We start from the raw sequence: 288,358 nt of genomic DNA on the forward strand, positions 1-288,358 counted from the left end.
ATAAATTAACTAAACTTTTCGATGTGAGCCTGACAGGCGACGATTAACACGAAGACACTGAGGACATGTAACGTTAACAGATATGGTCATTATCAAGAAAACATCGATCTATTGTCAACCATGAATAATTCGAAGTCCCGCTGTATCGAAGTTTTTCTGTTAGTCCCTTGAACTTCGAAACATCGAAGTTTGACTGTATATAAATTATATATATACATATATAAATCATATCATATAAACATTCATATAAATTATCATACATCATACATACTCTTATATAATCAATACTTCTATATAAATCATCATACATTCTATAAAAATCGCTTTACATACACCTATGTAATTTATATTACGGTTACACTGCTGTGATTATCATACATATATAATTATAATTTATACATACAGCTATATAAATAATCTTACACATACCAATCTTACATATATAAACTATCATACACACACACCTTCCCTCACACACACCCTCACACATCTTCCCTCACACACACCTTCCCTCACACACACCCTCCCTCACACACCTTCCCTCACACACACCTTCCCTCACACACACCCTCCCTCACACACACCCTCCCTCACACACACCCTCCCTCACACACCCTCCCTCACACACCTTCCCTCACACACACCCTCCCTCACACACACCCTCCCTCACACACCTTCCCTCACACACACCCTCCCTCACACACACCCCCCCTCACACACCTTCCCTCACACACACCCTCCCTCACACACACCCTCCCTCACACACACCCTCCCTCACACACCACCCTCCCTCACACACCTTCCCTCACACGCACCCTCCCTCACCACACCCTCCCTCACACCTCCCTCACACACACCCTCCCTCACACACACCCTCCCTCACACACCTTCCCTCACACGCACCCTCCCTCACACACCTTCCCTCGCACACATGTATGAATTATATTCCTTACTACAAAGTTACTTCCAGCACATTTGTGTCGTTTTTAGTTATTGCATAAATACACTCGGATGGTCTCGACATTTTACCACAACACGTCCAGTGCGGCCCTCCGGGATATCCAGGATGTGCATGCCAACATCCTCGGGACCCTAGGTACGAAAAGCACACAGGTTACAGAAGACAACATTTTGGTCCAAATTTAAGTGAATGTGTTAATTTTCGGTATCTCAAGTGATTGGCATTCGTAGCTTTTTTTTCTGTATAATAGCATAAAACTTTCATTTCCGGGCAAATGACAATAATCGACAGATTCTTCATTAGCAATAGTGACTCTGACGATGATATAGTCAATTGAATTCTGCGAATTTACCAACGAACGAAACCACCATTCCAAGTGTAAAGGTTGTTTTTGTGTGACATGTGCTATATAGGTCCAAAACGAAATCTATTTTAAGCAAATAGTGACCTTGACATACATGGTGACCGAGCCCTGACCATGTTTCCTTAAACAACCAACAGTCCATGTTTGAAGGTTGTGGTATGTGGTCTCAACTCAGTATTGTGGTGTACAAGTCAAAATCTGTTTTTAACAAAGACATTGAACTTTGAAAATCAACAGGACTTTGCCCATTCGCTAGTGGGCGCCACGTCCAAGGCTTGAACTCATTCCACAATGAATTTGTCAGGTTATCATCCGGACAAGCTAAATTCTATTTGAACTGCGTTGACCTTTATCCTTGACAGACTACGCTTCAAACTCTAATGTAAACATGCTATTGTTAGCTGTTAGCTATTTCAATACACTGCAAGGTTATAACGCCTTTCTTCAAGTCACTATTACCCTTTCGTAAATCTAGTCTAGTTGTCCAGTAAAACACGCATCCGTACCAACGCTTCTTAAAAATACACTGAATATGGTATGACCGTCACGTGACATGTATGTTAGACGATTTCAGCATCTATTTACCTTGCCTGTTCGTGGTATTTTTGTTTTGCGTTTTTGTAGTCTCCTCTCATTTTACCGTCGCTTAGTCTGTGTGTGTGTTGTCTTGATGATTTCACTCAGACTAACGAAAAGTGGAAAAGGGAATGTGAGAAGTGTGTCATTAGTTTAAGAAGGCAATATTGTTTTTGGGATTTTTTTCTGATATTACCTCTGACGATCGATCCACATCCACACGAGACGTCCATCTTCCCTGCTGAGGAGCAGAACGAGCAGCAATGCCAAGTACCCGAATGTTCCCGCCATTTTGATTTCACGTCAAATTTGAATGGACTACCCTATTAGATAACAATTGGCACTTATTTGAATGATAAATATTACACACAATTGAAGACATAGTAGAAATACCATACTTTAGCTCTCTGAGGTATTTTTGTTATGTATGAGAAGTCTGACTCACCAGTATGTCTTGTTTGTTGACTTTGACAAACAGTTGATGTGGACCCGGATGTTGGGGAGTAAAGGTCAGGTCATAGGTGGCGTCACTGCGTCCTCTCATTGTTACGGCAAGACGTCTGTTAATGGGAACAGAAACAAATTATCATACGGACACATAATATACAGTGTAACATGGTCATGCACTCAAAGTATGGCTAGCTTCAGTCTGTCGAATAGGGACAGAAACAAATAAGCACATGGACAAATATAAACACTGAAATCTGGTCGTACACTAAAGTATTGGTTAGTTAAGCCTGTTAGTAAATGCTTTTGATACAAAATATAATTGGCACAGTCCGGTTACTGTCTTATTGTTACACAATCTGGTTACTGTCTTATTGTCACATAACCCGGTTACTGTCTTATTGTCACATAACCCGGTTACTGTCTTATTGTTACACAATCCGGTTACTGTCTTATTGTCACACAATCCGGTTACTGTCTTATTTCACACAATCCGGTTACTGTCTTATTGTCACACAGTCCGGTTACTGTCTTATTGTTACACAATCCGGTTACTGTCTTATTGTCACATAACCCGGTTACTGTCTTATTGTCACACAGTCCGGTTACTGTCTTATTGTCACACAATCCGGTTACTGTCTTATTGTCACACAGTCCGGTTACTGTCTTATTGTCATACAATCCGGTTACTGTCTTATTGTCATTCAATCCGGTTACTGTCTTATTGTCACACAATCCGGTTACTGTCTTATTGTCACACAATCCGGTCACTGTCTTATTGTCACACAATCCGGCTACTGTCTTATTGTTATACAATCCGGTTACTGTCTTATTGTCATACAATCCGGTTACTGTCTTATTGTGACACAATCAGGTTACTGTCTTATTGTCACACAATCCGGTTACTGTCTTATTGTGACACAATCCGGTTACTGTCTTATTGTTACACAATCCGGTTACTGTCTTATTGTTACACAATCCGGTTACTGTCTTATTGTCACACAATCCGGTTACTGTCTTATTGTTCACACAATCCGGTTACTGTCTTATTGTCACACAATCCGGTTACTGTCTTATTGTCACATAACCCGGTTACTGTCTTATTGTCACATAACCCGGTTACTGTCTTATTGTCACATAACCCGGTTACTGTCTTATTGTCACACAATCCGGTTACTGTCTTATTGTCACATAACCCGGTTACTGTCTTATTGTCACACAATCCGGTTACTGTCTTATTGTCACATAACCCGGTTACTGTCTTATTGTCACACAATCCGGTTACTGTCTTATTGTCACACAATCCGGTTACTGTCTTATTGTCACACAATCCGGTTACTGTCTTATTGTCACATAACCCGGTTACTGTCTTATTGTCACATAACCCGGTTACTGTCTTATTGTCACATAACCCGGTTACTGTCTTATTGTCACATAACCCGGTTACTGTCTTATTGTCACATAACCCGGTTACTGTCTTATTGTCACATAACCCGGTTACTGTCTTATTGTCACATAACCCGGTTACTGTCTTATTGTCACATAACCCGGTTACTGTCTTATTGTCACATAACCCGGTTACTGTCTTATTGTCTTACAATCCGGTTACTGTCTTATTGTGACACAATCCGGTTACTGTCTTATTGTGACACAATCCGGTTACTGTCTTATGTCATACAATCCGGTTACTGTCTTATTGTCACCCAATGCGGTTACTGTCTTATTGTTACACAATCCGGTTACTGTCTTATTGTCACACAATCCGGTTACTGTCTTATTGTCACACAATCCGGTTACTGTCTTATTGTCACATAACCCGGTTACTGTCTTATTGTCACACAATCCGGTCACTGTCTTATTGTCACACAATCCGGTTACTGTCTTATTGTTACACTATCCGGTTACTGTCTTATTGTCACACAATCCGGTTACTGTCTTATTGTCACACCATCCGGTTACTGTCTTATTGTTACACAATCCGGTTACTGTCTTATTGTCACACAATCCGGTTACCGTCTTATTGTTACACAATGCGGTTACTGTCTTATTGTCACACAATGCGGTTACTGTCTTATTGTCACACAATCCGGTTACTGTCTTATTGTGACACAATCCGGTTACTGTCTTATTGTCACATAACCCGGTTACTGTCTTATTGTCACGCAGTCCGGTTACTGTCTTATTGTCATACAATCCGGTTACTGTCTTATTGTTACACAATCCGGTCACTGTCTTATTGTCATACAATCCGGTTACTGTCTTATTGTTACACAATCTGGTTACTGTCTTATTGTCACATAACCCGGTTACTGTCTTATGTCATACAATCCGGTTACTGTCTTATTGTTACACAATCCGGTTACTGTCTTATTGTTACACAATCCGGTTACTGTCTTATTGTCACACAATCCGGTCACTGTCTTATTGTCACACAATCCGGTCACTGTCTTATTGTCACACAATCCGGTTACTGTCTTATTGTCACACAATCCGGTTACTGTCTTATTGTCACATAACCCGGTTACTGTCTTATTGTCACATAACCCGGTTACTGTCTTATTGTCACATAACCCGGTTACTGTCTTATTGTCACATAACCCGGTTACTGTCTTATTGTCACATAACCCGGTTACTGTCTTATTGTCACATAACCCGGTTACTGTCTTATTGTCACACAATCCGGTTACTGTCTTATTGTCACACAATCCGGTTACTGTCTTATTGTCACACAATCCGGTTACTGTCTTATTGTCACATAACCCGGTTACTGTCTTATTGTTACACAATCCGGTTACTGTCTTATTGTCACATAACCCGGTTACTGTCTTATTGTCACACAGTCCGGTTACTGTCTTATTGTTACACAATCCGGTTACTGTCTTATTGTCTTACAATCCGGTCACTGTCTTATTGTCACACAATCCGGTTACTGTCTTATTGTGACACAATCCGGTTACTGTCTTATTGTGACACAATCCGGTTACTGTCTTATTGTTACACAATCCGGTTACTGTCTTATTGTCACATAACCCGGTTACTGTCTTATTGTTACACAATCCGGTTACTGTCTTATTGTCACACAATCCGGTTACTGTCTTATTGTCACATAACCCGGTTACTGTCTTATTGTCACACAGTCCGGTTACTGTCTTATTGTCACACAGTCCGGTTACTGTCTTATTGTCACACAATCCGGTTACTGTCTTATTGTGACACAATCCAGTTACTGTCTTATTGTTACACAATCCGGTTACTGTCTTATTGTCACACAATCCGGTTACTGTCTTATTGTCACACAATCCGGTTACTGTCTTATTGTCATACAATCCGGTTACTGTCTTATTGTCATACAATCCGGTTACTGTCTTATTGTCATACAATCCGGTTACTGTCTTATTGTCACACCATCCGGTTACTGTCTTATTGTTACACAATCCGGTTACTGTCTTATTGTTACACAATCCGGTTACTGTCTTATTGTCACACAATCCGGTTACTGTCTTATTGTCACACAATCCGGTTACTGTCTTATTGTCACAAAATCCGGTTACTGTCTTATTGTCACACAATCCGGTTACTGTCTTATTGTCACACAATCCGGTTACTGTCTTATTGTCACACAATCCGGTTACTGTCTTATTGTCACACAATCCGGTTACTGTCTTATTGTCACACAGTCCGGTTACTGTCTTATTGTCATACAATCCGGTTACTGTCTTATTGTCACACAATCCGGTTACTGTCTTATTGTCACACAATCCGGTTACTGTCTTATTGTCACACAGTCCGGTTACTGTCTTATTGTCATACAATCCGGTTACTGTCTTATTGTCATACAATCCGGTTACTGTCTTATTGTCACATAACCCGGTTACTGTCTTATTGTCACACAATCCGGTTACTGTCTTATTGTCACATAACCCGGTTACTGTCTTATTGTCTTACAATCCGGTTACTGTCTTATTGTCACATAACCCGGTTACTGTCTTATTGTCACACAGTCCAGTTACTGTCTTATTGTCACACAATCCGGTTACTGTCTTATTGTCACACAATCCGGTTACTGTCTTATTGTCACACAATCCGGTTACTGTCTTATTGTCACACAATCCGGTTACTGTCTTATTGTCACACAATCCGGTTACTGTCTTATTGTCACACAATCCGGTTATTGTCTTATTGTCATACAATCCGGTTACTGTCTTATTGTCACACAATCCGGTTACTGTCTTATTGTCACACAATCCGGTTACTGTCTTATTGTCACACAATCCGGTTACTGTCTTATTGTCACATAACCCGGTTACTGTCTTATTGTCACACAATCCGGTTACTGTCTTATTGTCACACAATCCGGTTACTGTCTTATTGTCATACAATCCGGTTACTGTCTTATTGTTACACAATCCGGTTACTGTCTTATTGCCATACAATCCGGTTACTGTCTTATTGTCACACAATCCGGTTACTGTCTTATTGTCACATAACCCGGTTACTGTCTTATTGTTACACAATCCGGTTACTGTCTTATTGTCACACAATCCGGCTACTGTCTTATTGTCACACAATCCGGTTACTGTCTTATTGTTACACAATCCGGTTACTGTCTTATTGCCATACAATCCGGTTACTGTCTTATTGTTACACAATCCGGTTACTGTCTTATTGTCACACAATCCGGTTACTGTCTTATTGTCACACAATCCGGTTACTGTCTTATTGTCACACAATCCGGTTACTGTCTTATTGTCACACAATCCGGTTACTGTCTTATTGTCACACAATCCGGTTATTGTCTTATTGTCATACAATCCGGTTACTGTCTTATTGTCACACAATCCGGTTCCTGTCTTATTGTTACACAATCCGGTTACTGTCTTATTGCCATACAATCCGGTTACTGTCTTATTGTCATACAATCCGGTTACTGTCTTATTGTTACACAATCCAGTTACTGTCTTATTGTCACACAATCCGGTTACTGTCTTATTGTCACACAATCCGGTTACTGTCTTATTGTCACACAATCCGGTTACTGTCTTATTGTCACACAGTCCGGTTACTGTCTTATTGTTACACAATCCGGTTACTGTCTTATTGTCACACAATCCGGTTACTGTCTTATTGTCACACAATCCGGTTACTGTCTTATTGTCACACAATCCGGTTACTGTCTTATTGTCACACAATCCGGTTACTGTCTTATTGTTACACAATCCGGTTACTGTCTTATTGTTACACAATCCGGTCACTGTCTTATTGTCACACAATCCGCCGGTTACCGTCTTATTGTTACACAATCCGGTCACTGTCTTATTGTCAATTTGTCACACAATCCTGTTAGTGACTAATTGTTTTATGTCTGGTTACTGGCCTATAGTTACACATCCCGATTACTGACTAATTGTTTTATAAGTCTGATTGCTGGCGTATTGTCATATAAGCCCCGGTTACTGACTTGATGTCGGACAAGTCTGGTAAGCGAAAATCATTTTACACGAATACATTCTACCAAACAATCAACGTATTATCTGATTATCTTGCAATCCAGCCAACTCTTACTGAGAAATTCACTGTAGTGATGTAGACTGCCGGTCTAACTGGATTTTATTCAAATTTATCTTTATTTCTCTTTATTTCTCTTTTTTATTTTGAAGTCTTATCTTCACACATATCCTATTTCAATTTAGTCACTTTAAACATACTTTCCTCGTCTCTGCACAGAAATTTCACTACATCTCGGCCCACGATGCCCACGAACAAATATGCGTCGGAGAACCCTACTCAGATTGTTACCATTATGATTGACTTGACTAACGTTATACAATTTGTATACATTTGACTCAAGAACCGCGGCAATAGTTTTAAAGAATGCTATCAATGTATCTACAAGACTCCGGTTAATGTGATTCACGTACGCTATCTAGACAAGTTCTTATCACGTTTATAACATACCGGAATCAGGCTAGGAGATCGCCAGGTTTAATGAGTTTTTACGATATATCGGTCGTCTGACTACTCCAGTTGTATGGAGTGCTGCACCCAGTTGATGCAAATGAGTCGCGTGGAAGTAGCAAATTCAGTTACTTATATCATACTTCAGTCGCTCATTTATCGGTACATATGCCGTACAAATTGTATATAACTCCTGTCATACGTCATACACATTGTATATAACTCCTGTCATACGCCATACAAACTGTACATAACTCCTGTCATACGGCCATACAAATTGTACTAAACTGTCCTGTCATACGTCATACAAACTGTACTTAACTGTCCTGTCATACGGCCATACAAATTGTACTAAACTGTCCTGTCATACGTCATACAAACTGTACATAACTCCTGTCATACGTCATACAAACTGTACTAAATTGTCCTGTCATACGTCATACAAACTGTACTTAACTGTCCCGGTTATACGTCATACAAACTGTACTAAACTGTCCTGTCATACATCATACAAACTGTACTAAACTGTCCTGTCATACATCATACAAACTGTACTAAATTGTCCTGTCATACGTCATACAAACTGTACTTAACTGTCCCGGTTATACGTCATACAAACTGTACTAAACTGTCCTGTCATACGGCCATACAAACTGTACTTAACTGTCATGTCATACGGCCATACAAACTGTACTTAACTGTCCTGTCATACGTCATACAAATTGTACTAAACTGTCCTGTCATACGTCATACAAGTGTACTAAACTGTCTTGTCATACGTCATACAAACTGTACATAACTCCTGTCATACGTCATACAAACTGTACTAAACTGTCCTGTCATACGTCATACAAACTGTACTAAACTGTCCTGTCATACGGCCATACAAACTGTACATAACTCCTGTAATACGTCATACAAACTGTACTAAACTGTCCTGTCATACGTCATACAAGTGTACTAAACTGTCCTGTCATACGTCATACAAACTGTACATAACTCCTGTCATACTTCATACAAGTGTACTAAACTGTCTTGTCATACATCATACAAGTGTAATAAACTGTCCTGTCATACGGCCATACAAACTGTACATAGCTCCTGTCATACGTCATACAAGTGTACTAAACTGTCCTGTCATACATCATACAAACTGTACTAAACTGTCCTGTCATACGGCCATACAAACTGTACATAACTCCTGTCATACGTCATATAAGTGTACTAAACTGTCCTGTCATACGTCATACAAGTGTACTAAACTGTCCTGTCATACGTCATACAAGTGTACTAAACTGTCCTGTCATACATCATACAAGTGTACTAAACTGTCCTGTCATACGGCCATACAAACTGTACATAACTCCTGTCATACGTCATACAAACTGTACTTAAACTGTCCTGTCATACGTCATACAAATTGTACACAACTGTCCTGTCAAAGTGAAGCTTCATATAGTCATACCTTTGTCCGTTCATACCACATCTCACCCAAGCACAGAGTCCCGGGGGGTCGGGGAAAGGTGTGTCCTCTATATCCCGCATTGTTAAGGCCACAGTGGTGGGAATGTCGACTTGAGCGGCAGTTAAGTCTGTAAACATTGATGGCAAATTCATTATAAATGATGGTATCGAAAAAGATCTATATACATGTATGTATGTGTTTATTTATTTTAAGGGGTTTTGACGTCTTCCCAAAAGCTAGGGTCAAATAAACTCTACGAGAGAAGAAAACAAATCACATGAGTCTACACGTGAGAGTACTGACAAAATGCGTGATCACCTCAGGTTTCTAAAAGTAAAAGTACTGGCACGACTTAATTTAGAACTTCCGGTATCTGCACGTATCTATACCGATACGACGTGTGTAGAACTTCCGGTGTCTACACCTAACAATACTGTAGTAACACGATGTGTGTAGAACTTCCGGTGTCTACACCTAACAATACTGTAGCAACATGGCGTGTGAGAACTTCCGGTGTCTACACCTAACAATACTGTAGTATCACGATGTGTGTAGAACTTCCGGTGTCTACAACTAACAATACTGTAGTAACACGACGTGTGTAGAACTTCCGGTGTCTACACCTAACAATACTGTAGTAACACGACGTGTGTAGAACTTCCGGTGTCTACACCTAACAATACTGTAGTAACACGATGTGTGTAGAACTTCCGGTGTCTACACCTAACAATACTGTAGCAACATGGCGTGTGAGAACTTCCGGTGTCTACACCTAACAATACTGTAGTAACACGACGTGTGTAGAACTTCCGGTGTCTACACCTAACAATACTGTAGTAACACGACGCGTGTAGAGCTTCCGTTGTTTAAATGTAACTGTATGAACGTGTGTAGAACGTCCGGTATCTACACTTAACTGCGATGACAAGTGAGCTTCCGGTATATACACGTAAAGTTTCTGACACGGCGTGTGTAGAACTTCCAATATAAACAAGTAACTGAACTGACGAGACGTGTTTAAACTTTTGTTAAAGTTTCTCTGTGCACACCAAGAAAATGTGTTGACTATTACTAAGGTGCTTCCACATGTAAATGATACTAATGAGAATCGCAAAATGCAATGACACCTTCCGGTGTCTGTAGTGTGTTGTTTGTGGTCCAAAGGGTTGGGCTGGTGGAGTAAGGATGTGTGGATGTGAGAGGGATATAGGGGTGCGTGTCAGGGTTATCTGCCTAGGACTGTGGAACAGGATTGTTTTCACGGTTATTGTAACTGATTATAGAAACGTAGTAGCCAGTCGATGTAAATCATTATGGGGATCAGCCATCATTACAAGAATGAGAACAGCACGTGATTGATGAGTTACACAGATCACGTGCGATCAGAGCACGTGCGGCCAACTAACGAGGTACACAGGTTCCGGAACAGATTTGTACAATAGCAACGTAATTATTCGAAAAAGCCAATTCACCCTCCCTAATGACACGTCCCGGTAGTTATCCAGTTAAATTTGGACGTGGATGGGGAGTACCAACTGTTTACTTTAACATTTAAATTCCTCTATTGGACCAAAGCTAAGTACGGAGGCTAAAAGCCAGTCAAGGCCTGACAAGGCATAAGGAACAAAGAGGTAACTATTGAAAATAAAGATATAAAACGGTGCAATAAGTGCAGCGGATTTTCGACAATTTCGAGATATCTTGTACTGGTAACAATAAAATGCCTGATTCTGCAGGCGTTTGCTTTTCACGGTGTCTGTCGTGGTGCAGCGACGTAATGGTAGCGGACTGTGCCCAGTAGCATCGCTCGTGGTATGTAGAACCGTATAAACAGTGATAAACGAGCCGGCTCTAGTAATTATTCGTGCTATTTGTTTACGGGTTAGAGGAGATTAATCGGATCATTCATCATGGTAAATCTCGCGGAAAATTTCGCTCATCAAAGCGCCGAACACTACTGCTTGTTATATCGATAAAGATAAAGAAATAGTCGTTAAGTGAAAAAAACTAAGCTTACCAAGGGCATATGAGACGATAGCTTACCTTGCGTGGTCACGTGGCATTTATTGGGACACACTTGTGATCCCCGAACACTTCCAAACATTTGGAAGTTATCAAAAACTTCTGCTTTTATTTCTGGACAAAACGTAAATGTTGTTTCCACGGGAATGCACTCCTTGGACGAAATGTCCATCAGCTTGTTTAATCTCAGTGATACAGTTGTCTCCAATGCGGCAATTTCACCTTCGGTACCGTACACAGACAAATCGTCCGCGATGCTGCAGCCATTCTCAAAGCTGCTAAGCAACCGACACAGATTCTCCTCGTGTAGTTGTAACTTCGTCTCTTTTGACTTTAGAATATTACCGACTTGTTTTAACAGGGACTTCCGGTGAAGTTCCACAGCACTGACGAAAGAATCTATAAACGTGTCTATCTCTTTGGTAATTGTATGCGCATTGTCGTGAAGTTCTTTTCTTGTTGACGGAATATCGTCAATACATTTTTGGATATAGTCTCTTTTATGATTGGCATCTTGCACGAGTTGGTGTAATGTCATGACGTCATATGAAGTGCCTGAACTGTCGTCTGCTTGGCGTTCTGTAATTCCCGTGGTAGATATACCCACCAAACGGTGATGCTTCGTTCTCCTCTGACGTTTGTGAGAATCGGAGCAAAGCTGACACAAGTCACTCGCGCAGTCGACACACGTAACCACGGCAACTGCGCGCTCCTCCTCGCAACAAAATCCACATAACACCAGTTTACGAATTTCCCCTTTTATCCCTTTAACACTTTTAGTTTTAACAGATACCAGCGTGTTAGGTGGTAAGTTATCAATGTCTGTAAACGCTTCCACGTTTTCCGCACATACAGGACAGTGTAACAGAAGCTGTTCCCCTGGGCCATCGGGACTACGTAGGGTATATATACAGTGTAGACAGGCCGAGTGGAGGCAGGGTAGTACCCGTGGGTCCTTGTAACTGTCCCCACATACGGGACATGCAGTGTCCACATCACCAGCCAGCGTTACTTCCTCCCGTAGACACACAGTTTCAAGGTGCCCATTCTCAGTACGTCGATCGGAACCAGTATGATTTGTAACCATGGTATAACACGAGGATGTGTTCTTTGGATTCCCAGTTGGATTGATTTTCTCACTCGACTGTTTTGTGACAGGTGACAATGTTAACGTAATAGCACTCTTTACTGTTTTAGTGATCACCTCCTCACCATCTACACCGCACACGTTATCATTAGTCTCCGGGCTGTCGTCGACCTTTGTGGAATTTATTTTTGAGCCTTCTGTCATTTTAACAGCCGTATCTGCTGTTACCTGTCCAGATTCGTGTGTTACGTCATCATCAAGTCGTAGCTCAGCCACACACTCATCAATAAAATCCATACTTTTCTTTCTCTCTTCCATGTCAGTTTCATTTACACTCAATTGATATGGAGCTTTTTACACTACTTCGAGTCTCCACATGACTGTCCCGTTGACCCTAGTAGTACCCATTCATCGTATTAATGTCGTGTGTAGCCTCTAAATGAAGATTCTACCCACTCATCACAATATCGTCGTGTGGAATCTTCAGAGAGATTATTCTTCAAAACACAATAGCTGTATGGCCATTATATTGGCCTGGATCGTTTTCGATTGGCCCGTACAGAACTCCGTACTGAGCCGTAGGGAGTTGTGACTACTAATGAACGTTAACTTTAGGCATTGATCCGACTGTTAGGACTGTTATCAGTAAACTCTGTAAACTCGACACCCGTGCAGTCCACTCTAGTCAGCCTCGCACGTGTACGTACCTCGAGCAACAGGTATCGACACCATTCCACCTGTACCGCGCCTCAAATCACACATCAAGCACCACACTGCCGGGATCTCCCTCCCAGAAACACTAGCTATAGGTATAATCATCAGTGCCACGACGCCAGAACACACATATTCCTCAGCTACCGCCTCAGTGCCGGTGTGTTTACCCCGGGCCAATATTTACATTGTGACCATAGCCCATGACAGAGTCAAAGGTCAAATGATACACTTCTCCTTTCACCGACGACCTTTGTGATTCCCTTAGAGCCCTGCAGGGGAGGAGAGAACACACGGGCCGTGACATATCTGACACTTCACAATGCATAAGTACAGAGATAATATAGATTTACGCTGACTACATTAACTGCCTACTGAAATAATGTACATCAATAAAGCGGCTGGCACGCTCGACACAGAAGGATATCATTATATAGTGTTCGATATACTTCTAATTTCAAACTCAGCAATAAGTTTACATGGATCATTTGTGTGGACGGGCCCAATATTAAGATAAGCCCATTCAAGTGTCTGGAATGTGTACATATGTGCTTTAGACAGCGTTTAGCATACCAAAACAGTCTGCTAATCTGGGAAAACCATAAAGAAAAGAGTCATAAAATTTCTTTTGACGAAGTGTAACTTCATAGCATTGGAGCCACACGAAACGTAAAGCTGGCAACATGGGACCACACGCATATCTATACGGTTATTAGTAAAACTAATATCAACTGAAGTATCACAAGTGTGCACCCCACAGTACCACCAGTATGAATACCCCACAGTACCACCAGTATGAATACCCCACAGTACCACCAGTATGAATACATACGGTACAGTATGTTATATATACCCCACAATACCACCAGTGTGAATACATACGGTACAGTATATTATATATACCCCACAGTACCACCAGTGCGAGTACATACGGTACAGTATATTATATATACCCCACAGTACCACCAGTATGAATACATACGGTACAGTATGTTATATATACCCCACAGTACCACCAGTGTGAATACATACGGTACAGTATGTTATATATACACCACAGTAACACCTGTGTGAATACATACGGTACAGTATGTTATATACACCACAGTACCACCTGTGTGAATACATACGGTACAGTATGTTATATATACACCACAGTAACACCTGTGTGAATACATACGGTACAGTATGTTATATACACCACAGTACCACCAGTGTGAATACATACGGTACAGTATGTTATATATACACCACAGTACCACCAGTGTGAATACATACGGTACAGTATGTTATATATACACCACAGTAACACCAGTATGAATACATACGGTACAGTATGTTATATATACACCACAGTACCACCTGTGTGAATACATACGGTACAGTATGTTATATATACACCACAGTAACACCTGTGTGAATACATACGGTACAGTATGTTATATACACCACAGTACCACCAGTGTGAATACATACGGTACAGTATGTTATTTATACCCTAGAGTACCACAAGTGTGAATATATACGGTACAGTATGTTATTTATACCCAAGAGTACCACCAGTGTGAATACATACGGTACAGTATGTTATATATACCCCACAATACCACCAGTATGAATATATACGGTACAGTATATCATATATATACACCACAGTACCACCAGTGTGAATACATAGGTAGAGTATATTACATATACCCCATAATCCACCTGTGTGAATACATACGGTACAGTATATTATATATATCCTAGAGTACCACCAGTGTGAATACATACGGTACAGTATATTATATATATCCTAGAGTACCACCAGTGTGAATACATACGGTACAGTATATTATATATACCCCACAGTAACACCAGTGTGAATACATACGGTACAGTATGTTATATATACCCCACAGTAACACCAGTGTGAATACATACGGTACAATATGTTATTTATACCCCACAATACCAGCAGTGTGAATACATACGGTACAGTATGTTATATATACACCACAGTACCACCAGTGTGAATACATACGGTACAGTACCACCAGTGTGAATACATACGGTACAGTATATTATATATACCCCACAGTAACACCAGTGTGAATACATACGGTACAGTATGTTATATATACCCCACAGTAACACCAGTGTGAATACATACGGTACAGTATGTTATTTATACCCCACAATACCAGCAGTGTGAATACATATGGTACAGTATGTTATATATACACCACAGTAACACCAGTGTGAATACATACGGTACAGTATATTATATTTACCCCACAGTACCACCAGTATGAATACATACGGTACAGTATATTATATTTACCCTAGAGTACCACCAGTGTGAATACATACGGTACAGTATGTTATATATATACCCCACAGTACCACCAGTGTGAATACATACCGTACAGTATATTATATATACCCCACACTACCACCAGTGTGAATACATACGGTACAGTATATTATATATACCCCATGGTACCACCAGTGTGAATACATACGGTACAGTATGTTATATATATATACACCACAGTACCACCAGTGTGAATATATACGGTACAGTATATCATATATATACACCACAGTACCACCAGTGTGAATACATACGGTACAGTATATTATATTTACCCCACAGTACCACCAGTATGAATACATACGGTACAGTATATTATATATACACCACAGTAACACCAGTGTGAATACATACGGTACAGTATATTATATATACCCCACAGTACCACCAGTATGAATACATACGGTACAGTATGTTATATATACCCCACAGTACCACCAGTGTGAATACATACGGTACAGTATGTTATATATACACCACAGTAACACCTGTGTGAATACATACGGTACAGTATGTTATATATACCCCAGAGTACCACCAGTGTGAATACATACGGTACAGTATGTTATATATACCCCAGAGTACCACCAGTGTGAATACATACGGTACAGTATATTATATATACACCACAGTACCACCTGTGTGAATACATACGGTACAGTATGTTATATATACACCACAGTAACACCTGTGTGAATACCTACGGTACAGTATGTTATATACACCACAGTACCACCAGTGTGAATACATACGGTACAGTATGTTATTTATACCCTAGAGTACCACAAGTGTGAATATATACGGTACAGTATGTTATTTATACCCTAGAGTACCACCAGTGTGAATACATACGGTACAGTATGTTATATATACCTCACAGTACCACCAGTGTGAATACATACGGTACAGTATGTTATATATACCCCACAATACCACCAGTATGAATATATACGGTACAGTATATCATATATATACACCACAGTACCACCAGTGTGAATACATAGGTAGAGTATATTACATATACCCCATAATCCACCTGTGTGAATACATACGGTACAGTATATTATATATATCCTAGAGTACCACCAGTGTGAATACATACGGTACAGTATATTATATATATCCTAGAGTACCACCAGTGTGAATACATACGGTACAGTATATCATATATACCCCACAGTAACACCAGTGTGAATACATACGGTACAGTATGTTATATATACCCCACAGTAACACCAGTGTGAATACATACGGTACAGTATGTTATTTATACCCCACAGTACCACCAGTGTGAATACATACGGTGCAGTAAATTACATATACCCCACATAGCCACCAGTGTGCCAACAGTACCACCTGTGTGAATACATACGGAACAGTATATTATTAATACACCAGCGAACCACAAGTGAAATAAATACGGTATAGTATGTTATTTATATACGGTACAGTATATTATATATACCCCTCAGTATCACAAGGTTGAATACATACGGTACAGAATTGTTATTTATACCCTAAAGTATCACGAGGTTGTATACATACCGTACAGTATGTTATTTATACCCCACAGTACCACCAGAGTCAATACATAAGGTACAGTATGTTATTTATACCCTAGAGTACCACCAGTGTGAATACATACCGTACAGTATGTTATTTATACCCCACAGTACCACCAGAGTCAATACATAAGGTACAGTATGTTATTTATACCCTAGAGTACCACAAATGTGAATACATACGGTACAGTATGTTATTTATACCCTAAAGCACCACCAGTGTGAATACATATGGTACAGTATGTTATTTATACCCTAAAGCACCACCAGTATGAATACATAAGGTACAGTATGTTATATATACCCCACAGTACCACCAGTGTGAATACATATGGTACAGTATGTTATATATACCCCCCAGTATCACAAGGTTGAATACATATGGTACAGTATGTTATATATACCCCCCAGTATCACAAGGTTGAATACATATGGTACAGTATGTTATTTATACCCTAGAGTACCACAAGTGTGAATTCACAAGTTGTCAATAAAATTTAATAATAACTAGCTGGACGAGCCTGCGGTACACTAACAGGCGTCTTTCTCACCATCGCCTATGATTCCGGAAATAGCGGGTTATTTATATTTCAACAGACATTTGAAATACAAGCATCAGATGTTGGTTCTATTATTAGACAAATTGGCACAAATAAGAACTACGTTTACGTGTGTTACTTTTACCGAGGCCAGCAATATAACCATGTATCATTTCGGGGAGTTTGACAGAGTGATCCGGGTTGTTGTATTGTACTACGACTAGAATACAACAATATGCGTTGGATGTCGGTATTGGTATCCCGTGGTAGCTATAATATATAGTTCGTAGGTTAACAATATTGGTACTGTGAACATGACGGACCCCGGTGATGTTCTGGGCGTGGTCACATTGTGGTAGATGTAGGTAGTCCCCGACACCCTGTTACAAGTATTGCAATAATGACAACATGTATTTGTATAGAATATATATAAATTCTTAGGTGTCATGATGTAAACGTTCGTACTATATATGTTGCTTATACAGTACTGTATTCAGTTTTAAAGGTAATGCTGTATAGTTTAAGTACCGTAGTATGGTCAGTGAGTAGCGTGAGTATCAAAGATATATATTGCAAGGGAGTTATCAAAACAATTTTGGATACCATAAGTTTATAAACAGGCTCAATAAGAACTTTTATTAAAACATTGGTGACAGAAGTGAGATACCTGTAAGACCTTTAATCCTACTTGGCGCCGATTAACATAAAACAACATACAGCGCCAATCAACATAAGATAGCATATGTAGAAGGATAGCTGAAGTGTCACAAAAATGTGATGAAACCGTTAATCAGGCTCAACGTCGATAAAACGCGGACAATGACAGACTCCTATACAGGCCATTGAGATGATACAAAATGAACAAGACCATGCGTTTCGGAAGAGTAAGCATATTCTGCCTCAACGACACCTGCCATGTAATCTTACGTCAAATATCGGCAATGTCACGTCCTCATATTTAGAACAAGGGAAGCGACATCATCGGGACTCAATATCAAAGAGCATCAAACAAGTTCATATCGCACAATGTCAATCATCAAACGTTCCCATAGGTCTCATCAACTTCCATTTTATGAAAACCTCTGGGTTCTGGTTAGCTGTCGATGAAGAAGCCCTAAAATGTCGAAATGTTGGGAAACAAGATTACTATCTGGTAATGAAGAGTATTGACGTGACCATTATTTAAGTTCTTTAGAGATTATCCTGTCGACATTGTTAACTATATTGTTCAATATAATAAAGATAGTTTGACTAAATTCTCTCAAAATTAAAAGAACACAGACACGCGGAATTGAGTATGGTAGTGTACAGTGTTCTGGTAGCGATTCCAGATTCCAGATTGGTCAAAAGCCCCGTTGGGATTCTTCAGGGTTCAAACAATTCATTTAACTTCTGTGTGGTATACACCATGAAAATACTGCCCTAACGTTTTACTGAGCAACCACTCAAGTCAACTTCTTATCAAGTATATGATCGGATATAAAAGGTGTTAGTGCATATTGGAACAATGAAGAATGGTTAGTAAATTAAATAGGTCGTATACTTGGATTTGATGTTTTGTCTGCAGAAATAGCCGTGTATCTGTCTAGGACTGAATCAGTACCTACCATACCGACCATTAATGTGGCCTTGAGATTTAAGTCAAAGGAAGAAGACATGTCTAGCTCACCTGGACCAAAGGTCCGGTGAGCTTATGCCATGGCGCGGCGTCCGTCAACATTTGCTCCAAATCGCTAATTGTCATAAAATGCATAGCGGATTTTAACCAAATTTGGTCAGAAATATCCTTGGGGGAAGGGAAACAGATTTTGTATAAATGACGATTCTGACCCCCAAGGGGCCAGAGGGGCGGGGCTCAATAGGGGAAATAGAGGTAATTCCTTTAAATCGCTACTTGTCAGTAAGTTATGAATGGATTTGAACCAAATTTAATCAGAAACATCCTTGGGGAAAGAGGAACAGATTTTGCATAAATGGTGACTCTGACACCTAAGGGGCCAAATAGAGGTAATTCCTTTATATCGCTACTTTAGTCAGTAAGTTATGAATGGATTTGAACCCAATTTAGTCAGAAACATCCCTGGGGGAAAGGGAACAGACTTTGCATAAATGGTGACTATTATCTCCACCAAGGGGCTAAATGGGCTGGGCCATAGGGAAAATAGAGGTCATTCCTTTAAATGGCTACTTGTCATAAAGTTATGAATGGAATTGAACCCAATTTCGTCAGAATCATCCTTGAGGAAAGGGGAACAGATTTTGCATAAATAGTTGCTGTGACTCTCCATCATCCCATTATCATGTATAGCATCACTGGATGTTAAGGGATAAACACAATTCTGATGTAAAAATAGGTCCAAGGGTCTTTTCCTAAGGGACTTGATTAACAATCCTTGAGGTCTTTCAGACCTTTAGAAAAAAAACTGGACTTCCTTATTTCTTTAAAGCAGTTGGGATCCCCACACTACAACCAGTCAAGCATTGTTCGAGATTCACAAATAAAGCTATGTATTAACAGAGACATATATACAGATCTATATATGTCTCTGGTATTAACGAATTGAATATGAACATCATATTGACCTTTGGTCAAATCCAACCAGGTGAGCGATACAGGCACCATGGGCCTCTTGTTGTGTAATGTTGGATTTATGCGTGAATAGCTCTTTAGTATTAAGGACTTATTGAATTTAATTCAATTGGAAGGTTAAATCCGGTAGCTTAATATGTTGGATAACGCCTATACCGACAGTTGTAATTTTATGTTGTCGGCTATGGCCCTAGTCCAATCATGGGTGGCGCACCAATGATTACACTCCACTACGCTAAACAGATGTGGATATCCGACACAGATGTGGATATCCGACATGCTGGTCCATGACTAAATGGGAAGTAGTGGACCATGCTGAAATTGTTCGAGGCAAAGTAACTCTCGTGGCGTTTCTTGAAAACTTGGGAAAAGGGCAAAGTGGTATTTTTTATAGAGGGTAGCTTCCACAGACTTGTGTAGGGCCCGACTGATGTCCTCTCCTTAGTATTCGACATCTAATTAAGTGCAGCATTGTTGGAGCATTACAAATCTATTAATACTGTACCATCAATAATTTTATGAAGTCTCTTATCTAGAATACATTGTGACTGTAAAAAAAAGCAAAACAAAGTAAACATTGAAGACATCTGATGGACTTCAAACTGAACAGATAATATGGTGTCAATTCGATACGTCTTATATCTAAAGGGGCAGCAGTGTCTAGAAGTCGGATATAGTGTTCCTGTCCAGCCTATGGTATGGTGTTCTAACGGTAGGATTATTGGAAGAGGGGTCAAATTTGAAGAATAAGGACATTCATCTACAAAAGTGCACAACAGAAAATGACATTGATTCATTGTTGTATATTCCTTTCGTTTCATCAACATATATTAAGCCACACTCCACAATTTACTCAAATGATATGCTGATATAATGATAAAAATGAATTAAAAGTTTTAATATCAATTTTATTCAACATGAAATCATCTATGGATTTTTAAATACAGAACCAGCCATTTCATAAAGAGCAACATCTATTTTCTCCACTTATAATACTTTGTAGCCAGTGCCTACAGAACAATATTTTATTAGGTGTATTGGTCACGAATAAAGAATAACAATACCAAACAGGGTTAATATTTGGATTTTGTGATAAAAAAATCACTTTTTGAGATATCTTAAAACTATAGATTACATATGTTTAATAATAATAATGGGGATGTATTATCACAAAACAGATCGAAGGCGAACCTACTTGGGAAATGCTGTTATTGCCACTTCAACATTTGCATAATGTATTGGAGTAGACTCACAAAAACAACAATTGTCATGCCCACCCTCCTCTCACCTTTGAGAGCCTTGTACTCCCCTGTATACTAAAAGGAGCAACCTGTTCCCATTAAGTAAGATTCGTCTTCTTTTCATCGTCTCACGTTTAAAACATTTCATTGCCCCCTCCCACACAAACCACATATTACTCACTATATTTAGCCACCAGTTTTAAAAAAGTTAAGTTGGTAAAGTTGTCACTCCTTTAACCAATAACAAAACTGGCTGTAACCAATACAACAGGTCAGGGCTGGCTTAGATCGTCGGCCAACAATCAGGTCAAGGCGTCGGCCAACAATCAGGTCAAGGCTGGCTTAGATCGTTGGCCAACAATCTGGTCAGAGCTGGCCGTAATTGTCAGCCAACAATCTGGTCAGAGCTGGCCGTAATTGTCAGCCAACAATCTGGTCAGAGCTGGCCGTAATTGTCAGCCAACAATCTGGTCAGAGCTGGCCATAATTGTCAGCCAACAATCTGGTCAGAGCTGGCCGTGATTGTCAGCTAACTAACTGTCTGACCGACAAGTAACATCAACTATCAGAGTTAAAATTTTTAGGGTGACAGGTGATGTCACTGATAAAAGCAAAAGTGTTTAGACTGAGAAATGATGTCACTAGTCCGAGTAAAAGTTTTAAACTTGCCACTGGTCACCTTATAAGTATTTAGAGTGACAGGTTATATCACTTAAGTGTAAAATCGTTTGTATGGCAAAGAAAATAGTAAAATTAATTATATAAATACCAGTTAGCAGTCTTTGCACTACACCATTAACAGCTATTACAGAGCTCACTGTGGTTTTAACATCACAGTGTCAAAGTATTCTTACAAATACCTTGTCTTTTCATTAAGGTTACCACCCTTTGTGATTTCATCAACACCGCAGTGTGACAACATTTTCTTGCAAGGTCAAGTTTACAGCAACCTTAATGATACAAAGCTGGTATGTATGTACAATGGTTTACATTTGTATCCTTTATGATAAAATTTTATATGATCAGATGGCTATAAAGCACAACCTAGAGTCATTTCTTGTTATTTTTGTGATAGTAGCGATCTGTGTTTGGGAACTGTTCTGGCCTATAATCACTATCACTGTTTAAACGATCTCTTATACTGCTCAAAACTTGCTCATCAAAAGCATGCTGCAGTTCATGATTGTCTGAAGCCTCACTGGTCATATTCTCCATACTGCTGATTGGCTGCACTCCTGCTGCTGCCACAGCGCGACGTAACGACAACGGAACAGACTCCTCAGCATTAGAGAAATTCACTTGGCCTTCATGTCCCATTATCTGAAATAAAAAAAATTGTTTAATTTGCTAGAAAATGGTTGTAAAACATATAAGCAAAGTGTCTTATACTTCCATTTACATTTAGTGGTGAAGCACTTTCAAATATTGTATATATATATTAACTGCAAGAGATTATCTTTCATACTGAAAGCAGAGATTATCTACTATACTGCAAATATTATCTTCAACACTGAAAGAAGATATTACCTTCAATATCACTGTAAAAAGATATCATTCATCATATTGTAAAAATTCGCTTTTCTTTACAATTCCCTGTGGTCCCAGTTTCCACACATTTCCCACTTGAACTAATGGATGACATTACCTTCCTGCGTTTAGCGGGCATGCCCTGTAGGTAGGTATCACTGAAGGCTGGCTGGGGTCGCTGATGTTTCTGTTTTTCTATGTCACTGTTGATGATCGGTACCCAGTCCTAGAAATATCAAGTTATCAGGCATGTCAATACAAGTCATGCATGTTATATTGTCAGATGCTGGTTAATTGAACAAAGATAATGTGAACTGCTTAAATCTTGCTGAAGAAGACTTGTTAAATCAATGAAACATTCACCACAGGAAAACCGTCATCAATATTCAAAGATCATGCATATACACCCCTGAAAAGTTATAAAGACGATGCGTGTCAAAATGATCTGGCTATGGTTGATAACATATATGGTTTCCAAAGACATACTCGCATAATATTTTTAATGTCACTTGTCATGAAGATGTGATAATCAACAGAAACACCTCCTGTCCCCAATAACATGGCAGGGTAACAAGAGTTCCACAGTACAGTCATACTTACGGGGTTAACTTCCAGCTCCCACGACTCCCCACCAGCTGCTGCTCCGGGAGAGTCTGCCTTTGGTGCCTCTGTTTTGATCTTGGTAGCAGGGACTTTTGTGGCAGCTGCTGTAGCAGGCTGTGGGCGAGGTGGCTGTGCAACTGAAGCTCCTGTATTGATGTTCTGGGTCTCCATTGGCTACAAAGTCAACAAATAATAGGGTCACATTACACATCTACAGGTTACTCTATATATCAACAGGTGACAGTCAGCATACACCAACAGGTAACAATACACTCACAAGAAACTCTGCAAACATCCCAAACTCTCCACACATCAACAGGTATCTATACGTCCACACGTAACTCACACACATCTACAGGTATCTATACGTCCACCAGTAACTCACACACATCAACAGGTATCTATACGTCCACAAGTAACTCCACACACATCAACAGGTATCTATACGTCCACCAGTAACTCACACACATCAACAGGTATCTATATGTCAAGTAAATCATACACATCAACAGGTATCTATACGTCCACAAGTAACTCCACACATATCATCAGGTATCTATACGTCCACCAGTAACTCACACACATCAACAGGTATCTATACGTCCACAAGTAACTCACACACATCAACAGGCATTTATACGTCCCCAAGTAACTCGCACACATCAACAGGTATCTATACGTCCACCAGTAACTCGCACATATCAACAGGTATCTATACGTCCACCAGTAACTCCACACACATCAACAGGTATCTATACGTCCACCAGTAACTCGCACACATCAACAGGTATCTATACGTCCACCAGTAACTCACACACATCAACAGGTATCTATACGTCCACAAGTAACTCACACACATCAACAGGTATCTATACGTCCACCAGTAACTCCACACACATCAACAGGTATCTATACGTCCACCAGTAACTCACACACATCAACAGGTATCTATACATCCACAAGTAACTCACACACATCAACAGGTATCTATACATCCACCAGTAACTCCACACACATCAACAGGTATCTATACGTCAAGTAACTCACACACATCAACAGGTATCTATACGTCAAGTAACTCACACACATCAACAGGTATCTATACGTCCACAAGTAACACACACACATCAATAGGTATCTATACGTCCACAAGTAACTCACACACATCAACAGGTATCTATACATCAAGTAACTCACACACATCAACAGGTATCTATACGTCCACAAGTAACTCACACACATCAACAGGTATCTATACATCCACCAGTAACACACACACATTAACAGGTATCTATACGTCAAGTAACTCACACACATCAACAGGTATCTATACGTCCACAAGTAACTCACACACATCAACAGGTATCTATACGTCCACAAGTAACTTGCACATATCATCAGGTATCTATACGTCCACAAGTAACTCACACACATCAACAGGTATCTATACGTCCACAAGTAACTTACACACATCAACAGGTATCTATACATCCACCAGTAACACACACACATTAACAGGTATCTATACGTCAAGTAACTCACACACATCAACAGGTATCTATACGTCCACAAGTAACTCACACACATCAACAGGTATCTATACGTCCACAAGTAACTTGCACATATCATCAGGTATCTATACGTCCACAAGTAACTCACACACATCAACAGGTATCTATACGTCCACCAGTAACTCACACACATCAACAGGTATCTATGCGTCAAGTAACTCGCACACATCAACAGGTATCTATACGTCCACAAGTAACTCACACACATCAACAGGTATCTATACGTCAAGTAACTCGCACACATCAACAGGTATCTATACATCCACAAGTAACACACACACATCAACAGGTATCTATACGTCCACAAGTAACACACACACATCAACAGGTATCTATACGTCCACAAGTAACTCCAAACACATCAACAGGTATCTATACGTCCACAAGTAACTCCACACACATCAACAGGTTACTCTATATATCAACAGGTGACAGTCAGCATACACCAACAGGTAACTATACACTCACTTGAAACTCTGTACATCCAAAACTCTCCACACATCAACAGGTATCTATATGTCCACAACTAACTCCACAAACATCTACAGGTAACTCTATTCAAGCACAGTTAACTCTGCACATCTGATTTATTCATTCTGGTAAACATAGCTAATTGCTCCATTTATCATTTTGTTAAAGCTATTTTATTGAAGTATAAGACACCAAGAATAAACGTCCTTAAATGTATGATCATGATATCTGACCGGTACAGGCATTCTAGGCCACTTACTTCAGGAGAATCTACTTGTGAGGCACCTGGTGAGACCAAAGGTGGACTTGTCTCCATAGCTGTGGCAGCTTCATCTTTCTTTGCTGTGTTTGAGGCCTGTTTTTTGGTGTTCTTTTTTACAATGTAGGAGTGGACGTTGGCATCAGTGATGGTGATTGTAGGGAGGAACTGGTTGAGTTGTTGAGTAATGACATTGCACATCCATTGTTGGATCATCGGGTTCACGCCCCGGGTAATAGCACTCTGCAAGAGAAAACACTGATGAGATATAGGGCTCTAAATAGCTAAGAATTTAAACTTAACATTCAAGCCCCTGGTATAAGTAATCTGAGTGGTTTAATTATGTGGGGCTATAGATGACATTACCTTGGAGAGAGAGATGAAAAACTAAAATACAACACACTTTTGTCTCGAAATGGTTGGCTGAAAATTCAGCAATTAATGGCTGAATTGTATATAGAACAAGAGTACCGAGGGGTATAAGCCCATCGAATGCCACATAAAAGTTGCATCACCTTATGAATGATTAGGTTGCATGCTTTGACCTTCATCTTTTACTACTAAGTCAATGTCAAATGTTCTAACAGTTTGAGGAGTACACTTTATCTGGGGTTACTAAAAGTCTCATTAAACATGATTTGATATGATTAAAGCGTACCAACTTTCAAAGATATCAGTCGAAAAATGTAGATCTTGGGAGAAAAATAAAATACCGAAATAAATAAAGGGGAAGAACTTCTGCAAAAATAGTCAACACAACTACATATAATGATTATATGAATACCAAGTTTCAAAGAGATAGGTCAATAAATGCAGGAGAAGATCTCCAGACAGCCAAAAGTTTATGCTGCACGGACAACACCACACTATAATACCCTATATCCAGAAACTTTGCTGATCTATCAGGAAATGGATACATCAAAATGACTTACCAGTCGACTATGTATGAATTCTCTGTAAAGCTATTTGGCCTTCCACTAAGCATGAACTTTTCAGAATGATAAGTTCTACATACAGGACTTACCAGTCGGCTCTGTATAATTCTCTGTAAAGCTGTCTGGCCTTCCACTAAACAGGATCTTGTGAGAACAATAAGCTCTGCCAAACTCATCCTCATTCTCTCATAAAATTGGTTACCAAAATTTGTGTTGGACTCTGCAAGGTGTAAAACAGTACATAGTTTGAAACATACATCATGTATACTGAAGGACAATATTGATATCTACAGCAGGATGATGTAGTCTTGGTTTTACTCTTATGCGATCTTGTGTGATGAGGGTAAGGGTAATTTCGTATGTATTTTACCAACAAGTCAAAATTTGAAATATTTTTTTGTTAAATACACTTTTATACAATTACATGATACAAGCTCATATTAACATTATGTGCAGTTAATTGTTACATTTGTAGGGATTTTTACATTAGTCCTAGAAAACAAATTGTCATAATGGAATCCTTTGTCTATTTAAACACTTTCTTGTTAGACCATGTATGAATCCTCTTATCAATCCAGGAATGCTGATGTGTAGTTCCTACTTTTAGGCCCCTTCCACCACCCCTAGTGGTACCAAACATTTCAAATATCCTTGGCACAAAGATGATCTTTGTTAAATTAAGTTAAAATCTGTTCTGCTGTTGTGGACTTTCATGGAAGGCATTTAAAGGTTTAAAACAATGGAAGTTGTGCGATGTTATATGACTATGTTCACCTAACCCTTTAGGCAAATTTTACTACATACTGATGAAATACAATCCTGGCATATACTAGTATGTTACTGAAGAAGAAATTTATTGACTAAAATAGCATAGTATACAAAGAAATATCTAGAAATACAAACCATCGGCTAACATGATCATGCGGACTGTTGCTGTAAATTGCTGTCTAAAGAAATTATTGAGAGTCTCCACCAGATCTATGTCAGGCTTGACCTCAGCCACATTCTGTAATAACAAAATTTTAACATCCTCATAATAACAAAAAACACCAAAAGTTCTCTTTAAATGACATACAGATACTGCAGTGTTATTACTTCCCCTTAAATGAGATTTCTCAATGTCTAATCCTTGACAGAGTTTTAGGTTGGACATACAAGTATCACAGCTGATACCACATCTCATTGGAAGGGAAGATGCTATTGATCTGTATCTTCCTCCATATACATGTACAGTGATACTGAAATCTGCGTTCCATCCCCTACATACATAGCCATACTGAAATATGTGCTCCTTTTAATAGTCATACTGAAATCTGTGCTCCCTCTCACAGTCATACTGAAATCTGATGGCAGTGATAATGAAATCTGTACCCATCTATTGTAATACTGATATCTGCAGCCCTTCATTGTTATACTGAAAGCTTCAACTCTTCACAGTAATACTGAAATCTGCAGGACTTCATTGTTATACTGAAATCTGCAGGACTTCATTGTAATACTGAAATCTGCAGGACTTCATTGTAATACTGAAATCTACAGCCCTTCATTGTTATACCGAAATCTGCAGCCCTTCACAGTAATACTGAAATCTGCAGCCCTTCATTGTTATACTGAAAGCTTCAACTCTTCACAGTAATACTGAAATCTGCAGCCCTTCATTGTTATACTGAAATCTGCAGGACTTCATTGTAATACTGAAATCTACAGCCCTTCATTGTTATACTGAAATCTGCAGCCCTTCACAGTAATACTGAAATCTGCAGCCCTTCACAGTAATACTGAAATCTGCAGCCCTTCATTGTTATACTGAAAGCTTCAACTCTTCACAGTAATACTGAAATCTGCAGGACTTCATTGTTATACTGAAATCTGCAGCCCTTCACAGTAATACCGAAATCTGCAGCCCTTCATTGTTATACTGAAATCTACAGCCCTTCATTGTTATACTGAAATCTGCAGCCCTTCACAGTAATACTGAAATCTGCAGCCCTTCATTGTTATACTGAAAGCTTCAAATGTTCACAGTAATACTGAAATCTGCAGCCCTTCATTGTTATACTGAAAGCTTCAAATGTTCACAGTAATACTGAAATCTGCAGCCCTTCATTGTTATACTGAAATCTGCAGCCCTTCACAGTAATACTGAAATCTGCAGCCCTTCATTGTTATACTGAAAGCTTCAAATGTTCACAGTAATACTGAAATCTGCAGCCCTTCATTGTTATACTGAAATCTGCAGGACTTCATTGTAATACTGAAATCTGCAGCCCTTCACAGTAATACTGAAATCTGCAGCCCTTCATTGTTACACTGAAATATGCAGCCCTTCACAGTAATACTGAAATCTGTACCCATCTATTGTAATACTGATATCTGCAGCCCTTCATTGTTATACTGAAAGCTTCAACTCTTCACAGTAATACTGAAATCTGCAGGACTTCATTGTAATACTGAAATCTGCAGCCCTTCATTGTAATACTGAAATCTGCAGGACTTCATTGTAATACTGAAATCTGCAGCCCTTCATTGTAATACTGAAATCTGCAGGACTTCATTGTAATAGTGAAATCTACAGCCCTTCACAGTAATACTGAAATCTGCAGCCCTTCATTGTTATACTGAAATCTGCAGCCCTTCATTGTTATACTGAAATCTGCAGGACTTCATTGTAATACTGAAATCTGCAGGACTTCATTGTAATAGTGAAATCTACAGCCCTTCACAGTAATACTGAAATCTGCAGCCCTTCATTGTTATACTGAAATCTGCAGCCCTTCATTGTTATACTGAAAGCTTCAACTCTTCACAGTAATACTGAAATCTGCAGGACTTCATTGTAATACTGAAATCTGCAGCCCTTCATTGTAATACTGAAATCTGCAGGACTTCATTGTAATAGTGAAATCTACAGCCCTTCACAGTAATACTGAAATCTGCAGCCCTTCATTGTTATACTGAAATCTGCAGCCCTTCATTGTTATACTGAAATCTGCAGCCCTTCATTGTTATACTGAAAGCTTCAACTCTTCACAGTAATACTGAAATCTGCAGCCCTTCATTGTTACACTGAAATCTGCAGCCCTTCATTGTTATACTGAAAGCTTCAACTCTTCACAGTAATACTGAAATCTGCAGCCCTTCATTGTTACACTGAAATCTGCAGCCCTTCATTGTAATACTGAAATATGAAGCATTTCATTGTAATACCGAAATCTGCAGCCCTTCATTGTTATACTGAAATCTTCACTCCATCATAGTCATACCACAGGTGTCTGCATCTGGTATTTACAGAAAAAAAATATTAGCCCCTAATGTTACTATATCAACAAGGTGTAACACTTGAAGATCCGACAATGCATTAACTGTGGAATGGAAGCAGGCTACTAGTATTTATTGGTCGACAATTATAGTTAATATTGTTTATAGAGCTGTTGACCAATCAGACCGCTCTAACATATACAGACTACTTCCGTTCCACAGTCCATCGATGTATCATGGGCTATCATGACTTTTGATCCATTTTCTCATCTTTAAATCATTGTCACACAACAAAAGAATAACATGCATTGAAATTTAAGGATTCTAAACCAAGGAGCTTTACTGAAGTTTGAGTGCAGTTGATATTTTAGTTGGATTGAACTTAAATTCAATGTGAATCAAAGCTCACCCCCACTTTCGACTTTTGAAGTGTAACACCTTGTTAATATACTAAGAGTAGAGTAGGGGGTGATATTTTTTCTATCAATACTAACAAGAAGGTGACGCCTGTGGTCACAACAAAATATGCAAGCCCCCCCCCCCCCCCCCCCCCATGCCCATGATGATACTGTTTCTGCCCCACACAGAAGGAACACGTACTGCACATGCTTCAATCTCCTCTGACATCTCCTCCACCAGTCGGCTGGAGGCTTCGGTTATGTTCTCCATTGTTGGTTCTCTGCCTTCCAACACACGCTCTCGTAAAAATTCCTGTAGTGGCACTCGCACATTTTGTAGAGGAGCTCTGTTGCCGTAGAAAACTTGTATAAGGTCAGGAAAGGTCAAATGTGAGGAAAGACAGGAGTAAACATCATTGAAGAAACCTGAAACAGTCACAGGATGAAATTTAAAGACTTGATTACAGATAAATATGAATATATGATGATTTTATCTGTTCACTTTAGAAATACTTTTAGCGCGTGTGATATTCCATTCGATCTCTTTGCCAAATCACGTCGCTACATCACCGATACTGAAAACATTTGAAGCCCACCCAGATAAAAACTGGGGACAGCTAGATAGATTTTCAAACATGAAACTGACAATGATAAACATATGCACTGTCAGGGAACATCTGATCTGGGTATATAGACATTTGCGTGAGTCCAGTATTATTATATCATATTTTTAGATTATGATGCAATTGATGAAGCCCTGAAAATGCAATACACTTACCTTCTCCTTGTGCCATATTGTAACCGTCCCCTAGGGAGCCTAGAAATTCAGAAAGTGTTTGTGAAGGGGGTTGTCCGACTGCAGTTTGGGTGATCATAGACCCAATACCCTGTACCAGCTGTGTGAATGCCTCATCTGTCATCACAGGCTGACCTGTGCTACTGTTGGGGCTAGTTTCTGTCCCTGGGGTTGCTCCTGTGCCTGTCCCTTGGCTTGTCCCTTGGCTTGTACCCTGGGTGGTTGGGGCAGGAGGGGCTGGAGGAGTAGGGGTCGCTCCTGTGCTTGATGTACCAGGAGCTGGTTGGGGCATTGAACCCTGTAAGAGCAATTTTCACGATGGTATACTACTGCAGCATTTACAAAGTACAGTACATGTGTTCTAATTCTAATTCTTTAATTCCTTAGATTGTATCAAATCAAAAACACAACAGCAAACTCTTAAGGGTAATTGGTCAATATACCTAAAGGTATCTTTACAATTCCTCCCCAAGGGAAAGAAAGAATATTTTGATAAAGTCAGTTAGGTCCTTACCATTAATATTTAGATCTAGTATATTTGTATCTTACCATTAATATTTGTATTTAGTATATTTGTATCTTACCATTAATATTTGTATTTAGTATATTTGTATCTTACCATTAATATTTATATTTAGTATATTTGTATCTGAAATTATAGGCAATTTGACCAATTTTGTCCCATCCTTCAGACTCAGAGGAAGGGTCAGGGTCAAAATGTTCATACAATCAAACAACCATCCTATGATAATTATTCAAACCAAGCATGTAGATAATTTTCACAGCTTACTCACCATTCCTGTTTGTAGAAGGTTCCTGAGCTGCTGAACAAATGCAGGCTCAGATCCTGTTGTTGGAGCAGAAGTTGTCTGGCCAGATCCTGTTGAGGAGGCAGATGTAGTGGAGCTACTTGTTGTGTTTTGGTTTCCTCCTGCTGCTGGACGAGGACCTGCCTGACCAAACATTGATGCCAGGCCAGGTAAGAAAGGCATACCAGGTGGCATTCCTTGCATTCCTGGCATACCTGTCATTCCAGCCATTCCTGCTGGCATCCGTATGTTAATCCCTGGTGGAGGAGCACCCCCTAAGGCACCAAACAATCCCGCGAAGGGGTTGAAGGGCATGGAGCCTGTCCCAGTGCTAGAGGTACTGGTGGTACTGGAGGAGGAAGAGGACGAGGAGGAAGTGGCCGTCTGATTAGTGGCTGCTCCAGAAGCAGAAGTTGAGGTGGCTGTCCTCCCTGTGTTGGGATGTGGCACTCCATGAAGGTGTGGGTTCACCTCACCAGCCAGGTTATTGAGGAACTCTCCAATGATACCACCTGTATTAACTCCTTGAGCCTCAGGTGTGTTGTTGTTCTGAAAAGACAATCGTTTTTGTCCTACATACACAAATATACAGGATCTCTAGACTATCGTATTCAACAAGGCAAATATAGATATAACACTAATGGTGGATACATATAATACATTATCAATGTGTAATAACTGTCCTTGATATTATTTTTGAATGCTAAGAAAATCTGTGATAAAAATGACAAAAACGAAGATTTAACTGTCTTTCTGTTATTAATGATTGAAACATTTTTGTCGTTTTGTTTATTCAAATATTTCTTGAACTGATTTTTTAAAATGATTTACATAATTATCCCCTCAAAGTTACTATCATGATTCCTAAATCTTCACTGATATTGATGTATTTCCTAGGTTAAACTAGGTTAAGTGACCAACATGAGAATGACAGGCTGGAGGAGTTGTCATTGCTTAGTGCATACTAAAAAAATAACGCACCACTTCTGCAAATTTTCAGATTGAAGGTTTAATATACATGTAAGTGTTTGGTAGTGAAAAGGTTTTATCTCTGACACACATAAATACTGTGAGAGAAGAGAGAAGTTTAGTTTGAAATAAGATTATAAGTTAATAAGATCCTTGTTAAAGCTATGGGAATCATTTTTAAATGTTAAGGAATTCTTACATATGACTGATAAAATTATAAGTTCACTGTTAGTTTTCTTGACATTCATTAATGTTCTGCAGAATCTTACATTCCTAGCCTGGTGACGGAGGAAGTGACGAGATGAACAGGGCAGGAAAGGGTCCACGGAGGCTGGTCCAGCAGTGGGAATTCTCTGCATCATCCCAGGCATACCAGGTACTACGAAAGCTGCTGTATGTGGTGCACGCATACCAGTCTGTGTCCCGGAGGTGTTTGTGGGTGCATTTGATGTCTGGGTGCCTGAAGTGTTTGATGGCCCAGAAGTAGCGCTGCTGGTCTGTGTCCCAGAGGAGTTTGAACTCTGTGAGGTTGTTTGGCTACCAGTTTGAGCTGTAGTGGCAGATGATGAGGGAAATGAGCGTCTTCTCAAACGTAGACTGTTAGGATCTAAGCCTAACACAGGACCAATTCTTGGGCCTGTTTGAATGAGAAACCTCGATATCTTCAGGCCTGTTCTAGTACAGACCACAACAGGCTCCTTAATATTTTTCGCTTTTCTTTCTCTCAAACCCATTCTTTGTTTCATTCATAGCAGTGAACTATAATTCATTATGGTCAAACAACTGTCATTTTTGAATCAGCTATCAGTAAGGCCATCAATGATTGATAACTTGCATGCCTTACAGAGCACTGATGTTTACATAAATTCTTTTAATAAGAAATGGTATGATACTTTACCTGATATAGACCACTGGTTGTCTCGTCTTGGGTGGTTAACACCTTGTATCTATTGGAAATGTTATAAATGGAAATGTTCTTGTTTTTTTATGAACAGCAATTATGTTTCCTACACAGGGTCATATATATATACACCATGTACATAATCATCTGTGGTAAAACTTACCCGTATGCGCATGCATGACTGAACTGACAATGTTGTTGATGAGGTCCTGGGTCACATTATGGCCATGAACATGAACACCCTGCGGAGCTGTGTTTGTGGAACCTACAAGTAGAAAGACTTTCTGATGATATTCTCCAACTATATTACGCTGAAATAGACAAATAAGGCCAATATAAGTACAGGGCACCAAAATATTGTTTTCTTTCATTTGAAATTCCTGTTCCAAGTATATAACATGGGTAATCATATGGTCTGAATTTGAAGTTACCTGTACTCGGGCTTGAGGTCTAGGGTGACTTACTGATCTGAGTATATGATATGGGTAATCATACAGACTGTACAGTGTGTGTATTTACCTGTACTGGGCCCTGAGGTGTGTGGGGATTTACTGATCTGAGTACCTGATATGGGTAATCATACAGTCTATAATTGTCTGTACTGGGCCCTCAGAAGTGTGTTAGGATTTCCTGATCCGAGTACATAATATGGGTAATCATACGGACTGTATTTACCTGTACTGGGCCCTGAGGTGTGTGGGGATTTCCTGATCTCAGCATATGACATGGGTTATCATACAGTCTATATTTGCCTGTATTATGCCTGAGGTGTTCAGGACTTTCTGTTCTTGGGACATGACATGGGTAATCATACCAGGGACTTTCTGTTGTGAGTATATGATATGGGTAATCATACAGTCTATATTTACCTGTACTCGGGCCTGAGGTGTTCGGGACTTCCTGTTCTGAGGATATGACATGGGCTGTGATACTGTTAACAGTAACAGCATTGTCTGGGCCCACCTCCAGAAACACGTAAGGGTCAGTACTAGCCCGGGCAACAACAGGTGTGGCCCCAGGGGCAGGTGTGGTTGTAGCAGTTCCTGTAGACTGACCAGAAGCCTGGGTGGATGGTGTCTGAAATACAAAATCCATGTAACTATAACAACAAATACATGTAACTATAACAACAAATACATGTACACCTGCTTCTTGATTGTAGACATCATATTCCTTTCTTGAGTAAAAGGTGGGAAAATATATACAAGTACAGGCAACTACAATGACTACAAAATACATCTCCAATCTCTCTTGCTTGAATCCGAACTAACCAGTCAAAACAACTTTCCATAGAAGGCAGATTAAAACTTATATTATCGTTTTTCTGATTAGTTTTTCATAATATATTCAACCTGTACCAGGGTTATTGCATTCCAAAGTCAAATTTTGTGCTGTCTGTAGCACCTATTTTTGCGATGTCACAAGTACCTGCACATACCTTTCAAGAGTCAAACATTGGTAAACTGGAGATCTCCAGTTTACAGACCTTTATCAAACTGAAGATTTTACAAAACATTTTAACCAAGTGCAGAGCTTTTATAAATATAAAAATGAACACAAATTATAATTGATATACAAAGAAATACTATAATTACACAAATATAATTTTCATTTGTATTGTTTATCCATCAAAAAAGTTCCATGTGTTAAATGATAACACTAAAAATATCATAACTCTACAGACTAGTTGATCGAAACCATATATAGTCATATCTGTAATAAGAGACCACTCAAAGGAAGCTGTAGAATAGTCTCTTAATACAGATGATCTCTTGAAATATTCACACACTACATCGTACCACTACATCACTTACTAACAACATACAACACTACATAGTACCACTACATCACTTACTACCAATATACCACACACTACATCGTACCACTACATCACTTACTAACAACATACAACACTACATAGTACCACTACATCACTTACTACCAATATACCACATAGTACCACTACATCACTTACTACCAACATACCACACACTACATAGTACCACTACATCACTTACTAACAACATACAACACTACATAGTACCACTACATCACTTACCACCAATATACCACACACTACATAGTACCACTACATCACTTACTACCAATATACCACACACTACATAGTACCACTACATCACTTACTACCAACATACCACACACTACATCACTTACTACCAATATACCACACACTACATAGTACCACTACATCACTTATTACCAACATACCACAAACTACATAGTACCACTACATCACTTACTACCAATATACCACACACTACATAGTACCACTACATCACTTACTACCAACATACCACACACTACATAGTACCACTACATCACTTACCACCAATATACCATACACTACATAGTACCACTATATCACTTACTACCAACATACCACACACTACATAGTACCACTACATCACTTACTACCAACATACCACACACTACATAGTACCACTACATCACTTACTAACAACATACCACACACTACATCACTTACTACCAATATACCACACACTACATAGTACCACTACATCACTTACTAACAATATACCACACACTACATAGTACCACTACATCACTTACTAACAATATACCACACACTACATAGTACCACTACATCACTTACTACCAATATACCACACACTACATCACTTACTACCAACATACCACACACTACATAGTACCACTACATCACTTACTACCAACATACCACGCACTACATCACACACAATCAAAACACATCTTGTACACTACCTGTGAGGCAGCATGGCTGGAGGCCTGTGATGTAGAAGTAGCTGCAGATGAGGTTTGCACAGAGGACTGGGTGGCCATATTTCTCTGAGCAGCCTGAGGTCCTCCAACATTGATCTGTGCCTACAAAATATCAGATACATTTAATGGCTCAGTTTTCCTAAGTACTATCAGTCAAGGTTTATTGTCTGGAATGTAATGATGTAAAGACGTTATGATGTGTTGTATGACATGTTAACTTACATGTATTGGTAAGGTCTGCTGTATGACATACTAACTTACGTGTATTGGTATGGTGTGTTGTATGACATGTTTACTTACGTGTATTGGTATGGTCTGCTGTATGACATGTTAACTTACATGTATTGGTAAGGTCTGCTGTATGACATACTAACTTACGTGTATTGGTATGGTCTGCTGTATGACATGTTTACTTACGTGTATTGGTAAGGTCTGCTGTATGACATACTAACTTACGTGTATTGGTATGGTCTGCTGTATGACATGTTTACTTACGTGTATTGGTAAGGTCTGCTGTATGACATGTTAACTTACGTGTATTGGTATGGTGTGTTGTATGACATGTTAACTTACGTGTATTGGTATGGTCTGCTGTATGACACGTTTACTTACGTGTATTGGTATGGTCTGCTGTATGACATGTTTACTTACGTGTATTGGTAAGGTCTGCTGTATGATATGTTAACTTACGTGTATTGGTAAGGTCTGCTGTATGATATGTTAACTTACATGTATTGGTAAGGTCTGCTGTATGACATACTAACTTACGTGTATTGGTATGGTCTGCTGTATGACATGTTTACTTACATGTATTGGTATGGTCTGCTGTATGACATGTTAACTTACGTGTATTGGTATGGTCTGCTGTATGACATGTTAACTTACATGTATTGGTATGGTCTGCTGTATGACATGTTAACTTACGTGTATTGGTATGGTCTGCTGTATGACATGTTAACTTACATGTATTGGTATGGTCTGCTGTATGACATGTTAACTTACGTGTATTGGTATGGTCTGCTGTATGACATGTTAACTTACGTGTATTGGTATGGTCTGCTGTATGACATGTTTACTTACGTGTATTGGTATGGTCTGCTGTATGACATGTTAACTTACATGTATTGGTATGGTCTGCTGTATGACATGTTAACTTACGTGTATTGGTATGGTCTGCTGTATGACATGTTAACTTACGTGTATTGGTATGGTCTGCTGTATGACATGTTAACTTACGTGTATTGGTATGGTCTGCTGTATGACATGTTTACTTACATGTATTGGTATGGTCTGCTGTATGACATGTTAACTTACGTGTATTGGTATGGTCTGCTGTATGACATGTTTACTTACGTGTATTGGTATGGTGTGTTGTATGACATGTTAACTTACGTGTATTGGTATGGTGTGTTGTATGACATGTTTACTTACGTGTATTGGTATGGTCTGCTGTATGACATGTTTACTTACGTGTATTGGTATGGTCTGCTGTATGACATGTTTACTTACGTGTATTGGTATGGTCTGCTGTATGACATGTTTACTTACGTGTATTGGTATGGTCTGCTGTATGACATGTTAACTTACGTGTATTGGTATGGTCTGCTGTATGACATGTTAACTTACGTGTATTGGTATGGTCTGCTGTATGACATGTTTACTTACGTGTATTGGTATGGTCTGCTGTATGACATGTTAACTTACGTGTATTGGTATGGTCTGCTGTATGACATGTTAACTTACGTGTATTGGTATGGTCTGCTGTATGACATGTTTACTTACGTGTATTGGTATGGTCTGCTGTATGACATGTTTACTTACGTGTATTGGTATGGTCTGCTGTATGACATGTTTACTTACGTGTATTGGTTTGGTCTGCTGTATGACATGTTAACTTACGTGTATTGGTATGGTCTGCTGTATGACATGTTAACTTACGTGTATTGGTATGGTCTGCTGTATGACATGTTAACTTACGTGTATTGGTATGGTCTGCTGTATGACAGCTGCAGGTATAGCTGCTGGAACAAAGGCTGCGTACAACTGTCGGGGTGACTGTTCTCCCATGTCAACCATCAGGTCACTCAGACTGTGGTAACAATGGCTGATGGCATGCAGAATCTCCCCTACCATGTTACACACCTCCTGAGCCTCTCGTGTCTCCTGCATATCATTAACAGTAATATTACACACAAATAAGTGGATGCCTTTGTAGGAAAGGAAAATTGAAGAGACAGATTTAGTGTTGACTGTTGAAATTTGTGCAGGAGTATTTTGAAAAATTGTCATGAAATTCCAAGAATCACTTAAGGAGTTATGGGACTGAAAGCTAATAAAATCTAATCTTGTCACTGGCAGCAATGTTGAATTTCAGATGCAGCTCAGAAATATGATAAACAAACTATTTATGGTATGCAAGCATTATATTTAGTTTAACTAACTCAGGAGAACAAATCTTAATGTGCTATAATTTTGTTTTCTCTTAATAACTGTGACCTTGACCTGTTTTGAAATGTCATCCCAAGCAAAACTTTTCAGTAAAGAAACAAAGATGAAATTTGAGTTTCAATGGCAGAAGGGAACAGAATTCCTAGTCAGAAGCTAATTTTCTATTTACATTTACATCCATTATTTACTATACACTTTGCAGACAATATTATGAAATCCAGTAAATATGATTACAATATTGTGCATTTTGATTTTTTATCTTTTATTCCTTAGTTATTTATGATCTACAAATCTTCAAAATGCAATATTTCTGCAATATTGTCTTTTTAGAAATTTAGATAATTGAGAAAACGTTTTCACAGAATACTAAATTTTTGGAAGGAATAATTCATAGAAATTTATGTTTTGGTATGTATGTCTTGGAAAATTGGTCTCTCTGCCTTGATAGTATCAAATCTTCAAGAAATTTCAAAGTTAAAGTTTGAGATGCACTTACAGTATTTCAAAAAGTCAAAACAGTACATGTATATAGCTTTTTATGGATGGCAATGTATTGTAATGGTGACCTTCACCTTTGACTTTTAAACTTGACATGTTATCAATCCAATTAAAACACTAAAACAAAATGCATCTCTTATATGCCTGTGAATTGAATAGGGCAAAGGCAACAGTAATATAAATGTTAATTAGCCACTGATTAGTCAGGTTTTGCTACTTCATCTCCTTCCAGTGTAGTTTCTGTTAAAACAAAGGAAAATTCTCAAACTATGCATATTTTGTCTAATAAATACATTTTTTGGGGGCAAGAATGGGCTTGCAATAGGTGTTGCCATCTTAGTTTGGTTGACATTGGGACACTCTGAGTAAAGAAGTATAGTAAGGAAACTGTAACCCAAGACCTTCAGACCTAATAGTAATCACAAGCATGAATATTCAGTATGTAACAGGTAGTCTTAAATTTATGGAAACTCAAGTTATTGTTCAGAAGTATTTGACTGGATGATGATAATCAGATTTACAGAAGGTACTCACCTCAGCAGGGAGCTGTCTATCCTCTCGTACTATTCTCTGGTAAGTGTCCATATGTGGTTGTAGTCGATTGTTTACCTCTCGTACTTCCTCCAACACATCAGCCACTATGGAGATGTTCGGGCGCCTACAGTTATAAGAAAGGATAAAATTTACACAGGGAATGCAACTATTCATGTGTATACCTCATACATATACAGAGATAAAGTACGTGTGACTTTATTAATATTTGTACCTCATACATATACAAAGGTAAATTACCTGTGACGATATTTGTGGATGAATTGTTAAAGATTTCATTACCTCCTTTACTTTTATAAAGCACATATAGTTCTTCTGGAGTTATTGACAAACATGGCTAGCTTTTCTACAAACATACAATGGTACCAACATGGCAGTGCTGCACTTTTCAACCTATATTTGTGTACTCAACATTTTACAGCATTTTCTTATCTTAGTTTGAAATGTGTACAATAAATTGGCAGGTTCTATGATTATACACTTATTTTAAAAGCCTAAAGGATAGTGCAATCTTACACTGGCCCTCTCCTTGGTGTGTCTGAGGAGCTGCCGTTGGTTGATTGACTACTGCTGTTTTCTGTGGATGGATTTGATTGGCTGTTGTTGGATGCAGAGGTAGTTGGAGGCTCTGGCCTTGTGGTTGGTGGTGTTTGTGCTTCTGGCTGTGATGGTGTTGGTGCTTCTGGTTGTGATGGTGTTTCTGATCGCACTGGTGTCTGTGATTGACAAGGCTCTGAAGTATTTGTGTGATTGGTCTGTTGTGTAGACTGTTGTTGGTTTGATTCAGAGACATCCATTGGTGAATCACTGGATCCTTGGCCTCTTTCTGTCTGCTGCTGCTCTTCCTCAGCAGGGGGATTTCCAAGCCTCTGTACAGGTAAAATGTAAACTTTATTTATTTTACAACAATTGCAAAACAATTTATTTCAACTTATATTAATCACGCTTGTTTGCCCAGATGGAAGCACGCGAGGGTCTTACTGTGTGTGAAAACTAGAGTACCTGGGGAAAACCCATGTGGTCGGGCAGGTGACCCCATAACCTGGAATCGAACCCCGGCCGCCTAGGTGAAAGGCAAGTGTGTTACCACTATGCCATGCGACCACCTGACTCTGTACAGGTATAACATTGTCAAAGTCCGGTGTACTATATAGTACCTTGTACCTAATACTTAACAGGTCCAGTTGAAAATCAGATCTTTCTCTCATACCTATTCATGTAATGCTGTTACATATTACTGCAATATATCTACGCTATCTGGATCTATGTGACATGGGCATCAATGCAACAACAATGATGTGATGTCATGACCTCTGCAATAAGGCAGCCTTTTGATCTGTTGAAACATGGCTGAATGTCGGATGAGAATCTTAAATGATTTGGCAAAATACAAGAGAATATGTGAGTGTGAAGGGTTTGAGTATTCCACCCTCTGAGTTATAAATTGTGGCTAACCAATAGCAGAGCTTCAAATATTACCATTATTTGTGAACCCTTTCAGTAGAATATCCTTAATACCACATATCATTGCCTACATCAATTACAACCTACTGTTAATGGTGTAATTAGACACTATATACTCACATCCAGTTTGTCAAGGTTTTCTCGTGCCATCTGTAGCATGCGTCTCGCCTGGTTAATCCTCAGTTGGGACTCACTTTGTCTGGCCCCTGGGACCTGTCCTAGATGAATATGCACATCGACAGAGGAGCCGTCATCCTGAAACATAAATACTTGTAACATCAGTACATCTCTATCTATCTGTGGTATCTCCTACTGCATACTTCATACTCTATCTCTGAACCATACACATCTGCCTTGTCTAGTACTGTGCATTGAATACATGTTTTCGATGATATAAGTATGGGTTGCCCCCGTGATTTGCTGACACACAAGACATGATACATACAGACGCATTAGTTGTAACTCGGGCGTTCCTTCCCATATCTCCCATGTTACTGACAGCTTGCTGTACAATGTTCTGAAACATATACCAATACAGACTTTCTGTAAAATACTTCTGCTCATATCTCAGAGTGTTACCAAGTCCATTATTTTTAATTCTGCACAGTATTCTCCCAAAATATCAACTTCACCATTTTTGTATTCATAAAATGTATGAAAAGCTATCCTAAAGTAGCTGTAAGAAAGTTAATGCAGAGATTTGCAATATTGCTGAACCTTCAGATTTTAATACTCATAAATAATCCCACTTTTCCTTATTATATATATTTCCTGAAAAATAGAATTACCTCAATGTATAATTTTTTTTAATGCAATTCACTTCCTACTACTGATTTTAAATTAACTTTCAATACCCTCTGCAGATATTCAATAGGATTGTTTTCAAATTCTCTACATTTGTAAATGATTTCATTTTGCGCCACTTATTTCCCCTAATGATCTTTTTCTGTAATAAGGTTATTAAGATTATTAAGAAACGTGATAATTTTACAAATATATTTATAGCATCATTTCAAATGCATCATGTGTATTTGTAATATCATATTGTAATCTCCATCAAATAAATTTTGTTCCTCCTTTTTCCAATTAACTTTGATTACTTAAATTAACCTAAATGATAATTTTTAACACCTAACAGGAAAAATAACAAGGCAATTTTCCTATAAATTTTCTTCAGAATACAGAATTGGATGTTTTTCAAATGATGTGATAATTAAGGACAGTAAAGCCAGAAAAGTAACTGTGAGTTGTAGTTCCAAATGAAAAAACCACAAATCCTAACTAGAACTGTAAGCCATAGGCTTACTTCATACCCAACTCTTAAATCAATATGTAACAAAAAATTTAAAGGGCCATAACTCCAGACCTGCAAGCCAAAGGCTATAATTAGGTATGTACAGAAATTGCAAAATGCCATAAATCCCACAAAAATCAATGAAATAAAAAATTAAATAAACAAAAAAGAATAATCAAGTGATTAACTTAATAATGTTAACAAAGATTAAAAGAAATCGATGAGATAGTAAAGAGTGTTAATTTGGACAGTTTTTATCTAGATACGGACAGATATCTGTTATCTGATGATAGTGAGTTAAGAACACAAAACAAGGTTTACTTGTTTTGATTCATAATAATGTACATCATATACTGAACTGAAGTATAAACACAAAAGCTGGTATTACATGCACTTGGTTAGGGTCAGCCACATCAGACGGCAGGTTGATGAAGGAACCAATCAATGTACTGTGGAGGTTCTGTTCACCAGTGGCTCCCCCTGTTGGTGGTGTAGCTGCATTGGTGGCACCCCCTCCAGGTCGTGGTGTACTGGATGGAGGCATCCTCTGGACCACATGAATCACCTTTCCATGTACATCTGTATACAAATAATACAGTTAAATAATACTTAACAGAACACATTCTTAAATAAGATGAAAAACTTTGCTGGATTTTGCAAGCATTTTATAGAGTCTTACAAAAGGACAGGTTTCTATTTGCAAGTTGATCCAAAATATCTCCAAATAGATTTAATTTTTTTCAATCAGCCAAGTGTATAATCTTAAAGTCAAGCAAACTAATTAAAAAAAAACACGAAAAAATTTAATTAAAATGTTTTATAAATGTAAATCTGATAATGGTATCTATATGAATGAGATTCTAAATCAAAAGATTCCATCATCTTCAAGGATTTTTTATAAATACTGATGGTTCTTTCCCAATTCGAGCAAAAAGATTCTTATATTTTCCAAATTTCTACAGTGATAAACTGGTAAAGATTCCAAATTTGTACATAACCAGTTTGTCTATGGTTGGATTATATTGTTATTTGCTATAACTCACCGTAATCCTTCATGTGTTTTTCATCCTGCATCACTCGTCCCTGGAATATCAGCCTCTGAATCTCTGCAGATATGTTCTGTAACAATGGATAACATCTGAGCTGGATCTAAATCATTCATATTAAACATGACCTGTAGGTGGATAGTTGAACCATACCAGCTCTACAGTGACAACACCATATTGAATCATGACTAATTCTGAACTCTGTCCAAGCTAAATTTTAGTCAAAATTGGCCAGAACATTCATTAACAGTCCCAACAATCACAGTTTCTAATACACAGACTACAATTCTGAAATTTCCTGTGTGTACAAAGTAAATTGTCCTGGCTGACTATAATATAAATGTTCCTTATTTGACTGACTTATTATTCCTAAAGATTCAAAAATACACAATAAATAAAGGTACACAACACCAATATTCCATTTTCAGACAACTTTTCTGATCATGGTATTATCAAACAACATTAGTAATCATGTTATCATCAGAAAACTTTATCAACTCTATTGTCATGTGTTCATCAAACAATATTTTTATCACCATACATAATTATGTTTATTTGTCATCAGTTACATTTGTTATGTTATAATCAGCAATTTTAGTTGTCCCATTGCCGTCAGATAATGTCAGTTATCCTGTTGTCATTGGACAACATTATTATTTATCTTATCATAAGACTTACTACATTATTAATTCTATTATCATCAGATGGCATGAGTGATTCTGTTATCATCAGATGGCATGAGTGATTATGTTATCATCAGATGGCATGAGTGATTCTGTTATCATCAGATGACAATAGTGATTCTGTTATCATCAGATGGCATGAGTGATTCTGTTATCATCAGATGACATGAGTGATTCTGTTATCATCAGATGGCATGAGTGATTATGTTATCATCAGATGGCATGAGTGATTCTGTTATCATCAGATGACAATAGTGATTCTGTTATCATCAGATGGCATGAGTGATTCTGTTATCATCAGATGACATGAGTGATTCTGTTATCATCAGATGACATGAGTGATTCTGTTATCATCAGATGGCATGAGTGATTCTGTTATCATCAGATGGCATGAGTGATTCTGTTATCATCAGATGGCATGAGTGATTCTGTTATCATCAGATGACATGAGTGATTCTGTTATCATCAGATGACATGAGTGATTCTGTTATCATCAGATGGCATGAGTGATTGTTATCATCAGATGACATGAGTGATTCTGTTATCATCAGATGGCATGAGTGATTCTGTTATCATCAGATGGCATGAGTGATTCTGTTATCATCAGATGGCATGAGTGATTCTGTTATCAGATGACATGAGTGATTCTGTTAACATCAGATGGCATGAGTGATTCTGTTATCATCAGATGGCATGAGTGATTCTGTTATCACAGTGATTTTTCAGCCTATTTTGGGAAAAAATAACTTTCCTGGAAATTGGGAAAATCTAACGCGGAAAATGATATTTTTGGGGAAAATTGTAAATTTGAATTACAAATAAATTATTATATACATTTAAACAATAAACAAACAATTAAATGGAGATCACTTTGGTTTTATTTTTTCTATTTTGTTGTGACAGTGTTCACAAGGGTATTTGTCTGTCTTTTTTGTTTTTGAACAAGAGGATCAGAGATCCGAGGTCCTCTGCGGACAAGTGTTCTGGTCCCTCAAAATTAATTCTCATCAAAAGGCGTCGATCTCATTTTGGTTTTCCTTTAAGTAGACCTATGTTGACTTGACAGTCGGTGTCCGGCTCGGCGACTGAAGGTGGCGGAGATACTGACGTAGCAGGCTTTGTCCCGACAATCGGAGTGGACTGGCATGTATACTATGGGTTCTGATAATGCCGTCTGTGTTGGTGTTTTGGGTTTAATAGTTCAGTCAGGGTTTTGGAGCCCTTGCTGTCGGATAATCGTATTTTCTTTGCGTAGTACTTGCCATTATGTGAGGCCGCCATTTTATGGCGATTCGTGATCACCCAAGCGTTTGCACATTACTTGTATACTAATGGCAAAAACAGCGACCGGGTCAAAATATCCGGAATTGAAATCGGTAATTATTTGGGAATTTCGGCGGGACAATTGGGATTTTTTTTAATGAAATCTCATTGGGAATGGGATCGGTACCCGACCCTATTTATATAGGCTGAAAAATCACTGTATCATCATATCATCAGATGACATGAGTGATTCTGTTATCATCAGATGACATGAGTGATTATGTTATCATCAGATGACATGAGTGATTATGTTATCATCAGATGACATGAGTGATTCTGTTATCATCAGATGGCATGAGTGATTCTGTTATCATCAGATGATATGAGTGATTCTGTTATCATCAGATGACATGAGTGATCTATAGTAATATATCAGAGTTATTAACAAGAAAACAATAAGCTTATACTTACTATTGAATTTGCTATTTTTTCTTTAAATTGTTTCACAGTAATCTGAAATAAAAATAGAAAAATTTCTTCAGTATAATTAAATTGCTAGATAGCTTTTTAATAACATATAATAGGTACAATAACCCAGAAACACTGACATATAATTAATACAGCCGTCTGAGAAAACGGAACCAACAAGACTTTTCTGTATCTAACTTACATACACAGAGTATTCTCAAGAAAAATGTATAGCTCCTTTTTTTTCATAAGATGCATATTCTTGGAAACATGGGATTTTATTCTGCCTACAAGACTTACATTCTCCGGTACACTGTAATTCCTATTCTGCCCATCCAGGGTTTTCACGGTCACATCCATCATGTTTCTATCTCAATCAGTTTGTCCTTAAACTCTGAAAAAATATTATGATATCAGGTCAGGTTTTTTTCAACAGAAAACATGTGGCTTATAGCAGATATGCAGTGGCAAAAATAGAAAAGTTCTTGTAGGTACCAGTATACCTGGTTATGTCTAAAACAATCAAAGGGGCAAAGGCCCTGAGAAACGTCAGGGTTTGAGGTCATAAATTAAAAAATTTAATATTGGATTTTATAGTCAGACAGATACATTTGTATCAGGTGAAATGTCTTAATCTGGTTATTCCTATTCTATATATATTCAAGAAAACATGTATAACATATTTATCTGCTGAAAACTTTCCAAAAGCGGAGTATAGTTCTTTCCCTGACCTTTTCCTTTCATGTTTGTGGAAGATTATTGATATACATGTACTTCTGAATCAGTAAAGCTGCTTGTAAACTTTGAAAAAAAAAATCAACTGAAGGACAAATCGGTTTATTAAACAGTTACATTTACAACATGAAGAGATAAAATCCAAGATGTACACAGCCTAAGTTTTTTTCGGCATAACCGTATAATATTCTTTTGGCCCCGGAGATGACGCGACAGATGGCGTTACTAGTCAGGATAAAGTATGTGATTGGTCAATGTAGCAGTAAATGCAAAATGCAGATATGCAATTAAAAACGAAACAAAGTTAAGATTGAATGCAAGCTGAATAAGTGGATGTATCTTTTCAAATGACACATTAATGAAATTATATTCCTGATTCAAATGCAGTCTTATTATCACCAAAAATGATTCAAACTGATGTAATTTTGTTATCCGTGCTGAATCGCATTATTTCCTTAATTTATATCACCAGCAGTTTTACATTATAACCAAATTAAAACTATGCCGTTTATCTTTTTAAAAGATATTTCTTGTTATCTATATTATAAGATGTTAATTAGGCCTAGCAAACATCTATTTTACGACCCCTAGTAACATCGAAAATGCAAATATTTTACCTCTGATAGAAAACTGCAGTCGCGCTGTCGGTCACGCTCTCCGATGACATATATAGGCCTACACTAAGTTTTGACAAACAAGACGCCAGTACATCAGTCACGGATCATAATCGTTAGATTCTTTTCAAATAAACAATTAATAATCTTATTTTATAAAATCCTCATGAAAAAATGGCAATGTAGTTTGTTACAACTTGCCTTCAATTCCTTTTGATATTTCTTGCATATTCTAGCGACATACAAATAAACATGAAACTGCGAAAGATCGCTGGGACATAACCGCGATTTCGGCCGATTTTGTTACTTTCGTTTTCAAGGCAGGATCGACACAGAACTACGTAATCCTACGCCAACAAAATTGCATATACTGATGAGGAAAATGTTTATATTTATAATCTAAAATAGTCTAGAACACCAAACATTCATATTTCATTTTAAATAATTGCAGTAAACACGCGTACGTGAACCATCGGTTAAATCGTGTCAATAATTGCTGTTAAAATAGGAACTATATTAGGCTGCAGATATATATCATTTGTATTACAGAAAAGAGAAGTTGTTAGCCGGAAACAAAAGTGTGACTAACAAAATTTACCCCACGACTATAATGGCAGGTGCCAAAGGCAACCTGACGTTAATTAAGGTTAAAAACATCTCCTCACAAAAGTTAATCAAATGTAGAGAAATAAGGACCATAATTAAGGTAAAATATGATCAAATGCTGAATCTATGGTTTTGTGCCAGGGAGAAGGGCCGATCTAATGTTGTTGAATGAATGACATCAACAATAAAATTGTTCTGATTGACCACTGTCAGAAGGGAAGTATGATATTTATCTGTTGTTCTAAGTGGGGTATATATGGAGTAGCAATGTCATCTTGATATCTTCAAAGCCTTAAGGGGGTAGAGGTATTTTGGGGTCAATTGGGTTGGGATTGTATAACATTGTTAGTAGTTTCTTTTCCTGATATCTAAATGTGGCCGATTCAAATATTCAAGCATTTCCCCTACACTGGATATATTCACATGATGATTTATAATGAATCTAGATCCTCTATATTTCTATTTTGTTGATGTCATGGTCCAAATACGGATTGCAAACTCCTAGCATATTCCACAGTTGGTCTGACCAATGACTTGTATGCTTGTCCTTTTATGCTCTTTGAATTAATTTTGTATTTTGACATATATATAGGAAGCATGATGGTGTCATAAGCCTTGTTACAGATGTTACTGATATGTCAGAAGATATTATATATCCGGTAATGCCCTGATTTCTTTGTGGAATTTACATGCTTAGAGTGTGGCCATGAAATATATCTTGGTAATTTTTTGGAGCTCTACTTCTGGTAAAAATAATATGTTAAGCTTATCTGGACGAAAGACACCATATTCCTATCTCTTTTCCATTAAGCAAGTTTGTCGAGATCTAATTGAAGTCTAAACATGCTGGTTGTTGCCTTCCTTCTCTCTTGTTACATTGATTAAATACTAAGTTGTATATAATACTAATAAAGACGGTTAAAAAGGCAATGGCGCTTAACGGGAAATGAGCCAACATATAAGCTTAAATATACAAATCATGCAGAAAATAATCTGGCTGATGTGTAGTTAGTGTTGGAAATCAGTTGAGATTTCAATATAGATGATCAGATATAATCAGTTAATGTACAACCATAATGAATCATTTCTTCAGTAAAAAATGTAACCAAGTTATTTTCTAAATGAGCATTTTGTTTGTTGATAAGAATGGTAGTAGAAATGTTACATTCGCACCCATCAACTTATTGTCTGATACAGTGGTTTTTACAACAGTCGTTGCTGTGTGTTCAATTCTGTCGAAAATAAGACGAATTTCAAAATGTGCAATATATAGTGTCAACTTGGCCGGTTATCGGTTTTGAAGACCTTTCTTGTTAAGTTGTTTGCATCGGTCCATCGTCTTGGTGCCATGTGTTCTGTAATGAATCTATTATTGAATATTCCAAAATTTAAGCTTTATAAGATTAATTGTAGGTTCCTCTCTCCGCCTGCTTTAAAGCCCTCGTATCGGTGCAATATTATATTCGGTTACAGGACGGGGTTATTCTGTGCACAGGATGTTGAACTTTGTGTTTTTCATCTTCTTTGTGAATACTCACCAAGATTTTTTGTGTTTCAGTTCTCCGTCAGTGCCTTGAAAATATGCTTAATTTTAAAAGTATGATGTCATATCGAATGGATTGTGACAACGAAAGTAAATTTAACAGTAAAACTTGGGAATCACAAACCTAACACGCAGAAATGACACCGACTGGGCAACACCGGAAGTTAAATACCTGTTTATGGAATGTCGCATTTTCAAAAAGTAAAAATATAAATTGTATTCATTATTTATTTAAGCAATGGATACTGTTTGATATTTCATTTTTATGTTGTATTATGAGAGTTTAGTGGTAATAACAAATAGAAAAGGAACACTTAGTTTTACGACATCCCAAATATAAGTACACAACACGCCATATTGCATCAAGATTTCGAAACAAACTGAAAACAACGAATAGTTGTACCTTTCCAAGCACAAAAGTGAAGAATTCCTCATTCAGATAGCAATTTAAAATAACATGGCTGAATTTGATTTGGATGTTAAAACCATTGGAGGCAGATGGGGTCGTCAATCTAACACCCAACAGGTATGATAATGATTGGGCTCACAAACTTCACCCTGTGACCATTTTTTTGGTAAACAACATGTATCAACTTTGATTATTATGGATGTCTGATTATTTCCTGCTAACAGAATAAAAAAAAAACATATTCGCAATTGTCGTTTACAAATCAGGACGTGAGATTATTACTGTGAACGGCGCGCGAAGAACCATAAATCAATTTCTCGTTACAGTACTTATATATATATAGCTGTAGGTAATCAACATGTTCAAATTAAATATAGTCCGAATTTTCTGACGATCTTTAACATCAGAACCCTTCGGATTAGCTCAAATATAACAGATAATTTGAAATGGGAACACGTAAATTTAAACATTTGTATCAAAAAGGCTGTCATATTTTTAAGATAATCCCATAACCAAAGCAACAATATCATGGTACATGTTTACATAACAAGGGAGTTATTCTAGATCTATTGTCTGTTTTTTTTGGGAAGGTCAAAAACTTTATCACCTCCATTAATTAATGTGGTGAAATTTATCAAAACTGGTAAATTCATGCTCACTTATGACATTTGCTCTGATAAAAAATGATCCCATGCCAATGGCTATACACTGTAGTCAATGGAGAACAAAGTCAATGATGTAAATTATTTTTTAGCAAAAATTATATAACAAAATAAACTGGATTTTTTTATTGGCAAATATTATGTAAAAGTAGAGAGTATAAAGATGTCACGTAATAGCTCAGACCAGTGGGAATTTCCCTTTAGCCTAATGGTAGGATGTTTGCCTTGAGAGTGAAAGGTCGCTAGGTCAAAGCCCAGCACATGGGCAGAGTATTTTTCATTACTCCTTCCTATAACAGATTAAGTGCCATTGACCACTCCAAGTCCTTGGTGATAAAGAACCTGTACATGTCTTGTGGTTGTCTTTGGGGGCAAAGACTTTTTAAAGGAAGGAGTATAGTGTAAAAGTAGAGAGTATAAGGTCACCTTATATTTACTAGCTCAGACTAGTGGAAATTTCCCTTTAGCCTGTAGTGGTAGGATGTTTGCCTTGAGAGGAAAGGTCGCTAGTTTGAAGCCCAGCATGGGCAGGATATTTTTAGGTCATCTGACCCGAAGGGTCAGGATGACCTCTAGCCATCCGTCGTCCGTAAACTTTTCACATTTCAATCTTCCTCTCAAGTTCCACCAGTGGGATTAAGCTGAAACTTGCCAGAAATGATCCTGACCAAGTGTTGTTATTTTTCAGGTCGGTCCGAAATCCAAGATGGCCGCCATAATCGCCATTTTGGAAACACATTTTAAACTTCTTCTCATGTTCAACCAGTGCTATTGAGCTGAAACTTGCCATAAATGATCCTGAGATGATCCTGACCAAGTGTTGTTATTTTTCGGGTCGGTCCGAAATCCAAGATGGCCGCCGTGACCGCCATCTTGAAAAACACATTTTAAACTTCTTCTCAAGTTCCACCAGTGCTATTGAGCTGAAACTTGCCTGAAATGATCCTGATATGATCCCGACCAAGTGTTGTTTATTTTTCGGGTCGGTCCGAAATCCAAGATGGCCGCTGTGGCCGCCATCTTAAAAAACACATTTTATACTTCTTCTCATGTTATTTTTCGGGTCAGTCCAAAATCCAAGATGGCCGCCGTGGCCGCCATCTTGAAAAACACATTTTTAACTTCAGTTCCACCAGTGCTATTAAGCTGAAACTTGCCTGAAATGATCCTGATATGATCCCGACCAAGTGTTGTTATTTTTTCGGGTTGGTCTGAAATCCAAGCCATCTTGAAAAACACATTCTAAACTTCTTCTCCAGTTCCACTGGTGCCATTGAGTTGGAAATTGGTGAGGATGTTAAGGAAGGAGGGCCAACAAAGTGTTGTTATTTTTCGGCCTCGTAAAATCATTGACTTGGCAGCCATGGTGGCCATTTTCTAACATGATTGTGCAATCATGATTTACCTGAACAATGCCTATTTCAATCTTCTTCTCAAATTCCACCAGTGAGATTCAGCTCTAACTTACCAGAAATTATCCTTAGATGGTCCAGACCAAGTGTTGTTATTTCTTGGGTCGGTCAGAAATCCAAGATGGCCACCATAGCCAACAGTGTATATACTTGCTACAGAGAATACATACTACAATAATATAAGGTTTTTAATTGAGAGTCAGATGACTGTTAAGGCCCCTGGGCCTCTTGTTCATTACTCCTTCCTATTACAAATATACACAGTGTCACATTGATTATTGGAGCATATTACAAAGATGACACCCATTCTTGTTTCAGATACATTAAAGAACTTTGTATTTTTGTTTCAAATTATCCTGCATTTGAGGGAATCATTTATCTCTCAAAAAACTGTCACAATTACTCAATTGCAGGACTATTACCCATATATATGCAGGGTTGTGCCCAACCTGTTTAGTACAGCTGTGGTAGTGTTAGAGAAATTAGTTCATGGTTGTTGCACAAATCAAACTATTTATCACATCTGTTTTTGTACCAGAACTTACATATATTTTGAGTTATTATGTTTGATGCTTGTTGGATATGCCTGGTTCCAATATTGGTTCCTATTTGTCATCACAAGTCAACTGTTCTCATTTCTAGAAGTTGACATTTGGATTTGACCTGGTATAATATATTACATGTACAGAAGCTCAGTTTCAGGATTTTGAGTATATATGATAACAGTTAATCAGTACATCATTAAAAATCCAATATTTCTATACATTCTAAAAACATATATGAGAATCAGGAGTATTGATGTTTCAAAATCCTGAAATGTTAACCAAACCCTTGTGGTCGTCAACATAATAAAACAGAGGATTCTTGATTAATAGAATATTTCCCTACCTTGGTGTGTGACAAAGAAATCTCAAACCTTTGGGGAATTCATAAATTAATATCAAACCCTCGGCAAGCCTCAGGGACATTCATGAATTCTCCTCGGGTTGAGATTTCTTTGTCACACTTAGGTATACGTAGGGAATGATTATTTTTCTCACACCACTTTAAATAATTGAATATTCCATCGGTGATCAAGGTCTGTTTGTAAACAAATGCTCATGGTCAGCGTATGAATATCCTCATTTGATGAAGTACCCATTAATTCTCAATACTTATTTAAACAGACACTAAAATAATTAAGGTATCAGTGATACTATTCTGATGTTAACAACATGTACAGTACATTTTGTCATTTCATTAAACTTTGTCAAGTTTGTGTCTCTAGAACACATATCTAACATGAAATAACAACGCTGGAACTATAGTGGCGTCACTCAAAAAGTAGTTCCGTAAGTACTTCCAGTTCAGAATATATAGTGCCGTATTATTAGTGCGTGCAATATGTCATACCCTAAGGGTTGACAGAGAAATCTCTCACATCGAAAACTGGTGATAAATCTGTGAACTGTGGAAGAATATGTATATGTATACTCTTCCTTAAAGCTAAATTTGCCTAAATTTAAAACTAGTCATTACTAAACAACCAGAAGGTATACTGTATAGATAGAGCATTAAGATCAGAAATATAAATCTTCCAATATAATGTATTTCGTCAAAATTCAGTAACAGACTGTTAGTAAGGATCAAGATATTATCAAATCTACGCCTTTGATCTATTATAATTACCATCTACACTTATTTAGCTGATTACATATGTAAGGGTTTATTTTCAGTACGTTCTGACCTTGTTGTGAATTAATATATAAGGAGCTATCATCCTTTTGAGTTTTAACTGTATGCATTGTATATTGTACATACGTCAAAATTAAAGAGATAAATATTTACACAATGCTTTCAAAATTGAAAATAGTTAACGTTGTGTTAATATTATTATGATGTTACCTTATTTACATTAATAAATGACATGTAAAACTTTATAATTACTCTGATTTATTCATGATTTTGAAAATGAAATAGTCTATATGTTAGTCATGTTTGAATCATTTTTTAATTTATATATATATAACAGACTGAGACTTTACATGTGAACTAAAACAAAAATGTGCAGCGATATCCTCTTGTGATGGAGTATGCATGCACAGTGACACACACATTTTGTCTGGGACTCACCCTTTTATAAAACAATTACATGTACTTGATATGGAGTTGAAATATTATAATTGACTAATATTTGCTGTTTACAATTAAAACATATCCAGTTATTTCTATGTTTTACTTTCAGGCTGTCAATGCAGCAATACGACAGGGAAAGGATGTTGAAACAACTAAAAAATGTAGGTATCTTATTGTAATGCTCTGATCATTTATAGATTTGTTGTAAGAAAGTTAAAAAGTTTTTGAAACTATATTGGTAATTTGGTGACAGCATTATTCTTGGTCATACTCATACACTTTATCAGACTCTTCACTGGTCAGTTAACGTTGATAAAACAATATTGGATGTAATATTAGATGGATGTTTGTAAACTAGAACCTTGACGGACATTGTGCTTTGTCATCAGTTGCTGCTTCCCAAAACAAGCAGTCGTCGGCTGCGAAAAATACAGCAAAACTTGACCGTGAGACTGAAGAACTGCATCATGAACATGTGGCATTGAGTCTGTCCCGTCAGATCCAGAAGAGTAGACAGGAAAAAGAATGGACACAAAAGGAACTGGCAACTGTAAGTTTGTTTGTACTAATGTTTACAACAATTATACAAACAGTAGATGATGCAACAATCTTGTGCTTATAATTACTGTACAATAGATGATATGAGTCATTTTTGAGTTTTATTGGGGTAAATCACTTTCGCCCATGAATTTCTAGTAATGATATTTTTTCAATAAGTGCTTATAACAAATAATTTCAATAGTTTCTTTTAACAATATATTGTTTTTCTCTAGAAAATAAATGAAAAACCACAAGTGGTCAATGATTATGAATCTGGAAAAGCCATACCCAACCAGCAAGTGATCTCCAAGTTGGAAAGATGCTTAGGTAAGTCTGTAGTGATGGATTATCAGGCTGTCAGCATTGAAGGGTTTATCTGCATTCAGCTGCCACATCTTAATAAATTCTAGATTGGTTATGTGTGTAGATGGGTGTGCCCATGAGGAGCTGTATATGAAGGTGGGAGTGTCATTTGAGGGGTTGTGTTTGTGTGAGGGAATTATGTGTGTGGATGGGGGTGTCTTTTGAGGGGTTGTGTTTGTGTGAGGGAATTATGTGTGTGGATGGGAGTGTCGTTTGAGGGGTTGTATTTGTGTGAGGGAATTATGTGTGTGGATAGGAGTGTCTTTTGAGGGGATGTATTTGTGTGAGGGAATTATGTGTGTGGATGGGAGTGTCGTTTGAGGGGTTGTGTTTGTGTGAGGGAATTATGTGTGTGGATGGGAGTGTCTTTTGAGGGGATGTATTTGTGTGAGGGAATTATGTGTGTGGATGGGAGTGTCTTTTGAGGGGTTGTATTTGTGTGAGGGAATTATGTGTGTGGATGGGAGTGTCTTTAGAGGTGTAGTGTTTGTATGAGGGGGTATGTGTGGATGGGAGTGTCTTTTGAGGGGATGTATTTGTGTGAGGGGATTATGTGTGTGGATGGGGGTGTCTTTTGAGGGGTTGTGTTTGTGTGAGGGGATTATGTGTGTGGATGGGGGTGTCTTTTGAGGGGTTGTGTTTGTGTGAGGGAATTATGTGTGTGGATGGGAGTGTCGTTTGAGGGGTTGTGTTTGTGTGAGGGGATTATGTGTGTGGATGGGAGTGTCGTTTGAGGGGTTGTGTTTGTGTGAGGGGGTATGTGTGGATGGGAGTGTCTTTAGAGGTGTAGTGTTTGTATGAGGGGGTATGTGTGTGGATGGGAGTGTCTTTTGAGGGGTTGTGTTTGTGTGAGGGAATTATGTGTGTGGATGGGAGTGTCTTTTGAGGGGATGTATTTGTGTGAGGGAATTATGTGTGTGGATGGGAGTGTCGTTTGAGGGGATGTATTTGTGTGAGGGGATTATGTGTGTGGATGGGAGTGTCGTTTGAGGGGATGTATTTGTGTGAGGGGATATGTGTGGATGGGAGTGTCGTTTGAGGGGATGTATTTGTGTGAGGGGATAGTGTGTATGGATTGTAGTGTCATTTGAGGGATTATGTTCGTTTGAGGGGATATGTGGATGGATTTGTGTTTGTGTGAGGGGGTTATGTGTGTGGATAGGAGTGTCTTTTGAGGTGTAGTGTTTGTGTGAGGGAATTATGTGTGTTGATGGGAGTGTCTTTTGAGGGGTTGTGTTTGTGTGAGTGGATTATGTGTGTTGATGGGAGTGTCGTTTGAGGTGTTGTGTTGTGTGAGGGAATTATGTGTGTGGATGGGAGTGTCTTTAGAGGTGTAGTGTTTGTTGGAGGGGATTATATGTGTGGATGGGAGTGTCTTTTGAGGGGTTGTATTTGTGTGAGGGGATTATGTGTGTGGATGGGAGTGTCTTTTGAGGGGATGTATTTGTGTGAGGGGATTATGTGTGTGGATGGGAGTGTCTTTAGAGGTGTAGTGTTTGTGTGAGGGGATTATGTGTGTGGATGGGAGTGTCTTTTAAGGTGTAGTGTTTGTGTGAGGGGATTATGTGTGTGGATGGGAGTGTCTTTTGAGGTGTAGTGTTTGTGTGAGGGGGTTATGTGTGTGGATGGGAGTGTCTTTTGAGGGGTTGTTAATGTAGGTGGAACTGTTCTTTGATTGATTATGTGTGTAGATGAGAGTGTCCTTTTAGAAGGTCTGTGAGTTGATTTGAATGTCATTTGATGAGGTATGTGTGTAGGCAGTGAAATGCCTTTTGACTACTTGTGTATGAAGACAAGGAAACACCACACAAGATGTTTTATGTGGGGAATATAGAGAAAAGAATAAGAGCAACTGTTTTGAGCAATCATTATTTATGATGTCAAACATTGTCATTACAGGTGTGAAACTTCGTGGAAAGGACATTGGCCAGCCTATTCACAAGAAGAAGTGATGCATGCAGCATGCTGGCACTCTACAGCTACTTTATGTAGCATGTGGCGCTACATCATACTATTACAACACATGCATTTGCTATAAAATATTTCATATCAGGTTGGGCAGAATTTGTCTACGTTTACAATTTCTCAACGCAAATTTGTCAACTATGGACTATTTGTATAGACATTATCCAGATGTATTTCTTGCTAATCTTATCAGCATTTGTTTAAGTGACAATTGTTTTGTCCTATTATGAGAAAATTAGTAAGATGGCTAAACGTTGTGAATTAAGTGGTTCTGAATGTGTTAAGGATTGTTTTTGTGTAAATATTAAAGGGACAGCAGAGGGATCATTACATCAAAGGTTTCATTGCTTCAGCTGGTAAAGGTGACGTTTATAGACAGATTGATGACACCATGAAGCATGACACAAAGTGTCAAGAATCATCTTCAAGTTTAGTTAAAAACATGATGGTAATGGTTGTCGTAATAAAGTTTCTTTACATGCCTATATTGACCTTTGAGTTTGAATTTTTGTGACAACACTTTCTTCAAACTGTTGATGTATTTACAATTGGAAGTACAAATGTAGTAAGACATCATTCTTGTACACTTCACACCTTAAAGTACACTGGTCATTTGTCTGATGATGGTGATAGGGTCATTTAATTGACATAGAATACAGAGCAAAAAAGCTAAATGCAAAATTTCGCCAATGATTTGTATGTCAATTTTGATTCCAATTTGACTGCAAGGAAATGATGTTTGGTAAAAAAAAATCCCACTTTCATGCAATTTACCAGCATCTTAACATTATACTGGTGAAACTGAAATGACTAGGTTTCCTTTGCACCCATCTTGTACATATGTATGTATGTACGTAACACCAACATTTGTCGGTGATCCACCGGCTTCATTCCTTGAGGGATTTTGATCAAATTTTACACAATGATAAAGGACCGTAATATCTTTAGCAAGTTGAAGTTTCAGGGTTTTGGGGTCAAACTCAAGGTCATTGTTACTATTTAAGAGGGGCCAGTAGGGGACATGCAATACCTAGTAAGCTTGTTATGATTGAATGCCGACCAATGGATTAACAAAGTTATAGGGTGATGCTATTATATGCTTACTTTTCTTTAGAGTGAGACTAAATTATTTCTTTTAGTGAGACCTGAAATTACAGACCAATATATTAACATCCTGTAACATCCGACCCTATCCACTAGTTGACATTTACTACATTATGTACATTTACATGATTTTATCCAGAACTTGCCTTCTCTGTAATCCAAATTAAATTTTTGGTACAGAAATTTAATGTACTGTTATTTTCTCAGACATTACATACCTAGTAATTTGCTAAGAAAGCACTTGTTCCATGTTTCATGCATGAGACTAAGCCAAGAAAATAGGTGAATGTAATTTAATTAAGGAAAAAATCCAGTTCAAATGCCATGCGGCCTCTGAAATATGGTGTAGGATCGGAGTTATTAAAATTGTTAAACCGAAGTCGCTGATATTTGGCTAGAAGCTCTTATTCTTGTACTTTATCAAGGGTCTATTCAAATTCATCCTGCAACTGCCACACACACTGACCGATAACTACTGAAGGATCAACGTATGCTTTATACGTCGATACGATTCAAGTGAATTTGATCCACACCCGACAGGACTACTTTTAACTTGGCCCTGAACTTTGACCTGAATGTGTAACGTTACAAGGTTATAATATAAGAATTATTTTGGTGCTTGACACGATAGGGTCTTTGACAGGAATAATTTGTATATGTGTTATATTTCCATATGTTTTCAAGTGAAATTAACCTCTGATTTACATAAAAAGCCTGGAACTATTTTGTGGTGTCGACAGTCATCTCAGATTTCTTAAGTCATGCACCAAAATAAACCTTGAATATTGTAACATACTAGTCATGTATTCTCTATTCTTTTCATGTTTTGCCTTTTTCAGCCCACCATCATTAGTCATTTAACCTTGTTACCAAATTTGAAGAAATGCATAGAAATGAAGCGTGACAGATGGACAGACAAACCTGTTTCCTTTTTCAGGGTCATAGGGGTCAAATTTCTGTTTTTTTTCCCAGGTCATCTGACCTATAGTTGACGTGCTCTGTCCGTCATCAAACTTTAAAATTTTACTTTCAAAATTCTACTTCTCCTTAACCCCAAAGTGGATTACTACCAAATTTGCCGTAAAACATCATTGAGGGAGGGCAATCATATTTTATACGAGGCTGGTGTGGTCCCTGGGGTCTGCGGGCGGGGCAACAAAAAGGGAAACTTTGGTGAATTTTTGTTTTAAAACCCTACTCCTTCACTTTGGTGGATTACAACCATTTGATCATTGATGTGAAACATCATTGAAGGAGGGAAATCATATTTTATATAAGTGAGGTTGATGCAACTCCTGGAGCCCCAAACGTGAAACTTTGCTGTAATTTGGCTTTTAAACACTACTCATCCTAAATCTTTGAGTGGATTTCTACCAAATGGTGTGAAATATCACTGGGAGAATTACTTTGGCAGGTCTGATCCCTTCGGACAGAGGGACAGGGTCATATCACATCAATACTTATGTTGTGTCCTCTATGTATATAATGGTTCAATTGTCAGATGAACATTAAGAGTCATGGCCCTCTTTTAAAGAATTCTTGGCAATCCAGTGTCTTCATTCCTTGAGGGATTTTATCTAAACTTCACACACTTACAAAGAGCGATATCTCGGACAAGTTAAGAGTTGTTGGGTCTATGTAAAGGTCCCTGTTACTGTTTTAAAGAAAACCCTTTGAGGGATTTTCATCAAACTTCAGACTCTTATTTAGGATCTTGGCAAACAGAAATCTAAATGGCCTAATTTGCAAACATTCAAGATGAAGGTACAGTTGCAATTGGTTATTTGTTGCCCATAAGTGTAGTCCTATTCTGTTGACAAATGTTTTAGTAATATTCTTTTTAATACACCTAACACTTTCTATTCAGAAACTTCACAGGAAAAAAAAATATGACAAAATATACACTAAAGCATGACAATTTTATTCAACATCTGACATAAGTTTTCTTGGTGATGATGACATTTGTAAATGCAGCACTTCTAAATTACTGTTTTTTGTCATATTATAATTAATCAATTGACATGGATGTGTGATGTACTGTCCAGGAGATCTTTACCAGTGTGTGTGTAGTCCTTACTGAACACACTACAGGTAATGCTGTGGTACATTCAGCACTTGGTCCTGTATCGACACACCTGTAATCATAGTCTGTGTCACATTTCAGTATAGCTGATGATGTTTATACAGTCAGTATGCGATCCTAGTCATTCCGGAGACCAAAACTTTGTGTTTCTATACCATCCTTGGTTATCACATGTATTACCACACCATCACCAGTGTAAATGTCTCTCTCTGTTGCTGCAATGAAAGCATCTTTGACAAGTGCCACAGCCCGCTCCTTGGTAAGGGGCCCCTTTGGTGGGTTAGGGTTATTTCTGTGCCCAATCTGTAGACGACAACAATGGAATAAATTTAGTATGACCATAATGAAGGCAGCTAGACCTCTCTATACTGAATATACTTTTGTATTGTATGTACAAACTTCATAGTTTAACTGATTCAGTGTGGAATATGAAGGCAAAGGGATAACCTAGTAAATAAAGTACATGTAGTCTTTACATTAAACATTAATCTATGTGTACCTGGTATATGAATTAGGCAAAATTACTGAAAACCATTTTGTTATAGTGTATACATTCATTTGACAGTACATCATTTCTGTTACAGTATACATGGATTGAACAGCACACGGGTTACAACTAGATGGTTCCTATAACATTTGAGGCTACTCGCTACATTATGTTTTACTTCAAAACCTGACCTTTTTTGGAAATATTACTTATGCTAGCTATCGTTGTTTGCTGTATATAGAACTTAGCCTGCAATGAGAGTCACATACCGGGGTATATATTATGTATCAATAACAAATAAGTAACACAGGCCCAATGGGTCTCTTACTACACAATACATTTTTCACACCCTGTTATTATACTATTTATTGTTACAAGGAATGAGGAATACAGTTTTGGTGAGATATTTTTTAACATTCTATTTTCAAGTTTGTGATATTAAACTGACACAAGGTTCAATACGTATACTAACCCGATTATCTAGATAGGGCTGCATCATAGAGCTGGCAGAGCCACCAGCACGAAATCTCTCCCTCTCATAGGATCCTACAGGGTCAAAGCTGAACACACATCCACGACCTGCAAAACAACCCACTTGTGAATTTTCTGTGACATTAAATGAAAGTTGAAATTTTTCCAAACAACTAAAAACAAAACTACAGAAGTCTTATAACATACCACTGAAGGTTATTGATCACTATTACCTTCATTGTCCAGGCCTGCTACTATGTTGTCTGTGTAGTAGGGGAAAAAACGCTTGTGGTACAACATGGTGGACAGCATAGCAGATATAGCTGTTGTGGACATTTTCTTGTGGTGGTCCTGTTCATAGAGCTGCCAAAAAAACAATATCCTCTATTCATAGTGTTAACATTGTGCTACTTAACAGATAAGACTAAAAACAACCAGTATTCATATAGCATCATTATTTTACAGATATGAACAAGGCATTGCAGACAATACAAATCACCTTGTACCAAGAACTAATCGCTACATTACACCTATTCATAGAAACGTATTTATAGGAACAGTGACCTCCATTAATTTTGGCCCCAGATGGATGGAATGCAAACTTGTACAAACAAGAGGCCCATGGGGCCTGTATCGCTCACCTGGTTGGATTAGACCAAATGTCGAAATAATGTTCATATTCATTTTGTTTTATTTGTAAAACTCTAACAATGCTATATATGATTATAGTGTGGGAATCTGAACTGCTTTAAAGATTAATGAAGTCCAGACTCTCTAAGGTCTGAAAGACCTCAAGAATTGTTTATAGAACATGCATTCATCACTTTATGACTAGTAGCGATTTAAAGGAATTATCTCTATTTCCCCCACTGGGCCCCGCCCTTTTGGCCCCTTTAGGGTCAGAGCCACCATTTATGCAAAATCTGTTCCCCTTCCCCTAAGGATGTTTCTGACCAAATTGGGTTCAAATCCATTCATAACTTTATGACAAGTAGCGTTTCAAAGGAATTACCTCTACTTCCCCCACTGGGCCCCGCCCTTTTGGCCCCTTTAGGATCAGAGTCACCGTTTATGCAAAATCTGTTCCCCTTCCCCCAAGGATGTTTCTGACCAAATTGGGTTCAAATCCATTCATAACTTTATGACTAGTAGAGATTTAGAGGAATTACCTCTATTTCCCATATTTGGCCCTGCCCCTTTAGCCCCTCGGAGGTCAGAATCACCATTTATGCAAAATCTGTTCCCCTTTCCCCAAGGATGTTTCTGACCAAATTGGGTTCAAATCCATTCATAATTTTATGACTAGTAGAGATTTAGAGGAATTACCTCTATTTCCCCTATTGGGCCCCGCCCCTTTGGCCCCTCGGGGGGGGGGGGGGGGGGGCAGAGTCACCATTTATGCAAAATCTCTTCCCCTTCCCCCAAGGATGTTTCTGACCAAATTGGGTTCAAATCCATTCATAACTTTATGACAAGTAGAGATTTAGAGGAATTACCTCTATTTTCCATATTTGGCCCTGCCCCTTTGGCCCCTCGGGGGTCAGAATCACCATTTATGCAAAATCTGTTCCCCTTCCCCCAAGGATGTTTCTGACAAAATTTGGTTCATATCGATTCATAACTTTATGACTAGTAGAGATTTAGAGGAATTACCTCTATTTCCCATATTTGGCCCTGCCCCTTTAGCCCCTCGGAGGTCAGAATCACCATTTATGCAAAATCTGTTCCCCTTTCCCCAAGGATGTTTCTGACCAAATTGGGTTCAAATCCATTCATAACTTTATGACTAGTAGAGATTTAGAGGAATTACCTCTATTTCCCCTATTGGGCCCCGCCCCTTTGGCCCCTCGGGGGGGGGGGGGGGGGCAGAGTCACCATTTATGCAAAATCTCTTCCCCTTCCCCCAAGGATGTTTCTGACCAAATTGGGTTCAAATCCATTCATAACTTTATGACAAGTAGAGATTTAGAGGAATTACCTCTATTTTCCATATTTGGCCCTGCCCCTTTGGCCCCTCGGGGGTCAGAATCACCATTTATGCAAAATCTGTTCCCCTTCCCCCAAGGATGTTTCTGACAAAATTTGGTTCATATCGATTCATAACTTTATGACTAGTAGTGATTTAAAGGAATTACCTCTATTTCCCCTATTGGGCCCCGCCGCTTTGGCCCCTTTGGGGTCAGAGCCACCATTTATGCAAAATCTGTTCCCCTTCCCCCAAAGATATCTCTGACCAAATTGGGTTCAAATCCATTCATAACTTTATGACAAGTAGCGATTTAAAGGAATTACCTTTTTTTCCCCTATTGGGCCCCGCCCCTTTGGTCCCTTTGGGGTCAGAGCCACCATTTATGCAAAAACTTTTCCCCTTCCCCCAAGGATGTTTCTGACCAAATTGGGTTCAAATCCATTCATAACTTTATGACTAGTAGAGATTTAGAGGAATTACCTCTTATTTCCCCTATTGGGCCCCGCCGCTTTGGCCCCTCGGGGGTCAGAGCCACCATTTATGCAAAATCTCTTCTCCTTCCCCCAAGGATGTTTCTGACCAAATTGGGTTCAAATCCATTCATAACTTTATGACTAGTAGAGATTTAGAGGAATTACCTCTATTTCCCATATTTGGCCCCGTCTCTTTGGCCCCTCGGGGGTCAGAATCACCATTTATGCAAACTCTGTTCCCCTTCCCCCAAGGATGTTTCTGACCAAATTGGGTTCAAATCCATTCATAACTTTATGACTAGTAGTGATTTAAAGGAATTACCTCTATTTCCCCTATTGGGCCCCGCCCCTTTGGCCCCTCAGGGGTCAGAGTTACCATTTATGCAAAATCTGTTCCCATTCTGCCAAGGACGTTTCTGGCCAAATTTGGTCAAAATCCAATAAGAACTTTATGACTAGTAGCGATTTGAAGCAAATGTTGACGGACGGACGGACGGACGACGGACGGACGGACGGACGACGCGCCATGGCATAAGCTCACCGGACCTTCGGTCCAGGTGAGCTAAAAATGATAGTTATATGTATATGAAGTTTCAGAACAATGAATGATTTTGGTAGAGCAAGGACGCTTATACCACAAGCACCTATTCATAGAAACGTATTTATAGGAACAGTGACCTCCATTAATTTTGGCCCCAGATGGATGGAATGCAAACTTGTACAAAAAATGATAGTTATATGTATATGAAGTTTCAGAACAATGAATGATTTTGGTAGAGCAAGGACGCTTATACCACAAGCCCAGAGTCATGAATTATGCAAACTTAATCTATTTCCCTGTGTATTTTAAAAATGGATTAATATTTTCAAAACTTTAGCAGTAGTGTTCATTGCTCACCTTCAATCTTGCTTTCAACACTTTTGTCAAAGTGAGAACATCTCCATAAAAGCCACATGAGGCTAGCACTGTGTTCCCTGTCCTGTGAAAAAAAAGACTTATAAGCTTGCATTGATCAATATAACATGTTTATCAAAAACTAGGGCACTATGAACATGCTTTATAGTTAATAGTTATACTTAAATGTCAAATAAATACATCAATTTAAAACAGTCATTGCTTAATAATAGCTTTGATACCAGTGAGGCAGTGGCACAGTCTTTTAAACACAATACTTAGATCATAAGGATTGTTATGTGATCATGACCATTCATCGCTTGAGGTTTTTCAGAGACTGATAATAGGTTACAAACACTGTATTTAGTTATTTTTTCAGGTGATTAGAATAAAAACACTGTATTTTAAACAGAGTTAATATAAAAACAGTATACGCATTATTCAAATTTTTACCAAAATATTGAAGTTAAGTCAATGGTCATTTAAGGATACATTACAAGTGGTACATGTGCAGAACACATTTACTCTGCTGGTATCATACAGAGTTAAGGTTCTTGATGGTCAAAAGCTAATGTGAACCACCTCAGTATTAAGACCACCCCGCTATTAAGACTGCTTTCATTCAGACCTCCTGCCTGGTAATCTTAATAGACAGGTTTCACTGAATAAATTGCCCACACACCCAAATGACAAACTTCCTTACAACTGAACTGTTTTAGGGAGTGTCCTGCTGTGTATAGAAAAACCTTCACTCAGTCTTGTGTCAGAGGCTATCACAGAGAAATCATCACCTGCCACAGCAAGAGTAGTACTGAAAAAAAGGAAAATATCAATAATATTACTTCAAACTAATTAAATATATCAATTTGAAGTATACAGATGCAAGATATAAGTTATCATATATTATATAAAAAAAATGTTCCTATCCCCTTCCATATGGCAGACAGTGTACATGTCATCCAGGCATGAAGAAGATGGTGACTGATGCATGGAATGATATCACTGTGTATGTGCCCCTTTGTGAGGGGGACCAACATTTCACCACTTTCATCACAACATGGGCCTAGTTGGGGGGCGGCGTTACAAGTACAATGTTGCATCTCAGGGATTTCTGGCTAGTGCGAATGTTTACAATCAGCACTTCGATGCCATCATCTCTAATTTCAAAAATAAAGTTGAATGTGCGCATGACATCTGCATGTGGCTAACTCAATAACATCATTCTTCCAGACATGCAACTGGTTTGACCTTTGTGCATTTGATGGCATCACCTTGAACCCCAAATATTTCCAGTTTGCTCATTATTTGACACTGCAGGTATCACAATCACTTCAACCAATATCGACCGACCCAGCTCAAAATTCTGAGTGGTAAAAAACCTGTCCCTGTGGGAGGAGATTACTTATCATTATTATAACCTGTCCCTGTGGGAGGGGATACCCTAGGTACTTATCTTTATTGTGTGTATGCTTTGCAGGCAGCAATCATCCTTTGATTGGTTGGAAATAAGCAATCTCAAAAAAGGAAGGTGTTTTTTTTTCTATACCTGTTTATATGTTATCAATGATGACATATATATTACACATTGCATGCATATTAAAGCACAGGAATCAGACATTTATATATGAATACCTGTAGTAAACCTAGCAGAACTGGGCTGGGATGAATGCTAGTCAGCCTAGTGGCCAAATAGATCGAATAGTATGTCAAATTGTCTGTCTAGAGACATAATGTGCGTAAAAGTGGAGAGTATAGATCACCTTACAAAGCTCAGGCAAGCAAGAATTTCTTTTTAGCCTAACTAGTGGTAAAATGATTGCCGTGAGATTGATTGGTTGCTAGTTCAAAGCCTGGCACAAGCAGGGTATTATTAATTTTTCTTCCTATTACAAGGTTTATCTGGTCATAGCATTTTTCATCTCCTATCACAATTATTTTGTTTAGTCCAGATTTTCTATCATTTTCAGATTCAAATCTTATTTGGAAAAAGTAAATAATGACATCAGTATTCTCCATCACATTCATTCATAAATTTTCTTCCCAAAATGATACAAAAAGGCTCCATCTCAAACCAGTGAGGTAAAGCCCTGGTAAATTGCTGGGCCTGCAATAGCATACTTGCCAACTTTCCCGATTTAGTCGGGAATTTCCCGATTTCAGACTCCCTGCCCCGTCTCCCGATCATATAGATAAAACATAGGGTATTCTCCCGATTTTGGAGAATATGTCTTGATAACCCCGTATGGAGCCCCTATTCATCTTGTTAGTTTCACTTAGCCCTATGACAGGTAACGCTTGCTGGCTGGTGAAAGACATATGTGTGGGGCATTGGTCAGTTAACTGACCTGCTCACAGACCGTAACGAAATTCTGACACTTCACTGACTGCAAGGGTGACAATACCCCGATAAATAAACAATTAATTAAAACCAATTAAGCTGAGGACGTGTGGTGATTGTTTCGTAGCAGGTCGATCATGGTTGATTAAACGCTTGCAAATGGCTTCGTATACTGCCTTTGATGTCAAGCGCATAAACGACCTCTACCTCTACTTGACAGTAAACAGACATCGTAATATCTCGGACAGAAAAGTGAAAATAACACTGACAATGTTATCAACGGAATATCGAATGTGACAGATTACTTATTGAAATGTTAACTACATTTAAACATTGGCTGATCTTTAAATAATTAGCACAAGGAAATAAATTCACAATAACGACCATTTGCCTAGTTGCCGGTAGGTAACATGTCGTTTCAATCACAGTATCATCAGCATACTTACTTAGTATCAATTAGCAGAGACTTATTTTGGCAGAAACTTTCCCAATTCACGTTTTGAAAGACAAAAACGTGTCCACACATTTCACTTTCTTAAACTAAATACTGTCTTGTTAAAAACTAAGAATTTAAGTATCAGTCCCCACCTATAAAGCACCGAGTTGTAGGCCTATATAGTGAGTACAACTGCTAGTACAGCCCTTTTTATTTTTTTGTATCATTGTCTTTGTTTTAAACCAAAGGAAACATTTGAAATTTCATTCAGATATTATATTGTTATATTGTTGCTAGAAAGCGAGATCATTGCACATGATAATTTACATTCATTGACTGACATCTATCTTACAACATAGTTTTCATAACATATCAAAGTAAATACTTTTATTTAGAGTGAACAGTGAGTTAAATAATTTCCAGAAATAATTAAAAATGATGTAATTTTGCATCTATTTTTTTGTAACTTGTTGCTTAAATAATTATCTTTCCAAACTTGAATAAAAAAAAATCATTGGCCAAGCTTGAAATAAGTATTTTCCTCTTTTTCTTTATTTAAGTGAGGGATATAAGTGTTCATGCAAGGAATTTATTTTCCAATAGCAAATTATCTCCCCTTAGTTTTTGTTTGCTAAATGTGTCGCGCGTGAAATGTGTATTCCGGTCAAAAATGTCGCTCACGCACTTTCTCCCCCATGAGAATTTTTAAAAGTTCGCAAGTATGCAATAGATCAATCAGCTAAAGAGAACTTCTCTTGGGTTTCCCTTTGGCTCAATCAGTTGTCTTGAGCATAAGACTAGTAAGCCTGAGGTTCCATCCCTGGCAGAGACAGATTTGAATAAAAAATCATGTGCTCTCTAACTCTGTTACACTTGTATCTATATGTAGGGACCCAGGGAAAATGCTGTCTTGCTCCACAAACATTGCAATTACCCCTTAAAAAAACTTGAGGATGATTCTTTCCTGGCAAGGGAGTATGCAACCCTGGTAAATACTACATTGTATTGTTTGGCTACAGAGGACTTCTCTTTTGTCGATCAGTTGACTAGCATAAGACTAGTAAGTCATAGGTCCCAGGTTTGGTCCCTAGTGGAGATGTAACAGGAGAAGAAGATGTAGCAGCCAGACCGGGGTCCGAACATGGGACCCTCCGAACTCTAGATGGACACTCTACCACTGAGCTACCTGGTCGCCGATGATCGACCCAGTCCAGTTCAGCTACATTCCTCCTTCCTTTTTTTTAAGTTTTCACCCCCGAAGACCACAAGTTCGGATATCCCAATAGTCAGCACACTCCCAATACTTTAAACAAGGGGAGGCAAGCTCGCCAGTAATTTAACAGGAGAAGGAGAAAATGTAGCAGCAAGGCCGGGGTTCGAACCCAGGACCCTCCGAACTCCAGACGGACACTCTACCACTGGACTACCTGGTCGCCGATGATTGACCCAGTCCAGTTCCGCTACAGAGGCAGTGATTCAAATTTAAATAACCATACGCTTTGGTATATACATATTAAATAAACCCATAGTAATAGTATGGATATTATTAGATTGATACATGCATGTACAACTGATATTCCACATTATCTCTCCATGTCTAATGCATCTATGAATTAAGCTTGCTATCAAGTATTAAGTTAAAAATATATGATTGTACTGGACTTGAAAAGTCAGTGAGGCACAAGTAATGATCAGAAACATTACTCCATATCAAGATATCTCTTCTGTCATAAACTAAAATTAGGGTCCAGTTTGTGAAGTGAAAAAGAAAGGGTAGGCTAGACTTCTATCTTGTTTTATATAATCCCCTAACAGATTGACAACAACCACATTATACGTACCCTCCATTTTGAGCGTATGGACTGAAGTAAACTTCTTTCGGTCTATCAGACCCATAGGTGTCTCCTATGACTGGAGTTGCAAGAACGCTCATTCTGTCGAGTCCGTCGTGACAGTGCGAGTTTAGCCTAAACTTCGAAAAATATCACGTGGTATACTACTTCCTGTTTGTTTTGAGGAGAAGAAAATATACTTAAAACGAAAGGGAAATTGTTTAAACCACTATTTATCTTTTCTTTCCAGGCCAAAAATTAGTTAAATTGTTTAATATTGAAAGGACGGGGCGTTTTAAACCAATAATAGCCTAAATAGATACACCGGAAGTATCAACCTCTCGCAGAATCTCGCTTTGAAAAATACCGGCAAGATGGTAGGTAGCGTGAAAAGTTCGTATGGAAGCATTGTCATTTTTGCAATGTTGGCTTTCTCGGGACATCACAATACATGTTCTAGTTTAACGAATGTGTCTTAATTAGGATCAAAGTTGAATGTTGTTTCGTTTATGGGAAGTAACAGTAATGGGAAGTTTTGATAACACATAGGTAGGTCGGTAGGTAACATCTCCTGTTTTGACGGATTTTGGAAGATATAGGCCTACATGGTCAGTGTCTTAAAATATAAGCTGTATTTTGGCGAGGGTAAAGAAGGACAAAAGTGGCGAGCCACTTTTATTCTGTCCCGAGCCAAAAATACAGCTTATATTTTAAGACACTGACCATGTATTCTATTTATCCTGCAACAATAAAAAAAATAATCATCAAAAATAATCATTTCGAAGTGAAACGGTGTCAAAAATGACAAAAATATGTTCGCCTTTTAAACGTTGTTTCACTTTGAAGTAGATCAGTCGAATTGACGCACGTGCTAAGATTAAAAAATACAGCTGTTTTCCGTCACTGCCGTATACAGCAAAAATATATACGGTGGGTGTATTCCGACAATGCGGTGACGGTTGCATATAGGATAAACGTATATATACGTTTGTATTAGTGTCCTTCCATGATATGTTAGTCATTTTTCTATTAAACACGTCTTATACGTCGCATCTTATGTCGTCTGAGTATGGGCATGCTAAAGGATTTGTGGTAGCGTGGTTTATTAAAATTCAGGTTTGTGTAGAGCTAGGATGACTCGGTACAAATGCTTTCTAGCTACAACAGTTGCTGGTTTAAAAATTAGTCTCTACAGCAATGTGACAAATTTGGCATACTTAAGTCTATTCAGGAACAGCAGAGTGAATCCTAGTAATCCTTACAACTCTTTTTGCAACATGAATATTATCTACTTGTTTTTACCAGCCTAGCTACCAGATCATCAGATGGATTACTCCAACAATGTTGGAAGTCGCAATCGGCACAATTAAGTAAAATAATAAAAATCAGCCAATACACATGACGTTTTATGCTGGTCAAAATTTCACACTGGACTCAACTTCATAATGCTAACTATGTAGGTCTAATTACCCTGGCCAATGAGTGCGCGATGATGCAAAAGAAAAAAATGCAACATTTATTGGAGGGTATTATTGTCAGGTTAAGCATGGTTGCTTCAATGCCAGTGAATGCTGTTCAAAAAACATAAAAGAACTGTTGAAGGTTAATTTTAGTCCAGTGTTGTGTTTACCTGTGTCCGACTTGTTGAGCATTTGCAATTGCCACTAATACGAGGGAGCATACTTTATTTGTATTTCTGGTCGAACAGATGCAGTTATCATCAGGTGGAGGCAGTGATCATCACCATCAATATTTTCATGAGTTTTGAAATGTTACTTTTAATGAACATATCATGTCTCTGTTTAAAGAACATACACTGATAAACAAAAAATGCATTTTAACTGTTTACAAATATGTCATCCAGGCAAATATCATTGTTGGAATGTTTTGGATTTCTGCAGTGCTGCTCGAGTTTTCATCAAACACTTTGCAACAGTGAACATTACATTCAGCATCGATGTTACCTATGATAATACAATTACGACATCTATAAATATCAGATAAAGACACAAATCAAATACTGATCTTTTAAAAAAATTTAAAAATCTTAAATTTGGAACAAAGAATTGGGTCTTCTTAAAGACTACGCTATTTATTTCGATTATGTTAAACTGACGATACCTTTTTTCGGCAGTTATCATCAGGCCCATTTACGGCATCGAAGAAGTCGGATGTACATACCAAAACGCTGGTCAACTTAGCAGGCGTTGCAGAACGTCCCATATCTCGCAAACATTCCAATGTTTGCTTCGAGATTTGGATAATATCCGATATTGATAGGAGAAAGATGATGCACTTACCTTATTAAGTGATGTAAGAACATCAGAAAATTATGATGTGAAGATTATTAAAATATTTAAATGTCAATATCATCTGTTTGGAAACTTTGTCTGAATGAAAATAAGGCCAGAAACATTCCAAAAACTAATATATTTGTTCAATGAAAACTACAGCAACTTGAGTGAATCATTTAATGAAATATTTAAAACATGAGTAAAAATTGACGATAACTACCGCCTGATGATAATACCCTCCATTGCTCTAGTTTACTGCTTATAATTTGTAAATAATTAACTATTCTTGTACTAAATATAACAAGATTTGGGAAATAATAAGGTTAATATGTGGTCTTTTCGGTCCATTGTGTTCCAATTCTGGTGGATAGTCGCACTGCATCTACCAAATGGCGGGTTACCAGTGTGAAATTTTGGCCAGCGTAAAGCAAGGGTCTATACGAATGTAATAGAACTACTGATATGGGACTAAATGGGTGTTTAGGGTAAATATCTCATTTACCCATATATGTAAGGTAGGTGTTATGTCACGCCCAATTTTTGTGTGTTTGCACCAAAATCTTGGCAACACCAAACAGTGTCGGAAAATTCCACACTTTCACACCAGATATGGTGTCAGGACCAAAGGAAACTCGGGCTAGGAGTAATGAAAAATACCCTGTTTATGCTGGGCTTCATTAACTACCAACCTTTCACTCTCAAGGCAAACATCCTACCACTAATAAGCTAAAGGGAAGTTACCGCTAGTCTGAGCTAGTAAGGTGAACTTTTACTCTCTACTTAACACTACTTCCTTTACAAAGTCTTTGCTCCGGAAGGCAACCACAAGCCAGGTTCTTAAGCTCCAAGGAGGCCTCTCAGTCTCCTATAGCTTCCACTTGAAGTGGTCAATAGTACCAAATCTGTAATAGGAAGGAATAATGAAAGATACCCTGTCTGTGCCAAGCTTCAAACTGAGCAACCTTTCCCTCTCAAGGCAAACATCCTACCACTGAAGGGAAATTCCTGCTAGTCTGAGCTATTAAGTTGACCTTATACTCTCACACATATGTATATACATGTATTTGTGTAAACATAAAAGCATTTTCAGCTCGTCTCTTCGAAGAAGAGTGACAGCTTATGTCGTCACTCCGGCTTCGGCATTGGTTTTTCAAATGTTAAATTTTTGGTGCAAGTGTTGAAAGGCATAGTAATTAGTGGTAATATGGTCCCTGTGGGGGTCAAACTATCCCCTGCCGGAGTTAAACTTGAAGATTTTTTGGGGAAAAAACAGAATTTTAAAATTTTTGGACTTAGAATATTTCTGCGTTAAGTTTTTGGTGCAAGTGTTAAGAGGTTTTTATACATCACTTTATAATTGTACTAGGGTGCTGATATTTGGCAGTAGAGTCCCTATGGAGTAAGACAATCCCTTCCTGGAGTTTCCTTGGATTTTTTTCTTTTTAAATCTGTATTTTTGTTTTTGTTTTTAAATCTTTGGACTTTGTGTTAAGTTTATGTTGTGAGTGTTGAAAGGCATAGTAATACATGGTATTAGGGTCCCTGTGGGGGTTAAACTATCCCTTGCTGGAGTTTAACTGAAAGATTTTTTTTGGGAAAAAACACATTTTTTTTTTTAATTTGTGCAAATGTTGAAAGCTATTAACACATCACTTTATGATTGTACTAGGGTGCTGATATCTGGTAAAAGAGTTCCTATGAAGTTACACTATCCCTTCTTGGGGTGAAACTGAAAATAAAACAATGTGAAAATGCTCACAATAGGCAATTTATACCGGTCCACATTTTTCAAGGGAGACAACTCTCATTAGGATAATATTTTGTCAAAAAATTGAAGAAATATGTCCAAAAGCAATTACATTTGTATCTAATATATTCATTTAATCTACAACAGCATAGCTTGTCTCCCGAATGTTTGTCAATAAATAATTATATATATTAATTGGTATGGTTTTGAAAATTGCATGAATTCACAAAAGCATAATCTGATCAAGTAAACAATATAAATATTATTAATGCAATTTGCGAAACCATTCCAATTAATATATTTTAATTATTTATTGACAAACATTTGCGAGACGAGCTATGCTGTTCTCCAACAGCTCTTGTTAAACTGTGTATCGGCTATCTTCAGGCAATTACTAATGTCTTGGTAACAACAATGAATAATACAATCAATAACATATGAGGGAGATAATTACATATTTTTGTTTAAGGTGTGATGCATGATACTAATTATTAACCATGTAGTGCAAGTTTGAAAAGTTTTACAAACGATGTCCTTTTTGCAAAGTCATTTTGTAGTACTAGAATCTGACATCTTGCAGAAGGGACACGCCCAGAATAATCCTTTGCCACAAATTTCCAGATGTGCTCTTAATAGAATTTTTCAAGTTTCAGGCATTCTTATTTGTTGCCTGTGAATGTGAATTCTTTTCGTAAATGCATTTCCTGTTTGTCCGATATAATGATCACGACCGGTACATGTAGCACTGGTTATACAGTAAATCAAATTATTTCTTTTGCAAGTTTGGTTTAATTGTTATATATGTGATACTCTCTTCATTGAAATAGCAAGAGGGTTCTGAATTATTTCTATATGATTGATGATTTTAATTAGTTCTGGTGGTTGTTAAGTAAGCAAAGTCTAAAATTGATAACCAAAAATCACAACTAAGTAAAGAAGTATCACTTATCACACAATTCATAAAAAGTGGCTGATTTATATGGGAAAAGTTATTATTCATTATACTACAATAGCAGGTCACATGACGTGGTGTAGATCTATCATCTTTTATAATGATGCATCAAGTTTAATTCTTTTCCTTTTTTGCAGTTATTCTACTCATTTTTTAAATCTTTAGTGGGAAAGGATGTGGTAGTGGAACTGAAAAATGACCTCAGGTAATTTTACCCATATATTTAATGCTTTAATTTTAAAGGAAATGTTTATGATGATTATCAGCATTTTTAGTATCATTTATGATCCTGAACAATAATGTAAAACAAAAAAAGAATTGTTGAATAAACCAGATATTAGATTAGAAAATTATTATAAGATATAATCATTGTTATCTTTTAACATGTTTTTTTTTGGTAGTATATGTGGTACTCTCCATTCTGTGGATCAGTTCTTGAACATCAAACTGACAGACATCTCAGTTACAGACCCAGACAAATACCCACACATGGTAAGTCTGTCGTAAATACAAAGTTCACTCATTTCACCCAGTAACAGACCCAGACAAGTACCCACACATGGTAAGTCTGTCGTAAATACAAAGTTCACTCATTTCACCCAGTTACAGACCCAGACAAATACCCACACATGGTAAGTCTGTCGTAAATACAAAGTTCACTCATTTCACCCAGTAACAGACCCAGACAAGTACCCACACATGGTAAGTCTGTCGTAAATACAAAGTTCACTCATTTCACCCAGTAACAGACCCAGACAAATACCCACACATGGTAAGTCTGTCGTAAATACAAAGTTCACTCATTTCACCCAGTGACAGACCCAGACAAGTACCCACACATGGTAAGTCTGTCGTAAATACAAAGTTCACTCATTTCACCCAGTTACAGACCCAGACAAATACCCACACATGGTAAGTCTGTCGTAAATACAAAGTTCACTCATTTCACCCAGTAACAGACCCAGACAAATACCCACACATGGTAAGTCTGTCGTAAATACAAAGTTCACTCATTTCACCCAGTAACAGACCCAGACAAAGTACCCACACATGGTAAGTCTGTCGTAAATACAAAGTTCACTCATTTCACCCAGTAACAGACCCAGACAAATACCCACACATGGTAAGTCTGTCGTAAATACAAAGTTCACCCATTCACAACAATAGGTCAACAATTCAATCATGTGATGTTAACATAACAGCATCTTGCATTTATGTAACATCAATACTACAAACATAAGTGGTCCATCAGGGTAAGAAAATACTAATCCTGCACTCCCTTATGTCAGCTATGGGTGAGAACACTGAGATAAGGGGATCTCAACTGTCCTGGGTAAGATTATTAAGCTTTTAAACACTTGACAAGCTTCATGTCTCACCCCTAGGGGATGAAAGATTCTACATTTATTCTAAAAATTCATTGGATTTTTCAGTAAAATTCTATTAATCCATTGGGTTAGTCAGTAAAATTAGCCATGTGTGGTGGGTGAATATTGAGTTATTGACACATGAATCTAATAAATTACATATATTGATAAATAGCAAGGCAAATTTATCTCGAACGTCCACAAGTAACTTATCAGTGTGCATATCCAGAGAAAACATATTAAGAGTTCCCAGCTGCATATGTTGTATCATGCTTATGCAATTGTTTTTGTTTTGTTTAGTTATCTGTGAAGAACTGCTTCATCAGAGGATCAGTAGTGAGGTACGTCCAGCTGCCAGCAGATGAATGTGACACACAACTTTTACAGGATGCTGCCAGGAAAGAAGCTGTACAGAACCGGCAACGGTGATCTTTGGCAGTGACAGAACATTACTAAAACAAACAATTTAGATCACAATAAAACAGGCAGCAGGATCCAACACAACACATGCTCTTGAAGAAATAGTTGTTGAATCACTTGTTGGATCAAGGAATTTCTGATACAGGGCAGCAACTGTTGTTAACTGCTGAATCTTCTCTGTTGATGAATCAGTAAAATGCATTAGCCCTATTATAAACAATCAGAGAGCAAATATTATCTGGTGATTTTTCCTCTCGAGTTTGAAAGGATGTACATGGATGTATGGGGGAGAAAGAAGGCAAAATAAAAGGGAGATACTATGGATGTATGGGGGAGAAAGAAGGCGAAATGAAAGGGAGATACTATGGATGTATTGGGAGAAAGAAGCTTCAATTTGAAATGGAAGTCAGTCAATTGACAGGTAATGGAGTGAGAGGAAATGTGCTGAATTGGGAGAGTTTTTTTCAACACCTGATGTACAATTGGTAGAATTTGTATACAGTTGTAACATATTGTAACTTCAGATTTCTAGAAGAAACTACAAATCTAATGTTATGCTGTGTTGTAAATATCATGCCAGAACTCACCAGATCTGTTTGAGAGTTTGATTCAAAGGTTAAATAGCTCATGTCATGGAGAAGTGAAACACTTTTGGAAATACTGTACTTGTGTATGTGAGAAATACATGTTAATTGATATTCACTTTTAAAATGTCTTGTATATGTAAAATAAAGTGATGAAAAATTTTATGTGTCTGGCTGTCAATAATATCTAATTTCTTGTGAAGTTTTGTTCAGTATGTCTTCTGTTTTATCTCCTCCCTAATAACAGTCCTTAGTCGTAAAAGTAAGTTTTTTTGTTGACTATCATCAGATGGCAGTCTATACAAATTGTCTATCATTTCTGGTCTGCAATTCGTCCTTGAAAATCACTGTTATCACTATCCATTAAGAAATCCTAGTAACTTTTCCTGAAATTCCATGGACTGATTATGAAAAGAACAAGACGAAAATGATTGGTTGATCTGGGAATTTGCCAGTTTGCTTTTCATCCCCATTTTTCAGTAAAAATTGTGAAAAGAGTGTTGACAATGATTTTCTATAAAAAGTAACTGCAACCTTTTCCATGGCCCTGGCACCCTAAAATGATATTCTCATGCTTGACCAATATATGAAGATTGATCAAAATCTGTTTAAAAATGAAGTCACTGAAGTGCTGATAAGAATTAAGAAAGTAATGGTAATCTTTGTCCTTGACCAAAGATTTTCAATAAATAGTGATAGCGACCTAAGCACCCTGAGGCACTGTTAAAATCGAGATATTCTCATACTTGACTAATACAGGAAGTTTGACCAAAACCTGTTGTCACCAGAGTGCTGACATGATTGATTTTCTATAGATATAGTAATGGTGATCTTGTCACTGGTATACTGAAATATGAAAAAACTTGTTCGAGGTATTGTCACATTAAACCATTATAGGAAGTTTGTTCAAAATCTTTTAAAAATGAAGTCACTGTAGCGCTGACAAAGATTTTCTATAGATAGTAATAGTTCCCATGTTCTTGACATTGGTACCCAAAACATGAGGTATTTTGATTGAAATATCAAGTTGCCATTTATTCATAGAGCAATGTTGATCCAGTAGTTGAAATATCGTATTTCTTTATAATCATATTTGATATCTAAAAACATAAGCATGTCCGAAATGAGACCGTAGGTAACTAGCATTATATTCAGTGTATAGTAGAGGATCGGAAATTACAAGTCTAATTTCAAATAGATTGAAAGCAAACATTTATATTTCTATATGACACTGTTCTTGAGATATTTTAAGGAGCAATCTCTGCTTTTTGTGTCGCCTGCTTTTTACAGGTGACAGATATCAATGTCGGCGGTGGCGTCCACACAGAGGTTGTCGTGAGATAACTCGGGTTCTCTTGGGTCAGTCAAACTCAAATTTCAAGCAGATCCTCCTTATTACAAGTGCTTGCTTTATATTGCTTTTCAGGCTCAAAAGTCAAGGTCACTTACTAAAAATAGAAAATTAGTTTTTCGTGATATCACTCAAGTTGTCTTGGGCTATTCAAACTCAAACTGCATATAGTTTTTTCTTACCACAAATGTTTGCATGGGATTGATTTTTTACTGATCCAAAGGATACTGCAGTATCGAGGATGTTAAGTATCCCCTGTAGTAATGAGGATGTTCAGTATACCCTGTAGTATCTAGGATGTTCAGTATCCCCTGTAGTATCGAGGATGTTCAGTATCCCCTGTAGTATCGAGGAGGTTCAGTATCCCCTGTAGTATCGAGGATGTTCAGTATACCTTGTAGTAATTAGGATGCTCAGTATCCCCTGTAGTAATGAGGATGTTCAGTATCCCTATAGTATTGAAGATTTTCATTATCCCAAGTGGGCCTGTAGTATTGAGGATATTCAGTATCAACTTAGGATTTTTAACATATCTTTGTAAATACAATTGAATTTTGATATATTTTTCCAATTGAATAAAACATAATTTAATCACTATTCCGAACAAAAAAAAAAGTATATGTACTTCAATTTGGATATTCAAGTACAGTGTTATATATAGCTGTTCATTGATGCATACATGGTAGTTCACACCTGCAAAGTCACATGTCATTTATTTATATCCTTTATCCTTAGTAGAAATACAACAAAACAGTTTTAAATGCATGAAATATGAAAATCAGTAGCTACATGACCAGGTATTGTTAGTCCTCTATATACTCCCTACACGTATATATACATATATATATCAAAAACCAACACATATATAGCAATTAGCTGCTCGACCGCTAGTATGGACGGAGACGGCGTTTATTCAACAATCGTAAGGAAAGTACATTAGATACGTCTCAACGTTTCTCAGTCTCATTCCCTCTCACAGGTTGCATTTAATTGTCGCATTAAAATCCTCCAAAACCATGCGCGCCACCCAACCTGAAACCTTTTTATAGAACAGGAGGTGTACCAGCCCGACAATGCTTAAGGTTTTTTTTTTTTTAGCTGGGATTTCTAACCATTTAGCGACACCCAAACAAACCTCTATAAATGCAATATATCTGTATGCAAAATTTCTATTTAGCCGTACTACATGTGCGACGTTCAGAGCTAGAATGACTACCCAACCTATACCCGATCTACACCTAACCAATGGCCCTCTCTGATTGGCTATTGGCAATGCACGAGACGGACAACCTGTCAACGTATACTCCGTGTATACAGGACAAACATTTCCCGCTATTCTCCGAAACGCGGGAAAAAGATATTCTCAGTGCCAATAACTGAGAGTTATAATATGTTCACCTGAATTTCCTAGTTGTATTCATCATAAGATTAAGTTATAATTTGATCACCTATTAATTACCTGGTTGTATTTATCATTAATGAGATTAAGTTATATTTTGATCACCTATTACCTGGTAGCATTTATCATTAATCGGGTTAAGTTAATATATGATCACCTAATACCTGGTAGTATTGATCATTAATCAGATTAATTTAAGTTATGATATGATCACCTATTACCTGGTAGTATTTATGATTAAACTGATTAGGTTATAATTTAATCAGCTATTACCTGATAGTATTTATCATTAATTTGATTAAGTGATATAGTATGAATTTAATTTTAGTATGCTACATCACCAACAAAGATTAGGTACATGTAATTATGACCGATCCAAAACAAGAATAGGCTATTGTATATTCTTTACATTACCACCCTCCAAAAATGTCCCTTTTTATCTTGAAAGGAGGATATTTCAATGTTATTAATACAGAGAGAGTATTTCTAAGTCTGTGAGATTTTTGAATATTTTTAAAATCAAATTATCAATTCAATAAATCTACTTTTACTATTGATAGTAAATTGAATTGAAAAACTATTCGACCTTAGTGAAGATTTTTTTTATTTAATGTATATTTAGTCAGAGACATATATATATATATTGGGAGGAATCGTAGGGCAATTAGTAATACAAAAACAACAGATGTTTGAAGAAATTCAATTTCTAACAACGAGTGTTTGAAGAAATACTATTTCTAACTATCAAATGTAAAAATAATGCTTTGTTTCAATTGTTTCCTTATGTCAGTATTCAGTGATTAATTTTGATATAAATAAATTATTGAGATCTATTAAACCGATTATTGCAGAAAACATACGAACTTTCCTTATTTTAGTAGTACCTACAATAAGCGTCTAAGTGATAACTGTTTCAAGCGTCTTGCTGATATGAGCGGCTTCATTTGAACGTTGAGCCAGAATCAGAATGAAAACATGCCGCGTTTGTCCAATCAAAGTGCAAGCCATGCTAAGAAAACTGGAGCGACCAAGAGAAAATCTAGACCTGGAAAATCTCCCAAACCTAAAACGGGTATGAATTTTCGTTCAACGCTGGATTACTTGCGATCAATGTTGACAGCGCTGCACGTTTTCAAATTACAGTATTCCCAACTCGGTCAGTGGGCATAATCATAATAAAGATTGCTCAATATTCGTGAATAGCAAAGTCAAAAGTTCTTTGTAAAAAACACTAACGGTTCTTTACATTTCATGCTGATCATTTCTAATTCTGGAGTGCATCCCAAGAGGTGCCGATCAAGATAAAAGTTGCAAGATTTGCAGGGCCCACAAGCTTAAGGCAAAGTTTACATATAAAATTACGATTTTTAAAAACAACGTAACATTGGCAGATTATATTAGATGACTTAGCAAACAGACACAAGTACAATATGGTAAATGGGTCTCGTAGACAAGCTATCATAACTGGGAAACTCAAAAAACATAGATCTACATATATGTATAACAATAAAAACTCCAAACAGTTTTATAGCCATCACTTTTGTATCAGACACTCGCCAATCTTAATGTTGATTAGGAATAAAGTGTACCAATATCATATTATAAATAAAAAACATTACTGAGCTTCTGATCATTACTTTCCTACCCAGCATTATAACTGACTGAAATTTGTCCTCCTATATTCTAGCATCCCCTAGAAGAAAATCCATGAGATATCGCCCAGGAACAAGAGCCTTGATGGAAATTCGTCGATATCAAAAGACAACTGATTTATTGCTTCGCAAACTTCCTTTTTCTCGAGTGGTAAGAACGTTTAAAACAAGTTCTTGAAATTGCCTTAAGAAAAATAATGTACAATGTATCGCATCAATCACAGTCTATATTAATTATAAGTGCATGAATCATTCTGTATGCATCTAGGGGCCGCAGTGGCCGAGTGGTTAAGGTGTCCCGACACTTTATCACTAGTCCTCCACCACTGGGTTGCAAGTTCGAAACCTACATGGGGCAGTTGCCAGGTACTGACCGTAGGCAGGTGGTTTTTCTCCGGGACTCCACCTCCACCTCCAAAATCTGGCACGTCCTTAAATGACCCTGGCTGTTAATAGGACGTTAAAAAAAACCCAAAAGTATGCTTTAATTGTAATGAAAAAAAAAGTTAAATTTACAGAACCTTTATTTCTAACAAAAATGATTAAAGTTTGTATCTTGTGTATTGTACATATGTTGAACTTTGTTCTAGGTAAGAGAAATAGTACAAAACAAACATCCTGGTTTAGCCTTGAGATGGGAAGCAACAGCCATCATGGCTCTTCAGGAGGTGAGTACAAGTGTTGAATGTATATGTAGGTTCCCCTCTGTCCATTTGATCTAGAGACTGATCAGAGAAACAAAATGGTTGACATGCATCAATTTTCAGAATTGATTGATTTTTGTTATTAGTATATATCTCAAAGTTCCTTATGGATTTTTCTTGGATTACATATGAAGGTCCTGCTTGGTTTCAAATGATTAAGAGGAAAGATGAGAAAAATAGAAAATAATTATCAGTCTTTAGATCCAATACAGATCATTTAGTAGTAAGTGCTAAATTCTCAAAATTAAGGAGAGAGCTATGCCGCCCTTGTGCACTTGCATGTGTCAAGTGCATATATATATATAAGTTCATATCGTATCTAAACACCGCATGTACAAGAGGTTTGATATGAGGAGAGTGCTGCACTTCTCCCCATACCCTACAGGTATCATTCTATTCCCATTTCCAGTTCATTCTAGATCTCCACCATGCTATCGAATAGACATGTCATATGATTCATTGGCTTTTCATTAATATATATATGCAATGTATACATCTAACGCATCAAATATATTTTTCTCTTACTCTGGACAGATGTATGAGGAATACTGAATTTCTTTACCAAAGTTATGACTTGAAATTTAAAAATATGAGATTTTCCTTTAAGTTCAAAATTATCAGAATATTTGTTCTGTAATTTATAATGGCATAAATAAAGAAACTCATGGATTTCACTTTCCACAGGCTGCTGAGGCCTACCTGGTGCATCTGTTTGAGGACGCCAACTTGTGTGCAATACATGCCAAGCGAGTCACAGTGATGCCTAAAGATATCTGGCTTGCTAGGAAGATTCGGGGAGCGTCTGATTAACACTAAAGATATAGGTTTTAAAAGAAATTTCAAACATGGCTCATGTGACATCAGAGGAGATCGGACATGTTACTAGATGTACAGTGTGCATAGGTTTTGTTTAGAATACATGACCTTCAATGAAATAGTCCTACAGTATTATCACAAGAGAGGTTGGTCAATGATATTAGTGAGATACACCTCTGTGGCATGACCTTCAATGAAATTGTTGTGTGGTCTGACCTCGTTGACCTTCAGTGAGATAGTTCTTTGGTCTGACCTTCAGTGAGATAGTTCTTTAGTCTGACCTGGTTGACCTTCAGCAAGATTGTTTTTTGGTCTGACCTACAGTGAGATTGTTGTGGTCTGACCTGGTTGACTTTCATTGAGAAAGTTCTGTGGTCTGACCTGGTTGACCTTCAGTGAGATTGTTTTGTGGTCTGACCCGGTTGACTTTCGGTGAGTAAGAAAGTTCTTTGGTCTGACCTTCGATGAGAAAGTTCTGTTGTTTGACCTTCAATGAGAAAGTTCTGTTGTCTGACCTTCAGTAAGGTTGTTCTGTGGTCTGACCTTCTGTGAGATTGTTCTGTGGTGAGCTGACCTTCAGTGGTTGGACTTGCAGCAGATACATGTCTATAATCTGACCTGGTTGACATTTAGCGATATTGTAGTTGTTGAACTTTGGCAACACTTTTCAGACTTATTTTACCTTATTGGATTGACTCAGGATTAGTGTACTTTATTCATCAATAAATTTTATTCACTTTCTGAGCTTAACAATGAAGTTACAGCAGAAGTATTGACATATGACTCATATAGGGCATTCCACAGTGATCAAAAAGATTAGAGGGAAATTCATCATCCATGGGTTAGCTATTGAGGATTAAGGTTATCCATGAGCAATTCTAATGTGGATTCTGTTTTCAATAACAGATTAAGGCATCCAGTTGACCCTTGATTATAAATCAGATACTTTGTATTCAAGTATGAGAGCAAAAGACAGGGTTAGCTGGAAGGGTGTGTAAAGGTGCACTTATTAGCTAATGCCTATGTGAGCTTGTAAACTGTTGTGACAAGTGACTCTAGATATTATTTTTTTGTACATAGTAGTATAGTTTGTATATATATATATATGAGGAAAAAGACTATTTTGTCTAATATCTTTTTTAAATTGCTTGGAATTATCTTATTTTAAAGAATAAAATGAATTTAAAGAACAAATTTTGTGCGTTTGCTCGAAACAAATTATTCATTATTAGTCTTTGGGATTACTTTCTGTTTTGAAATGTTAATCTCAATTGGGGGGGGGGGGCATATATTGTTACCCATGTCCGTCCTGATGTATCTCGGGAACTGCTGATGCAATCCTCACCAAATTGTATTTCGAGATGTGTAAAGTGGCAGCAGGGGCATTTATGTCTTATAGAAATTTTCTAGTAATAAATAGTAAAGTCTTTTCATAATTCATATTTCATTTTTAATAACCATATTTCAGTTTCTGTCATGCGCCAGTTCCATTTCGTTATAAGTGACACTTATACAACAGTAAGTAACATCAATACACAGTAATACAAAACATTTTTTTCAACAAAACATCTGTATAATATAAAGTAGTAACAATTGTTTCCATTTAGCAATGTCTTTAACAATTTCTGTGTTGTTGAATTGTGTTGGCAGTATTACATGATATTCTCCTCATTCTAACCTATATGCTATCTAAATGACGGGCTGAAAATCTCAATAAAAATATCAAAATTTTTTTAGTTCAACGAAATAGGTGGCATATTTACTGTATTTTCAAGTGATGGTACATTTATAAAGTAAACCTCGGAAAAATAACTAAAGATACTTTTTGTACCAGCGACTACCCAACAGTGACCCAAGCAAGGTTGAGTTAAGAAATCTACATTATCTTAATAACATTGCAAATGTAATATGGACATGTCTTTGTATATATAAATTATATAATAATCAATGACTGCATTGAACAATAGCTATCCACACAGAACACTTGAGTTAATGTGGTAACAAATCTCAATAAAATGTGTATTGGTAGGAAAGGCATCACCTGTCGCTGCTTCAAAGTACAACAGGAAACACAGATATTGCTTTTATGAAAAAATATAAATAGAAGTCCAACTTTGCATTGCCATTTACCTAAGCTATAAATACAAATTATTCAATGTAACAAAGTAAAGTCACCTATGTGTAACTCTTCTCAATAACAACACTTGCTTCACTCACATCAAACTAATCCAATAGTAAATAAATACATGTTAACACTTATGTCAGAACGAGGGGAAGCTGCTACAAGTGCTTTTAGATGATTCAAGCAATGAAAGACTTAACAAGCAATAGCGATATGGCAAGCATACAGGACAGATAAAAAACACAGGAAAACATTTCTCAGATATGACACAGGAAATTATTTCTATCGGTGCCAGTTAAGTGATGGGAGCTTGATTCTATAAATTATGATACATTAATATCAGACTGCTGTAATCATCAGGATCAATAGCAGAAATGCAATGTCGTCTGATGAGTCTTACTGGTAATAGGATGTTATAAGACCCAATAAGAGGGATCAACCAAATCTACGATGCATCATGACTTTTCAGTGTACACTGCTTCAATAATTAAATATGAACATCAATACATATGACTTGTGCCTAATCAATAGAATGTAATTCAATTGTTTTAAGATAGATGCATGATAAGACATTAAATGTTACTTGCTAATTATAAAATACATTAATCAAGGAGAGTTTCGATAAATGAATCGGCAATGTAGACTTGTGAAAAAAAATATCCTGATAATTTGTTAAAATTGTACAGATTTACTGGGATTATAGATTAATCTACTATCACTAGCTTCCATCCATCATCATACTGATAAGTTAAATGTATATTGGACCACAGATAATATTTTGTGTCCATTATTATATAATGTAAATGGTACTCAACTGTCATTATGGATCAGAGGGCAAGTTTGATTTGCAGACAGGCAAATACTAGGCGATGACCGTATAAAGCAAAACAGTATATTTTTAAACCTTATGCTGACATAATTTGTTAGCCAGGTAGCCTGTCTTTCAAAAGCGATTTCGTAAAACTGGCTATTTGTCTGGTCTGTTTGTGCAAAGCAAATGCTGGAGTCAGTGAAAACTGGTAACCAGCAAATGTCGGCCGTCAACTGTGTTATGTGCAAATCAAACTGTAACTGCTGTGATCATGATGGGTTCTACTGCTGTTTAAGATTAGAGTAGTCTCCCTAACAGATAGAAGTTAATTACTTCCCTTGTTATCCTTCATTATATAGTACCTAATAGTAATTCATAGGACAAGGTCAAGCATAGGACTATAGTAGGGTAAAGATTGTAAGCTTGACAAACATAGCTTTTTAATTTTATAGAAATTTCTGGTTATACACTGGCCTCTTTCTCCCTTACACTGCTGTGCTCATATAAACAAATAAGGCCAAGATAATTGGTAGATTTGGTTTTGTAAAAATTTTTCATTTGTTTATTAAATATTAACATTACTAAATGGTATGGAAGGCACAAGTTATCAGACCAGTATCTTAATTCTTCATTGATAAACATTTCTGATTTCTCATGACATCACCATGGAAGCTTAAGAATCTTAAACGCTGTGAAAAATATATGACACCTTCAATACATTAGTAAAGTAGATGATACTTTCATGAACATAATATTCTGAGACAGTCCAGATTGCTTACTCCTTTGAGCAGCAAATCTGACCATATCTTTGGTAGTCTACAATGGTTACAGTGGTTAGTTCGAGACAGATTACGCTAAATGAGTATTCTACCTATAAGCAGGTTATCCTGGTAAAGTCACCAATATTGTTTATTTCAGAAAACTGGTACTTTCCTTTTCAACTTTGATTTCTTATAATGAACTAATTATGCTGTGATATTTGTTTATGATTGGATCCCATCTACCATAGCAGACATCCTATGAGCCAGAGAGGCAGGAATGAACCGCTAGTGTTATACAATAAAATAGGGTCACAGGGTGAAACACTGCCAGCTAAAATGGTGTACAAACTTAACTAGGACCCGGGGTGATACACTGCCAGTAAAAATGATGTACAGACTCAACCAGGAACCAGGGTTATACACTGCCAGTTAGAAAGGTGTACAGACTTAACCAGTAACCAGGGAGATACATTGTGATTTAAAATGGTACACAGATTTATCTTTGATCAGAGGTACACTGATAAGTAGAGCTTTGAACACCCTAGAGGTCTATACTCTTAACAATTAAAAACAAATAGTACACAACAACACATATACATATCACTGTTTCTTATTCAAATGTTTCCCACCTATTAACTGGGGGTGCTGGGGAAGCTACATCCACCTTAGTTGGAGGTGGTTGGCTGGAAGGCCCTAACTGTAGTCCTAATAAATCAGCAAAGGGGTCAGCATTTCCCATTCTGTTTGACCTTGAGACTCCAGACTGAAGTATATCGGGCGATGATGTAACAGGTCTGTAACTTGTGGTGCGGAGAGGATTGTATGGATTAGGGGATGAGAATGGACTAGAGGATGAGTGGTGGTCAGTTAGGGCTGAGGCTGAGCGGGGAGGGACTGTGGGGGAGGGGCGCTTGCCATATGACACACCTATATTATTCTGAGCATTAGAACACAGAGCAAACTCTGCAGCTGTCCGTTGTACAAAGCCTGGCTTAGGCAATGGACCCAGGTCATGAGTCTTAGTCTGTAGATTGTCAATGTTCCAATCCTGCAGAAGTTCTGGAGATGTTGGATTTCCCTGTGACCCAGGGTTCTGGGCTACAGTGGACTGACCCTGAGTAGTCAGGGGGTCAAAGTCCAACAAACTCTCCCCAGTATTACTGTCTTTCTCTGGGGACAATGACTTATCTCTTTTCATACTTAGTCTCTTAGGGACACCAGTAGCAGGCATTCTGAAGGCTGGCGTCCTTGTCACACTGCTATTGAGATCATCAGTTGGTGAAGCTAGGTCTCTGAGCTTGTCTATCTGAGATATTGTCTGTGATGATGGGGATTTAAATGGATCAAAACTATCTTCTAATTCCAAATTCTGAAATTGCATCAATGAATCCATAGCCAGCTGTTTCTGTTGTTGAAATCCTTCACTTTTACGCTTTATGCTCTGTCGAGGTACAGGTTTGGGAACAGCATGAGGTAAATGAGGGGCTGGAGGTGGGGGGCTGCCAGCCTTTGGTCTATCACTTATCAATCTGTCGGCCATTGCCATTGAAATAGGACTCCTGGACCTCCGTGGTGGAGGAATTGGTCGATTTTGGTCATTTTGACCTGATCTTGAAGAGGAAACATCTCCAGATGATGAAGCTAGTCGCACATATTGATCACTTGGATTGGACAAGCCAACATATTCATCTTCTGAGCTAATGTCAATAAATGGTACACTTCCAAACGTGTCTCTGTTTCCCTGTAAATGAGATACAGTACTCTCCGACTCCTGGTACTCAAAGGCGGAGGAGCTACTGACAGTAGACGGAGAGTTTCTACCACTTGATGGGCCAGATGATGTCCCGTCTGTGTGATCAATCTACAACAAATTAATACCAAATGTTTACAAAAATACAGGAAAGTCATGGAATGAAGAAAATCCAGTGATTCTTAGATTATCTTCCTTTTACTTGAGATGAAGGGATTCCTCAGTCATAACAATTACATAATATCATATCAATATTGCATTTATTGAGATCATGATGTCTTTATCGCAATTATGATGAGTAAATGAGGTACGAGACTAGAGATTGTTTTTGTGAGTAAAAACATATTTCTCCCCTTATCCCTTAATAGGTATCGACCTTTTCAAACTCTTTTACCTATATGTCAACATCACACTGCACCTTTTTTCAGTGGGGTGATAAAGGTATACAACAACTTTCATTAGAATACCTTTAAAGGTTAAAATGTTAATGCAATCATAATGAATTATTAGTCATTTTAGACAAGTTTGAGCTGAATCTCATTGGTGGAACTTAGGAAGAAGAAATGTGTTTTTTATGATGGCTGCGATGATGGCCATCTTGGATTTCAGATTGACCCAAGAAAGAACAGAACTTCGTCAGAGCCATCTCTGGATCATTTCAGGTAAGTTAGAGCTGAATTCCACTTGTGGAACTTGAGAATTTTTTAAAATAGGTGGGTATTGAGATGAGGATTTTTTAAATTTCAGTCAATAAGAGCCTTTATGGCCTCGCTCATCAGCCCCTGGGGGTCAGCCAGTGTCAACATGTGCATACTATCAAACTGCCACCCCATACTGATAATTCTAACCAAGTTATAAAAATTAATTCCAATAGAAACTTAACAAATGATAGTCAATGCTATTTTCCTTTATAAACTATAGTAAAGTTTACACCCTCCCCAGGGGCAAACATAAGAACCCAGGGTCATGAAATTCACAATTTTGGTAAAACACCTCAAGACCCTTCTATCAATGAAAAGTATTCAATTCTACCTTATTTGGGTATTGAGAATAGAATTGTTAAAATTTCAGTCAACTGGACCCCTCATTGCTATACCCCTCAGCACCTTCAGGGATGGGGACAACATCATTTACAATTTTGGTTGGCCTTTTGGCCATGGAAAGTTTGGCAAAATTTCATTGAAATTGGTTTAAGGGTTTCTGAGAAGGAGGTCAAACATTTTAATTGTTTACAGACACACAACCAGAGATAAAAGGCATTTACAAAAAGTCACTGAAGACTTTGTCTCAGGTGACCTGAACAGAAAAACCTCCAGAACAACTGGTGCTAATACAATATGACGTCCTTCATTTGAAGGGGAGACAAAATACCAATACATCTGATAAGGAGTTGGCATCCTCTACACGGGTATCATAATTATATATATTGTTTCCCTTGTTAAAAAAACAGCAATGCAATCAGCAAGTTTTGTGTTTGGTGACTTAAGAATCTTCCCCAGTAAAATAGAGATCCGGGCCCCCTTGCCTCATAAGTATATAAAAGATTACCTGGGTATGGTTATTTTGTAACTATATAACTGGTGCTAAAACCATTCATTGCAAAGATTAAATCTTATTGTTAAACATTATCACAAATGCATGTACATGCATCATATCAGAACATTTTACTGTGACATACAGACCCAACAAAGCATGAAGAAAAAACCACGGCAAACAAGCAAGGAATAAATGCAGAAAGGGAAAGACAGAGGAGGTAGTTAGGACTAGCAAACAGGATCCAAATGTAGAAAGGGGCATGCAAGGGAGGTAACTAACAATAGTAAGCAAGGACCAGATGTAAAAAGAGGCATGCAAGGGAGGTAACCAACAAAACTGAACAAGGACCAGACGTAGAAAGAGGCATGCAAGGGAGGCAACCAACAAAACTGAACAGGGACCAAATGGTAAAAGAGGCATGCAAGGGAGGTAACCAACAAAAACTGAACAGGGACCAGATGTAGAAAGAGGCAAGTCAAGGAGGTAAGAAGCAAAACTAGCAAGGATCAGATGTAGGGGCTTGCATGGGAGGCAGTAAGGATGCAGCAAGGAGGCATGCAAGGGAGGTACTGAGGAAAGCTCAGCATTAATCAAATGAAGAAAGAATATATGATGGTGAAGATACCAAGCAGGTAAACAAGCATTTATCAAATGTAAGGTGAAGCAGGTGAGGGAGGCGCCGAGGAAGAGATACTACAGAGATGTAAGGCAGGTCAAAAGTGGGCTGAGATAGGGCAGGTAAGGAGAAGGATGGAGAGAAAGGGCAGGTGAGAAGTAGGCGTGAGAGAAAGGGCAGATGAGTATTATTGAGAGAAAGGACAGGTGAGGGGTAGGATATAGAGAAAGGACAAGTGATGAATTGGCTGAAGAGAAACTTCAGAAAGGGCAGGTGAGGAGTAGAATGGAGAGAAAGGACAAGTGAGGAGTATGATGGAGAGAAAGGGCAGGTGAGGAGAAGGATGGAGATATGGCAGATGAGGGGTAGGCTGGAGAGATATGGCAGGTGAGGAGTAGGCTGGAGAGAAAGGACAGGTGAGGAGAAGGATGGAGATAAAGGACAGATGAGAAGACTGGAGAGATATGGCTGGAGAGAAAGGACAGGGGAGGAGTAGGATGGAGAGAAAGGACATGGGGAGGAGTAGGATGGAGAGAAATGACATGGGAGGAGTAGGATAGAGAGAAAGGACAGGGGAGGAGTAGGATAGAGAGAAAGGACATGGGAGGAGTAGGATGGAGAGATAGGGCAGGTTAGGAGTAGAGAGTTAAGTGAAAATTGGGCTGGATAGGTAAGACATGTGAGAAGGCTGGAGCTCACCTTCTTTTGTTACATAAAACACTGTTTCACCTCTGTCAACTCAGGATGACCCAAGTATGAATTTCCATCGACAAGTAGTGTAGGACTCTGGATGAATGTCGGAGACACTTAGTGTATGAGATAGAGCCTGGACAAGCGGAAGGAGGAAAGGACTAAGGGAAGGATGGACATAATGCAATCCTCTCCTCCCATCTTCCTCTGTAGGACAGGTCAGCAAGTGGATAAAATGAAAGGCAGATGATAGAAGAGACAGAAAAGTGGTAAACTTATAAGGCAGTTGTAATATAGGGGAAAGACATGAAAGTGGAAAAGCAAGGGAAGTTCTACAGAGCAGGGGAGGTAGTACAAAGAAGGAATAGGCAATGGGGTAATACAGAGAAGGGATAGGCAAGGGAGGTAATGTAGAGAAGGGATAGGAAAGGGAGGTAATGTAGAGAAGGGATAGGCAAGGGGGTAATATAGAGAAGGGATAGGCAAGGGAGGTTAATATAGAGAAGAGGTAAGCAAGGGAGGTAATGTAGAGAAGAGGTAAGCAAGGGAGGTAATGTAGAGAGGGGATAGGCAAGGAGGTAATACAGAGAAGGGATAGGCAAATGAGGTAATATAGAGAAGGGGTAAGCAAGGGAGGTAATGTAGAGAAGGGATATGCAAGAGAGGTTAATATAGAGAAGGGATAGGCAAGGGAGGGTAATGCAAAGAAGGGGTAAGCAAGGGAGGTAATATAGAGAAGGGATATGCAAGAGAGGTTAATATAGAGAAGGGATAGGCAAGGGGGGTAATGTAGAGATGGGATAGGCAAGGGAGGTAATGTAGAGATGGGATAGGCAAGGGGGGTAATGTAGAGATGGGATAGGCAAGGGGGGTAATGCAAAGAAGGGGTAGGCAAGGGAGGTAATATAGAGAAGGGATAGGCAAGGGGGTAATATAGAGAAGGGATAGGCAAGGGGTAATATAGAGAAGGGATAGGCAAATGAGGTAATATAGAGAAGGGATAGGCAAGGGGGTAATATAGAGAAGGGATAGGCAAGAGTAATATAGAGAAGAGGTAAGCAAGGGAGGTAATACAAAGGGATAGGCAAGGGAGGTTAATATAGAGAAGGGGTAAGCAAGGGAGGTAATACAAAGAAGGGGGGTAACATAGAGAAGGGAAAGGAAAGGGAGGAAATACACAGAAGGGAAAGGAAAGGGAGGTAATACAGAGAAGAGATAGGCAAGGGAGCTTAAACGGAGAAGGGATAAGTAAGGGTGGTAATACAGAGGACTGATAGCAGCTAGGAAATACAGAGAAAGGGTTAGCAAGGAAGAGATATGCAATAAAGGTAATACAGAGAATTATATTGCAGAAAAAGGGACGGGGAAGGGAGGTAATACAGACAAAGGATAAGCATGGAAGGTATAACAGAGAAATGACATGGAAGGTGATACAAAGAAGGGACAGGCAAGGGAGGTAATATAGAAAAGGGACAGGCAAGGGAGGTAATATAGAGATATGAAATTAGAGGAGGCAGGGTTGTAATACAGAGAAGGGGTTAGCATAGAAGGTGATACAAAGAAGGGACAGGCAAGGGAGGTAATATAGAGATATGAAATTAGAGGAGGCAGGGTTGTAATACAGAGAAGGGGTTAGCATAGAAGGTGATACAAAGAAGGGACGGGCAAGGGAGGTAATATAGAGAATTGAAATAAGAGGAGGCAGGGTTGTCATACAGAGGGGGTTAGCATGGAAGGTGATACACAGAAGGGGCGGGCAAGGGAGAACAGGATTGAGATGGAAGACAGGTCAGGCAGGCAACAAGAAAATAACAATAAAGCAAAGAATTGGGTTTTAAGTTGGATACAGGTCAGGCAGGAGGCTGGAGGGGTGTTGAGGTAGCCGGTGAAGGTCATCAGGCAGAAAAGGGCATGGCTGGAGGGGTGTTGAGGGAGCTGGTGAAAGTTTTCAAAATGAAGATGATGTGACTGGAAGGATGTTGATGCAGCTGAAGCAGGTGTGCCAGGCCAATCCAGGACTGCTTTCCCCACACAAAGTCATGCATGACCACACCGGGTAAGGAAAACTCTCCTTACCAGTGGATGTGTTTTGCCTGACATACGGACGATGTTTTCTGCACTGGCAGCTCTGTTCATTGCCTGCTGTATATCTGGGTCACTCAAAAGATTCACACTAACCCTGTTGTATGCTAACTCTACATCAGAGTCATCATAAACTTTTTCTTCTACCATTATCATCTTGTATCTTGAAATCCTACAAAAGATGAAACATCAAAGGTGAAAATAATAACATAATTTTAATTTTTCTATCAGAAACAATCATATCAGAAATTTTAACCAAAACATTATATGATGGTTTTTAATGTCTTTATTTAAGATAAAATCAATTATCATTTGGGAAAATGTTTATAAAATGGTCACATATATATCCAATATAGAGTTGGCAAGGTGTTATACATATGTATTAATTACCTGTCCTGTGATGAAGACGGCACAATCAGCTTGTCACCTGTTGGTGACGACAAGGCTGAAGGTCGGGGAGGCTAGAAAACAAGGCAAATGAAATATGTAATGAAGAGTAAATCAGCAGCCAATAACATATTAATACCTGATAGAAATGAGAGTAGTCATCCACAATGTTGATATCCTGTTTTTATCATCAATTCTAAACCTTCTCTAATAGACAATTGGACGATGAAAAATATGATCCATTAACTTGATTTATCTTTAAGTCTTTGGCTCCTAAAATGGAAAAATATACCCCAAAAAATCCTTAATAACTTGTTCTGTCTCAGTGTCTGGGATCAGCTTGGTACAGCCTCAATCAATCAGAATATCCTCATATAGGATATCATCATTTGGGGAAACAGGTTTGAAAATAATGATAGAGATGAGAAAAGGAGTTGAAACCAGAAAGAAAATATACAAATTAATTATCAATACATTAAATAATCCAATGAATTAAGGTGATACTTGTGTCATAACACATTATATTAAGATGATGTTTATATGAATCCCAAAATCATAATTTTTTTAAAACTCCTAGCTTTTTCTTCAAAAGAATCACATCCCAAGTCATGGAACGGGAATCGCAGACAGGCTACTTCATATGAAATAAAACCCTGATGATTGGCAACTACATTTCATGATCAAGATGTTCTAATGTCACAGCCCTATATCTGACACTTGGATTCAAAGTTGAGAGAAATACAATTTTTAAAATTTTTTGTCCTTATAAAGTCACTAAGCATGATCAGTGTAGAAATGTCCGTTAGATTCTCGAACTAAATAAAAATGTTGGATATGTTTTAGTTAATAAGAGGTTTAATACTAATCTGAACTTCCATTCTGATGAAGCAACAGGGAATTACCCTATGCTAACACTATCTGTTCAGAGCCATTTGATTTTACTATGATTTATCAAAAACAGCATGGCCATTCCTAGGGAAAATTCATATTGAACAAATTCCCATGAAATTTGGTCTTATCTATAAAACTTAAAAAGCCCACAAATTTAAGTTCCATACCTCATTTGGCTTCATGAACCAGAATTCCTAATATGGAGCCTGACAATTTTATTTCGAACATGTGATAAAAAAAACATTACCAGTATGTAGTATAGCTGAGTTAAGATATATATAGGGAATACATAAACATGCAACAAGTACATGCGAGTCATGCTTACAAATGACAACCAAGCAATTTTTACATTCAAGCAATAAGATAACTTGATGGAATGATCAATATTGATTGATCAAAATTTAAAAGAAAATGTATATATAAAAAGCAACAAGAAAAAAAAATATTAAAATAAAATAAAAAAAATAAAAAAATAAAAAATGAAATTAATATTTGGAAAGAGTTAGTTATACTTGAAATATGTGTACATTCTATTGTACATATTTGTACCTGTAAATATATATAACCTGAATGTTACGGAGAAAATAAGTCTATTCTTTTATTCTTTCATTTCTCTATTTCTGGAGTATACGATAGAGCTGAAGTTTTTGATTTCTGGTGAGAAGAGAAATCAACATATTCCAGTCTCTATAAAACCCACTGACTGGTTAATTCCATGAATATGACAGATGAGAACTGTGTGCCTCGAAATTGACCTTGACCTCTGGCTACTAGTCCCCAAATAATGAGTACCTATATAATGACATAATTTTAACTAACTTTACATGAAACTTTTCTAAAATTTGGAGCCATAGATAGTATAGACAATTATGTTAAGTCCTGACACAGTGTTGGTAAAAGTTGCTATGATCTTGTCTTGTGACATTTTAAGCGAAAACTTTTAAAGTTCCTCCACATTCTATGTATAATAATTACAATGATGAGTTTTGAGAAAGAATGAGAGCAATGCAAAGTATGATTCAATATCGTCCACAGTTAGACATTGTGATTCCAGTATCCACCATCCTACATTTTCATTTACTTAGGGTGTTGGATCTCTTCCTTTGTATCTCCCTGATAAAAATGGTAGGTGTAAGAGAAAGCCCCTATATATTGATGAGATAGACCCAGTCTGATATCCCCTGTATATTGATGAGATAGACCCAGTCTGATAACCCCTGTATATTGATGAGATAGACCCAGTCTGATATCCCCTGTATATTGTTGAGACAGACCCAGTCTGATATCCCCTGTATATTGTTTAGACAGACCCAGTCTGATATCCCCCGTATATTGATGAGATAGACCCAGTCTGATATCCCCGGTATATTGTTGAGATAGACCCAGTCTGATAACCCCTGTATATTAATGAGATAGACCCAGTCTGATATCCCCTGTATATTGTTGAGATAGACCCAGTCTGATATCCCCTGTATATTGTTGAGGCTAACCAGTCTGATATCCCCTGTATATTGATGAGACAGACCCAGTCTGATATCCCCTGTATATTGATGAGATAGACCCAGTCTGATATCCCCGGTATATTGTTGAGATAGACCCAGTCTGATATCCCCTGTATATTGATGAGACTGACCCAGTCTGATATCCCCTGTATATTGATGAGACAGACCCAGTCTATTATCCCCTGTATATTGATGAGACTGACCCAGTCTGATATCCCCTGTATATTGTTGAGACAGACCTAGTCTGATATCCCCTGTATATTGTTTAGACTGACCCAGTCTGATATCCCCTGTATATTGTTTAGACTGACCCAGTCTGATATCCCCTGTATATTAATGAAACTGACCCAGTCTGATATCCCCTGTATATTGTTGAGATAGACCCAGTCTGATATCCCCTGTATATTGATGAGACTGACCCAGTCTGATATCCCCTGTATATTGATGAGACAGACCCAGTCTGATATCCCCTGTATATTGATGAGACTGACCCAGTCTGATATCCCCTGTATATTGTTGAGACAGACCCAGTCTGATATCCCCTGTATATTGTTGAGACAGACCCAGTCTGATATCCCCTGTATATTGTTGAGATAGACCCAGTCTGATATCCCCTGTATATTGTTGAGATAGACCCAGTCTGATAACCCCTGTATATTAATGAGACAGACCCAGTCTGATATCCCCTGTATATTGATGAGACTGACCCAGTCTGATATCCCCTGTATATTGTTGAGATAGATCCAGTCTGATATCCCCTGTATATTAATGAGACAGACCCAGTCTGATATCCCCGGTATATTGTTGAGATAGATCCAGTCTGATATCCCCTGTATATTAATGAGACTGACCCAGTCTGATATCCCTTGTATATTGTTTAGACTGACCCAGTCTGATATCCCCTGTATATTAATGAGACTGACCCAGTCTGATATCCCCTGTATATTGTTGAGATAGATCCAGTCTGATATCCCCTGTATATTAATGAGACAGACCCAGTCTGATATCCCCTGTATATTGATGAGACTGACCCAGTCTGATATCCCCTGTATATTGTTGAGATAGATCCAGTCTGATATCCCTGTATATTGTTTAGATAGACCCAGTCTGATATCCCCTGTATATTAATGAGACTGACCCAGTCTGATATCCCTTGTATATTTTTTAGACTGACCCAGTCTGATATCCCCTGTATATTGATGAGACTGACCCAGTCTGATATCCCCCTGTATATTTATGAGACAGACCCAGTCTGATATCCCCTGTATATTAATGAGACAGACCCAGTCTGATATCCCCTGTATATTGTTGAGGTAGACCCAGTCTGATAACCCCTGTATATTAATGAGATAGACCCATTCTGATATCCCCTGTATATTGTTGAGACTGACCCAGTCTGATATCCCCTGTATATTAATGAGATAGACCCAGTCTGACATCCCATGTTTATTAATGAGACAGACCCAGTCTGATATCCCCGGTATATTGTTGAGACTGACCCAGTCTGATATCCCCTGTATATTAATGAGATAGACCCAGTCTGATATCCCCTTGATATTGTTGAGATAGACCCAGTCTGACATCCCCTGTATATTGTTGAGACAGACCCAGTCTGATATCCCCGGTATATTGTTGAGATAGACCCAGTCTGATAACCCCTGTATATTAATGAGATAGACCCAGTCTGATATCCCCTGTATATTGTTGAGACTGACCCAGTCTGATATCCCCCTGTATATTTATGAGACAGACCCAGTCTGATATCCCCTGTATATTAATGAGACAGACCCAGTCTGATATCCCCTGTATATTGTTTAGACTGACCCAGTCTGATATCCCCTGTATATTGATGAGACAGACCCAGTCTGATATCCCCTGTATATTAATGAGACAGACCCAGTCTGATATCCCCTGTATATTGTTGAGATAGACCCAGTCTGATAACCCCTGTATATTAATGAGATAGACCCAGTCTGATATCCCCTGTATATTGTTGAGACTGACCCAGTCTGATATCCCCTGTATATTAATGAGATAGACCCAGTCTGACATCCCATGTTTATTAATGAGACAGACCCAGTCTGATATCCCCTGTATATTGTTGAGACTGACCCAGTCTGATATCCCCTGTATATTAATGAGATAGACCCAGTCTGATATCCCCTTGATATTGTTGAGATAGACCCAGTCTGACATCCCCTGTATATTGTTGAGACAGACCCAGTCTGATATCCCCGGTATATTGTTGAGATAGACCCAGTCTGATATCCCCTGTATATTGATGAGACAGACCCAGTCTGATATCCCCTGTATATTAATGAGACTGACCCAGTCTGATATCCCCTGTATATTTATGAGACAGTTTCTGTTTTGTGAGCATGTATTAGGATATAACTTACACGCATTGTTTTCAGAGGCTGGCCTATTACAGTAGAGGGGCGATTGCGGGAAGTCATTTTTGGGGTGGACGGAGATTTCACACTTTTTGTCTTCATATTAGCAGGTTCATCCTCCTGGAACAAGCAAATTATGATGAAGCGCGCATGCTTATAAATGCTTGTGACTTGACAATATGTTTAAATGCTTCTCATTTTCTGCATTTACCACATCCTCTTAGGACACATCTGGCAGCAAACACGATCCCATTGTTAGTGTGTCATACAGATACACGATGCCATAAAGTGACACAATCATTGCAGCATTTGAAGTTAAACCAATACACCTACATTCTCCTGTTACAATACCTTCTGTACAGTATGTAAAATGGCAAGGTGCATTCTCTTTTATACCAAAAAGCTTTGATTTTATATATTTAAAAAAAAAAAAAATGAAAAAGAACAAAAGAGACTGATCCCCATGGAGACCAGCTTGTTAATGTATTATAACCTGTCTTAGTGTCTTACACAGCATATGTATTGGAAATTACATAACACTCATCAGTATTTCATACCATGGCCATTTTGTCATACTTTTCTAGTTGTAAAGAAACATTGTATCCCCTTGTATGTCTAGTGCCCCTATTTTAGTAAACTTTGTGCCTTATGAAGGTCAAAGGTCAAAATATGCTACTTTTGGTATAAGACAATTTCACTAAAAGACACCTGTCACAAACAAGTCTTGAAAAATTTGTGAAAAATAGTTAAGGTGATGGCTCCAAAAACTATCGATTTATGGAGAAAATAATGGACAATGAGAGTACCATACCTCCTTTTATTTTCAAATTGTTGGTTTATAGATTATAGTTATTTTGTACCTTCATCCTTGGATTTCCTGTAAACAAAAAACAACATGCTGCCTACTTATCAACATATCTCTTTCATAACATTCTTTTGCTGAACAATTATTGTGACCTTTGACCTTAATACTGCACTGACATTGATTGGCAATGGTAAATACAGATGGAATAACCAAATATCCTCAAATCTATGAAGAATCGTTCTCCATAAACAATTTTGAGCTACTCTTGTATCCAAAGCATGGCCCATCATCTAACCATATACATGTTATTATTTATACTAATACTCTTTATTTACATCAATTGATTGGGCAAGGGTGATTATGTTTGGGACAAGAAATCTTTGACCTAAAGCCAAAACTAATGCTACCTTAACTCTGAAGAAAATGTAATACCTCAGAAACTATAATATTTTATACATGTGATGTTTTTGTGTTAACTATTTTATTACCAATGACAAGTCTGTTAAAGATGCTATTAAATATAATTAGATAAATAATTGGTGTTACATTCTAAGTGACAGAGATGAGTGGATCCTCCTGAGCCCAACATTAACAAGATTTGTAGTGTTACATGGTTTATTATGTTTGTAAGTCAAACCTGTGCTAAAGACCACCAAAATTTATGATCCAAACTATGATAGGCCACCTCTACAATATTATCACCTGTATGACGGATCACCTCTACAATATTATCACCTGTATGACGGATCACCTCCACAATATTATCACCTGTATGATGGGTCACCTCTACAATATTATCACCTGTATGACGGATCACCTCCACAATATTATCACCTGTATGACGGATCACCTCTACAATATTATCACCTGTATGACGGATCACCTCCACAATATTATCACCTGTATAACGGATCACCTCTACAATATTATCACCTGTATGACGGGTCACCTCTACAATATTATCACCTGTATGATGGGTCACCCCTACAATATTATCACCTGTATGACGGGTCACCTCTACAATATCATCACCTGTATGACGGATCACCCCTACAATATTATCACCTGTATGACAGATCACCTCTACAATATTATCACCTGTATGAAGGATCACCTCTACAATATTATCACCTGTATGATGGGTCACCCCTACAATATTATCACCTGTATGACGGGTCACCTCTACAATATCATCACCTGTATGACGGATCACCTCTACAATATCATCACCTGTATGACGGATCACCTCTACAATATTATCACCTGTATGATGGGTCACCTCTACAATATTATCACCTGTATGACGGATCACCTCTACAATATCATCACCTGTATGATGGGTCACCCCTACAATATTATCACCTGTATGACGGGTCATACCCCTACAATATTATCACCTGTATGATGGATCACCTCTACAATATGACCACCTGTATGATGGGTCACCCCTACAATATTATCACCTGTATGATGGGTCACCTCTACAATATTATCACCTGTATGATGGATCACCTCTACAATATTATCACCTGTATGATGGGTCACCTCTACAATATTATCACCTGTATGATGGGTCACCCCTACAATATGATCACCTGTATGACAGATCAACTCTACAATATTATCACCTGTATGATGGGTCACCCCTACAATATTATCACCTGTATGACGGGTCACCTGACCAATATTATCACCTGTATGATGGGTCACCCCTACAATATTATCACCTGTATGATGGGTCACCCCTACAATATTATCACCTGTATGACGGGTCATACCCCTACAATATTATCACCTGTATGACGGGTCATACCCCTACAATATTATCACCTGTATGACGGGTCATACCCCTACAATATTATCACCTGTATGATGGGTCACCTCTACAATATTATCACCTGTATGATGGGTCACCTCTACAATATTATCACCTGTATGACGGGTCACCTCACCAATATTATCACCTGTATGACAGATCATCTCTACAATATTATCACCTGTATGACAAGTCACCTCTACAATATTATCACCTGTATGACAGATCACCTCTACAATATTATCACCTGTATGATGGGTCAACTCTACAATATTATCACCTGTATGACGGGTCACCTCACCAATATTATCACCTGTATGATGGGTCACCTCTACAATATTTTCACCTGTATGACAGATCATCTCTACAATGGTCCTTAGGACAGGTTTGACTGTGTATAATGATGAACTGTTTCATGTGACAAGCTGAGTTTCATAAAAGGTCCCTAAGACAGGTTTGACTATGCATGATAAATTTGAAGCATGGTTAGCTTTGACCTGAAGAACAATATTTCCATATAATCTTTGTAAAGGCAGGCAGATCTTTGTTGGAAATGCCACAGTGCATATGAAAGCTAAATAGTTGCAAAAAAAAAAAAAAAATCATAATAATAAACATAAATAAATCAACTAAAAATTTTGATCACAATAATTCCATCAAGTGGCACTAACTGGCATCTGCTCCAAAGCCCACACTTAGTTCTGTCTGGGTATGCTAGGATAGGGCTGGAGCTGACTTGTGTAGGAAACTGACTGTCAGACTTAGAAACTACTAGAAAATACTTAAACCACACAGGGTCGGGGAACATCATCAGAAATCTAATCAAATATGAACGGGACAGACTATGAACATAAAATTTCTGTAAGTATAATTAATAGTTCCTTACATGTCAGCTCCAAGTAGTCACCGAAACCAGTTAATATACTGGGATGGCAGGGGAGGTGATTAGGCAATGTGGGTGTTCACAGGGACACACAACATATATAGCCAACATATAGCTCAGGAAACCTTCTAGTGAACCTTCAACCACAGTCTAGTACAACAAAACTAGTTTGGAAAAGGAAATACTATTTCATTGGAACATTTTTTTTAATTAATTTTCCAGAAAATGTGTAAGTATTTCACTAGAGTGTTACCCTAAAATTCCCAACATACAGGGACAAGACCATTGATGAGTTAAATACTCATTAATATATATATTAAGATGAATTATTAATTAACATAATCTTAAGATTCACCTCCAGCAACGTTCTGTACGGTGGTAACGGTTCCTGGACATCAAATATAAAGATCTTATAACATGTTATATATAGTATCATACCAAACAAGGATATTTAGTATATAAAAGGCCCAAGTGTCCTGTATTGCTCACCTGTTATCTTCGGATGTTGACAAAATCTATTATTAGTAAAGTTAGGAAAGTGACTTAACAGGAGGATTTGTTTTTCTTGTATCTTATTGGTTTTTCATTAACATAATCCTTTATACCTGCTATCTCCAGGGCAAAAACAAGACATCTAAGTCACAATGGATCACTAAATACACAAATGACACCGTGTGACCTTACGGGTCAATTGGAATGACATAATTCATTAAAATACATTCATCAAATCAATAAATTGGTACTAGACTGACAGATGATGTGTCAAAACATTAGTAACCATGCAGAACGGCCAAGGTGTATAATGGTGAAACAACGAACCTAGCTGATAAAGTTTTATCAACATAACACTGAACCTATTAGTAGAACACTACAAAAATATACAGAATACTGAAAGTAATATGTGATTGTCCATAAACAAAAACCTGCTGTGACATCCTTGGTAATCATATGACTACACTATACTCTATATGTCAGCATGTTAATTTGAAATTGAGATATTGTCACATATATTTTACAAACCAAACAAAATTTCTATATCTCCATGTACAGTATTAAAAAAACACCACTATATCATTCAAACTACCAAGGACAACCAATAGACAAGAGGTAGGGCTATAGTCTGCCCAAAGGTATAGAGGAACAACACCACACTACAAACACCCATCATCACATGTATCTACACAATATATATGTTACATGCTGTACCTACCTTCTTTAGATCAGCCATTTTATTCTTTATACCTGTGTAAGCTCTCTTGCCCTGTGACTTGACCTACAAACAGAAAACAGGAGATTGAAACAAATCCACTGTTAGATATCCCTGGGATGTGACAGAACACTGAACTTGGGTGGGTGGGGGAATGGTTGCACTATAATGTCTCAATCTTGGAGGAGGTAGTGCATATAAGTTGAGTAGGTGTGAGGCATAACTTTCATAATCTTAAGGGAATGCAGTGATTAGATATTAATGAGCAAAAGCTGAGGTTGGGGATACATTCATTACCTCACAACAACCCTGGACCGACAGGTTATCCAGCGGAATGTCAATTCCTAATCTCCAATATCTAGGATAGTAACGACTGTCAGGATCTTTATAGAATGGTCAGTTATTAAAGATATTACCATGGTAACCGATTCCTTTGACATAAATAACAACCACTGATAGTTACAGCTGTATACAAGTATACATCTACCATCTGATATTTCTTCTGAAGCTTGACAATATCAGCTACATTGGTACATCTGTATGAAATGGTCAATTGTATAATGATTTTTATTATCACAATATAATCTACATGCCATTAACAGAACATTTACTACATGTATATCATACAGAATATACATTGGTATCATCATACAGAACATTTACTACCATCACACAGAACATTTACTACCATCACACAGAACATTAACTACCATCACACAGAATATTTACTACCATCACACAGAACATTTACTACCATCACACAGAATATTTACTACCATCATACAGAACATTTACTACTATCATACAGAATATTTACTACCATCATACAGAACATTTACTACCATCATACAGAACATTTACTACTAGAATGCAGAACATTTACTACTATTATACTGAATATTTACTACCAAAATCACAGAGAACATTTACTACCATCACAGAGAACATTGGTAGCGTCATACAGAACATTTACTACTATTATACAAAACATTTACTACCATCACAGAGAATAATCACTACCATCACAGAGAACACTGGTAGCGTCATACAGAATATTTACTACTATCGTACAGAGGATACTGTAAAAGCATAAAATTTCGTTAATTGCGTGGTTTTTGAAAACCCATGAAACAAAATCCTGACAAAATTTTGACCACACAAAATAAAATCTAAACGACTATATATGCAATAAATTAAGGACTTAAATTTGAACATCTGTGGTATGTACACATGGTGAAGACATATAGACCATTATTTGAAACAATACATTTCATTGGCTATCAGTATGTTAACACCTGTCATTGATTATTAAAATCCCTGAATGGACACAATTAATCCATTTAAAGGTGTCTGTAATACCAGCCTGTCTGAAGCCATCTATAAAGCTACATGATGTTAGTCACGCATCAGTTCATTAATAGATTAGATAGCCCTAAGTTTCATATGAATTGTTTAAACGAATTGACTAAGTTTTTCACTCAATTTCAAAGGTCTGCCCAAGGTTTTGTCAGCATTTAATCTTCCTAAGACTTGTGATTCTGTCCTCAGTATTAAATTTTACTCTATTTTGATATTTGTCTCGCATACATGATGGTATGTACTGTAGTTTCAAAGATTCTACTTGTCAAAGTTACTGTCAGGGTAATTGTATGAAGTGAGCATAATCTAACCGTATCATGTAAATTGTGTATAACTGTCAAGCGTGACGATTTGATTGACCCCTAGCTCACTCCACCTGTGCATATTTACCTGTGTTTTGTTGCAATGCTTTTCACTCACTTAATTTTACCTACCAGACACCCAATTTAATATATTATACACATGTAGTACACATCTATTTTAAAACCTAACCCCACAAAATACGAAATACTGAATCCATGAAATATAATCCAAACAAAATTTGTTAATAGACATAAACTACGAAATTAACCCCAACAAAATTCAATGCTTTTACAGTACTTCCATTACACAGAATATTTACTATACCCTCACACAGAATTCTGACAAACATTTTATAAAAGTCTTTACTACCTACATACAGAACATTTACCAAAATCACAGATTATTTGTCACTAGCTTATACAACAAGTGTTAAATTTACACATATTACAACATGAAACAGGTGCACACATTTATGAATTAACTAATAACGAGTTTGTCTGGCATAAAATATTATTATAGTAAGTACATGTACATGTATAAACTGGCATATGTGACACTGATTATAAGGAGTCTGACTGATAAATTACCATTCCAAAGAAGAGTTTGATAGAAACCACTTTGACACCAAAAACATATACCTGGCACCTATGTAATACAAAAGCATTTAACATACTAGACAGATGATGAAAACGACAAAGTTTCTGACAAAGACGTCACCATGTTGACAATGAGTCTGACAAGACATTACGCTGATGACAACAACTCAGTCTGAAAAACACTTTTGAGTCAAAAGATTGACTGACAGAGATGTGATATGTCTTATTCAAGAGTTTGATTGGCTTTGATATACATGTATCAAGATACTAGTGATAAATATTGTGATTTTTTATTGTTTTAAACACTGTAATTTTAACCCTATTATTACAGATTATCTATATCTAACCAAAACATGCTCCAAATTAGTAGTCAGTGAGGACATGCTGGTATAGGATCCCACACTTGTAACAGGAATGTGTTATGCAAAATATGACAAAACCAAGTAATATTACAGTAATGTTACAGTGGTATACTAAATATCTCATCCTTCTGTAGCAATACAGCAACATTAGTATCAATATATCCTGTTAATATATCCGACATTTTTCTGTTGGCTTGTGTCTAGGTGAATGTCATCAGGAGCTACTGTCTAACTGTAGACAGGCCGTGTATGTGTTGTTATACCTCTGGTAACTTCCCTCCAAAAAAGTGTTAATAAAATAACACTGTCATGCATTGTATGCAAATCATTAATATTCAAAATCTGAGAAAGGAATGACAATAATCTTTTAGGGACACATCAAATAAAATCATAAAAATATTTTTTTATTTTTTCATAATGTACCATTTTTTGTTTATTATATGTTCGATGTTCATGAATGTAGTCTACATTTATACAACTATGAATTTACAATTAAGTGGAATCCATTTCATCATACATGTTACCCTCCATGGGTATTTATCTAATTGAGGAGTTAATGATGATAATTTGTATCAAAGTAACTGACAGTAGATGTGAAGAAATCCTCTCATACCTCTATCAATGTTTATCATCACGACATTTATGACACACACAATATGTACAAATATGATTACATAAAGTCCAGTAACTTTAGAACACATGTACAATATCCACACACATGGGCAGTCTTGGTAAAGATTGATCTATACTTTGAACTAATGGTACACAACTATTCAGCGTCAATTGGCAAAAAAAAAAAAAAAAAAATTAAAAATTAAGAAAGATTTTAATTGGCTTTTTCAGATAACAAAGCTATTTACAGTGAACTTCCCACAGTCCATTCTACTACATACATGTAAATTCCCAAGATCTTTATACCAAAGAAATGTCCCATCAACACACAAAACTTCCACAATTCACATAATACATTTCCTCTAGACATAATAACACTACAATTCAAAAGTCCACATATACATGTACATTACAATTGTATTTCTATTGGCACATATTAACACTGACACTCCTTTCACAGTAAATGTTGGCAGACTCCCAGATATTAGGGACCAGCTTATTTAACTGGTCCACTTGCTTTTTTGTTAATTTTCCCACCCTGAGATATTTAATCGTGTCCTAACACGGAGAAGCTGGGAACACAGGAGTACAGGGTTACTCTAGGTACTGGTGTACAACATAGGACATGCAAAATGGCTGACTTACAGAATGTACGGCGTTAGACATAACTGGTGCCGCCTGTGGATAGATACGAGGTCAGTAACAAAACATCAGGGCAATAATCACCAATCCTGAGATAAAAACGTGTGTGGCATTAAAATAACGAATACTGTGGAAATAACCCATCACAGTCAGGGATGGTGATGGAAAACTTAGGCTCCAGGCCTTAGTGTCAAACACTGACAAGAACCGAGCATTGAGGTGTTGTGAATTAGATCAAAGTTTGCAATATACCATAAATATGGAAATAAATTTTGTGTACATGTATATATATGATACCAGCACTGCACTGAACCAATTAAAGCAGAAAAGCACAAGTGCTGAATCTAACAGAGAATGTAATATTTGGACATACAGCTAGCAGATATTTTCTAATGAACATAAGAGAGAACCACAACATTCTATAAAACCTGCAAGAAATTTTGAGGTTAAAAAATATTGATCAATCAGAATCTAGAGTGGACATCTTGGATTTCTTATCTTGTTTAAATCATGTGACACAGGGAACATTATTTTCGTATATTAGGAATCAAAATGGTCATCTAGAATCTAATAAACAAAGCTGTGTCAGCCAAACAGGCACCAGATTTAAATATCTGTTTTTACTTACTCATGAGAATTACTTACTCATAAGAATTTGTCCATCAACCTAATTATAGTGTAGCACAATAGAAGTTTAATGTACCTAAATTTTGAGAATTTGATGTAAATATACTGTCATATTTTACCTTTTCCTTGATGCCAGCCCAAATATCTTTTCCACCTTTTTGGAATTTATTACCCTGCTTCTGTAAAACAGATATTTATAATAACATGAGAAGTAAGTTTATTTATAGCTACACAAAATTGTATAATTTCTACAGCAAAATACAAACCAAGCATTGGTATTTTTACATGATTAGATATCTATTAATCCTATTAAAACTGTTCCAACCTTGTTCCATGATGATCTGAATTTTATAAAGATATACATATATATTAGGTTCAAGTATCTTTATATCTCCATCATCATTTGAGAAATGCTGCTGTTGGAGAGTCCCCTGCGTTTAGCTCGGTAAAAATGTCTCGCACAGGTCTCTTTCTCCTCTTTCACTCATTTATTTTCTTCTCTTTTATTCCTTCATTCATTTATTCTCTCATTCCCATGTATTCAATAAATGAAATATTGTCAGCGAAATCTATGTTGTAGAAAGTCAATTTTGGAACACAACTGAGCATAGAACTTGTTTGGTATACAAACTTACCTTCATATTCGAGAGCCACTCCTTATAACGTGACTGAGTATTGAGCTTGTCTGCATTTTGCAGGGCCTCGGCCTCAAATATGTCGCTGAACCCCTGGCCGCAGTTGAGCATGTCTAAACGTTCGTTGATAAACTATGAAATAGATGCATTAGTGTTGGAAATCAGTTTTAAAGTTAACACTGATCTTAATTTTTTTCAAAAAAACAATGGACAGTCGATTATTGATAAATCAGAAACAACAATTTACAATACATTCATAAAATGGGGGAAAATATGGTTGATCTAGCTATGTTTGAATATTTTTTTAATATATTTTGATGTTAATTTATCAGTTATTTCCTTCTTTTAATCATCTCTCAAATGTAAAAGATTCCATGTTACAGTCAAACCACGATTGATCAGAGAAAATCATGATCAATAAGACATGGAGATATAGTGACTAATCATGGTTTAAATTGATTAATCAGAACAACACTAAATCATAGATTTTGCCTTCTTATGTATCATTTATCCTCTTATGTTACATACAAAATGTAGATACAAATTAATCCTCCAATATTATATAGATACCAACGCCCACTCTTACATTCTTGTACATTAATAAATACTGATCTGTTCCCACTTGATTTAGAACCCTGATTACACAATGTACAGCAGTGATTAGTATACCAGTTACCTGTTGAAATATTTGGAGTTGAAGCATGTTCTCTAGGAATGGCTGCATGGATTGAGGTCTTGAGAGCACAAATGCTTCCGGGTCAAAGGTTATAGGTTCTCCAGATTTGAATCGCAGTGCATCTCTGTAGCCACCTGTCAAAAGGACCAATTCACAAATAAGAGGACAATCATAAAAAAAACAAGGAAACTAATTAGATTGTTACAGTTAGAACACCCTGGAACATTAGGCTATCAGTCCAGTATTGTATGTTTTACATACTGTGTATACTGGAAGTGTTCAGCTTACCTATCAATCGGACTAAAGCCATAAGGAATGTTCTGGGGATGGCGTCACCTGATGTCTGCATGGACATCCTCACTTTATCTGTCTTCAGATGGCGCTTCAGATAGGAGGACTACAAAGTTAAACAATTGTATACATACACTTTATTAAACATCAGAGATATATATAACTCATTCTTATCCATACTGTACTGGAGCAGATCCCTCAGGTTATAGTACAACAATTGAATTGATGATTCATGAACTCGCTAAACTGCAGGGCAGATCATCCAGGATGTCGTACTCAGATTGTACAGTATTGCTGCCGATACTACAGAGGATACTCACTATATAAGAGAGTAGATCCTTGAAGTAGTAATACTCAGACTGTATGGTACTGTTGCCATTACTAGAGGATACTCACTATATCGGCGGGCAGATCCTCTAAGTCATCGTACTCAGACTGTATGGTACTGTTGCCGTTACTAGAGGATACTCACTATATCGGCGGGCAGATCCTCTAAGTCATCGTACTCAGACTGTATGGTACTGTTGCCATTACTAGAGGATACTCACTATATCGGCGGGCAGATCCTCTAAGTCATCGTACTCAGACTGTCTGGTACTGTTGCCATTACTAGAGGATACTCACTATATCGGCGGGCAGATCCTCTAAGTTATTGTACTCAGATTGTATGGTACTGTTGCCATTACTAGAGGATACTCACTATATCGGCGGGCAGATCCTCTAAGTCATCGTACTCAGACTGTATGGTACTGTTGCCGTTACTAGAGGATACTCACTATATCGGCGGGCAGATCCTCTAAGTCATCGTACTCAGACTGTATGGTACTGTTGCCATTACTAGAGGATACTCACTATATCGGCGGGCAGATCCTCTAAGTCATCGTACTCAGACTGTCTGGTACTGTTGCCATTACTAGAGGATACTCACTATATCGGCGGGCAGATCCTCTAAGTTATTGTACTCAGATTGTATGGTACTGTTGCCATTACTAGAGGATACTCACTATATCGGCGGGCAGATCCTCTAAGTCATCGTACTCAGATTGTATGGTACTGTTGCCATTACTAGAGGATACTCACTATATCGGCGGGCAGATCCTCTAAGTCATCGTACTCAGACTGTATGGTACTGTTGCCATTACTAGAGGATACTCACTATATCGGCGGGCAGATCCTCTAAGTCATCGTACTCAGATTGTATGGTACTGTTGCCATTACTAGAGGATACTCACTATATCGGCGGGCAGATCCTCTAAGTCATCGTACTCAGACTGTATTGTATTGTTGTCTACATCCACTATGATGGCATCACCCATTTCCGACATCTTCATTTTCTGTAGGAGCATTCAACAAGAAACATTGAAAGGGCAGTAACTCTTTCCAAAATGTATAAATATCAAAATGTTGCTTTAATAAAAGGCACAACTATGTCTCATGATAATTGAGCCTACTTATATAATTAGTTATAGCTCAAAAGGTCTTAGACTGTTGCTAGTACATTTAACTGGCATATCAAATACCGCCAACCTTATGTGGTGTTTCTTACCTGCATCAGTGTAGAGTGTATCCCTATCACATATGGCATTGGAGCACTGAAATAGAAGTATTATTATAAGCCCTTCTTAACTCTACAGTAAAATATTTAATCAAGAAGTCATAATGTTTATACTATACTTTCCAAAATTACTCCATGAACTTTGGAATGAATACATAATGTTGGATACAAAACAGGTAAGTTAGATGGCTGAAGCTGGACACATGTACTTGATTAATTACAAATTATAAATAGTAAGCAGTATTCTAAGAAATAATTTTATACAATGTAAAACAGAACTTGGTGATTACTAGCATGATTTACCTGAGGTAATCTATCAGGTGAGCTGGAAGTATGGGGATGAAGAGATGCTGCCAGAACATAGGGTAGAGTAGAGACACTGAGGCATGGATACAGGCAGTCAGGCGTGACAGGCGACGGGATGTCACCACGATTCTCCTCTCATTCAGCATACTACAAAAAACAGATTAACAAGAGTGGCTATCACTATACCTGGTAATTACACAATAACGCAGGTGAACAAGAGTGGCTATCACTATATCAGGTAATTACACAATAACACAGGTGAATGAGAATGGTTATCACTATACCTGGTAATTATACAATAACGCAGGTGAACGAGAGTGGCTATCACTTTACCTGGTAATTATACAATAACGCAGGTGAACGAGAGTGGCTATCACTATACCTGGTAATTACACATTAACACAGGTGAATGAGAGTGGCTATCACTATACCTGGTAATTACACAATAACACAGGTGAACGAGAGTGGCTATCACTATACCTGGTAATTACACATTAACACAGATGAACGAGAGTGGCTATCACTATACCTGGTAATTACACATTAATACAAGTTCAGACTGGAGAATCTTACCTTGCAAACACAATCATCATGTTGGCAGTATCTAGGGCATTGTAATACTCAGTTAAGTTTCTCTGTAAACAGAAAACAGAACAAACCATTAGTTTCCAATCATTTTTGTGCTAACATTAAATATTAGACTTTGTGTGCTGTGATTTAAGTTATTTGTTAGAGTTGTAACTACATATTTGGAAGACAAGCTTGATAATTTGTCCTGTACAGTAGATTAATAATCCCCAATAAGATGTGAAAATGCATGCGGTCACCTGCCTGACCACGTGGGTTTTCCCCCAAGTACATGTAATCTTCTTTCTTCCCAATATAACACCCCTTGTACACCTCCATACAGGCCAACAAGAGTGATTGATTAATTCAAAAGTCGATATGAATGATGTTGCAATTGTTGTAAATTAACTAAAGTTTACATTACCCTAAAACTTGAAATGTTCATTGCTGTTTTTGTGGTTGTGGTTGATTGGGACATCATGTCGTGACTGAACATAAAAATTCAAATACTTGACTGCTATTTGTATTATGGGGAGGGGGTGTATCCATGGATATTTGTAGAATAAAACAATCTAAACAACTTGCAACCATGATGGGAAGTAGGTATCATATTATACAGTACCTGTCAAGGTTGTACTTACATTTGAAGGTATACTTGGTAATTTGTTTATTTCTGGTGCAGTAAAATTCATCATCTGTGTATGAAAGAAATAAAATTTAGGTTGCTACAATCATTAATATGTTTGATTTTTATTTCCATGTTTTTTCTAAGATATGTTTACACGATTACCTAAGATACATTAACATGATTGCCAAGATATAAACATCTTAGGCACAGTTTTGGCCAGTATACATACTTCCTGGTTGGCTGCTATAGTAACTGGTACCCCCGGAGCTGGGACATCCTGGACATAGGCAGCTCTCAAAAAGGAAGTCATATCTCTTTCGTAGTTGTGGTTCAACATCTCTGCCAACTGGTTCAGCAGATTGTAAAAGATCTCGAACCAGGGGAAGTAACTGCAAAATAGCATAAGGTAAAGCAAACAAGCGGAAAATAAAACAGCATGTGTTAAACCCATCATGTTTAACAAAATAATAATAAAATACATAACAATTATGGTAACAGTTTAGAAAACTTACCTGACGATACACAGACATGTTTGGGCTCCAGTTGCGTGGCGACAAAAGACAAACTTGAGTGTGCTATTTATCTCTGTAAGCACGAATGTGAAGTGGTCCACTGTCGTCCTGTAAAGGGGGCGATAATAAAAGTTAGTATGGTCTGTCTCAAGGTTTATCAAAAACTGTCATCCTGTATACCGGTAGGGGGCGATAATGAAAGTAAGCATGGTCTTTCTCAAGGTTTATCAAAAACTGTTGTCCTGTATAGGGGGCAATAATAAAAGTAAGCATGGTCTTTCTAAGGTTTATAAAAAACGGTCGTCCTTTACAGGGGGCGATCATCAAAGTTAGCGTGGTCTTTCTGAAGGTTTATCAAAAACTAATGTCCTGTATATATAGGGAGCGATAATAAAGTTAGCATGGTCTTTCTAAGGTTTATGAAAAACTGTCGTCCTGTATAGGGGGCGATAATAAAAGTTAGTGAGGTCTTTCTAAGGTTTATCAAAAACAGTCGTCCTGTATAGGGGGTGATTATCAAAGTTAGCATGGTCTTTCTAAGGTTTAACAAAAACGGTCGTCCTGTATAGGGGCGATAATAAAAGCTAGTGTGGTCTTCCTTTATCAAAAATGGATGATCAGTCTCCTGGATATCTACTTTGGTAGGCCTTAAAATGTGTATTTGCTGTACAGATTGATAAGTTTTACTTTGCATGGGTAAAGAAATATAGCATGACTAAAGAAAAATAATTATGGCACAAAAGGGAATGGAAAAAATCCATCAAATAATTGCTCATAAAAAATTCTTTAAAACCATAAAATTATGCATTGTCTAAAACATTTATCAAACAAAACAAACAAAACCTATGCCAATAAAACATATAATGATAATATATATGAGACCATTATTGTATATAAATAAATTACAAAATTTGAAAACTAAAATTTATAAAACTATTCATCAAGTCATTCCTTCAATATCTAATAATTTTTGATGACTTTTTATAAAGGAATTAGACTTTTTGAAAAGCTAACATGGATTAAATATATATTGACTGATTATAAAATACAAACTAGAAATAAGACAAAAGTAAATATGTAAAACAAGAAAGCAGTGGCTGACTATGATAATTTGCAGAGATGTATATGATTTAGAAAGTCTTTCTGGTAAAGACTGATAGTGTTAGTTTACTAAACTAAAACTAAACTAAACAATTCTTAATTCGTTTTATCAGGATTGTACCATTAAAATGATGAAAATGAAATCATATTGATATCCTGCTGTATTAGATATACACAGTAGACTTGGGTTAATTTATGTCACACATTCAGAAGCTTACAACAGACAATATTATACATATATAACCACTGTACAGGTATATGTGGGTAGAGAAGATGTTGTGTGGACTATATGGAATAACAAGTTTAATGTCACATCAATCTATAACAAAATGTCTTGGCAGATGGAGAGTTAGAAGATGAAATAACAGGTTAACTATTACTTTGGTCTATAGCCGAGTGTCTGGGGCCGAGTGTCTGGGGTCGAGTGTCTGGGGCAGAGTGTCTGGGGAGATGGGGAGTCAGATGATGTAATGACAGGCTTACTATAACTTTGGTCTATAGCCGAGTGTCTGGGGCCGAGTGTCTCTGGAGATGGGGAGTCAGATGATGTAATGACAGGCTTACTATTACTTTGGTCTATAGCCGAGTGTCTGGGGCCGAGTGTCTCTGGAGATGGGGAGTCAGACGATGTAATGACAGGCTTACTATTACTTTGGTCTATAGCCGAGTGTCTGGGGCCGAGTGTCTCTGGAGATGGGGAGTCAGATGATGTAATGACAGGCTTACTATTACTTTGGTCTATAGCCGAGTGTCTGGGGCCGAGTGTCTGGGGAGATGGGGAGTCAGAGGATGTAATGACAGGCTTACTATTACTTTGGTCTATAGCCGAGTGTCTGGGGCCGAGTGTCTGGGGCCGAGTGTCTGTGGAGATGGGGAATCAGACTATGTAATGACAGGCTTACTATTACTTTGGTCTATAGCCGAGTGTCTGGGGCCGAGTGTCTGGGGGGCCGAGTGTCTGGGGCCGAGTGTCTGGGGCTGAGTGTCTGGGGAGATGGGAAGTCAGAAGATGTGATGAGAGGCTTACTATCACTTTCATCAACAGCAGAGTGTCTGGGGTGATGGGGAGTCAGAGGATGTTATGACAGACTTACTATTACTTTGGTCTATAGCCGAGTGTCTGTGGAGATGGGGAGTCAGAGGATGTTATGACAGACTTACTATTACTTTGGTCTATAGCCGAGTGTCTGTGGAGATGGGGAGTCGGACGACGTAATGACAGGCTTACTATTACTTTGGTCTATAGCCGAGTATCTGGGGCTGAGTGTCTGGGGAGATGGGAAGTCAGAAGATGTGATGAGAGGCTTACTATCACTTTCATCAACAGCAGAGTGTCTGGGGTGATGGGGAGTCAGAGGATGTTATGACAGACTTACTATTACTTTGGTCTATAGCCGAGTGTCTGTGGAGATGGGGAGTCAGAGGATGTTATGACAGACTTACTATTACTTTGGTCTATAGCCGAGTGTCTGTGGAGATGGGGAGTCAGAGGATGTGATGACAGACTTACTATTACTTTGGTCTATAGCTGAGTGTCTGTGGAGATGGGGAGTCAGACGACGTAATGACAGACTTACTACTTTGGTCTATAGCCGAGTGTCTGGGAAGATAGGGAGTCAGAGGACAGAATAACAGGTTTACTGTCACATATGTCTCTGGCCGAGTGTCAGTATATAGCCCTTGGAAGGCAATTAATTGATAAAAGTCTTGTTTTGTTAATCTATGTTCATGTGTTTTAGGATTGTAATACAGAACTTATCTAACTTATATAGTTACTTTGCCACCTCCAACGATAGGAGCACATCATTTATTTAGTATGTTTAATAAACTCCATATTAAATTATTACTGATTTATTTATCCATAACACCTTTACCAGTCAAACATCAGAAAATTATCAATTTGATAAAGACTCAGTGCAATGAACATTCTTCAAATGTGATGATATAATTTCAAGTTACTTTACTTTTATATTGACCAATCAAATTGGTATTTACTATCTATTTCATCCAAAGCCACAGGTTTTCTGTTCAACAGCCAAAGATGCTATCTAAACTAAATGCCAGTTTCTCTTTATCACTAAGATAATACTGTTTAAGATGATACCATTGTAAGCCAATCATATACCAGGTAGGAGATAATGGAAGAACTGTGTCGAGTAGACCATTCAACAATCAAATTAATAGAATATCAAATTATATTATACAACGGCAGAATGTGGAAACATTAGCATCCTGTCGCACACTTGTAAAATATTACTGGTTTTTAAGGGAAAGCCATGAAATATCTTATATATACATTATATATGTCTGAATGAACTTTGAGTGTCGGTCGTTGATTTGTTTGTAAATATTAAACCAACATATAAATAAATCACCACAGTCTACAATGCTGACACTTTTCTGACCCAAATTACTTAAGTGGTATAATGAACATGGTCTAATTTGTGTTCAAATACTGACCAATCATGAATATCATACTACAAAACGCTCTTCGCAAAAATTAAATGTCTTGAAACATGAAAATCTTTTTTAATTCTGAGCCTACTCCTATTGAAGGCATTCAGTATCTGCTATGAGGTAATTAATTCATTTCATGAACAACTCACAGAATGTGTATATTGACCTAAAACCCTACGGTTAACCTCATAATATGTTTCTTATCTATAAATAGTAAAACTCAATACCACCCAGCATTGCAGACTGTGACAATTGGCTAATTTAAGCCATATCTCATGAACAATGTTTTCATATTTTCCCTTCCCCTTCAAATTATTTTTTTCATTATCATATTTATCTGCAAATAAGCCCCTGTCCACAAATACATCGATTTTAAAATATTAAGCTAAAAATAGTCCCCAAACTTTACTGCTGACTTTTAACAATGGGGAGGGGGCTTATATAAGAATAGTTATTGTAAGACTACATGGTAAAATGTCTCCCCCATGTCAATGTTTGGTGTTTTATATGTTGATGAGATACAGCTTGTGATAAGTCTGATGACACAAAGAAATAACTAAAGACAGAAAGGTGTACCACCATGACAGGTAAAGGTGGTGGTACGCAGCTCAGAAAACTTACGTGTACCTTTCAGTGTCGCATGGAAACGCAAATTTGGGAACAGACTTAAGAACTTCCTGTATGAAATAGATTGCAGTGTTAACAAACATATATAGCAAATAAAATCAAACAATAAAACAATGATCAAGCTAATACCTTTTTACCTGCTTGTCATTAAAGTCCCTCTCCTCAGAGTTCTCGTAAAAACAGGTAAAACCATCAGAATCATTTGGAGCAGATTTTTGCTGCTACTAATTAATGAAATGAATATATATTCTCTCATGTGGAAAACAGATTTATTTTCTACAAACCAGACAATTTACCTCCCTTTATGATCCCCTATCTGGGATTATCTCACACTATAAAAGTTAACTCCCTTTATGATCAGCTATGTTGGATTATCTTACACTATAAAAGTTACCTCTAAATTAAGTACATTATCTTAACAATCTAATCAAAATATAGATGCTCATTCCCACTACGTTACATGAACATCTAATGACCATTTCAGTACAGCATGTATGCCTCATTAGACGAAATGACTTGAAACAGATTGACAGATTAAGTAATTTATGCACTCTAGTCATGCTATTTTGCACTTACAAAATTCACTTCCAAGATTCTGTAAGTAGTAATTTGATTGATTAATCCAAAAGGTCATTCTGACATGAAACGACGACTATTAACTTACCTGTTTACTCACCTGTCCACTACCGATATCTTACAGGTTAAGTATGTACTCTACCTGGTAGTAAAGTCTTGATCATGTAAACTAATGCTTGATAAATTCCAATTAAATCTATATTTTTAAACAGTCATATATAGCACACAGTACTTCAATTCTAACATGTTGTTACAATATCAAAATATGGGGTTCATTATGTAAATAATACTCCTATCATGAAGACTTTTAGTTAAATGGCCCCGACAGATACATCACTGCTACTTACCTCATCGCCATAGTCAGCAGGATACCTTTGTATTAAAAAGGGTTCTGTAATGATAAAATGTATTTCATTTTTGTAGACATGAACTGATTATATATATTTGATAAATTGTTATCAATTTTTTCATCTGTGTGATAAAAACAATCTGAAATTTATTTCCATTTTATAACAAGATTTATAAAATGTCAGTCAATTTTTCATTTGATCACACCTTAGTTGTGTTAAATAAGGAAATTCCACCAGGTATTATACCTATATATATATAGGAGTAGGCAAAGTCTGTTTTTTGTTATTTTTTATACATCCACCTTCGCAAGGACAGATTTCAATTTCTTATATATATATATATATACATCTCTGTTACTGGGTGATACTACTGTATGTAAACTCATGTAAGACTCTATACATCTCAGTTACTGGGTGATACTACTGTATGTAACCTCATGTAAGACTCTATACATCTCAGTTACTGGGTGATACTACTGTATGTAACCTCATGTAAGACTCTATACATCTCGGTTACTGGGTGATACTACTGTATGTAAACTCATGTAAGACTCTATACATCTCAGTTACTGGGTGATACTACTGTATGTAACCTCATGTAAGACTCTATACATCTCGGTTACTGGGTGATACTACTGTATGTAAACTCATGTAAGACTCTATACATCTCTGTTATTGGGTGATACTACTGTACGTAAACTCATGTAAGACTCTATACATCTCAGTTACTGGGTGATACTACTGTATGTAACCTCATGTAAGACTATACATCTTGGTTATTGGGTGATACTACTGTACTTAACCTCATGTAAGACTCTATACATCTCGGTTACTGGGTGATACTACTGTACTTAACCTCATGTAAGACTCTATACATCTCAGTTACTGGGTGATACTACTGTACTTAACCTCATGTAAGACTCTATACATCTCAGTTACTGGGTGATACTACTGTTCTTAACCTCATGTAAGACCCTATACATCTCGGTTACTGGGTGATACTACTGTATGTAAACTCATGTAAGACTCTATACATCTCAGTTACTGGGTGATACTACTAGTACTGTATGTAACCTCATGTAAGACCCTATAAATCTCAGTTACTGGGTGATACTACTGTATGTAACCTCATGTAAGACTCTATACATCTCGGTTACTGGGTGATACTACTGTATGTAACCTCATGTAAGACTCTATACATCTCGGTTACTGGGTGATACTACTTTATGTAACATCATGTAAGACCCTATACATCTCAGTTACTGGGTGATACTACTGTATGTAACCTCATGTAAGACCCTATACATCTCAGTTACTGGGTGATACTACTGTATGTAACCTCATGTAAGACTCTATACATCTCAGTTACTGGGTGATACTACTGTCTCTGCTCACTCTAGGTGTAAAAATCCTTTAGCAAAAGTTGCTAAAATATCTTTTTTCTCTTTAGCAAATAAGAAATGGTTTTAGCAAGACAATGTTATTGCTTAGAATTTAATAACCAAATATAGCACACACATATTTGTTTGATATATATATATTAATACAATGTGTTAAACTATTTTATTAGTAAAGGCAGGCATTAAAAGTGTTCATTATTTAAGAATTTATAAATTACAAAATACTGCCAAATATCATGTTTTACCTCAGCGTAAATAAAAAATATTCAACCAACTAAAAAAGCATTGTATCACACCAAAACAGTTGTGTTTTAGCTGCTATTATTTTCATATTGAAAAAGAACACACTTGAGATTACACTGAAATAATGTTATTTTCAACTTGATTTTCAAACCACAACTTATGTTTTAATCTTATCGCTCCCGGGACTTTTTTTTTTTTTTTTTTTTATTTTTGCGAAAATTGAATCGACTGTTCCTATTCCTTTAGATCATATTGGTGATAATTATAAGTAATTGGATTTGGAGAATATCTGCCTCATAACCTATTCACAGCATTTCCAAACAGATGCATTTCCAAATAGATGCTTGAATATCATACATAAATCACCCTGAACAAATAATTTTGCAGCCCTGTCACAACGTGGAGTTTACCGTGAATTGTACCTTATGTAATATGTTCGTGATACAAGACATTGAATGATACATACTTGTTAAATACTAAATAATATTGTACATACAATTAATGAAAGTTGAAATAACATTGAACAGACAATTGTCATTTGGTTTTAGAGCAACGTAAGCTTGCGGCACAGGCAGAACATTCGTCTGCCATAGGGTCACAGCTGCCATGTTTTTGCCCAAGTTATCTAAACGCTTTACAAAGCATTTCCCATCAAACAAATGCTCAAATGATTCAGATTTATTTAAGTACTTCCGTTTCCGTAACATACATGACATGTGCTAATCATGTAGTTCGATCATAGGATAAGTTAGATGCAATGACATCGTAATTAGTGAAAACGTAAGTGGTTGAATTAAAGATTTAAGACAGGGGGATATTTATGCAGTCTATAGTATGTCTTAGGTTAAAAACAGTTTCGCAAAAGTTTCGAAAATGCTTAATTATAGTTTCGCAATTAGTGATTACATTTCGCGAAATGCGCAAAATGCGATCGATAGCGTGAGCACAGACTGTACTTAACCTCATGTAAGACCCTATACATCTCGGTTACTGGGTGATACTACTTTATGTAACATCATGTAAGACTCTATACATCTCGGTTACTGGGTGATACTACTGTATGCAAACTCATGTAAGACTCTATACATCTCAGTTACTGGGTGATACTACTAGTACTGTATGTAACCTCATGTAAGACCCTATACATCTCGGTTACTGGGTGATACTACTAGTACTGTATGTAACCTCATGTAAGACCCTATAAATCTCAGTTACTGGGTGATACTACTGTATGTAACCTCATGTAAGACTCTATACATCTCGGTTACTGGGTGATACTACTGTATGTAACCTCATGTAAGACTCTATACATCTCGGTTACTGGGTGATACTACTGTATGTAAACTCATGTAAGACTCTATACATCTCGGTTACTGGGTGATACTACTGTATGTAAACTCATGTAAGACTCTATACATCTCGGTTACTGGGTGATACTACTTTATGTAACATCATGTAAGACTCTATACATCTCGGTTACTGGGTGATACTACTTTATGTAACATCATGTAAGACCCTATACATCTCAGTTACTGGGTGATACTACTGTATGTAACCTCATGTAAGACCCTATACATCTCAGTTACTGGGTGATACTACTGTATGTAACCTCATGTAAGACTCTATACATCTCAGTTACTGGGTGATACTACTGTACTTAACCTCATGTAAGACCCTATACATCTCGGTTACTGGGTGATACTACTTTATGTAACATCATGTAAGACTCTATACATCTCGGTTACTGGGTGATACTACTGTATGTAAACTCATGTAAGACTCTATACATCTCAGTTACTGGGTGATACTACTAGTACTGTATGTAACCTCATGTAAGACCCTATACATCTCGGTTACTGGGTGATACTACTGTACTTAACCTCATGTAAGACCCTATAAATCTCAGTTACTGGGTGATACTACTAGTACTGTATGTAACCTCATGTAAGACCCTATAAATCTCAGTTACTGGGTGATACTACTGTATGTAAACTCATGTAAGACTCTATACATCTCAGTTACTGGGTGATACTACTGTATGTAACCTCATGTAAGATCCTATACATCTCGGTTACTGGGTGATACTACTGTATGTAACCTCATGTAAGACTCTATACATCTCGGTTACTGGGTGATACTACTGTATGTAACCTCATGTAAGACCCTATACATCTCGGTTACTGGGTGATACTACTGTATGTAGACTCATGTAAGACTTGATACATCTAGGTTACTGGGTAATACTATATATAGCTACTGTACTTAACCTCATGTAAGACTCTATACATCTCAGTTACTGGGTGATACTACTGCTGTGCCTAAACTCATGTAAGACTCTATAAATCTCAGTTACTGGGTGATGATTCTGTAATCCCAGCATACCCCCCCACCCCCTTCATCTGAGGCTGATAGATCAGTCAATGATCCCTCACTAATCATCAACTTGTTAATTGTTGTTATAATTACAAGCCACACCTAGCTTTTAACCAAGACTGTTACAATAACTTATTTCTATAAGACTGTTACAATAACCTATTTCTATAAGACAGTTACAATAACTTATTTCTATAAGACTGTTACAATAACTTATTTCTATAAGACTGTTACAATAACTTATTTCTATAAGACAGTTACAATAACTTATTTCTATAAGACAGTTACAATAACTTATTTCTATAAGACTGTTACAATAACTTATTTCTATAAGACAGTTACAATAACTTATTTCTATAAGACTGTTACAATAACTTATTTCTATAAGACTTACAATAACTTATTTCTATAAGACAGTTAAAATAACTTATTTCTATAAGACTTACAATAACTTATTTCTATAAGACAGTTACAATAACTTATTTCTATAAGACAGTTACAATAACTTATTTCTATAAGACTTACAATAACTTATTTCTATAAGACAGTTACAATAACTTATTTCTATAAGACTGTTACAATAACTTATTTCTATAAGACAGTTACAATAACTTATTTCTATAAGACTGTTACAATAACTTATTTCTATAAGACAGTTACAATAACTTATTTCTATAAGACTGTTACAATAACTTATTTCTATAAGACTAAGTGATGAAAGAATCTTCCCGAAAGGCTTGCTATACCCCATCTTGAGTAAGATATTCTTACCAGACTGAGAGAACACACATTAACTTTACCTTCATGTTCTCCATTCGCCTTGCCAATCTCCATGAAAACTTCATAGATTTTCTCTGGATTCTCTCTGATTTGGAAATGATAAAAACATGTTATTAAGTTAGAAAGTTATAATAATACAAATGAAATATACCAACAATGATTAATTATATGATATACCAACAAAACATATATTAGGTAGTTACTGGAACACAAGCAGTGTTATATTTATTTCTACCTGAAATTTACTAACGCCTTCTTATATTGGAAAAATACACTTTTCATTCTTGAAATTCCAAAGATATTCATGATTTTTTTCTTCATTTTCTGAAAATAGCACACTTTCAAGCTAGAGCAAACCGTATGTTTTCAACTGTTTTCCAATACAATCAGATCATGACTAAACAATGGACTGGTGACAGAGACAGTTGATGTTCAACATCACTAGTCATGACTTCAGTTAAAGTCTATTCTATCAGAGTATACATTACTCATAAGGAAGTACAGCAAGTATGAATAATGTCTTGAGTACTTTATCACAACAACCAATTATATAATGAATGCATTAGATTCACTGACTTTTAGATTGAGACTACTCTGTTAGAATAACTAATTGTGCAAAAAGATTATATTTTTGGAGTCAGTAATTACAGTGAGGTTAAAGTATTAAAGACCATTTTGTTATAGGTCGCCTTATAATTACAAGTCTCAACTTTTGGGAATGTCCCTTCAGTCAGTGGCAAGTCTGCATGGTCAGAGTGTGAGAGTTTGCTAGTTTGAGGCCCAGCATGGGCAGGGTATTTTTCATTACTCCTTTCTTTTACTGATTTCATGCTTTGACTTCTCCATCTTTAAACTATTGGAGATTGGGCGAAGACTTTGTGAAGGAGGAAGTAGTGTAAAAGTGAAGGTTATAGGTCACCTTAATTACTACACTGTAGCTCAGGCTTGTGGGAAATTCTCTTTAGCCTCGTAGGATGTTCACTCAAGGTATTTTTCATTAATACTTCCTATTTTGTAATTACTTATAAATCTCTGATGCAATAAAGGGAAATAATAATCTTTCAGAGAAATAACTGAAAATTACAGCAATTAAGATCCAATCTGTCTGAGTATACACACATGTAACTAATAAGGAATTATACAGCGAGTGATCACTCACCACTAAAAGATAATCACAATAAGACTCAACAGTGATATTCAGCTAGACTCTTCATAAATGAATAACTATCAGTAAATCTTTTCTATTGAGTAACTACTGAAACTAAAATCACAGCCCATCTTTTTCTCTGGAATAATTACAGTGAGGTTGTTTTGTCCTCGAGGCTCGATATATATAAATTCAAATGATTGTTACATCGAGCCTGTTTCATTGTATGTACATGTAGGCACATTTGATTAGATGCTGATTAAATGGATACTAATTCAACATATATACCGGGTGGAAAGTAAAATGCTGAAACAATCAAGAGACATTTATATAATAGGCCTTACTATATATAGCTAGATTTCTAGGTATTTTAAAATATAATGAATCTATCGCTTGTTTATAATCGCCTAAATGTATGGTCGTCAGCAGGTGCTAGATGAACTCACATACCACCTGGCTAATGCTTCTGTCTACCGACAATCTGATATCTGTCATTAGCATTACTATGTAACAATGGCATGTTCTGCAAGACTGCGGATAGCGCCTCCAGATATGACATTTACCAGAAAAAGGGGTGTTGACAAGTAGGGGAAAATCAGTTTCTTGGGAATACTTTCGAGTGAAATCGACAATAGATACCTGATTCTAGAACCCATATTTCAACACAAAGGTTCTAATACATATTCTTGAATTCCTGCCTCGTCCAATTAACGTCATGTTCCGCCATAACTACTCTATTTCTTCTTGACATTATTTCTATTTGACAGGAAGTAACGTTGTGTCAGCCATTTTGTCACTCGTTCCTTCTCGTGACTGTTGTTCATTGTATAGATATTAGGAGAGGTGTTCCGAAAGAATGTCCTCTGTTCTAGGGATGAGTAAGTTGGGCCTACCACTAGCCAATCTAAAGGTGAGACGACTGTCGTGAACAGGTGTGTGTAGAACATGTTAATAAATGATACCTAACAAAGTTAAACATCCTTGTTTGATAGGCTTGTAAGATGAACATTTACAAAATAGAAATAAGCAATTGAGGAGCTATATTTTGTGTTCTAACTGGTACAGTAAAGATTTAAGCTCTTAAAATTAAATTAAAGTTAAAATAATGAAATTGACTCTAAGTTCACACTTCTCCCAAATTTTTACGATATATGCTACATATATAGACTCTATATACATGTATATTTATACACTTCTTGTGTCATTTTCTATAACAATTGTCATTGAGTTAGTCAATGATAATTTTTTATTTCATTAAGGTCTACAGTATGTTTTAACTAAATTATTAAAGTGACATGTTATAACTCTATAAAAGTTATCATCTTGCATGTAAAACAATAAGACATACATATAATTGTAAATTGATTTTAATAGGGGCAATTTTATATGATGAATTATGCTATAGTTAGTCCCCCACTTGTCTCAATAGATGTCACCTACCCTATTGGTGAAACCGGTGGACCATTTAAAAAAAGGTTTCCTTTCCGTTCATCTTGTACGTATATGGACGCAATGCTAAAGATTGCCAGCACTGACTCTATAGCGGCCACAATGATAAAAGGCCACAATATATCTCAGAAAAGTTTCAAGGTTTTTGGGTCAAAGAAAAGGTCATGGTCACAATTTTAATGAAGCATTTCAATATTTTCTTACCAATACATTTTTTCACAAAATCCTTTTTAGATAATCTTGTTGCATTCTTCTAAACACATAAATACAATATGAAAATGTCTGGGGTAAGGAAATTTCAGGGTGGGGCAGGGTGCTTCACTTTACAATGGCCATGGTTAAGTGAATTAACCATTTCATTATTTTCTTTCTAATTCACTTTTTTTCGCCAAATCTTTTTTTAAATTACACTGTTTAATTTCTCTAAACACAATAATACAAGTGTTATTGTGTTGAGAGAAATTAAACAATATAATTTTAAAAAGATTTGATGAAAAAAATGCATTAGTTAGAAAATAGTGAAAGGCTTCACTTTACCATTGCTAAGAGGTCCAGAATGGACTGTATGCTTGGTCATCTGTTGTTCATTTTGAACTTACTGGGACAAAAGTAATTGGCGTAAACTGCAGATTGACAGAATGGTCAAATTCAATGGATTAGGCTCAAAATGGAATCCATTGCTCTGTACATTATGAGTCTTTGATGGATGATTTAAACCAAACTAGAAAATGGCTGCAAGCCATAAATGCTCCCCCCCACCCCTGCCACTTGACACCCTGAAACCTCAGCAGTTCCTGAGATTAGCTAGTTACATTGTATCATAACGGGACAGGACGGGGTGGGACACAATGCAACAGGATGGGATGGAATGGACATGGGTAACACTATATCCCCCTATTTCATGGCGGGGACATAATTAAAAATCACTGTGACCTACAAAATTGGTCCACATCATTTTATTAACTCACCTGGTCCAAAGGACTATATAAGCTTGTACCATACCTTAATTGGTGTCTGTCATCCGTCGTCTGCTAGCTGTCGTCCATCCACCATCAATACATTAACAAATTGTTAACAAATACGACTTCTTCTTAACCACCAATTGGAATGTGACTTAATTTGACTGAAAATTTTCCAGTGTGAGGATTCAAAATTGTACAAATGGTGGGACTAAAGGGATAAAGGGGTAATTTGGCTATAATGTTGCTTTGAACAACTTCCTCTCAAGAACTTCGCACTGAGATATCATTCAAAGATTTAATGGACTGACCTCCAAGGGGGCTGAGGGGTGGGGCAAAAAACGGTTATTTGACTACATTGGTTTAAGGGACTTCTTCTCTTGAACTATCATAAAGTCATGGATATCACTCATATTTGGGTGATAGCATCACTAGGTGGTGAGGATTTAAAATCGTACAAATGAGTTGAGTAACTCCCCAAGGGCTCTGAGGGGTAGGGCCCAATATGGAAAAATAGCTAATTATTTGAAGTCCTTCTATTGTAGAGGCTTTGGTCCATATTTATTCTAAAGTATCTTTCCGTGATTAGAGAAACCAATTTTGTATAAAAGGTGGGTCTGGCCCCTCTACCTCAGAGGCCTAAGGAACATGGCCCAAAAGGGGAAAATGTAACTTGAAGCCCTTCTACTGTAGGAATGACAGGATTTGGTTCATATATGGTATGAAGCAATGAACTGATTTTGTATAAAGCAGGTGGGGAGAGAAAATATCTTGGTTTAGCAAATTCAATGAAAGGGTTTGCTCCAAATTTTCTGCTGAAATAAAATATGTACAGTCACTACTTGAATGAAGGATAAGCACAATTTATTTTGAATAAACAGCCTAGAACTGCCCCCACCCCTTCTTCGACAGGGCCAAAAATTAGAAATATTACCTGTCAAAATTTGAGGGGAGTACCCATGTATTATGGTGTTACGCTGTCTGTCCATCCGGCTTAAACTTTAGGTTGTCCGGAGATCTCTTTGAATCTTGTTATACATTGTAATCTTGATATGGAGTTGCCTTTTCATGCAAAGAATTCTGATTTTACTATTTATGCAAAAGTTTATAAGCACTTGAATCTTGTTCAGAGATCTACTATATTTTTCAATCAATTTCTTTGAGACTTGGTAGGCTTTATAATTATGATACCAAGTTGTGTCTCATGAGTTGAAGACTTTTAATTACTTGCTTTCCTCAAACTGTTAGAAAATCAAACATTGTCTTTGATTTATGGTAGCAAGATTTAAAGCATGCCAGCTAACCACTCTTAAAGTGATTCAAATCTCATTTTATGCAAGTTAATAAATAAAACTAAATGGCATTCAACAATAACACAATATGACATTTAACGGGCATATATTGCTTTGTCCTGCGGTACTCTTGTTGTTTGACTGAATGATAGGATTTGCTTCAAAGTTAAGCTGAATCATTCTAATGTCCCAGAGGCCTGAGAGATGGGGCCCAATAGGGAAGATATAGCAAATTCTTTAAAATCCTTCTTTTGTAAGAATGAAAGAATTTTGCCCAAATTCTGTAAAAAGCATCCATGGGTTGAGGGAAATCAATTTTGCATAAATGGTGAGTCTGGCCTCCCTTTTGGTTGATGGATGGGGCCCATTAGAGGGCATACAATGTATATGAAATTCTTCAATATATCCTCCTTCTGCTTTAGGGATAACAGAATTGTGTGTAAAATGTTTTTTAAGGGAAATTGAATCAATTTTGGATAAAAGATGGAATTGACCCCTCTGTGTCCTGAGAGGTAGGACCCACTGGGAGAAATACATCCTGTATACTTTTTTTATTTGTAGGAATGACTTGAAATGGTAGGTAACATATCCTTTGATGAAGGGAAACTAACTTTAGCCTGAGGAGGTGGGGCCCAATTAGGTTTCTTGGTGATTCAGAATGTCTGTACATTTATACTAGGCAAGAGAACAGTTCTATGAATAGAAAACTAGTTATTACTGATATTTTCTGACAGACCTGTTTTGTTTTTGTTGTAGTATTAGAGCCTGCATTGGAGCTTCTGTCAAAGTAGACTACATAGGGAGAGTGTCCTGAACAAATATCTGACAAGGAGTTCCTTCTGCAGGAATGTGTCCTCAGCATGACAAAATACTTTCCTGTACATACTTTCTATGTTGGTATCAGAAGTGTTTCGAGTGTCACAAGTGCATCTTCTTTAAAACCATCCATAGGCGATGAAGGACACAACATCATCCGACAAGACAATCCCACCAGCACCAAACCATCCATAGGTGATGAAGGGCACAACATCATCCGACAAGACAATCCCACCAGCACCAAGGCATACAAAGTGTGTAGGAGTGATATTCAATGTAATGGACACAGAAGGTCATACACTGGAGTTCCCATCAACAGGGTGTCAGTTTATGGACATAGACGTAAAGAGTTCACCAAGTGTCATATCCATTACTTCAGTACTAAATCAGGTTCATCAGAAGGGAACGATGACATGGCATGGGATGAATCAGTAGATTACAGCAGGTTGTCTCCCCAGGAAAGGGAAATCCACAAATTCCACAAGAAAGCAGTAATGGTAATATTAGTGAAGTTTAGTACTTTTGCTACTGTATAATATTGAGAAGACCATGGTATAGTGGATCAAACTTAATTGCAATATCATTGGATGCAAAGTGATGTCCAGTTATTTTGTTTTCAGGAGAAGCAGCTGTTCTACACTGATCCCTGTACTGGTTACCAAGTGATGTCCAGGTATGCCCACCTAAAGAGGGGCGACTGCTGTGGCAATGCTTGTAGACATGTAAGTCACATCACAGATTTTAAGCCCACCATCATAAGATAGTCTGTGGTTTGTCGTACGTTTGTCGTCTGTAAGTAGGATCCCTTGTGCCCATTCTTGAATTTTCACATTAGAAGTTTGTTATCACAATTTCTTTTGAGGTACTGGAGGGATATTTCTTAAACTTCACATTTAGAGTTCCCTTGGTCCCTAGTTGTGTACAATGAATGATGAGTCTGTTCAAGAAAATAAATTTGCCAATCGGTGGCCATCATGAATTTGACGGTTGGAATTTGTTATTGATAGATGTCAGAAAGATCTTTGTTCTTGCTAAGACTTCATAGGTAATTTCCCAATGTTATTAAATGATAAGGAGAAAGTTTGGAAAGTAGAGAAAACAAAATTTTCAAAATTGCCAATCTGTCTTTCATTCAATGGTGAGCACCAAGATATTACCAAGGAAATGTTTTCATCAATACTGTACATGTCTACCATGGAAATGTCCCTATCAACAGTGTAAATGTCTGTTGACTGTATGTTACCATGGAAATGTCCCTATCAACACTGTAAATGTCTGTTGACTGTATGTTACAATGGAAATGTATCCATCAACACTGTACATGTCTATTAACTGTATGTTACCATTGAAATGTACCCATCAACATTGTACATGTCTGTTAATTATGTGTTACCATGGAAATGTACCCATCAACACTGTACATGTCTATAAACTGTATGTTACCATGGAAATGTACCCATCAACACTGTACATGTCTATTAACTGTATGTTACCATTGAAATGTACCTATCAACATTGTACATGTCTGTTAATTATGTGTTACCATGGAAATGTACCCATCAACACTGTACATGTCTATTAACTGTATGTTACCATGGAAATGTACCCATCAATAATGTACATGTCTGTTAATTGTACGTAAAATTACCATGGAAATGTCTTCATAAAAACTGTATATATGTTCAAATCTGTATGTTACCATGGACGTACTATTTATGATAATTGTGTGTTATTATTACCATGGAAGTGTCCTCATCAACACCGTACATGTCTGTTATTTACTTAATGTTACCAATGAATGTTTCTGTCATCAGTGTTAATGTCTGTTAGTTATTGTAGTTATCGTTACCATGGAAATGTCCTTGTCAACACCATAGGCAGATCCAGGATTTCGGGGGGGGGGGGGGTTACATGTGTTCATGGTGAGTAGTTCTCGATTATTCAATACATTTATTACCCTAATCTTTCCGTTACACAAGCGTCGGAACATATTGCACCATGACGTCGACAGACACATTGTTGCCCATCTGACCTGTAAAGCGTAAAGCAGCAATACATTTGTACTGCACTAGCGGATCCAGGGGGACCCCCCCCCCCCCCCTTTTCTGACGAGGAATTTTTTTTATAGTGTTAAAAAAACATAAAAACCTATAAACCTATGCCAAACACCCCTCCTCGAAAATATTGCTAGAATTGACGTTGCCGTCGCCTCAGCGTAAGTGGCGGAGAAACATAAGGGACGTCGTGGCCTTAAATGAAACTCCCGCAACCAATTCCTAACCGTTCTTGGACACACTGGCCGACCATGAGTGCCGACAACTTGACGTGCCGTCTTCGTCGCCGTCTGAAATCGGTTACGGAGGTGCGAGAGACGTATGCCTCTATCTTGACGTCGTGACGTAATGCGCGGGCGTCCGTTTCTGGGACGGCCACCCAATCTCCATGTGGCTTTGAGACGGCCGACTAAAATGGGATATTGTTGTATCATGTTCACCATATTGCTGGGCTACATGACGTTGCGAATGCCCTTGCATTGTCAGAGCAATGGCCCTACCGCTATCGACAGCCTATGAACAATGTAAATATCTTAATTTTCGTTACCATGGAAATGTCCTCGTTAACACTGTAAAATGTGCGTTAGTTATTTTCACCATGGAAATGTTCTTTTCAATACTGTAAATGTTAATTATTTGTTATTGTTACCACGAAAATGTCCCCAACACTGTAGAAGTCTGTCTACAACGGCATGTTACAATGGCAATACTTCGTGTTAATTGTGTGTTATTGTTAGTGTGAAATGTCCTCATCAACACTGAATGTTTGTTAATCATTTGTTGCCATTAAGATATTTCTATTAACATTGAAATTTCTGTTTCTTTCAGTGTCCCTACGAACATAAGCGTGTTGCTGATAATGCGAAAAACATGATATTTAACTCAGCATTTTATGTTACAAGTGGAGAGAACCAAGACACGTGACGAGATGTGCGAGTGATATTGCTTCTTTCCTTGGTAAATGTGGGGTACTCGCTACATCCATGGTAGTGATACCTGTATTGGACGTATATTCCTGTGGGATGCTTTGTTGTAACACGACATTTGTTGACATGTCTTCTGTGTGGACAATGTAGATACTGTATTAGAAAGACGCTTTCTGATGAAGACAATGGGCAGCTCATTGGATGTTTATCAACTTATACATATCAGACTTTACTACTCTGGTAACGTCTTTCTCTGCTTTCTATTCCTATCGTCGAATTCGAGTTGTAGTGTTTGAATGTGTGTTGATGATTTCACTTCTGGTATGAATATTAATGCATTTTCGTTGCTCACTTATAACCATTAACAAAAAAAGAAAGACACGACCTTGTTGAAAGAGTTTATATAATGCTTACAAAGCGCCAACGATAGTGTAGGAGTCCATCAGGAACGCCTTTCTGGGTTGATGCAGTGTAAACGACGTAAAAGGCATTTGATGACCTCACTGAAAACAGATTCGATGAAGTCAAGCTGAATGTTTATAATTGAGAAAAATCGTGCAAATGTAGACGATAGATAGATTAATAATAATAATAAAAAAGATTTGAAGATTTTTATGCTGTAGAATCTACACAGAAATAGATTTTACATGAAGAAGTGTCAGTGTATATTACGACATATACTTTCGTTTTCTTAATTAAATGTCTTTATCATCAACCGCTGCAGATAAGTTAAAGGTCATTTCCATGGACCATTAGGTCAAAGCTACAAATTGTGCTTTAGTTGACCTACCATTATATTTACCAACGTGCCACAAGTTACATCGACTCTAATGAAAGCACTTGAATTACATTCGTCGCTACTTCCAAGCTCGAATCGTCAGAAAAGGGATATTGAATATCCGAGTTATTTGTAAAATATTTGCATTCAATGGAGATTTTAAATTGTATACGGAAATAACTGAATTTGAGAGTGCAATATATTTCAATTTAATTTTCCCAATACACCAATCATTCTAGACTTAATAAATAACGGACTCTACAAGGAAACGAATTGATATCAGTTTTACAATAATCAATGGATTGTAAAATTGGACTTTATGAAACACAATACAGTTCATACTTATGGACCATACAAAAGATTGTCTTTAATGGAACTAAATGACCGCCCTTACAAGAGATAACAGAACAAGCTGCATCGATAAAAAATGGAAAAGCGAGAAACCAAAAGAGAAAAGCATGAACATTTTTTTTTATGTAAGATACAATCTAAAGGAGTGAAACCGGGGCTACACACTGTATTTTTCATGAAGATGCTTTGGGCATGAAGATGATTATGAATCTGGTGCTATCTCTTGAAAAATGCTTGACATTGAAAATGTGTTGCTCTGACCTTCATTTTGACTTTTGACCATCAAAGAATTTTTTTTTCGAGATCTATCATATAATCATACTGACCTATATTTTGACCTTTGACCAACATCAATGAAAACGTTAGTCGGGCAGTATCTCATGGAATAATCTTAATAATCTTAATGATGAGGGACTGTAATTCACCGAATTATCTTGTTTACTTTATTTTTTTACCGTATACAAAAAATGTAGTAGACACCTGACACTATCGTACCTCCTTAGGGCAGTCCATCTCCTCGCTGCTGGGCCCAACACAGGGGGCGCCTCCGTTCCTGGGGATGGGATTGTCACAAGTGCGGGTCCTAAATCTCACCATGGTGCTACCTGGATATTGAATGAGATAACACGACCACAGAATGGTACATGTGTTATTCAAACATCAGAAACTCTACCTATTACATAATAAGATAATTTGTGTCTTTTTAATCACGAACGCCGATATGGCAATATTACATTTCTTTAGCTATGAAAAATATTTTCAGTCGATCAAAATCTTTTTTAAGTTCCATCAACGATAAACAAAATTAGCGTAAGATAACTGTATGGTTAGGTCGCAACTTGTTGGGTGTCCCTAAGCTAAATCGTCATACCTGCACAAGGCGGCGTATCGCACACTGACCACGGGGCCCAATCACCGTATCCGCCATCCGCAGGAGTACGACTGCTGAATGGAATCTGGGCACCCGCTCCCCAGTCCTGTAATATGGTTAAACAGAGTAACGCCGGTCATTGTATTGACGAATTAAATACTTAAAAGAGGAGGGACAATGAAAGAAGTAAGGAAATAGTACCAAAATGGTATAATGCAGCGATAAAGAAAAAAGATTTTACTTTTGATATCAACAGGTTTTTTTTCCATTTACCTTTTCAGGGCCAGCATAGGATGTGTCGAATGAAAGACTTTCGTTCGCTGTTACGGTCGCTGGTGCAATTATCTTAAACACAATGATAATAAAAATTTATATAATATAAACGGACATGAAAGAAATTCATTGAAAATGTGTTCGACGGTGCATTAAATAGGATTGCTGAATCATATCCTACATGTACGTTACAATGGGCGACTATAACGAAATGTTAATATATCCCATAATATTAAAGGATTGTACAAAGACACATAAGATATTGACACTTTCAATATCAATCGAAAGTTACAAATAGATAGACAAAAGATAATTAATCTACATCACACAGCTGTTTCGTCCTTGTAGGACACGTTGGTGATATTAGTGCTGTGTTGTGAGGCGATATCACTACAATGACTTGGTGATATCAGTGCTGTTTTATGAAGTGATGTCACCACAATGACTTGGTGATATCAGTGCTGTGTTATGAGGGGATGTCACTACAATGACTTGGTGATATCAGTGCTGTGTTATGAGGCGATGTCACCACAATGACTTGGTGATATCAGTGCTGTGTTATGAGGTGATGTCACCACAATGACTTGGTGATATCTGTGCTGTGTTATAAGGTGATGTCACTACAATGACTTGGTGATATCAGTGCTATGTTATGAGGTGATGTCACTACAATGACTTGGTGATATCATTGCTGTGTTATGAGGCGATGTCACTACAGTGACTTGGTGATATCAGTGCTGTGTTATGAGGTGATGTCACCGCAATGACTTGGTGATATCATTGCTGTGTTATGAGGTGATGTCACTACAATGACTTGGTGATATCAGTGCTGTGTTATGAGGTGATGTCACCACAATAACTTGGTGATATCAGTGCTGTGTTGTGAGGGGATGTCACTACAATGACTTGGTGATATCAGTGCTGTGTTATGAGGTGATGTCACTACAATGACTGAGTGATATCAGTGCTGTGTTATAAGGTGATGTCACTACAATGACTGAGTGATATCAGTGCTGTGTTATAAGGTGATGTCACTACAATGACTTGGTGATATCAGTGCTATGTTATGAGGTGATGTCACTACAATGACTTGGTGATATCATTGCTGTGTTATGAGGCGATGTCACTACAGTGACTTGGTGATATCATTGCTGTGTTATGAGGGGATGTCACTACAATGACTTGGTGATATCAGTGCTGTGATATGAGGCGATGTCACTACAATGACTTGGTGATATCAGTGCTGTGTTATGAGGCGATGTCACTACAGTGACTTGGTGATATCATTGCTGTGTTATGAGGGGATGTCACTACAATGACTTAGTGATATCAGTGCTGTGTTATGAGGTGATGTCACTACAATGACTTGGTGATATCAGTGCTGTGTTATGAGGCGATGTCACTACAATGACTTGGTGATATCAGTGCTGTGTTATTAAAAGATGATCGATTAGTTTGGGCACAATTTTTTTATGGTAATATACTAAAAATGAAATAAAAAAAAGTAAAACGGCAAGCCATATTAACGCACTACGTAGACAAATTTAAGAATGGAAATGGAAGTTTGTTGACCTATATTTTTGACTCCGGATGCCTGTTATTTTTCATGCGTCTTTCCATAAAGTTAGCGGGGAATGTTATATACCAAAACATCATCCGATCTTTCCACCGTTAAGTAGATGGTAGATAACTTTATTATATGGTTGTGTTCACATGATCACCTGGGAAGGTGGGATAGGCGTGTCTCGTGCGCTGCAGTCTCCGTCGTTCCGGTCTCCCCCTGTGACGTACACCCAGATTTGCACGCACTTGTTTCCAACACAAGCGGCCGTGTCGCCGTCCAGAACTGGCTCCAGCGACCGCAACATGATGTAAAGCATCCTATTGCAATATGATCGAGAAATAACTGGTAAATGTTTACTCAATAACAAGTCGGATATATAATAATTATCGAAAATTAACATGTCTTTGTTTACTCATGAACTCGATAACATACATCATACTTTACGATTATATCATATTCATCACGATCCAGAGATGCTATAAAATATAATGTGTTAGCCTACCCCGTGGCTCTGTTGTGGTAGTACTTCCCGCCCTCGGTATCCTGGTCTATGTCTTGGATACTGTTCACCTCTGTCCACTCATCCAAGGTTCGTGCCCGTTTAGGATAGTAAGACTTCAGTGAGAAGGTTGCGTCAAGGGGCAGGCACAGACCCACGCGAACGGGGAAGTCTCTTTAAAATTTTCAAAATAAAAAGATCTTCAGAATGTGCACACATAAGTAAATCAATTAATTCCACAGCTTTAGCAGCAAGAATAAAGTCGCATCACGCACAGTTGTAATCACAACATGTGGTACCCTGCATGATGTCAAATACAGGACCACGCCCTTTATATAACGTAGAATGAAATCCATAGTCACGTGTTCAAAACTGTTTTTGTTTCCACGATAATATTCATTTGTGTTGACGCCCAAGTAAGGTGTCTTTGCGGTGATGCCGAAGCACATGTCCTTTTGCGTAGGTGCATTTTTATATTGTGTATTCATGCTTTGGTTTATGCAATGTATTGGATATTTCTATTGACGCCGGTTATTTTTTTGAGAACACCATTTAAACATTAACATAAAAATGGATGTGGATAAAAAAAAAAAAAAAACAAAAACAAAAAAAAACAAAAAAACAAAAAAACAAAAAACAAAACAAAACAAAAAACAAAAAAACACATGTGCAATCATGTACGAAAGCCTATTAGGAATTCTTGAAATGTAAACTAAAATATATCTCGTTAAAACGCGATAACTATATCATTAAAACGCGTAAGTATGATTTTATCTCGTTAAAACGCGATAATTATCTCGTTAAAACGAGTTAGTTATCTCGTTATAACGCTATAATTGTCTTGTATAAACGCTCATTACGACTCTCTCCGAGTAGGCCAGGAGCGCAAGTATTTCATTATTACTGAATCCGATTTGAAAACAAACTTCTATGAACTTAATTACGGACCTGTCGATTCAATTTGACATTACTACTTTCAGACAGACTGATCAGAAACAAAATAACAAAACATGTTTAACGAGATAACTAACGCGTTTTAACAGGGATAACTAACGCGTTTCAACGAGATACATATTTTCATTTTGCTTTTCAAAATGAACCGAATAGGCTTTCGTAATCATGTTTATGAACTAAAGAAACAATTCCGTTGAAATTTAGCGCTAAGACCATATATCCCAAAACGGTAAGCGTCTGCTTCATCTATACGACACCACACTGTTAAAGGAATTTTCATCCTCACATTGAAAAACAGTTTCTTTCCAAGATAAGTGACGATAGAAATAAATCGTCGTGAAATGTTTTATTAAAATGACAAAGACCTAGATGAAAACTCGAGAATGGTTGACTCTCTGGTTGCCAGTATCTGTTGAGCTCGGGGAGAAAACTTTACCTAGACTGTTGGTGTATACTGATAAACTGTCCCTCTCTTGTGTGCGACCTGGCAAAGATTAGGACATGTCACGATGACCTTGCCTGGTTCTTTATTTCCAGTTTCACTTTCAAATTGATCAAACATGAGTTTTTAGGAGTAATAAAATAATGAAGATAATTGTATAACGTATATGCACCTCTGAACTTGAAATATGTTCACCCAGTCCCAGTGTCTTCTGTATCACTTGCTTACAACGTAACTATCTGGAACGACATTCCACTTATTTGCATGACTAGTATGACAATTGCGATTTTCTACCATGTATGTCTTGATAGTGATATACATGATTTCCCCATCACTGTTTACATATCAATTCTATTTTTTGACTGCAGGCTTAATATTGTATTTACTGTAATATTCGGCTCATAAAGAACAAACACTACATGGTTTCTTATGGTGGAAATGAAGAATGGAACGTATGATGCGTCTCATAGTGAGATAATTGGGGATTATTATATTTTTTCGTATTCTGTGAACATCAAAGTTTTGTGGAACCGGCATATATACTCACTTTTCCAACCCAAAGGTCCTGATGCGGAATGCGGCAGGCACAACGTCGGGCCAGTGGAGCGAGTAGCTGAACTGTCCCCCAGTGATGAGTGAAAAATGCACAACTTTTGAACCATCGATTACTCGAGGACTTTCCGGAATGTCGTCACGCGACAAAAATGGAACGTTGGTGAGGTCACCCACAGAGTCTGCAATTACCTGCAACTGAAATATACAGGTATTTACAGATGAACCTATCGATATATGGTGGGTTATTCTGAGATCAAAGAGCATGGGAAATATTGGTCCATGCGTCGCTCTTCGAGTTATAGGGTTTGACTAGTCAACATACCATCCTCTCTATCAAAGCATAGACAAAGGATTGTACAAAAGACAAGGTAAATCTATAAGCATCACGTGGACACTGAACTTCTGCCATCATGATGCATCATGCCAAGAGGTACTTAACTTGCCCTTACGTAAGGTGTTATGATGTAAACTATTCTCCCCGATCCTGAAATAATGTTTTGGATACCTTGGTGTACTTGAAGGGACATATTGCCAGGTTCCAATTCGGTCTGTACGTGCAATCAGATGTGGTCATAAACGGGTCAGGTCTAACGACAGAACTCCCGGGTAATGTTGTGACCGACCCATCTGTATCACGGAACACTGCCTCTAGGTCGCCATCTAGATTATCGAATCCTGGTATGCTGCTGTTACCGTCGTATACCCGATTACCTGTGGCTTCCTGTGGTGATATAGCAAACCGATAAAATATTGGTATGTTAGTACTACATTCGCAGACATTCTATGGTGACAGGCCAAATAAATATGCTAGCTTTAACGTCTTTTTGTTTGCTTGTTTCACGGTTAATACCTATGGTCATTTTGAGGTGGGTTCTTTTATTAGTAGCTAATAGCCTAGTATGACCCAGATTGTCTTTGGAGGTAACATTCAGAAATGAAACGTAGGAACAAATTATCAGCAATTTCGATATGAAGCGTTGAATTGTAGCAGTGACTTCACATTACCTTAAATTCCATGCTATGCAACATAACAGATTGTGTATTCTGTCTTCGTTAATTTGACCCCTGTGTATAACTTACGCCATCTGGGAACCCGAAATGTAGGTCTTTTGCAGCACTGGTAGAGGAACTGAAGAACTGGTTATCTCTGTGAAAACCGACCGCCGCTGCCTTCCGGTACTCATCAGAGACGAACCCATTGAAGAAAGTACTGGACACAAACACCGGACCATCATAGAAGACGAATCCTTGCATAGGTTCGTTGCTGTGAAAATCAAGACTACGTGTTAACATAGAGGTACGTTTTCGTCAACATTATTTTATTCTGTATGGAGCTATATACAAACTACACAGACTTCTGTTACCTCCAATTACCATACCGACTACAGGCTATCAGTACGGGAAACATATGCAGTGTATAGTGTAATTGAGCTCGATGTGACAGACAATTTCGGTTTGGCTGTACTTATTGTCTTGTATATATATTTAATATCCCACATATTGAAACAAAACCACTTTAATGAACATTGCAAACGTTAAGCAATTGTTTTAGAGGGTTACTTATGTAGAGCAACTGCAATTTATCTTTCTTTTCGAAAAATGAAAGACAATCCGTGCGTTCCTTTATCGGGTTCGTACCTGTTGAACAGGTAAACTCTACTGTATTCATAATGGAAGTTCCCGAACGTGTACCAGCAGAACATGATCGGTTCTCGTGGATGTTTTTTCCCCCAAAACGTACCACTTGGATCAAAGATGACGGAACTAAGATTCTTCATATGTGACGCAAATATACTTTTTTTGTTAAAAACGAGATCGAAACTCTTCATCTGCAATAAAATCGTTTAAATCAACTATTTAATATTGATTTGGTTGTCAAAAAAGGAAAATAATTTATTTTCATATTTGAAGCGAGCGACGACCGCCATCTTGGGAACTCACTTGATATTCAATTAGTTTCATTAGGCTTTCGCACGGTCTCTAGTCTAAAAAGGCATATATATTATGAAGAAAAAAAAATTGGAATAAATTCAGTTACAACGTGTGATATGGGAAGGGAATATAGTATCTACGTGCTCGAGGAGAGAATATGTAAACAGGGAGAGAGGTGTCCGATGCATGGTGATATCGCCCTATACAATATCATACGTATTAGGTACACCTGGTACGAACCCGATAAAGGAGTTGAACCAGGTTGTTAGCAAATCGTAACCAGGTGGAGTGTTGTGCTATCCTATTGGCGCTCATATTGTGTTTATTCTCGTAAACAGTACAATGTAGAGAATAAGAATACTGACAAATGAATAACAATGAAACATGGTAAAACAGGATGGACATCAGTATTGTGAATTAATTATTATAATCATATCAATAATAAATTTATCCAATGAAATAAGTTCATTTTAGTTACGTAATTGAAAAATGTATGGAATTTTGATATATTTGGTCTTTCATAATAATATATAGACATATTTCCGTCTGCTATTGACTATAAGATGCTGATCACAGTTAAATAAATAATGAAATTGGTCGCCTTTTTCTCTTAAATAACTTAAAGTGCATACTCTATATTTCAGTGGTATATTAGACCAAATACCACTTTCGATTGATATTTTTGTATTACCTACTCTAAATTTACAGAAGGCTTTGGCTATTTTTTTTTGTTTGGGGGGGGGGGGGGGGGGGGGGGGGGGGGGTTCTAGTAAATAATTCTTCAAACAAAGTTCAGTCTTGTAAATAGATGACACTATAAAAACAAGTCAATTTGTAATCCAAACTTTTCAGTAATCAATGTTTACAGGATAAAAACAAACGAACAGCTGGACTTGAACTGCCCAATGATCGACATATTGATAATACTTACAAATTCCACTGATAAGGTAGGGATCTGTTGAATGTGACGAAAGACCCGTCTACACCCCTGGCCTTCATTGGTTCTCCGACGTTATTTGTCCGTCCAAGGATCACACTGTTCTCCATAAACTGCTGTTGATTTGTACCCCTGTGTACGGAAACCAGAAATTTACTCTATATGGGTAATGCGGTTGTGATGTAATGTAACTATACATTATAATATATTGTAGTTCAGATGAGTTTGAGGGGAGAACAATCTTTTCCTAGGATGAAGACTTACCTGGAAAAGGTGATTCCTCTGGTAGCATCCGCTAATCTGAAACCGATACATACACATGTTACACATCAAAATACGCCTGGGACATGTTTTATATCTCAGACTATATAATATAATCGCAGGAAAGATGTGACATACCATAGAATTTATCTAAGTTCCAAAGTGTACATGCACTTTGTGATTTTCGCATAATTTTAGACGGATATTATTAACATCAGATATTGTAAATAATAATCATTGTACGGGTATGTTTGTAACCAGGAAGTAAAATCAAAGTAAATTTTATAATTAAATAATTTATAAACGATCCCCCGAAGATTGTGGTGTGATCGACATATATTCTTCCTGTAGATCGGATGACAATTTAATGAGACCGTGTACATGTATAACAATGACATTCCTCAGAAAGTCACCAGGCAATATATTGAAAATGTATACATTCTCTAGTATTATCAGGAGTATAGGAGCTAGGGAACACTTACGACGTCCTCCGGAACACGAGATAACCCCCGCGGGCCCAAACATGGTTCCTGTTTTTGTAAGCTGTAAGATGACATTATTCCGTTATTTTTTCTCATATACACCACCCTAATCACTATTCACTTTAATTTTTAATAATACAAAACAATTCTCTTCCCTTTCCACAAACACGAAATGTCACTTTTCATACAATACAAAAAAGTCTCTTATTTCAGATAAAATGCAATGTAGCACCAATACAATTCCTAAAACACCTTGTCACATCGCATTTCATTAATTCTTACCTGTTAGGCGATCTATAATGGCGGGTTTGTCAGCAGATTTAGGGTCCAAGGGGTTGACCTTAGGGGAGTAACGATTACTGGTGATCCAAATGGCGCCTGTCTTCGGGTGTATTTGAAAGTCAATAAATAAACCCGCCTGTAAAAGTTGACGGTGTATGGTAAGAAGTGTAAAGAAATGATAGAGAATTGAAATCTGGAGACAATAGATCTCACAACGGATTACACTACCGTCCTACAACCGTAAGAATATAAATATAAACCAATTTATATATGAGAGCTGATTGATAAGTTATGAGCCTCATATTGAAGGATTTTAATTTTTAACATATTGTATTATTTTTCAACACAATCCCCTTCAGTATCGATACATTTTTGCAGTGTAAAAGGGTGTCAATGCCACTTTTATAGAACTCCTTCTCTTGGCTGTTCAGAAAGTCATCAACTGCATGTTCGGGTTAGGGTGCCTGAAATAACTGTTTTCAGTTTTGGAAATAGATGAATGTCTGATGGAGCGAAAGCAGGTGAATAAGGCGGATGCTCAATCAATTTAAAGTCACGATCGTGAATGGGAGCCATGGCAATGACAGACTCTTTCACCCTAACCCTAACCCTAACCGATTTTGTCCATTTTGTAAAAGCCGCTTGTCTTGTTTACTTGTTTACTTTATAGTAGCTACCTCAACGATATAAACTAAGCAAATGAGACCAGTTCTTTGGTAAATAGCTCTATATATTCAGAGAAAAGTAGTACTTAAAAAGAGCATCCTTGAGTACTTTCTTTAATACGAGGCTCGTATATAACCAATTGAATATGGACTGTAGTGGTACAAAACTAGGAAGTGATTTATGTGTCACCTACATTTATTTATAAGGATATTTCATGAGCAATTTTGTTTACTAATGTTTGTTTAAGATTGATTATAGGAATACATTTCCTATTTACCAAATATCCATAGAAGTGTAAAACCGTTTGATAGTGTTATACTTGTCTGATGACGGTAAAAGGTTGTAATCGTCGAAGCGCCAAAGTTCTTACTAGTAGTTGAATTCACATCTGCATATCTATTTATTTCTATGATAATGATAATGATAATAATAAGAAATGGCAATGGTAATTAAAGTTAATTAGTATTTTATCACTTCATACCAAAACTTACTTTATTGGAGTGGGCACCATTGTTACTGCACTCTGTGATGGCGGTATACCGAGCCTCCTGGTACTTCATGAAGCCTTTGTCAGCAGAAGGCCCTGTAGGGGTGTCGGGGTAGATAAACCAGTACCCAGCGTCCTACAGAGGTAACGTGGCATTGTTCGAGGGATTGTACAATCGACACATTTCATAACAAATAATATAGCATATATAATGTAGTAACTGCATCAATCAGCCAATGAAGCGACTGAAGAAATCCTAGCAGGTCGACAGAAATGTCAAAATCTGGATGGGAGCTGTAATAACCCGTAAAATTTTATAATTTTTAATACTGGATTTCAAAAGAATATGAAGATAAAAAATGTCAGTGAATCATTTTAAAACTGGTAAAATCACGAGAGCACGGAAGGCAGACCGCCGTCATTATAACGTCACACATTTTACAAAACCACAACCAAACATTACAAATCAAATTAGATGTAAAACGGGAATACAACACTGCTGCGGAAAGGTTTTTAATTACTAAAATTATTAAAAGATAAAACAAAATCTGAACAGATAAGATATGATCACCTCGCTTCCAGCAGCAACATTATTTCTCACGATCGTATTTGGGTTGGTAATCCAAAATGTCGTCGGTCGGCTGCAAACCAAGAAAAAATAGATTCATTACGTAGGCGTTGATAAACAAAACATATCGCCGAGTAAGTGATAACGACTGTAATAGCTCGTCGGATATGTACATGTAAATTTTGTTGTTGTAATTATACTAGCAGACCTTGGCGATCGTCGTCGATAAAGATAATACATGTCCTACTGTCCTTATTCAATGTGCCGAAGTGTTATTATTTTCGCTCCAAAATTAGATCTAGAATCCAAGTTACCTGTCTGAGGATATGAGTGTAGCCTTCCTTGTGCTGGCTCCGAGGTTTCCGTCAAATACAGTTCTCCTCTCGCCTCCATCCTCAAGAAAGTAACAATGACCAAGGGACTCGAAACCGACATTGTCCATCACCTAAAAAATAAAAGAATCCCTCCACATCTCGGCAAGAACATCATATCCTACCAAATAGTGTCTGTAACGCATGCATGTCGGTGAAAATTCCAAAATTCCACCGAAACATAGATAACACACGTTTGCATATAAACTTTTAAAAGGAAGACCAGTGTTCTGACATTGCTTCTGAGATAGACCATTCTCTTTCAAGCATTAGGATAAGACGTATTGGCTACATTGCATGAATTTGAGGATTTTGAGAGGACATAGCAGTAATAAAGATGAACAAATAAGACAACTCTACACTACCGAATAAGTTTCAGTACCGTTAGTCCATGTGTTCCGTGCACGGTGACACACCTGGCAAAGGAAGAATGGATGGAGTTTTCACGCAGGTAAGGTGGGTTGGGGTATTCAGTGCCGTCAACGTCAAAGCACATGTGAAAATGAAGGGGATAATGACCTGTAAAACAGAGGAATTGGTTCATATACGTCATAGACATATTTTGGTCTGACCAAACTAGAGTCTATCTTAAATTCAACTTAAATCTCCTAACTATTCGACCAATGTCAGACTACATTCAGAGTTGTTATCTAAATATGTCTGCTGATCTGGGAGTGATTCAATGTTACTTAATTGTTTACGATTTACTTTCTTCGGTCTGATGGTTTTGCACGACCATAGAGGCGTGTGCTCAGGCGACATGATGGCCAGGTCGGGGCCATACCTCTGGTGGCCCGAAATGCCCTTCTTGTGACACTAGTCCAACCCGTACGTCCTCAGGTCCGGATGGACTTTGGTGCGGCCGAGTGGTTCTTCTTTGTCTTGTGTCTGGTTGTTAATTACTATTATCTGTATAAGACTTACCTAGATCTTTCTATGCGAGATTTACCAAGACATGTCTGTATAATCCTTACCCTGATAGCTTATAAAGACTTACCCGATCTGTCTGAATAAAGACCAGATCTGTCAGTCTTAAGACTTACCCAGATCAGTCTGCTTGCCCATATGAAAAAGTTCTACCCCTTCAATATGCACATCCTTGAAATCTTTGATCACCTATAAATAGCAAAAAGGCATACGAGTTAACGGGGTGTATTGCACTGTATACAGCTTAAAATTGAACCTATGTTGTAACGCGTTGTATACGATTTATTATGAGTTGGGCCCTATGGGTAAATGACGGCATATCCTATACCTTGACGTGACCACCAAATGTATCGTATTTGTACGTATTGCAGTTCTCGTTCTCAGGAGGACAGACACTCTTCATAGCGCCCTCTATGAGCACGTTTCGGGATAGTAGCGCCACCTCCCCCCTCATGTCCACGTTGAAGTCAATATCACCATAATGCATGTACCTAGGAAGTACTATAATAAAATGAAAATGTATGGCGAATGTGATAATGGTAGTGCAGTGTCCAGTAAAAGGGTCATATTAAAACAAAATATTGATATATTGATTATTTTAAAAGTAGGGTTACATTTCATTTGTATTTATTTTTATCATTATATACAACAAATGTGTTCTTACGATCAATTTTGACCTGTTTCTCCGTGCAATGATCGCAGCTGACGACCGTTGCTACCTCAGCTTTTTCTAAACTGAAATCTGTGGATGTCAGCACAAGTTTGTCGCCTAGAAATAAACAATATTTATATTATCAGTGAGTATCAAATTGAAAATATCATAAACGAAAATAATTTTTATCTACATTTTGAATGTAAATGATATCATTGTAAAACTGACATTATCAATTTTAAAAGAAAAGGAAAAATGATAAACAAGCGAACCTTCCTTCCAAGACGTGACGTCATCAGCAACATCTAGAACATGCGAGTTCGCCGTTTCCTCTACTACCCGGAAGTCAATGGCGTGAGATACACGAGACCCGGTATTGGTACAACTTTCCGCCACCATGATAAGACCGTTGATTTTCAAACTAGCCTCGGCCTTTTGGAAGTGGTATTCTACTGGGGTCAGTGTCTCTACTGTGGAGCTGGGATCACCTAGTGTGATGTCGAAATTTCAAACATTCAACATTACCCGGAGAGAATGCACTGATACTCACAAATGTGCATTATATAACACCCAAAATACAGGAAAATAATTAAGTTACATTGACACATGAAAATGATAATACCAGCGTCCTAATCATAATCGCTTTCTCGACCAAAATATAGAATCATAAAACGATTTTTAACCATTTTACATACAAAAATTAGGAGCTCAGATTTTTGAATGGTGGTAGATAAATTATTAATTTTTGACATTGTAAAAAAAATACAACAGCCTATTGTTGATTTCAATGAGATAGTTATTACTCTTAGTCATGGGATAGCAACTTTAATGAACTATCACGAATATATGGAACATATTAAACGAAATGGATATGGTCTACAGGAACTCGCCAAAGTGACGACACCAGTAACATCTCTAGAACTAATATCATTATAGTTTACCTTTTATGAAGGCCATGGCGAAAGCGTCATGCACTCTAAGCATTTCTTATTTGACCTTGACCGTTAGGAATTCCCGCCGCCGACTCAATGGTGTCGTATACAGAGGACAGATCTTCTAGTTGTGGGTCCGAGACCAAGGTGTGTTGGACTGCTAACAGGATCACCTTACCGTCCGGAATTCCTGTGATAAACATGATAGAACTCATTTCAACAACATGGGCGAAACAGAAAACGGCGCCATTCTTTACTAGTATGTCCTCTGGAACTGGCAGGTACCTCAATTCCCATCGTTAGGTTTAGTTAGCTTCACCAATACTGCCGTGTACGAAGTTTTTAGTACATGCTCACACCATTGACCAAGGATTTCATAGGGCAGTTCCTATAAATATTCCTGCAAAAGGCGGAAATGTAAACATATTTGTTCTTGTTGCCAGTGGAAGGGAAGTCTTACAGACTGTAAAGCAATTATTACCCGGAAGCCATTTGAGGAGGTATGTGATACATATCTGTACATCTGCCTTGTTCGACCCTGTAGTAGCAAGCACGACCGTCTTGTAGATGCTACCGTCTGTATTGAAGGCATATAATCCCAAACCTTTCCTGTCTCTCCTATTTGGCTGGAGGATAAATAAATGTCAGAGTAAAGGTTGGATTAAATAGCTCCACATCATTAATACACATTTGCATGCAAAATGAAAGTTAAAGGGAATATGAGTCAAAACCGAAGAAAAGACGCTATGTATGGCGATGTCATGATATATAAAGCTTAAATACATGAAAAATAAACAGATCGGAACAACCACTGTCAGCTTAATAAATAATGACATAGATGTCTTTGCCATCGACCAACGTTTCCAACGTGACCAGCAATATTAGAAGGGATGGCTACAGGGCCTGCAAACTCTAGAAATCCGTGTAGTTTTAATAGTATATAGTACTAATAGTATATAGTAGATATATACCATACTAACGGCGCGTATTCTATAACAATTGGTTTGTAATTCGAGTATCACAAGACTCACGTAATTTAAATGGGTGTAGAGGAGTCCATTGCCTTCCTGGAGCCTTGGTAATGTCTTGGATAGTTTTGTCCAAGCTACCTTTTTCTTACCATGGATTTCCAGAGTACCTCCGGCGTCAACACCTATAAATTTCTCACCAAAGTTTGGCATCGAATATTCTTTGCGATTACCTGAAATGATATGTCTTCCTAATGAAACATTTGCCTGATGAGACGGAAATCCTAATACAAGTACAGGTATTAAGCCGTAGTTTTGTAATTGATCTTCCTGGAAATTGATCTTAAATTAATCATGTATACGGTGATTATTTCGCTTAATGATTGGTCTTGAATTGAACAATTCAACAATCGTTTTAAAAAGTTTGATGATTGATTATATATTTTAAGTCGCAGAAAAAAAACCCTGAATACGTTTTAACTCATAACAATTGATTTAAGTTAATTTGTTCTTGAAAATCTTAAAACTATGTTTACAGACACAACGTCTCTTAATGCTCTATGCAAACAAGAGGAAGCGCGTTAGACACATGAATGCATAGGTATGTACCTGTCAATGTGATTCGAGCGTTTGCTTGAAATGGACAGGTCTCAGAGCCAATGTGGAAGGCGCCTTTTACATGGATGTAATTTGTGAATACATGAAAATCCCCTTCTGGACTCCAAACGAGGCTAGCCCCTGCTTCGACCACTATGCCGAACATGGCAGGAGGTGACACATCAAGGAGCACGCCACCAGTAATACTAACAGTAGCACCGGCCACCGGAAGCTAAGAAGAAATTTAAAATTGGTCAAAAATTTATTGGATACAGGATGCTGTCATAACCATACCAGTTGATTACCGTATATTGATACACATGTAATATCAATAATGTTACAGCTGATTTTCTTCAATGATGAACTATGGAACGCCAAATTAACACATATTCAATTAATTAAACCAATCTTCAGTTATTTGAAGATAGGTTAGAGATAGGTGCAAATCAATTGAAGATAGGTTCAATTAGTCTTAGTTAAACCTTTCTTTAATAGAATTGTACCTATCTTCAATTGCATTGAACCTATCTCTAATTGAATTGAACATATCTCTAATTGAATTGAACATATCTCTTATTGAATTAAACCTATCTCTAATTGAATTAAAACTATCTTCGATTATTTGAAGATAGGTTAAATTGATTGTATATATGTTAATTTGGCGTTCCATAATGAACCCCTACATGTCGTACCGACAAACGGCAGTACATGGTCAACAGCGAACAAACTTAGCTGTTCAATACTGACAAGGAATTGAATAATAAACTGACAGATCTATAGAATAAAATCATGGAATAATGAATTGACATATATACAGAATAGAATTAATGGAATAATAAATTGACAGATCTCCAGAATAAAATCAATTGAATGATAAGCTGACAGATCTATAGAATAACATTAATTGAATAATAAATTCACAGATCTACAGAATAAAATTAATTGAATGATGAACTGACAGATCTATAGAATAAATTAATGGAATAATAAAATGACCACAGCTGCGAATGAAAAGTGACAAATCTTACTGAAAGGATATAATAATGACAAGGGCAGAACTGAAGACAATTCTACTAATTATACAGTATATGGGGTAGTTATAGAGAAGCAAATGGAAACCATAGGGAGAAGTGAAAAGGTTATAAGATTGAGAAAGTTATACATTAATATCGACACATGAGCAGCAATGGAGGAGAGAGATAGCTAGATAATGGTCATCTGGTGTCCGCAATAAGATGGCACATTAGGACAACTCGATAAGGGGGACTCGGGGAGGGACGATTTTTTTTACTTACTGTGTTTGTAGGCCAAGTACCAGGGTCACTCCATCTTAACAGGGTAGCGTTATCGTGTGGACACTCGGCAGATACTGACGTCACAGCTAACATACTAACCAGGCCCAAATAGCAGAGGGTCACAAACAACCCCATGTTAACTGAAACACAATACACATCGTCAATTACAACATAGTATCAAGTATTAGCTATTTACGCAAAGTAGTGCATGAACAGTACGTAGATACAAATTTTGATAGGTTAAATTAACCATGTATTGAACAGTTAACAGTGGAAATCGTCATCTATCCCTTCATTGGTAATATCTAATTTTACTCTATTTACATGATTGCTGGAAAAGAATACAATACAATACTTCTAGACCCTTTTCTTTACCTGTTCCGAGGTCAGATAATAGTATACCTTTTTTCGGGACTGGACAGAGTAAATCCTTGTCTAGGAATGTGTCCTGTATCAATGACACAAAACTCGCGTCCGAACTATATATATCCAATGATACGTCGTTACATTCGGTTCGACGAGTCCGAGCCCAGAGCGGTATATCTATATAAACATAGCCTTCACTCTTTTAGTAATCCTCAAGTTTATTTCAGATTATTTAACAGATAAAATATCAATTATGCTTGAGTGACCAACATTGCTAGATCAGCAAACTTCACAGCCTGTTGCTGACCTTCACTTGTTTTGTTTTCACTATCAAAATCGTTAATAAGAATTTATTGACAATTGTTTTCTGACAGCTAATTACTATTGTAATTACCTTTTAAACATACAAACACCGCATTTCTGGCGTGATATTTAAAGTAAAGGTTTCATTTGATTTTTCATTACATTTCATGTAGTTAAATCAATTAAAACACAATGTTTTTGTGGGAAAATATCGTAGAACCTATTCGTTAAAACTAACCGAGATAGAAAACCAACAAATACACAACTGTCATTAGGTATTTTTACGTACATTAGCCGTTGATTGTCCGGCGATTTTCTGTAGTTACTGAAGAATTGGGTAGCTATTGTCCACTTTTTTTGGCGATAAACGTGCGATTGGCTGTCCCGGTTGAAGGTCTAATGTTGGTCGATGTTTTCATCGCATTCACTAATGTTACAAATTAGTTATTTATTTTAAACTAAACAAGTTTATCACACACAAAAAATAAGATGAATTCATGAAAATAGGACCAACACCTACAATGGAATACATTGAAGGTATGCAACTTTAACGGACTTTAAGGTAGAGCTGATCGGGAAGGTGTGAATGCTCAGACTTTGAATAACAGTTAATTTTGGACCGGTGTTTTCCACATGCTGATGGTATTTCATACCCGCCATGCTTAGAAAACAGTTGAGTCCCTTTTTATTGTAATGAGATAAAACATTAATACTTCCAAACCATGCAGTCTAGTAAAAGACGGCTAATGGGTACATGTGTTTCTTCATTGCACAATTGGGTGGTCGACAGTCGACACTATATATGAATGCTAGTACCAAAAGTGTAACAGGACAAGACGCCAAACAGTTGGTATTACGTACGTCGGCTGATTTGTGCCATTTCGTCCTTCCGTCTTTTCGCCCCGAAACGAAAAGACGAAAATCAAACATAAACCTTTCGGGGGCAAAATGGCACAAATCAGCCATTGTAATTACGTAACAGTTATATAGCCTATATTCCATCTGGTGTTGTGGGCGTTGATTGTCCATATAGATGTTTGTGGAGTTAAGATGTACTTATATTACTGTCTGACTGCCGTCGGGAGAAAATTTAGTGTCTGATCCCGCTATGTCCTTGTTTGGATTCAATTACACTGGTCAAATACTGGAAGTGTGGGTGACCGGACTATCTATCCAATGATACGTGGATTGTCCCGAAGTTACATTCGGTTCGACGAGTCCGAGCCCAGAGCGAGTTCTGTCATATATAAACAGTCTTCACTAATTTAGTAATCTTGTTTATTTCATTTTGATAAAATATTAATGATGCTTCAGTGACCAACATTGATAGACCATCAAACTTCACAGCCAGCTGATGACCTTTACGGCCGTACTTAGCCATTCCTGATATATAATACATGACCATACCTACAGGTACGTTGATGAGAAAATGGTTTAAGACAAGGGGGAAACCTATCTCCATTTTTATTCAGTCTATACCTGAACGATCTTGGAGAGTTTATGGCCCTAAATAGCGTACATGGCTTGAAAAGTATCAGTGCTAGATTAGAATCTGACTTGCATATTTACTTAAAGCTTTTTATACTACTTTATGGTGACTATACCGTACTTTTTTTCAGATTGTCTAGCCTGCTTGCAATTGCAACTGGCTGTTTTAAATAATTGAAGTTAATATAGGAAATAAATAAAATTTATGATTTTTATCAAAGGACGTAGAAACAATAGAATTGAATTTTTATTTAATAATGTGGATAACGTTACCTATTTTGGGCCCGATATTTTGTCGTACAGGTTCTTTTAATGAAACGAAAAAATACAATATCACAAAGGCTACTATAGCAATGTATGATGTTATTAAGAAAGGTAGACAACACAACTTATCAATTCATTGTATATATGACTTATTTGAAAAGATTGTCAAACCACTTTTCCTGTATGGATGTGAGATTTGGAATTTAACTGACCTCAAAGTAATTGAACGTGTACACTTAAAGTTTTGTACATTATTACCCGGATTAAAAAAATAGTACTCCTAATCATATTGTATATGGAGAACTTGGTACATCTCCACTTGAAATTTCGGTAAAAACAAGAGTAATAACATATTGGTCACAGTTGACTCATTCTAAATTAAGTAAAATTAATATTAAACTGTATAAACTGTATCTTTGTTATGGTCATCATTTTGATGACAAACCTGTTCCATACATAAGTTTTGTTAAAAGTATTTTAAATGAATGTGGCATGAGTTACTTATGGGATATACAACATTCTTCTAAATGTAATCCAGTATGGCTAAAACATGTTATTAAGTTAAGACTTTATGACTAGTACTTACAGAAAAGGCAGAGTGATGTTCACAATTCATCAAAGACTATTTGTTATAGAATTTTCAAGGATAACTGTAATTTTGAAAACTATTTAGATGTTTTTTACCTGATAAAGATAGTCATTTTTCTAAAATAAATTTTGCACTACTAATCATAAATTTATGGTTGAAACTGGCAGATGGCACTTGATTGAGTATAAGGAAAGAAATTGTCCATATTGTAATAGTCAACAAATTGGTGATGAATTTCACTATTTACTTGAATGTACACCGTTATCTGCTAACAGAATTTTATATATACACAAACTCTATTGGTCAATGCCAAATATTATTAATTTTTACGAACTAATGAATATAACTAATGTTAAAAAACTAACGAAAATGTGTATTTTTATCAGATTAATTAATAACATGATCTGTCCTCATTGATATGAATGAAAATGTTTTGTTGTGAAACAGTGCCGTGTATCAACAACGAAAACTACTTCAATTGTATATATTATGTTGTAAATATGTTTTTTTTTCTATAGACCATGTCAGTATGTGAAAAGAGAATAAAATGAATGTGAATTTGAAATTGTGTACCTTTTATATTAATTTAATGTCAATATAGAAATTAAAGTTATAGAATCTACGATTTTCACCTGGAAAATACATGTCCTGTTTTCAGGGAAGCGACTCTCAAGATGAATAAATGAATTTAATAAAGTACCTTACATTGTTTTGTTTTCACTGTCATAGTCGTAATTAAGGATTTATTGTTTCCCGCCAACTCATTATTTACCTTTTACACATACAAATATCGCATTTCTGGCGTGATATTCAAAGTAAAAGAAAGTTTCAGACGTCTTTCCATAACACTTTATATAGTTATATCAATTAAAACAATATTTTTTTTTGTGGGAAAATACCGTAGATCCTATTAGTTAAAACTAACTGTTATAGAAAATAGGATTTATTGACAATTGTTTCCCGCTAACTTATTATTATCGTGCAAACATACAAATATCGCATTTCTGGCATGATATTTTGAGTAAAAGTTTCATACGATTTTTCATTACACTTTATGTAGAAATATCGTAGATCCTATTAGTTAATACTAACCGAAATATAAAAAAAACAACGAATAACCAACTGTCGTTAGGTATTCTTACGTACATTAGCCGATGATTGCCCGGCGATTGTCTGTAATGACTGAAGAATTGAGTAACTATTGACCGCATTCTCTGGCGATAAACGTGCGATTGGCTGTCCCGGTTGAAGGTCTAAGGTTGGTCGATCTAAATTCACCACATTCACTAATGTTACAAATTAGTAATTAATTTTAACTAAACACGTTTATCACACAAAAAAATAATAAAAAAATAAGATGAATTCATGATGATAAGACCAACGCCTAATACATTGAAGGTATGCAATTTTAACAGACTTAAATGTAAATCTGACAAGGAAGGTGTCAATGCTCCTACTTTGAATTTAAAATAGTTAATAGTGGACTGGTGTATTTTCCACATGCTGATGGTATTTCATACCCGCCATGCTCACAAAACACCACTAATACGTCCAAACCATGCAGTCTAATGAAAGGCGGCTAAGGGGTACATGTTTTTCTTCATTGCATAACTGCGATGGTCGACAGTTGACACGATATATCAATGCTAGTAACAATAGTGTAACAGGACAGGAAGTCAAACAGTGAGTATTACGTACGTCGGCTGATTTGTGCCATTTCGTCCTTTCGTCTTTTCGCCCCGAAAAGACGAAAATTGATTAACCTTTCGGGGGCGAAAAGACGAAATGGCACAAATCAGCCACCGTAATTACGTAACAATTATATAGCCTATATTCCATCTGGTATTGTGGGCGTTGATGGTCCATATATCGTAAATGTAGAGGCTTATGGAGTACAGATGTACGTATATGAGTGTCTGACCCCCGCCGGGAGAAAATTTAGTGTCTGATCACGTTATGTCCTTGTTTGGATTCAATTACACTGGTCAAATACTGGAAGTGTGGGTGACCGGACTATCTATCCAATGATACGTGGATTGTCCCGACGTTATATTAGGTTCGATGAGTCCGAGCCCAGAGCGAGTTCGGTATATATAAACATAATCTTCAATATTTTAGTAATCCTGTCGTTTATTTCATTTAGATAAAATATTAATGATGCTTCAGTGACCAACATTGATAGACCATCAAACTTCACAGCCAGCTGATGACCTTTACGGCCGTACTTAGCCATTCCTGATATGTAATACATGACCATACCTACAGGTACTTTGATGAGAAAATGGTTTAAGACAAGGGGGAAAACTATCTCCATTTTTATTCAGTCTATACCTGAACGATCTTGAAGAGTTCATGACCCTTAATAGAGTACATGGTTTGAAAAGTATCAGTGCTAGATTAGAATCTGACTTGCATATTTACTTAAAGCTTTTTATACTACTTTATGGTGACTATACCGTACTTTTTTTCAGACTGTCTATCTGACTTGCAATTGCAACTGGATGTTTTAAATAATTGAAATTGAAAGTTAATATAGGAAATAAACAAAATGTATGATTTTTATTAAAGGATGTAGAAACAATAGAACTGAATATTATTCATTAATGAGGTGACAGAGTATGTGGATAACGTTACCTATTTTGGGCCCGATATTTTGTTGTACAGGTTCTTTTAATGAAAAAAAAATTATCAAAAAGGCTACTATTGCAATGTATGATGTTATTAAGAAAGGCAGACAACACAACTTATCAATTCATTGTATATATGACTTATTTGAAAAGATTGTCAAACCACTTTTACTGTATGGATGTGAGATTTGGAATTAAACTGACCTCAAAGTAATTGAACGTGTACACTTAAAGTTTTGTAAATTATTACCTGGATTAAAAAAAATAGTACTCCTAATCATATTGTATATGGAGAACTTGGTACATCTCCACTTGAAATTTCAGTAAAAACAAGAGTAATAACATATTGGTCACAGTTGACTCATTCTAAATTAAGTTAAATTAATATTAAACTGTATAAACTTCTTTGTTATTGTCATCATTTTGATGACAAACCTGTTCCATAAATAAGTTTTGTTAAAAGTATTTTAAATGAATGTGGGATGAGTTACTTATTGGATATACAATATTCTTCTGAATGTAATCCAGTACGGCTAAAACATGTTATTAAGTTAAGACTTTATGACTAGTACTTACAGAAATGGCAGAGTGATGTTCACAATTCATCAAAGACTATTTGTTATAGAATTTGTAAGGATAACTGTAATTTTGAAAATTATTTAGATGTTTTTTTACCTGATAAAGAACGTCATTTTTTTGGATAAATTTTGCACTACTAATCATAAATTATTGTTGAAACTGGCAGATGGCACTTGATTGAGTATAAGGAAAGAAATTGTCCATATTGTAATAGTCAACAAATTGGTGATGAATTTCATTATTTACTTGAATGTACAGAGTTCTCTGCTCACAGGATATTTTATATATAGACAAACTCTATTGGTCAATGCCAAATATTATTAAGTTTTACGAACTAATGAATATAACTAATGTTAAAAAACTAACGAAAATGTGTATTTTTATCAGATTAATTAATAACATGATCTGTCTTCCTTGATATGAATGAAAATGTTTTGTTGTAAAAAAGTGCCGTGTATCAACAACGAAAACTACTTCAATTTATTTAATTTGTCAATATAGAAATTAAAGTTATAGAATCTATGATTTTCACCTGGAAAATACATGTCCAGTTTTCAGGGAGGCGACTCTCAAGATGAATAAATGATTTTAAAAAATGACCTTACATTGTTTTGTTTTCACTGTCATAGTCGTAATTAAGGATTTTTTGTTTCCCGCCCACTCCTTATTTACCTTTTACACATACAAACATCGCATTTCTGGCGTGATATTCAAGTTAAAGGAAAGTTTTATACGCCTTTCCATTACACTTTATATAGTTATATCAATTAAAACAATATTTATTTGGGGAAAATATCGCAAATCCTATTAGCTAAAACTAACTGAAATAGAAAATAGAAAACCAACAAATAAACAGCGTCGTTAGGTATACTTACGTACACTGGCCGATGATTGTCCGGCACGTACACTGGCCGATGATTGTCCGGCGATTGTCTACAATGAAGAATTGAGTTACGACTGAGAATTTCTCTGTCGATAAACGTATGACTGACAGTCTTGGCTGAACATTATGATTTGTCTAAAATTAGTCGTTGTTTTCGCCGCATTTACTAAAGTTACGAATTAGTTATTGTTTTGAACAAAGTCCATCACAAAACAATAAGATGAATTCATTAAAACTGACCAGTCAGGTCTGTGAGTTGCCACCGGTGTGGCGGGAGGACAGACGGCAGCTTGCAGTCTTCATGAAGTTCGAGTTTGATCGGCCGAAGGTGTAACTGAAGTCTGTGTGGATGCCGACATAGTGATACCGACAAGTACATGCTTTATTTCAGAACAAGAAAAACAAATACAATCCCCCCCCCCCCCCCCCCCCCCCCCCCCCTCCACCAAAAACAATTGTTTAGTGGTTAGTGAAACCTTATTAAGTTGAGAAACTTTAACTATAAGTAAGAATTACCTGTTCGATGGTATGGACATGGTGATGTGGGTTTATATTCAATGTTGGGAATGGACACTTGTATGGACATCACACTATTTCGCTCAATTTCTTAACAATTGAGGTCAATTTAAATCAATTCAATTTATTTCCAAATGCTACGTAGCATATAGGATTCCAAGGTACATATATATCATATAACAATTCATTCATACAAAATGGCGGAGAACTAATTCTGACTTTTACTGAACCACACAAAAATTATAAAATACAAGCGACATGTCTATAGTATACTAATTACAATATGACTTTGTTGGCATCATATACATTCTTGCTAACTTACGAATTTCGCCAATATTATTAACACACAGTAATTTAAAGCTTATACATTGACGATTTGCGCCAGTAAAATGGTTTGATGTAGTTTTTCCTTAAATCATGAAAACTTTTGCATACTAGAATAAATGTGATACTCATCTTCAATATCTTGTCTACATTTAGCACAAAGTCTTTGTTCTCTTGGTAAGTGGACATATCTACCTGTCTCGATAGCTAAGTTATGAGCAGACAGACGTAATTTCGATAAACATGATCTATATTTTACAGGTACATATACTTTGTCAAATAAAACTGCAAAGTAAAATGATCAACCAGTTTTTTTTATAAAGTACGCATTTTGACGAGGTATCAAGTAAACCTCTTAGATATTGTGATGTTGATCAAAAATTCTTTGTTTTATCAGTAGAAGTACTTTTTTTATAATTATAAGTATAATAGTGTACCCATACATCACCAAAGCCAAGAGAAAAAAGGCAATGTTTAACATAGATAGCCCAGTTAAAACAATTACCAGTATCATTATTACACAAAAAAATGAGTAAGCCGTGTTCAAAATACAATTGTTCGTGTTCAGTAGTTTGAACCGATATTTAATCATTCTGTATTTTCTAATACATTCCAATGGATATCGCCCAAGTTCAAAATACACCATGGCATTGCAGGTAGTTTTTTTTTTAACTTTAAGAAACTTTTTTACAAAACAACAAATGTACTTTTTCAATGTCCATCGCCTTCGATGATCCACAAACTTCGCGAGCGTAATTCATTATACTACAAACATATGTATCAAACAGATGCAATAATGATGTACAATTAAAACTCATATTAGAACAACTGGTAAGGAGAGCAAACATAGCCTTCCGGCCTTGATCAGCTAATTGTTTCTGCATATCATTGAATTTATTATTATACTTGAGCTTAACTCCTAAATAACTGAAAAAATCTACAATTTCTACTACATTACCATTATATATCCAAGTTTCAGTATCTTTTAATCGACCCCCATTTCGAAAGACTACGATCTTTGTTTTTTTTTCTGTATTTACAGTTAATTTCCACTTGTTTGAATAATCATATAGACTATCTAAAAGACTTTGAAGACCTTCCATCGATTCAGAAAACATGACAAGATCATCAAGCACCACTCTCTATAAAAGAAGTTTCAAAATCGGTTCAGAAAAGTGAAAACAAAAGAGGTGATAGAATTTCCCCTTGCCTTAATCCGACAGAAGTGAAAAGTTTACAAAGACAACTTATCAAACTAATTCCTCGAAAGTTATTTGGATCGTTACAAGCTCCTTTCTTATGAACAGGAATAATTATTGCAGATACCCAATTAGTGAGAAAACAAACAGCTTCAAATATATTGTTTCACAACGACGACAACATAGGCAGAAGCAATTCTCCGCAATAGATGAAACATTCATTGACTATACCGTCGAGTCCGTGTGATTTACCACTCTTCAGGCTCTTATAGCAGAACGAATATCGCTCAAAGTTACTGGAGCGTCTAACTCTTCAAAAATAGCACCAGAGTCAGTTAAACTTTCTTCATCGTAGGGGTCTGACTGTGGATCTTGGAGTACGGCAGACAGATTTTTAAAATGCTCATACAGTTGATTTTCACTCAACTGAGGCGACTTACCTTTATTCTTACTAAATTTTGTGTAAAAAGACCTGGGATTAAGCTTCCTCATAAACTCCAACATATCACCTTCCGTACTCCTATAGAGCTTTTTAGACTTAGATTCTGCAATTTTGTAATCTTTTTTTCCTTCTTATAAGAACTGCGTGGGTATCATGGCATTTATTTCCATTAAAAGTATGTAACGCATCATTTTTTACGTAACGGTCAAAGAGGTATGGTCGTTTCCCGCGTATTCTGACCGCCTCACAGCGTTAGTCTGTGCTAAAAATACAGGTAAAATATCATGTGACCTATTGTGGTTCCCACATTACCGAAATAGATCGTCATGGTCCATCGATGCGCTGGTTGTATAAGGCCAACACAACCACATTCTATATTTTCGGTGACGGATTTATTGTTAAGATTGATAAAGCAATTACATTCATTATTTAACTTAATATACGTCTAAATGGCAGGACAGGTAAATTATCAAATGTCATAATATATACAGTATAGCCTAAATGTGACTGCATAGTAAATATTGTTCATCTCATCAAAATGGAATTGTGCTTTTATTTTACATTGTGTAGTTATCTGTCAAAACACAATATAATTATTGTGAAATATACAATATGTTTAACGGCCTATTAACGTCATCTCAAGAGTAATTCATCACAACAATATATCAGATTTCCGTGATGCGCACTATTTCAGGAAAAATGTCCGCGCTTGGGGACATACGGACTCATAGAGCGGATGCGGATATGGGTTCGATTGTTATATCGGGGTTTTCATCTTATATAACAACATTGTGGATATATATCCGAGTCGAGTCTGCTGAACGAGCCGGAGTCCGAAGTTGATTGTCTATTCGGAGCTATCCGAGCTACTACAATTGCTGCCCCTGGTGTCCGGAAGATTAGTAGCATCCAACAGCAGTTCCGAAAATTGGTCTGGTTTGGGCTTGTAGTTCCCATGACGTGTAAATGACAAGTACCACATAACAGTGGCAATGTGCGCGCAACATCCTACTGTCCCAGCAAGACACTCGCAGTACCACCCAGTAAAATCCGACCCGTTGTACTCTATCCGCTTGGCGGATGTGTGTCTGGATTGCATTCGGGCATGCAGTAGATCCTTAGCCTCGTTGTGCACATACATGTCCGATGCCTCACGGATTAAGTGCTCATCTGCATAATTCCGGGCCTGGTTAACTTGACATACACCAAATGTAATTGAGCGCAGATCATCTTCACCAAGGATTGGGAAATCCGGAACAGCACCAGGCGGAACCATATATACTGAAACGAAAAAGAAACGCAACTTCAAATTGTAGGTTTAATAAAATAATACTTGTGAGCATTATGTTTAAATTTCATATGTAATAGTTAATATTGAATATTGATGTAACATCCTTTAAATGTTTAGAGATTTTTAAGAACAGGTCACTTTGCTAGAAGGTCATGATTGGTAGTACCCTTCGTGAATCCAAGTTGAAATGGCAGCAGTTTTGAAACCGTGCCCTAATATCGTGTGTGTCCTCCTCGAACAGTTATCACATCTCTAATTCTTTGTTGCATTGAGTTCATCAGGGCATTGACTTTCCGTATTGGAATGTTATTCCATTCTTGGACGAGTGCATTTGCTAACTGAGGGAGGGTATTTGGGGGGTTACGGCGATTTCGAATTCTTCTGTCTAATTCATCCCACAAATGCTCGATTGGGGACAGGTCGGGGCTATATGGAGGCCAATCTATAGGAACAATGTTCTGTGTCGCAAGAAAGTCTCTACAGACTCTTGCAACGTGTGGTCTCGCGTTATCTTGCTGAAAGGTTAGATGATGCTGCCTAACAAACGGCACAACATGGGGCCTAAGGATCTCATCCCGATAGCGTACGGCCGTTAAATTCCCATTGACTATCACCAAAGGCGTCTTCAAACCATGGGAGATTCCCGCCCAAACCATAACTGATCCACCCCCAAATCGGTCGTGTTCCAAAACACAGGCGTCAGCAAAACGTTCGCCTCGACGCCGGTACACACGTTGACGGCCATCTGCTCGAAATAACGTGAATCGAGATTCATCGGTGAAGAGCATAGACCTCCAACGTCTCATAGGAAAACGTCTGGGCATATGTGCCGTTGCCCATTGCATACGACGTGCTCGACGTTGCGGTGTTAGTGGTAAACCAACGTACTGTCGCCTTGCACGCAAATTAGCCTCACGCAGTCTGTTGATCACTGTTTGGGGATGAATTCGACGGTTATGATTACCAATCGTATTCCTTGCCGTTTCAGCGGCCGTTAATCTCCTGTTACGCAGGTGTGCCAACCTAAGAACCCGGTCTTGACGTCGCGACGTTACGCGTGGACGTCCTGATCTCGGCTGGTCATCGACTCTTCCTGTTGCGTTAAGACGTGAAACTAATCGACTAATAGTCGATTTGTGAACTCTGAATTGTCGAGCGACGTGAAGTTGCGTGTTCCCTGCCAGAAGCATCGCTATAGCACGTCCTCTATCAACCTTTGATAACCGTGGCATAATTGTAAAAGGAATTATTGTTTGCAAAAGTATTGGCGATGATGTGGCTCAATGTTAGTGATGAATTGATACTGGTTTGAATGAAAAAAGAACGCATATGTTTGTACAGGCACGGTTTTTGATGTTTTTACCGCGCCGGAAGTGCATAGGTCTCTAGTCACACTTGGGTGATTTTGAAGATTGGTATGGGTGTTAGGCAGGGTGCATGTTTATTTCCGCGATTTTTATACAGATATGTATATTTAATACAAAATTAATCACAATTTTCCATGTTGCGTTTCTTTTTCGTTTCAGTATATATTCTTACCGGATAATACCCGTTGGCGTACAGCGTTATCGGACTCTGCCGCTGCAAGCAGCTGTCGGCCCATGTCACAATCGGATGAGAGGGACACGCGTAATGGCGGCCGATATTTGTTGCACAATGCAGACACGATAGAAATGTACTCTCATACATTTGGCAAGTCCTTGTTAGGAATCACCTTTTCAAGGTATCGCCAGGTCTTTATTCGTCCATTTACCGTTTCGACTGCCCATCTTAACTTTGTGACAAGACGAGACCCGTTTCCCTCCGCCGTGGACATTTGCTTTTCTCCCCTCCCTAAGAAAGAGGGCGAGTATGTGTCAATACCAATATCACTAAGGAAAGGCAAAACATCGCGAAACCCTCTGTCCAATAGCAGGATATCCTGTTTCCTTCCGCCGTGGACATTTGGCAGGGTACTTTTGTTGCATAGCGCACTGTCGCTATGTGAGACATGGCTGAAACGGCCACAACAAGTATATTTGAAAACAGGAAGTCTTATGAAGTAAGTACTGATCGACATCCAATGTGGCATCTTAAAATTCACAAAATATTTTTCGCGAAAAAAACTTGAGTTCAGCTTGTCGACTATAAAAAGAAAGAGAAAAGTACCATGTCATCAGCACACTCGACACAATCGGATGTGCAGTCTTACCTGTCACAAAGCCCAGTACGGAGTTTCATCAGGAACATGTCAATCGCCTGTCTGGGTGTGTGGGTTTTGGATTTTTTAAGCGATTTAACTTGAGAGCACAGGTCCTTAAACTATACAATCTTCAGACCAGTGGTATTGTAACACTGTTCATCAGCCATCGACGGGTTATCAAAATCGATCTTACTTGTTGCACTTGCTGCATTACGAAGACTACCCAATAGTTCAACGAGATCTTCTGTGGCAACTTTCGCGGTGTCTTTTATCATATAGGAATTGAAGGCCACGTCAGGTTTAATATTCTTTCCTGACAGATGTGACCTGTAGCATCTCACTCCCAATGGAACCAATATGCAGTTCACAATGCAAATCTGCAATTTGGCCACTGCTGGCATTTTTATTGTTTATTTTATTTTTATGTCTGCAAATGATACAACATGCCTTTGTCCTTCCCACACTTTTGAAGGGCAATATAATACAATTTTGATTACCATTAGGTGACTTTCTCTTGCGATTTTCACCTGTAATCCCATCGATATAGGTTTTCCTACATTTTAGACAAATGGTGTTTGATTTAATGTGCGCTCCAGAACACTTTTCATAATCGGAACTTCATACTACCTATCCATATCCGTGTATGCTGTCGACGTGGCTGATTGTTTACATTTTACTTCAGCAGATACGAGTTAAAAATCGATTATTGTACTTTTTATCCCATTGAACATTTTCTTTCTCCACTTTCCACTCTTTCATAATAATATTAATATATACCTCTACATATTGAAACTATCTATATATATATATATATCTCCGAACTCCGAACCTTTCTCTTGATAAGCGCCTTAGGGGTTGGGGCCCCTGAGATTCCTCACAGTTCAAACAAAGATAAAATGCATAATAAGAAAGGTAAAATTAAAATATCACAGAATTTTTGTCAGGCAGTATAATCACAGATATTTAGCTTTCAACATGAAATAAAGGCAGGTGACATATACCCGTACACTTTTGTAATACATACTCAAAAACTGACAGTAACACCATCAAAATCGACAGAAACCATTCTATTATCGTTTACAAAATATTTCTTAAAAAGCTTCATTTTATCCCGTTTGCGATAATATGTGAAAATAAAAGTAATGAAAGCGGCGGTTCTACCCTCTGAGCTATGTAGTCTTCGCTTAGCTAGGGGTTATGTTATAATTTATAGTCAATCTAGTTGATATTCAAATTAAAATATTTCATCATCTACGTTTTTTGCATTTTTTCGATACCAGCACATCGGAGGACCACTTTTAAAGAATAGGATTTTAGTTGTCTTTTGGTACATAGAATACAATAAGACATTGTAAAAGTTGGTCTTCCGATGCGCTCTATGTCAAAACATGATTTGAATGCGGTCACCATTAGGTCGAAACAGGCCAATATGCGCCATACCTCTTTATGGGGAGAGTTGGCAGGGTCAAATTGGTAAGGGACAATTTGGTCTGTTCAGTAAGTTAGTGGGCTGAGTTGTATAAGACTTGCTGGGTGGGTCGAGTTTGTGAGATCAGGAGGAGTTGGTCAGTCAGGTTTGTGGTCACCATCAGTTTCCCATGGTCAACTTTCAAGACAGCCGGTTTAGGATTGACTCTGAAGCTGTTCATTTTCAACCGCATCCCGGTTCCATATTAAACTTTTAAATCCGACCAAAGTTCCATTTTCAATATCACACTGGCACTACCTTCCTGGTGCTTAGTAAACTTACACAATAACATTATTTCGCCTTTAAGTTCTAGCCTACACCTGATTCGATTTTACCGGTCATCTGTCAGGGTTTAAAGGCAAAATACAAAGATTGTGTACAAAAGATCTCATGAAACACTGTACAAATTTATTCGTATGAGAGGTTGGGATTGGAGAATATTGACTTCTTCAATTACGTAACTCGTTTCCCCTCTAGGTGCCATACCCAAATAGGATAAAACTATTGGCCAACATTTCATTGTGTAACTTATAATCTCCATACTCTTGAAGGATAACAATATTGGTCACATTGTACATCTTTGAATTCTCCTGGTCTCCATACTCTTGTGGATAACAATCTGTCAGGTAGAATTTGTTGTAAATCTGTCCGGCAGAACTTGTTGTAAATGTGTCCTGTAGAAATTTATTGTAAATGTGTCCAGTAGAACATGTTGTAAATCTGTCCGGCAGAACTTGTTGTAAATCTGTCCGGCAGAAAATCTGTCCGGCAGAACTTGTTGTAAATCTGTCCAGGACAACTTGTTGTAAATCTGTCTGGAAGAACTTGTTGTAAATCTGTCCGGCAGAACTTGTTGTAAATCTGTCCAGTACAACTTGTTGTAAATCTGTCTGGAAGAACTTGTTGTCAATCTGTCCGGCAGAACTTGTTGTAAATCTGTCCAGGACAACTCGTTGTAAATCTGTCTGGTAGAACTTGTTGTAAATCTGTCCGGCAGAACTTGTTGTAAATCTGTCCAGGACAACTCGTTGTAAATCTGTCTGGTAGAACTTGTTGTAAATCTGTCCAGGACAACTTGTTGTAAATCTGTCCAGCAGAACTTGTTGTAAATCTGTCCAGTACAACTTGTTGTAAATCTGTCTGGAAGAACTTGTTGTAAATCTGTCCGGCAGAACTTGTTGTAAATCTGTCCAGGACAACTCGTTGTAAATCTGTCCAGTACAACTCGTTGTAAATCTGTCTGGTACAACTTGTAAATCTGTCAGGTAGAACTTGTAAATCTGTCCAGTAGAACTTGTTGTAAATGCGTCCAGTAGAACTTGTTGTAAATGTGTCCAGTACAACTTGTTGTAAATATGTCTGGTAGAACTTGTTGTAAATATGTCTGGTAGAACATGCTTGTGTTTAGTAGTGTGTATAGCACCACCCAGTCTCAAACAAAACAAAACTGTAAGATGACACTTATAATTTTATTACAAGATATATAACAGAGACACAGTATATATTATGATCTATATCATGCCTTAGATAAACAGATCTGTATAACTACACAATACATAAAAAGGAAAATTAACAAGTGAAATGACTGAACAACATAGGTTAAGGTGTTCCCAGTTTCTACAGTAGAAAAAAACTTTTTTTTCAATTTAGCCTTACCTATGTTAAATAAGCTAACTCTCTAATCCAGGTCTAAATCTACATTAACACTGATTATGTCTTACATGTTCATTTTCATAAGTTCCATTGCACTAAATGTTATTATTTCTTTTTCAAATTTGATTTTACCTTAATTTATACAATATAATGTAAATTCAAGCATATACTGACATGAAATTGACATTTGCATGGATACTTACCAATCCTCCCCATTTAGAAGGGGGGAGGGGGCTCCTGATTTTTCACCCATTAATTTACAAATATATTGTCATTAAAACTTCTTCATTGATTGTTTGTTTATAATTTTGAAAACACAATTAACAAGAAGTTAAACCAGCTGAAAATACAAAATATCCAGTATGTGTTTTTAAGGTACTTTAAATGTTTGCCAAAAGAGATACATTTGTATGCAAATGTTCGTTTTTAGGCTTGAACAGAAATATTGAACACAAATTATCTCCCAAATGAAAATACCAAGAAGTTGGCAAGTGTGCTGACATTTCCCCCTGATATGGGGGTCACCTCTCGTCCTCGTTCGGAGTTATGTAGAATAAGTATACAGGTATGTGGGAGAAGACGAGAACACAGAGCTCCAGTCCAAGGCACTGTATATGATGATGATGATGTTATCAGAATAATGGCTAGATTGATGGCAGTTCTCAGATACATTTTATTAACACATGACATAATATTTAGAATATTCTGAAGTAACATACACCAGAGATAAGCTTCTCTCACAAAACCACAGACAGGAAAATCAGGAAAACATGCAGTATTTAATGTGATTGGAGTTATGTCCCTTCACCTGTCAAATCGCACAAACTCTCACATAGTTGATACATCTACGTGGCTGTACAACTTTTGTCATGCCAACACAATCTAAAATACAGTATTCAACCTAATAAGCACACATCCATTGTTTTTAGGAAAAGAGGATTGGTGTGCTATAAGGTTCCTTATCTCACTATCTACTAAAATCTTCAGCTATTCAACCAAAGACTTTGGATCGTTTTCACTACATAAATATATGTAAATGAGAAAAAGTTTATTTTTTCCACCAAGATAACACATGGAAACTTTTCCCTGTACATGGTTATCAACAGCATTCCTTTTGTGTTTTTGTAATCACACAGTGCACTTATTAGGTCAAATACGGTACCATTAGAAAGTCTGCTTATAAATAAAAGATGGATCTTGTAACTAGTACATTTAGTGTGATTATAATCATAATAATCGTTTTTAAATTCAATGAGCTACTTGACTTGATGACATCAATGCTAAAAAATGAATATGAGTCTGAATATAAAATCTACTTCTAGGGGTACAAATGTAACGACTTGAGACATTTTACAATTGCATACTACAGTGACCGATGGTAACAGCTGAAACTGACCATGTTAGTAATACTCCATACAATATTACACAAACATTCGGGTCATAAACCCTCATTTTATCTACCCTGTAATTAGTTTGCATGCTGCTGTTATAATCAACAGTTCCTGTTTGAGAATCTGGTATGTACAGGTAACACTGTAATAATCAACAGTTCCTGTTTGAGAATCTGGTATGTACAGGTAACACTGTAATAATCAACAGTTCCTGTTTGAGAATCAGGTATGTACAGGTAACAGAGTATCACTCTGTACAATATCCCTCTCCACCTTTCATCTACCATTACTTACCTGGAGATCTTAATCAGTTTTCTTCCAGCTTCACTTATTAAAGAAATTGTTAAAAGCCAAAAAAAAAAAAAGCCTGATTGTCATTAAAAATCTAATGACGAGGAAAGTGTGTACCAAGACGTTTGCTGTGTTACCTCTTTGGCAATATTTCATAATTAAATCAAATCTCTTATTGCATTTTATTTTCTGTAAGTAAAACTAACTGCAATGAGAGAATAATTAAACTTATACCTATATATACATTACATCTAATGAAGAAATGATTCACAAAAGATTGTAGTTTATATTTATTTGTAAATTGTAAATCACTGACTGACAGAAGATTGTTAGGTTTTGACTAATATTAGAACATATACATGAAGAGCATTATATTACTTAGCAGATTCTTTTTAAAATTCAAATGAACATTTTAATGATATCTCACAACACTTTTCTGGTTACAAAAGTAGGTATACGTTACTATAGTACATAGACTCGGGTATAGAGTTATTCTACTCCGTAATCATGACTTCTTCCCGTTGTTTTACTGCCAACTTAAACCTCCAGACTCATTCTCGATAATGTCCACTCAAACTGCTTATCACAATCTCACGTATACATATATAACAATATCCACAATATGCGTACATTTTACTGTCAGGTGATGCTGTATCAAAGGTTTGATCCCTGTCGACCCAGGAGGGACTGTACCAGGTCTATTGGCAGTGGGAAAATGATTGTGGAGTTTTTCTCTGCAGAAATGGTGTTAAGAGTTTGAAGGTAGCGGAGCTGGATAGCAGCAGGTGACTCGGAGATAACATCAGCTGCCTCCTTCAGTGCTCGAGATGCTTTCTGTTCTCCTTCTGCAGCAATCACCTACAAAAAGAAAAAAAAATTCAAATGAAAACAGGTACTCACCTAAAATTCATTTAATGCACAGGGACTTGGCACACATTCCAAAGCCACGGTACATCTTTATATATACATATATATATATATGGACCATGGTTTAAAGATTTATGTCAAGTCCCTGTGCACTACATGTTAACATGGGGGTAATACAGAAGAACTTTGACCTGATATTGCCTCATTTTATCAAAATCGTTTAATATTTAGCAAGGGATAGCATACCAAGGTAATGCCAATGATGTATCAAGTGAACCTAATCGGGTGTAGTGCTTGATGTTCCAATGTTGAGAGGTAGGAGAGACATCTTCTAATAAGATTTTGACTTCCCATGTTACCAAAAATGTATCAGAGTTAAGATACAGTCAAACCTGCTCTAACGACCCCCTGTATATAACGACTGCCTGTCTATAACGACCGGTTTTAAGATTCCCCGTGAGATTTTACTATATAACGACCCTCTGTATAGCGACTACCTGTCTAATGTGGCTAACGACCGGTGATTTCGGAACGGCGGTCGCTAATTTTTTTTCTATAGCGACCGATTTGTGTCAGCCATTTTCTGCTCTCGGCAGTCATCCATCATAAACCCCCGGAAAATTCAGACACATCGACCCTGGCTTGATTATACAAACAAATGAGCACCACAACCCTGGCCTGAGTATATAAACAAAAGACCCCTACCACCTGTTAGCCTATATAATTACTGTAGTTGCCCTGGCCTGGGGCTCGGTAAGAGAGGAGTCGGGTCACCATGCGTGTCGGTATTACATTACAACTGTGCACAGGTGGCTTCATTTGACACGGTCAGTTAATTTTGTGATTACAACTAGGATACATCACTTCAATAACAAACACTGGTCATATCTGTCAACAAGATTTACTCACATGAAAGCCAATAATGCCTTTCTTAATCGTATCTGTCGGTACTAGCGTTTGTACTGCCGCCATCTTTAATTAGTCAATACTAAATAAAAGTCGTAAACTGACACAAATATCCGGATTTCAATTTGGGTCAGAAAAAAAAATATTTTGGTTTTAAGAACTAAGACTATAACATAAAATAATTAGTAGTAACACAAATATAATGAATTAATTAATTATTGTGTATTCTTTTTCTTTATTTATGAAAGCAAGGGAGATAATTTGATAGATACATATAGCATTATTTCAGAACAAAATTAAAAAAAAAAATCTATCAGACCATTTTGAGTTATATTTTGTGTGTGGGTCCACAAATCATTAAATATTAAACCCTTCAGATTTATAAAGTTTATGCATTTATTTAACTTCTGACTGGTCTTCTGAATGCCCTCTTCAATGACAATTTATTTATGGCAGTTTTAAATAAATTGGTTGGTGCAATAATTTTGACCTGTCTATAAAGGCAACCTGTCTATAGTGACCGTTTTTCTGCCTCCCCTTGGGCGGTCGCTATAGACAGGTTCGACTGTATATGTATATATAAACTGAATATAATGATTTATAGATGACACATTCATAAATCTTTGGTTTACTATAGAAGGTCATACAAACAGCTTATAGTGATTTAGGAATGAACTAAAAATGGAATCTTCATTTTATTGCCAAATCAGAATACTCTAGCAGTACACATGTTCAATCTGTTCTGTTACTGACCTTAGCTCTGGCCTCCCTAGCAGCCTCAGCTTCAGCAGCCATAGCTCTTTGTAACTGGACAGGCAGTCTAACGTCCTTACTGGAAAAAAAATCATTATATCCATCAAGAAACATCACTAAATCTATCTGACCTTCAATGTGTGTCAAGGTTATCAATATGAACACACATGATGATTTGTCACAATAAAAATCATAAAGATTATTTTCAAACTGTTTGAAGTTTTCAACAAATTTCAACAAAAGCATGACCTTGAAATAAGGTCAATATAATGTTCATTAGAACTTGCCAGCTGATATTTCATACCTTGTCTATTTACTAGACACCTTGTTATTAAGCAGAATTTGTATGTAAACTTAAAAAGTTAAAACATAGCTTTGTAGTATTTTACTGCAACAAGACTAGTTCTTTACAAGCAGGTTTTAGTTTTAGTTTTAACTTCATGTGACCTTAAAAATGGTAAAAATGGATAATTGTAATTTATTTCAGCAAAACTGATAATCCTTGTATCCAGTAAGCTATATTCCAAATGTCATGACATTTTAAAGAACTGTAAATAATTGTAATAGATGGCTGACAGAAGTTGTACAGTGTAACACACTGATCACAACCAGAATATCCACAGCCCGCTGGGTATACCATCAAGGATTCTAATGCATAATAACATAATTGTAAATGACTAAATTCTGTGTTTTATTGCCTAATGGAAAAACACTGAACACAAATATTTGACTACACAGCGTACAACATTTTATGTGCATATTATGTAATGATGTCAAGTGAGATGAGACAAATATCACCATCTTGATGTCAAATGAAATGCATTTAGAATCATACCATAAAACGTGTACTGATTAAAATCAGGACAAAACATATAAAATTCATTCCATAATAATAAGTCTGAAAAGCTTGAAAATCTTCACAAGAGTTTTATGTTAATCACACTAAAACATGCCTACTGCTTCAATTTCACAAACAAATTAAATAGGAACTTCAGTATAACACAGAAAACATGCTACAATGGTGGCTTGATAAAATCTGTCACTTCAGTGAGATGAAGCCAGAAAAATCACCAAGGGTGAGAGTTTGGAAGTTTAACACAGGTCTAGTCTCGATTGTTAAGAGTCCTCTGTCTACAATATTGATTATTTTTCCCTCCAACTTTCCTAGACAAAAGAAATTCACTGATGTGGAGTGGTGATTCCTAATGTGCTTCCTCATCCACTGTGTATGGTGGAATATGATTGACAACCTGACAAGGTTTTTATTTAAGGTCGTACATAATACTCTCAGGTGAGAATAAACAGCGGTACTTACCTGTGACATAACAGATTGATGAAGCATAAAACACCATCAATAGCATATTAATGAGATATTGCAGAATTATTTAAATGTTTAAAAAATTACTTCAATGATATTTACAGAAACTCTACTTGATGCTAGTATATACAAGTGAGTTGGAATATTAAAAGAGTTGCCCTATTAGTGATACAGAAGTGCACAAGTGATCTATATTGAAATTGTCCATTATTGCAGTGTAATTCTAATGTCCATATGTTGGCATTTAAGATGTGAAGCCTCTTCTCAGTATACATAACTTGCTGTACTTACACTTCAACACGCTCTACCTTGACACCCCAGGGGTCAGTGGCATCGTCCAGTGAACTCTGAAGGAAAAATGTCAGTGTACAAAATAAACACAAACACTGCTTCTGAAGGAATCTGTGTGTAAAACAGGTCATCTACATGTCTAATAAAAAGACAAATAAAGACTAAAGAGGAGGTCGTGATTTCAGTAAGGTAGGAGTCACTAGAGAGGAGAGTGATTAAATTCAGTGATTCAGTCGGTAAAGAGTAGATTGTGATTCAATTAAGATAAGAGATGTAGTCTTTAAAGATGAGAGTGATTTAACCAAGATAAGAGATGTAGTCACTAGAAAGGAGACTGATTTAACTAAGATAAGAGATGTAGTCACTAGAAAGGAGACTGATTTAACTAAGATAAGAGATGTAGTCACTATATAAAGATGAGACTGATTTAACTAAGATAAGAGATGTAGTCAATAAAGATGAGACTGATTTAACTAAGTTAAGAGATGTAGTCACTAGATAGGAGACTGATTTAACTAAGATAAGAGATGTAGTCACTAGAGAGGAGACTGATTTAACTAAGTTAAGAGATGTAGTCACTTAAGAGGAGACCGATTTAACTAAGTTAAGAGATGTAGTCACTAGAGAGGAGACTAATTTAACTTAGATAAGAGATGTAGTCACTATATAAAGAGGAGACTGATTTAACTAAGATAAGAGATGTAGTCACTAAAGAGGAGACTGATTTAACTAAGATAAGAGATGTAGTCACTAAAGAGGGGACTGATTTAACTAAGTTAAGAGATGTAGTCACTAGAGAGGAGACTGATTTAACTAAGATAAGAGATGTAGTCTCTATATAAAGAGGAGACTGTTTTAACTAAGATAAGAGATGTAGTCACTAAAGAGGAGACTGATTTAACTAAGATAAGAGATGTAATCACTAAAGAGGAGACTGATTTAACTAAGATAAGAGATGTAATCACTAAAGAGGAGACTGATTTAACTAAGATAAGAGATGTAATCACTAAAGAGGAGACTGATTTAACTAAGATAAGAGATGTAGTCACTAAAGAGGAGACTGATTTAACTAAGATAAGAGATGTAGTCACTAAAGAGGGGACTGATTTAACTAAGTTAAGAGATGTAGTCACTAGAGAGGAGACTGATTTAACTAAGATAAGAGATGTAGTCTCTATATAAAGAGGAGACTGTTTTAACTAAGATAAGAGATGTAGTCACTAAAGAGGAGACTGATTTAACTAAGATAAGAGATGTAATCACTAAAGAGGAGACTGATTTAACTAAGATAAGAGATGTAGTCACTAAAGAGGAGACTGATTTAACTAAGATAAGAGATGTAATCACTAAAGAGGAGACTGTTTTAACTAAGATAAGAGATGTAGTCACTAAAGAGGAGACCGATTTAACTAAGATAAGAGATGTAGTCAATAAAGAGGAGACTAATTTAACTCAGATAAGAGATGTAGTCACTAAAGAGGAGACTGATTTAACCAAGATAAGAGATGTAGTCACTAAAAAGGAGACTGATTTAACTAAGATAAGAGATGTAGTCACTAGAGAGGGGACCGATTTAACTAAGATAAGAGATGTAGTCTCTAAAGTGGAGACTGATTTAACTTAGATAAGAGATGTAGGCAATAAAGAGGAGACTGACTTAACTAAGATAAGAGATGTAGTCACTAAAGAGGGGACTGATTTAACTAAGATAAGAGATGTAGTCACTATATAAAGATGAGACTGATTTAACTAAGATAAGAGATGTAGATACTAGAGAGGAGACCGATTTAACTAAGATAAGAGATGCAGTCACTAGAGAGGAGACTAATTCAACTAAGATAACAGATGTAGTCACTAAAGAGGAGACTGATTTAACTAAGATAAGAGATGTAGTCACTAGAGAGGAGACTGATTTAACTAAGATAAGAGATGTAGTCAATAAAGAGGAGACTGATTTAACTAAGATAAGAGATGTAGTCACTAGAGAGGAGACTGATTTAACTAAGATAAGAGATGTAGTCAATAAAGAGGAGACTGACTTAACTAAGATAAGAGATGTAGTCACTAAAGATGAGACTGATTTAACTAAGATAAGAGATGTAGTCACTAGAAAGGAGACCGATTTAACTAAGATAAGAGATGCAGTCACTAGAGAGGAGACTGATTTAACTAAGATAAGAGATGTAGTCACTAGAGAGGAGACTAATTCAACTAAGATAAGAGATGCAGTCGCTAGAGAGGAGACTGATTTAACTAAGATAAGAGATGTAGTCACTAGAGAGGAGACTAATTCAACTAAGATAAGAGATGTAGTCACTAAAGAGGAGACTGATTTAACTAAGATAAGAGATGTAGTCACTAGAGAGGAGACTGATTTAACTAAGATAAGAGATGTAGTCAATAAAGAGGAGACTGACTTAACTAAGATAAGAGATGTAGTCACTAAAGAGGAGACTGATTTAACTAAGATAAGAGATGTAGTCAATAAAGAGGAGACTGACTTAACTAAGATAAGAGATGTAGTCACTAAAGAGGAGACTGACTTAACTAAGATAAGAGATGTAGTCACTAAAGAGGGGACTGATTTAACTAAGATAAGAGATGTAGTCACTAAAGAGGAGACTGATTTATCTAAGATAAGAGATGTAGTCAATAAAGAGGAGACTGACTTAACTAAGATAAGAGATGTAGTCACTAAAGAGGAGACTGATTTAACTAAGATAAGAGATGTAGTCACTAAAGAGGAGACCGATTTAACTAAGAGATGAGATGTAGTCACTAGAGAGGAGACCGATTTAACTAAGATAAGAGATGTAGTCACTAAAGAGGAGACTGATTTAACTAAGATAGGAGATGTAGTCACTAAAGAGGAGACTGACTTAACTAAGATAAGAAATGTAGTCACTAAAGAGGAGACCGATTTAACTAAGATGTCAATAAAGAGGAGACCGATTTAACTAAGATAAGAGATGTAGTCACTAAAGAGGAGACCGATTTAACTAAGATAAGAGATGTAGTCACTAGAGAGGAGACTGATTCGACAAAGATTAGATATTTAATTATGCAGGAAGAGACACTGGAGACACTACATTTACAAAAACACATTTAAACATTATGTTTATTATGAACTTTTCACCAACAAACACTGAACCACAAATGCCCTTCAAACCAAACAGCAGTCTTGAGTTCCCTTCAGTTAAAATACAACAAGCCATGTTTTTCTTATTCTAAGTACTATTGTATAAACAAACTGTAATGTGTAAGTAATGGGCAGTATCTCTGGTAAGTAATAACTGTCTAATGTTCACACGATCCTAATCTTTACTTGAATTTGTATAGTCATTAAGGGGAGATAATTCAGGTATGTAACAGGATGTTGTGATGAATATAGATAGGTTAAGGTGTCAAACATAGACAGAGATTGATAATGCTGATTATTCTGAAAATTCCAAAACATTCATGAAATAGGATATGATCTTTGCAAGATTTACCTGGATTACTTCTATATTTGAACCTCTGAACAACTGTTGATTATGTCTGGAACATCTGTTGTTCACATCAACATTTGTTGTTCATATCAAAATCTGTTGTTCATATGTTGTTCACATGAGCAACCTGTTGATCAAGCCCCAACATATGCTGTTCATGTCTAGAACATGTTGTTCACATCAACAACTGATGTTCAAGAAGAAAATACCTGTTCCTCATGTCCCAAATATCTGTTGTTCAGGCCCCATCATTTGTTTATTGTCATCAATAATTGTTGGTAACATCTGTTGTTCATGTCACAAACATCTGTTGTTCACATCAACATCAGTCATTCATGTTTCCCTAACATCTGTTGTCAACATCAACACGTTCATGCATCCAACATTTGATGTTCACATTGATGTTCACAACATGTTGTTCATGTCTCCAACATTGGCTGTTTACATCCAGAATTGTTGCTCATGTCCCCAACATTGGCTGTTTACATCAACAGCTGTTGCTCATGTCCCCAACATTGGCTGTTTACATCAACAACTGTTGCTCATGTTTCAAACATTGGCTGTTCACATCAACAACTGTTGTTCATGTCCCCAACATTGGCTGTTTACATAAACAACTGTTGTTCATGTCCCCAACATTGGCTGTTTACACCAACAACTGTTGTTCATGTCTCCAATATTGGCTGTTTACATCAACAACTGTTGCTCATGTTTCAAACATTGGCTGTTCACATCAACAACTGTTGTTCATGTCCCCAACATTGGCTGTTTACATAAACAACTGTTGTTCATGTCCCCAACATTGGCTGTTTACATCAACAACTGTTGTTCATGTCCCCAACATTGGCTGTTTACATCAACAACTGTTGCTCATGTTTCAAACATTGGCTGTTTACACCAACAACTGTTGTTCATGTCCCCAACATTGGCTGTTTACATCAATAACTGTTGCTCATGTTTCAAACATTGGCTGTTTACACCAACAACTGTTGTTCATGTCTCCAACATTGGCTGTTTACACCAACAACTGTTGCTCATGTCCCCAACATTGGCTGTTTACACCAACAACTGTTGTTCATGTCTCCAACATTGGCTGTTTACACCAACAACTGTTGTTCATGTCCCCAACATTGGCTGTTCACATCAACAACTGTTGTTCATGTCCTCAACATTGGCTGTTTACACCAACAACTGTTGTTCATGTCTCCAACATTGGCTGTTTACACCAACAACTGTTGCTCATGTCCCCAACATTGGCTGTTTACACCAACAACTGTTGTTCATGTCTCCAACATTGGCTGTTTACACCAACAACTGTTGCTCATGTCCCCAACATTGGCTGTTTACACCAACAACTGTTGTTCATGTCTCCAACATTGGCTGTTTACACCAACAACTGTTGCTCATGTCCCCAACATTGGCTGTTTACACCAACAACTGTTGTTCATGTCTCCAATATTGGCTGTTTACATAAACAACTGTTGCTCATGTTTCAAACATTGACTGTTCACATCAACAACTGTTGTTCATGTCCCCAACATTGGCTCTTCCCAACCTCTTATGTTCATGCCCCCAACAACTATTGTCATTGCTCTAGGGATGGTTATAAGATGGAGATTATGAGTGAAGTCTTAATTATAATTGATTTTAACAGTTCCTGTTTTTTTTCTTTATGAATTTTTAATATTTTTAACAAAGGAAAATGAAGATGTAGCAGATCTAGTGCACATGCATACACAATCAATACATTCCACACTACACATTGTAATAATCAATATCTTCACCACTAACATTATATCAACACTGCAATCTCCGAGTCGGAACTTCCATTTCTGAAATAACTGTGCCCCAGTTACCAGTCTAACTATCTCCACATAAAATAACTTTAATTGAAAAATGTAGTTTTAAAATAGCAAATGAATCATTTCTTTAATCTTACAATATTACCAAGGATTTCGGAATGGTTCCTGTGTGAAAGATAAAGAATCATATTGGCGAAATGCCATGATTACATGCATGAAAATACATGGACTAAAAAAACCGACTTATTGCTCACAGATTGCAGTGTCAAATAACGCATGCAGCCACTGAAAGTCAGTCCAATGTTGCACACAGTCCGCTGTTCTATATACTTACATCTCAACACGTTCTACATGGATACCCCAGGGGTTTGTGCATTCAAATAAGTTGGCCTGTAACATAATTTCCCTCAGAGAGTATAGACATCCCTATCACAGATAGTCCCCAGGGAGTGCCAAGAAATCAAGTCCAGATCATATACAATGTATACATTTTTAGTTTGTACTACATTTTAAGAGCGACTACAACAGAAGGGACTGATGTATGTTAAGAGGTGTATTTTTCAAGTTGCAAAATAGCAACTTGATCAAAACTCTTGATTAAAACTCTAAAACAACAAACGGGAGTCTATGAAAAGCTTTTGTTAGGATTTACCCAATTTTCTGTCATAGACCTGTCAAATATAAACAAAACAGTGACAGGGAAGTTCAGGAATAATACCACACTACAGACTTGAGCAAGTCTATCTGATTTACAGATGTATGTAATAAGTTTTGTTATCTTGTTAGTAAGGTGACAGGTAAAAGAGTTTAAGTGAATGCTACTCTGCCAAGGCCCCTGATCAGAACGAAACTACAGGAAGTTCTATATAGAATATATACACTGTACCATCAGACAACTTGATGTTCCTGTTAGTTCACTGTTAGTAACAACACATACTATTGGCACTAATGCTAAATGAAACAAAATAAATCTGACTACCACTAACACAGGCAGGATATAGCCACCACTAATACGGGCAGGATATGTCCACCACTAACACAGACAGGATATGTCCACCACTAACACAGACAGGATATGACCACCACTAACACAGGCAGGATATAGCCACCACTAACACAGGCAGGATATAGCCACCACTAATACAGGCAGGATATGTCCACCACTAACACAGACAGGATATGACTACCACTAACACAGGCAGGATATGACCATCACTTACACAGACAGGATATGACCACCACTAATACAGACAGGATATGAGACCACCACTTACACAGGCAGGATATGGCCACCACTAATACAGACAGGATATGACCACAACTAATACAGACAGGATATGACCTTAACTTACACAGACAGGATATGAACTCCACTATCACAGACAGTATATTACCACCACTTAACACAGGCAGGATATGATCACAACTAAAACAGGCAGGATATGACTACAACTAAAACAGGCAGGATATGACCTCCACTAATACAGACAGGATATGACCTCCACTAACACAGACAGGATATGAACACCACTTAACACAGGCAGGATATGACCTCCACTAACACAAGCAGGATATGACCTCCACTAACACAGACAAGATATGACCACCACTTAACACAGACAGGATATGACCACAACTAACACAAGCAAGATATAACCTCCACTTACACAGGCAGGATATGACCTCCACTAATACAGACAGGATATGACCTCCACTAATACAGACAGGATATGACCTCCACTAACACAGACAGGATATGACTACACTTACACAGACAGGATATGACCACAACTAATACAGACAGGATATGACCACCACTTAACACATGCGGGATATGACCATCACTTACACAAGCAGGATATGACCTCCACTAATAAAGGCAGAAAATGATCACCATTAATACAGGCAGGATATGACCACCACTTACACAGGCAGGATATGACCTCCACTAACAAGACAGGATATGACCTCCACTAACACAAGCAGGATATGACCTCCACTAATACAGACAGGATATGACCACCACTTACACAGACAGGATATGACCACAACTAACACAAGCAAGATATGACCTCCACTAACACAGACAGGATATGACCTCCACTAACACGGGAAGGATATGACCTCCACTAACACAGACAGGATATGACCTCCACTAACACAGGCAGGATATGACCTTCACTAATACAGACAGGATATGACCTCTACTAATACAGACAGCATATGACCTCCACTAACACAGACAGGATATGACCACCACTAATACAGACAGGATATGACCTCCACTAACACAGACAGGATATGACCACCACTAACACAGGCAGGATATGGCCACCACTAACACAGACAGGATATGACCACAACTAACACAGCAAGGATATGACCTCCACTAACACAGACAGGATATGACCTCCACTAATACAGACAGGATATGACCACCACTTACACAGACAGGATATGACCTCCACTAACACAGACAGGATATGACCTCCACTAATACAGACAGGATATGACCTCCACTAACACAGACAGGATATGATAACCACTAACACAGACAGGATATGACCACCAGTAACACAGACAGGATATGACCTCCACTAATACAGGCGGGATATAACTACCACTAACACAGGCAGGATATGACCACCACTTACACAGGCAGGATATGATAACCACTAATACAGACATGATATGACTACCACTATTACAGACAGGATATGACCTCCACTAACACAGGCGGGATATAACTACCACTAACACAGACAGGATATGACCACCACTAATACAGACAGGATATGAGACCACCACTAATACAGACAGGATATGAGACCACCACTAATACAGAGAGGATATGACCTCCACTAACACAGACAGGATATGATAACCACTAACACAGACATGATATGACCACCACTAATACAGACAGGATATGACCACCACTTACACAGGCAGAATATGACCACCACTAACACAGGCAGGATATAGCCACCACTAATACAGGCAGGATATGACCACCACTAACACAGACAGGATATGACCTCCACTTATACAGACAGGATATGACCTCTACTAACACAGACAGGATATGACTACCACTAACAAAGGCAGGATATGACCTCCACTAATACAGACAGGATATGACCACCACTAACACAGACAGGATATGACCTCCACTAACAAAGGCAGGATATGACCACAACTAAAACAGGCAGGATATGACCACAACTAATACAGCAGGATATGACCACAACTAAAACAGGCAGGAAATGACCTCCACTGACAAAGGCAGGATATGTCCACAACTAATACAGGCAGGATATGACCACCACTAACACAGGCAGGATAAGACCACCACTAACACGGGAAGGATATGACCACCACTTACACAGGCAGGATATGACCACCACTAACACAGGCAGGATACGGCCACCACTAATACAGGCAGGATATGACTACCGTACTGCCCATTCCTTACACTGGCAGAAAAACTAATTTTTTTTAAAGTAATTGATTTGATTACAAAAATGGGAATGGGCAATATTGATGTTGTTGAATTATACAGTAGTTAGGGGACATAACATTTGAGTCTCTCCACTGGTTTTGAATTTCATGGCCGATTCTTAATAACATTAATTAATGTTTTATGCAAGTTAATTTAACAAAGCTAAAAGCTCATTTCACTAGGGGAAAAGTCAAATAGGGAACCAGATCTAAGAAGCAGGATTTGGTTCAAAGAAATAGATTATAGCTTCAACTGTCAGTAAAAGTCAAATGCTGATATCTGGAAATCTGTCAATTATATAAAAGTTGTCAAAATGTAACATATACAGGATAGTAGAGATTACACTAGGATTACACTTGTACTGCTGATGGTCCTCTCACCTGCATCACATGACTAATTGATTCACGCTCAGACAGGATCTCACTCAGATTTTTGGTTCCCAAGACATTTCGGAGAGTTGTAGCAGCGAGGAGACGGGTTGATCGGTTAGCGTCTTCCACATTTGTTATGGACATGGTGGCATTCTGGACACGATAGTATACCACAGCATCCACAGCCACAGTAACAGAGTCCTTGGTCAGAACCTAAAACATATAGACAAATATATATAGATACAGCAAAAAGTCACCGTCACAGAATCCTTGGTTAGAACCTAAAACATATAGAGACATTTAGACACTGCAACAAATACAGTCGCCATCACAGAGTTAACACCATTTAGACATGGTGACACCTATGGCCATTGTCTCAAAATCTGGTCAGAACCTAAAACATACGGACAAACAAACAGACACAGCAGACAAACAAACAGACACAGCGACATGAATGGCTATATAGACCCAGTGTACATTACATAGCCACCCCCAGAATCCTAAAACATGTAGACAAATATATAGACACAACTTATACATGTATCTGTGTGTCATAGGCTCTGAGTTTGTGTTTATTTATCTGGCCTAGGTTCTGAGGAATTTTGGTGTTAAATTGTCTGGCCGTAAATCAAAGGAAAGTTGGTGTTTATTTGTCTGGCCTAAGCTCCAAGGAAAATTGGTGTCTATTTATCTAGAATTTTGGTGTCAATCTGTCTGGCCTAGGCTCTGAGGAATGTTGGCATATATATGTTTGGCCTTGGCTCTGAGGAATGTTGGCATATATATGTTTGGCCTTGGCTCTGAGGAATGTTGGCATATATATGTTTGGCCTAGGCTCTGAGGAATGTTGGCATATATATGTTTGGCCTAGGCTCTGAGGAATGTTGGCATATATATGTTTGGCCTAGGCTCTGAGGAATGTTGGCATATATATGTTTGGCCTAGGCTCTGAGGAATGTTGGCATATATATGTTTGGCCTAGGCTCTGAGGAATGTTGGCATATATATGTTTGGCCTAGGCTCTGAGGAATGTTGGCATATATATGTTTGGCCTAGGCTCTGAGGAATGTTGGCATATATATGTTTGGCCTAGGCTCTGAGGAATGTTGGCATATATATGTTTGGCCTAGGCTCTGAGGAATGTTGGCATATATATGTTTGGCCTTGGCTCTGAGGAATGTTGGCATATATATGTTTGGCCTAGGCTCTGAGGAATGTTGGCATATATATGTTTGGCCTAGGCTCTGAGGAATGTTGGCATATATATGTTTGGCCTTGGCTCTGAGGAATGTTGGCATATATATGTTTGGCCTTGGCTCTGAGGAATGTTGGCATATATATGTTTGGCCTTGGCTCTGAGGAATGTTGGCATATATATGTTTGGCCTAGGCTCTGAGGAATGTTGGCATAATTATATATGTTTGGCCTTGGCTCTGAGGAATGTTGGCATATATATGTTTGGCCTAGGCTCTGAGGAATGTTGGCATATATATGTTTGGCCTAGGCTCTGAGGAAAGTTGGTGTCTATATATTTGGTCTAGATTCTGAGGAAAGTTGGTGTCTACAAATGTATTTGTCAGTCCTATAAGCTCCAAGGAAGGTTGGTCTTTATTTGTCTAGCCTAACTTCTGAGGAATTTTGGTGTCGATCTGTCTAGCCTAGACTCCTGGTAAGGACACATTACCTTTCTGTGTTTTGATAGCAATGTCACACATCACACTGTTAAAGATCGAGAGAGGAATTATTGATCTGAGCTGCATCATGTCTCGTCTGTGTCGCGTACAAGACGTGTAAGTGGCCCATAACTCCTACAAATTACAGCTTCTAGACAGTGGACACTGACAGACCCAGTCCGTAATCAAATCTTACATGAACACAACTGAGAGGAAGTTCTGTGGCCACTTGTGGTAATAAAAGCCATAAGCTAGATTTCCCTTAAAGTACATGTATAACTACAAAGACTAAGATAATGTTTGGTTTCACTCAAATGTATGAGAAGAGTTGACTAGAGGCTACTCCATCTTAAGGAAGTTTCACTGTATACAGGATTTTGTAAGTTATTCTCTGATAAACCAAAGTGAAAAGTTACAGGTTCAGTAAAAATACAGAAAAGCATTATGACATTATCTAACCAGTAGAGGAGATAATCTTTTTCATTAAAGAGAGAGAGCACCGAAACACTCTACCTAAACTGTATAAAAACAGATAAAGTAATCAAATTTCAGGTTTAGAAGCAATTTCATGTTGCTGTTTGTGACAAATCTATTTGGTTATGTATATCTACTTGTAATAATCTATAAATTACCATACTGGGTAGCAAATCAAGTCAACCACTAAGATTAATTTCATCCATGGGAGCAGACAAGGTGAAAGTTTCTTTGACAATCTATTCTACCACTGCCTGGTGTTATGTTATTTTGCTTGAACAGTTACAGATTCATAGGTGTCCCTGGCCATCAAAAATAGGGTACATGGCCATCAAATATAGTGTACATAGGGTACATGGTCATCAAATATAGGGTACATAGGGTACATGGTCATCAAATATAGGGTACATAGGGTACATGGTCATCAAATATAGGGTACATAGGGTACATGGCCATCAAATATAGGGTACATGGTCATCAAATATAGTGTACATAGGGGACATGGTCATCAAAAATAGGATACATAGGGTACATGGCCATCAAATATAGTGTACATAGGGTACATGGCCATCAAAAATAGGGTACATGGTCATCAAATATAGGGTGCATAGGGTACATGGCCATCAAAAATAGGGTACATGGCCATCAAATATAGTGTACATAGGGTACATGGTCATCAAATATAGTGTACATAGGGGACATGGTCATCAAAAATAGGGGACATGGTCATCAAAAATAGGGGACATGGTCATCAAAAATAGTGTACATGGCCATCAAAAATTGGGTACATAGGGGACATGGTCATCAAAAATAGGGTACATAGGGTACATGGCCATCAAATATAGTGTACATAGGGTACATGGTCATCAAAAATAGGGTACATGGTCATCAAATATAGTGTACAAAGGGTACATGGTCATCAAAAATAGGGGACATGGTCATCAAAAATAGGGTACATAGGGTACATGGTCATCAAAAATAGGGTACATGGTCATCAAATATAGTGTACATAGGGTACATGGTCATCAAATATAGTGTACATAGGGGACATGGTCATCAAAAATAGGGTACATGGCCATCAAATATAGGATACATAGGGTACATGACCATCAAAAATAGGATACATAGGGTACATGGCCATCAAAAATAGGGTACATAGGGTACATGGCCATCAAATATAGGGTACATAGGGTACATGGCCATCAAAAATAGGGTACATAGGGTACATGGCCATCAAAAATAGGGTACATGGCCATCAAATATAGGATGCATAGGGTACATGGCCATCAAAAATAGTGTACATGGCCATCAAATATAGGGTACATAGGGTACATGGCCATCAAATATAGGGTACATGGCCATCAAATATAGGATGCATAGGGTACATGGCCATCAAAAATAGTGTACATGGCCATCAAATATAGGGTACATAGGGTACATGGTCATCAAAAATAGTGTACATGGCCATCAAAAATAGGGTATAATAGGGTCAATATCTATAAATGGCAATACACAGAATAATATATTTCATGCTTAGATTTAACAGTTAAATGTAAATCTGTCCAAATACATGATTAACCTCTTTAAGGAATATATATTATTGAGAGTGAAAGCTGTGATGTGTCCTACAGAGGAGTATACATACAGTCATACTGTTGTCTTACCTACTGACAGGAAAACATATTTACAAACTACAAGTAATAGAAAACTTGTTTGTATTTCAGCCTTGAAGGAGATAGCAATATATGTTTGTCTATCAGTGTCGGACCCTGGCATCTGATCAACATGTTGCTGATAACATTTGCTGGAATCAGTGAGGTGCCACCACCTAATGGCCGGCCAGTGAGTCTAAGTCAGCCCTAGGGAACTACAGATATTGATCTCTACAGTCGGGTAAAATGATTCTCCCAGAATCAGCCAATATCCAATTATGACATTACTATGAAGGAGATAAAACAGATTAAAAAGATTGGATTCTGAATTGAAATAAAATGTCTGACGAGAATGCCATCTAAATGATGGTAGCTGATTTAGAAGGTGTCAGTTCCTATTCTGTAAAACATCACAATCCCGTGGACTATATCCTTGTATCAACTATATATTGGTAAACTGTTAATACTGAGTCAAAACATCACAATCCCTGGATTATATCCTTGTATCAACTATATATTGGTAAACTGTTAACACTGAGTCAAAACATCACAATCCCTGGATTATATCCTTGTATCAACTATATATTGGTAAACTGTTAACACTGAGTCAAAACATCACAATCCCTGGATTATATCCTTGTATCAACTATATATTGGTAAACTGTTAATACTGATTTACTGCTTTAAGCTTTGTTCTACTGCAGCTATATTTCCTAAACAACATCTACATGCTGTGTTACACATCTGTCTATCTGTACTGCTAATCAGCAATAGAATATGTAGCTGGCATTTTAACATTGATGATGGTATGAACGATAATACACATCTCTAGGATTCACTACGGAACATCACATGAATATGTTTAGGTGGACTGAAAAGCATATCATGAAAACGACTGATATACATTTCTTATATAGGCTATGATTTCATAACAAGACAATAGATTCATTATCTAGTCTTTATGATTTTCATAACGAGACAATAGATTCATCATCTAGTATTTATGATTTTCATAACGAGACAATAGATTCATCATCTAGTATTTATGATTTTCGTAACGAGACAATAGATTCATCATCTAGTATTTATGATTTTTACAACGAGACAATAGATTCATCATCTAGTATTTATGATGTTTACAACGAGACAATAGATTCATTATCTAGTATTTATGATTTCATAACAAGACAATAGATTCATCATCTAGTATTTATGATTTTTAAAACGAGACAATAGATTCATCATCTAGTATTTATGATTTTTATAACGAGACAATAGATTCATCATCTAGTATTTATGATTTTTACAACGAGACAATAGATTCATCATCTAGTATTTATGATGTTTACAACGAGACAATAGATTCATTATCTAGTATTTATGATTTCATAACAAGACAATAGATTCATCATCTAGTATTTATGATTTCATATGATGTTTACAACGAGACACTAGATTCATTCATCTAGTATTTATGATTTTCATAACGAGACAATAGATTCATCATCTAGTATTTATGATTTTCATAACGAGACAATAGATTCATCATCTAGTATTTATGATTTTTACAACGAGACAATAGATTCATCATCTAGTATTTATGATGTTTACTAACGAGGACAATAGATTCATATCTCAGTATTTATGATTTTACATAACGAAGACAATAGATTCATCATTCTAGTATTTATGATTTTTTAATAACGAGACCATAGATTCATCATCTAGTATTTATGATTTTTACAACGAGACAATAGATTCATCATCTAGTATTTATGATTTTTATAACGAGACAATAGATTCATTATCTAGTATTTATGATTTCCTAACAAGACAATAGATTCATCATCTAGTATTTATGATTTGTATAACGAGACAATAGATTCATCATCTAGTATTTATGATTTTTATAACAAGACAATAGATTTATCATCTAGTATTTATGATTTTTATAACAAGACAATAGATTTATCATCTAGTATTTATGACTTTTATAACAAGACAATAGATTCATCATCTAGTATTGATGATTTTTGCAACAAGACAATAGATTCACTATCTAGTCTTTATGATTTTTATAATGAGACAATAGATTCATCATCTAGTATTTATGATTTTTATAAACGAGACAATAGATTCATCATCTAGTCTTTATGATTTGTATAATGAGACAATAGATTCATCATCTAGTATTTATGATTTGTATAACAAGACAATAGATTCATCATCTAGTCTTTATGATTTGTATAACGAGACAATAGATTCATCATCTAGTTATTACGATTTTTATAATGAGACAATAGATTCATCATCTAGTATTTATGATTTTTATAATGAGACAATAGATTCATTATCTAGTCTTTATGATTTTTATAATGAGACAATAGATTCATCATCTAGTATTTATGATTTTTATAAATGAGACAATAGATTCATCATCTAGTCTTTATGATTTGTATAACAAGACAATAGATTCATCATCTAGTAATTACGATTTTTATAACGAGACAATAGATTCATTATCTAGCAATTTTGATTTTTACAATGAGGCAATAGATTCGTTTACTAATAATAATGATTTTTATAACAAGACAATAGATTTTCCTGAAATCTGCAGGCCTTACCTCCTGAGGGGGAACATCAAAAGACACTGTCCTTATGTCCACTTTGGTGTAGGAATCGATACACGGCATGATGAAGAACAGGCCTGTAAGTAACAAACACCAGTTAACTAGCACCAGTTCACAAACACCAGTTAACAAACACCAGTTAACAAACATATCATTTTATAATTACCTCTGCTTTTTATGATCTTTATCATCTTACTACTTTGATACAACTTGTAACTTATTATATTGCACTTTTATCCAATAATATGATCTAATCCATATGTGATCTATCTTATCTTACAGCCTACACAGAATCTATACTATCACATAATCTAATTAGAAAGTCATGCAAACGTTTGCTGTGGTCAGTTAAGCAAATTTTGAATTATACAAAGAATTTCTTATTTTGTTTTGGGGCTTAAATTTTTTTTTACAGATAACAGTTGTTTGGAATGGAGAGACTTTTAAATTGTGTCCCTTACCCATAAAATAGCAAGAGACCCCTTGGGCCTGTAATGGTTAACTAGAATTTTTTTTTGAGATGCTTAACAAAGATTCTTGTGACCTTGAATAAGGGTAAAAGGCATTTCACTTTTGTAAATTTTGTGAAGCATCATCCAAGGAACCTAACATTCAAATATATCAAATCTAGGCAATTCAATTATTAAGAAGTTATTTGAATGTTTTATCAAAATTGACTCCTGTGTCCTTAAATACATTTAACACTTGTGAGACTTCATCCAAAGAACCTAAAAGCCAAATATCTTGGTTCCAGGCCTTTTAGTTTTTGAGAAGTTGTTTAAGGAAAGAATCGACAATGGATTCCACACCACAGCATTAGCTCTATTGGCCATTTGGGCCAGGTGAGCTAGAAACATATATTTCCAAGATGTCCATGAATTCTCTCCCACTGGAAAATATCACTAAACATGATGTCTCCAGTTTGTTTGACTAAGGCCAATGTGACAGGTAGGAGAGTTATACAAACCTGGGCCCTTGGCCCCGCCTTTGACCAGTCGCCCCAGTCTAAATATAACAGCTCGTTCATACTCCTGCACCACCTGTAGATGACAAGGAAGCCAATTAAATACATGTACTCTACAGATACAATCATTGTATTGACAGTCATATTATATAACATAATTAGTTTATAACATATACTCATTTCGATATGGAATCATGAACAAGGGCCAGGAGAAGTTTATCATTCATAATTGCCAACATCTGTTACTCACCTTGATACAAAGGCAAAGAGAAAACGGAAAAGTGCAGGCTATGACCACGAGCGACAGGAACCACAGTATGTAACCACAGCAACCAACAGACCCGCCATCATTGGCTCCATCAGCTCGGACTGCAATGACCAAATCAACATAATGTAATAATTTACACTCAACAGTCCAATAAAATCCTTCATGGAATCATATATCACCAGCAGCTCCACTACCTATAATACTATCTGACATCACTACCTATAATACTATCTGACATCAATACTTATAATAGTATCTGACATCAATCAATGCCTTCAATACTATCTGACATTACTGCTTTCAGTAGTATAAGACATCACTGGTTTCAATAGTATCAGACATCAGTACTGTCTTCTATAGTATCCAACATCAGTACTGTCTTCTATAGTATCTGACATCAGTACTGTCTTATATAGTATCTGACATCAGTACTGGCTTCTATAGTATCTGATATCAGTACTGTCTTCTATAGTATATGACATCAGTACTGTCTTTTATAGTATATGACATTACTGTCTTCTATAGTGTCTGACATTACTGTCTTCTATAGTGTCTGACATCAGTACTGCCTTCTATAGTGTCTGACATCAGTACTGTCTTATATAGTATCCGACATCAGTACTGTCTTATATAGTATATGACATCAGTACTGTCTTATATAGTATATGACATCAATACTGTCTTATATAGTGTCTGACATCAGTACTGCCTTCTATAGTGTCTGACATTACTGCCTTCTATAGTGTCTGACATCAGTACTGTCTTCTATAGTATCTGACATCAGTACTGCCTTCTATAGTATCTGACATCAGTACTGTCTTATATAGTATATGACATCAGTACTGTCTTCTATAGTATCTGACATCAGTACTGCCTTCTATAGTATCTGACATCAGTACTGGCTTCTATAGTATCTGACATCAGTACTGCCTTCTACAGTATCTGACATCAGTACTGCCTTCTTTAGTATATGACATCAGTACTGTCTTCTACAGTATATGACATCAGTACTGCCTTCTACAGTATCTGACATCAGTACTGCCTTCTACAGTATATGACATCAGTACTGCCTTCTATAGTATCTGACATCAGTACTGTCTTATATAGTATATGACATTACTGTCTTCTATAGTGTCTGACATTACTGTCTTCTATAGTGTCTGACATCAGTACTGCCTTCTATAGTGTCTGACATTACTGTCTTCTACAGTATATGACATCAGTACTGCCTTCTACAGTATCTGACATCAGTACTGTCTTCTATAGTATATGACATCAGTACTGTCTTCTATAGTATATGACATCAGTACTGTCTTCTATAGTATATGACATCAGTACTGGCTTCTACAGTATCTGACATCAGTACTGCCGACTATAGCATCTGACATCAGTACTGGCTTCTAGAGTAACTGACATCAGTACTGTCTTATATAGTATCTGACATCAGTACTGTCTTCTTTAGTATCTGACATCAGTACTGTCTTCTATAGTATCTGACATCAGTACTGTCTTATATAGTATCTGACATCAGTACTGTCTTATATAGTATCTGACATCAGTACTGTCTTCTATAGTATCTGACATCAGTACTGCCTTCTATAGTATCTGACATCAGTACTGTCTTCTTTAGTATCTGACATCAGTACTGTCTTCTATAGTATCTGACATCAGTACTGTCTTCTATAGTATCTGACATCAGTACTGTCTTCTATAGTATCTGACATTACTGTCTTCTATAGTGTCTGACATTACTGTCTTCTATAATGTCTGACATCAGTACTGTCTTCTATAGTATCTGAAATCAGTACGGTCTTCTATAGTATCTGACATTACTGGTTTCTATAGTATCTGACATCACTGTCTTCTATAGTATCTGACATCACTGTCTTCTATAGTATCTGACATCACTGGTTTCTATAGTATCTGACATCACTGGTTTCTATAGTATCTGACATTACTGGTTTCTATAGTATCTGACATTACTGGTTTCTATAGTATCTGACATCAGTACTGTCTTCTATAGTATCTGACATCAGTACTGTCTTCTATAGTATCTGACATCAGTACTGTCTTCTATAGTATCTGACATCAGTACTGTCTTCTATAGTATCTGACATCAGTACTGTCTTCTATAGTATCTGACATCAGTACTGTCTTCTATAGTATCTGACATCAGTACTGTCTTCTATAGTATCTGACATCAGTACTGTCTTCTATAGTATCTGACATCAGTACTGTCTTCTATAGTATCTGACATTACTGTCTTCTATAGTGTCTGACATCAGTACTGTCTTCTATAGTATCTGAAATCAGTACGGTCTTCTATAGTATCTGACATTACTGGTTTCTATAGTATCTGACATCACTGTCTTCTATAGTATCTGACATCACTGTCTTCTATAGTATCTGACATCACTGGTTTCTATAGTATCTGACATTACTGGTTTCTATAGTATCTGACATTACTGGTTTCTATAGTATCTGACATTACTGGTTTCTATAGTATCTGACATCAGTACTGTCTTCTATAGTATCTGACATCAGTACTGTCTTCTATAGTATCTGACATCAGTACTGTCTTCTATAGTATCTGACATCAGTACTGTCTTCTATAGTATCTGACATTAGTACTGTCTTCTATAGTATCTGACATCAGTACTGTCTTCTATAGTATCTGACATCACTGGTTTCTATAGTATCTGACATTGCTGGTTTCTATAGTATCTGACATTACTGGTTTCTATAGTATCTGACATTACTGGTTTCTATAGTATCTGACATTACTGGTTTCTATAGTATCTGACATTACTGGTTTCTATAGTATCTGACATCAGTACTGTCTTCTATAGTATCTGACATCAGTACTGTCTTCTATAGTATCTGACATCATTACTGCCTTCTATAGTATCTGACATTACTGGTTTCTATAGTATCTGACATCAGTACTGCCTCCTATAATATCTGACATCAGTACTGCCTTCTATAGCATCTGACATCAGTACTGTCTTCTATAGTATCTGACATCATTACTGTCTTCTATAGTATCTGACATCAGTACTGTCTTCTATAGCGTCTGACATCAGTACTGTCTTCTATAGTATATGACATCAGTACTGTCTTCTATAGTATCTGACATCAGTACTGTCTTCTACAGTATCTGACATCAGTACTGCCGACTATAGTATCTGACACCAGTACTTTCTCTCATATCTCGCCATGTTGGATAGAGTTTGCCCATGTAAGATAGCTATGTAAGATAAATCTATCTTACATAGCATTTCACGCGCGCGGATTAATCTGCGTTCAAGGGGGACAACTCTCACAACGTCGTCTGCTTGTGTTCACATCCGACAGTCCTTTTCGTCGGTGTCGGTTTTGAAACGTTGGACTTAACTATAAAAATACATGCATTCTTAGATAAATATATATCATATCAGCAGTAAATCAATAGGGCTACACGGTTAAACGATTAGACATTTCATCTGAGCGAACATATAACTCCGTTACTGTAACAAACAGTTAGACTACGCCTACAGGCCTGTTGTAACAGTTACAGTACAATACAGACTTGCCTACCCGACAGAATTGTCATTTGTCATTAAAAACATGTAAACACACACAATCACCTGGCAATGACAGGAAGTAAAATAAAAGCCATACATAAAAAAATATAAAAAAGAAAATGTCAAACGTCACAACCTATGAAATGATTCCGTTTGCGTCAGCAGGGGGCCCTGGAATTTGTTTACTCTACTGTACTGTACTGTCAGTAACTGTTAGGCCTACTCAGTAACCTGTGTATTTGGAAGTTGGGAATTGGCTCTTAAATGAACGAACATTCGGTAAAAATGACACCCCTCGATGTTCATATAAAAATATTTATTTTAATTGTAACTCAGAGTCTATATTTGTGTAGAGTAACCATGAAACTAACTGCCATCCTAGCCTTTCAATATGATCATCGTTAGCCTACAGTACCTATATCGACTGACCTACCTTCGTCATTCCATCAAGACAACCGGTTAAACACATATAATCCTATGTCACAGAAAAGATCGAATACTCGTATAGAGTCACTGTTCGCTGGTTCACACACGAAGTTGCCAAAATCACAGTGAATTTAAAATTACCAGCCACGAAACATCGCCGCGTCATGGCGATCGAGATCGACATCACTCTCAATATCCTTGAACTATGAATGGAATTCCAATGACAGTCGTGACGTTATGCAGTGACGTAGTATTTTATAAAAAAAAATTTGACTTGACATTTAAAAGTACAGTGTGTTCTGTGAAATGATTAAATATGTCGAGGTGCAAATCAAATTATATGTGAAGTTGGAAAACTCATTTCAGCGTTGGCTTTCAGTATTGTTGATAGAACTTCTTTTTCTCGGATGTTGACAATTTGATCACGGCCACGTAAAAGTCGGTCAAGTTACGGTAATTTTTATCGGCGAATAGTTCATTCGTTCATCACTTAACCACAAAATGAATGAAATTTGTGTTCAAACATAGTTTGCCAAAATAGGGTATGATCTTTCAGAATATCACAAGTATATTTAGTAAAAACGTCAAATAAAGAAATTAAAAAATTGAAGAAAATGGATGGCTGAGGGACACTTTCGCCAGAAATTCGGTAATGATATGAGAGAAAAAGACTCTTTCATTATGTGTGTATGTAGGATAGGGATATTCCACCCTCGGGATCACAAAATGTGGTAAAACCCTCGACAAGCCTCGGGTTTCACCACATTTTGTGACCCCTCGGGTGGAATATCCCTATCCTACATATACACATATGAAAGAGTCTTATAATCTTCTATAGTATCTGACATTACTGGTTTCTATTATAGTATCTGACATTACTGGTTTCTATAGTATCTGATATCAGTACTGTCTTCTACAGTATCTGACATCAGTACTGTCTTCTACAGTATCTGACATCACTGGTTTCTATAGTATCTGATATCAGTACTGTCTTCTACAGTATCTGACATCAGTACTGTCTTCTACAGTATCTGACATCACTGGTTTCTATAGTATCTGACATTACTGGTTTCTATAGTATCTGACATTACTGGTTTCTATTATAGTATCTGACATCAGTACTGTCTTCTATAGTATCTGATATCAGTACTGTCTTCTACAGTATCTGACATCAGTACTGTCTTCTACAGTATCTGACATCACTGGTTTCTATAGTATCTGACATTACTGGTTTCTATAGTATCTGACATTACTGGTTTCTATAGTATCTGACATTACTGGTTTCTATAGTGTCTGACATCAGTACTGTATTCAATAGTATCTGACATCAGTACTGTCTTCTATAGTATCTGACATCAGTACTGTCTTCTATAGTATCTGACATTACTGGTTTCTATAGTATCTGACATTTCCACCTTTTATAGTATCTGACATTTCCACCTTCTATAGTATCTGACATTACTACCTTCTATAGTATCTGACATTACTGGTTTCTATAGTATCTGACATTACTGGTTTCTATAGTATCTGACATTACTGGTTTCTATAGTATCTGACATTACTGGTTTCTATAGTATCTGACATTACTACCTTCTATAGTATCTGACATTTCCACCTTCTATAGTACCTGGCATTACTACCTTAAATAATATGTGACATCCTTAATCAACATAACTCTTTTCAGCCTCATCTTTCTTTCTGTAATCATTTTTATTGATGGGCTGTCTTTGTAATCCCAATCCATGTAAATAATCATAGACTTCAAAATATACACATGGGTTTTTGCTGTTTGACCTGCCTCTCCATGATCTACCTTATTGTCTCATCTTCTTTCTGAAATCTAACTACCGATATTCAATCTCCTCCTTCCAAAATCAACAAATGTACCTTACTGGTAACTTATATTGTGCCCCATCTTTATAGTGATAATCTAATACAAACATGGGGTACCTTACTGCGATCCCTCCATGCTGAAATCACAAAACACAAACCGGGGGATTCCCCTGTTGGTGATTTGTCAGTACTATCAGACTTGATTACATTACGTGTGAACACTTGCCAGTTTTACATGCTGAACCTCTGGTATGTCTGAGTTTACACAAGCTCCTGTTTTACATAACCTGCTGCACTAAATCAAACTTCACACATCTTAGTTGTCCTAATTACTTCTTTTTTTTTTAACAATTTCCCATTACAGAATCAACATGTGTGCTGCCAAATGATCCAGACACACAGTTGTTAGTAGGAGAAATCAAGTCTGTTGCTTGTATGTAAAAATGCTGGGATGTTTTAGATGTAAAAATGCTGGGATGTTTTAGATGTCAATATGATGGGTTGTTTTAGGTGTCAAAATGATGGCATGTTTTTTAAGTCAAAATGATGGGGAACTTATATATGACAAAATTACTTTTTTATTCTCAATCAGACCAATCAGACCATAGTATTACCACATATACTTGATCTTTATCACAAATGATGTCAGAGTGACAACTGCATACATGCCATACCTCCTGGTGTTCAGTTGAACTGAGTACCCAGACAGCAATTGTACTAGGTTTCTGGTGTGATGGTCCATGACTGTACGGTAGCTATAGAACCATAGAAGCAATTCATGGTCAGCCGTATGACAGAGACGGTATTCAACACCTTTTACATAGATCTCCTTGGTTGTCTTTTCACCTCCCAAATTTCCACCCAGTAATCCAAATACCACAAACCATGTGATTTTGTTGGCTTCCAATAAGAAAGAATAGTGGAAAACACATTCCTGACAAGCACCCTGTGACCAATCAAACCTAGGTCGCAAGAGTGATGATCCAAGACTCGATAACAACTGTCTTGAGCCAAAAGTATCATTCTTGGCTGCCAACTGAACAGAGACTGAATTTAACACTAATGTACAAGTCACACGGACTCATTCCTATTACCTGGTACAATAATTTAATTTTTCATTTTTTCCCCCCTCAATTTTGATCATTCAATCATTATTTTTATAAAAAGTCCACCACATATATCTACCTACTAGCTGCTGAATAAAGTGTGTAGTCAAGTTTGTAGGAATTTTGGAACTTGTACATCAGATAGTTGGTATTCAGAAGTAGAAATGCAATAACTTGTACAAGATGGTTGGTATACAGAAGTAGAAATGTAAGAACTTGTACAGAAGAGAGTTGGTATACAGAAGTAGAAATGTAAGAACTTGTACAGAAGATGGTTGGTATACAGAAGTAGAAATGTAAGAACTTGTACAGAATATAGTTGGTATACAGAAGTAGAAATGTAATAACTTTTACAGAAGATAGTTGGTATACAGAAGTAGAAATGTAAGAACTTGTACAGAAGATAGTTGGTATACAGAAGTAGAAATGTAATAACTTGTACAAGATGGTTGGTATACAGAAGTAGAAATGTAAGAACTTGTTCAGAAGATAGTTGGTATACAGAAGTAGAAATGTAATAACTTGTACAAGATGGTTGGTATACAGAAGTAGAAATGTAAGAACTTGTTCAGAAGATAGTTGGTATACAGAAGTAGAAATGTAAGCATTTGTACAGAAGATAGTATACAAATCTGAAGAAAAGAAAGTTAGTATATTCATTAGAGAGTTAGAACACAGATCTAAAGCAAATAAAACTAAAAAGAAATAAGATAGTGTAAACTTGGGCAGTGTACAAACTTAATCTTAGCAGTTTCTAATGTTTGAATACTTACAGTCCTCCAGACCAATATCTGTTTTAGTCTCTGGCATATTGAAACATAAACAGGCTACATAGACAGAGCGGATTGTTTACATGCTCAGCTGTGTGTTTATATATGATATGGCCCTACCCCAGTAAGACAGGTTTCTCTGTTAATTACAGATAACCCCCTAGTGGTCCTGATGCTGGAGGAGATGATGCTGCTCCCACTAATCCTCACAGGAGTACCACCCATTCCTGGACAATACACATTGCTCTCATTAAGCTATATTCCTTGTTAGCTTCGTGCCTTTCGATAAAAAATCAAATACATATTGTATACAACAGCCTTGACTTTGACACTGCGGCCTTCAGAAGTAATTACAGTTTATAGGAGTAAGTTGTGAGTTAATGAATACTGTATGTGTACTTAAATATAGAGCATTAAAGAACTTCATGCCCTCTAAATATATTGATCCTACAGTTGGTCAAGCTTGCCATGGTTATCCAGTGTTAGATACCAGGATAGGTTGTCACTATCTATATCACTCCAGGCTAATTTTACATGTAAGTATGGGGTAATAGAATTAAAGGCACATGTGTAGAAATTGCTCCACCTAAGGTTCAATTGTTATGGTCCATCTGTCAGTTCCCTCAAGTGTCAAACATCCAAATGAGACAGGCACCAGTTCAAAAGAGTTCCTTTATCTTACTGATTTGACTCTCCCAGAATCTGTCTAGCCAGGAAGTAAATTGGTACCAAAGGGAAGGAAGCCAGCACAGTAATGTAATATTATTACCAGTTAGATAGATCTGAAGTATGTACTGACATTGGTGTGGTCTCCAACAGCTAGACCATTTAAAGATAACCAGGACCTGGAATTAAAGACTTATGGATCAATATTGACTTTCTTCTGTTTCGTCTACAATGCCAAAACAGCTGGCACAGTTGTCTAGCATCAATTCTAAATTTATCTCAGAATAATTTAATACAAAATCTAAAAAAAAAAAAAAAAAAATGGTGAATATAGTAATAGTATAACAAACATATATATATATAGACTGAATTTCTGGAGTAAAATGGGATTTTTTTAATGATTTACATGAACTTGAGTATCAAATACAGATGATGTATATGTTGAATACCGTTGGACAGGGACAAATAAACATCCCAGCATACCTTTACCACTCCTTTCTCTAGTTATCTTTGTGCTATACATCACACACAAACTTTTATGTTAGCTCCTTGATAGATCATTTATACTTGATGTTCTACCCTGGGGAATACACATGGAGGAATGAGGTCAAAATATAGAAACTTGATTTTGGAAAGATTCGGTAATGGTCTGCTGGATAATCTAAAATTAAAAACATACAAACAAACTGGTTCTCAGATCAGCAGAGTCATGCCTCCCATGTCTGACGAGCTTTTTGAACTATTCTGTAATGAAGAGGCTTTCTATTTGTCCCTAACATAATATAATACACTGATTCAGCCCTGTACACTCTCTGTACACTCTCTGTATGTTACGGTGTGCTTTTACATACTAAAATGGGGCCTATTTCCTAAAAAGAGATACCATATAATATGGGGAGGGGGGGTTTGGGGGAGGTTACTTCTTATGTATGGGAGGCCTATTACCTATAAAACTATACTATATATGGGAGACATTACTATATATGGGAGACCTATTACTATATATGGGAGGCCTATTACTATATATGGGAAGCCTATTACTATATATGGGAGACCTATTACTATATATGGGAGACCTATTACTATATATGGGAGACCTATTACTATATATGGGAGACCTATTACTATATATGGGAGACCTATTACTATATATGGGAGACCTATTACTATATATGGGAGACCTATTACTATATATGGGAGACCTATTACTATATATGGGAGACTATTACTATATATGGGAGACCTATTACTATATATGGGAGACCTATTACTATATATGGGAGACATTACTATATATGGGAGACCTATTACTATATATGGGAGACCTATTACTATATATGGGAGACCTATATTACTATATATGGGAGACCTATTACTATATATGGGAGACCTATTACTATATATGGGAGACCTATATTACTATATATGGGAGACCTATTACTATATATGGGAGACCTATTACTATATATGGGAGACCCTATTACTATATATGGGAGACCTATTACTATATATGGGAGACCCTATACTATATATGGGAGACCCATTACTATATATGGGAGACCCATTACTATATATGGGAGACCTATATTACTATATATGGGTAGACTTATTACTATATATGGGAGACCAATTACTATATATGGTAGACTTATTACTATATATGGGAGACCCATTACTATATATGGGAGACCTATTACTATATATGGGAGACCTAGCTATTACTATATATGGGAGACATTACTATATATGGGAGACCCATTACTATATATGGGAGACATTCCTATATATGGGAGACCCATTACTATATATGGGAGACTTATTACTATATATGGGAGACCTATTACTATATATGGGAGACCTATTACTATATATGGGAGACCTATATTACTATATATGGGAGACCTATTACTATATATGGGAGACCTATATTACTATATATTGGAGGCCTATTATTATATATGGGAGACATTACTATATATGGGAGACCTATATTACTATATATGGGAGACCTATTAATATATATGGGAGACCTATATTACTATATATTGGAGGCCTATTATTATATATGGGAGACATTACTATATATGGGAGACCTATTACTATATATGGGAGACCTATTACTATATATGGGAGACCTATTACTATATATGGGAGACCTATTACCTATAAAATACCTATATATTTGTGTGTGTGTGGTAGTTTTTACCTTTATCTCCTGACAATTTATAGGTTTCACTCCTTTCTGACCTGGGATCCATGTGTTTCAAACTAACATCTTCAACTTTGCCGATTTCCCATGCAACTTCTTTGGCATCCCATAAATCCTCGTCATTTTGGTCAGCCTTTGATAAGTTGTCATGATTTTGTTTTGGGATCATTTCAGTATTGTCTGTTTCCCATCTCTCTGTCTTTATAACACTACTTTCCCAAGTATCGTCTCTTGATTCAAATTCAGCATCCAGATCCTCCCAGTTGTTTTCAAACTTATTGAGGTCCTGGACATCAGGGGTTCTGACATCATAATGGCTGTCACGGTGGACATCGCCATGGTCGAGGTCAGATGCATCATGACTGAGAGGGCGTAATGACCTATCTTCCAATGCTATAGATGTGGCACTTCGTGCATGGAAACCAGGAAAGGAGCGATGAGTGATCACCGATCTGTGTGATCCAGAGCTTCCAGCCATCTTTTTAAATTTGGTGTCACAGAATACATACAAGATATACCTACTGTTTCATGTTGTAAATAAATTAGTACAATTTAATGGAAGTATTAATCTGTTGATGTGTTAGGTTAACACATAATCCCAGGTTCCATACTCCTTAACTTTCCAATACTAGGTAACCAGCATGACATTTAAACAGACTGTCAGGATCTCTTATTCTTCTATCAGACAGGTGATGTAATATAGTCACCAATCTAAGAACTGATCACTAACTGAAAACTACACACATTCTCTCTTTGTAAGAGAATGCACTATATCACACCTGGTCCTTGCTGTAATATACTGTATCCCCACTGGATGTTGCTGTAATACACTCCTCTGTGTAATAGACTATATCACACCTGGTTGTTGCTGTAATACATTATATCACACCTGGTCGTTGCTGTAATACACTATATCACACCTGTTCCTTGCTGTAATAGACTATATCACACCTGGTCGTTGCCTGTAATAGACTATATCACACCTGGTCGTTGCTGTAATAGACTATATCACACCTGGTCGTTGCTGTAATACACCATATCACACCTGGTCGTTGCTGTAATACACCATATCAAACCTGGTTCTTGCTGTAATACACAATATCACTACTGGTTTTTGCTGTAATATATTATATTTGTAACTGCAATACATTAATGAGATATGTCCTTGCTGTGATTTACCCTATAGCCTGTATCACACCTGACACAGTAAATACAGGTGAGAATACAGGTAGCCATTAGACCATAGTGTATTACCAGTACTGACTTCACCACTACCTATGTGTAATCCATGTTTGTATAAATGTGGTAATATAAATTATACTATTACCCAACTCCAGACTAATATGACAGAGAACCTGCCTCACCCTGGTTATAGAACCAGAATGTACACTGTGGCCCACGTGACTGGGTGTAAACAGCTGGGTGGAAGGACAAGTGTATATACAGGTAAATCTGGCATTAAATCCTACAATAGACTAAATATAGCAAAGCTTCCTGCACAGTGTCATTTATCCGTGACTATTTGTGATTCGATCAGTTTCATACTTCTGAGCATATAGGGATCCAGAGGTACTCCAGGTAAATTACTGGAGTTTTAATTGTCCATGTCAAGGTTACTTTGGCAGTTTCACTCTCCCTTGAGTTTACCTATACTGTCAGCCTAACAACAGACCTTCCCAATTCCCAATATATACACATAATATCAGATCAATTGGCATCAGCAAATAAACTACTGTCATGCTGTAATGAAATATCCTGGCTAGGTTTAAAGGTCACAAACCATGGCCAGTGACCTCCATGTTAAGGTCAACATAATGCTACCCTTAGGGGATACTTCATCCAAGCTGTAGATAATTAGTATAAAAAAAACATATACAGACGAAATAATACAATACATCCACCAAATGCTGTTTGGAGGTTTTCTTTTAAGTAACATACGATAAGCAACCTCTACACATTTATGTCCGTTAGGTAAAGATCATTGCTACAAAGAAACTCCTTTGTCTTCAAGAACTTGTTAGGAAAATGTAAAGTATGCTGACCTTTGACCTTAGCGACTTGCACACAATTGCAAGTAGTCATTTGACACCAGAAATACATCTGGACAAATGAAGTACATTAATTTGTACTTCATTCCTGGGCCCTCATCTGGTCTTGTCTAGGTATTTCAGTAATGATGTTCAAAGAAAAACATATTTCAATTCCAAACAAAGAGGTTTTTTTTTGATATTGAAAAGATGACATCTACCATTGTAAAATTTTAGTCTTTTGGAATATAAGTACTGACTCATTTACAGTGTCTAAAGTGTTCAACTCTACGGTTGTCATGGTTACCTTTACCCTTTGACTACTCGTTTTTTACGGCTGGACTCTTGTATTTCTTGTGGAATCCGTCATCTGGGTAACACAGAACCATACCGAACTGTTTACACGGACGTTGGATCTCCCACCTCCCGTATATTCTATGGATAAATGATAGGTGTACTACTGATACTGTACCTAAACTTCAATTCAACACCTGTAATTATTTCTGGTATAGGAAACTTTAAAACCTGTATATAGAATATATATAGTTAGGTATAGGAAACTTTAAAACCTGTATATAGAATATATATAGTTAGGTATAGGAAACTTTAAAACCTGTATATAGAATATATATAGTTAGGTATAGGAAACTTTAAAACCTGTATATAGAATATATAATATAGTTTGCACTGTTTGGTTGACTTACTTCATGCCTTGCTTCAATAGTAAATTAAAAGTGAATGTATGTGTATACACTCTATACAGTAAGATCACTTGTCAAACCTGAGGTGAATGTAAACATGTACGCTATAGTTACCCAATAGACAACATCTACCTTAGGTATCCAAGTCTGGAAAATATGCTCAAACAATGATGAATTTGACTTCCTTAATTAGTTGAGGTCAGTTAAGTAAAAGTGGGACTGTGTTGGACTAAGTGAGATTTTAACACAGATTGATATTTAATTGATCCAACACTCACTGTGACCATTGAGGACATAACGGTATACCATTGTAATGGTAAATGTAGAACAGGTGACAGGGAAACACAACAACTAGGTAGTGGTGCCACTACACATGGATAGTGGTGTTAGAAGTGACATATAACAAACTACCATGGAATATAGCAGCAGTTTCAACAAAATTGGGATTATAGTATTTATTGAAAGGCCAGTCGAGTCTTAGTGCAAAAGAAATCGTATAAGGTCCCAGGTAAGACTCTTTTATATGTAGGTAGACATTGTGTACAGAAATTATACGCAAGATGCTTGCAACAAAATAATAAGCAGTTAGTGTGTACATTTAGTGGAACAGGACTGGGCTTAACGCCGATAGCCATAGTTCAACTGGTTAGAGCGTCCATCTAGAGTTCGGAGGTCCCAGGTCTGAGTCCTGGTCCCTCTCATCGATGTTATATAAATTGGCACCCAACTAGATACCCACGGAGGGGGTATAGGGTCTCATATGTGTCTTCAGGGTCCACGACTTTGTTGGAGGGAGGAATGTAGCGACAATGGACTGGACTGAAAGCCAGTGCATAGAGGTTAGCTCAAATGGTTAGAATGTCCATCTAGAGTTAGGAGGTCCGGGGTTCGAGTCCCGGTCTGGTTGTTGCATTTTCCCTCTCCTGTTATATAACAGAGCTATCTAAAGGTGAGGATCAAGTCCTAACTCAATTCAGAGTCTGTATACTATAATTATAACCCCCCCCCCCCCCCCCCCCCCCCAACATTGAAACACAAATGAGTGAAAAGACAAAGAAAGACAATTTTTTACTTTCGTCTTTGCCGACCTCAAACGTATGATCTATGGGTCCATGCCAAGAGTAGATTCTCAATTGCTACCACTGTACCAACTCGACACATAAAAGAAACAGATGTTTCAATGTCGCAATGATAAACAAATATAAGAAGTATTTTACAGCTCTAAGTGATATTGGGGCAAGGGATGCCATACGTTCACCTGACCCTAAATATAATTCAATCAAATATAATTTAGAAAACAAGAGATCCCAGAGGGATCTTGGCGCCCACCATTGAATGATCTTCATAGGTTCCATGTCAGATTGATCTTTTCTCTACTTTTCTCTTCCTCTAAGTCTTACTAATCTGTGTAAATTCAGAAACAGCCCTCTATAGCTAGTACTTTTCAAGCAAGGGGAACCTATATATAAAATTTAAGATTTAGCGATAATGGCTGTCTGTCGACCATGTTGTTTTTGGATTGGTCCCAATATGCAAAACTAGGCACAGAGGGGAACCTACATATGAAATTTGAGAAAGATCCCTTCAGTACTTTCTGAGAAATAGCGATAACAAACTTCAATTGTCAAAATCCAAGATGACTGCCTGTTGGCCATGTTGTTTTCTGATTAGTCTCAAAATGCAATATGCATAACTAGGCACCGAGGGGAACCTGTGTATGAAATTTGAGAAAGATCCCTTCATTACTTTCTGAAAAATAGCGATAACAAACTTCAATTGTCAAAATCCAAGATGGCTGCCTGTCGGCCATGTTGTTTTCCGATTGGTCACAAAATGCAATATGCATAAATAGGCACCAAGAGGAACCTACTTATGAAATTTGAGAAAGATCCCTTCAGTGCTTTCTGAGAAATAGCGATAACAAACTTCAATTGTCGAAATCCAAGATGGCTGCCTGTCGGCCATGTTGTTTTCCGATTAGTCTCAAAATGCAATATGCATAACTAAGCATCAAGGGGAACCTAAATATGAAATTTGAGAAAGATCCCTTCAGTACTTTCTTAGAAATAGTGATAACAAACTTCAATTGTCAAAATCCAAGATGGCTGCCTGTCGGCCATGTTGTTTTCAGATTGGTCTCAAAATGCAATATGCATAACTAGGCACCAGGGGGAACCTACACATGAAATTTCAGGAATATCCCTTCATTACTTTCTTAGAAATAGCGATAACAAATTTCAATTGTCGAAATCCAAGATGGCTGCCTGTCAGCCATGTTGTTTTCCGATCAGTCTCAAAATGCAATATGCATAACTAAGCACCGAGGGGAACCTACATATGAAATTTGGGAAAGATCCCTTCAGTACTTTCTCAGAAATAGCGATAACAAACTTCAATTGTCAAAATCCAAGATGGCTGCCTGTCGGCCATGTTGTTTTCCGATTAGTCTCAAAATGTAATATGCATAACTAAGCATCAAGGGGAACCTAAATATGCAATTTGAGAAAGATCCCTTCAGTACTTTCTGAGGAATAGCGATAACAAACCTCAATTGTCAAAATCCAAGATGGCTTCCTGTCGGCCATGTTGTTTTCCGATTAGTCTCAAAATGCAATATGCATAACTAGGCACCAAGAGGAACCTACATATGAAATTTGGGAAAGATCCCTTCAGTACCTTCCGAGAAATAGCGATAACAAGAATTGTTTACGGACGGACGGAGGGACGGGGGGACGGAGGGATGGACGGAAGGACGGACGGACCACGGACCACGGACCACGGACGCAGGGCGATTTGAATAGCCCACCATCTGATGATGGTGGGCTAATCACAAACATGTACCCCCTGGAATCACTTAATAGCCTATTAACCAAGGCTCTGGCAAAACTCAAGAATACTACATGTAGGTGAACTAACCAGCCATTTCCAGGAAAAGCATATTGGTGACAAGCACAAGAACACAAAAAAATGCTGAAGATTATTGCTGAAATATGTACGTTTACAGTAAGTGAATATGCACATTTACAATATATGAAGCATAATTACGTATACGTAAACTCATTAATGAAAATAACATACCAAAAATCTTAATAGCTAAAACAGAAATATCTGCTGTTAAATGAGAAATTATAGGAAAGTCACTAATTGATTTTTTATATCACAATGCTAAAATTTACATTTGCTTAAAAAATGTGGTATGTTGAATTGTATAGGCTTGAGTTACTGATCAAAATTTCAGTCAAAGTTACTCTACCTGAACTGTTTCCCCTACTGTCGTAGATATCCTTTGCAAACACAGTATAGAATTCATACATGGCTCCTCCCCCTTCTGCAAAACTCTGTATAGCATACACCATGTCCTAAATCATGTCAACTAATAACCTCCTATGTCAAGGTCACAAAACTAGCATAACATCCCAAGTCAAGGTCACAACTAACAAAAACTTCTAAGTCAAGGTCACAGCTAACACAGCTTCCAACTCAAGATCACAACTAACACAATATCCCAAGTCAAGGTCAAAACTAACACAACATCCCAAGTCAATGTCACAACTAACACAATATCCCAAGTCAAGGTCAAAACTAACACAACATCCGAAGTCAAGGTCAAAACTAACACAACATCCCAAGTCAAGGTCAAAACTAACACAACATCCCAAGTCAAGGTCACAACTAACACAACATCCCAAGTCAAGGTCACAACTAACACAACATCCAAAGTCAAGGTCAAAACTAACACAACATCGGAAGTCAAGGTCAAAACTAACACAACATCCCAAGTCAAGGACGCAACTAACACAATATCCCAAGTCAAGGTAAAAACTAACACAACATCCCAAGTCAAGGTCAAAACTAACACAACATCCCAAGTCAAGGTCACAACTAACACAACCTCCCAAGTCAAGGTCACAAACTAACACAACCTCCCAAGTCAAGGTCACAAACTAACACAACCTCCCAAGTCAAGGTCACAAACTAACACAACCTCCCAAGTCTAGGTCACAACTAACACAACATCCCAAGTCAAGGTCACAACTAGAAAAACCTACAATTCAATGTCCCAACTAAGACAACCTCCATGTAAAGGTAGTTATTGACTACAAATCAAGGTCACAACAGACATCCACCAAGTAAAGGACATAACAAATGCAACCTCCAAGTTAAGGTCACATACACAAACAAGAAGCCAAGGTCATAACTATAACACAACTAACAAAACCAACAAGTCGAGGTCACGATAGGCACAACCACCTACACAAGGTCAAAACCAATACAAAACAAAGTCAAGGTCACAACTCAAATACAACATCCAAGTCAAGGTCGCAGCATACACAACTTCTAAATCAAGGTACAAACAAATATGATTCAGCGGTTCATGACAATATTATCCTGCCTGATCTAGTCCAACTTCCTGAATAATCAAGCACAAGCACAAATGATAGTAAGATACACCCTATACAGACCCAAGAGGGTTCATCATTTAATGGCCTATCTATGGAAGTATTTACATAGCCAGGTGTCATTTCATCAGGCAGACCCTTCATTTACATATATCACACCATGTGTGTACATGGTTATCTACCTACAAGTAGATCTAAAGCTTCTGATGTTATTGATGGTAACACATTTTTGTTTATTACTAGATATTCTCATTCAGTATAGCCACAACACAAACATAAATAATAATTATAGTCGGTTCGATAAACAGTGAAATGACTACTGATATTTGCAGGGCAGGATCATTTTCACAAATGAATAAAGGTAAACATGAATATACTCAACTAGTCAGAAAATCAACAGGATTATGCTTCTGCAAATATTTTACTACATAAAGATTATAACCGTCCTAGAAGAAATTTTCAAATTTACGTTAAAGTATTTAACCCCTTTAGTAGGGTATTTATCATTGAACCGCTTTGCTATCTCTGTATTTTGTGCAAATAAAATACAATATGTTGCAAAGCTCTGTCGTTTATACTGACTATGAATGCCAAAGCAAGGCAATTCAATGCTTCTACACTTTTTACTGTCTTATTTAGATATGAATTCGGTTTAAGTTATATTCAATATAGCTAATGTGTTCTTTTAGAGGAGACTGCACTCTTACTGTCTACATGGCTACTTCTTATAGCTGTTTGTCTGTATGAAGGCCAATGATCAGTCTCCAACTCGGTCTGTCTGTCTGTCTGTCCTTTGTCTGTATAAAGGGCAATGCTCAATCTCCATCTCTGTCTGTCCTTTGTCTGTATAAAGGACGATGCTCAGTCTCCAACTCTGTCTGTCTGTCCTCTGTCTCTATGAAGGACGATGATCAGTCTCCAACTCTGTCTGTCTGTCCTCTGTCTCTATGAAGGCCAATGATCAGTCTCCATCTCTGTCTGTCTGTCCTCTGTCTCTATGAAGGACGATGATCAGTCTCCAACTCGGTCTGTCTGTCTGTCTGTCCATTGTCTGTATAAAGGGCAATGCTCAGTCTCCATCTCTGTCTGTCCTTTGTCTGTATAAAGGACGATGCTTAGTCTCCAACTCTGTCTGTCTGTCCTCTGTCTCTATGAAGGCCAATGATCAGTCTCCATCTCTGTCTGTCTGTCCTCTGTCTCTATGAAGGACGATGATCAGTCTCCAACTCGGTCTGTCTGTCCTCTGTCTCTATGAAGGACGATGATCAGTCTCCAACTCGGTCTGTTTGTCTGTCTGTCCTTTGTCTGTATAAAGGGCAATGCTCAGTCTCCATCTCTGTCTGTCCTTTGTCTGTATAAAGCACGATGCTTAGTCTCCAACTCTGTCTGTCTGTCCTCTGTCTCTATGAAGGCCAATGATCAGTCTCCATCTCTGTCTGTCTGTCCTCTGTCTCTATGAAGGACGATGATCAGTCTCCATCTCTGTCTGTCCACTGTCTGTATGAAGGGAGATACTCAGTCTCCATCTCTGTCTGTCCACTGTCTGTCCACTGTCTGTCCACTGTCTGTCCTTTGTCTGTATGAAGGGAGATGATGAGTGAATGTAGATGAGGATGCCTTACCTCTATATGCCTGGTCAGCCCTGCCTTTTATCAAGCTGCCATTACAGAAAAACATTCTCTTATAAGAACTTCCTTGCAGATGCATTGTATCATAACTAAGAATTTCCATGCAAGCGATGCGGCAATGTCTGACATGTCTGTGACAACCTGTCAGACGAATTATGGTGGCTTGCTCTTTTTTGGGCAAAAAAGTAAAACAATAACACTCATGTACAACCTTATCAGGAATGCAAATAGTCTCTGTTGATGATTCAAATAATGACGTAAATACTATTACATCATGGATGGACATCTATAATAGTATAATCTAATAGACCGGTAACTCTACCAACAGTGGGACCTGTCAGCGAACTCCAGTCAACTATATCCTGTGTCCTATTTTTATGTGCAATCTAACTGACCGTGAGCACTTTGATGTCAAGGAAATTCACTTATCTACTGTAGCTAGACTTATAACTGGACCAGACTAACATATCAGAACAGTTTGAACCATATACAATACCCAAATATCGCCAAAAGGGACAATTATACAGCCAATATCACTCAATATCTACAAAACCTCGATGGCCAAGATAAGTTAACCTTCAAGAGCATCACAACTTAACAACTTCAAATATCAATAGCTATGTAGTATTGAACAGCAATAAAACTCTCCAGCAAGCCACCCAGTAGCCCCAGTTACTTCTGGCCCTGACACCATGTCTGGTATAGGGCCCTTCACCAGACATGGTGTCAGGGCTAGAGGAAACTTGGGGCCCTACACCAGACATGGTGTCAGGGCTAGAGGAAATTTGGGGCCCTACACCAGACATGGTGTCAGGGCTAGAGGAAACTTGGTGCCCTACACCAGACGTAGTGTTAGGGCCAGAGGAAGCTTGGGGCCCTACACCAGATGTGATGTCAGGGCCAGAGGAGACTGGGGCCTTACACCAGATGTGATGTCAGGGCCAGAGGAAACTTGGTGCCCTACACCAGACGTGGTGTTAGGGCTAGAGGAAACTTGGGGCCCTACACCAGACGTAGTGTTAGGGCCAGAGGAGACTTGGGGCCCTACACCAGACGTGGTGTTAGGGCCAGAGGAGACTTGGGGCCCTACACCAGACGTAGTGTTAGGGCCAGAGGAGACTTGGGGCCCTACACCAGATGTGATGTCAGGGCCAGAGGAGACTTGGTGCCCTACACCAGACGTGGTGTTAGGGCCAGAGGAGACTTGGGGCCCTACACCAGACGTGGTGTTAGGGCCAGAGGAAACTTGGTGCCCTACACCAGACGTGGTGTTAGGGCTAGAGGAAACTTGGGGCCCTACACCAGACGTAGTGTTAGGGCCAGAGGAGACTTGGGGCCCTACACCAGACGTGGTGTTAGGGCCAGAGGAGACTTGGGGCCCTACACCAGACGTAGTGTTAGGGCCAGAGGAGACTTGGGGCCCTACACCAGATGTGATATCAGGGCCAGAGGAGACTTTGGGCCCTACACCAGACGTGGTGTTAGGGCCAGAGGAGACTTGGGGCCCTACACCAGACGTGGTGTTAGGGCCAGAGGAGACTTGGGGCCCTACACCAGACGTAGTGTTAGGGCCAGAGGAGACTTGGGGCCCTACACCAGATGTGATGTCAGGGCCAGAGGAGACTTGGGGCCCTACACCAGATGTGATGTCAGGGCCAGAGGAGACTTGGGGCCCTACACCAGAAATAGTGTTAGGGCCAGAGGAGACTTGGGGCCCTACACCAGATGTGATGTCAGGGCCAGAGGAGACTTGGGGCCCTACACCAGACGTGGTGTTAGGGCCAGAGGAGACTTGGGCTAGCTACCCAGCAGACTACAGTTCTTGTCTTGAAGTCATTCCGGTTGTGGAACATCATAATATCAGATTGATACTAAGGGATCAGGAGTCATTGTTCTTGTTGGCTTCTTTTTACATTCAGACAATTTGTTGTTGAGGTTAAGACACTGTATAAGGGTCATTGTAGTTTTTTTTACTTCAAGTGGCAAAACAGTAAATCCAGGATCCATGCCATATATAGATATTAACCATAGGGTTAATTTATTCTTTTTACATTCAGACAATTTGTTGTTGATTAACCATAGGGTTAATGTATTCTCTTCAGTGTGCCAAGTGTTGGAAAATTCTCCAAAGGTGTTCAACTGGACACATTAAAACTGACAACCTGGAAACCTGTTATAGTTAACAGTCACAGGGGGACACCTGTTATAGTTAACAGTCACAGGGGAACACCTGTTATAGTTGACTGTCACATAGGGACACCTGTTATAGATGACAGTCACAAGGGGACACATGTTATAGCTGACTGTCACATAGGGACACCTGTTATAGATGACAGTCACATGAGGTCACCAGCTATAGATGACAGTCACATGAGGTCACCTGTTATAGTTGACTGTCACATAGGGACACCTGTTATAGATGACAGTCACAAGGGGACACCTGTTATAGTTGACTGTCACATAGGGACACGAGTTATAGATGACAGTCACATGAGGTCACCAGTTATAGATGACAGTCACATGAGGTCATCTGCTATAGCTGACAGTCACATGAGGTCACCTGTTATAGATGACAGTCACATGAGGTCACCTGTTATAGTTGACTGTCACATAGGGACACCTGTTATAGATGACAGTCACAAGGGGACACCTGTTATAGTTGACTGTCACATAGGGACACGAGTTATAGATGACAGTCACATGAGGTCACCAGTTATAGATGACAGTCACATGAGGTCATCTGCTATAGCTGACAGTCACATGAGGTCACCTGTTATAGTTGACAGTCACATGAGGTCACCTGTTATAGTTGACAGTCACATAAGGACACCTGTTATAGTTGACAGTCATATGAGGTCACCTGTTATAGTTGACAGTCATATGAGGTCACCTGTTATAGTTGACAGTGACATGGGGACACCTGATATAGTTGACAGTCACATGGGGACACCAGTTATAGTTGGCAGTCACATAAGGACACCAGTTATAGATGACAGTCACAGGGGGACACCTGTTATAGTTAACAGTCACATAAGGACACCTGTTATAGTTGACAGGTACATGGGGACACCTGCTATAGTTGATACGCATTAGGACACCTAGCTATCATAGTTGATACACATCCGGGTACAGATGTTATCTATATGTCATATATATAATCATACCATTAACTATTTAGGAAGATTATGAGACAGTCATAGAGAAAATAATTTCTGAATACCAGCTTTTTGAAGCTCCATTGTCCTACAGATGCCCAGAGTATACTTACAGGGCTCTTTCATGGCTGTGATATCCATGTCTCAATTGGTACTGTATCTCTGACATGGTGGAGGCTGTCAGAATATAGAGATGTCTAGGAGTTACAATATAAACACTTCAGTTGATGCAGCCCAGGTGACCTACTCCAGTGTATAAATTCAGGATATCTTTACCATGATTACATCACCTCGGAAAAGATTAGGAGACTCCAGGCTTCAAAAACAGTACTCTGTAGGCTGAGAAAACCTGTAATCAATGTGATTACCTCAGCTAGCTGTTGGCTCCAGTAGATGATGGAAGGTGTTACAACAGAGAATTTGTAGAAAATGATAATATATATATATTATCAGGGTTTTACCCCCTAAAGGACTGATAATTAGGTCTTGTACATCTACAATACACAAAAATCAGTGCTATCGTATTCTGGATCCAAAATCACTATTATTATCAGATGTTCATGCTAGTATGCACAATTGTACTTATGTAAGGTTCAAATGTCCGGATAAAATATCCATTAAATGCACAATTAGTCGGAGAAGCCTGTGTTTACCACATCTATAACAACTGTCTTGTGACCATGTGTATGTTGTTTATAAAGCGTGACACACATCCATGTGACTGTCAGTCCAATACACAGGGAACTGTTAGCTTAACCATTTATAGTAACATTTAATAAAGATTGCATTTAAATGACAGAGAGCAAAAACAATTTTTTCAAGTAATAGAAACAAGAGGCCCAGAGGGCCTGCACTGTTATAACCTGGATATTTTATCATGATCACGGCATTTACCCTTTTGTTTCAGTTGTTTTACAAATATTTACTCATTTTGGGAGCTGCCTCAAGTCAGAAAATTAAACTGTGAAAAACTCCACTCTATAGCGAATTCTTACTTCCTCTATAGCACCTGATTCTGTCTAAAGAGGATAAAATACAATATTCAATTCCTCATGCAAACGGATTCTGCAGATTGACCAAATTAGATCAAAATCCCTTTATCCATATAAAAGAAGACAGGTTTTTAAAAAATCCTCTATTTTCCCTGCTGGGCTCTGCCCCTCCACTCCCTGAGGAGCCAGGTCCCTGCTTAAACATGATTGTGTCTATTTCACCTAATAATTCTCCAAAGCTAATTTGATCAAAATCCATCAAACCAATACAGAAGAACTTGAAAAGATTTACCTTAAATTCCCCTGTTAAACCCTCCCCACTAGTCTGCACCCAGGGGAGCCACTTCTGGCCCTCAAAGTTTTATATAATATTACTATACTATATACTACTATACAGTCGGCCAGCCATTGACAATTCTATTAAACAGTAACCAAAAGAGAGAAATAAAATCAAATTTTACAAACAATTTTCATTGAAATTAGTTATTCAATTAAGCTCAAAACAATCTCATTTCTCAAGTATAGTTATCGTTACAATGAACATGGAGCATTATCTCATCCAATAAAGCTATACAGTTTCAGCTATTGTAAACAAGAGATCCCAGAGGGATCTTGGCGCCCACCATTGAATGATCTTTATAGGTTCTATGTCAGATTGATCTTCTCTCTACTTTTCCCTTCATTTTACTAATCTTTGCAAATTGAGAAACATCCCTCCAGTACTTTTCAAACAAGGGAATCCTAGCTATATAAGAAATTTCAGATTTTGCGATAATGGCTGTTTGTTTGCAAGGTTGTTTTCAGGACAGACTGGTCCCAAAATGCAATACGAGGGACCAAGGGGAACCTACATATGAAATTTGAGAAAGATCCCTTCAGTACTTTCTGAGAAATAGTGATAACAAACTTCAATTGTCAAAATCCAAGATGGCTGTCTGTTGGCCATGTTGTTTTCCAACTAGTCCAAAAATGGAATATGCTTAACTACGGACCAAGGCCAACCTACATATGAAATTTGAGAAAGATCCCTTTAGTACTTTCTGAGAAATAGCGATAACAAACTTCAATTGTCAAAATCCAAGATGGCTGCCTGTCGGCCATGTTATTTTTCGATTGGTCTCAAAATGCAATATGCATAACTAGGCACCAAGGAGAACCTACATATGAAATTTTGAGAAAGATCCCTTTAGTACTTTCTGAGAAATAGCGATAACAAACTTCAATTGTCAAAATCCAAGATGGGTGCCTGTCGGCCATACTGTTTTCTGATTGGTCTCAAAATGCAATATGCATAACAAGGCACCTAGGGCAAACTACATATGAAATTTGAGAAAGTTCCTTTCAGTACTTTCTGAGAAATAGCGATAACAAACTTCAATTGTCAAAATCCAAGATGGCTGCCTGTTGGCCATGTTATTTTCCGAATGGTCTCAAAATGCAATATGCATAACTAGGCACCAAGGAGAACCTACATATAAAATTTGAGAAAGATCCCTTTAGTACTTTCTGAGAAATAGCGATAACAAACTTCAATTGTCAAAATCCAAGATGGCTGTCTGTCGGCCATGTTGTTTTCCGATTGGTCTCAAAATGCAATATGCATAACTAGGCACCTAGGGCAAACTACAGTATGAATTATACATGTGTACCAAGTTTCAAAGAGATGAGTCAATAAAGAGGAGAATAGTGGAGAATTGTTATTCCGTCCATGCAATGCTGGGCTGCACAAAAGACAACCTGTGTTTTGGTACATGTACATCATCAATATTCACAGGTGGCTAATCTCTTAATACAGGCTACCACAAATCCGTGAGCCTATTGTTAATTAAATTCCACTAAATGAAAATTTTCCATAAACCGTTTTCAATTACAATTACATTAGGATAATATAACAATTACATTTGGATGATATAACAATTACATTTGGATGATATAACAATTACATTTGGATGATATAACAATTACATGTTGATGATATAACAATTACATTTGGATGATATAACAATTACATTTGGATGATATAACAATTACATTTGGATGATATAACAATTACATTTGGATGATATAACAATTATGTGTGGATAATATAACAATTATGTGTGGATAATCATTCATACAACTCCATGAAGTATTCATCTGCTGTTAATTTCGAACATCTGTAATAATATAAATGTTTTATGTGAAGCTGTCATAACAGAGACATCAAAGCCAACAGCAGATATCACACTGTACAAGCTGCAGTAGATGATTAACAATGTAGCCACAATGTATTGAGTGGTAAAATTATTTTGTTCTGAAGTAGAAATAGATACTCATTATCATTGATTTTAAGTAAATGCTATGTGTATTTCCTGTATAATCACAAACATCAATCAATACTGTAGGAATTCCCTAAAGACCCTCATAATGCCACATTCTGTAAATGATTTTAGGTAGTATCAGTTCCAGAAGTGCTACAATGTATGTTTCAAACCCATAACCTCCAACTTGTGGACAAGCTTAAACACATAGAGCCACGCCTGGTGATGGCAGGCCAGCCCCTCTACCTAGTTTATACCTACACGTTTGACAACATATAGGGATACTTACCAACTGAGTGCATTTGTTCTTTCACTGGTTCAATCACAGGTGATACTGCATAATTATTTTCTGTCATACTGTAACTTCAGTTTTGTCAGTTGTCTTTATATATAAAGGAAAGATTCCAATTGTTATAAATGAGAGGACTAATGTAGCTTATGAGAACCTTGTACTGAGAATGAATAAACTGTTGTATTTAACCAAGTTGTATAATATATATATATATGCTGGTTTCCATGGAAACCAAATAACAGATATTCACCATGGAAATACAGTGGTTCATATATCTCTATAATAGTGGGTAAATAAAGGTGGCACCTGGGGGTCAGGTCCTAATGAAATACCACACTTACAGGAAGGTGTCATGTACATATATCATTAGTTATTGATTATAAACATACAAATACTCAATTTACATCTCTTTGTACATGCTGTGAATTGCATTTCATTTTGACCATACCAGCTGGACTGTTTCTGTGTTTACAAATTATCAATGACCAGGCAACTTCAGGTTTACTGATCCAAATCTCTGGTTCATACATATTTACAGATCACAGCAGCTATCTGGACTATACAGGTTTACAGATTTACATATCACACAATGACTGGTTTATACAGGTTTACAAATCACAGTGGTTGGTTTTTACAGAATCTGGTTTATATAGGTTTACATACAGATCTCATTGTCTGGTTTACATACAGATCTCATTGTCTGGTTTATACAGGTTTACATACAGACCCCATTGTCTGGTTTATACAGGTTTACATACAGATCTCATTGTCTGGTTTATACAGGTATACATACAAATATCACTGTCTGGTTTATACAGGTTTACATACAAATATCACTGTCTGGTTTATACAGGTTTACATACAGATCTCATTGTCTGGTCTATACAGGTATACATACAGATCTCATTGTCTGGTTTATACAGGTTTACATACAAATATCACTGTCTGGTTTATACAGGTTTACATACAGATCTCATTGTCTGGTTTATACAGGTTTACATACAGATCTCATTGTCTGGTTTATACAGGTTTACATACAGATCACAGAGTCTGGTTTATACAGGTTTACAGATCACAGAGTCTGGTTTATACAGGTTTACAGATCACAGAGTCTGGTTTATACAGGTTTACAGATCACAGAGTCTGGTTTATACAGGTTTACATACAGATCTCATTGTCTGGTTTATACAGGTTTACATACAAATCTCATTGTCTGGTTTATACAGGTTTACATACAGATCTCATTGTCTGGTTTATACAGGTTTACATACAGATCTCATTGTCTGGTTTATACAGGTTTACAGATCAGACAGTGTCTGGTTTATACAGGTTAACAGATCAGACAGTGTCTGGTTTATACAGGTTTACAGATCACAGAGTCTGGTTTATACAGGTTTACAGATCACAGAGTCTGGTTTATACAGGTATACATACAGATCTCATTGTCTGGTTTACATACAGATCTCATTGTCTGGTTTATACAGGTTTACATACAGATCTCATTGTCTGGTTTATACAGGTTTACATACAGATCCCATTGTCTGGTTTACATACAGATCTCATTGTCTGGTTTATACAGGTTAACATACAGATCCCATTGTCTGGTTTATACAGGTTTACATACATATCTCATTGTCTGGTTTATACAGGTTTACATACAAATCTCATTGTCTGGTTTATACAGGTATACATACAGATCTCATTGTCTGGTTTATACAGGTTTACAGATCATACATTGTCTGGTTTATACAGGTTTACATACATATCTCATTGTCTAGTTTACATACAGATCCCATTGTCTGGTTTATACAGGTTTACATACAGATCCCATTGTCTGGTTTATACAGGTTTACATACATATCTCATTGTCTGGTTTATACAGGTTTACATACAGATCTCATTGTCTGGTTTATACAGGTTTACATACAGATCTCATTGTCTGGTTTATACAGGTATACATACAGATATCATTGTCTGGTTTATACAGGTTTACAGATCACAGAGTCTGGTTTATACAGGTTTACATACAGATCTCATTGTCTGGTTTATACAGGTTTACATACAGATCTCATTGTCTGGTTTATACAGGTTTACATACAGATCTCATTGTCTGGTTTATACAGATTTACATACAGATTTCATTGTCTGGTTTATACAGGTTTACAGATCACAGAGTCTGGTTTATACAGGTATACATACAGATCTCATTGTCTGGTTACATACAGATCTCATTGTCTGGTTTATACAGGTTTACATACAGATCCCATTGTCTGGTTTATACAGGTTTACATACATATCTCATTGTCTGGTTTATACAGGTTTACATACAGATCTCATTGTCTGGTTTACATACAGATCTCATTGTCTGGTTTATACAGGTTTACATACAGATCCCATTGTCTGGTTTATACAGGTTTACATACATATCTCATTGTCTGGTTTATACAGGTTTACATACAGATCTCATTGTCTGGTTTATACAGGTATACATACAGATCTCATTGTCTGGTTCATACAGGTTTACAGATCATACATTATCCGGTTTATACAGGTTTACATACAGATCTCATTGTCTGGTTTACATACAGATCTCATTTTCTGGTTTATACCGGTTTACATACAGATCCCATTGTCTGGTTTATACAGGTTTACATACATATCTCATTGTCTGGTTTATACAGGTTTACATACGGATCTCATTGTCTGGTTGATACAGGTTTACATACATATCCCATTGTCTGGTTTATACAGGTTTACATACAGATCTCATTTTCTGGTTTATACAGGTTTACATACAGATCTCATTGTCTGGTTTATACAGGTTTACATACAGATCTCATTGTCTGGTTTATACAGGTATACATACAGATCTCATTGTCTGGTTTATACAGGTTTACAGATCTCATTGTCTGGTTTATACAGGTTTACATACAAATCTCATTGTCTGGTTTATACAGGTTTACAGATCACAGAGTCTGGTTTATACAGGTTTACAGATCACAGAGTCTGGTTTATACAGGTTTACATACAGATATCATTGTCTGGTTTATACAGGTTTACATACAGATCTCATTGTCTGGTTTATACAGGTTTACATACAGATCTCATTGTCTGGTTTATACAGATTTACAGATCACAGAGTCTGGTTTATACAGGTTTACAGATCACATTGTCTGGTTTATACAGGTTTACAGATCACAGAGTCTGGTTTATACAGGTTTACAGATCACAGAGTTTGGTTTATACAGGTTTACATACAGATCTCATCGTCTGGTTTATACAGGTTTACATACAGATCTCATTGTCTGGTTTATACAGGTTTACATACAGATCTCATTGTCTGGTTTATACAGGTTTACATACAGATCTCATTGTCTGGTTCATACAGGTTTACATACAAATCTCATTGTCTGGTTTATACAGGTTTACAGATCACAGAGTCTGGTTTATACAGGTATACATACAGATCTCATTGTCTGGTTACATACAGATCTCATTGTCTGGTTTATACAGGTTTACATACAGATCCCATTGTCTGGTTTATACAGGTTTACATACAGATCTCATTGTCTGGTTTATACAGGTTTACATACAGATCTCATTGTCTGGTTTACATACAGATCTCATTGTCTGGTTTATACAGGTTTACATACAGATCCCATTGTCTGGTTTATACAGGTTTACATACATATCTCATTGTCTGGTTTATACAGGTTTACATACAGATTTCATTGTCTGGTTTATACAGGTATACATACAGATCTCATTGTCTGGTTTATACAGGTTTACAGATCATACATTATCCGGTTTATACAGGTTTACATACAGATCTCATTGTCTGGTTTACATACAGATCTCATTTTCTGGTTTATACAGGTTTACATACAGATCCCATTGTCTGGTTTATACAGGTTTACATACATATCTCATTGTCTGGTTTATACAGGTTTACATACGGATCTCATTGTCTGGTTTATACAGGTTTACATACAGATCTCATTGTCTGGTTTATACAGGTTTACATACAGATCTCATTGTCTGGTTTATACAGGTATACATACAGATCTCATTGTCTGGTTTATACAGGTTTACAGATCTCATTGTCTGGTTTATACAGGTTTACATACAAATCTCAATTGTCTGGTTTATACAGGTTTACAGATCACAGAGTCTGGTTTATACAGGTTTACAGATCACAGAGTCTGGTTTATACAGGTTTACATACAGATATCATTGTCTGGTTTATACAGGTTTACATACAGATCTCATTGTCTGGTTTATACAGGTTTACATACAGATCTCATTGTCTGGTTTATACAGATTTACATACAGATCTCATTGTCTGGTTCATACAGGTTTACATACAAATCTCATTGTCTGGTTTATACAGGTTTACAGATCACAGAGTCTGGTTTATACAGGTTTACAGATCACAGAGTTTGGTTTATACAGGTATACATACAGATCTCATTGTCTGGTTTATACAGGTTTACATACAGATCTCATTGTCTGGTTTATACAGGTTTACATACAGATCTCATTGTCTGGTTCATACAGGTTTACATACAAATCTCATTGTCTGGTTTATACAGGTTTACAGATCACAGAGTCTGGTTTATACAGGTTTACAGATCATACATTGTCTGGTTTATACAGGTTTATAGATCATACACTGTCTGGTTTATACAGGTTTACAGATCATACATTGTCTGGTTTATACAGGTTTATATACAGATCTCATTGTCTGGTTTATACAGGTTTACAGATCATACATTGTCTGGTTTATACAGGTTTACATACAGATCTCATTGTCTGGTTTATACAGGTTTACATACATATCTCATTGTCTTGTTTATACAGGTTTACAGATCATACATTGTCTGGTTTATAAAGGTTTACATACAGATATCATTGTCTGGTTTATACAGGTTTACATACAGATCTCATTGTCTGGTTTATACAGGTTTACATACAGATATCATTGTCTGGTTTATACAGGTTTACATACATATATCATTGTCTGGTTGGTACAGGTTAACATACAGATCTCATTGTCTGGTTTATACAGGTTTACAGATCACAGAGTCTGGTTGATACAGGTTTACATACGGATCTCATTGTCTGGTTTATACAGGTTTACAGATCATACATTGTCTGGTTTATACAGGTTTACATACAGATCTCATTGTCTGGTTTATACAGGTTTACATACAGATCTCATTGTCTGGTTTATACAGGTAAACATACAGATCTCATTGTCTGGTTTATACAGGTTTACATACAGATCTCATTGTCTGGTTTACATACATATCCCATTGTCTTGTTTATACAGGTTAACATACATATCTCATTGTCTGGTTTATACAGGTATACATACAGATCTCATTGTCTGGTTTATACAGGTATACATACAAATCTCATTGTCTGGTTTATACAGGTTTACATACAGATCTCATTGTCTGGTTGATATAGGTTTACATACATATCTCATTGTCTGGTTTATACAGGTATACATACAAATCTCATTGTCTGGTTTATACAGGTTTACATACAAATCTTATTGTCTGGTCTATACAGGTATACATACAGATCTCATTGTCTGGTTTATACAGGTTTACATACAGATCTCAGTGTCTGATTTATACTGGTTTACAGATCATACATTGTCTCGTTTTTACAGGTTTACAAATCACAGAGTTATACTGTTAACAGACCATGGCATTTGGTTTATGCAGGTTTACAGATTATACAGGTTTATAGATCAGACAGTGTCTGGTTTATACAGGTTTACAGATCAGACAGTGTCTGGTTTATACAGGTTTACAGATCACAGTGTCTGGTTTATACAGGTTTACAGATCATACATTGTCTCGTTTTTACAGGTTTACAAATCACAGAGTTATACTGTTAACAGACCATGGCATTTGGTTTATGCAGGTTTACAGATTATACAGGTTTATAGATCAGACAGTGTCTGGTTTATACAGGTTTACAGATCAGACAGTGTCTGGTTTATACAGGTTTACAGATCAGACAGTGTCTGGTTTATACAGGTTTACAGATCAGACAGTGTCTGGTTTATACAGGTTTACAGATCAGACAGTGTCTGGTTTATACAGGTTTACAGATCAGACAGTGTCTGGTTTCAACATTGATTGGCCACACAGTGTATTTTTTTATGAAGGCTATACATCATATCATAAGCTGATAAGGCTAAACATTTCACATTTCCTTTCAAATCTCTATAGTAATACTAATCTAGCTGTTTCCATGGTAATGGTTTCAATGACTGGTTGACAATTCACCTACAGCTGACTCACAGTAAGCCTCCATTAATCTGTTATAAATCACCATACCATTGTATAAACTGGCCGGCTGGCAGCATCACTAAAATTGTATACCAGGAACTTTCATAAAGAAAAATAAAACTGATTTTGTAATCAGATCCGTAGAAGTTCAAACCATTCAACCTTGTTAATTAGACATAACTTAAGAAATAATTAACGATGATTCGTGTATTGTTGCAGGATATACAACGAGGACGAGGATATTTTGCAATTAATTAATAACGAAGGCCGCAGGCCTGAGTTATTAATTAAAATTGCAAAATATCCGAGTCCAAGTTGTATATCCTGCAACAATACACGAGTCAAAGTTGATTATTTCTATTCTACCATGTACTGTTTAGTTCTGAGATCGACCTCTTTCTAATAGAAAAACAGCAAGGAAACCCCGAGAAAACCTTGTAATTTATTTCTTGAGTATTGCATTATTTGTTGATGAAATATACAGGCAATACAGTACTACGATCAAGAGTATCTATCATATGGCATTGATTTTGCAAATTTAAAAAAAAAAGATAAAAAAAAAAAGAAAAAGGATTAGAACTCGCGTCGTGATAAAAATTTATTGAAAGACTAACCCATTAGCCCACTCGGCTATAGTAACCTTTTATAAAATGGGTGAATATTAGGTATATAAAGTTGTAACAGCTGTGACTCACGAGCGTGTATTATTGGAAAATAATACATGGTTTTAAATCAATCAAAACTGGCGTTGCATAGCAAACATGGTAGAATATTAAATAAAACACTTCATAGAATACAGATAATTAATCATTACTGAATTTACAAGTTAATTTTTAAAGGAATTTGCAAAGAGTGGAGTAACAAAGTATCAAAGTATGATATGCTTACCATGAACATTGAAACACAATTTATCTAAAACACTTAACTCTAAGGGATGCATTAAAGGGGTCTGTAAATGATATACTGTATATGAATTTACAAAGAATGACAAGATGTCACATTTTTTACTGTACTTTACTGAAGTTGCTGACATGATCTTTTGTTGAGTTTCTAAAAATAGCAACAGTGACCTGCATTTGCTGTGTATGGCAATATACACGTAATCACTTTAATCAGAAACTGCAATCAAAGGCAAGTTTATTTCAATAGGAAATTGTCAAGAATGCTGCAGTTCCAATGTTTTTTGAAAAATATAGAAAAACTGATGGTGACCTATATTTGCAATGTATGACTATATGACATATGACTTGCCAGGAGAACTTTATGTAAGTAAATAAATGTACTGAGTTCCATCGAGACCTTTATAATATGCTGTAAATAAGGCGAATAGTAATGAACAATCAGATTGAACAAAGCCTGTCTAGATTTATGTGCAGCATCAGTGACAGCTGCCTATAATAAAATGGCTCCATAAACTTTTAATTTGCGTAACATGACTGCAAAAGAGAAATGTCTTCAAATCTATTTCACTGTTGTCCTTAATATCCTCCCAAGCCCTTTAGACAAACGGAACCAATGTCACCTGAAGTACTGAAGTGGATAATGGAGTTTTTATCATGAAGACATTGCATCAGGGTGGAAATGGTAAAACCTCTCAATGGAAACAGATCATTACTACTATTACTTATATTACATTATTACCACTACTTATTACTATTCCTTATGTGTGTAATAATGCGTCTCCCAGACGTTGGTTATTCTAAAGAGTGTTGTTTCCTGATGATACCGAATGGTAATCTAAACAAGGGCCCAATGGGCCCAAATCGCTCACCTGCAATGCAGTGATCTTTTCATATATGGATCCTGCAGTTATTTGAAAGCATGCTACAGGACCAATATAATGTCTCTCTGCACTTTGGCTTTTCACTAAAAGACATTTAAAAGATTTAAGCATACTTGATCGATGTGACCTTGAATGAAGGTCAAGGTCATTCATTTGAACAAACTTGGTAGCCCTTCACCCCAGCATGCTACAGACCCAATATCAACTCCCTGGGACTCTTGGTTATTGAGAAGAAGTTGTTTAAAGATTTTAGCCTTTTTGACCCCTGTGACCTTGAATGAAGGTCAAGGTTATTTATTTGAACAAACTTGGTAGCCCTTTACCCCAGCATGCTACAGACCCAATATCAACTCTCTGGGACTCTTGGTTATTGAGAAGAAGTCGTTTAAAGATTTTAGCCTTTTTGACTCCTGTGACCTTGAATGAAAGTCAAGGTCATTCATTTGAACAAACTTGGTAGCCCTTCACCCCAGCATGCTACAGGCCAAATATTAGGTCTCTGGGACTCTTGGTTATTGAGAAGAAGTCGTTTAAAAGATTTTAGCCTTTTTGACTCCTGTGACCTTGAATGAAAGTCAAGGTCATTCATTTGAACAAACTTGGTAGCTCTTTACCCCAGCATGCTACAGGCCAAATATTAGGTCTCTGGGACTGTTGGTTATCGAGAAGAAGTTGTTTAAAGATTTTAGCCTTTTTGGCCCCTGTGACCTTGAATGAAGGTCAAGGCCATTCATTTGAACAAACTAGGTAGCCCTTCATCCCAGCATGCTACAGACCCAATATCAACTCCCTGGGACTGTTGGTTATTGAGAAGAAGTCATTTGAAGATTTTAGCCTTTTTGACCCCTGTGACCTTGAATGAAGGTCAAGGTCATTCATTTGAACAAAATTGGTAGCCCTTTACCGCAGCATGCTACAGACCCAATATCAACTCCCTGAGACTCTTGGTTATTGAGAAGAAGTCGTTTAAAGATTTTAGCCTTTTTGACTCCTGTGACCTTGAATGAAAGTCAAGGTCATTCATTTGAACAAACTTGGGAGCCCTTCACCCCAGCATGCTACAGGCCAAATATTAGGCCTCTGGGACTCTTGGTTATTGAGAAGAAGTCGTTTAAAGATTTTAGCCTTTTTGACTCCTGTGACCTTGAATGAAAGTCAAGGTCATTCATTTGAACAAACTTGGTAGCCCTTCACCCGAGCATGCTACAGACCCAATATCAACTCCCTGGGACTCTTGGTTATTGAGAAGAAGTCGTTTAAAGATTTTAGCCTTTTTGACTCCTGTGACCTTGAATGACGGTCAAGGTCATTCATTTGAACAAACTTGGTAGCCCTTCACCCCAGCATGCTACAGACCCAATATCAAGTCCCTGGGACTCTTGGTTATTGAGAAGAAGTCGTTTAAAGATTTTAGCCTTTTTGACTCCTGTGACCTTGAATGAAGGTCCAGGTCATTCATTTGAACAAACTTGGTAGCCCTTCACCCCAGCATGCTACAGACCCAATATCAAGTCCCTGGGTCTTTTGGCTATTTAGAAGAAGTCGTCTAATTTTTTTTTAGCCTTTTTGACTCCTGTGACCTTGAATGAAAGTCAAGGTCATTCATTTGAACAAACTTGGTAGCCCTTTACCCCAGCATGCTACAGACCCAATATCAACTCCCTGGGACTGTTGGTTGTTGAGAAGAAGTCGTTTGAAGATTTTAGCCTTTTTGACTCCTGTGACCTTGAATGAAGGTCAAGGTCATTCATTTGAACAAACTTGGTAGCCCTTCACCCCAGCATGCTACAGGCCCAATATTAGGTCTCTAGGCCTTTTGGTTATTGAGAAGAAGTTGCTTGAATGGAAAGTTGACGCCGGACGGACGGCCGGACGACGGACGGACGACGGACGCCGCGCCACGGCATAAGCTCACTTGCCCTTCGGGCAGGTGAGCTAAAAAATGGTTGGATAGATAGCTACATACTCTGCACAGGAAAATAAAGGATATTACATAAACATTTTGAAAACCATATTATTAAGTTGTCATGCAGAATTAATAGAATCTAACCTATTAGGTCTGTTCCGTGTACAGGGATATCTCCACCTAAGTGAAATTGTTTGGCCAGTGAGCACGAGACTTGCTGAGTGCTGGCCAGCCAAACTCTTATACACCAGGGTTGCGATATCCTTGTTTGCGGAACTGACCCATGTTTGATTATCCTTCTCACATGCTTGCAGACAAATGTAAGTTCTGCCATCTACAATGTTCCCAAGAATGTGCATCAAAACTGATGACATCATCATATACGACATCATCCTTCATTGCTATGGTTTGTAGAAACCTTCCTACATTGGTATTGTCTATAGGAACCTTCCTACATTGGTATTGTCTATAGGAACCATCCTACGTTGGTATTGTCTATAGGAACCATTCTACATTGGTATTGTCTATAGGAACCATTCTACATTGGTATTGTCTATAGGAACCATCCTACATTGGTATTGTCTATAGGAACCATCCTACATTGGTATTGTTTATAGGAACCATCCTACATTGGTATTGTTTATAGGAACCATCCTACATTGGTATTGTCTATAGGTACCATTCTACATTGGTATTGTTTATAGGAACCATCCTACATTGGTATTGTCTATATGAACCATCCTACATCGGTATTGTTTGTGGAAACCATCGTACATTGGTATTTTCTATAGTAACCATCGTACATTGGTATTGTCTATTAGAACCATCCTACATTGGTATTGTCTATAGGAACCATCCTACATTGGTATTGTTTATAGGAACCATCCTACATTGGTATTGTTTATAGGAACCATCCTACATTGGTATTGTCTATAGGTACCATTCTACATTGGTATTGTTTATAGGAACCATCCTACATTGGTATTGTCTATATGAACCATCCTACATCGGTATTGTTTGTGGAAACCATCGTACATTGGTATTTTCTATAGTAACCATCGTACATTGGTATTGTCTATTAGAACCATCCTACATTGGTATTGTCTATAGGAACCATCCTACATTGGTATTGTCTATAGGTACCATTCTACATTGGTATTGTCTATAGTAACCATCGTACATTGGTATTGTCTATAGGAACCTTCCTGCATTGGTATTGTCTATAGGAACCATCCTACATTGGTTTTGTCTATAAGAACCATCCTACATTGGTATTGTCTATAAGAACCATCCGACATTGGTATTGTCTATAGGAACCTTCCTACATTGGTATTGTCTATAAGAACCATCCTACATTGGTATTGTCTATAAAAACCATCCTACATTGGTATTGTCTATAAGAACCATCCCACATTGGTATTGTCTATAGGAACCATCCTACATTGGTATTGTCTATAAGAACCATCCTACATTGGTATTGTCTATAAGAACCATCCTACATCGGTATTGTCTATTAGAACCATCCTATATTGGTATTGTCTATAAGAACCATCCTACATTGGTATTGTCTATAAGAACCATCCTACATTGGTATTGTCTATAGGAACCATCGTACATTGGTATTGTCTATAGGAACCATCCTACATTGGTATTGTTTGTAGGAACCATCGTACATTGGTATTGTCTATAGGAACCATCCTACATTGGTATTGTCTATAGGAACCATCGTACATTGGTATTGTCTATAGGAACCATCGTACATTGGTATTGTCTATAGGAACCATTCTACATTGGTATTGTCTATAAGAACCATCCTACATTGGTATTGTCTATAGGAACCTTCCTACATTGGTATTGTCTATAGGAACCATTATACATTGGTATTGTTTGTAGGAACCATCCTACATTGGTATTGTCTATGAGAACCATCCTACATTGGTATTGTCTATAAGAACCGTCCTACATTGGTATTGGACTAAAGAAGTCTTGTAAGCTTTGATAATCGGTCAAGTGAAATGAGGAATCTGACTAGATAGGCGGACATAACATTTATCTCTACAAGAAATCAGCTGCTGAATCCTAGATCAATGAAAGAGTACTTGTAATATTTGAATAATATCAAATTATTCAAATATGGGGAACTGACAGCACTCTAAATTAGGGCAGGATTGACCCCATTATTTGTGTATGGACACTGTCATCTCATGTGACATACCTATTTAGCCAAGAAAGCACCAAAAAGATCCATAGGGCCTGAATCACTACATGGCTAGTAAGGAATAATGGCAAAATTAATTGTTGAGCTTATCTCAGTAACGTTTCAGGTCATAGTATACAATACTTCTAATAGAGGTGATCTAATTCACTGATTGGTTGGTGAATCATGATGTAGGGTTTTTGCACTTCTGGAACTTGAGAGAAACATTCCCAAATTTTTTTTTTTAAATGTTTGACCTCTATAACCTTGAAAATAGGTTAATGTCATATTGGTAACAGGAAACTTAATAGCATTACATATCAAGTACCTTTGTCTTCTAGAACTTGAGAAGATTCTCAAAGGATCTTTTAACTATTTAACCACTGTGACTTTGAAAATGTCACTTTATAACACTCCATCCAAAGTACATGGCTGGCAAATTATTGGACCTCAAAGAAATTATCTTTATTTGATACCTGTGACCTTGAAAATAGGTAAGTCATTCTTATAAGGACACTTTATACTACTGTCACAGAAACACACTGGCAAAATAAAAGGCCTATGTGTTTTCTGAACCTTAAGACGAAGATTCAGGTAGTTTTTAACATATTCAACCCGTGACCTTGAAAGTAGGTCAAGGTCATTGATGTGAGGAAAGTGAATAGCAGGTACGTATACCTTCTGGCCAAAGATGAGAACCCAGAGTCTTCTAGAACTTGAGAAGAAGATTCGCAAAGGAATTCTAAGATATTGAATGCAGTGTACAAGTCAGACATGTTATTGGTTAACATAAATGTCAATGTCATACAGGCATAGTGTAAAGCCTAAAAGGTCAAAAATGTCTATAGGTCTTATTATACGTCCCTGAGGTAACATAACTGTTCTTGTCTGGCCTCAGTAAGTTTTGAAAGCTTACAAGTTACAGACAAATTATTTCTTATCACTGAAAATTTATCAGTCATTATCTGAGGTAAAATTATTATCATAATTATAGATATACTAGTCTTTATGCCAATTTGTAAAGAATAAGCTATAGCTAATATAAAATTAAACCGCCATAAGATGATTTCACACTACTAGGTTCTACTCTATATTCAGAGCTGATTGTAATCCTGCAAATATCACCAACAATGTCACTAATACATTGCATCAACAGATTTAAATTCAAAATATAACTTCTTCATGCCTGCCAATTAACCCTTCATATTTGGGAAAGGAACTTGATTTCTAAGCCTACCAGTAGATAAAGACATGAATTGTCAGTAAAACTTTTGTTGTTGTTTGTAATTACAAAATCCAATTACTCCAGAGGATACACCAGCAAAGATAATAATTTGACAAAAGGCAGCCTATATATGTACTTTGTGAGCCAAATGTAACACATAAATCTTCCTTGAGCCAAGAAGCTGGCAAGTGTGCATTTTAAAGCTGATACCATATCTATCTGACAATACCGCCATGTCTATAGTCATAATTCATACCCACTCACGCATGTACAGTGTTAATTGTTCTGTAAAAATACCAATATAGTGTCATTGATATTATTCCAATCTCTGTGTCAGACATTTTGTGCTGGGCTTATGACAGGTATCTATTGAAATATATTCTACCATTTACTGGACAGATATCTATTGAAATATATTCTACCATTTACTGGCGCCCAGCTTATAGCAGATATCTATAAAATATATTCTACCATTTACTGGCACTGGGCTTATATCAGTTATCTATCAAAATATATTCTACCATTTACTGGACAGATATCTATTTAAATATATTCTACCATTTATTGCCATTGGGCTTATGGCAGGTATCTATTATAATATATATTCTACCATTTACTGGTACCCGGCTTATAGCAGATATCTATAAAATATATTCTACCATTTACTGTCACTGGGCTTATGGCAGGTATCTATTTAAATATATTCTACCATTTACTGGACAGATATCTATCAAAATATATTCTACCATTTACTGGACAGATATCTATCAAAATATATTCTACCATTTACTGGACAGATATCTATCAAAATATATTCTACCATTTACTGGCACTGGGCTTATAGCAGATATCTATAAAATATATTCTACCATTTACTGGCACTGGGCTTATGGCAGGTATCTATAAAATATATTCTACCATTTACTGGATAGATATCTATCAAAATATATTCTACCATTTACTGGCACTGGGCTTATAGCAGATATCTATAAAATATATTCTACCATTTACTGGCACTGGGCTTATGGCAGGTATCTATCAAAATATATTCTACCATTTACTGGACAGATATCTATCAAAATATATTCTACCATTTACTGGCACTGGGCTTATCGCAGATATCTATAAAATATATTCTACCATTTACTGGCACTGGGCTTATGGCAGGTATCTATGAAATATATTCTACCATTTACTGGCACTGGGCTTATGGCAGGTATCTATGAAATATATTCTACCATTTACTAAGTAATAAACAATCACTGAAGTTCACAAGCCCTTTATTCCTTGAGTCCAAAGTTTGGAAACTACTGAGTACACTACCTACATACCTATATACCACTATAGGGAGATACATGTTAAATAGGACATCCTCAGTCACACATGGCTCATTGATATGTATACACAGTTTTCTGTTTATGTTGATGCATGCCTCGCTGTATTCGTGTATATTGATATTAGCGCTGGTATGTCTGGAACATATCTGACCTAAGAAACACTGGTTCCTTTAATGTGCCCTTACCCAATAACAAACGTTTTCCTTGTCAGAACATTTACCAGCCTTTTTTGGTACCATATCATTTATCTTCGATGCTGAATTTTCTTGAAAAAAAATCTGACAGATTCGGTAACCACAATTTCCAAAAACAAATCTGCATCTGCCAACATCCCAGAAAAAAAATAGGGTACTTAAGTGGGGAAATCTTTTTACTTCTTAAATAGTTTTTACTCAAGTTATATATAGACAAGGGATCTTCATTGAAAATGGCCCAAAAAACTTAGGGCTAGTGGAACCACATATTTTATTTTAGGACTCAAGTGTGCTTGTTTAGGGTGAATGTGGTATTTGTGATATAGCATGCTGATATTTAGTCATAACAGGACTAGCATTATGTTTTAAGTGTATATTCATGATTGGAGTAATTACACTGTCAGAATGCATGTCACTGTTACTTTAAGCACACATCATCATGCACAATCTATTTAATTCAAAACAGTTGTTCAAACATGTATTTGGTAATAAAGTCATGGACTTAAAGCTTGAACAATGTGAACAATAGGGTATGACTGATTATAACTATCACGCCTATAACATATTACCACTTTATATTATACCTGATGTATTTCCCTATAAATTAAACTGGGGAAGGGAGTATATAGCGCTATATATATTCTCCACATACCAGCAGATTATATATAATTACTGAAAGGAGTTATTGAAATCCTGCAAGCTATTACAAAAATAATAATATTTTTTTTTTTTTAAATTAAACAAAATACATTTAAGTACCCCATTTGTAACTTGTTAACAAATAAATAAATAACAATAATTTATCATGACCAAAACTTATTTAGAATCATATGAAGATGAAAAAAAAATCTTAAAAACTTACAGTGTGAAGACTTGCGAAAACTTCTACATGGACTGATAATTAAGAATGCTTTCACACTACACACACGTTCCCTCCCTTACACACATGCACACACCCACACCCACACACAAACACACATGTACCCTCCCTTACACACATGCACCCCCCCCCCCCCCCCCACACAAACACACATGTACCCTCCCCCACACACAAACACACATGTACCCTCCCCCACACACAAACACACATGTACCCTCCCCCACACACAAACACACATGTACCCTCCCTTACACACATGCACACATGTACCCTCCCTTACACACATGCACATACACACACCCTCACACAAACACACATGTACCCTCCCCCACACACAAACACACATGTACCCTCCCTCACACACAAACACACATATACCCTCCCTTACACACATGCACACATGTACCCTCCCTCACACACAAACACACATGTACCCTCCCCCACACACAAACACACATGTACCCTCCCCCACACACAAACACACATGTACCCTCCCCCACACACAAACACACATGTACCCTCCCTTACACACATGCACATACACACACCCTTCCTCATCAAACACATACAGCAGTCAGAAGTGCCTCACTGATCAACTCCATCAGTCTTTATTTATATCTAACACAGTGTCGACTCCCTTACGTTTTAGAAATATTTTCAATTGATACATTTTGATAAAAGTCCATTGAACTGGTAAGATACATTGATATTCTATTACCAATAATTTTCCAAAGTTAACGAAACATGTGAATGAAAGGATATTTATATAACAACGGATCCAAAGCAAAATGGAAGGCAATATATAATTTCTAGTGAGTCCCAAACAATGTATATTAACTACCTACAGCGTACATTCTATCATATAATTACCCCTAAGGGGCCCCTTGCTTCAGAGGCTGCAGCTAAACACTATAAGCTATGTGTGGAAAGCTGGCGTATTTACCGGTAGAAAGACGTCTGGATAACTTACCTCCGTCATCTTCTGCAGCAATCATACGAAAAGCATTGCTCTTCGTTGTCATCCCGTTAAATAATGATCATCTGGTCCTGGACACACGGATAAAATGAGTTGTTCGAATTTTGGTCAGTCTCAGTTTCAGTATCACAATCACGCGGTAACAATATTTTCCAGAACGACGATGTAAAACGAACCGCACTCGACTCTCGTCACTTTGGGCGTTCAATGGGAAGCCTGCCAAGCGACCGATATATTTACGATGCTAAATTGATTGTATTTATATAACACCGAGCTCCAGCGATATCAATACATGTGTATTTTAATAAAGTCGACGAGGAAAACAGTATCCTCATCACGGGACAGTGTTGTCCGAAGTCATGTGGGGGAGGGCCAGACATTTACGAGCACGGTTAATGCTTCATTAATATAATTTATCTTGATACAGGATCACCAATGCAATATTCCCTTCAATCAATATTCGTAGATACAGGAGTAACATTTCACATAATTCAAAGGACATCAAATTATTTGTATTGATAAAATATATGGTACATATTCTCCACTAAACACACAACACGTTGATTGTTGAATTATTGATTGATTATGAAATGCTAACACACACATCCGACATCTTATGTTAACACATCCATCCGACATCTAAATGTTAACACATCCATCCGACATCTAAATGTTAACACATCCACCCGACATCTTATGTTAACACATCCACCCGACATCTAAATGTTAACACAACCACCCGACATCTAAATGTTAACACATCCATCCGACATCTAAATGTTAACACATCCAGCCGACATCTAAATGTTAACACATCCACCCGACATCTGATGTTAACACATCCACCCGACATCTAAATGTTAACACAACCACCCGACATCTTATGTTGACACATCCACCCGACATCTAAATGTTAACACATCCACCCGACATCTTATGTTAACACATCCACCCGACATCTAAATGTTAACACAACCACCCGACATCTAAATGTTAACACATCCATCCGACATCTAAATGTTAACACATCCAGCCGACATCTAAATGTTAACACATCCACCCGACATCTGATGTTAACACATCCACCCGACATCTAAATGTTAACACAACCACCCGACATCTTATGGTAACACATCCACCCAACATCTAAATGTTAACACATCCACCCGACATCTAAATGTTAACACATCCACCCGACATCTTATGTTAACACATCCACCCGACATCTAAATGTTAACACAACCACCCGACATCTAAATGTTAACACATCCATCCAACATCTAAATGTTAACACATCCAGCCGACATCTAAATGTTAACACATCCATCCGACATCTGATGTTAACACATCCACCCGACATCTAAATGTTAACACAACCACCCGACATCTTATGTTGACACATCCACCCGACATCTAAATGTTAACATATCCACCAGACATCTAAATGTTAACACAACCACCCGACATCTTATGTTAACACAACCATCCGACATCTAAATGTTTACACATCCATCCGACATCTAAATGTTAACACAACCACCCGACATCTTATGTTAACACAACCATCCGACATATAAATGTTAACACATCCATCCGACATCTAAATGTTAACACAACCACCCAACATCTAAATGTTAACACATCCATCCGACATCTAAATGTAAACACATCCATCCGACATCTAAATGTCAACACGTCCATCCGACATATAAATGTTAACACAACCATCCGACATCTAAATGTTAACACAACCACCCGACATCTAATGTTAACACATCCACCCGACATCTAAATGTTAACACATCCACCCGACATCTAAATGTTAACACATCCATCCGACATCTAAATATTAACACATCCATCCGACATCTTATGGTAACACATCCACCCAACATCTAAATGTTAACACATCCACCCGACATCTAAATGTTAACACATCCATCCGACATCTGATGTTAACACAACCACCCGACATATAAATGTTAACACATCCATCCGACATCTTATGTTAACACAACCACCCGACATATAATGGTATCACATCCATCCGACATCTAAATGTTAACACAACCACCCGACATCTAAATGTTAACACAACCACCCGACATCTAAATGTTAACACAACCACCCAACATCTTATGGTAACACATCCACCCAACATCTAAATGTTAACACATCCACCCAACATCTAAATGGTAACACATCCATCCGAAATCTGATGTTAACACAACCACCCGACATATAAATGTTAACACATCCATCCGACATCTTATGTTAACACAACCACCCGACATCTAAATGTTAACACATCCACCCAACATATAAATGTTAACACATCCACCCGACATCTAAATGGTAACATACCCACCCGACATCTGATGTTAACACAACCACCCGACATCTTATGTTAACACAACCACCCGACATCTAAATGTTAACACATCCACCCAACATCTAAATGTTAACACATCCACCCGACATCTAAATGGTAACATACCCACCCGACATCTGATGTTAACACAACCACCCGACATCTGATGTTAACACAACCACCCGACATCTAAATGTTAACACATCCATCCGACATCTGATGTTAACACAACCACCCGACATCTAAATGTTAACACATCCATCAGACATCTAAATGTTAACACATCCACCCGACATATAAATGTTAACACATCCACCCGACATCTAAATGGTAACATACCCACCCGACATCTAAATGTTAACACATCCATCCGACATCTAAATGTTAACACATCCACCCGACATCTGATGTTAACACACCCACCCGACATCTAAATGTTAACACATCCACCCGACATCTAAATGTTAACACATCCACCCGACATCTAAATGGTAACATACCCACCCGACATCTAAATGTTAACACATCCATCAGACATCTAAATGTTAACACATTCATCCGACATCTTATGTTAACACATCCACCCGACATCAAAATGTTAACACATCCACCCGACATCTAAATGGTAACATACCCATCCGACATCTAAATGTTAACACATTCATCCGACATCTTATGTTAACACATCCACCCGACATCAAAATGTTAACACATCCACCCGACATCTAAATGGTAACGCACACATCCGACACCTTATATTAACACACCCACCCAACCCGACATCGGAAATGAAGGTTATTCACTCTTTCCCCCAGTTGAATTCCCCTCTCCCTGCTCTGCCCTAAATATGTAATTATACTCCAAACCAGATTAATTGAAAATCTTTATTAATATTGCTTCAAAAAATTTATCAAAGATTTTATTAACAGCAAAACGGACGGCGATAAACGGCGAACGCCATCAATCAGTATAAACTCATTAGATGGAAATAACGTAAAATTCTAACATCGTTTGATGGCGTTACAACAAACGGAAGTCAGTTTCGTGTTTGGACATTGTTGAGAGAAGAATTATGTTGTAGATAAACCTGTAGGTATCGTGTTATTCTATGATGTTGCTGGGGTTGTTGTACAGATTGCTGCTGTTGTTATCTGTTGGTCTATTGATGTGTGCTGTCAGTTTCGTGGTGTCATGGTGTCATGGTTGTTCATTTGTTTGTTAGGCTAGTCGGTTGCCCTTCCGTCTCTGTATAACCAATGCAACTCCAAACATTCCAGTTATAACGTGAACACTTGACCAACATTGGACAGTTGATAGTGTTTCCTATACAGGACCCAGGCTGAAGCAGTTTAACCTCGATCCAGTTCAATTAGGGCCATTTAGGTATTCTCACTCACTTCCTGCTTGTAATGGACGAGGTGGCGTCAGGAAGGTCGACAATGAATTTGACCAATGGTAATTTCAGACATTTCCGGCCGTTGTACATGTATAGTTTCACTCCAAGTTTTGTGTTCTACTTCTTGAATTGTATTTTCATTGATGTCGTCAGCCACCTATTCTACCACGAGAAAAATAATGAATAAAATCGTCAATTAGAATGTTGGTGTCTGTGTACGCTGCTAGGGTATACTGTAGTTGTCAGGTCTCCATCGAGTATCGCCATCTAGGTTAGTTCGAGATTGCTGATCAATGGCAATGAGCGTACAATGTCTACCCGAGCCACCACTGCACGATGTCGGCATGCTTTATGTATGCTTCTGGGAATCTCTTCTATTCTTGGAATCAACTTGGTATATGTAGGGTATGCAGGGATGTTGCTATCTAGAAAAGGGAAAAATAACAATTTGGAAACTGAAATAATATTTTATCGTGTTACCTTGTAACTATTTTCTGAACTTTAATATAAACTGTCAGGCACAAATGCTTTAATTCAATGGAGTCTGTCCATATCACTGTGTGTCCTAATCTTCTTCTAATGCATCGCGTCAACTTGCATGGTATATGTTGGGAAACAGGAATATTGTTACCAAGAAATGGAAAAAGGAATAAGAATTTGGAAATTGAAATCGTAATGTTGTCTCGTAACTATTTACAGTATCCATATACATGTTTAAGTCCTAATCTTGTTCCTATAGTATCACGTCATTAAGTTGGAAAAATTCGAATATCCTTTTTATTTTGTACACGTATAATCAGTACAGAAAAGCGTTAAACGTACATCAGTAATACGGAATGTTAACTTAACACGCAGCAGTATAACATAATTTTACGCACAACAAAGTGTTGATTTTGACGATTTTTAAACAAGATCCTTTTCTCCTCTAAACAAAAAGTACAGGCAACTATTCTGGGAAAGATATTGTCTTAAGTTGTGAATCCTCGACAAGCTTTGCGTGTCCATTGTAGATCAGGTAACAGTTGATGTGTGTCGTGTCATTGTAGATCAGCTAACAGTTGGTGATTGTCGTGTCCATTGTAGATCAGCTAACAGTTGATGTTTGTCGTGTCCATGTCGTGTCAATTGTAGATCAGCTAACAGTTGATGTTTGTCGTGTCCATGTCGTGTCAATTGTAGATCAGCTAACAGTTGATGTTTGTCGTATCCACCAGCAGCACTAGTTGGTGACACTTGGAAATAGGAACAAGTGTCACAGACACTTGTGTCAACCTATCACCATTATTAAACAGCAACTTATAACTTCAGTTCATGATAAACACCATTCATCTTACAAACACTCACTCGCAAAGGTGTTTAACAAAAAAAAAAAAAAAATGGCTGCAGCACTAGTTTAAACTTAAGGTAACGTAAAGCTTTGCCACTGTAATAAAATATCAGTAGTTAATTCCTTGTCGAATACTCTTATTACAAAAAATCTCATATTGCCTAAAGCTTTTGGGGACAACGTTATCGATTGTCTCCTAGTCTGTCTATACTGGGGCCGGTAAACTCTCCGGGGATAATACCACTTTCCACGTTAAAATCTACTTCAAAGTTCGCAAGCTACTGTGGATAGGCTCACTGTGGTGTTGACAGTAACTTGATAACACGCTCGTGTTTCTCACACCGTTGTCAGAGACAATTACCAAACCACGTGTGATGACATCACTCCCGAGACAGAGTTGATAAAGTATCTATTTACACGTGGGGAGTGAGATCAGTTTTAATCCCCGGATCACGTGCGCCAGACGAGGACCCGCCGACGTTGTCTATATTAAAGTAAGTGACGGTAGGAGTGAGACACTAATGATGAGTTGTGGTTTAATTCAGAGAACAATTCCCTTCGCGCCTTTTCTGTAATGGCTCACGTGGTTATCCTAAGAGTAGTAGATCCGTATAAATAAAAACATGTCTATAAAGGTCACAAGCATATCGAAAACCTGCCTATAAAAGTCACTCGTACACCTAAACCCTTAGGTCACCAGCATAACAAAAACCTGTGTATAAAGGTCACCTGGTTTGGTTCTCACTGTTACACAGCCCATTTCGTAAACCACTACCTATTAAAGGCCTTTCTGTTCTCTGAGGAGGTAGCTCCCTATTTGAAATATCTACACATATAATAAAGTATAAATTACGGATTTGATCACAGTGTGAATTACGTATGATAATTTACCACTAGGAGTGTTAATGCCGAAACAATACTGGATTGTAAAATAATCAAGAAATCAATTACACCTGGAAAAGGGGATGTCAGTAGCATAATTAACAAAACTATTATAAATAGAAAACTTCAGTAATTAAACTGATACCACTAGACTAATTAATGAAGATTTTATTACAAAGAACCATCACAAAAACAATTTAATGAAAATTTTTCAGTAAATCTACCAAAACACTATTAATCTACCAAAATTCTCCATTGATCATAAAATTGGCTATTAATCACCAAAGCACTCCATTACTTCGCCATAATACTCCATTTTTTATCCACAAACACTCCATTATCCAACAGTAGTGTCCATTATTGCAACTAGTGGTGACGTAGTCAGATGAAATTTGAAGTGCACACAAACGTGCGCCGAGGGCGTGAGTATTTGAATATTGACAGGGGATCCGGGGGACCTCACGAAAAAAGTCTTCCTGAAAGGGTGGAGAATAGCATGTTTACCTTGGGTAAAAATCAGTTTGATTTTTTTCCTTTCTGAACCCAAATTCAGAATAAAAAATGAACTGATAATACATGAAAACATAATCGGCCGTCTCCTTTATTTACACGATGACATCATTCACGGGCAGGTGTTTAAAGTTTACAGTCTTCATAAAAGTCCTCATCAAATAATGATTCTTCTACTTCCAACAATTAGATTCATTGTAACATAAATTACATGCACTGCACCAATATGTTTAATTGATATTGAATCTAATGCAACATAATTTTTTTCTGCTTTTTTGACCGTCTAAAATGCCAACAATATCGTCTTTGTTTATTTTCACGTCCCTGTGGATGTGCAGAAGTGCTAACGCTAACACGCGTTACTCCCATGGTTGCCATAAAGTACGTTTTTTAGACGTTTTAAAACACTGAAACTTCTTTCGGCTGTGACCGTTGTTGGCGGCATGATAGCAAAAATCTGAGTATCCTGAAAATGCTAGGATACAACTTTTCGTCAGTGTTCTTCAGATTTTCACAAAGCTGATTCGGTCTCATTGTTGAACACTGTCCGTATGACCCGCCATCTTCGTACCTCCCTCAAAATGTCTCCCTGGACGGCAATGTACATGGTTTTCATACGCAGCGTAAATTTAGACGGCTCTTCGTTTATCCAGGTCGCCAGTTTTAGCCGGAAGCAGAAACTCTGCCTTAAAGCGATCTTCGGACTTCATCAAACGGTTACTCTAGGTAATACGGTGATCCAGAAATTTGCAGTAAAGAGACACACGCAAATATTGCTTGGTGGCCATGACTTCTAGGTTGGCCTTTATCATATAGGGCGTTGAATACGGCAAAGTCATTTAGTAGACGGATGGTAACTCTAGATCCTTTCACTGTCTCGAGAAGATCAAATGATGTTGACTGAAGTATGTTGGTCAGAGACTTCATACCCTCCATGATGTGATTGCACACAACCAGTGCAATAAAAAAGTCAAACCTCATGGTCGATGCCAGTTGCTGTCCTAATACTCCAAAACACTTACTACATCACGGAAGGGAGGGAATGAAGGTGCTCAGGGAATCAGCTCTGCTGAACCATCTTGTTTCGCAAAGTATTTCGATCTTAGTTTTTCCCTTCAAGTGCTTCCCGCGCATCTTCATTTTTATCAAGCTCATCTTCGCTGAGAAGTGAAAGGAAAATGCTATATCCCGGACTTTCATTAAAACTTCTAAGCTCTTTACATGCAACTCGGGAAAGAAATTGTCAATTTTCTGACAAGATTTCGCCACTTTCTTTATGCTAGTAGTTCTCTTGGATATAATGTTAATATCAACCACTGTTGTTCATTTTAAGTTTTGAAACGGACACGGAATTAAGTAGAATGCCGGAACGATTAAACATGTAAAAAACAATGTAATCCGGAAAATCAGTGCTTTGAAATATGATAATTTATTTAACATAATGATTTAATAATACGTTTCAGTCTCGGGCTGATCACCTTAACAATAGTTTTTAGAAGTTTGATTATTTTAGTCAAACATTTCTTTTATTTTTTATTCCTCCCCCCCCCCTCCCCCCCCCCCCCCTAAAATGATGTGAACGCAACTGTGTTTTTGCGTCAATGGTAGCTACGCCACACTTCAATAACAACAAAACATTCTATTAATCCACCAAAACACTCTATTAATTCATCAAAATTGTTCATTTATCCACCAATCCATTCCATTTATCCACCAAAAACACCTAATTAATCACGAAACATTCTATTAATCAATGAAAAAGCCACATTAATTTATCCAAATATTCCATTAATCATAAAAAAAAACAGCCCATTAGCAACCACAAAACCCTATTAATCTACAGGAATGCTTCATAAGTCAACCAAACACTCAATGATATCCATCAATAGGTCCAACCAAAACTCTCCATTAAGCCAACAAAACTCCAATAATCCATCAAAGTAATCACCAAATCTCTCCATTAATCAATTAAAACTCTCTATTAATCCATAGATACAGTCCATTAACCCACCAAAACCCTCAATAATTCATCAAAACAGTCCATTAATCTATCAAAACAGTCCATTAACTAACCAAAACTCTCCATTAATCCATCAAAACAGTCCATTAACTAACCAAAACTCTCCATAATCCATCAAACCAGTCCATTAATCCATCAAAACAGTCCATTAACTAACCAAAACTCTCCATTAATCCATCAAAACAGTCCATTAACTAACCAAAACTCTCCATAATCCATCAAAACAGTCCATTAATCCATCAAAACAGTCCATTAACTAACCAAAACTCTCCATAATCCATCAAAACAGTCCATTAATCCATCAAAACAGTCCATCAATCCATCAAATCAGTCCATTAACTAACCAAAACTCTCCATTAATCCATCAAAACAGTCCATTAACTAACCAAAACTCTCCATTAATCCATCAAAACAGTCCATTAACTAACCAAAACTCTCAATTAATCCATCAAAACAGTCCATTAATCCATCAAAAACCTCAATTAATCTGCCAAAACTCTCCATTAACCGACCAATACTCTCCATTAACCGACCAAAATCCTCCATTAATCCATAAAAACTCTCCATTAATCCATCAAAACTCTCCATTAATCCACCAAAGCTCTCCATTAATGCAGAAAAGCTCCTCATTAATCTATCGAAACTCCCCATTAAATCTACAACCACCATATCCCTCAATTAATCGATCAAAACTCTCTATTAATCAATCAATCAAAACTCCATTATTCCATAGATACAGTCCATTTCCCCACCAAACCCCTCAATAATTCCCCCCCAAAAGTCCATTAATCCATCAAAACAGTCCATTAACTAACCAAAACTCTCCATTAATCCATCAAAGTAATCAGTTAACTACCAAAACTCTCCATTAATCCATCAAAATAGATTAGATCCCCATTAATTCTTCAAAGCTCTTCATTAATCCACCAAAACTCCCCATTAATCCATTAAAATAATCTATTAACCACTAATATTCTACATCAATCCATCAAAATAATCAATTAACCACCAATACTCTCATTAATCCACGCATCAAAATAATCCATTATTAATCCCACAACAGTCAGTTAATCCACTTATTCATTCCATTAATCCACTTAAACAGTCCATTAATCCAACAAATCACTCTGATAATTTGACCAAAACTGTATTCCCCTAAACACTTCATTAGTCCACCAAATCACTCCATTAATCATTAAACACTTCATTAATCATATTCATCCATCAAATTTGTCAATTAATTCAGCAAAAGTGTCAATTAATCCATCAAAATAGTCAATTAATACATACTACATGTATAAGTATTGTACAATACAATGGGATAGCAGTGTAGCCTGTCGGACATGTTGATGAGGACAAATGAGGACAATATGGTGGTGGTGGTGGTGGTGGTGGTGGCAGTGGTTATCCCTTACATTAAAAGTTACAGCTTGTAGTAAGATTTAGAACAAGTATTTCAGAAATATTAAAAAATCAGCAGGAATTAAAACACGGCTGCAATATCAGTTATAATATTTATCTAACTGATATGAATTTGTATTTGTTAATGTTGAGGGACACATTGTACTCTAGTATTAGGGAGTTGGGTTTGTGAGGTATACATGTATAAAATGAGCTATGTCATGAAAAGCGACAATGAATATCGTAGAGAAAATCGTTCAGAACAAACTTCCATTGTTGTTGGTAATCACTGCAGTTTCTAGCTGCGTGATGCTGGTGATTGACCCAAAAATTGGTGGCGTTTAGACAGCTGTATGTAATCTCTCAGAAAAGGCTTGTATTGTAAGATAGTAGTAAAAGTTATAAATGGCAAATTACAGAAGTAATAATCTGACATTTTCTCTAGAAGACAACACTGTGCATTGATGCTTTTAATTGGCAGTCATATAAGTTCTTTGGTCCATTAGAGCTAAGGTAGAGATTTGCTGGATATTGAAACATTTTCTGCCATATGATTGGCATTATAATGACTAATTCTGAATTTATAAAAGGAATATGTTGTTGAATTATTTGTGCTTTCTTTTTCAGATTTAATTTGATCCATGTCGTCACAAAATCGGGTATCACCAGAGCCTGGAGCTGAGGACTTTGGAGTCCGGTATCGAGGTGGTGAGTCCTACCTGTTGGAGACTCGGTCCCCGGCCAGTAGTATCACCGATATCAGGGTTCCAAGCCGCTCCCAAGTTAGCAGCATAACGGATGTAGTGGTACCACCTGCCCCTCAGCAGGCAAACTATCTGGATCCTAGGCAGGATACATTGCCACAGCCCCGTGATAATGCCTGGGCAGAAGAACCGAGTCACCATGGAAGTGTTTTGACAATAAGTTCTGACCACTCACAGATAACAACAAGTCAACCAGACAGTGGCTTTGTTGCAGATCATCAGTTAGACAGTTCTCAGAAGGACGCTGAAAACAAAGACAAGGTTTGGTCAAATGGACCCTATGATAATAATGAAAAAGAGGTTCAGCATCACAGAAATGCTTGGACAGATGATGACCATCCACCGGCTAGCCATCGTATAGATGACGACCATCCACAGGCTAGTCATCATACAGATGACGACCATCAACAACAGGCTAGCCATCACACAGATGACGACCATCCAAACGCTGCTCTTCATAGTTACTCTGAAGGTCACCAGGACAGCAACCAGAAAGACCAGAGTCAGAATTTGGCTTTTACAGTTGCCAATGAGTCTCTGAGAGTTTCCAGTCATGATGACAACTCACACCTTACAGGTCAACAGGATACCATGCATAGGTCATCAGAAAGACAACATAAGGAAGATGACAGGGAGAAATTTAAACATGGGTCAATGAAAAACTCTCAAATACAAAACACTGAACAGCCACATGACCACATCATTGGAGGTAAGCCATTCAAAAAAATCTAAAAGATTTTAAACTGACATAATAGCTTCACAATCTTTGACTAAACAGTGTAGGTCTGTCATATTTAAATTTTTAACAACTAACTTGTTTTTACAACACATATCTTTCTTTAAACATCTTATTGATTTTCATGACACACCAGTTGTAAGGCACATGCCCAATTAGCCTTTTGTTCAGCTGAATGCTGGTATGATGTTCTTGCTGTTATTAGATAGAGCCTGTATGTAAATGTGACAATACAAGTCTGTTTCCATAGGAACTGATGCAGCATTGTGGTATAATGAATGTGTGTTTTGTCTCCCAGCTCGATCAGCTCCCTGGAACAATTGATGTCTGTTATGTTTGTCTGAATTAACAATTAGATCGTATCTGCACCAGAAATATTTGTACAGAGCTGTTGTAAGTGTAGATGATTAACACTAGATTATTCCTGGGAAAGGATGTCATGTTTAGACAAACTTTGTTGGCCTTCTTATCAAAGAATAAAGTACAGTTAGTAGTCACAGATCATTGACTCTGCTGTTAGAGAATGATGTCTAGTAAGGCACACTTCATTGACTCTATTGTTTGAGAATGATGTACAGTAAGTCACAGAACATTGACAATGATGTATAGTAAGTCACAGTTCATTGACCCTATTATTGTTGGAGAATGATGTACAGTAAGTCACAGAACATTGACAATGATGTATAGTAAGTCACAGTTCATTGACAATGATGTATAGTAAGTCACAGTTCATTGACAATGATGTATAGTAAGTCACAGTTCAGTGACAATGATGTATAGTAAGTCACAGTTCATTGACCCTGATGTTAGAAAATGATGTACAGTAAGTCACAGTTCATTGACCCTGTTGTTAGAGAATGCTGTACAGTGTACAGTAAGCTCCAGTTCATTGACCCTATTATTGTTGGAGAATGATGTACAGTAAGTCACAGTTCTGTTGTTAAAGAATGATGTTCAGTAAGTCACAGTTGATTGACCCTTATATTGTTGGAGAATGATGTATAGTAAGTCACAGTTGATTGACCCTATTATTGTTGAAGAATGATGTATAGTAAGTCACAGTACATTGACAATGGTGTATAGTAAGTCACAGTTCATTGACAATGATGTATAGTAAGTCACAGTTCATTGACCCTGTTGTTAGAAAATGATGTACAGTAAGTCACAGTTCATTGACCCTGTTGTTAGAGAATGCTGTACAGTGTACAGTAAGCTCCAGTTCATTGACCCTATTATTGTTGGAGAATGATGTACAGTAAGTCACAGTTCTGTTGTTAAAGAATGATGTTCAGTAAGTCACAGTTGATTGACCATTATATTGTTGGAGAATGATGTATAGTAAGTCACAGTTGATTGACCCTGTTGTTTGAGAATGATGTATAGTAAGTCACAGTTGATTGACCCTGTTGTTAGAGAATGATGAACAGTAAGTCACAGTTGATTGACCCTGTTGTTAGAGAATGATGAACAGTAAGTCACAGTTGATTGACCCTGTTGAGAATGATGAACAGTAAGTCACAGTTCATTGACCCTATTGTTTGAGAATGATGAACAGTAAGTCACAGTTCATTGACCCTATTGTTTGAGAATGATTTATATTAAGTCATAGTTCATTGCCCCTATTATTGTTGGAGAATGATGTATAGTATGTCACAATTAGTTGACCTGCTTATTAAGAATGATGTACAGTAAGTCAGAGTTCATTGACCCGTTGGTTTATTCCTGACATCTGTCAGAATACCTATGCTAATTATAAACAGTCTATGGAAATCCTGATGTCTTCCTTGACACTACCTTACTTTTAATTGTCCCTTAGTTGAGAGTTTGCTCTTGGTGTCTGTTCCCTGGCCGAGACAGATGAAAGCTTTTCCTATTTAATTCTAAGCATTTTAAGGGGTGGGACAACTGGTTTGAATCTTTAACTTATCAGTATGATGCTTCCAGGTGTGGTGTTCTGCTGACAGGCTTCTGCAGTATGCTTCAGTGAGGAGGCACTATAAAATGAAATGATGGTTGTATATATTTGAACTGAAAGTTGTTTTTATGGTTTCTTAATCTGGCACCAGGAATATAAATACACCAATTTATTTTTATTATTGTTATATTACGGTTGCATGGGCTAACCATGAAAGCTTGTACCCATGATAATCTCTAAACCACGAAATAATTGAAAAGCTCAAAACCATTAAAGAAAGTACATAAGAACATATAATGATATTTGTAGTTTAACTCTCAGAGGTGGAAGGGAAGTAACTCTTCCTACTAAACGTTCAGACAAATATACAGTAATAATTATAAAAACAATAAGCCTTACATTTGGATAGATAGTGTTTACCTGTACTTACATTAAGATGACCCATTATTGCACTTCTATGCCAATTTAAGCTGGTTGTTATTCATGTGGAGTCTTTACGTTGGTCTAGTATTTAAACAAATTATATAACATAACTGATACCTGTCTCAACATATCTTACCTATATCTTATAAATTTTCCCTTTAAAGATATATTATAAGTTAAATTTTTTAACCATATCATTTCAGGGAATTACAAAAAATATCTTATAGATATCTTATAAGAGATAAAAGACATCTCCGATATCTCTAAGGTATAACAAGTACATCCGTTAAATTATGTCTCATAAAGAAAATTAGAAAATATGTTTACAAATAAATATGGGAATGATTATTCTTGTTGAAATCCATATCCAATTTGAGTATATTTATACTTTGTGATATTTTAAAAAACATACTTTCAGTGCAAGTACATACATACATGTCATTAAAATGTGAAATATACTGTAATGTTCTTAAAACATAATTAGCATTGGGAACAAAGAATTAGCAGCCATCTGTTTTGAAAGTCCACCAGCACCACTACTTTGAAAACTGATCAAAGTCAAATGAGATTCAGCTCTCCGACATTTTGATACTGCATCCACTATAATATAATATAGATTATATAAAATACATTAAGATATCCTTTATGCTATATAATATATATATATCTCAAATGTATAATTTGATCAAATACTGGATCAACATTGCTCTATGATTAAATTAGGAATTAAGCTTACAATACAGCCTAATTAATTAAAAGTATATATATTTATGTTATATTATCAAATTGCAATATTAGGCAAGGATAAACCTGGGCACCCTTGGATTTGAAAGTGACTGTCCGTTGTACATATCTGATGTTTGTTTAACTCCTTAGGTATGCTATTGTCTGTGTAACTGTTGATGTGGGTCCTAATCAGTGATAAATACCATGTTATCCAAGTTCTCTGTACTTCAATGTAGACCATTCTACAATTCCTTTGAGGAACTCCTAGCAGCCGTTTTTCAGACATAGTTTTATTGTTTTCTGGGAACAAATGAATTCATTCTGATGTTTTCTTTGATGTTGACTTTCTCTTCAGATCTCAAGGGTTTATATGGCCCAGAAGGCTTCAAAAATAATTGCATGCTGAAGCACATATGAAATTCCTGGATCATTTGTCTGGTCCCAGACTGGAGCTGTTGATGTTTGAGAGAGACACGTTATCCCTATGAACTGTCGTCTGGGTTGTTCATCATGCTACATTCATATAACTCAATAAAACCCATGCATCACTATGACAGAGCTTGGCTTCCTACAATTATGAATTAATTTCTCTGAGCTTCCATGATAATGTAGTTTTTATATACAGATGAATATGAGACTGCTATCGTATTGCAGAGGAAATTGCTGTTTGACAATTAGTGCAGGTTTAATGTTGTAATAAAGTTTATGTTTACCACAAGTGGAACCCTTCTAATTTATCATATTTCTATTGCTTATCATAAATGTCTAATCAATAAAGATGTTGTTACATTTTTGAGGAAATCAAGGCAGAACTCTATAGGAGGTAGTATTGGACAATAGGATACTTAATGTATTCTTGTCTTGTGTGTGCATGTGAGGGCGTGTACGGGTGTGTGTGTATGTGAGGGTGTTATACATGTAAGGGTATGAGGGATGTGTGTGTCTGAGGGAGAGGAAGAGGGTGTGTGTGAGTAATATCAATAAAAAAGCAAATTTTTGGTCACTTAAACCATCCTCAAGCAGAAATCCACAGCCATTGAGTTCTATATAACTGGTGAGGAGTATATATATTAATGAGTTTGACTGAATGCCCTCAGCCCCAGGAGGGGGAGGCCATTGAGTTATATATAACTGGTGAGGAGTATATAGATTAATGAGCTTGACTGACTGCCCTCAGTCCCAGGAGGGGGAGGCCATTGAGTTCTATATAACTGGTAAGGAGTATATAGATTAATGAGCTTGACTGACTGCCCTCAGCCCCAGGAGGGGGAGGCCATTGAGTTCTATATAACTGGTGAGGAGTATATAGATTAATGAGCTTGACTGAATGCCCTCAGCCCCAGGAGGGGGAGGCCATTGAGTTTTATATAACTGGTGAGGAGTATATAGATTAATGAGTTTGACTGATTGCCCTCAGTCCCAGGAGGGGGAGGCCATTGAGTTTTATATAACTGGTGAGGAGTATATAGATTAATGAGCTTGACTGACTGCCCTCAGTCCCAGGAGGGGGAGGCCATTGAGTTCTATATAACTGGTGAGGAGTATATAGTTTAATGAGCTTGACTGACTGCCCTCAGCCCCAGGAGGGGAAGGCCATTGAGTTCTATATAACTGGTGAGGAGTATATAGATTAATGAGTTTGACTGATTGCCTCCAGCCCCAGGAGGGGGAGGCCATTGAGTTCTATATAACTGGTGAGGAGTATATAGATCAATGAGCTTGACTGACTGCCCTCAGCCCCAGGAGGGGGAGGCCATTGAGTTCTATATTACTGGTGAGGAGTATATAGATTAATGAGCTTGACTGACTGCCCTCAGTCCCAGGAGGGGGAGGCCATTGAGTTCTATATAACTGGTAAGGAGTATATAGATTAATGAGCTTGACTGACTGCCCTCAGCCCCAGGAGGGGGAGGCCATTGAGTTCTATATAACTGGTGAGGAGTATATAGATTAATGAGCTTGACTGATTGCCCTCAGTCCCAGGAGGGGGCGGCCATTGAGTTTTATATAACTGGTGAGGAGTATATAGATTAATGAGCTTGACTGACTGCCCTCAGTCCCAGGAGGGGGAGGCCATTGAGTTCTATATAACTGGTGAGGAGTATATAGTTTAATGAGCTTGACTGACTGCCCTCAGCCCCAGGAGGGGAAGGCCATTGAGTTCTATATAACTGGTGAGGAGTATATAGATTAATGAGTTTGACTGATTGCCTCCAGCCCCAGGAGGGGGAGGCCATTGAGTTCTATATAACTGGTGAGGAGTATATAGATCAATGAGCTTGACTGACTGCCCTCAGCCCCAGGAGGGGGAGGCCATTGAGTTCTATATAACTGGTGAGGAGTATATAGATTAATGAGCTTGACTGACTGCCCTCAGCCCCAGGAGGGGAAGGCCATTGAGTTCTATATAACTGGTGAGGAGTATATAGATTAATGATTTTGACTGATTGCCCTCAGTCCCAAGAGGGGGAGGTCATTGAGTTCTATATAACTGGTGAGGAGTATATAGATTAATGAGTTTGACTGATTGCCCTCAGTCCCAGGAGGGGGCGGCCATTGAGTTTTATATAACTGGTGAGGAGTATATAGATTAATGAGCTTGACTGATTGCCTCCAGCCCCCATATATACTGTTGAGGCAGCCTGCTGGGTATCCTTTTCAGGACAGTTAGAGAACCTTCTGAACAATGTGGGGGTTGTTTAAAGCTGCCATTACAGGGATGATGAGAGCCAGAGGAGTTAATTTAATACATCAGATGAGGAGGCTTGTCTGTACCTAATCAACAGAAGGGATGCTGTTAACAATTAACCATTGTAAAATTTGATCCAGCACAGGGTGTTATTGTAGGGTAATAAAAAAGGTGCACTTAAAATACATGTAGGAGGGGGATTTAGCTTTAGCTGCAGTCAGGAATCTCTTTAACCTGTGTTAAAGTGAGTGATTAAAACAATGTAGATATGAAACTTTTATAAGCTATTTAGGTATATTTGGCATTCTTTAGAGTTCAACTTCAACTTAAGTCTAATGCTTTGGTATTGACACAATTAATGCGATATAGTGTTTTTTATTACTTTTATTTTTAGGTCATATCTCATTGTTGCCATTATGTTTTAGAAAAAAATTATTTTCTCAATGAATATATTTTCAATGGATATTCTGTAAACTTTTTACTTGCTAAATGAAACCCAACACTAAAATCTAAGGTAAAGGTCACTAATGACAGTCTAAGGTGATGGGGTGAAGGTCACTAATAACAGTTTAAGGTGATGGAGTGAATGTCACTAATAATAGTTTAAGGTGATGTGATGAAGGTCACTAATAATAGTCTAAGGTGATGTGATGAAAGTCACTTAGTCTGAGATGATGCAGTGAAGGTCACTTAATCAAAGGGCAATGTGGTGAAGGTCACTAATAATAGTCTAAGTTGATGGGGTGAAGGTCACTAGTAATAGTTTAAGATGATGTGGTGAAGGTCACTAATAATAGTCTAAGGTGATGTGATGAAAGTCACTTAGTCTAAGATGATGCGGTGAAGGTCACTTAATCAAAGGGCAATGTGGTGAAGGTCACTTAGTCTAAGATGATGTGGTGAAGGTCACTTAGTCTAAGATGATGTGGTGAAGGTCACTAAATTTAAGATGATAAGGTGAAGGTTACTTAATCTAAAGTGATGATGGGTAAGTCACTTGATTAGTCTAAGGTAATGTGGTGATGGTCACTAAGTCTGAGGTGATGAGTGAAGGTCAGTTAGTTTAAGGTGAAGAGATGAAAGTCTCTGAGTTGAATGTAAGGTGGTGAATATCACTTAGGCTAAAGTTTTATGGTGATGGTCACTTAGTGTGAGGTGAAAGTGACTTAGTCTAAGGTAATGAGGTGAAGGTCACTTAGTCTATAATGTGATGTGGTCAAGATCTCTCAGTCTGTGGTGATGCTGTTCAGGACAACTATTCAAATAGTTATCATTTCTCAGATCCACATGGTTCTGATTTCTGAGTATATGTAACATTTATATTACTGCCCTGCTGATTGTCTGTTTCTGACCCTAGACCATTAATTCAACTTAGCTACCTTATCTGTATAGGCCTAGTTGGATCAATTACATATTTTTGTATCACCACCATTATGTATGTAGCCAACATTACTACAAATATACACTAATTACTCACCTGTATGAAAAACAGGCTATAATATTGATACTATACTTCTCCCATAACACACAATGTCCTATGGTTGACCCCACGTTTTACCATGGTGCTGTGACCATTATCTGTCAATTTTTTATTGAACTCACAGAAGTGCAAAGCCCTGGAGTGGATTTTGATCATTCAGTCATGAGCATATGTTATGTAGACTGAGTCTGTGAGGTGTAATGTTGTCTGGTCCTATGTGTTGTGTAGACTGAGTCTATGATGTGTAATGTTGTGTGGTCCTGTGTGTTGTGTAGACTGAGTCTGTGAGGCGTAATGTTGTGTGGTCCTGTGTGTTGTGTAGACTGAGTCTGTGAGGTGTAATGTTGTGTGGTCCTGTGTGTTGTGTAGACTGAGTCTGTGAGGTGTAATGTTGTGTGGTCCTGTGTGTTGTGTAGACTGAGTCTGTGTGGTGTAATGTTGTCTGGTCCTGTGTGTTGTGTGGACTGAGTCTGTGAGGTGTAATGTGTGGTCCTGTATGTTATGTAGACTGAGTCTGTGAGGTGTGATGTTGTCTGGTCCTGTATGTTATGTAGACTGAGTCTGTGAGGTGTGATGTTGTCTGGTCCTGTGTGTTGTGTAGACTGAGTCTGTGAGGTGTAATGTTGTCTGGTCCTGTGTGTTGTGTAGACTGAGTCTGTGAGGTGTAATGTTGTGTGGTCCTGTGTGTTGTGTAGACTGAGTCTGTGAGGTGTAATGTTGTGTGGTCCTGTGTGTTGTGTGGACTGAGTCTGTGAGGTGTAATGTTGTCTGGTCCTGTGTGTTGTGTGGACTGAGTCTGTGAGGTGTAATGTGTGGTCCTGTGTGTTGTGTAGACTGAGTCTGTGAGGTGTAATGTTGTCTGGTCCTGTGTGTTGTGTAGACTGAGTCTGTGAGGTGTAATGTTGTCTGGTCCTGTGTGGTCTGTGAGGTCAGAGCGGGCCTGATCCTGTATGCTGTATCAAATGTTAGATGTAATCATGACTGCTAGGTCCTGTATTCTATGTGGCTGTCAAGTTCCGTGAGGTGTATATAATGATAACTGTCTATCTGTGATTCAGACATGGACATTCATTACCCGACATCTATACCAGACAGCTTCTAAGCTATTCACTTTTGAAGAATTGTAGAGTAGATGAGTATTGGCATGTGCTATAATTGCCTTACAAGACCTGGTGTCTCAGAGCTGGGGAGTCCACTCACAAAACTATCTTAACATGTAAATAAATCTACAATAAAGTTAACTAATAAACAGACTGGTTAGCTTACAGCCTTTATAGTTACCCATCAGTCTCCAGGATATATAGTTGTATTGGGTACTCACTAGCAGTCTCAATCAAAGACTACAGGGAGACCCAACACTCACACTGTTTCAAATCTGGAGCAGGAAATTTTATAGCAGAGAACACCAAGCAGAATGTATTGATAAAGAGTTGGATTGTTGATACTGTGATGATGGCATTGTGTAGCTGATGTTACCAAAATGGTTATTAATGTTATCAGACAGAACCTTTAACTGTCAATTCATAAAAAGGCTATTAATTCTGAAGGGTGACATCCAAAGTTTGTCCTCTGTCAATATTCCACACGAGTGCCGCTGTGGGGAGGCTGGCTATTGTCTTACACTGAGTGTAGGGGTAGATGGTAGTTTTCCAATACAGCTACAGAATTGTTGAAAGCTGGTGTTTATTTACACCAGCATTGGATACAGCACAGGAAGATAGTACAGTATCTAAACAACCTTTTTATAAATAGTTACATAATATCTACTTAGATTTGGTGTCTATTGACCGGAGTGTATAGTGGTATAGTGATGGTCAAACCATTTACTGACCAGTACTTGCTGTGAAACAGACTGAGGCTGTAAAATCCTAATTGTATGATAAGATGGAGAGACAGGATCACAACAGCACTGCCACTCATCATGTTGATCCTCAACATGTACGCATCATCGGAGGTAAGAATTACTCAATGTCACTTGGTTCATCCGTGATATCAGTTCTCCATTAGAGATCATGTAATCCATCAGGGAATGGCTATAGGGGATCGTCCCTGGAACAGGTTATAGTTCAGCCATGTCATTACAGACTCTGTATACTGATATTTGTGTGTCTATTGCCTGTCTATACAGACCCTGTATACTGATATTTGTGTGTCTATTGCCTGTCCATACAGACCCTGTATACTGATATTTGTGTGTCTATTGCCTGTCCATACAGACCCTGTATACTGATATTTGTGTGTCTATTGCCTGTCTATACAGACCCTGTATACTGATAATTGTGTGTCTATTGCCTGTCCATACAGACCCTGTATACTGATATTTGTGTGTCTATTGCCTGTCCATACAGACTCTGTATACTGATATTTGTGTGTCTATTGCCTGTCCATACAGACCCTGTATACTGATATTTGTGTGTCTATTCCCTGTCCATACAGACCCTGTATACTGATATTTGTGTGTCTATTCCCTGTCCATACAGACCTTGTATACTGATATTTGTGTGCCTATTCCCTGTCCATACAGACCCTGTATACTGATATTTGTGTGTCTATTCCCCTCCCATACAGACTCTGTATACTGATATTTGTGTGTCTATTCCCTGTGCATACAGACCCTGTATACTGATATTTGTGTGTCTATTGCCTGTCCATACAGACCCTGTATACTGATATTTGTGTGTCTATTGCCTGTCTATACAGACTCTGTATACTGATATTTGTGTGTCTATTGCCTGTCGATACAGACTCGATCTGTATACTGATATTTGTGTGTCTATTGCCTGTCCATACAGACTCTGTATACTGATATTTGTATCTCTATACGCAAATGCTCAATTTTCATTGTTCTTTACATTTATTTCAATCAATGTGCATGGATTCTGAGAATTAATGTTTGTCAGTTGCCATAATGTAGTGCATTCATTAATTCTTTATGTCATATTTTGTGTATGGTCCCACTATCATTAGTTAGTGGCCTAGCTGTTCAGTTCATCTTTCACCTTATGCTTCTTGTGTGAGTTTGTTGTCTGTCCACTATTTGTGCATCCAAATGTAGCCATCTTGGATTTTGAAATTCAAAGTTGCTTTGGTCATTATCATAAGAAAGTGTTGTATGGATCTTTCTAAAATGTCATCTTTAGGCTTCTGCTCTCCTCTAAATATGCTGGCTAAAGTTTGAATTCTATCTGAAAAATAAAGTAGTTAGGAGGCAGCTGTCTTAGATTTTGATATTAAAATTTCTTTTTTTTTGCTATTTCTCAGAATGTACACCATCAAATGTTCTCATTTCATGTTTTAATTGAATTCCTTTGATCTTAGTTGTACATGGTCATTTTTGAGACTGATTAAAATACAAAACAGTTAGCAGCCATCTTGAATTTCGAAAGTTGATGATCAATTTTTAACCACAATTTCTCAGAAAGATTGTACTTCATGGATTTTCATGTTAAATTATGTACCAAACAAGAATAACAAAAGGACGTTATGTGAATAGAATTAATTGCAGGTAAAATTAACTTACCATTACATTAATTACAGGTACAGATGAGAATGACTTACCAACACATCAATTACAGGTGTGAATGACTTACCTTTACATTAATTACAGGTACAAATGAGAATGACTTACCTTTATGTTAATTACAGGTGAGAATGTCTTACCTTTACATTAATTACAGGTACAGATGAGAATGACTTACCTTTACATTAATTACAGGTACAGGTAAGATTGATTTACCATTACATTAATTTCAAAAACAAGTGAGAATGACTTACCTTTGCATTAATTACAGGTGAGAATGATTTACCATTACATTAATTACAGGTACAGGTGAGAAGTGCTTACCTTTATATTAATTTTAGGTACAGGTGAGAATGACTTACCATTACATTAATTACAGGTACAGGTGAGAATGACTTACCTTTACATTAATTACAGGTACAGGTGAGATTGATTTACCATTACATTAATTACAGGTACAGGTGAGAATGACTTACCATTACATTAATTACAGGTACAGGTAAGATTGATTTACCATTACATTAATTACAGGTACAGGTGAGAATGACTTACCTTTACATTAATTACAGGTACAGGTGAGAATGACTTACCTTTACATTAATTACAGGTACAGGTGAGAATGACTTACCTTTACATTAATTATAGGTACAGATAAGATTGATTTACCATTACATTAATTTCAAAAACAAGTGAGAATGACTTACCTTTACATTAATTACAGGTGAGAATGACTTACCTTTACATTAATTACAGGTACAGGTGAGAATGACTTACCTTTACATTTATTACAGATACAGGTGAGAATGACTTACCTTTACATTAATTACAGGTACAGGTGAGAATGACTTACCAGTACATTAATTACAGGTACAAGTGAGAATGACTTACCATTACATTAATTACAGGTACAGGTGAGAATGACTTACCTTTACATTAATTACAGGTACAGGTGAAAATGACTTACCATTACATCAATTACAGGTACAGGTGAGAATGACTTATCTTTACATTAATTACAGGTACAGATGAGAATGACTTATCTTTACATTAATCTAATTACAGGTACAGGTGAGGAGACTGGGAGCCTTGGCTGCTGTGGCTGGATACTCACTATTCTCTCCATTCTCGTCGTTCTACTCACTCTGCCCTTCTCTGTCTTCTTCTGTCTAAAGGTGAGATCAGTGATGTGTTTCACAGGTAAAATGAGCTAACATTTGGGGATGATATGCAAGATAATGTATTAGAACGATACCACCACATGTACAGAAAGCATGCAATTTCCATATACCTATTAGTTGTTTAAATCTGTGTAGCTAATGTTATATTATTTTATCAATTATCTTTTAATTTTATGAAAATTGTCTTGAATCCTGATATTATGCTGTTGACAGGTTGTACAAGAGTTTGAAAGGGCAGTAATATTCCGACTGGGTCGACTTTTATCAGGAGGAGCCAAGGGGCCGGGTAAGTCTACACAGGAATGATGGGTTTATTATAGCATTAGTAAAGGCAGTATAACTAGAGCAATGATTGTTGTCAGTAGACTTTATACATTGTATCTGTGGAAACACAATTTCCAGAAAATTTGGTCAGATTTTACACATCAAATTCTGATTTGTTTTGGATTATAGATAATTCCAGTTTGTAGAGTGTTTTGGATTATACAGAATTCCAGTTTGTAGAATGTTTTGAATAATACAGAATTCCAGTTTGTAGATTGTTTTGAATAATACAGAATTCCAGTTTGTAGATTGTTTTGGATTATAGATAATTCCAGTTTGTAGAGTGTTTTGGATTGTACAGCATTCCAGTTTGTAGAATGTTTTGGATTATACAGAATTCCAGTTTGTAGAGTGTTTTGGATTATAGAGAATTCCAGTATGTAGAGAATTTGGATTATAGAGAATTCCAGTTTGTAAAGTATTTTGGATTATACAGAATTCCAGTTTGTAGAATGTTTTGGATTATAGAGAATTCCAGTATGTAGAGAATTTGGATTATAGAGAATTCCAGTTTGTAAAGTATTTTGGATTATAGAGAATTCCAGTTTGTAGAGAATTTGGATTATAGAGAATTCCAGTTTGTAGAGAATTTGGATTATAGATAATTCCAGTTTGTAGATTGTTTTGGATTATACAGAATTCCAGTTTGTAGAGTGTTTTGGATTATAGAGAATTCCAGATTGTAGAGTGTTTTGGATTATAGAGAATTCCAGTTTGTAGAGTGTCTTGGACTATAGAGAATTCCATTTTGTAGAGTGTTTTGGATTATAGATAATTCCAGTTTGTAGATTGTTTTGGATTATACAGAATTCCAGTTTGTAAAGTGTTTTGGATTATAGAGAATTCCAGATTGTAGAGTGTTTTGGATTATAGAGAATTCCAGTTTGTAGAGTGTCTTGGACTATAGAGAATTCCATTTTGTAGAGTGTTTTGGATTATAGAGAATTCCAGTTTGTAGAGTGTTTTGGATTATAGAGAATTCCAGATTGTAGAGTGTTTTGGATTATAGAGAATTCCAGTTTGTAGAGTGTTTTGGATTATAGAGAATTCCAGTTTGTAGAGTGTTTTGGATAATAGAGAATTCCAGTTTGTAAAGTGTTTTGGATTATAGAGAATTCCAGTTTGTAGAGTGTTTTGGATTATAGAGAATTCCAGTCTGTAGAATGTTTTGGATTATAGAGAATTCCAGTTTGTAGAATGTTTTGGATTATAGAGAATTCCAGTTTGTAGAGTGTTTGGGATTATAGAGAATTCCAGTTTGTAGATTGTTTAGGATTATAGAGAATTCCAGTTTGTAGAGTGTTTTGGATTATAGAGAATTCCAGTTTGTAGAGTGTTTTGGATAATAGAGAATTCCAGTTTGTAGAGTGTTTTGAATAATAGAGAATTCCAGTTTGTAGAGTGTTTTGAATAATAGAGAATTCCAGTTTGTAGAGTGTTTTGAATAATAGAGAATTCCAGTTTGTAGAGTGTTTTGAATAATAGAGAATTCCAGTTTGTAGAGTGTTTTGAATAATAGAGAATTCCAGTTTGTAGAGTGTTTTGAATAATAGAGAATTCCAGTTTGTAGAGTGTTTTGGATTATAGAGAATTCCAGTTTGTAGAGTGTCTTGGATTATAGAGAATTCCAGTTTGTAGAGTGTTTTGAATAATAGAGAATTCCAGTTTGTAGAGTGTTTTGGATTATAGAGAATTCCAGTTTGTAGAGTGTTTTGGATTATAGAGAATTCCAGTTTGTAGAGTGTTTTGGATTATAGAGAATTCCAGTTTGTAGAGTATCACCAATCTGCAAAAAAAAAGCCCTATCCTAAGCCTCAAGGCTCAAACCCAACCCTTTCGGGTCAAGAGCAGTTAATAAGGAAAGTCACTGACAGTCTTTGATGTGTCAGAATCACCAACACAGTGTGTTTTCTTCGTTCTAGGAAATCTATGATCAAAGCCAAAAATTCCACATTTTGGCAAAATGATTGTCTGTATATTATTTTTTAAGGTTTGGCATATTCCCAGCTATGAAATGTTATATTGAAACTTGAATATTGTGATGGTCAATATTGATATATATATACAACATGTGTGTAATAGAATACATTTTATTTGTACACAGGTATATTTTTTGTGCTTCCTTGTATTGAGAGCTACACAAAAGTAGATTTGAGGACAGTTTCATTTGATGTTCCCCCACAGGAGGTGAGTGGCTTTTTATGATCAAAGTCCAATGACTTAAGATGTGCATTTTTACATACTTACAACTAACCCGGTTTAGTAATGTGACCTGTTTAATCCAGACCCTGTATAGTGTAACCAGACCCTGTATAGTGTTTTGACCTGTATAAACCAGACCCTGTATAGTGTAGTGACCTATATAAACCAGACCATGTATAATGTGGTAACCTATATAAACCAGACCCTGTATAGTGTTGTGACCTGTATAAACCAGACCCTGTATACTGTTGTGACCTGTATAAACCAGACCCTGTATAGTGTGGTGACCTATATAAACCAGACCCTGTATAGTGTGGTGACCTGTATAAACCAGACCCTGTATAGTGTGGTGACCTGTATAAACCAGACCCTGTATAGTGTAGTGACCTATATAAACCAGACCATGTATAATGTGGTGACCTGTATAAACCAGACCCTGTATAGTGTGGTGACCTGTATAAACCAGACCCTGTATAGTGTGGTGGCCTGTATAAACCAGACCCCTGTATAGTGTTGTGACCTGTATAAACCAGACCCTGTATAGTGTGGTGACCTGTATAAACCAGAACCTGTGTAGTGTTTGACCTGTATAAACCAGACTCTGTATAGTGTGGTGACCTGTATAAACCAGACCCTGTATAGTGTGGTGACCTGTATAAACCAGACCCTGTATAGTGTGGTGACCTGTATAAACCAGACCCTGTATAGTGTGGTGACCTGTATAAACCAGACCATGTATAGTGTGGTGACCTGTATAAACCAGACCCTGTATAATGTGGTGACCTGTATAAACCAGACCCTGTATAGTGTGGTGACCTGTATAAACCAGACCCTGTATAGTGTGGTGACCTGTATAAACCAGACCCTGTATAGTGTGGTGACCTGTATAAACCAGACCAAGTAAAGTGTAGTGACCTATATAAACCAGACCCTGTATAGTGTGGTGACCTGTATAAACCAGACCCTGTATAGTGTGGTGACCTGTATAAACCAGACCCCTGTATAGTGTGGTGACCTGTATAAACCAGACCCTGTATAGTGTTGTGACCTGTATAAACCAGACCCTGTGTAGTGTGGTGACCTATATAAACCAGACCCTGTATAGTGTGGTGACCTATATAAACCAGACCCTGTATAGTGTGGTGACCTGTATAAACCAGACCATGTATGGTGTGGTGACCTATATAAACCAGATCCTGTATAGTGTGGTGACCTGTATAAACCAGACCCTGTATAGTGTGGTGACCTATATAAACCAGACCCTGTATAGTGTTGTGACCTATATAAACCAGACCCTGTATAGTGTGGTGACCTATATAAACCATACCCTGTATAGTGTGGTGACCTGTATTAACCAGACCCTGTATAGTGTGGTGACCTGTATAAACCAGACCATGTATAGTGTGGTGACCTGTATAAACCAGACCCTGTATAGTGTGGTGACCTGTATAAACCAGACCCTGTATAGTGTGGTGACCTATATAAACCAGACCCTGTATAGTGTGGTGACCTATATAAACCAGACCCTGTATAGTGTGGTGACCTGTTTAAACCAGACCCTGTATTGTGTGGTGACCTGTATAAACCAGACCCTATATAGTGTGGTGACCTGTATAAACCAGACCCTGTATAGTGTGGTGGCCTGTATAAACCAGACCCCTGTATAGTGTTGTGACCTGTATAAACCAGACCCTGTATAGTGTGGTGACCTGTATAAACCATACCCTGTATAGTGTGGTGACCTGTATTAACCAGACCCTGTATAGTGTGGTGACCTGTATAAACCAGACCCTGTATATGTGGTGACCTGTATAAACCAGACCCTGTATAGTGTGGTGACCTGTATAAACCAGACCCTGTATAGTGTGGTGACCTATATAAACCAGACCCTGTATAGTGTGGTGACCTGTATAAACCAGACCCTGTATAGTGTGGTGACCTGTTTAAACCAGACCCTGTATTGTGTGGTGACCTGTATAAACCAGACCCTGTATAGTGTGGTGACCTGTATAAACCAGACCCTGTATAGTGTGGTGACCTGTATAAACCAGACCCTGTATAGTGTGGTGACCTGTATAAACCAGACTCTGTATAGTGTGGTGACCTGTATTAACCAGACCCTGTATAGTGTGGTGACCTGTATAAACCAGACCCTGTATAGTGTGGTGACCTGTATAAACCAGACCCTGTATACTGTGGTGACCTATATAAACCAGACCCCTGTATAGTGTGGTGACCTGTATAAACCAGACCCTGTATAATGTGGTGACCTGTATAAACCAGACCCTGTATTGTGTGGTGACCTGTATTAACCAGACCCTGTATAGTGTTGTGTCATGTATAAACTAGACCCTGTATAATGTTTTGACCTGTATAAACCAGACCCTGTATAGTGTGGTGACCTGTATAAACCAGACCCTGCATAGTGTAGTGACCTGTATAAACAAGACCCTGTATAGTGTGGTGACCTATATAAACCAGACCCTGTATAGTGTGGTGACCTGTATAAACCAGACCCTGTATATTGTGGTGACCTATATAAACCAGACCCTGTATAGTGTTTGACTTGTATAAACCAGACCCTGTATAGTGTGGTGACCTATGTAAACCAGACCCTGTATAGTGTTGTGACCTGTATAAACCAGACCCTGTATAGTGTGGTGACCTGTATAAACCAGACCCTGTATAGTGTTGTGACCTATGTAAACCAGACCCTGTATAATGAGGTGACCTGTATAAACCAGACCCTGTATAGTGTGGTGACCTATATAAACCAGACCCTGTATAATGTGGTGACCTGTATAAACCAGACCCTGTATAGTGTGGTGACCTATATAAACCAGACCCTGTATAGTGTGGTGACCTGTTTAAACCAGACCCTGTATTGTGTGGTGACCTGTATAAACCAGACCCTATATAGTGTGGTGACCTGTATAAACCAGACCCTGTATAGTGTGGTGGCCTGTATAAACCAGACCCCTGTATAGTGTTGTGACCTGTATAAACCAGACCCTGTATAGTGTGGTGACCTGTATAAACCATACCCTGTATAGTGTGGTGACCTGTATTAACCAGACCCTGTATAGTGTGGTGACCTGTATAAACCAGACCCTGTATATGTGGTGACCTGTATAAACCAGACCCTGTATAGTGTGGTGACCTGTATAAACCAGACCCTGTATAGTGTGGTGACCTATATAAACCAGACCCTGTATAGTGTGGTGACCTGTATAAACCAGACCCTGTATAGTGTGGTGACCTGTTTAAACCAGACCCTGTATTGTGTGGTGACCTGTATAAACCAGACCCTATATAGTGTGGTGACCTGTATAAACCAGACCCTGTATAGTGTGGTGACCTGTATAAACCAGACCCTGTATAGTGTGGTGACCTGTATAAACCAGACTCTGTATAGTGTGGTGACCTGTATTAACCAGACCCTGTATAGTGTGGTGACCTGTATAAACCAGACCCTGTATAGTGTTTGACCTGTATAAACCAGACCCTGTATACTGTGGTGACCTATATAAACCAGACCCCTGTATAGTGTGGTGACCTGTATAAACCAGACCCTGTATAATGTGGTGACCTGTATAAACCAGACCCTGTATTGTGTGGTGACCTGTATTAACCAGACCCTGTATAGTGTTGTGTCATGTATAAACTAGACCCTGTATAATGTTTTGACCTGTATAAACCAGACCCTGTATAGTGTGGTGACCTGTATAAACCAGACCCTGCATAGTGTAGTGACCTGTATAAACAAGACCCTGTATAGTGTGGTGACCTATATAAACCAGACCCTGTATAGTGTGGTGACCTGTATAAACCAGACCCTGTATATTGTGGTGACCTATATAAACCAGACCCTGTATAGTGTTTGACTTGTATAAACCAGACCCTGTATAGTGTGGTGACCTATGTAAACCAGACCCTGTATAGTGTTGTGACCTGTATAAACCAGACCCTGTATAGTGTGGTGACCTGTATAAACCAGACCCTGTATAGTGTGGTGACCTGTATAAACCAGACCCTGTATAGTGTGGTGGCCTGTATAAACCAGACCCCTGTATAGTGTTGTGACCTGTATAAACCAGACCCTGTATAGTGTGGTGACCTGTATAAACCAGACCCTGTATAGTGTGGTGACCTGTATAAACCAGACCCTGTATAGTGTGGTGACCTGTATAAACCAGACCCTGTATAGTGTGGTGACCTGTATAAACCAGACCCTGTATAGTGTGGTGACCTGTATAAACCAGACCCTGTATAGTGTGGTGACCTGTATAAACCAGACCATGTATAGTGTGGTGACCTGTATAAACCAGACCCTGTATATGTGGTGACCTGTATAAACCAGACCCTGTATAGTGTGGTGACCTGTATAAACCAGACCCTGTATAGTGTGGTGACCTGTATAAACCAGACCCTGTATAGTGTGGTGACCTATATAAACCAGACCCTGTATAGTGTGGTGACCTGTATAAACCAGACCCTGTATAGTGTGGTGACCTGTATAAACCAGACCCTGTATAAGTGTGGTGACCTGTATAAAACCAGACCCTGTATAGTGTGGTGACCTGTATAAACCAGACCCTGTATAGTGTGGTGACCTGTATAAACCAGACCCTGTATAGTGTGGTGACCTGTATAAACCAGACCCTGTATAGTGTGGGACCTGTATAAACCGACCCTGTATAGTGTGGGTGACCTGTATAAACCAGACCCTGTTATGTGTGGTGACCTGTATAACCAGACCCCTGTATAGTGTGGTGACCTGATATAAACCAGACCCTGTATAGTGTGGGACCTATATAAACCAGACCCTGTATAGTGTGGTGACCTAGTATAACCAGACCCCTGTATAGTGTGGTGACCGTGTTATTAACCAGACCCTGTATAGTGTGGTGACCTGTATTAACCAGACCCTGTATAGTGTGGTGACCTGTATAAACCAGACCCTGTATAGTGTGGTGACCTGTATAAACCAGACCCTGTATAGTGTGGTGACCTATATAAACCAGACCCTGTATAGTGTGGTGACCTATATAAACCAGACCCTGTATAGTGTGGTGACCTATATAAACCAGACCCTGTATAGTGTGGTGACCTGTATAAACCAGACCCTGTATAGTGTGGTGACCTGTATAAACCAGACCCTGTATAGTGTGGTGACCTGTATAAACCAGACCCTAGGTATATGTGTTTGACCTATGTAAACCAGAACCCGGGTATAATGAGGTGACCTGTATAACCATAACTCCTTTATAGTGTGGTGACCTTATAAAACCAGACCCTGTATAATGTGGTGACCTGTAATAAACCAGACCCGTATAGTGTGGTGACCTTAGAAACCAGACCTGTATAGTGTGGGTGACCTGTTTAAAACCGACCCGGTATTGTTTTGGTGACCTTATAAACCAGACCCTATATAGTGTGGTGACCTTGTCCATAAACAACTAGTAAGTGGAGTGACCTTTAACATACCCTGTATATGGGTGACCGTAAACCATTGTATAGTGTGGTGACTTAGTAAACAACTGTAAGTGGTGACTGTATAACATGAGTATGGGTGTTAATACACTTATTTTGAATTAAGACCTTATGGGTTAATACCAGCCCCTAAATTTACGAAAAAACGTATAAGTGGTGACGTAAAACCAGATGTTTGTGTGGGCTTTTAACAGATTTGTTGTGGTCGTATACTAGACCGTAAATGTTGCATCACGTTAGTTCCTTATAAAACAGACTGCTAGTAGTACCTGTAAAACCCTTGTTGTCTTAAAACTGATTGTGTACTGATACCAGCCCGTAATTTGGTGACAATAAACAGACCCTGATATGTTTGTTCAGCTTAATTGTGCCTTTAACAGACCATTTTGACCTATAAAAAGACCTGAATGTGGTGACTGTTAAACCAGACCCTTATATGTTGACCCATGTAAACCAGACCCTGTATAATGAGGTGACCTGTATAAACCAGACCCTGTATAGTGTGGTGACCTATATAAACCAGACCCTGTATAATGTGGTGACCTGTATAAACCAGACCCTGTATAGTGTGGTGACCTATATAAACCAGACCCTGTATAGTGTGGTGACCTGTTTAAACCAGACCCTGTATTGTGTGGTGACCTGTATAAACCAGACCCTATATAGTGTGGTGACCTGTATAAACCAGACCCTGTATAGTGTGGTGGCCTGTATAAACCAGACCCCTGTATAGTGTTGTGACCTGTATAAACCAGACCCTGTATAGTGTGGTGACCTGTATAAACCATACCCTGTATAGTGTGGTGACCTGTATTAACCAGACCCTGTATAGTGTGGTGACCTGTATAAACCAGACCCTGTATATGTGGTGACCTGTATAAACCAGACCCTGTATAGTGTGGTGACCTGTATAAACCAGACCCTGTATAGTGTGGTGACCTATATAAACCAGACCCTGTATAGTGTGGTGACCTGTATAAACCAGACCCTGTATAGTGTGGTGACCTGTTTAAACCAGACCCTGTATTGTGTGGTGACCTGTATAAACCAGACCCTGTATAGTGTGGTGACCTGTATAAACCAGACCCTGTATAGTGTGGTGACCTGTATAAACCAGACCCTGTATAGTGTGGTGACCTGTATAAACCAGACCCTGTATAGTGTGGTGACCTGTATAAACCAGACCCTGTATAGTGTGGTGACCTGTATAAACCAGACCCTGTATAGTGTTTGACCTGTATAAACCAGACCCTGTATACTGTGGTGACCTATATAAACCAGACCCCTGTATAGTGTGGTGACCTGTATAAACCAGACCCTGTATAATGTGGTGACCTGTATAAACCAGACCCTGTATTGTGTGGTGACCTGTATTAACCAGACCCTGTATAGTGTTGTGTCATGTATAAACTAGACCCTGTATAATGTTTTGACCTGTATAAACCAGACCCTGTATAGTGTGGTGACCTGTATAAACCAGACCCTGCATAGTGTAGTGACCTGTATAAACAAGACCCTGTATAGTGTGGTGACCTATATAAACCAGACCCTGTATAGTGTGGTGACCTGTATAAACCAGACCCTGTATATTGTGGTGACCTGTATAAACCAGACCCTGTATAGTGTTTGACTTGTATAAACCAGACCCTGTATAGTGTGGTGACCTATGTAAACCAGACCCTGTATAGTGTTGTGACCTGTATAAACCAGACCCTGTATAGTGTGGTGACCTGTATAAACCAGACCCTGTATAGTGTTGTGACCTATGTAAACCAGACCCTGTATAATGAGGTGACCTGTATAAACCAGACCCTGTATAGTGTGGTGACCTATATAAACCAGACCCTGTATAATGTGGTGACCTGTATAAACCAGACCCTGTATAGTGTGGTGACCTATATAAACCAGACCCTATATAGTGTGGTGACCTGTATAAACCAGACCATGTATAGTGTGGTGACCTGTATTAACCAGATCCTGTATACTATGGTGACCTGTATAAACAAGACCCCTGTATAGTGTGGTGACCTGTATAAACCAGATCCTGTATAGTGTGGTGACCTGTATAAACCAGACCCTGTATAGTGTGGTGACCTGTATAAACCAGACCCTGTATAGTGTGGTGACCTGTATAAACCAGACCCTGTATAGTGTTTGACTTGTATAAACCAGACCCCTGTATAATGAGGTGACCTGTATAAACCAGACCCTGTATAGTGTGGTGACCTATATAAACTATACCCTGTATAGTGTGGTGACCTGTATAAACCAGACCCTGTATAGTGTGGTGACCTATATAAACTAGACCCTGTATACTATGGTGACCTGTATAAACAAGACCCCTGTATAGTGTGGTGACCTGTATAAACCAGACCCTGTATAGTGTGGTGACCTATATAAACCAGACCCTGTATAGTGTGGTGACCTGTATAAACCAGACCCTGTATAGTGTTTTGACCTGTATAAACCAGACCCTGTATAGTGTGGTGACCTGTATAAACCAGACCCTGTATAGTGTGGTGACCTGTATAAACCAGACCCTGTATAGTGTGGTGACCTGTATAAACCAGACTCTGTATAGTGTGGTGACCTGTATAAACCAGACCCTGTATAGTGTGGTGACCTGTATAAACAAGACCCCTGTATAATGTGGTGACCTTTATAAACCAGACCCTGTATAGTGTGGTGACCTGTATAAACCAGACCCTGTATAGTGTGGTGACCTATATAAACCAGACCATGTATAGTGTGGTGACCTATATAAACCAGACCCTGTATAGTGTGGTGACCTGTATAAACCAGACCCTGTATAGTGTGGTGACCTGTATAAACCAGACCCCTGTATAGTGTGGTGACCTGTATAAACCAGACCCTGTATAGTGTGGTGACCTATATAAACCAGATCCTGTATAGTGTGGTGACCTATATAAACCAGACCCTGTATAGTGTGGTGACCTGTATAAACCAGACCCTGTATAGTGTGGTGACCTATATAAACCAGACCATGTATAGTGTGGTGACCTATATAAACCAGACCCTGTATAGTGTGGTGACCTGTATAAACCAGACCCTGTATAGTGTGGTGACCTATATAAACCAGACCCTGTATAGTGTGGTGACCTATATAAACCAGACCCTGTATATAGTGTTGTGACCTTAATAAACCAGACCATGTATAGTGTGGTGACCTGTATAAACCAGACCCTGTATAGTGTTTGACCTGTATAAACCAGACTATGTATAGTGTGGTGACTTGAATAAACCAGAGCCTCTATAGTCTAGTGACCTGTATATACCAGACGACCTCTGTAGTCTAGTGACCTGTATAAACCAGAACCTCTGTAGTCTAGTGACCTTTATAAACATTACCCTGTATAGTGTGGTGATTTGTATAAACCAGAACTTCTCTAGTCTAGTGACCTATAAACAAGACCCTTTGTACATACAAAATGTATAGTTACACAGAGTGGTTTGTATCAAATAAGTTCTTAAATATCTCTTTACCATGAATTGAAATGGTTTTTGAAGGTTTCACTGTAAACTGAAAAACTATCACTGGAGTATATAGTTATAGGATAGTTGGACATCTGTACTATTACATGTACCAGATATCTGTGATAGGAATAGTTCCTTTATTAAAAAACTACACCTATAATACAGGTACTAATACAGCATGTTATTGTCAAAGTAATTACTGGTACACTGCATGGAGCTGATCCTCTAACATTACCCTAGTTACTTATAGGATAAAGAGAAATTGTATAGTAATTATGAAATACATTTAACAGTCAGTGTACTAAGCTAAAGAGTATACAGTTTTAATTACATTATATTTGAAATATCAATTGTACGTATCTCTGAGGTTTAATTTCCTCAGCTGTTTTTGAAAATTTACGAAAAAACAGAGAAGCTTGGATGTAACGTAATTAGCAGCCATGATTGTGTTGATGTGGGTGCAGAACAGATTTCCTGTGGTCGTTATCTCTCAGAAAGTACACATGATTGCATTCAACGTTTAGTCTCCATTACTGATCAACAAGAATGTCTGCATTCAAGTCGTAATAATTCTCCTTTGTAATTTCTGAAATGATCGTCCTATTGCATGACCAGCAATTCTCCAATTATTCAGTTGAACAATTAAATGATGAGCCTGAAATATTTATTCAGACTTAACCTTTGTCTTTATAACAGCCATGAAATCAAATATAGAAATGGACATCTGATGTTCATTGTTTTACACTGAAGGCCATGCCAAGGTAAAAAACTTCACATAACGGTCTTGTTTGATTTTCTGATAAATTCAGCCTAATTTGATGATTGACCTTAAACATGCGTTAATAGTTACCAGGCTCTGAGTGATGTGTGGATGCTAGATACTGGAGGTTTATACATATTGATACTGAAAGTAAGAAATGGAATATAACTGATTCCGATAGTTATATGTGGCATATTGTGGAGGTAGACCAGGCTAATATTTCTGGTGGTATGTTGGTAAAAGCTATTTTTGATTTTTGATAAAAAATAAAGATTTTGAAATCTTTTTATAATGGCTGGTAAAAGTAGGCTTAAAAATGGTTAGGTCAACTGTTTACAGTTTAGACCTTAGAAATGCTTTTTTTTTGCTTTTTCCTCAGAATGAGGTGACACACAAGGACACTCAAATGATGTTTTACTTCTCTGATGATCTCTTACAAACAAATAATGTTGAAAATGATACCCATTCATATTACCTGTAAGAATAAGGGAAATAAATAAAGATTTTTCAACATTTCTATGATAAAAGAATATTGAGATTCAATAAGACATATTTCTGACAGTACAAGTTGAACTGTCCATGAATGCTAATACTACATCCATGCTGATTTGGTTTAGAAATAATGGTGCCAAAATCAGAGGAGGATTGGTAGCGAACACTAATTCTGGCAGGAGGCATTCCAAAAATGAGGATGTTTTTGTAAATTAAAACCACAAGGTGATTCTGTTTCTGGCAAGTTAATGCTGAACTCTAATGAACCAACACAACTGGTTTACAGACCTTTGGTGTTAGAAATCTTTGGTTTAAATTAACTTGACATCACTGTGTGATCTGTGTATCCCTGATGTTGATTTGTGGGTGTAATTTAGACTGTAGGCAACAATCTATAGTATTTTATATGTGTGGGTATTATATATAGTTATATACATGTAAGTCATTGAGTTTTAACATCACCACACCTGGAGGCCATCACTGTCAAATACGTTGTTTGTCCAACTCACAACTACAGATTTAGGAGGTTTTTTGGAGTGAAGGTTGTGCAGAGAATTTGTTGTGTTATATTTGAAGCATGTGTAGACCACCATCTCTGTCTGTTTCTCCTAAAGGATGTGACAACACTACAAGTTACAAGTCTGGAAAAGTGCCAGCAGGCGGAAGATTTAGTCTTATAACTGGGTATGTTTACAGGATTAAATCGAGACCTGGGATGTTTATTATATGGAGACTTAATAGCTGTTTTAAGGACCTTGGGTAGCACTGCCCCAGAATTGTTTGTCCAAGGGTACCACTGCCCCAGAATTGTTTGTCCTAGGGAACCACTACCCCAGAATTGTTTGTCCTAGGATACCACTGCCCCAGGATACCACTGCCCCCAAAATTGTTGTCCTAGGGTACCACTGCCCCAGAATAGTTTTCCTAGGGTACCACTGCCCCAGAATTGTTTGTCCTAGGGAACCACTACCCCAGGATACCACTGCCCCCAAAATTGTTTGTCCTAGGGTACCACTGCCCCAGAATTGTTTGTCCTAGGGTACCACTACCCCAGAATTGTTTGTCCTAGGGTACCACTGCCCTAGGGTACCACCGCCCCCAAAATTGTTTGTCCTAGGGTACCACTGTCCTAGGGTACCACTGCCCCAGTATTGTTTGTCCTAGGGTACCACTGTCCTAGGGTACCACCGCCCCAGTATTGTTTGTCCTAGGGTACCACTGTCCTAGGGTACCACTGCCCTAGGGTACCACTACCCCAGAATTGTTTGTCCAGGAGGTGTTCTGTCTGAGAGTTCTACAGAGTTTGACCTGAAGTCCCTCCATCTCAGAGTTATATAGAGTTTGACCTTAGGTCCCTCATTCTCAAAGTTGTACAGAGTTTGACCTTAGGTCCCTCATTCTCAAAGTTGTACAGAGTTTGACCTGAAGTCCCTCCATCTCAGAGTTGAACAGAGTTTGACTGAGGTCCCTCCATCTCAGAGTTGTACAGAGTTTGACCTTAGGTCCCTCCATCTCAGAGTTGTACAGAGTTTGACCTTAGGTCCCTCCATCTCAAAGTTGTACAGAGTTTGACCTTAGGTCACTCCATATCAGAGTTGTACAGAGTTTGACCTTAGGTTCCACCATCTCAAAGTTGTACAGAGTTTGACCTTAGGTCACTCCATCTCAGAGTTATACAGAGTTTGACCTTAGGTTCCTCCATCCCAGAGTTATACAGAGTTTGACCTTAGGTTCCTCCATCCCAGAGTTATACAGAGTTTGACCTTAGGTCCCTCCATCTCAGAGTTATACAGAGTTTGACCTTAGGTCCCTCCATCTCAGAGTTATACAGAGTTTGACCTTAGGTCCCTCCATCTCAGAGTTATACAGAGTTTGACCTTAGGTCCCTCCATCTCAGAGTTATACAGAGTTTGACCTTAGGTCCCTCCATCTCTGAGTTGTACAGAGTTTGACCTTAAGCTCCTCCATCTCAAAGTTGTACAGAGTTTGACCTTAAGCTCCTCCATCTCAAAGTTGTACAGAGTTTGACCTTAAGTTCCTCCATCTCAGAGTTATACAGCGTTTGACCCTAGGTTCCCTGTGACTTTCGGAGTTGCTTGACCTAGGGTCTCACTGTCCTAGATATATTGTCCTGCTGTCCAGGAGTTGTTTGACCTTTGGTTCGCACCCTCCTAGTGGTGTACAGAGTATGACCTTAGGTCACCCGTTCCAAAGTTATTTGGCTTATAAGGATTCCAGCTAGTGTGCACCCAAGGTGTTTAGCTAGTCTGACTGTCCTATTTATCTGTCTCCCCCAAGTCTCAGCATTCTCTCCAGCCATGTGAACTGTGTCATTGGTTTATACATGTACATGTACCTGACATCATCATTAGCCCCACTATAGACAATATACTATCTATGGTACAGGAATTAGTCTGTATTGAACTGACTCGCTTGGTTTTAGGATGGATTTGTCTACAATCAGGTAAGATATTTCTTCTCCCAGGCCAGTACAAATCAAAACGATTTGGGTAGAAACTACAACCCAATAGTGTGTCCATGAGGACAAGGTAAACTATTTCTGAAGTGGTAGGACATTGATTTCATTTCAGAAAAGTAAACTCTGCAATGATTCATGATAATATATAATTATACAACTATATACAATGATACAATATATGTATACAACTATATACAATGATACAGAATACTTATACAGCTATATACAATGATACAATATACTTATACAACTATATACAATGATACAGGATACTTATACAACTTTCTACCACAATACCCTGTGTTATTCAACTCTCAGACCATCAGTTAATCATTACAGCTGTTGATTAACAATCTGTTTATACCACACATGGTATAAACTCTGTACTCTGTACTCGTAAGTTATTTTTTAAAAGTTGCAAAAAACACTCGCTAAAGCTCCTGTCTTTTTGTCACTTTAAAAAAATAACTTACTCGTGTGAAATAAATTCCATATCTCACAACCATTCGTTGTGTAACCTCTACATATGCAATGATACAGGATACTTATACAACTACATGTATATACAATAATACGGATACAGGATACTTCTCAAACTTGGTTTGATGTTTATGTTTCAATTGAAGTTTTCAGACATGGAGTTTATAATTTTTCATTTGTGGTGTGGGATGTCTGAATCAGCAGATTGATCTCACAGATTAACGTTGCCTGCCATAGAAAACATTCACTGCCAGCACACTACTTTTTTTTTCTGAATTAGATCAATGTCGATATGACAGGTCCCTGAAATACGGAGAAGCTAGCTGATCCTGATTTTGACTATCTCCAGGGATTGTAGCATTGATTTTAGCATGTTGTGTCAGAACCAAAAACTCAAGCTTGAAAATTTGAACTCTGTATCTATAATCTGCAGTTTGTTACAATAAAATTCTATGAAATGAAAATACAACATTAATTCCCTCATGTGGCATATAATCCTTCTCTCGTATTGTGATTAGTGCTGTTAGGAATGTAAGACAATCAGGTCGGCCGATTTAGTTATGCTGACTGAATAAATAAAAATAACTGAAATTTACAATGTTAAATCTGGATAGAATAAGGCCATATAGGCATATACATGTATATCGGAGTCCTGAAGGATTCATTTGATCTTGTTTATTCATTGGATCAATATTGACAATATCTGAATACAATTATGTGTATAGAAATATATTTTAATATACCAGAGTCTCTGCTGTGTACAATATCATTTTGTACAAGAGTCTCTGCTGTGTACAATATCACAATGTACCAGAGTCTCTGTTGTGTACAATATTACAATGTACCAAAGTCTCTGTTGTGTACAATATTACAATGTACCAAAGTCTCTGCTGTGTACAATATCACAATGTACCAAAGTCTCTGTTGTGTACAATACTACAATGTACCAAAGTCTCTGTTGTGTACAATACTACAATATACCAAAGTCTCTGTTGTGTACAATATCACATTGTACAAGAGTCTCTGTTGTGTACAATACTACAATGTACCAAAGTCTCTGTTGTGTACAATACTACAATGTACCAAAGTCTCTGTTGGGTACAATACTGCAATGTACCAAAGTCTCTGTTGTGTACAATGCTACAATGTACCAAAGTCACTGTTGGGTACAATACTGCAATGTACCAAAGTCTCTGTTGTGTACAATATTACAATGTACCAAAGTCTCTGTTGTTTACAATATTACAATGTACCAAAGTCTCTGTTGGGTACAATACTGCAATGTACCAAAGTCTCTGTTGTGTACAATATTACAATGTACCAAAGTCTCTATTGTTTACAATACTACAATGTACCAAAGTCTCTGTTGTGTACAATACTACAATGTACCAAAGTCTCTGTTGTGTACAATATTACAATATACCAAAGTCTCTGTTGTGTACAATACTACAATGTACCAAAGTCTCTGTTGGGTACAATACTGCAATGTACCAAAGTCTCTATTGTCTACAATACCACTTTGTACAAGAGTCTCTGTTGTGTACAATACTATTTTGTACCAAAGTCTCTGTTGTATACAATATCACATTGTACCAGAGTCTCTATTATGTATAATATTACATTGCATGTCAGGGTCTCTGTTGTGATCCGGAAGGGTTGTTTGAGGAAGCAGACAGACGGTTTTACTTTTCCCCTAGATTGAAGTACAGAGTGTATCAGATTTACCCCAACTAAATTGATTTAATATTGTTACCTAATAGAGGCAATGTTCCTGAGATATCACAAAATATCCCAGTGTCTCCACAGACATCTTTCTACCCTCTAACCAATCAGAAGTAGAATATCAAAGATAAATCCAGATGTTCAAAGTTGGAGGGATACTAAAAAAAACAACAAAAACAACAAAAGCACAAATCAATCTATGCTGAATCAAGTTATTTCAGTTGATATTGAGAGCTAGGATCTCAGAATAAAAGACATTTGTCTGCAGTGATGGAGGTTTCTAACCTGACAAAATCACAGAGAAATCCATTAGTTGGGAGTCTGTTAGACATGAGTTTTGTAACCAGCTGACAGAAACATTCCCACATTTCTAAACTGAATAAAATCATATTGATTTTTGCATTAGATTGTAAGGCTTTTTTAAAAATCCAGTTATTATATAATTTAGTGTATACTTATTGATATTTTAGCTCCACAATAGTCGCTATCAAATGAAAATTCACATTACCTCATATGTTACATTGGTATTCTACTGTACAAATGTAACATACAGCTAATATATTTTGACATTGTCTATCCCTCTGACTCCAAAGTGTATGAATTCCTCTGATGATATAGGTTATGCCAGTAAATGTTTTCCTTTTCTCTATTTATCTCCCAATAACTGACAAATTTCTGTCAGACTAGAATTAACTATGTAAAAAAATGAATCTGATAGAGAAATTTTGATCTCATATCTGGACAAGCAATCAGTACTGAAATGTATGGTGGCATATTTCTGCCATCGTGTTATTTTAGGTCGCGTTACGGTAACACGACTTGTCGAGATAATGATGTCGACAAGTCGTGTTATTAACACGGCAAGTCGTGTTATTATGACGACCTGTCGCGATAATTTATCACGACCGGTCAAGTTAGGTTATCGCGGATCTCGACCTAAAATGTGCTTTTGCCCAGATATGCCATCTACTTATGTTGTCGAGATAGGTTATAAATGGACACCCAGCCGTCTCGGGTTTAAGATATTTTAAATATAACCGACACAAACAAATTTGTGTGATTGATTTGCAGATACTCCATATATATTTTAATGGTTAAAAATAGCTTTGAATTGATACTGATGACTTTCAGGTTTTTTCAAAACTATTAACAAGTTATTGATTTCCACAGGCATTTAACTATATATATATATCTATATAGGTTGGTATGCAACATTTGATCATTGAAAACATTCCTTTGTAGAACACATTATATGGTTCATTTTTGGGTTTAAATTCTGTTTCTTCAGATTTTGATTGGAATTAAAATTTTATTGAACATTAACTTTTGTTTTAATTTTATTCCAATGTGTTTTGTAATTTCTTTCCATACCTTTTAGATTTGCTTTAAAAAAAAAAAATGAAATCATACAGGTCACCATTTTGGATAAATAATCAGACTGTGAGTATTTTATTGAGGTACTGTACAGTAAGGAAATAAAATTGATGGATAATTTAGTTATGATTGAATACGTTTTAGAATTTTTAATATTTATTAAACATAATGTGTGCTCTGTCCAATGTTGTTTTTGACAATATTCAGATCTGAAGTATTATTTGACCCCAAAATTTTTGTTCTATTTTTCCCTTTTTTTTTTGAAAAATTTTTTTCCAAAAAGTTGAAAAATTTTAAAATTGGCCCCTTTTTTTTCTGTTTTTTTGGGATCAAAAAGGGGGGTTTTAGGCCAAAGGGTTTTAACCCCTTTTTTTGGGGGTTTTTTTTTGGGTCCTTTTTTTTCCCTTTTTTTTTTCTTATTTTTTTTTTTTTTTTTTTTTTTTTTTTTTTTTTTTTTTTTTTTTTTTTTTTTTTTTTTTTTTTTTTTTTTTTTTTTTTTTTTTTTTTTTTTTTTTTTTTTTTTTTTTTTTTTTTTTTTTTTTTTTTTTTTTTTTTTTTTTTTTTTTTTTTTTTTTTTTTTTTTTTTTTTTAAATTTTCCCATCCCTGAAAAGGGGACGTTTTCATTTTTGGGTCTGTAAATTTTTAACCTATTCCCGAAAAGGAAGGGGGCCATACGGGGAAAACCTTGGTGGTCCCGCGGAAATATTCCCGTGTGTATTTTTAAACCGGTTTTTTAAAATCAGGGGGCCCTTTTAAAATTTAAAGGAAAAAAAACCAAAAGCCCTTTCCCGAAAATAAATTCTAGGTCGTGTTAAGGCATTTTAAAAAAATTTTAAAATATGCCCCAAAAATTTTGAAAAAAATTTTCCCCAAATTTCCCAAAATGAAAAAGGGTGTTTCCTAGCCCCAGGTTTTTTCCCTGTTTGGGTAATTTCCCCCTTTTAAATGAATAACCCCTTTTTATCAAAAACCCCCAAAATTTTTTAAACCTATTGGTGGGTATCTGTCTGATAGGATTTTATAAACCCTTTGGGTTTTATCCTGTTTTTTGGATTTTTTAAAACCTAGTTTTTTGTAGCCCCCTTTGATAATTGTTATAATAGGTGGGTCGGTTTTTTTTTTATATTGATGAAGGATTTTATAAAACTATGGGGGTGCCTGCCCATTTTTTAAAACCATTGGGGGAGCCCTTTTTAAAATTTTTTAAACCTATGGGGGGTACCCCTGTTGGTGGGGAATTTTTCCAGGGGTTTGGGCCCCTTTTCTTTTAGGATGTTATAAACCTTTTTGGGGTGCCCCGGTCTATAGGTTTTAAATTTTGGAGTCGTCATTAACCGGATGTTATAATCCCCAGTTGGGGGGTAGCTTCTGAAGTTTTTATAAAACCAAAAGGGGACCGTCAAATAGACCTTTGTAAATTACCTTAGGGGGGTAACCCGATAAAAAAATTGTTATAATAACAAATTGGGGGATTTTGATGGGATTTTAAATCCCTAGTGGGTTAGTTTGATAAAATTTATTCAATCCTAGTGGTTGGTAGTCCTGTCTGATAGGATTGTATAATACCTAGTGGTGGTAGTCCTGTCTGATAGGATTGTTATAATAACCTAAGTGGTGGTAGTCCTGTCTGATAGGATTGTTCTAATACCTAGGTGGTGGTAGTCCTGTCTGATATACAGGATTTTATAATACCTAGATGGTGGTTAGTCCTGTCTGATTAGGCTGTTATATACACCTTAGTGATGGTGTCCTGTCCTGATATGTAGACCAGGATTGTTATAATACCTAGTGGTGGTAGTCCTGTCTGATAGGATTGTTATAATACCTAGTGGTGGTAGTCCTGTCTGATAGGATTGTTATAATACCTAGTGGTGGTAGTCCTGTCTGATAGGATTGTTATAATACCTAGTGGTGGTAGTCCTGTCTGATAGGATTGTTATAATACCTAGTGGTGGTAGTCCTGTCTGATAGGATTGTTATAATACCTAGTGGTGGTAGTCCTGTCTGATAGGATTGTTATAATACCTAGTGGTGGTAGTCCTGTCTGATAGGATTGTTATAATACCTAGTGGTGGTAGTCCTGTCTGATAGGATTGTTATAATACCTAGTGGTGGTAGTCCTGTCTGATAGGATTGTTATAATACCTAGTGGTGGTAGTCCTGTCTGACAGACCAGGATTGTTATAATACCTAGTGGTGGTAGTCCTGTCTGATAGGATTGTTATAATACCTAGTGGTGGTAGTCCTGTCTGATAGGATTGTTATAATACCTAGTGGTGGTAGTCCTGTCTGATAGGATTGTTATAATACCTAGTGGTGGTAGTCCTGTCTGATAGGATTGTTATAATACCTAGTGGTGGTAGTCCTGTCTGATAGGATTGTTATAATACCTAGTGGTGGTAGTCCTGTCTGATAGGATTGTTATAATACCTAGTGGTGGTAGTCCTGTCTGATAGGATTGTTATAATACCTAGTGGTGGTAGTCCTGTCTGATAGGATTGTTATAATACCTAGTGGTGGTAGTCCTGTCTGATAGGATTGTTATAATACCTAGTGGTGGTAGTCCTGTCTGATAGGATTGTTATAATACCTAGTGGTGGTAGTCCTGTCTGATAGGATTGTTATAATACCTAGTGGTGGTAGTCCTGTCTGATAGACAGGATTGTTATAATACCTAGTGGTGGTAGTCCTGTCTGATAGGATTGTTATAATACCTAGTGGTGGTAGTCCTGTCTGATAGGATTGTTATAATACCTAGTGGTGGTAGTCCTGTCTGATAGGATTGTTATAATACCTAGTGGTGGTAGTCCTGTCTGATAGGATTGTTATAATACCTAGTGGTGGTAGTCCTGTCTGATAGGATTGTTATAATACCTAGTGGTGGTAGTCCTGTCTGATAGGATTGTTATAATACCTAGTGGTGGTAGTCCTGTCTGATAGACCAGGATTGTTATAATACCTAGTGGTGGTAGTCCTGTCTGATAGGATTGTTATAATACCTAGTGGTGGTAGTCCTGTCTGATAGGATTGTTATAATACCTAGTGGTGGTAGTCCTGTCTGATAGGATTGTTATAATACCTAGTGGTGGTAGTCCTGTCTGATAGGATTGTTATAATACCTAGTGGTGGTAGTCCTGTCTGATAGGATTGTTATAATACCTAGTGGTGGTAGTCCTGTCTGATAGGATTGTTATAATACCTAGTGGTGGTAGTCCTGTCTGATAGGATTGTTATAATACCTAGTGGTGGTAGTCCTGTCTGATAGGATTGTTATAATACCTAGTGGTGGTAGTCCTGTCTGATAGGATTGTTATAATACCTAGTGGTGGTAGTCCTGTCTGATAGGATTGTTATAATACCTAGTGGTGGTAGTCCTGTCTGATAGGATTGTTATAATACCTAGTGGTGGTAGTCCTGTCTGATAGGATTGTTATAATACCTAGTGGTGGTAGTCCTGTCTGATAGGATTGTTATAATACCTAGTGGTGGTAGTCCTGTCTGATAGGATTGTTATAATACCTAGTGGTGGTAGTCCTGTCTGATAGGATTGTTATAATACCTAGTGGTGGTAGTCCTGTCTGATAGGATTGTTATAATACCTAGTGGTGGTAGTCCTGTCTGATAGGATTGTTATAATACCTAGTGGTGGTAGTCCTGTCTGATAGGATTGTTATAATACCTAGTGGTGGTAGTCCTGTCTGATAGGATTGTTATAATACCTAGTGGTGGTAGTCCTGTCTGATAGGATTGTTATAATACCTAGTGGTGGTAGTCCTGTCTGATAGGATTGTTATAATACCTAGTGGTGGTAGTCCTGTCTGATAGGATTGTTATAATACCTAGTGGTGGTAGTCCTGTCTGATAGGATTGTTATAATACCTAGTGGTGGTAGTCCTGTCTGATAGGATTGTTATAATACCTAGTGGTGGTAGTCCTGTCTGATAGGATTGTTATAATACCTAGTGGTGGTAGTCCTGTCTGATAGGATTGTTATAATACCTAGTGGTGGTAGTCCTGTCTGATAGGATTGTTATAATACCTAGTGGTGGTAGTCCTGTCTGATAGGATTGTTATAATACCTAGTGGTGGTAGTCCTGTCTGATAGGATTGTTATAATACCTAGTGGTGGTAGTCCTGTCTGATAGGATTGTTATAATACCTAGTGGTGGTAGTCCTGTCTGATAGGATTGTTATAATACCTAGTGGTGGTAGTCCTGTCTGATAGGATTGTTATAATACCTAGTGGTGGTAGTCCTGTCTGATAGGATTGTTATAATACCTAGTGGTGGTAGTCCTGTCTGATAGGATTGTTATAATACCTAGTGGTGGTAGTCCTGTCTGATAGGATTGTTATAATACCTAGTGGTGGTAGTCCTGTCTGATAGCAGGATTGTTATAATACCTAGTGGTGGTAGTCCTGTCTGATAGGATTGTTATAATACCTAGTGGTGGTAGTCCTGTCTGATAGGATTGTTATAATACCTAGTGGTGGTAGTCCTGTCTGATAGGATTGTTATAATACCTAGTGGTGGTAGTCCTGTCTGATAGGATTGTTATAATACCTAGTGGTGGTAGTCCTGTCTGATAGGATTGTTATAATACCTAGTGGTGGTAGTCCTGTCTGATAGGATTGTTATAATACCTAGTGGTGGTAGTCCTGTCTGATAGATTGGTATTCCTGTCTGATAGGATTGTTATAATACCTAGTGGTGGTAGTCCTGTCTGATAGGATTGTTATAATACCTAGTGGTGGTAGTCCTGTCTGATAGGATTGTTATAATACCTAGTGGTGGTAGTCCTGTCTGATAGGATTGTTATAATACCTAGTGGTGGTAGTCCTGTCTGATAGGATTGTTATAATACCTAGTGGTGGTAGTCCTGTCTGATAGGATTGTTATAATACCTAGTGGTGGTAGTCCTGTCTGATAGGATTGTTATAATACCTAGTGGTGGTAGTCCTGTCTGATAGGATTGTTATAATACCTAGTGGTGGTAGTCCTGTCTGATAGGATTGTTATAATACCTAGTGGTGGTAGTCCTGTCTGATAGGATTGTTATAATACCTAGTGGTGGTAGTCCTGTCTGATAGGATTGTTATAATACCTAGTGGTGGTAGTCCTGTCTGATAGGATTGTTATAATACCTAGTGGTGGTAGTCCTAGTCTGATAGGATTGTTATAATACCTAGTGGTGGTAGTCCTGTCTGATAGGATTGTTATAATACCTAGTGGTGGTAGTCCTGTCTGATAGGATTGTTATAATACCTAGTGGTGGTAGTCCTTGTCTGATAGGATGTATATACCTAGTGGTGGTAAGTCCTGTCTGATAGGATTGTTATAATACCTAGTGGTGGTAGTCCTGTCTGATAGGATTGTTATAATACCTAGTGGTGGTAGTCCTGTCTGATAGGATTGTTATAATACCTAGTGGTGGTAGTCCTGTCTGATAGGATTGTTATAATACCTAGTGGTGGTAGTCCTGTCTGATAGGATTGTTATAATACCTAGTGGTGGTAGTCCTGTCTGATAGGATTGTTATAATACCTAGTGGTGGTAGTCCTGTCTGATAGGATTGTTATAATACCTAGTGGTGGTAGTCCTGTCTGATAGGATTGTTATAATACCTAGTGGTGGTAGTCCTGTCTGATAGGATTGTTATAATACCTAGTGGTGGTAGTCCTGTCTGATAGACCAGGATTGTTATAATACCTAGTGGTGGTAGTCCTGTCTGATAGGATTGTTATAATACCTAGTGGTGGTAGTCCTGTCTGATAGGATTGTTATAATACCTAGTGGTGGTAGTCCTGTCTGATAGGATTGTTATAATACCTAGTGGTGGTAGTCCTGTCTGATAGGATTGTTATAATACCTAGTGGTGGTAGTCCTGTCTGATAGGATTGTTATAATACCTAGTGGTGGTAGTCCTGTCTGATAGGATTGTTATAATACCTAGTGGTGGTAGTCCTGTATGATAGGATTGTTATAATACCTAGTGGTGGTAGTCCTGTCTGATAGGATTGTTATAATACCTAGTGGTGGTAGTCCTGTCTGATAGGATTGTTATAATACCTAGTGGTGGTAGTCCTGTCTGATAGGATTGTTATAATACCTAGTGGTGGTAGTCCTGTCTGATAGGATTGTTATAATACCTAGTGGTGGTAGTCCTGTCTGATAGCCAGGATTGTTATAATACCTAGTGGTGGTAGTCCTGTCTGATAGGATTGTTATAATACCTAGTGGTGGTAGTCCTGTCTGATAGGATTGTTATAATACCTAGTGGTGGTAGTCCTGTCTGATAGGATTGTTATAATACCTAGTGGTGGTAGTCCTGTCTGATAGGATTGTTATAATACCTAGTGGTGGTAGTCCTGTCTGATAGGATTGTTATAATACCTAGTGGTGGTAGTCCTGTCTGATAGGATTGTTATAATACCTAGTGGTGGTAGTCCTGTCTGATAGGATTGTTATAATACCTAGTGGTGGTAGTCCTGTCTGATAGGATTGTTATAATACCTAGTGGTGGTAGTCCTGTCTGATAGGATTGTTATAATACCTAGTGGTGGTAGTCCTGTCTGATAGGATTGTTATAATACCTAGTGGTGGTAGTCCTGTCTGATAGGATTGTTATAATACCTAGTGGTGGTAGTCCTGTCTGATAGGATTGTTATAATACCTAGTGGTGGTAGTCCTGTCTGATAGGATTGTTATAATACCTAGTGGTGGTAGTCCTGTCTGATAGGATTGTTATAATACCTAGTGGTGGTAGTCCTGTCTGATAGGATTGTTATAATACCTAGTAGTGGTGGTAGTCCTGTCTGATAGGATTGTTATAATACCTAGTGGTGGTAGTCCTGTCTGATAGGATTGTTATAATACCTAGTGGTGGTAGTCCTGTCTGATAGGATTGTTATAATACCTAGTGGTGGTAGTCCTGTCTGATAGGATTGTTATAATACCTAGTGGTGGTAGTCCTGTCTGATAGGATTGTTATAATACCTAGTGGTGGTAGTCCTGTCTGATAGGATTGTTATAATACCTAGTGGTGGTAGTCCTGTCTGATAGGATTGTTATAATACCTAGTGGTGGTAGTCCTGTCTGATAGGATTGTTATAATACCTAGTGGTGGTAGTCCTGTCTGATAGGATTGTTATAATACCTAGTGGTGGTAGTCCTGTCTGATAGGATTGTTATAATACCTAGTGGTGGTAGTCCTGTCTGATAGGATTGTTATAATACCTAGTGGTGGTAGTCCTGTCTGATAGGATTGTTATAATACCTAGTGGTGGTAGTCCTGTCTAGACAGGATTGTTATAATACCTAGTGGTGGTAGTCCTGTCTGATAGGATTGTTATAATACCTAGTGGTGGTAGTCCTGTCTGATAGGATTGTTATAATACCTAGTGGTGGTAGTCCTGTCTGATAGGATTGTTATAATACCTAGTGGTGGTAGTCCTGTCTGATAGGATTGTTATAATACCTAGTGGTGGTAGTCCTGTCTGATAGGATTGTTATAATACCTAGTGGTGGTAGTCCTGTCTGATAGGATTGTTATAATACCTAGTGGTGGTAGTCCTGTCTGATAGGATTGTTATAATACCTAGTGGTGGTAGTCCTGTCTGATAGGATTGTTATAATACCTAGTGGTGGTAGTCCTGTCTGATAGGATTGTTATAATACCTAGTGGTGGTAGTCCTGTCTGATAGGATTGTTATAATACCTAGTGGTGGTAGTCCTGTCTGATAGGATTGTTATAATACCTAGTGGTGGTAGTCCTGTCTGACAGGATTGTTATAATACCTAGTGGTGGTAGTCCTGTCTGATAGACAGGATTGTTATAATACCTAGTGGTGGTAGTCCTGTCTGATAGGATTGTTATAATACCTAGTGGTGGTAGTCCTGTCTGATAGGATTGTTATAATACCTAGTGGTGGTAGTCCTGTCTGATAGGATTGTTATAATACCTAGTGGTGGTAGTCCTGTCTGATAGGATTGTTATAATACCTAGTGGTGGTAGTCCTGTCTGATAGGATTGTTATAATACCTAGTGGTGGTAGTCCTGTCTGATAGGATTGTTATAATACCTAGTGGTGGTAGTCCTGTCTGATAGGATTGTTATAATACCTAGTGGTGGTAGTCCTGTCTGATAGGATTGTTATAATACCTAGTGGTGGTAGTCCTGTCTGATAGGATTGTTATAATACCTAGTGGTGGTAGTCCTGTCTGATAGACAGGATTGTTATAATACCTAGTGGTGGTAGTCCTGTCTGATAGGATTGTTATAATACCTAGTGGTGGTAGTCCTGTCTGATAGGATTGTTATAATACCTAGTGGTGGTAGTCCTGTCTGATAGGATTGTTATAATACCTAGTGGTGGTAGTCCTGTCTGATAGGATTGTTATAATACCTAGTGGTGGTAGTCCTGTCTGATAGTCAGGATTGTTATAATACCTAGTGGTGGTAGTCCTGTCTGATAGGATTGTTATAATACCTAGTGGTGGTAGTCCTGTCTGATAGGATTGTTATAATACCTAGTGGTGGTAGTCCTGTCTGATAGACCAGGATTGTTATAATACCTAGTGGTGTAGTCCTGTCTGATAGGATTGTTATAATACCTAGTGGTGGTAGTCCTGTCTGATAGGATTGTTATAATACCTAGTGGTGGTAGTCCTGTCTGATAGGATTGTTATAATACCTAGTGGTGGTAGTCCTGTCTGATAGGATTGTTATAATACCTAGTGGTGGTAGTCCTGTCTGATAGGATTGTTATAATACCTAGTGGTGGTAGTCCATGTCTGATAGGATTGTTATAATACCTAGTGGTGGTAGGTCCTGTCTGATAGGATTGTTATAATACCTAGTGGTGGTAGTCCTGTCTGATAGGATTGTTATAATACCTAGTGGTGGTAGTCCTGTCTGATAGGATTGTTATAATACCTAGTGGTGGTAGTCCTGTCTGATAGACCAGGATTGTTATAATACCTAGTGGTGGTAGTCCTGTCTGATAGGATTGTTATAATACCTAGTGGTGGTAGTCCTGTCTGATAGGATTGTTATAATACCTAGTGGTGGTAGTCCTGTCTGATAGGATTGTTATAATACCTAGTGGTGGTAGTCCTGTCTGATAGGATTGTTATAATACCTAGTGGTGGTAGTCCTGTCTGATAGGATTGTTATAATACCTAGTGGTGGTAGTCCTGTCTGATAGGATTGTTATAATACCTAGTGGTGGTAGTCCTGTCTGATAGGATTGTTATAATACCTAGTGTGGTAGTCCTGTCTGATAGGATTGTTATAATACCTAGTGGTGGTAGTCCTGTCTGATAGGATTGTTATAATACCTAGTGGTGGTAGTCCTGTCTGATAGACCAGGATTGTTATAATACCTAGTGGTGGTAGTCCTGTCTGATAGGATTGTTATAATACCTAGTGGTGGTAGTCCTGTCTGATAGACCAGGATTGTTATAATACCTAGTGGTGGTAGTCCTGTCTGATAGGATTGTTATAATACCTAGTGGTGGTAGTCCTGTCTGATAGGATTGTTATAATACCTAGTGGTGGTAGTCGGTCTGATAGGATTGTATAATACCTAGTGGTGGTAGTCCTGTCTGATAGGATTGTTATAATACCTAGTGGTGGTAGTCCTGTCTGATAGGATTGTTATAATACCTAGTGGTGGTAGTCCTGTATGATAGGATTGTTATAATACCTAGTGGTGGTAGTCCTGTCTGATAGGATTGTTATAATACCTAGTGGTGGTAGTCCTGTCTGATAGGATTGTTATAATACCTAGTGGTGGTTTGGTTCTATGTTTTAAAACCTATGGGTATCCCCTGATAATTTGGTTTTAACCCTTTGGGGTTATCCTTCGAAACCGGGATTTTAAAAAAGGTGGTGGTGCCTTTTTTAATTTTTATAAAATGTGGTTTGTAGTCCGTTTAAAGGATTTTTTAAAAATCCTTGGTTGGTCCTGTTGGGGAAGGATTGTTATAAACTATGGTGGTGTCCTGTCTGATAGGGATTTTTAAACCTGGTTTTTGGGTCCTTTTATGATTTTATAAAATAGTGTTGTAGTTGGGTTTGAAGGGGAAATTGTTAAAAATTGGACCTTAAAGATAGATTTTTATAATCCTGGGGTGGTATGGGTCTGGAATTGACCATTTTAAAAATTTAATTTATTTTATGGGATGTTATAAACAAATTGGTACCTTCATAACCAGGATTTTAAAATACCCTTTGGAGTCCTTCATTTTTTAAAAACCTAGTTGGGGGGGAGAAGGATTGGGGTAAAATCCCTTGGGGGTACCTTCTGAAACAAATAACTGTTTCTTTTTTTTGATATAAATGGGGTTTTTAAAATTTTTTTTTTAAAAAAGGGTTATGGTAGCACCCCAAAAGTAAGCAGCCGGCCAGGGCTTTTTTTTTGTTAGCAATAATCCTGTTTTTATATGTAAAAAAAAGAAAAATAAATTTTAACTATAATGGTAACCCATATGAATAGACATACAGGCTTCCATTTTTTAAAAAAAAAAATCAAAAATTGGTTCCGGATTTAAAATCCGGTTTTTTTCCGAAAGGTTTTAACGGAAAATTTTTTTGGCCCTACAGCGCAAAATGGAAGCCCACAAAAAAGGGTTTAAATAGGGAAAAAACTTAATTTAAACATATGCCCAAACAAGATTAATTCTGTCTTTTGGGGTAGAGATTTTAAATTTTTAAAATTTCCGAAAAAAAAAAAAATTTTTTTGTAAGAAGTCCATTTTTGGGAATTTTTTTGTTTTTGAATTTTTAAATTTCCGGGTTAAAACCAAAAATCAAAAAATTTTAGTTTTTATTTAAGTTTTAAAATTCAAATTTTTTTTTAAGTTCAAAAATTAAATTTTTTTGGAAGGTTTTTAAAATAAGCAAAGTTTACTATTTTAAAATTTTCCCTTTTTTCGAATTTTCATTTTTCGTACAATGTACCTTTAAAGGGGGTTTTTTTTTTTTGGAAATTGGGTTTTTAATTTGCATTAATTATTTTTTGGGTTTTGTAAAAAGTAAAACAAATTTAAAAATTTATATGGCCTTGAATAGGGTCAAGGGAGAACCCCTTTTATTTTAAGGGGGGGTTTTAAAAAAAATGGGGAGCGTTAAATTTTTTTATTTTTTAAAAAAACCCAAATAACTTAGGGCTAAAAAACCTTTTTTGTTTTTTTCCTTTTTTTAAATTTTAAAAATTTTTTAAGTAAGGTTTTTTTTTTGAAAAAGGGAAACCAAAATTTTTTAAAATTTTTTGGTAAAATTTTTTAATTAGGAGTAAAGGGGGAAAAATTTTCAAATTGCTTTTTGGAAAAGAAAAAAACATTTTCCCAAAAAAGGGACACACATTTTTAAAATTTCAATTGTTCCGGGGGGCGTTAGTTTGCAGGCATCCCGAAATTTTTATTTTTTGGGTTTAAAAAATTTTAGGTTTTGCAGGTTTTAAGAAAATTGGTTTTTTTGACCCAGTTTAAGGAATCGGGGGGACCGTTTTAAAAGGTTAAATTTTACAACCCAAAAACAAATAAAAAAATTTTTTTTGGATTAATCAAAAATAAAAACCCCTTTTAACCCAAAAAAACTTTTTAAAAATTTTAAAAAATTTTGGGGTTTTTCCCAAAAAAAACCCCCCTTTTATTGGGAAAAGTTTTTAAAAATTGGGGCGGGAATCTCTGTAAAAAAAGATAAGAGATTGCATTTGCTCGGAAAAATTTTTAAAACGGGGGAAAAAAAGAAACAAAAAGGGGTTGGTAAACCCCTAAAAGGGGGGAATTTTGTTTAAAAAAATTTTTATTTTGTAAAAAATGAAAAAAATAAAAGTAAAAATTTGGGGTTTTTTAAAAAATGAAAAAGGTTTTTTAAAAAAAAAAAAAATTTTTTTTCGGGTTTTAAAAAAGGATTTCCCGGGGTTTGGGTTTTTTTACAGGAAAAAAACCCCAAAAATGACGGGAAAAATTTAAACCCAAAAATTTTTAAAAAAAAACGTCAAACAATTGCAAATTGTTTATATTGGGGTAGCCTTTGTTAGAGTGCAGTACAACATTAAGTCAAGAGGTGTTTGATACAATAACCATAAAAGTGTGCATAATTGATGAACAAAATGAACAATGTATATAATAGCAGAAAACAAAACCTAAGTATAAATGGCTAGCATGAATTGCGTTTATCCTAGCGGTCGTTATTTGGCACCGAACTAACTACTCACGCAAGGTTGCTATAGTCTTGTGTACGTTTACCATTCAGGTTTGAAGGAGACAGGAGTGTAATGAACTCGATTGGGCTCCATGCTGGTGACCTGAAAGTAGCTTAAATAATGAGGGCATCTATCTAGAGTTTGGACATTCTGGAGTCATATCCCGGTCTAAATGCTGCATTACAATTCCACATAAAATGAGCAGCAATGCATGAAATAACTGGAAAATGGTCTGGACAAATCTCTCTAAAACAGATAGAGACAGGGATTTGTAGGCAAAGCACGTCCTGGACGAGACTCTCTAAATCAAGTAGAGACAGGGATTTGTGTGCTAGGGAGATTCTGGACGAGTCTCTCTAAAATAGAAAGAGACAGGGATTTGTAGATAAGGAAGGTTCTTGGCAAGTCTCTGTAAACAGATAGAGACAGGGATTTGCATGTTAGGAAGGCTCTGAACAAGTTTCTCTAACACAGGTAGAGGAAGGGATTTGTAGGCAAGGGAGGTTCTGGACGAGTCTCTCTAACACAGGCAGAAGAAGGGATTTGTAGGCAAGGGAGGTTCTGGACGAGTCTCTGTAACACAGATAGAGGAAGGGATTTGTAGGCAAGGGAGGTTCTGGACGAGACTCTCTAACACAGAGGAAGGAATTTGTATGTTAGGGAGGTTCCGGGCAAGTCTCATTAGCAAATATAGAGGCAAGTATTTGTAGACATGGGAGGTTCTGGACAAGTCTCTGTAGAACAGATATAGACAGAGCTTTGTAGACAAGAAAGATTCTGGACAAGTCTCTCTAAATCAGATAGAGACAGGGATATCTAAGTACACACACATAGTGTGGTAACAACTGATTATTGCCTACTCCTTTCCATTGTGAGAGGTGGTAAATATGCAGTAAGATGATGCTGATCGGCGAAGTGGGTAATGTGATGATTCATGTACATATTGGCATTTCAACTGTATAGTCCGATAATTAGCTTTTGTGACTATGCGGTTGAGTGTCATGTCTGTGAACGGAAATTAAGTAATGCGGAATATAGTCAGTTCTTGGATGTGTGACCGCTCCGTTGTACCCCCTGTGTAGTGATATTTCTTACATCTCACAATGGTAAGGGTGGGTAGTAAATCACAGAAGTACTACCAAACTACACAAAACATTGCCAATCATGATTACATGACCAAGAAGGGTATGTGTGCAGTGGAATGTGGTAACAATAAATAATTATTCAATACAGTGGAAATGATAAATTGCTTAAATCCGTAATTGACACATTAAGAATTAAAAAAAGAATTAGAAACGATTTCCTGGAAATATTTATAATATTCAGGTGGCCTGTGGCTAGTTTAACATGACGACACGTGGTTAGAATACCCTGGTGACCTGTGGCTAGTTTACCATGATGGCATGTGGCTAGGTCACCCTGACGACATCTGGTTATATTGCTCTTACAACATAGCACATCCTTCATTATCACTCAGAGTAAGGTGTGATTAATTTTGTCACAGGGAAGCTATGTCTGTGATTAACAATAGAAACCTGATTACTTTTCACCTCTTCCTGTATCCCAGTTGAGATGTTTATTGGTATGATAGGTAATTTGGGTTTAGGAGTCTGCCCTATTGGATTGATTGTGCTGGCACTGTGAGTCTGGTCTTGATTCCCCAAGTATTACAGAAGGAGACAGTCGCCCTGTAGCTGAGCTACATTTTCAGACGTCTTTTACAGAAAATGACATTAAATAGACTTTATGCGTATTGGTTTTGTACAACATAGGTCGGTTTTCTGAGAGGCTATTTAACAGTTAAATTATACTTTTATTCTTGACTGTAATTAGTTTGTCATTATGGCAGTGCTAATTAAGTTTATTTTGTCATTACAGGTCCTAATCAAATTTACCATACAGGAAAATTAAATATGCAGAACTAAAATATGTCATGTGTTTTTACATTGCATATATTTTCCTTGTTCCAAATAACAGTAAACAAAGATCTGTATTTGAAGACAACCGACTTTAAACAATTCTTCTTCACGATAGATATGTTTAAATGGATCTTACATGAGTGACTATGTCATAAGGAATTTGCTACACAAGTTCAATAAATCGATTAACATATAGTCAAGAGTGTGAGATTATGTTTATCTCATTGACAAAATGGAAGAATTTTCTGAAATTGATATAGCATGTCACATAACAAACACTATTAAAATCATTTATCTAATCGTTCTTGGTCAATTGTTACTATAAACCTTCTAGCTACGATATCGAAGCTCCATAACGGAATATAGTTTTAAGGATGAAACGTATCAATATCAATTTTGGACCGTTGATGAGAAAGATATGGTCATATAGGATGGGTTTTATGTCCATCAGGTGATAGCCGTGTAGATCTCATCTCCGTTGATCTTTGGTATTATATATTATTGTGATTGCCTCAAGGCTATTCCATCGATTAGGATAGGAGACTGGATGTGTTGTATTTGATTATAGTTTAGAGGTCTGTGAGATAAGATGGATGATATATCAGAACTGTTGTATTATCTGTGTCTTCCATCATAAAAGTATATGGATGCCATTTTGATAGGAGCGGGAGTCGTACAAATAAGATATGACACATGTACATGTTCTGTCATATTCAGTTGTTCTGTCAATTCAATAGTGTCACCACTTTTTTGATTGCTAGAAACCTCCCAGATTTTGATCTTTGTGGAAAATAAATAAAAAAATAATAAAAATGGTTTGCCCAATGGGTCATGTAGTCATCCGTATGCATCAGGGACACTAAATGGATCTTTGCAGTACTAGTGTTAATGTTAATAGTGGATTGAAGTATTACAGAAGTGTACCTAGGCAAAGGAAATAATTCACTCTTCAATGAATAAACTAGAGGAAATGTTCCATTGTTCCCTAAATAGACTAGAGAAAGTGTGTCTCTGTTCCCTAAATACACCAGAGAAAATCTTCGACTGTTCC

General features: G+C 37.3%; 11 protein-coding genes across 29 annotated transcripts in view; 5 read left to right on the forward strand and 6 right to left on the reverse strand.

Moving 5' to 3' along the window:
• Nucleotides 1-906: 906 nt before the first annotated feature.
• LOC117320861 (tripartite motif-containing protein 45-like) lies at nucleotides 907-13,927 on the reverse strand. Its single transcript, XM_033875348.1, has 5 exons — nucleotides 11,812-13,927; nucleotides 9,769-9,895; nucleotides 2,347-2,461; nucleotides 2,098-2,224; nucleotides 907-1,092 (listed from the first exon to the last, which is right to left on the reverse strand). Exons 1-5 carry the CDS (start codon nucleotides 13,193-13,195, stop codon nucleotides 953-955), a joined length of 1,893 nt encoding a protein of 630 aa, XP_033731239.1. The 5' UTR covers nucleotides 13,196-13,927; the 3' UTR covers nucleotides 907-952.
• Nucleotides 13,928-21,525: 7,598 nt separating this feature from the next.
• LOC117320872 (large proline-rich protein BAG6-like) lies at nucleotides 21,526-50,541 on the reverse strand. 3 transcript variants are annotated; one of them, XM_033875374.1, is made up of 23 exons: nucleotides 50,367-50,541; nucleotides 47,174-47,267; nucleotides 46,877-46,918; nucleotides 44,457-44,532; nucleotides 43,802-43,992; nucleotides 42,565-42,636; nucleotides 42,240-42,374; nucleotides 41,172-41,524; nucleotides 40,638-40,761; nucleotides 39,135-39,320; nucleotides 37,140-37,259; nucleotides 35,246-35,453; nucleotides 34,540-34,641; nucleotides 33,745-34,025; nucleotides 32,492-33,055; nucleotides 31,680-31,995; nucleotides 31,104-31,327; nucleotides 28,149-28,251; nucleotides 27,335-27,465; nucleotides 26,311-26,553; nucleotides 24,007-24,183; nucleotides 23,525-23,632; nucleotides 21,526-23,199 (listed from the first exon to the last, which is right to left on the reverse strand). In XM_033875374.1, exons 2-23 carry the CDS (start codon nucleotides 47,234-47,236, stop codon nucleotides 22,930-22,932), a joined length of 4,089 nt encoding a protein of 1,362 aa, XP_033731265.1. In that variant the 5' UTR covers nucleotides 47,237-47,267; nucleotides 50,367-50,541; the 3' UTR covers nucleotides 21,526-22,929. The 3 variants fall into 3 exon arrangements, with proteins under 3 accessions (XP_033731265.1, XP_033731249.1, XP_033731257.1); XM_033875358.1 differs by having other exon boundaries at nucleotides 33,745-34,112; XM_033875366.1 differs by lacking the exon at nucleotides 42,565-42,636 and having other exon boundaries at nucleotides 33,745-34,112.
• A 154-nt stretch (nucleotides 50,542-50,695) lies between these two features.
• On the forward strand, nucleotides 50,696-58,322 carry LOC117320895 (endothelial differentiation-related factor 1-like). The gene is made up of 5 exons (XM_033875383.1): nucleotides 50,696-50,897; nucleotides 55,079-55,130; nucleotides 55,359-55,519; nucleotides 55,743-55,836; nucleotides 57,772-58,322. Exons 1-5 carry the CDS (start codon nucleotides 50,829-50,831, stop codon nucleotides 57,822-57,824), a joined length of 429 nt encoding a protein of 142 aa, XP_033731274.1. The 5' UTR covers nucleotides 50,696-50,828; the 3' UTR covers nucleotides 57,825-58,322.
• Nucleotides 58,323-60,841: 2,519 nt separating this feature from the next.
• On the reverse strand, nucleotides 60,842-70,174 carry LOC117320906 (proteasome subunit beta type-1-like). The gene is made up of 6 exons (XM_033875390.1): nucleotides 69,935-70,174; nucleotides 66,023-66,130; nucleotides 65,323-65,404; nucleotides 62,216-62,345; nucleotides 61,984-62,090; nucleotides 60,842-61,327 (listed from the first exon to the last, which is right to left on the reverse strand). Exons 1-6 carry the CDS (start codon nucleotides 70,024-70,026, stop codon nucleotides 61,142-61,144), a joined length of 705 nt encoding a protein of 234 aa, XP_033731281.1. The 5' UTR covers nucleotides 70,027-70,174; the 3' UTR covers nucleotides 60,842-61,141.
• Nucleotides 70,175-70,189: 15 nt separating this feature from the next.
• LOC117320916 (U6 snRNA-associated Sm-like protein LSm2) lies at nucleotides 70,190-77,452 on the forward strand. Its single transcript, XM_033875399.1, has 4 exons — nucleotides 70,190-70,302; nucleotides 75,056-75,123; nucleotides 75,320-75,410; nucleotides 76,586-77,452. Exons 1-4 carry the CDS (start codon nucleotides 70,300-70,302, stop codon nucleotides 76,712-76,714), a joined length of 291 nt encoding a protein of 96 aa, XP_033731290.1. The 5' UTR covers nucleotides 70,190-70,299; the 3' UTR covers nucleotides 76,715-77,452.
• A 3,494-nt stretch (nucleotides 77,453-80,946) lies between these two features.
• Nucleotides 80,947-84,407, forward strand: LOC117320987 (histone H3.3-like). 2 transcript variants are annotated; one of them, XM_033875478.1, is made up of 4 exons: nucleotides 80,947-81,111; nucleotides 81,727-81,842; nucleotides 82,282-82,359; nucleotides 83,080-84,407. In XM_033875478.1, the coding sequence occupies exons 1-4, from the start codon at nucleotides 81,015-81,017 to the stop codon at nucleotides 83,203-83,205; spliced, it is 417 nt and encodes a 138-aa protein (XP_033731369.1). In that variant the 5' UTR covers nucleotides 80,947-81,014; the 3' UTR covers nucleotides 83,206-84,407. The 2 variants fall into 2 exon arrangements, with proteins under 2 accessions (XP_033731369.1, XP_033731376.1); XM_033875485.1 differs by lacking the exon at nucleotides 82,282-82,359.
• A 231-nt stretch (nucleotides 84,408-84,638) lies between these two features.
• Nucleotides 84,639-124,986, reverse strand: LOC117320926 (DENN domain-containing protein 1B-like). Of its 8 annotated transcripts, none has more exons than XM_033875416.1 (21): nucleotides 124,828-124,986; nucleotides 123,062-123,126; nucleotides 118,243-118,286; nucleotides 117,320-117,369; nucleotides 113,135-113,242; nucleotides 112,852-113,011; nucleotides 112,636-112,689; nucleotides 112,001-112,062; nucleotides 111,425-111,574; nucleotides 111,113-111,158; nucleotides 110,799-110,900; nucleotides 109,564-109,672; nucleotides 109,276-109,409; nucleotides 108,600-108,731; nucleotides 108,084-108,143; nucleotides 107,341-107,373; nucleotides 103,467-103,529; nucleotides 98,759-98,872; nucleotides 93,970-94,040; nucleotides 93,574-93,751; nucleotides 84,639-88,766 (listed from the first exon to the last, which is right to left on the reverse strand). In XM_033875416.1, exons 1-21 carry the CDS (start codon nucleotides 124,842-124,844, stop codon nucleotides 87,516-87,518), a joined length of 3,003 nt encoding a protein of 1,000 aa, XP_033731307.1. In that variant the 5' UTR covers nucleotides 124,845-124,986; the 3' UTR covers nucleotides 84,639-87,515. The 8 variants fall into 8 exon arrangements, with proteins under 8 accessions (XP_033731307.1, XP_033731327.1, XP_033731299.1 ...); XM_033875436.1 differs by having other exon boundaries at nucleotides 93,676-93,751; nucleotides 117,314-117,369; XM_033875408.1 differs by having other exon boundaries at nucleotides 117,314-117,369.
• Nucleotides 124,987-132,276, forward strand: LOC117320974. Of its 2 annotated transcripts, XM_033875469.1 has the most exons (5): nucleotides 124,987-125,098; nucleotides 128,645-128,856; nucleotides 128,917-129,201; nucleotides 129,325-129,426; nucleotides 131,587-132,276. In XM_033875469.1, the coding sequence occupies exons 2-5, from the start codon at nucleotides 128,749-128,751 to the stop codon at nucleotides 131,680-131,682; spliced, it is 591 nt and encodes a 196-aa protein (XP_033731360.1). In that variant the 5' UTR covers nucleotides 124,987-125,098; nucleotides 128,645-128,748; the 3' UTR covers nucleotides 131,683-132,276. The 2 variants fall into 2 exon arrangements, with proteins under 2 accessions (XP_033731360.1, XP_033731352.1); XM_033875461.1 differs by having other exon boundaries at nucleotides 125,031-125,120; nucleotides 128,645-129,201.
• Nucleotides 132,070-149,850, reverse strand: LOC117341913 (cell surface hyaluronidase-like). The gene is made up of 28 exons (XM_033903775.1): nucleotides 149,731-149,850; nucleotides 149,329-149,468; nucleotides 148,046-148,265; nucleotides 147,500-147,669; nucleotides 146,950-147,094; nucleotides 146,519-146,658; nucleotides 146,159-146,165; nucleotides 145,809-146,024; nucleotides 145,549-145,653; nucleotides 145,213-145,385; nucleotides 145,001-145,073; nucleotides 144,340-144,476; nucleotides 143,901-144,031; nucleotides 143,590-143,659; nucleotides 143,023-143,154; nucleotides 141,866-142,001; nucleotides 141,584-141,644; nucleotides 141,105-141,140; nucleotides 140,835-140,972; nucleotides 139,052-139,235; nucleotides 138,477-138,692; nucleotides 137,964-138,166; nucleotides 136,024-136,194; nucleotides 135,679-135,838; nucleotides 133,958-134,029; nucleotides 133,685-133,790; nucleotides 133,269-133,418; nucleotides 132,070-132,187 (listed from the first exon to the last, which is right to left on the reverse strand). Exons 2-27 carry the CDS (start codon nucleotides 149,461-149,463, stop codon nucleotides 133,300-133,302), a joined length of 3,456 nt encoding a protein of 1,151 aa, XP_033759666.1. The 5' UTR covers nucleotides 149,464-149,468; nucleotides 149,731-149,850; the 3' UTR covers nucleotides 132,070-132,187; nucleotides 133,269-133,299.
• Nucleotides 149,851-165,304: 15,454 nt separating this feature from the next.
• On the reverse strand, nucleotides 165,305-231,193 carry LOC117321019 (band 7 protein AGAP004871-like). 8 transcript variants are annotated; one of them, XR_004531201.1, is made up of 9 exons: nucleotides 198,714-200,185; nucleotides 188,126-188,244; nucleotides 187,879-187,951; nucleotides 186,906-186,988; nucleotides 180,492-180,695; nucleotides 176,944-176,999; nucleotides 171,320-171,375; nucleotides 169,711-169,789; nucleotides 167,916-168,042 (listed from the first exon to the last, which is right to left on the reverse strand). XR_004531201.1 is itself a non-coding variant. In XM_033875527.1 (8 exons), the coding sequence occupies exons 1-8, from the start codon at nucleotides 231,061-231,063 to the stop codon at nucleotides 167,839-167,841; spliced, it is 870 nt and encodes a 289-aa protein (XP_033731418.1). In that variant the 5' UTR covers nucleotides 231,064-231,193; the 3' UTR covers nucleotides 165,305-167,838. The 8 variants fall into 8 exon arrangements, 7 of the variants coding, with proteins under 7 accessions (XP_033731418.1, XP_033731411.1, XP_033731431.1 ...); XM_033875527.1 differs by lacking the exons at nucleotides 176,944-176,999; nucleotides 198,714-200,185 and adding an exon at nucleotides 231,012-231,193 and having other exon boundaries at nucleotides 165,305-168,042; XM_033875520.1 differs by lacking the exons at nucleotides 176,944-176,999; nucleotides 198,714-200,185 and adding an exon at nucleotides 214,209-214,362 and having other exon boundaries at nucleotides 165,305-168,042.
• LOC117321008 (mechanosensory protein 2-like) overlaps nucleotides 201,588-288,358 on the forward strand; it is a 101,646-nt gene continuing 14,875 nt past the window's right edge. The window contains exons 1-5 of the mRNA XM_033875490.1: nucleotides 201,588-201,952; nucleotides 241,552-242,397; nucleotides 254,240-254,349; nucleotides 254,569-254,641; nucleotides 256,784-256,866. Of these exons, the coding sequence (XP_033731381.1) occupies nucleotides 241,566-242,397; nucleotides 254,240-254,349; nucleotides 254,569-254,641; nucleotides 256,784-256,866 (1,098 nt within the window). The 5' untranslated portion in view covers nucleotides 201,588-201,952; nucleotides 241,552-241,565. The remainder of the gene's footprint in view (nucleotides 201,953-241,551; nucleotides 242,398-254,239; nucleotides 254,350-254,568; nucleotides 254,642-256,783; nucleotides 256,867-288,358) is intronic.

Source organism: Pecten maximus, chromosome 2 (genome assembly GCF_902652985.1).
Source record: "Pecten maximus chromosome 2, xPecMax1.1, whole genome shotgun sequence".
Classification (NCBI taxonomy): Eukaryota; Metazoa; Mollusca; class Bivalvia; order Pectinida; family Pectinidae; genus Pecten; species Pecten maximus.

Bases quoted from the DNA above. Each gene is read 5' to 3' on its own strand.
- LOC117321019 (XM_033875505.1), bottom strand. From the start codon at position 199,194: ATGGCTGGAAGCTCTGGATCACACAGATCGGTGATCACTCATCGCTCC. The intron at 169,790-176,943 runs GTAAGTATATAG...TTTTTTTTCCAG, and splicing joins CATGTAGAACGTGTTGAGAT to TAAGGACGTTAGACTGCCTG. The intron at 168,043-169,710 runs GTCAGTAACAGA...TTCTTTTTGTAG, and splicing joins CTAGGGAGGCCAGAGCTAAG to GTGATTGCTGCAGAAGGAGA.
- LOC117320916 (XM_033875399.1), top strand. The intron at 75,124-75,319 runs GTAATTTTACCC...TTTTTTTGGTAG, and splicing joins GAACTGAAAAATGACCTCAG to TATATGTGGTACTCTCCATT. The intron at 75,411-76,585 runs GTAAGTCTGTCG...TGTTTTGTTTAG, and splicing joins CAGACAAATACCCACACATG to TTATCTGTGAAGAACTGCTT.
- LOC117320861 (XM_033875348.1), bottom strand. From the start codon at position 13,195: ATGGAAGAGAGAAAGAAAAGTATGGATTTTATTGATGAGTGTGTGGCT. The intron at 2,225-2,346 runs GTGAGTCAGACT...GTTATCTAATAG, and splicing joins TCAACAAACAAGACATACTG to GGTAGTCCATTCAAATTTGA. The intron at 1,093-2,097 runs GTAATATCAGAA...TTTCGTACCTAG, and splicing joins ATGTGGATCGATCGTCAGAG to GGTCCCGAGGATGTTGGCAT.
- LOC117320872 (XM_033875358.1), bottom strand. From the start codon at position 47,236: ATGATGGATGTGACCGTGAAAACCCTGGATGGGCAGAATAGGAATTAC. The intron at 31,996-32,491 runs GTGAGTAAGCTG...TTGCTCTTACAG, and splicing joins ACCTTCTACAAACAGGAATG to GGTTCAATGCCCCAACCAGC. The intron at 23,633-24,006 runs GTAAGTATGACT...TGATATTTCTAG, and splicing joins GGGAGCTGGAAGTTAACCCC to GACTGGGTACCGATCATCAA.
- LOC117320906 (XM_033875390.1), bottom strand. From the start codon at position 70,026: ATGAGCGTTCTTGCAACTCCAGTCATAGGAGACACCTATGGGTCTGAT. The intron at 65,405-66,022 runs GTAAGGAAGTTT...TTTTTTTCACAG, and splicing joins CTCCCTAAAACAGTTCAGTT to GACAGGGAACACAGTGCTAG. The intron at 62,091-62,215 runs GTAATAGTGATC...GTTGTTTTGCAG, and splicing joins AGCAGGCCTGGACAATGAAG to GTCGTGGATGTGTGTTCAGC.
- LOC117341913 (XM_033903775.1), bottom strand. From the start codon at position 149,463: ATGGGGTTGTTTGTGACCCTCTGCTATTTGGGCCTGGTTAGTATGTTA. The intron at 144,032-144,339 runs GTACTGAAACTT...TTTATTTTTTAG, and splicing joins ACGGAACACATGGACTAACG to GTGATGGACAATGTCGGTTT. The intron at 142,002-143,022 runs GTAAGTTTTGGT...CAACTTTTACAG, and splicing joins ATGGTGCCCACTCCAATAAA to GCGGGTTTATTTATTGACTT.
- LOC117320926 (XM_033875408.1), bottom strand. The intron at 111,575-112,000 runs GTAAGATTCTCC...TGTTTTTTGTAG, and splicing joins ATGATGATTGTGTTTGCAAG to TATGCTGAATGAGAGGAGAA. The intron at 109,673-110,798 runs GTGAGTATCCTC...TTAACTTTGTAG, and splicing joins AGGATCTGCCCGCCGATATA to TCCTCCTATCTGAAGCGCCA.
- LOC117320974 (XM_033875461.1), top strand. From the start codon at position 128,749: ATGACAAAATACTTTCCTGTACATACTTTCTATGTTGGTATCAGAAGT. The intron at 129,202-129,324 runs GTAATATTAGTG...TTTTGTTTTCAG, and splicing joins TCCACAAGAAAGCAGTAATG to GAGAAGCAGCTGTTCTACAC. The intron at 129,427-131,586 runs GTAAGTCACATC...TGTTTCTTTCAG, and splicing joins GTGGCAATGCTTGTAGACAT to TGTCCCTACGAACATAAGCG.
- LOC117320895 (XM_033875383.1), top strand. From the start codon at position 50,829: ATGGCTGAATTTGATTTGGATGTTAAAACCATTGGAGGCAGATGGGGT. The intron at 50,898-55,078 runs GTATGATAATGA...TTTTACTTTCAG, and splicing joins GTCAATCTAACACCCAACAG to GCTGTCAATGCAGCAATACG. The intron at 55,520-55,742 runs GTAAGTTTGTTT...GTTTTTCTCTAG, and splicing joins CACAAAAGGAACTGGCAACT to AAAATAAATGAAAAACCACA.
- LOC117320987 (XM_033875478.1), top strand. From the start codon at position 81,015: ATGCCGCGTTTGTCCAATCAAAGTGCAAGCCATGCTAAGAAAACTGGA. The intron at 81,112-81,726 runs GTATGAATTTTC...CCTATATTCTAG, and splicing joins ATCTCCCAAACCTAAAACGG to CATCCCCTAGAAGAAAATCC. The intron at 82,360-83,079 runs GTGAGTACAAGT...CACTTTCCACAG, and splicing joins CCATCATGGCTCTTCAGGAG to GCTGCTGAGGCCTACCTGGT.